The following is a 252,186-nucleotide window of genomic DNA, read 5'->3' on the forward strand; positions in this document are numbered from 1 at the left end:
AATTTTTAGTAGAAATACAATACAATAATAATTTAATTAGCAAAAAAAATTATTCAGATCATAAGATTTTTTGTAAATATATGTTTGTAGTTCCATATAATCTTAATTAAAATTTGTGGTAAATTTTAAGGAAAACTTTTTTAATCATTAATTTTACAAAAAATAATTTACATTTTATACATTAAACAAAATAAATTTTCTAAGAATTGAAAATTTCACACACAGAATTCGAATATTAATATAATTAAAATAAATATGTCTGTAGAAATTCTCCTCAGCTACATTAGAAATAATTCTAAATTTGTTTTATTTTTAATTTGTTTAATTTTTAATTACCAGAATAAATTATTCAATGAAGTTAACGAATTTCCAATTTCGTAAATAATAAACTGTATAAACTGTAAAAAGTAAATTAGAAATATTGAAAATATAGTTAAAACATACATAATACATGGGTGGTAAAATTAAGAATTTGAATTTGTATAAATAATAATATTGTTCTTTATATTGTATACAAGAATCGATTTTCTAAGATACAAATTGTATTTTTATTTATAATTTTATAGAAAATTTAAATGGATAATAAAAACTTAAAATTCTGAAATTCTCAAATATTTAAAACCAAATTTAATGTTATATATTCATAATTTATATTATAACGTTTTACATACACCTTTTCTCAAATATTGTACAAGATTGGTTTAATAAAAAACTAAAATTGTAAATTTGAGCACATTTGAGGTAAATTTAATTATATTGCTATATTTTTATAAATTGTGTATTTAGCTATGAATCTGTATTTATGGAACACACTCTATAGTACAGTTTGAAGGAATTCCAAATCAAGATATAATATTCAAAACATAATAATTATTTAAACCGTGATATTTTTTAATGTCTGCCAATTGTAGTATCTTAAATGCATTTCCTTTTAACGTTGTCCAAACCCAATTTTGGAAAGTCGTATTTTTGCACGGCCTTCCATTAAAATACATAACCTATTGCCACAAAACGGCGTTTCCGCAACGCGAACCGACAAAGGGAAACAGACGAGCAAAGAGAACAGTTCGTCATAACTGCAATTAAATATTAACAATTTCATTATGATATCCACCTGCCAGTTAATAGAGTTTAAATAAGTAATGTCTGTTCACACCTGCACTGCCAAAATCTGTGGAGCTGCTGCAACATTTCAACACGAGAAATGTATTGTTACACAGCACGTTAAATAAATGATCGTATCCATCGTATATTTGTTTTTTTTTTCTTCGTTTCTATCTATCGATATCAATTTGAAAAGTATATCCACGAACGCGAATTTACGTCCGTCTAATAAGGTACCGTAGGTACGGCGAATATCGGATTACAAAACTGTTTTAAGTTGTAAAACTAGCGAAACAAGTTGCGGAATAAGTATGGATATGGAGTAAGATCAGCTTTCATGTTGGCAAAACGAGCGGGTTAGCTGGAAGAGGAAAAAAAGTGAAAAATAAGCAAACGTACAACGGTAAAACCAGAGTTTAACCGGACTCATTGGTCGATGTGTGTTCGGTAAGACACTCCTCCAAAACAAGTTCAGTTTCTTAGCGTGATCCGACCTGCACAGAGTCGGCACAGACCCAGGAAATTCCTTGGATGCGTGCCAAAAATTCACTTTAATGCGGCGTTATTACGACGTTTACAATTAAACTGTATTGAAATGTATTTAATTGGGGACACCATCTATTGAAAATTAATATTATAAAGCATAATAGTTTTTTTTAGTAATAATTAACTTACTATTTTGTTAGGTAAAAACATTTTAATAAACACAATTGGTTTGTAAAAACATTTCAAGAAAAAGATGTTTTTTATTATTTTCTTGACTATCGCTCATATCTAGAGCTATAAATTAAAAAACATAAGCATTTTATTAAAAGAACGATCCTTTTTAATTTAAATTAATTTTATAATTAAGTACCTAAACAGCCTTTATATACGGATATCTTTATTTTCATTGTTTTTATATAACTTTTTATTTCGAGCAGGGTTCATAAGTAAATCCGTTCAATACATATTTTATTATTCATTTCTGTGTCTGACATCGTTTCTTAAAGATAAAAATACCTAGAGATGTCCATTTATCGTTACAAATTTTATCGTTACAAATTAAACAACAAATTGTAGAAAACGTAGTAAAATTGCAGTCAATTTAAATTTAAACAAATCGATCGTTTCGAGGACTATTCCAATTATCGAGGACTATTTTAATTTTAATAGAAGGGATATACCGGAATAGAAAACGCAAGATTAACAGAACCGTGGGCAGCAACCCTTTTATCTGAGCATCCCGTATGAATCAAGATATAAACGAAATCGTGTGGTGAGTACCATAAAACGAAGACTAAAAGAAACTATGGTAAAAAATCAGCAACAGAACATGTGAAAATTGGTTCCAATTATTCAAATCTGATGGCATTTCATGGGTAAGAAGACCAATTAACGAAAGCTATATTTTCAAGTATACTAGACCTACTGTGAAACATGGTGGAGGGGGCGTTATGGTTTTGGTATGTTTTTCTGGGTTTGGCATTGGTCTGCTGGTTAAGATAGAAGAGATAATGGTTTGTTTTGTTTATAGTGACATTCTGGAGAATCATATGCTTCCATTTGTTGAAAATAATATGTGTTTAAGTTAGACACAATAACGATCCGAAATACACGTCTAAGTTAGTTAAAAATGGTCCAATTCTGAAGGAGTACGTGTAATGTCTTGGTCAGCACAAAATCCAGACCTCAATCCAAACCTTTAGAATGAAATTGATCGGAAAATGCATACAAAAATTTGTTCGAAAGTTCGAAACCAGAAATCAATGAAAAAAGGTGTTTAGAAGTTATTAAAAATAATGGATATGCTACTAAATACTAACTAAAGGAAGGTTAAATGTACGTATGGTTGTTTTATTTTATAGTTGCTCTACTTTTGACCCTTATATTTTATAAATATTAATAAATACCTAAATAAATACCTAACTAAACCCACTAATAAACAACTATATTGCCGTATACATTTTCACCAAGACAAATAAAAATTTCTAAAGGTGCGCTACATATGAGCAGCAGTGTATTTAGACTATCTATGATTGTTAGTTTTTAATTGTAGCCATTTATTTAATGTAAACTAATAAAGTAAGATTAATTTACTATTGTTATTTTATATATAATACTATGACAACAAATGTTTATACGCCATACATATATTTTTATAAATTGAGCTGGACATAAATATAGCAACTTTAATTTTGAAATAAATTTTTAACGATTAAATGTTATTTCATTTAACATTAATATTTTGAAAAATATCCTTTTTATTTTATAATTTTGGCCCATTTCTGCCATAGACTCGACTATTTTTTTTATACATAACAATATTCCTTTAAGCTTCACATTTAAATTTGACAAAATTTTAAAATTATAATATTAAAATTAATTTTCTTTATTATAAGTATGTGGTTTTGCAATTACAGGAATTTCTAAACAAAGCGTTAATTCTTCTCATAATATAAATATCACATGTATTTCAGATAAAAAAAATCTGAAGCTAAAAACACAAATTCTGTAATTTAATGGAAGAAAAACTATATACAGGGTGTTTCGCAACTTATCCGACAAATTTTAATCACATACTCACTGTTACATAAGAAATCTAATTAAAAAAAATATGATAAAATTATGTAACAGTGAATATGTGGTTAAAATTTGTCGAATAAACACCCTGTATAGAAAGTTAAAAAGAACGATGTGCTAAAATTGAATTCGGTGGGCCAAAGATTGCATTCAAATCAATGGGAACAATATCGCACTGCTTTTATAGATGGATTGAATTATTTTTTAACTCGTTTCCTATTGCTCTATTAGATTTTTTTTAAATGGATTTCTTATGTAACAGTGAGTATGTGGTTAAAATTTTTCGGATAAGTTGTGAAACTCCTTGTGTATACTGTCTCTATTGTACACTTTCAGGATTCAGATGAATCAAACTTTTGTCATACAGTATAATTGGTCACAAAATATATTGATACTATTAACTAATTTGTTAATTATATTTATCACATGTTATTACATATTATATTGCATTTGTATTTAGTTTTTTCAAATTTTTATTAGTATTAATTTCATTAAACATTTGCCATGTATTATATAATTAGATACTTTGAATGTTGTAATATTTATATAATTTAATAACAGTCAATATCATTAGAATACCAATACAGGCTCTTTTCAATAAAATACTTAATTTAAAAATATCTTCATTAGTTTAACCTTTCTTGAACAACGCAACCAAATTATACAGGAAAAACGACTGATCTCAAGTGATGTTGCGTTAAGCTGTAAAAATAGACATGAAAACACAACGAACACATTCTCCATCGGCCAAAACTAATCGCCGAGCCCGTTAACCGGCAATTAATCAGGCGACAAGGCGAAAAGGACACCAGAAACTCCTCTTATCGAAAGGAAGTCGCGTGTCCTCCACATCCTAAGGCCTGCACTGTACATTTGGACATCACGTGGAGGGATCGCTCCACCCGGCATTGGCTGTGACATGGCCAATACTCGATATCAGCGGGGTCCGCCCCGACACCTGTCGGATTCTTTTTTCGTTTTTCCGCCGCGGAATTCCGCGTCTTATAACCCGCGGGCCGCCATCTTTCCGAAAGGATTAAATTAAACATATCTGTTGCGGTCTTGCGGTTGGTCAAGGTGGAGAGCACACGGGTCAGACGCGCCACCCTCGGACAAATTCAATTACCGGCCGTATTGACTGCACCGGACGGTGCTGCTGTTTTTTCCACTGTTTTTCCCCGTTCGCCGTTATGACTGTCGGATTTCCGTGATCTTTTTCGTAAGATGGTCGAAATGGAATGGAATGTTCGTGGAGGTAACAATTGGAAAATTCAATGTCGCAAAGATTGTTACCATTTACGAGAGGTGCCGGACAAAAGTCGAAATGCAATATCTTCATCCTTAATACACAGCTAAGACCCGGATCTCTGTTCATTTTAAAATGAATGAATGGATAACAAAAACGGAATATTGTTTATTAAAGTTCTTTAATTTACCTGAGGATAGAAACGATTCAAATTACATTTAAATGAACTTATATTAAAATCATTTGTTTATGCTGCCTTCAATATTTCTGTTTTTTATTGGTTGTACGTATTATTCTTTTACATCACATAAGTTAATTGTAGCATATTTAAATTGAGAAATGTATGTAATGAATTCAATGCACGAGGTAGAATGATAGCTTTTCTTCTAAAGTAGGTACTTTGTTGTTGTTGTTCAATGATTCTTACAGGGATACTGAAAGAATAAAATGATGATTCAGAGTCACAGTTTTGAATCACAGACAGGGCTTTTTTCTAAATATTTCCGTTTCCATTTATTAGAGAATTAGAAAAATATTCAATTCTCTTCAAATTAAATGTGATTAAAGTAATTTGTTTAGACTTAAATATTCGTTGTACATAAAATATCTTTGATTACGTGCAAATAAATGTCTTCAAATGGAATGATCTCCCATAGTATGAACGTGTGAAAGTAACACTTTTTTCCACAGTTGTCAATAATAGTTGTATTTTTATTAATTAGAAGTTGTATACACACTGAAGGGATAAAATTAATGTTTCATATGACTTTATTTACAAGTGATTCAAGTTTGTCCCTCTCTATTTTTTTTTTCTACTTCAACGTAAGTACATAAAGATATTTTTTAAAATAATAATTAGAGAAATATTTAATTATATTCAATTAAAAAAATTAAATACTATTAAAATAATTTGCCATCATGACTACCTTAAATATTTCTTTTGTTGATTGTAAGTAAAACTTTGGTTATTTGTAACTGACATATACTGGAAGTGATACCTTTCCATATCACAAGTACTTGTAGCATATTTAAATTCTGTGTCTGAGGAACTCAATACATGATCTTCCAAGGTAGGTACATGTGATAGCATGTTTTTCAATTATTCTCACATTATTAATTATTAATTAGAGGTTTTATTACACTGAAGGAATAAAACGATAATTGGTGACTTCATTGCATATAAACATATTTTTTAAAAAGAGAATTAGAGAAATATCCAATTAACATATCTTCAAACTAAATACTATTAGAGACTGTAGAATGGCTTAAATATTATCTATTTTTATTGATTGTAAGTAAAACTTCTTAAATTACTTGTAAACAAATTTTCACATACAATAGAAATAGCATCTTTCCAAGACACACGAAGTAATTAGAATGATCTTCCAAAGTGCACACAGTACAAGATACATGTGAAAGCAACATTCTTTTTTTAATATTTTTTAATTATTCTTACACTTTTATTAATTAGAAGTTATATTAACACTAAAGGAATAATATACTGATTAGTGTAACATTTTTATAATCACAAACCGGGAAATTTCTAAGAAATTCCCTTGCCAGTTTTATCTTCGACTTCATCGTTAAATTTATTATTATATATATTATTTATTAATATATTAATTAAATTAATGCTTAAAATATATTTTTTCAGATTACCTTAACTGGCTTAAATATTTTTTATTGGCAGTAGGTAAAACTTTGTAAACAGTGTTTCGCCTCTATCGGAAATAGCATTTTTCCACGTCACACGAAGAGATTGTGACTTATTTAAATTGTGAAATGTCAAATTCAAAGCACGAACTACAATGATAGATTTCCTCCAAAGTAGGTACGTGTGAAGCAACCTTCTTTTTTATCATGTTTTTCAGTGATTTTTGTATATTTATTAATTAGAATTTAAATATGTTGAATATATAAATTTGTGATTTTGTTTATTCATCTTTATTATCGACTATATAGTATATATTTATAAATTTTTAAGAAGATAATTAGAAAAATATTCAATTATCTTTAAATTAAATGATGAAAAATTCCTTTATTTTCTCAAAAAAGTCGAAATACTTATTTATTCGCGCCAAGAATCTTAAGCACGAAGTGAATTCTTTGGCAGAATGTGCTACTAAAACTTTTCCACAAAATAAATATCATAATGTTTATTAGGCTCGAATAAAAATTAATTCCAATTGCTAAATTAAACAATACACATTTTATTTTGTACTACAATGAATGATTACAGATATTATGGCATTATTTGACGATGTTCTCAAATTTCTGATTGTTTTGAAAACAAATTTTGTTTAACAAAAAGTAATGGTTTCATAACAGCAGTTATGAATGAATGAATAGTTCAAAGGGAGCTTGAAATCCTATCCTGTATGCTGTTTAATTAGACAAAAATTATAATATCATTTTAGGGGATTATTTTAAAAATAATTTAAACAAACACACTCGAACTTTAATATTTATGATAATACTCTATAACTAATAAATAAATACTAATTTAATATTAACAGCAATAATTTTAAAAAATTGAAATGTTAAGTTGAATTATTCACTAACAACGTTTGTTATTTTTTTGTTTGTCAAAAATGTTATAGTTTATAGAAGTAATAATTTATTAAAATGAATACACGATTGTGAATTTGATGTTTATTTCAGATTTTAAACTTTAAACAATCTATTAAAATAAGAAAAAGTATGATTTAACATGTATTTCTTAATTTGCTCGTTCAAGACATTAATCATTAAATTTAAACGTTAGTCTATTATAATTTTGATTCGTCTGAATAAAAATTGCATAAAACACTATGATTTCTGTTATATTTTTTGTATGATAAAAATTTTAAGAATGTAATATTAGACCACTTTTATATAATTTATTATAATGAATGGATCATTGAAAAATAGATATACATATAATATTTTCATTTTTATGAATTTCATACTTTTTGATGTTTTAATAAAATTTTAAACAATTCAGTTAGAGTAATTTTTTTATTTAAAATAAAAATTTTAACATGCTTTATATAATCTGTTGATACAAAGTAGTAAATTAGTATAATGAAAAACAAGTCAACAAAAATTAATTCTTCTTTTCTCATTCTTTGATTTTAAATTACTAAATTTATATATATATATATATATATATATATATATATATATAATCAGGTTTTACCCACAATAATATGATGTGATTAATGGAATAAAAACAAAAAACAAAATAGGTAGATACACCCTAGTAGGTTTACCTATACTAGTTAAACAAACCGTGAATAAACTTTAATCGAAATTCTAACCAGCCATAAAAATATAATAGAAAAAGGCGCTCAAACATCCATACAGTAATTTTCATCTGTTGTATCTCGTATGTATAAGCAGCCATTCGTTATACTAAGAACTTGAGCACAATACTAATAGGATATAATGTGATTGTTTGTGTTATCTGTGTAGAACACGGTGTACACAGTGGCATCTTCACACCGTTTATGTGACAATCTCGTGCTTTCTAAGACTTCCTACACCCCAAGTTTTTTTTTCCGTCGAACACCTCGCCTCCCGTAATCCGCATAAAGTGTGATTGGATTAGATTTCGACATGCAACACCAGCCGAATGCAGTCGATAACAAGTGTACGTAATTATGGCTGAGGCATTTTTACGCGAACGAAAATGTATTTTGTCGGCGGCGAAGGGTGCCCAATTGGTAAATGAGCACAATTAAAAGATAATTAAAATGGCTAGGCCATGGAATATTACGTTATGATTGTTCATTTACAGATAACAGTAATTCATCAGAGCCATTGGATCGGAGCCAAATGTAGTAGTGCGGTTTTGAAAAGCCGGCCTATTGACCAGCCATGTCCGCCACACTCACGTACTGCTACTGATATTTCGATTTATGTTACATGGACACAGCGAGCTCCATATTAAAAATCATTGTACCGAAAGCAAGATAAAGTGTTTCTCAATTTTGCGCTCAAATCTAAAAATTGTGACGCTAATGATGCGTGAAAGTCGGAAGGAGAGTGCCACTGTTGCTCACTGCCAACGATGCCCTTTTCAAATCTGACTGGAATATTATAACGGCGGCAACGATACCATTTCCACATTTTTACCCGGCTGAAATGAATTAAGATGGAAAATATTAGGGCTGTATTTATATTTATTGGGTACGTTATCGTAACTTTTTGCTTAATACCACCGACCCGAGCGGAATTTTAACTTCTGCCATTCGGTTCAAAATGTGATGGGAATGTCTTAAAGGGAATTAATTGAAAATTGCACACATCATATATCTTCGGTTACGACTCGAAATTCCATTGTGAAAATCCGGAACTGTTTCATTAGCAGTGGTGTGGTTAATACCTTGCTAAACATGCCTGGATCAAGCAATTTAATCAATAATTATAATTACCATGCAGTATAATTACATAATGAACAAGTTTACATGATGATACAATGATGGAAAGGAGCCTACACATCAACAATAATACAGCAGGGGATGATCAGATATCAACATTTTTGAACATGGATTGCAAATTTTTTAAACTATCAAAATTTATTTTCAATTTGTCTCTAAAAACTTCTTCTCATCTATATGGAAAACTGCCAAAATTATCTCAGTATTCAAAAAAGGTGATAATATAGGTGTGTTTTAATAAACGCACTATATTAAGTAATTTCTTTAAAATATTTGAGCAGGTGTTTCTTGTGGCAAAATTAATTGTTCTTATATACTAGCCAACATTGGAGTTAACATGCCAAGGTTTAATTCAAGAAGCAGCGTTTCCCTCTTAATACGAAGACATAGAATCAATGTTCTACTAAGAAGCCCAGTTAATAAAAAATGGTAATTATATATTTAGCATGATCAGAAATACAAGCAGCGTAAAACCCTTAGGAAACGAGATATTTACAAAAAAGTTGCGGCCATGTGTGAATTTTGAGACATGTTTTGGGATGTCAAAATTTAAGTTTATACGAGTTATATAGCTGGTTATCTCGATTTCCGAAGAGAACTAACTATAATAACTGGACTATTTATAATATTTCAATGATACAAATCGATACAGTGGATTACTTACCAGAGGCCTTTTGCTTATTTATATTTATTTAATAATGGGTCGTGATGAAACTGTATGATACGCTGTAAGAAAAATTATAATTCAGCCTTACCATAACCGTTTCTCTTGGTTTTGGTAGAGTTTCGTCGTTAAGTAATGTCTTTCCATACGATAGCAATTCCAAACACAAATCTAAAATTGTGACGGATTAGTTAAAAGATCAAAAAACAATGTTTTGCCTTAACTAATACAATTTTCATATATTATTCTTACAGAAAATATGTGGTAACACGTTGATAACCAAATAAAAATTATACAAATTTAAACGAACTCTTTATAGCAATTCAAGGAGGAATATAAATATCATATATTTGCAAATTGGTTAAGTCTATGTCTTGAAGTACTGAAATTATAAAGCAAAGAGAATATTATACAAAATATTAATCTTATAATAAATGTGACTAATTTAATCAAGGAAATCAAGGAAATATTAGTTCTTACAATATAAAACAACATTAGTAATATTATTTTAATAGTTCACATTAAGTAAAATAGTTATATAAGGTGCAATACCTTGAAGGGGCATATTCCTGGTTCAAAATGTTAATAAAAAAAATTCTGTTCCGGTGGCTGAAGAAATAGACTCCGTTGAAGTTGGCCATCTTTAGACAATACCCAGAGAGCAAAGTAGGATTTATAGATATATCAAGACGTAAAATAGGAATTATTTTTTTTTTTATTTTGAAATGTCATCGGGAGGTGAGTTCTACCCAATCAAAAACTATGTATATCAAAAATTAATTGGGACAATAATGCTTTAAATATTATGCTTATGATTAATAAATTAAATTGAATTTTTCTCTAAAAATTTAAGCATCACTCAAAAATATATTTGGCTTAGGGGTGTGCAAAAAATACTCAAAACTGTACCAAACATTATTTAAGACACACTTTAATATTTTTGCTGATAACACAAATAAACCAGAAAAAAGCTTAAATAACATGGAATGTTGTCAAAAATAACGAGTTTACTTATAGACAAAATGTTGCTGTAAGATAGTAATCGATGAAACGCCAAAAATAAATTCTCAACTAAATATGGTAGATACCCGGCATTTCCCCGCTTCCATGACAATAAACAATTGGAAAAACCGGTCCCCGAAGCGAAATAGAAATGGGGGCTGCGAAATGCCGAGTGTAAAACGTCATTTGTTGGCGGTGTATCGAAAATTCGGGCTTGCGGGTGGCAGGAAGGCGTTCGGGCGGCGGCATAGATAGCGTGTCAACCGGAACCAAGGTAGATGACGATGGCTCCGACCGTCGACGTGTTTATTGTGGCGGCGATCAGATAGTGGAGCATTGCCTTGTTCCATGACACATGCAGAATGGTCTACATCTACTCCACGTCACAGTAACCTGTTACACGGTGCCGCGGGCCCTCCAACCCCTTCTATTCATGTAGGCTTTGTACGGGGCACAAATGACATACACCATTATTCAGACTTATTCAGACCACTGCTATGTAGGTTATTGTTACTTATTGTTAGTTCTTCTTCTCTCGCCAAGTGTCTCATCTTGAATTATGTTATTTGTGCTGGTACGGCTTCGGAAATCGATTTATTCTAAGTCAAAAGTTCATTTTGATGTAGAATTCATACTTTTCAATACTACAAATAAACAATGCTCGTATTGATGATTTAATTCATAGGCTTTAAGTCAGTCAATGTAATTGATCATGAATCATGAAATAATTCAAATATAAATGATGTATCTATTTTTTTTTGTATGTTGTTCTATGGTATAAAAGAATAAAGATATGATGATTTTAACATGTTCAATGGATGTTAAGCTTTCAATTTTTATCTGTGACTATATCCATCCTTAAGCAGATTAATTTCATTTTAATCATAATATTTTGTATAATTTATATATTTTATCAACCACTGACGTAAAAGGGTTTAATATTAATCAATATTCCATAATGGATTGCAATATACTACAATTATATTAATCATAATTATTGATGACTCAATTTTTGGCTAGTTGTCGATAAGTTGCAAAATATCAGTCTGAGGTAAGTCACAAGTTCATCAATGTCTTTAAGAAATATATCTTATAGACTAAAATTGTTACGCAATATTTCTTTATTTTCGTTTTTTGTTTCACCACAAACTCCATAATGAATAAAAAGAAAACTACAAAGTGAAATGTTATTGAAATGAGAATATTTAAATTTAATGTTAATATAATAATAATAAATAATAATAATTAATTTTATTCATACAATTAAAATTACATGAAAATAAAAAAAAATAAATAACAAAAGTCAAAAATAGAAAAAATCGATTTTTTCATTTTTTTTATATGAAACAGTAAAAATTCGTAACAAATTTCGTTGTTTTAAGTAATTATCAAAAAATATATAAAGTAGTAAAAAAGTGTTAAAAGTTATTAAATTAAATTAATTTTAATTATTGTCTAATAGAAAGCTTATATAAATAGAATTTCTAAAAATTCACAGTATAAAAGAATTACAAAAAATATTTAACAAACATATTTAAATATAAATTTGTTATTTGATATTTTAACAAAACCAGCTGGAAATGATTTCTTCATAAAAATAGATAAAATTTAGAAAAATAAAATAAAAAACCATACAATATTTAAACCTGTTATTCAAGTTGCATTTTAAACGTTTATTTTGATTTTCTTTTATACCATAGAAATCTAATTTTCTAATTAAATATTCTTCTGCAGTTGAAGTAAAGTATCAGGGTCTAATATATATTCTTATAATAAAACACTTCATGTTACACCTGTACATTTATTTCATTACATATTCTTAAAACAAGAATTTTTAAGTAAAGTTATAATGAAGCTGAGAAGAGAGAGATACTATTAAAAAACATCCCAAATATTAAAATAATTTGTTAAAAATAAATTATTGTGAAATACTATTTAAAAAAAAAATGAAATTTTTTTAGTTACAACATTTAAATGTATGAACCAAATACGACTGAACAATTAAAATAAAACATATTATTTAATTTTTTATAAAAAAAATCTAACTAAATTAGATGTTGGACAATTGTCAATTCTATGTTTGCACGCAACGCAAATGAGCCTTTTACTGAGTTGGAGATTTACCAGTCTGTAGAAACAGTCTTAACCCAAAAACTGTTTAATTTCCTTTTTACCCTTTTTGTAACAGGCTATAAAAATAATTGTAAGAAGCAATAAAATTATAACATATTTAAATTTCTAAATATTTAACCTTTAATTACTTTTATCAATTTTGTACCAACGTGGTTAAGAAATATTAATCAATATTTTTATAATTAATTAGAAAAAGTATATAATTTATTTATAAATATTCAAGAAATGGTGTGATATTCTAATATTAATTATGTGTATTTAATTTATTTTTAATACCTTTGACCTATTTGATTCTTACCCTTTTATACAGTATATTTGTTTTGGATGAAGCTTTAGGACAAGGTTTACATTCACAAAAAAAATCATGAAAATATAAATTACAGAAGTTTTAAAACCTTTTTTCTTATTACGTACGTACAATTTTGGCTTCATTGGTTTAAAAATGGCAATAAGTATATTGAAGAGGAACAACGAATCAATCGTTGGAAAGAGATTTCGCATAACAAATTTCATAAAAAAACTGAAGAAATGGATCCCACATAAGTTAAGTGAAGATAACAACAATAAATTAACCAAAATACACCCATATAAGATAATAAAGTAGTAAAAAATGATGTTTTTTTAAGTAGGGGCAAAATCAAAAAGTAAAAAATTAATTTTAACCATTTACTAATATTATAAACAAATTTCTAAAAATTAACAGTATAAAATAATTTCTAAAAAATATAAAAGAATATTTAACAGGAATATTTGAACATAATTTCTTATTTAATTAACAAAATAAGATGCGGATGATTTGTCCATAAAAGATAGATAAAATCTAGAAAAATACAAAAAAAACTAAAAATATGAAAAAAAATTTTTATTTTAATATTATTACAGTGTGTATAAAATGCAAATTCAGGAGAAATTCACACATGTTATTATGCGAAAATTTACGCACAAAACTCCATGATTTAATGACAATTTAGATTTTTTTGATTTTTCGTTCTAACTGCTCTCCATTTTTTTCGACCGGAATAAATTACGGCCATATACAGTCTGCATTATATGATATGAGGTCGGTCGTGTATTATCATTAATTTTCCCCGTGCAATTAAATTTTATTGCAGGCAATTTTTTACTGAAATATGTGTTTACATGCTTTTTATTTTATATTATAATTTATCATTTCGCTGTGCGAAATTAATAATAGTGCTGAAATTTCATGCCAAAATCGAAAACGGACACTGTCAGCTAACAATCCGACAGCTTATCCCTCAAACGTTTGCGCATTATTTATGAATATTTACTTTAATACCGAACAAAAATGTAAAATGGCACGTAAGGACGGAACGCGAGCGCAAAATTAAAAAGTGCAAATGAAAAATTATAATAGTATTAGGATACCCGTGAGGCAAACAATTGGCAATTCATTAGGTGGAAAAACTCCTGAAGATTCGTTTGTTTTCAGTTAATAAAGGCAGGCCCGTAAGGGCATAAATTAAAATACGGGCCCGGTGTAAAAAGCGTGAGAAGAAGGGCAGGCAATAATGACGTAGTGATTGCAAGAGTTGCAATATAGGTGAACTAAATTAGTCGGTTAACGCATATTTAACATTACGAGGCCAATTAACGTCACAAGCTGATTGGACGGCGGCATCGTAAAACCGCCCCACCACGTGCCCCATAAAAATGTTTATGAGTTGAAAATTAGCACCAGCTTGCCATAAATTAATACAACAGATTTAATTAATACGGCACCGGGCGGAGGTTTATCGCACCGAGAACTCTAATATGTGACGAAAACAGTGAGCGACGAAGGCAAATTGAAACTACACCGGATTGTAGTTTGTAGTGTTTTAGACTAATAAAGTCGCTACATACGGCGCTCCACTAACACTCATTACACTGTGCGAATAGTTGCTTCGGAAAACTTTATTTTATTGACTGAACTTGCTTACTTAGAGCTTTATTTATCGCGGACTTCTCTGTCTTTTAATTCTGTTATTAGTTCTGTACGGAACGTACTGTTCCTTCCCGCTCGCCATGCCTCATATTATTTTAACTTTAAACTTTACTTTTTCAACTTTACATTTTTTAACTGTAAATAACGTTTATTTCTTTAAAATAAAAAGTTGTATCCAAACAATACAATATTGAATATTAATAACTCTCTGGCAGGACTAGGAATTAAATTTTTCTAATGAATTTATCCATCTCGATAATGCGAATTAAAACGTCAAAAGTCTAAAATGATTATTGTATCAGTATCTGATATTCTCTTTTTCACATTTTCACATTTTATATCATGATAATCAGAAAACATAATAATAAATAGAAAAATATTATTTTTAATTCTTTATCGCCTTTATCATAAAAAATAAAATTAAATAATATAAATAATCATTTAAATTAGCAATAAAAGAATAATAAAAATATTAAAAAAACACATTTTCTTAAACATTTCAATAAAAACTATATTCGCATTAAGAAATTTGAATTGATTATAAAAATATAAGATTTTTTTAATTAAAAAAATTGAGTATCTGTTTTTTATTATCATCTTTTATTATTTTGAATTATTCTCATTAAAAATGCAACAAAATTATATTGAATAACTAATAATAATTAAAAAAGTTATATAAAAATATATATAATAAAAAAATATAAAATTATTTTAATAAAATTATTTTATGTTTCGTCATAATCACAATTTTCATTAAATTTGGACTTTATCATATTTAGTTCTGAAAATATATATTAAAGAAACGAAACTGACTTTCTATAACTTTTAAAAAGACTTTATTTATAAAATAAATAATTCTTTTTTGTTAAAAATATAAAAAATATTTGAATTTCTATATAAAAAATATAAAAAAGTGATGAAATGAACGTTTTTTAATACTAGAATGCCAAAAAATATTTATAAAAATTTTTGTCCCATACGTTAAAATTGGATTTTAAATAAAAAATTTACTGTAGTGTTTCCATTTCAAAGAGGTCATAGTAAATATGTGTATGTATATTTTTTACATTAAAAAAAAATAAAATTGGTAAAATAATAATAATAATAATAATAATAATAAGTAGTTTAAAATTGTCTACAACATTATTTATTGGAATTTTCGATACAAATTAAATTTTAAGATTTTTGTATGTTTCTAATTAAAATAAATAAAATATATAAAATAAATGTTAAAATATTAAATAAAATAAATATAATAAAATATCAAAAACTTTTTATTAAATTATATTTCAGTGAATTAATAAAAATTGAAATATTTCATGTCGAGAATAAAAGAATTTTATAAAATTAAATAATCGAGTATCACCACAAAAAATATATTTTTTAAAATATAATTTAGTATATATAATATTATTATAATTACTATTATTATTAGATTTTTATATTTTTTCTAACTAAAAAGCAAAGAATGGTATTAAATAAATGTTAAAATGTTAAATGAAAATAAATATAATAAAAAAACAAAAAATCAAATTATTTTACCCAAAATTTGATAAAGTAATCTACAATTTAAAACTTTTATTGAAATTTGGGTATATAATATTTTGCTTCGAATATATGAACCAAATAAACCTTTTTTTAATATAAGAAATATTTGTATTTGTAAAAAAAGTTTTGTTAATTTTAATGTAAATTTAATAGTTGTATTTGCCATTTAAATCCTTATTTGTTAATAAAATTGCATATTTTTGTTTGAAAAACGATGAAATAAAAATACGTTTTAACATGTAGATTCATATTTTGGTCATATAGGGCCGGGTCGAGTTTCTCTCGATTACTTTTGTACCTTCCATATAGGGTTTTTGTAACTTTCTATATAAAATTAATTTAAGGGATACGTGCAATGGTTCATAGGTTTTTAATGGATTATTGTATCATTTCTGTATTTCAAAATACAGTGAGTATTTACTTTACTAATCTTAGAACCAAAAAATCAATTTGAATATGAACTTTTTATCTCAAAATGATTAATATTGGATTAACTAGTATTCCACTGTTAGAAAATTCAAAGTTTTATTGCTAATTTAACACAGAAATAATGTACAACATTTAAAAAAATTCCAGTTGTTTACTTCACTTATCATTTTAGTTAGTAGATGCATATGTAAGTTATTAACAAATCAATTCGTGACAATGAATGAATATAACATAAAGCAAATATCAACTAGTTTATTAAGTCACATAATATTTTAACGACTCAGTTTTCATTGTGGTTTTAGCATTACTACTTTTATAAATCAAAATTTTCGTAATGGTCAGATATAATTGAAGAGCACAGTCAAATAAATTTTGGAGTGCTCATCAAGACCGTCTGCAAGTCCTAATCCAAGTAAAAGATAATGATAGATATTAATACCTGGCGGTTAATCCCCCAACTATCGGTTATAATACAACTCGGAGTGGTGAAATATTAATACTATCCGGGCGAGCGAGAGCAGAATGCGGCCAGAAAGATGTACACACACAGTATTTGATTACAATAAGTGGTGTTAGGAGTTATGGCAGCCTACAGGTACATAATGTATGACGGGGCCATAATCCGTACGTACAGTCCTCCAGAGGGCAGTAAATTATAATACTCCGCCGCTACGGCCGTGGAAGCGGCGCAGCGGGTCTGGCACTGCCTCTGCTCTCACGCCGCCACGTATATTTCCGCCAATACCTGCTGCAACGCTATATCAATTTGAAGATCGACATTTCTGGACGACAATTCTACGGCTACGCGGGACTTAAATGATATACGTTGCGACTTTTTACGCCGTGTTTTAGGTCGGTTTTATGGACGAAGCCGGATACAGACATAACTCATTTGATCTGCGAAGCCAAACTACAAGAAACTATTTTTCTAATGGGCCGCTCTTCCACTATGTGCTTAAGCACAATAATAATATTTTTCCACAACATTGTATACACGTACGTAAATCTAATAATCACTAATATAAAAAATATTACTACATTATTACTTATAATTAATCATCAACTTACCATATAAATTATCACTTTTGTAATAAGCATTAAATAATGTTCTTTTTCTGACACTTTTTCAAATTTCTAATATATACTAACTGTAAGAAAAAATGCATCATCCAGAACGAATTAATATATTTTTATAAAATTTGGTAAAAGGGTAGGTACCTATTGACATAAGAAATGATTAAAATTTGAAATCAATCGGAAAAAGTATTGTCAGTATTTTGTTTTTTGTTCTTCATATTTTTAAGGTATCTCAATCAAGCGTGTATTTAGTATTTTGTCACAATTTGGTTTATTCAGCAATTTAAATTAAACGTTTAACATGGCTAGAGTACAAAGAAGAAATAATTTTAGATAATTTTAGACAGGATCAGTTCAACGCAGGTGATTGCTGATGAAAATAATCCAATTGGTATTCGATCTGTTTACCTCCGTATAAGTTCTTTTGGCCTATGGAGTTTTACAGCGTCCTACGCCGGCTTTTAATGAACCTCAGATTCAGTTTGTCTGGGATGATGAGAACAAGAAAATGTCTCAATCAAAGAGGAGGTCCGACACACTATTAGCTAAAATAATAAATAAATCAATTATATATTGGGTTTTTTTCTTGCACGCAGTATACAGTATACGCAGTATACAGAGTAACTTTAAGTAAGTCAAAAAATTCAACCTACTATACTTAGCACCCCACAATAATCTTCCATTATTTTATGTACTTAGTCTGGTACAGTTATTCCGTTCAAGTTTTAAGAAAATTTTCCAAAATTGTATATACTGTGTACTGATGTAACAATATTATATGATATTATGATTTTTTGTTCGATATCAATAAAACGCATCTCACCTCTTAAAATTATATAACAAAGTAGTCATGATGTTCTCTTTGTATTATTTAGTAACATTTAATAATATACAATTTTCTTATCAATGATAATAATAAAAAGTAAATAAAAAAAAATCAAAAATTTAAATTACATTAATGTAAATTAAAAGAAATACAAATTTCAGTTTTAGAAAAATGATATATATGATATGTGTAGATAAATGATGATATGTAGATTAAGTAGCAAATGTCAATGCTAGTTTTTCTTCTTTCTATCACAGTATTTTTATTCCATACCCAATCTTAGTTCGATAGTTCGAAATTTATAGTGTGAAACTTATATTGGTTTTAAATGAAAAAATTACTCAAAAGATAAAAATGGTTAAAAATTGTCAAATGCATGGATGGAACTTTCATCAGGTGTAACTCAGTTATTCGATGGAAATGAAATGGGTACTGCTGGACGTATAATTTAATCATCTTTCTAACGAAATATAATTCATCTCGATCGGACTGGCAATTGTGAACACTAGTTCAAATAAAATCATAAATCGAAAAGTAAAAAAATTCTTTCATATAGGGGAATTTTTTCATGCTCCATGTACTTAAATTACCCTAAAAAATATAAAAAAATGTACTATTGTTCACCGTAACCCAATGTTTTCTCTTATAATGTTGTATTATTATTTTTATTAAATGAAATATTGTTTGTGAGAAATAAATCAAAATATTTTTTGTCAAAATTGTACATTATTTAGAAATCTCTTAAAAACTTAAAAAATAAATTCTTAATCACTGAATGAAATATTTTTAAGAGAAATTAAATTAAAATATTTCTAGCTAAAATTTTTCTAATTTGTATGAATGAAAAAAAAAGTTACAAAAATATCAAAATATTGAGAAGTTTATCGTTTACTCCTATGATTTTTCACTATAAATCATTCATTCAATTATTGTAAAATTATGTAAACAATTATTCTCATTAAATGATTTTTTTTTTTGTGAGAAATTACATAAAAACTTTTAGCCAAAATGTTCTAAATTATTGTAATATTTTAATTATATATACATCGAGACTATTTTTAAAGTAAAAGAAATGTAGAAAAAAAGAATAATTCAAAAATCCAAATTACAAACAGTATAATTGAAAAAAGTGTTAGGTTACAAAAAATATCCAAATACTGACAGATAATTACACATTGTACAGTTTATTATTTGATCCTATGATTTATTCGATAACAGTTAATCACTTTGTTACACAAAAATTTGTACATTAATATTAATTAAAACGTCCACTGCAAAAATGATGGTCATCAAAACATTATTCGCTGTATATTACATTTTAAGTTTCAAATCCAAGTCCGTCATTATGAATAATTATTGTTGTGTTAACCTGTTTCTCATATTCAACGTGATTTCAGCAATTTTTTTAATATGTATAAGCCTTTTTTACAGTGGACGGTTCAATTATTTAAATATTCATGATTACAATTCTACATTTTCATGTTTATTTTTAAGATTTGGCGATTGATAAAAGCAACATATCATTTTTGGCAAATTTAAAATATACGTGCTGTTTTCTTTTTCAGCTTTTTGTGAATTTGTAAAACATAACAATCTCGTAAAACTAAAAAATAACTACTTGAAACTGGCTTATTTCTTTACTTTAAATGTACAAAATGAAACATAATTTTTAATTTTAATTTTTTATATTATAACTAAACTTTGATCTAAAGTGCGTTTAAATTATACAAAAATAATAAAACCCAAACCCTGTTAAAAGATAAAATATTAAAAAGTCCATTAAAAAATAAAAAAATGGATAATGCGCACGTGTACCGGAGAAACGGGAGAGAACATAGTGTAAAGTAGAGATGTGTTTTCGGGAGAGCGTGGAGTGTGTATCCCAGTTTATAAGGAGGCTAAAGGGAAGAGTTCTGGGTTAAAAATGAGGCCGATTAAAGCCTCCAGGGTGAACTTACACTCTCACATGCACATATATTTTCGTCCTGCATCCGCCTTATTTTATCTAGCGGACGACCCGGACTACATATTTTCCGCCTTCGGCAAATTCACCAATTTTCCGAGGGTTTACTTTATTACTTTATTTCATTTAGACGCTGTTTTTTTCGTTCATTGCCTAGTATACAACCAATTGCCAATCTACCATCGAGGGTTAATGGTGAATTGTAAACAATTATGAAACAAGTTTGTTCCTAATGGTTGGAAATAATTTGGTCCGTTTTGAGTTGTGAGAAAGTATGGTGGAGGAATTAATGAATATGCAAATTAGTCACGAATAGTTAAGAATGAGTGGCGGAACAGCAGAAAACCTCAACACAAAAGATAATTGAGAAGGATAATTAGAAATCTGTTTGTGACACGCCCACATCATCATCAACAATTTGATTATGCGACCTATGTGTAACAAGTTTACTTAGATGGATTAATTTTAATCCAATTTCGATCATGCATAATGAATTGTTTGATGACATTTACTCTGTGAGGCAGGGGTAACATTGTAAAGTTTTCAACCATACATATTTTTAATTGTGTATGAAATTAAAATTATAAATTATTTAATATAAATAAAAACTGATAAGTTTCGATAATCAATCAGTAATTAATATTAAATAGTGGCAATATAAAAAATATATATTTTATCAAATTAAATTAAAAAAATTCTTACATTTTTGACTTAGTTCAGTTTAAAAGATGGGTAAAAGAAATATTTATGATGAGGATGAGACATTTTAAATACCAAAAACCAACAGTTAGACGCAGTGCTATGGGGATGTTTTTCGGCATCTAATACTGGTCCCATAGTACGAGTTGAAAACAAAAAGGATCGTTTTGTCTATAAAGGTATCTTGGGAAGTTATATGCTGTCCTTGTAGAAAATAATTTTGATTGTAGTTTAAAAGTTTCAAAAAGATAATGATCCAAAACAGAATCTAAGTTTCTAAAAAATTGTTTTTCGGATCAGATAATGTATGTTCTCCTATGGTCATTGCAGAGTCGGAATTTAAATCCAATTAAACATTTATGGCAGCACACAAATTAAAATTAAAACGCATCCCCAGCATTTATAGCAAGTTATACAAGAAAAATGCGCAAACATTTCTATGATGTAATTTCATTTTCATTTCCATATATTAATTTTATAATTATTAGGTGTCTAAACATTTCGTACTTTACTTGCGTAGAGGTGTCCATTTAGCGATACAAATTAAGCAACAAAAGCAGAATAATGTTATAGTGGATTTAAGTTTAAACAAATCGATCATTTCAAAAAGGATTTCCAATTTCAACAGGAGTATACTGAAAGAAGTTCCAAAAAGTGGTAGAAAACGCCGGCTAACAGAGTCGTGGACAGAAAAATAAAAATGACCCTTTATCAGCGCATCCCACATAAATCTAGAAATAAACGACACATAAGTCAGTGTGTCGATGAATACCACAAAACGAAGACTAAATGAAATTGAACTCTACGGTATAAAATTAGCAAAGAAACCCTATATTTCCCCAAAAAATAGAGCGGAAAGACCATTTTTTACAAGAGAACCTGTAAACTGGACACATGGGTGAAAGTTAGCTCCAATTATTTAAATCTTATGGCATTACATGGGTGAAGAGACCAATTAATGAAAGGTATAAGTCACACTAAACCTAGTATGAAGTATGGTGGAGAAGACGTTATGGTTTGGGTACATTTTTTATTTGTCATGGGCCCACAGGTTAAGATAGACAGCATAATCAATTTCGTTTATCATGACATTCTAGAGAATCATATCATAGATCTTCTTCTTCCAGCACAATAACGATACGAAATACACGTCTAAGTTAGTTAAATAATGCTTCCCTTGTCAAGGAGTACATGTAATGTCTTAGCCAACACAAAGGCCAGACCTCAATCTAATTGAAATTGTAATGAAATTAATCGGAAAATCCATTCAGAAAGAATGTCAAATTTGAATGCGCTCTACGAAGATGTTCAAAATCAATGGAAATAATTATCGAACGATTATATTGAAAAATTATTAAAATAAAAATAAATGTTTAAAAATTATTTTGAATGATGGATATGCTACTAAATACTCAAAAGAGGAAGGCTAAATATATACAAGAGCAGCATATATCTTCCCAAGATTTACCTTTATGGACAAAACGATATATATAGATCATGTAGAGCAACTTTAGAAATTTTCATTTGTCTTGATAAAGTTTAAATATCCACATTATTGTTAGTTATGCAGTATGTTTCATAAAAACAATACATCAATATAATTGTTTATTAGTGGGTTTAGTTGGGTATTTATTAATATTTAAAAAATATTTAAGGGTCAACAGTAGAGCAACTTTAACATAAAACAACTTTATCCATTATTTTTAATAACTTCTACATCTTTTCGTCATTGATTTTGGTAGCTTTTCAATATAATCCTTCGAAATTTCTTTCGAATGATTTTAAACTTCTTCGTAGAGTTCTTTCATATTTGACAGTCTTTTTGCAGTGATTTTTCGATCAATTTGCGCTGGCCAAGGCATGACACGTACTCTTTGAGAAGCGAACTATTCTTTAACTAACTTAGACGTATGTTTCGCATCGTTGTCACGCAGGAAGGTTCACCTTAAACTGACGTTACCTTCGTCAAATGAAAGTATATGATTCTAGAGAATGTCACGATAAACAAAATGATCAATTATCCCGTCTAACTTAATCAGTGGGTCCATGCCAAACCCAGAAAAACATAGCAAACCATAACGTCTCCTCCACCATGCTTCACAGTAGCATTATACTTTTCATTAATTGGTCACTCAACTATGGAATACCATCAGATTTGAATAATTGGAGCCGACTTTCATCGGAAAACAAAATTATTTTCCGTTGCCCATCTGCAAATAGTAGTTTCGCTGCTCTATAGTTTGCAGAAATGAAGGTTGGTTTTCTACCATAGAGACCAGCTCTTTTTAGTCTTCTTCTTATGGTACTCACCAACATACTGATGATTTATGCGTGATGCGCTGATAAATGTGTCGCGAACAACATACGTTTTTGTTTTCCTATCCACAGCTCTGTTAGTTATGCGTTTTCTACCTCTCACCTCCTCTTTTAAAATGGGAAATCGTCCTTGAAATGACCGATTTTTTTAAATTTAAATCTACTGCTATTTTAGTCTGTTTTTCACCATTTCGGAACTTTTCTACAATTTGTTGTTTAATTTGTATCGTTAAATGAACACTTCAAGGCATTTTTAGATTTAAGGGACGATGTCGGGCACAGAAATAAATTATAAAATCAATTGTATTGAATATAGGGTTTGGTTGCTTTACTTATGAACTCTGAAATAAAATGTTGAACAAAAACTACATTAATAAAGATATCCGTATATAAATTGAGGTACGAAATGTTTAGATACTTATTAATTATAGAATTAATTTAAATTAAAAAGAATTGTTCTTTTAATAAAATGATTATATTTTTAAATTTGTCGTTCTACATATGAGCGATTGTATGTATATTTGTTGTTGTTCTTACGAAAGCTCAAGTACTTAAGGTATTGTCGTTGAATAAATTTCAGGCAAATGTAAATGGGATTCCAGACAATACTGCAATACTCCAATTTGCTTCGTACTAATGCAGAAAACAGAGTGTGCAATTTGAGAATTTAGCGACGAATCCCAAGATCTTAGAAGGTAATGTAGAAACTTCCATTATTTGCGGCACAAAAGATAATTTGTTGTCAAATAAAATGCCAAGATCAATCCGTCCTCGCCTACACGCATCCATTTAGGTTAGGTGAAAACTTGACTAACAATTTACGTTTGGTGTAGCTTACAATAAAGCATTTCTTTACATTTAGCTAGAGGTTGTTACTCTCACACTATGCCAACAAAGTATCAATATAACTATGTAGAGTAAGGGCTTGTAGAATACTGTCGACTTCAACTCAAAAAATCATTGATGAATTAAAAGAATAATAGGGGTTCCAAGTTAGACCCCTGCGGTACGCCAGGGAATGCAGTGTAAGTGTGAGATCTAAATCCGTTGTAGTTGATGTAACAAGTTCTGTTTCACACATAACTCTCAATTAAATTAATAAAACCATTACTAAGTATCAAGTTTGTTGAATGTGAAAAGTCTGTATAAACGACGCCCATCTGACTTTTACGATCTATTGACGAACTTATATCATGAGTCATACATATCAAATTAGTGGCGATGGACCTGCCTAACATAAAGAAGGGCTGAAGATGAGAAATTTTATAACAACACTTTGATAAATAACACCTGCTCAAATATTTTAGAGAAATTACTTAATATAGGGATAAGTCTATAATTATTAAAATTAGACATCACCTTTTTTAAATACTAGGGTAATTTTGGCAGTTTTCCATATAGATGGCAAGGTATTAGTTTTCAGGGCCAACTTGTCGATACTATTTAGTATGTCAGACTAAATATATATGAATATTTAAACGTACACTTCTAGCAAAATAATTGTCGAATTTATGTTTCAATCGGATCTTTAGAAACAGTCAACTTAGGATTTTACTTTGACCACCCCATTCCCCCGACTTATCCTCAATTGAACTTGTGTTCGATGTGAAAGAAAGAAGTCTTCCCAAACCCCAGGAACCCTGGAATAAGTGAGGCACGAAATTAGAGTAATGAGACTCTTTTCTAAAATTGATTATTATATATATAATTTCCTACAAAACTCAATTTTTAATAATTTATCAGTTTTGGAATTTTATTGATATATAAATATATATATATATATATATTAAATTACTATAAATAAAATCAATGCGTTCGTTTCACATATTACCGTTATTATAGTACATATTACAATACAAAATTGTTCAATTTAGACAAACAACATAATGTATATACAACATTTTGATTCGGGAGATGAAAACACTTTGTACAAATTGGGTGAAATCGTTTTGGGTACTTTCGGGGTGAACACTGCCGGCAAAAAATGAGTTTTCTCCCCGTCTGATTAACCGCTCATAAGAAGGCAGTTTTCGTCAATTCGCCCAGGTTCCACAATAGAGTTTTCCCGTTCGGTCCCGTACATTTTCACCGACCCGCGACTGCATTATTTATGATAAGATGGTCGACGTTCCGGTGGCAATGTCGCCAGGCACTCGTATAAAACAATTTGCGACGCTCATTTTTATCAATAATACAATCCCTTGTTCCATGCAGAAATGTACTGGCAGTTTTTCTTTCGGCCGTTCGAGTCCTACAGCGGAGTCGCCGATGGATTTGCAGCCACGAATAAAATGCTGTCTGCATCTCAACTGAGTTATAAATATAGTATAGGTGTGTCCTGTGCATTGATAGATATATGTTGGCCTGTAGCGATTTCGGGGTAAATTATTTAATCGCTTAAAAATCAATACACCACTAGTATTCTGTTGCAACTATCACTTTTTAATGATTTAAATAATATTTACTTTTAAATTATTCACAATTGGATGAAGATTTTTTATTACGATAGTGCAATTAAACGTATTTTTCAAGATTGGCACATATTTTCAGGTAACTAATTTTTTCTAATTCGGAAAAATATTTCAGTTTATAACCGAACTAATATATACGCATTTTTTCCGGTTTTAATGAATCGAAATTGATTTTAGCGGTGTTCATATGTGAAAAGTACATTTTTAACGAAAAATATTTCTGGAAAAATAAATGACGCTTGAAATTGAATGTTTGATAAAACGTTCATCAAAAAAAATGTAATTAGTGACATACACCTATATATTTCGAAGGGATTTATTTGCTCAAACCGTCTGGTGATATTTTTTCGAATAAAGTTAGGCAGGCATTACTAAAAAAATGTTTGATAAATATTGAGGCACATAAAATGAATTTGAATTTCTAGTAATCCTTTTTTTAATTATTTATTATTATTATTACCATAGATTCAATTATAGCTTTAAATATGTAGGTACAGTTTATTCGAAAATTTTTGAAATAGTTTATTATTATAATTTAACCTCAAACTGTAAACTTCGAAATTGCGTAAGGATAGTACTATGGTGTATAAAATATTTATAATAAGTACCTTTTAAAAATAATAATTTAAACAGCTAAATAAAAGATACATCATCCAGTGGTGGCCAAATAAACAGAACAAAATTTAATATTAAACATTTTGTAACATAATTCGTAAAAGGATTTAATTCCAATTTTTTCCCATTTTAAAGACGGAGTTATTACTTTAAACGCATATATTAATCTGATTTAATTGGCCAAAGAAATAGAATATTCAAATACTATTTAACATTACTCATAATAATAAAAATTTATTCTTAGTAAGTTTATATTATTTTATTGATTAACATATTTTCAGTGTGAATAAATAAACTTTGCCACAGAAAAGAAAAATAATAATTAATATGTCAATATCCTACAGAATTTGGCAAGTACTTTGGACCAATAAACCCAAGTTTAAAGAATATGATCAGGAATATGAAAACTAAAAGTTGAACCCCAGATATATAACAAAAACTAAAAATACGGTGGAGGAAACATTATAATTTGTCCTTTTCTTGGCATGGTATAGTACCATTACAGAGATGTAATAAAATTACACAATAACGACAATATACTAGTTTAGTACTAGATTTTTATAAATGGTTAAAAGATAATGTTAAAGTTCTCCATTGGCCAGCATAAACTCCTGATTCAAATCTAATTTTAAATTTATGGATAGATGAAATTTCAATTAAAATATGTGGTTATATATGAGGAGTCCCAAAAGTTAATTTATTTATTTAAATATAAATTATTTAATAAATATACATTTTTTAAATGTATGCATTCCTGTGAAATTATTTTGATTTAGGTACAGAATAGAACAGAGTAGAAAAAATATAATGTAATTATTTTAAATAAAATTTAAAGTACTTTAATTATATTTAATTAGACGTGTGCATTTCCTAATTAACATTAAATAGTAATGTCTGCTATTTCTCTGGCCACCTCTCTACATGAAGAGCATTTTTTTAAATGAACAACATTTTTCTACATTACGCAATTTATTTATTTTAATTTCATGAGTTTTTATTGACCTCCATAATTGTTGACAACAAATCTAACACCATTCTGAGTTGGGATGTCTAAAATACTATATAAATCTTAAGTTAAAACTTGTATTTAACATGAAAAAGAATTTGCTTGAATTCATCGTACGCCATTCTATGCATTTTGTTGCCACCTGTACAGTTTATTACCAGAAGTCTCAACGCCCAAGAGCAAGAGATTTCATGATAATCAATTTTTTAATATATCTGGAATATTTTGGATAAGACAAAAGTACATTGGTACCATACCGATTGGTGAATACAATATTCTTCAAATGTGGTGAATGTTTTATCTATTTTAGCAATGTCTCCATGGATTTCCCATTTCCAACTTCAATAGTCCTCCACAATATTAATTGGGTGGACACATTTTCTATACACACGATTATGTGACTCTTTTACCTTCATGTGGTAAAGTGTTGATATTTCAGTGGTTACTTGCCACTGTTGGAGGAACCAATGCCTAGTAGCAATTTGCCATTTTTTTATCATTCGATGTTCAAAGATTTTTTTCAATTCCACAGGATTGAACAATGAGAGACTGTCCAATGCTTCCAATATATTCATGTTTTTGTAATATAACTGTAACCCATGATATAAAAAATGAGAATGTTTGCATTACAATTACAATGTTTACATTACATTAATGTTTGATTACAATGAATTTAGTTCTACAATTTATTTTCACACAAATTTTTCGAAATGGTCTATTTTTGTCAGTGAATATATGTAATACCCGTTACATAACGAGTGCTACAACTTTTTTATGGACTTTAAACCTTTTATAGAAAATACAGAGGGGTGAAGTAAGACTTAAAGATAAAAAACAATAAATTTTCTAAATAAATGAATTAAACTGATCCTGAAACTGAAAATGGTAACAGAGTTTCATCTAAACATCTCAGATGTTTCACATCTTAATATTATTGAAATTTTACATGACGCTGCACTGAAAAATTATGAAAATCTTAGTCTTAGTCAGTTTTTCTCGAAACTGCATTGAACTTAACAAATACATATAGAACATGTCTATAGCATTTATAAAATATTATTAATTCTGGATAAAAATTCACTTCACAACAAAAATTTAAATTAATTTTATTTTGATTAATTCAAATAAAAAGAGAAAAATAAAATTGGGTGGCTTACTGGTTGTAAATAATATAATAATACGCATATTACAGTGGTGGATAAAAAAGTAGTATATTTTTTAAGTTTACAAAAATAAATTCAGATTTCAACTAAACATCGAATCGTTGATTTTTATAGTGATGGACTGAATCATCGCCACATTTAGTAGTATGGAGCAATGAAACTAAGTATAACTTGTTTGGATCAGGTGATCGACAATTTGTAAGGACGCCAGTTGGAATGAGACACAATTGTAAGTACCAAAAATCAACAGTTAAATACGGCGGTGGAAACATCAGAGTATGTATGAATGTTTTTTGGCATCTGGTACTGGTCCCATAATATGAATTGAAGATAAAATGGATCGTTTTGTTTATAAAGGTATCTTGGCAAATTATATGCTTCTTTTTAGGGAAAACAATTTGTCTGTAGTTTGGATGTTTTAAATATAACGATCGAAAAACAAACATCTGAAAACCAAGTGTGGATACTTGGTTTTCAGATTCCCACATGAAATGCATAAATAATTACAATTGGTAAGATCTGGAATTAAAAATCCGATAAAAACCATGAGCAAGAAAGTGCATTTGTTGCAAGTTAAACAAGAAGAATGGACATTCCTGTCGAAGTGTGTAGTCTTGTCGAGTCGATGAACAAGCGATATCGAGAAGACATTAAACAAAATGTTTATGCTACCAAATATTAAATAAATATACTACATTCAACGGATACACATTACATATGTTACCCTTAATTTTATTGTGCAGATGTGTGTCGTAATGCATTACACATCCGATGGTGTTGTAAAAGAAAAAAATTTGAAAATCAATGACATGAAAAACTGGCAATAGAAAATATGAGTAGTAGATTCACTATGAATAGAAATGTCTAGAGAAAGTGAACTAATAAAGACAAAGACATAATTTAAAAACCGCAGTTAAATCATCTAAACAGTTATTGAATTTAGCGGATGCAAGCGATGACGGTTAAAGCGATCGTCTATAGGCCACTAGAGTATTGTTCGGTTATATAGACATTCCACGGTTGTTGTTCCTATATACAACTAACAGACCACAATTCAATGGTGTCCGCCAAGCAATTAGTTTTCGAATCTAAACGGTCTTCCGAGCAACTCCTAACAAGGAAATCGGCAAACGAAATTTGTACACCACCCGGTCTACCCTAAACTTTGAAGCCGTAATAAGGTTAACTGGGATAGCTGAAATATACCGAAATAATACTTGTTCCAGACTTGCCCGAAACTCAATAACTTTCGCCCTGATATTAGGTCGTCTAATATATAGAGACACAGGCCTGGGGGCGATATCACACCGATTTTAAATTTTACTTTCCACTGAGATGGATGGAACACAACTCGGAGGCAAAATAATTACTGTTTTATTAAATGTATGGCGTGCCGCTCGATTCTGTTGCACGAAAATTGTAAACGAACGAATAGTTAAAATAATTGCCGAAACCGCCAGCATTTCATTTTTAAATGTTTAACAAACTAAACTCATCTATCTATTTGAATTGATGTTTTCCAGCCGGTTACTCGTTTATATTTCCCTTTTTATTTGTAAATATTCGGGCAAATTTTTAACTGAATTTTCTGAACGAATTATTTATTTCTTGTTCATTGCATGAATATTGGCTTTTATCAAATATCGTTGCATTTTTGTTATGCATCATAATAACAGATAAAGCTGAAACTAAAGTTTAAAATGTCAATTTTAAAATATTATATTGTCCCAGATTGTATTTCATTATTTTTATGTGTGGTCAAACAGAAGAATTTAAAATAAAATATATTTGTTCAACTACAACAAGGATTCTGAGACTTGTAATGTACAATTAAGCTGTGCACATGAGAGCAACATTTAATTTAAAATGGACTTACTTAAATGGAGTGCATACCAACCAAATTTTATTACGGCCCAGTGCTGACCTCCGCTTCAATTATTAACTGAAATGTTCTGAATTTTAGGATCTATATCTTTATGTGCGCATTAACGTTAAATTTAGCATTTTTCAACATTTAAAATTTTAAATCATCATATGTAAGTTGTATTTACATTTATTCTACTCTTGTTTTTTTTTTTTTTTCAAAGTGGCGTACATTGTTCATATTCTAGACATCACTTTTCATGTATCATTCACTGTTTTAATGACTTTAAATTCACGCTTTTTTGTGACAGACATTTGATTTCTCTAATATATGAAAATTAAGTTTAACTTGAATCAAGTTTCATACTATGCCAGGTTGAACCTGTTGTTTAATTAAATTTGTTACGGTGTAAACGAAGACATGCATTTGACATACAAAGGGAGAAACAGAAAGAGAAAAACATATTTTAGTTAAGAGTAGTGAAATCCGGTTTAAACTCAAAGATATTTTGCTATTAATATTTGTTGCAAACGGTGAGATTATTTGGAGCGCAGCAAGTTTTGACGCTGATGCTGTCCAGAATATTATGGTAATACATATCGTGATTTTACCAAGAACCACATAAATCCCAAATAACTCATTAAAGTAAGAATTTTACAAATTTAAGAATCATAATTATTTTAAGTTCTGTTGGGGTCTTAGCTGTTTTTGATAGGACTAAATAAATATAAAAATAAAGAATATTAATAAACAAATTTAACACCGTATAGTAACTTATTAAAATATAATAAAAATATGAGTATAACTGGTCAATCTAATTTTATTCTTTAAAAAATTGAATAAATTTTTATTTTTCAATTAACAAAAATATAACCTACCTAAAATACCTTCCTAAGTGCGTCTGAAAACAATTTATATTATGCTCAGGTTGAAACAGTTTTACTTTCAGATTCAATTTAAAATAGATTTAACGTTACTTATTTTCATGTCCTTAAATGTCTTACGAAGTATAACCGATAATAATTTGCTATATACAGGTAAATAATATTTACTTACTACGTGTATATAATTCTCTTTTTCTTTAAGGAATATTTTCAATTTCTCCAATTCAGATTAATTGGATTGGATCAATACCAATGGAAATATTATTAAAGTAATTTTTCTCCTATTGTTATGTCTGGAACTGTTGTCTTAGAACTATTTACTTCTTCTAACACATCCAGTACAATTAGGTTGCGTATTCAGAATATAGGTTACAGTACCAATAAAAATAAGTATGGTCACATTATGGTATTTCTTTACACATAAATATTTTTTTGTTTTTAGTAGTTGTTTAGTAGGACGTAATTTCTATACAAGGTGTTTCTAATTTCTTTCCATATTCTTTAAATAATTTAATAGGTAAAAGGTACTGTGAATTAATTTTAATTATCACATTCGTTTTTTAGTTTTTGAAAGTTCAGTTTTAATATTTAGAATTTAAGGTGATTTTCATACAATACGAAATCAAATAGGTGTTCATGTTCATGAATATTTTATTAATTTTCGATCAAAAACAGTAATACACTTACACCTAAATATTGTGCGTCGTCAGATGATAAATATTAATTTAAAATTTATAGAAACTGGCCAAGTGCTGGTTACGAAAATATTTGTCTGAGTTCTAAAAACTCGAAAATCGATAACTTGATAATTCGATGGACAAAAAATAATCCAATCTTATCGTTAACTGAACTTAAAGCCAACCTGGACTAAATGGAACTTGCTAAAATTAGTTCAGCAGTCTAAATTTAATTTATAACAAATTAATGAAAATGGTTCTGTTTATGGTATACCAACATGAAACATCTTAGTCGTAAAATATCCTATGGGGATGCTTCAATTCTTCTGGCGTAGGTCCCCTTAGGTTGATTTATGTACAGGGACTAATGAAAACGATCCCAAACACAAATCCAAAATTGTGACGCATTGTTTTGTTCCAATCCCCAGACATCAACACTCTAGAAGATCATCACAACAATTCAAGAATATTGACGAATGTTGATTTGTCGTATATATGGAAAAATATACGTAATATAGAATAAGAATAACTATAGTCTAAAAAAACTTTAACATACATTACACTATCTATCGCTATCGCTGGAATATAGACCAAATTTTTCATTCGTCTTGATAAAAATGTTTTCATATTATGCAGGATATTTGATAACAACAATTCAAGGATCAAACAACATTACGTACATTTAACCTTCCTTTATTTAGTATCTAATAGTATATCCTATATTTGTAACTTCTAAACGTATTTTTTCAATGATTTGAGTGGTTTTTCAATTTAATCGTTCGATTTTTGTTTCCATTGATTTTGAACTTCTTCGTAGAGTTCATTCAAATTTGACAGTCTTTTTGTAGGGATTTTCTGATAAATTTCATCCCAAAAGGTTTCAATTGATTGAATTGAGGAATTGAGGTCTGAGCTTTATGCTGGCCAAGATATTACACGTACTCCTTGAAAGCATACGATTCGCCAGAATGTTACGATAAACATGTCCACGCCAAACCCAGAAAAACATTTTCAAACCATACACCTCCACCATGCTTCACAGTAGGTCTAGTGTACTTGGGATTATACTTTTCATAATTGGTCTTTTCACATATGAGATGCAATCAGATTTGAATAATTAGAACCGACTTTCATAGGAAAATAAAATTGTTTTATATAACCCATCTGTCCAGTTCACATGTTCTCTTGCAAAAAGTAGTCTCGCTGCTCTCTTTTTTTTTGCAGAAATAGATTTTTACCCATAAAGACCAGCTTCTTTTAGTCTTCGTTTTATGGTACTCACCGACACACTGGCTTAGTTTATTTCATGATTTATGCGGGATACGCTGATAAAAGGGTCGCAAGCACCAAGCATTTTTATTTTCCTGCCCACGGCTCTGTTAGTTTGCCACTTTTGGGAACTGCTTTCCTTCTGTTAAAATTGGAAATCGCTCTCGAGATGATTGACTTGTTTAAATTTAAATAGACTACTCTGCTTTTCACCATTCCGGAACTTTTCTACAATTTGATGTTTAAGTTGTATCGATAAATTTAGCTTTAAGAAACAATGTCGGACACAAAAATTAATTATAAAATTCACTGTATTGAATATACGGTTTGGTTTCTAAAGGGTATTACGAAATATTTAAACATTTAATAATTATAAAATTAATTTAAATTAAAAAGAATCGTTCTTTTAAAAAATGATTTTACTTTGTTGCTCTACACATGAGCGATAATGCATATTCTAGAAATTTTAAAGATTTTTTAAATATCTATAAAAAGTTTTAAGTATACAGTTTATGGCAACCAACATTAAACACGTAGATTAGTTTCTCTGTATCTGGCCTGAAACAGTCAAAATTAATTAATTTCGGATACCGTGTATATTTTATTTATTACTTAAATTACTTTTAAAAATTGCCAGTAATGTAATGGCTAGCAGAATTTGGGACCAGTTCCAGTTGAAGTAATTCACTTCAATTTGTCAGTGAAAAAAAAAAAACAGAAAAAAGGAGAAATATTTCGCAGATACAGCGTTGTTTGCGCAAAGCCATGAACACTCGAAATGGCCCTGACGTAAAAATTGATTGACATGTTCGGTCTCGACTGTGCATCCCGCGGCGGAGCATATTTACGTAATCTTTAGATTCTTCGACAATGTTGCGACCGTTCTGACAATCGCAGATGTCGACTCCGTATCGGGTAAACAGAGTGTAGGAATTTCGGCTCTGAATATGATAACTTCTTGGCGAGGCACTCTCTCCCTGAATAACCGAGGGAGTGGAGCGGAGCAGGGAAGCTGGGGATAGACGTTTTCGAATCGCTCGTGCGCGTCCATCGTGTCAAACACACCACTTACTGCTGCATACGCAAACGGTGCATTAGTAAAATGTAGCCGAAGACGTGCCCGGAGTATTAAGGACATCCGGTCCGGCCATATATTACTGGATTAGACTTAACAACGAAAATATTCGCATAAATATGGCCACTTTTTAAATGTAAATAAATGTGTCAGCTTACAACGCAATGGGTTAAAACGCAACGCGTGAATTATGCCGTTTTAGTTACTAGCTATTCTAACGCATATTTCAGGATTTGAATTGACTTTGAATCGATAATTTATGGTTGAACATATTTTTACGTGTGCTGAATATTCAATTATATTTAATTTTTGTCCCTTGACTTCAAATTCAAATTTTAATACAAATCTCCACCAAAACCAGAATTACAATTCTCATTTTGTTTTAAAGAGCATATGCATCTTTTTAAAGCCTGAAATATTAAATGTCAAAATCTTTATAATATAATATAATAAGGTTGCTGTTGCTTTGAAAATATCATTAGTAATGACTCATTACTAATTACTTTGAATAAGGATATATATATATTGCATGATTAGATACTCATAGTCCTTGATGAAGTTTGCTTCAGTATTATAAAGTTTGCCAAACTAATAGTTCATGAATTTGCAATATAACCCAATGTAGATACCCTCATCTGTTTTATGAGAAATGGGAAAAAGTATAAACTGATCTATGGATCAGTTTAAAACGTGTAGAACAACTTAAAAATGTTCATATATGGTTCAAAGTTTCACAACTTTTCTAACTTGTTGTATACATATGTTCACATTCACAAGAGAACCTTGTCAAACCATTAAAGGAAATCCTCGACTTCCACTTTACATTTATTTTTAAATACATCGAAGTGGATGTATAAATAAATATGGAAATATATTATGTAATTAAAAGTTTATCAAATATGTTTTGTTTTGAAATTTAAAAAATTAGCAGAAGAAATTCTGAAAGATTCTGATCTATGTTCCAATTCAGAGAATATCTTGATGTAATTGTAGGAATAAAAAAAAAATAAGACAATATAACTGTGGATCTGTTGAGCGAGAGGTACAGTTGGTTTGAGATAAGTTTAGCATAACAAAATTTGGTCGTAATAAGTTTTATTGTGGCCACTCAAAAGCAGTTCTGTCTCTCTCAAGGCCCCCATTGTTTAGAGGAAAATGAGGCAGACACTCGTATCAGGCCTCTGCCGATGTTGCTGCGCCCTCCGGTATAATTGTACCCTTTTATGTGCCCTGACTTTTATTGGACGGATGAAAATGGGAAAAATTCGCACAAAACAATTCCGCTAATTCAGAACAGATTTAGCGGGCCATAATGGAGAGACATATTCTCATTAATATCAGTTATTACCGCTTGCATTTTTCTAGGACCGATGTCCTGAAAATGTATGTGCATATGCATTGTCTAAAAAGCTCCCGGAACATATATTTTCATATTTCAGGATTTCAGTAGGAATATGTTGTAATGCATTCATCTTATAATTGCTAAAAATGCACCGCACAAACACATGGAAATAGAAAGTAATTAAAAACATTTCTTGTTCATTGTTCGATGAGTGACGGCTGTACGGATTTTAATTTTACTGTATCAGTGCATTCACAATTAATGTTCGTCGAAATGAAAACAAATGCATACACTCCACTGTTCCTGTTCACTTCGCCAAAATTAAATTACATGCACTGAATTCTGTAAATTTTGTAACCAACGTTGGTATTTACAAGGATTTGCATCGTGAATTTAGCTTTAATATTTAAACACAGCATTAGTGTGCAAAGGATGTCAAACTTTTTTTGTGGATGTAGGTAATCAGTAAAAATGATTAATCATATAATATGTTAATCTAATATGATGAATTTGATGATCAGACAAGAATTGTCTTAATTCTTAAAAGGACCTGGTTATACCATTTATATATTTTTTAAAGTGGATAATTTGAATTTCATGAATTAAATATATTTTTTACATGTTTGTGTATTAAATTTATTTTACATTTTAAATATTTAATAGATATAAAAATAAACAACATTATTTCTTGTAAAATTTTTATTTCCAAAAAATGTATTTTGTGGATTCGGGTTCTTCTTAATTTATTTGTTGTTTAGCATCGAAAAGAAGTCTCAAAGAAGAATTGCAATTTTGGAACATGACAATCTGAGTCAACAATAAGCAGTCCAAATGTGTAATAACAAAAGAATTATTATCGGCAAAACCAGTAATGCCATATTACAATAATTAACTTCATGTACTTTTTATTTTGTACAAGATCATCTATTAAAAAATAAGTTTTGGAAATGCTAACACTTCATTCAAAATTCATTAACATTTTCAAAATTCTAGAAATGTGATAACTTCATTTTTTTACCAGCCACTCATATTTATATTTAATTCCATTAAATTCCAAATTTTGTTTCAACAAAAACAAAAGCGGTCTGTTACTAAGACAATTAAAACAAAAACAAACCTTACATTATGGCTGTTTCTTAGAAACACCAAAAATGTTCATTTAGTGTAGCATAGAATTAGACGTTTATTTTAGTAACCTGTGACACACCTAATACAAAACGGAATTATCTACAATAATACAGTATATTTATGGTGATGGCGAAAAAGTAGTACTTCGCTGAAATACCCGTAAGAAAATGCATCTTTTTATATCATAATATGATTTATTAATTACATTTTATTTATCAGTCCTAGGATTTTATCGTTAAACATTTACGATGAATCCAGCAGCGCAACGTGTACGTCATGATGGTTCCAGTGGATAGAGCAAATCCTTCGAGCATAGAGCATTTTAAAAATGCCAAGAGCCCCGGATTTGAATCCCATCTCCCCGCTACCGAAGGCACCTACATCTGGATGATGGAAACCCTGGCCTATCATAACTGTACTAAATTACTTTGGATCATGTATTTGTTTAACATAATAAAAGCCTAATTATTACCCCATTTTGCATTTTATTTGTTTTACAATAAGATAACTTATTTATTCTAAGTATTAGTTAAGAAAAAATGAGGTAAGTAAATTTATTAATATTTTGGTATCGTGTAAGGTAAAATAAGTTAGGCGAGGAAATAATATTGTTTTTATCCTAATATACTAATTTCCAATGATGCCTGTGTTAGTAAATACCTTACTTAATGGTTAAATACTGAAATTCAATCTGGCAAACATTTTAATTTTCATTAAAATTTGACTTGTCCAAAACGTCAAAATTTTTTGGCAAGAAAATGGGGGCCAGTACCAAACACTTGGAAAATTGGTTAATTCGTCTAACTTATAAAAAATTACTTTTATTTGAAAAAGTCTGACACTTTAAGTAAGTACTTTTAATATTCTATAAGAGTTAACTTCCAAAATGAGGTTATTGTTAGATTTAGACAAAGTAAGGTTAATGATAAAATTTTGAAGTGAGTGTAGAGAAATTTAGGTTAGGTACCTTATTATGTAAAAGTTAAGTTAAATAAAAATAATTCTGTGTCCAACACCCGATAATTAAAAAGAATATAGAGACATATTTTTTAAATTAAAAATATAATTTAAATGTGAATAAGTATATTTATTTTTTATTTAACTTGTTTAGGGTTACATTAATTCCATAATCTATTTAATAAACACCAAATCGATTAGACATTTGTCACCATTTGTCGATTTAAACCACATATTGTGAATGGTTTTGAAATTTTACACTGTGTACAACCATTAATTTTAATAAGTATTTACAATTTCAGTTTGCTGAAAATTTTAACCTAACAATAAATTTAAATGTTAATATGTAAAATTTTAATTTGAAAATACATTCGAATTCAGGGTTAAAACTTTGAACTTGGTCAACTTCTGCTCATATAATTAACTAATTAAAGTTTGAATTATGATAAATTAGATGGTACCATATTTAAATGTTGGAATAGTTTAAACGTGTCAAGTACAAATCCATTTATTAACATATTGAACAGCTTCTCGAAGCCCCCACATAATCCACTCGTATTGCAGTCTTGGATTCAGATATATTTGGCTGTACCATATTTAAATGTTGGATTAGGTTAAAAAATATCTATCAGAAACCCGTTTCTTAACATATTGAACAGCTTGAACATCGCCAACTTCCACTCCCCCAATTCAGAAGAGTTAATAAAAGAAAACGCAAGAGGGCAAATGAGATCGGGCCGACACGTAACCATGCGATAATCAATTTGGCCAATGAATAACAATCAGGTCGCACGAACAAAAATAAATTTGTCAATCTAAAGTTTAATTGGGCGAGTAGCGGCGTCGTCCTCGCTCGGTCCCCCGGTCCTCGCACCGTGACACACCACAACGAGACAGACAGCGTCGAATGGGCCCCGGAAGGACGCAGGTGCCTCTGCCTCTCATAGATCCGCCGTGGCGCAATGATAAATGGGGCCCTCGGTGTCATACTGGTTCGGGTCTAAGTCGCATCCCCCCGTCCCCCAATCGCGGATTCTGCCTCATTGATATTTATTATCCGAATAAATAACAATAACTGCTTTCTTATTCACTTTGTTCGGAAATTTGCTTTATGGAATTCAAGGAGGCGTGATTTATGCAACCCCCGCGATTTATTTCCACCTTTTCCATTGATTTATTGCGGCTACACCTTTCGCAAAAGTTACGGTCTAATTCGGTGGGTTTTTTTTTTCTTTAAATTAGTATCGAATTGCGATTTAGTTTTGGCGGTGGAATGGAGTAACAAAATTTTTAAGACTAAACCCCGTATGAAATATCGAGTGACTGGGCCCTTCATTGCCGTTTTACTGCCAGTTTTTAGGCCCACACATCCGGTAAAACTCCTTACCTTTTTACTAGCGGATTTGTACTACTATACTGCAGTACAGTAATAACCGTACGTGTGTGTATCTGGCAGGAAATGATTGTAATAAAGCGGGCTCTACGTCGCCTCCATATCCCCGATCCCGTGGCTTCCAGAGGTCCCAGTCGTAAAGACTCGCACCTTTGCGGGAACAGTCCTGGGCTGTGTGTCCGGGAGCTCCCATGAGTTGTTTTATTGTTGTAAGAGGATTTCGTATCTGATTGAATTCGCACGGATCAAAAAGCCCCTCGTAAATATATCATGTGGTATTTCAACGCTACCCTCTATTGTTACAGCCGAAATTATATTGGAAAGCTGACTAACACTTACCTACAATTTTTTTAAAAGGTCTTACAAAAATATTTTTGTTTGGAATTCTTAAATATTTAACAGTAATGTGTGGTAATTTTATAAATAGAGACTTCGTTAACAATTACGTTATTTTCAATCATGTTTTTTATTTAATAATCGTTTTGTTTCCTCCATAAAGTCTTGCCTAAAATCTGTAAAGATAGTAATCCAGTTATTTCCTTCCCTTGACCTTTCCAAAAGCAGTAGTGTGATGGAGTTTTATTGCAGAAATATGTGGTTAACACGGAACGATAAAAATCAAATAAAACGTGTGTACGTCAACAATGCAATGGACGGTTGGTGCAAGACAATTCAATTTCTTTTACCCTTTTACCGTCAGGTACGTATTTCACTCCGCTACATATTTCATCGGACGCCCTCTCCATAAAACAAATGTTAAAAATGTAGAAAAATGTCTGAAAACAATGGCATGACGGGCCGCACGTGCCCAAAATGTAAATACAACGAATTCATTTATAAATGAAATTTAATACATATATGTATCGGACGCTAGACAAGAATAAAGTGTAGTGAAAACGGGTAGGTCAAAGTTGTGGGCGAGGGCATTTCCCATGGAGGGCAATAACTGGGCTTCAGACGTGGACACAAGATAGTAGCGTTTTAAATATTCATACTGTGCGGCATTGCAGGACATCCAAACTGCTATGTAGCACACCACAACTCACCTTTGCTTGCTTCACAGTCGCCCTTGCCTCGGTGTTTTATGTATCCAAATCCTATAAATAGCTGATGCACTTCGACTATACCGAATGTTCACTAAATAAGTGATGAGAACGTGAAAAATTGTCGAACATATCGATATCAGGTATGTAAAATACGAGCGGGTAAAGGTAGAAATTCAATAATTCTATCGGGACACGTGGACATGCTATTCATAATTTATGTAATGGTAGAACAATTTTGAATATATATTTTTCAATTCTCGATATATATACAACACAAAAAAATTACCCACATTTATTCGCTCATTTGAATTCAATTAGAAATACATATTTTTGGATTTCATATGTAAATTTTAGTCAAAAGCTCCAAATTTGAATAAAAAAAATATCGCCTTATATGTATCATCTTACATACTTCAATGCTCACGATCTATTTAATTCATCGTGCTAACAAAACAACTAGTTTAATTTTGCCTGGTACACTGAATTCACTAATGACACTACTTACACATAAAATATTAACCCTAAACTAAGGGTAAAATGAGTTCAGCCTAGTGACTTAATGGTATGAAAGTGAATGAGAAATATTTTTACACTTAACCAAATGAAATAATTAGAAAAATGTATACTTTAATTAGACACAAACTTATTAATATATAACATTTTTTATCTACCTATATTTCATAAAAAACCCGAAATTTATTTTTCAGGTTATATTTATCATAAAAAAAAGATATAATGTGTAGAGTGGTAAAGAAAATTTTTATGCAGTTTTTGTCAAGTGGTGGCCACAAAAATATCATAAAATTTAAAATTTAATATTTTGTAAGACAAAGAATTATTTTAAACGTATACATTAGTCTGATTTGGTTTACCTATTTAACAATACTTTTAACAATCATAATTTGTTCTTAATAGGATTTACATTAAAAAAAATTGTAACGTTATTAAAAAATATGAAACAACATATACAACTGTAAATACAGTAAAAAACGACCTAACAAACACAACTTATTTTATTGACATAGAAATTAGAAGAAATTTTAATAGAACTAATATAACAATCAGATGTCGACTCTTAAACAAAACTTATGTTTTTCAACATATATATTTCAATAATGAAACCATTGGTAATATATGTTAAAAGAATATTCGAACAAGACTAAAGTTTGCACAAAATTCAACAGAATATGATCAGATGGTAAACAATACGACAATACTCGTACGTTCCTCGTCGTCCAAATAGAAATCCTTGATACATTTCAAAAACATTGAAAAACGGTGGAGGAAACATTATGATTTGGGGTCCCTTTCCTTCTCATGGTATAGGACCATTATAGAAAATTATTGATAAAATAGGACTTTTCATGTATAGAGGTATCATGAAACATGTAAAGGATCCATTTCCCAACGATAATTTATCAGTTACGTAGATATTTATTTGGGTAGGCTATATTTTTTTTTAATTCTGAAAAATTGGTTCTTAGACACCTTTAAAATATGTTTCTCCAAAGATGAGTTCTTAATTTTAATAAAAAGATCCACCTCGTCTCAGTTTTCTAATTTTTCTTCAGTCCCATATGGCAAAATTCATATCTTGTCATTACTTGATCATACAAAAAGTTTCTATTTACATTTTTGTAGTAAATTGAATACTCTACAAAAAAGTATCCTATAATTTTTTCAACTTTTTAACTTCTAAATTTTATAACTCGTAGATAAGTTAATATTATGAAATTCCCAACATATGTTTTTGTGGAACGTTTTACAAAAAAGAACTCCTGTGGTTAATCAATTTTTCTAACTGTATAGAAAATATCTGCAATCGAATCCAAATGCGTACTGATCTTAATAGTTTGAAAATATTCAAAAAATTTGAATTTATTTTGATGGAATAACAGTTTCTGATTTATATCTTATCTTTTGTTTCAGAAGGTATTTCTTTCTAATCAATTTTTTAATAATATTTTATCACAATTTACTATGGATATAGTTATAGATTAAAAAACTAAAAATATATATTGCGCATGTTATAATATTTACTTATCTACTTCTAAAATTTAGAAGAAAAAAAAAGAAATTTTGTTAAATTCTTCAAACTTTGACCTCCGATATTTACTAAACGCTAAGAGTTATGAAAAAATTATAAATTATTACTTTTTTTGTAGAGCAAGTGTAAATAGAAATTTTCTGCACGTCAAGTAATGACGAGATATGGATTATGTCATTTGGAACTGAAGAAAAAATAGATAACTAAGATGATGAGGACTTTCCTATTAAAATTAAAAGCTCATATTTGAAGAGAAGATTTTTTAAAGGTGCCTAGGAACTAACTTTTCAGTGAAGGAACTTTAACAAAAATAGTCAATTATTTTGCACCACCCTAATATTTATACATGCATTTTATGCAAACAATGATCCGAAGCATGCGTTCAAAGTTGTCAAAAATTGGTTAAAAGATAATTATGTTGAAGTTCTTGATTAGCCATTGCAAGTCCGGATGTAAATCCAATTGAAAATTTATGGAACGACATGCGCTCTCGATTCAAACATCAACAACCATCAAATTTATAGGAATTATGCTTATTAATTGAAGAGTCGTGGAATTTAATATAGAATGACATTACAAGCGTTTATAAAGATCAAGGATGAAGAACAAAATAACCATTTTTTTTAAGTTGTACATATATTATTTAATCAACGTTTTTAGACATTAGAATTTACTTACAAAATAATTATTTTAAATAAAATATAGAATATTTTGATTATATTTAATTAGATGTGTGCATTTCCTAATAAATAACAGTAAGCATACATTACTTATTACATTTCCCTGGCCACCACTGAACCTTTTCAGGAATTTCTCAGTAAAATCGAATAATAATTAAAAATATTTTCAACTTAAACCACATTGTACTTGTTACATTTTTTAGAGATTATTCTTAATAATTTATTTAAGTTTATATTATATGGATTATATTATTATACTTTTGTTCAAGCTCCAATATTTAACACCTAAACAAATACAATTAAATCCACGGTGACGCATTTAACTATTTTTAATTGGCAAAAATTGATTGAAATTTTACTTCCAAATGAGATTATTTAAAAATTTCAAATTATAATGGAAAACAATCTAAATTTAAACTAACAGTATTATTACATATATTTTAATTTCATATCAAATGAAAAAATCCATTGCAAAACATATTTATTTTAATTTTTGTTTTAACAATAATAATAATAATCTGAAACTACGGACGAGTACAGAGAAAAAATGGAAATCTTTAGATCAGTTTCAGTTAAGTCATCTAATTATAAGCAAAGTTAATGCGGGCAAAGTCAAAATTTTTATGTCCAGTTAACGAGCTTTGTAGGAACCTATAAAGCGAATTTCCAGGTCCGGTTTTACGTAGCCGTCAACAATAGCCGCGGCCTAAATATTTAATTTATGGTAAATTTTATGTCACAGTCCGCTGTGCAATTTCAATGGTCCCGCGCAATAAAAACGAATCTACATCTGTCAAAATACATTTTTTATTCCCGCCAGGGAAATTATAGGTAAACATTTCAGTGCATTTTACGTTTACCGGCATTTTTTATGGCAATTTTCTTTTAATTACTTTTATATAGGCGTGTAAAGTTTATGGTGAGGAGCGGAATAAGGAAAATTATTTATTGGAAGTTTGTAGACCTGCACGGTCGTAAAGTACTAAGTTGATATCGTGGAACCCCGCCAAATACTACTTTACGATCGCTTCATTTCTTTGCTGATACAGATAAGGCCGAATATGTCCCGCAATTAACTGTATTTTACACATTTTCTTGATGGCGTAAACTGATTTCCCAATGGAAAATGTCACTGTAAAATATGCAAAGGAACATCACGTTAAAGGTACATAAAATCGAAAAACTACTGTCCAATTCACCCTAATGTTATCTTTAAATACTATTTTTACGTTTACACGAACACCAAATTGAATTAGAATTAAATATATGTAAGATGTATTGAAAAACTTTAAGCTCAACTCAATTTTATGAAATAAACGTTTCTGTAAAAGAAATAAAGATAGATATAATATGATTAAATGATTAAATTATCTTACCGAAACATTTTATAACATTCTGTAAAAATGTAATAAAACCTAAGATAGAAAAGTTACTATTTTAAAAGCATTTCTCGCAGTAAAACGAAAAAATTTATAAATTTTGAAAATACGGGGATTATATTAGAGAAATATTTATAATTTCTTAAATAATAAATACACGGATTAGAATGAAGAAGGGTGATATTTTATCAAAATTCCGTGTTCGGGTTCAATTCTTAAAAGTTTCTCGCACGCAAATGGAGGCCTAATGGCAACTGCTTGTCTCGTTTGAAAGGGCGACGGCGTAATTAAATATCGCTTAATTTAGATCAATTTATGTACCCCAATTGTTTCGGAAACCAATGAAACAGAATGTCAGAAAGTGTGTTTTATGCACCTGCCCCGAATGCACTGTTTAATAATGAACTCTCACATTAAGCTCAATCATTCCGTTTAAGCTCCCGGAGTCACACCTTCCGCGCGACAGCTCCGCCAGCTCTCCCGCCATTATAAATTGTCAAACAACATTAATTGTGTGAGTGTGCTGCGAATGTTGGGATTGTTCATTTTAACTCGATCGTCGCAGTGAAAGTCGAATAAATTTCGGCATTTTAATAAAGCCTCATATTGTTTTAAGACTAATTCACGTCATAAATTCTAATTCAAATTGCGCGCTATAAATAAGACAACAATTTTATAATTTTGGCAATGCCCCATTATGGTTCACTTCGCTCTTCATGTCTTCACATTTTTAATGTTCCGAGTTTTAAAATGCATTTTTCAAAGTATATAATATTTTTGAAATTCAACAAATCTCAAATTGGTTTAGAATTAAAAAAGTGAAATTATAAACCGTAAAGAATTAACTATGATATTTGACTAGAAATAATTTCTCCGAAGACATTTATTTACTTAAATACTATTCCACTGCCTGAACACTTTTTGTCTAATATATTTTTTTCTAATAAAATTCCGAACTTTTCACCTTTAAGTATACGTTTATCTCATCCTTTTAAACCGATTGAAATATTTTTGTTGTAATATTTTCTAACTAAAGGATGCATTTTTCGCTAGATATAATTTCCCCGTAAACATTTAAATAAATTTTATACAAAAACTAATTTGTACAATAACATTCCAAATTATTCATCTTCATATAATAATCCAATTTTGTTTCTACTTTAGACTCATTTTTAACCTTTTAGGACTTTTATCACATTATAAATTGTTTTTAATTTTTTGGACTGATTAATCTACTTGAAATATCTTTGAAGTAATAATATGAGTAAGTCACTAAGAAATTAAATAAAAAAATTATAGATTACACTTAATATTCATGAAACTTTACTGATAAAATATAAAATATAAGGATGCAATGTGTCATTAAGGTTTATTTCTTCTTATTTAATTCCGTTATTTATAAACCAAAATTATTTTAGAAATTAGAGAAATCTCAGAAGGTTTGGTTTTTAAAAAATAAACTTCGAATAAGGTATTTTTAATAATTAAGAAGAATATACTACCATTTGTTATTCAATGTTTTCTTCTGAAGAAATTTCAATAAGTTTCCAAGTTATTCATCACTAAGATATAATTCCCCATTTTCTTTCTTACTTGGAAGGACTTTTTTGACTGTCACAAAACTCAGGAACATTAAGGTGAATAAAAAAAATTAAAAATGCATAAAAAGAACTTACAAATTAAAAAATAAATCATATGATTTGAATTTTAAAAAATTAATTTCTAAAGATAAGGTATTTTTAATAATTAAAAAAATTCGACCACTATTATTGGCCAGGAATAATCTCTTTGTAAGCATTTAAACAAACTCTGTTTATTCTATAAAATTTTTTGCAATAATATTCCAAATTATTCACCATTAAGGTAAACAATTTCAAACATTCTCTCCTCATTCAAAAATTATTGTAAAACTTTACGGACGTGCAATCATCATAAATGTTTAACCTTGTTGGAGATTTTATATTCTTTTTAATTTGTCTAAAGTAATATTATTTATCCTGAAGTCACCTGAATTAAATATCAAATAAAAAATATAAAGAATACATTTATTAGACACGAAAATTTAATTATAAAAGAAATAAAGATGCAATATCTCATTCAGGCTAACTTACTATTGATAATTTATAAATTTATGAAACCTCATGTGATTTGAACTTTAAAAATTAACTATTACAAAGGATAAGATATTTTCAATAATTAAAAACAATAGACTACTATTTTTTATATGAAAAACTGTTATTCCTCTTAAATACTTTTTTAAAGAAATTTTCTAAAATAATGTTCGAGATTATTCACCTTTGAAGTATATATTCCAAACAGTCTTTCTTCGTTCGAAAATTGTTGTAAAACGTTTTTTTTTTTGACTGACATAAAATTGTGGAATTGAATATTAAGTTAAGTGAAATATTTTTGAAGTCATGTGTATTAAATATAAAATAAAAAATTAAAGATACATTTATTAGATATGATAACTTAAATATAAAAAATAAAATTTCATTAAAGTTTACTTCATTTTTTATGTCAATTTCTATTCTTCAAGAATCAAAAAGTCATTCAATGTACATAATATTTTAAAACATTTTAAAAAATTCAATTTGTATTAAAATTTATTTGCTCCCTTAAACACTTTTTCTCTAAAGTAAAATTGTCCAACATTTCTAAACTTCTAAGGTACAATACTTCTTTTCATTTGTCCTTTCTTTCATGTGCAAAAACCATATTTAGAACATTTTAAATATTTTATAATTTTTTTGATTGTTAAAAAACAGATCAATGTATTTTTGTGTGAAATATCAATAAAAAAAATATTCTAAACAAGTAACCAATTAAATATACAGTTTATACAACAACATTTTCTCTCTTAATGCGAAAATTTCTTTTTACATTTAAGAATATTTTAAAATAGTTTAATTTTTTTTTTTTTTTTTTGACTGACACGAAACGGTTCAATGTAACATAAGCCGTTCGAAACATTTTTGTAGTTATATTTTCCATCCAAGTAACCGGGAGATTAATTAAAAATTTTAAAGAATGCATTTATTAAAAATTAAATTAAGGAAAAACGAGAGGATTTTAAAAAAACGTTATTAAATCGCTAATAGCTTTCGGGGTATATACGGGATATATGTAATTCAGTGTGATGCATAAAAAGACGGTGAGTGATTTGAGGGTTGTATTAGCCGGGGTCGAATCCTCATCCTTCCGCAGACGAATGGCATCCAATTTGTGTTATGAGTGTGTCGGCGAGGGAGGGCGGAACGTGGAGGAGTTTCGCGGCAACAGAAAAGTACATATAGTTTAGTATGACCGTGGTCGGAGGCTAGGCGAGCAACAGGGGTAGAGGAAACGGAGAAGCCGCAACGTTACAGGTACTAAAATATTGATGTCCCGCGTTATATATGCAACATCGGTAGAGGATATAAAACTCCTGGCTATTGGCCATATCTTAGCATTACGCCGGGCCGTACGGCACGCGCTATTTCCATCGGGAAAAACAATTTCTCCGCGACCCACCTTTCCATACTTCTTCCCTTTTTCGTTCCTCTCGTTTCCCTGCCCCCTACAACGATCTCGTGCGTGTACTTCATCGCTCCAACGTGCTTTTTTGCGTCATTCTTAATAATGCGATTTTATTTAATCAACGTCGCATTACACTTACGTCCAATGATTTATTGCCGTGACGTGAAATGAATACACGTGTCGGGCGGGCAACTCCCAAACTTCATCAAATATTCATCTTCGAGTGGCACAAGCACTAAAAAAAAAGAATCATCTCAAACATATTGGAAACTAATCGACACTGTTTGGTGCAGATGCCAATTAAGTGTCTTACTTCAAATTCACGTCTTCCACACCAGGTGCTCCTTAGCTTAGTTCACGGTTAAGTTGTATGCATAGCAGGTATTCAGATGTAAATGGCACACCCGAAATTATTTACGTATGCCGAACGGCTCTAAGAGTGCATTAAAATCAACGACAAAATACCGTGAAAGCCAATCATAATTTAACTCGACTAAACACAGTCTCTTAATTAATTTAAAATTCCTAACGGAAATTTGTATCTCATATAATTTGTTCTTTATGGGACGTGCCTGAAAGCACGCCACCTGTGCTGAAACGGAGTCGTTGTAAATTATGTTATTAATCGAAATAATCTTTTACGTCTATATAGGATGTACTTGCCATTTAATCGATAAATTTAATTGCAGTCGATGCCGAATTCGCGTGTTTTTGTTGTTTTCAATTGGCTTTGTGTGATTGAATGTGAATCCAATACAAAAGGAATTCATAATTCATGCATATGTATACAATGTAGGTTGCATATAATCTATACATTTTTATTTAGTGTTTTTCAAATTCAAGATCATGTTTTTTACCAAAGAAAATCAAAAAATAACAAAGAACAAAAATTCAAATATAAAGGCTCTCCAACAAAGTATTTTTCAAATAAAAGACAAAAAATTAACCAATATTTTTTTGAGATTAATGTATTTAAAGGAATTAATTTACATTAGTTTCTTTTTTTAATTTCAGGTAATCCACAATTAATATTTATTTATTTAAGACATTCATTAACTACAGTTAAAGTAAATGTATAGTAAAACTAAAGATACTGCATTAAACCTAATGATTCTAAAACTGGATTTTTGTTAATATTTTTGGACTTTTTTTAATGTGTCGATTAACTAAGTATTTGGGCAAGCCCACAGCCATGATTCTATTTTATTTTATTAATTTATTTATGTTTTTTTTTTCAGAACAATATCTATAGTGCAATTTCAATTATCACTTACCAACAAAAAACGAAACATCAAAACTATTCATAGACAGACTCACTAAACTAAGCTAAAATCATTCAAATTCAAAAAAAGATCATTTTAAGCATTTGTCATTTACTCGAACTAGTCAAAAAGAAAAACATGAACAATCGGACATAAATTTACCATCAGTGGAGCAAACTTCAATGTCAAAGAAAATTGTAAATTCTAGTATTCAGAAACATGCAAAACAAACATAATAAAATGGAATGTAGTAACTCAAAGATGTAATTTGGAAAAAATATGCACTTATGTTTCAGCCATTTTTTTTTTTTTTTTGAAAACTATTCCAAACATTCCTGCATTATATGCATGCAAGTTCAAAAACAATATGCCTGCGGTAAGTCAAAAGTAATAAAGAAAAAAACATTGATATAACTGAAAATTATTAACGAAAACCACAAGTAATCGAGCCCCTAATATTTTCATCTTTACTAAAATCTTTTAGACATCCCACCAATATAAACATTGTAACATTGCTATATTAAATAAAAAATAGAAGAAAGTATATTATAATTAAATATAACAATAAAACAAACTTAATTTATCAAAAACTTATACTCTATTTCAAAAGCACGCTAGATATAATAAATCTGGTTGTTCCAAATATATTTAAAAAATCTAATTAATTATTACTTTATTCAATTTGATTCACAAGATTAACATCACAACTTAAGAAAAAAATTTACACACAAACAATCTTAAGAATTTAAATACACTAAATATAGAAGAAACTAGAAATAGAATTCCAGGAGGATAGATTTTAGAGAAAAACTATTTAGTATTATAAAGATGATAAAGTATCTCATACTAGAAAAAAGTAATAAAAGTGCAAATAGAATAACTCAAAGATAGTGGAAAATATGCCCTTACGCCTCAGTGATTCTTCCCTAAAAAACGATTACAAACACGTGAGGCCATGCAAGTTCCAATACAATATGGCAGGAGTAACTCTAAGGTAACAAAGAAAAAGAACATTATTACCAAGACAAACTGAAAATTATTAACGGGGTCTACAAGTAACAAGTCCAGAAACTTTTCGTCAATATTAGAATATGAGACGCTCTACTAATCGAAAAGTTCCAGCATAATAATGTGTATTATTAAATAAAAAAATGAAAAGAGCAAACCCAATGGCATTTCACTTTACATCTTCATTCATTACTTACTTAGTTAATTTAATTTAATTAATTACCAAATTAAAATAAAATATAATGAATCTGGTGTTTAAAAAATCTAATTAGTTATTATTTTATTAAATTTGAAGGAACATTAGTTCTATATTCTTAAAAACAACACCACTAACTTGAGAAATAGATTTAAACATGAATATTTTTACATCTTTAAAAAATAAAATATTCGAAAAACGAAGAAATTTATAGAGAACAAAGAAACGATGAATATATAAAGATAATGAAGAATATCATGCTAGAACAACAAAATAAATAAAAGTGCGAAAAGAATAACTCAAATATTTAAAAAAATATATACCCTTCACTTGTTGTTCCCTTGAAAATGATTACAAACACATGACACAATGCAAGTTCAAACATAATTGATCAGGAGTCAGTTAAGAGTAGTAAATGGAAAAAACATTGTTACAAAGACAAACTGAAAATTATTATTAGTAGTTAAATCCAAAAGCTTTTCATCACTAATAAATCTTATAGAACCAATAGAAACATATTCACATTACTATATTAAAAAATCAAAGAAAACAAATCTGAAAGCATTTTACTTTACATCATCATTCATTACTGCCTAGAAAAATTTTATGAACATGTAAATTTGTAATGATATACAATTAATAATACAATAGTATTGAAATTTAATTTAGTTAATGATGATATTAAAATAACATTTAATGCATCAGGTTACAAACAATTTCAATTTTATATTTATAATAACTCTATTAACCTAAGAAAGATTTAAATATTATTATAATAATTCTCCAAGGGGACGAATAATCTGCAGATAACATCTAGAGGAATATTATTTGGTATTATAAAAAACAAAAATAATAAAAGCGTAAATAGAGTAATTCAAAGATGCTGGAAAAATGTTCCCTTTCGATTGTCATTCTTCCCTTGAAAACTATTACATGCACTCCTAGATCACATACGTCAATACAAACAATAAATCAAGACTCAGTCAAACTTAATAAATAAAATAAAAGTTTATTCTAAAAAACTACCAATAGAAAACATATTTAAATGTTTAATAAATTAATTATTATTTTTATTAAGTTTGAAGGGATATCAATTTTATATTCATAAAAACAACTCAATCAACTTAAGAAAAACATTTAATCATAAAACGCACAATTTTGCAAGAGAAAAAACAATCTAGAGACAGCATCTAGAGAAAGAATATTTTGTATCATAAAGATGAGTATGATAACAAAGAAAAAGTAATAAAAGTGCAAGTACATTGTAATTTCAAATGATATTAATAAAAAAGAAGAATGTATGCAGAACCACTACATTCTATATACACATATCTATGGTTTTTGCTCATCGTATTGTCAAATTCACACATGTGAACATTTGTGTTAAAGTGTCAAAAGTGGTGACAGTGTCAAAGAATACTTGTATGGGTTAACACGAAAATATATTCTGTTATACAAGGTAAGTAAGCCATTTGTTGCCAACCCCTGCGTTTTCGTGCTGCTGTATATGAATTAAAAATTCCCACTCAAAATTAAAACATTAAAACATAGATCCACCAAAGATTCTTGACTAATCGAACGAAGAATTCGTTCAATCTTCCTCTAAGGTTTTGTAAATATCAATTCTTGTATGAAACACGGGGGACGAATTGACGGTAAAATGAATCCCCATCATCCAAGCATTTCTACGCGTTACCACACATTAACAATTTGTAAAAAAAAAGCATGCAATTAGCGAGTTATCTCTTCGCGCACATTTCCCCAGTCAGTAATTGAAAAAGACGGCGCTGCACCCTCCGTCTCCGTCTGGCGCGCGGGCCCAGCCGGGCGTCAAACGCCAGAAGCGGGCCTGAATAATAGTTGTCTTTGCGAATAATTACAGTGCGCCCGGGGCTCGATGAACACTGCGGAGCTGTCATCTGTGACAGAGGGAATTCAGAGGAGATCCACCACCGGCCCCAGTCCGTGTTGGCTCCATTATGCTTCCTCTACCGATGCCTCATAGTCCACTATCTCGTGTCCAAAAACACCAGTTATTATTAGCTGGACTGTATTAAAATAACACGGGCCCCGGCTCTTTTATGGACCGGCGATCAAGGAACAATGGCCTTCCCCCAACGGTGCTCTTTGTTCCTGCTCCATTTTTAACAGGGATTGCTCTTTGCTTTTTATATGGATCTTGGCCGTTGAATGATCTTCTGGATTTCAGCTACTGTCTCATATTTACGTTTTTTTTTCTGTTTTTGTTTGCCTTTTAAAAACACATAAAACAACTCAAAGTAATTAACTAAAGGAGCAAAAAGGACAAGATTACAAAATATATAATAATGTTAATAATATATAAAACCGTTTATAAAGTAATTTTGTAACAAACTTTAAAGTAAAATATTTTAAACCTTTAATCACCTGGGTCCTGCCTCACATTTATGTCTCTTCATTTTTTTTCACACAGCACAATATATTTAACTACAGATGTCAAAAGAAAAAGATTCACAAAATTTCAAGAAAAAAGGTACATGTATTATATGATAATATTTTAACATACTTTAAAGCTAAATATGTTATACTTGCTCATATTTTTTATACAGCATGAAACATTAATTAATTTTTTCCGATTATTAATAATTAAATAGGCTGCTTAAAAGATAAAAAATAATTTTCTTTATTTTCGGTATGATTCAAATAAGATTACACACATTTTTTTCTAAATATTTTAGAAAATTTGATTCAAATATTTTACTAAAAATATAAGCTTTGCATTGAATACATTTCAAACATTTTTCAAAAATAAATACACACAAATTTGAAACACTATTATCTACTAATTCATAATAAATTTAAAAATATCCATTATATTAATTAATAATAAATAAATTTCATCAGAACAAGTAAAAAAATATACATATATAAAAATATTGTAATAAATATATTTTTAAGTGAATTTGCTTATATTAATTATACAGTATAATGAATATTAAATACATCAAAAGACAAACAATAAAAAAGTTAGAATTATTTTCTGTATCATTCGACAAAGGTCCACTATAACATTTTTTAATAAAAATTAAAAATAAAAAATGATTGGATAATTTTTTTATAAAAAAATTCAGTTTCCCATTAAATTTCTCATTTTTCAAAAGTAAATACATACAAATTTCACAAAATATTAAAAACTGATTCGTAATAATGAATAATGAAATAATATTTTTTTAATAAATTTATTTTCTCTGATCAAGTAAACACAAACGTGTTTACGATGTTCTCCAATAACAAAGCAAACAATTTGGAATAACCTTAGACTGAATTTAAAGCAAAAGCTTTTGTTTCCTAGTTAAAACCTTCCTTTTGAATTAAAATAAACCATTTGGAATAACCATTAGACACAATTTAAAGCAAACGCTTTAATTTCGTAGTTAAAGCAACCTCTAATTAATATTAGAACATTTAGAATAGTATTAGACAAAATTATTAAATTATCAAATGCTTTAATTTCGTGTAGTGACTTAACACATTAGTTCTCGCAGTTTAATTCTTAGTGCCAACAAGCCGCACAAGTTCAATTTTGTCTGTTAGTCTATGTTATGTGCATTAGTGACATGATATTTTCGGCATATAATTCTGCGGTTTAGTTATTCAGAAGAAATATATATTTTTATGAAATTTGGTATATGACGTTTGAAAGATGTGAAATTTATAAAACTTCATAAATAGCTTCCTAATCATTTTTTTTAATTATTTACTTTATAAGAGTTCTTAATTGACTTTTGAGTTATCATTACCAAAATCGAGTCATAAATAAAAAGAGTTTCGAATTTTTACCTTAAATATATGATACTTTTATCATATAAAATTATATAAAATTCTCCATTTAGAAATCTCATTCACTTTATTTATTTGACTAATAAAATTCACAATTCAGGTAGGTATGCAACTTTCTATTTATAATTTTTTTTAAAAAATCTTAATGATTGATTATATTTATACATTCCAATTATTTATTTCCATACAAGAGATACAAAAAAATAAAATTATATTTAAAAAATAAATTAAAATAATCATTAATAAAAATCATATTCCTGAAATTTGGTACGATGATTCACAGTTTCATTGAAAACAAGTAATAAATATATATTACATGAATTTGATGCCACAACCTATGTTAATTCTTTAAAAAATAGCCTACTTTTTTTTCAATGGACAAAATTATAAACTCTTTTCTTTAATAGTTTTCATTGCCCTCTGTGAATTTTAATAGATTATTTACTAACGTTCTTTTAATATTATAAACTGTAAGAAAAATTATAATTCATCGTTATCAAGAACCGAGAGAAAAAAGAAGAGATGATGAGAGTTTACAGCTAAATAACTCAGTCGTTTCCCGTATTATTAACATATTTAAGGAAATCAGCAGTACCACCGGATGTGGTAGATACGATAAAACCTAGTTTCTACTAAAAATGTGAAGTCTAATTTTGACTTGCTTACCATCACATTCATTGTACCATAAAATAGCAACGAGTTTTTAATGACGAATTTAAATTTGATTTATAAAAAATTATAGTTTTGCTTAAGTATATTGAAAAAATCATACAACATCGATATTTTGTCTCCCCGTTCCACTCTCCAGACATCAATCTTAGAGAAGACAAGGGAGACCATTATAACCAAATTAGACATAAAAATTTTACAAATTCAAATAAGCTCTTACAGAAATTCAAGAAATTTAAAAGAAGTATTTAATTAATAAAAATCCCTTTCAAAATTAAAGTATATATATAAGATTTTATAGAGTAAGATTGTAATAGTTTTTTACAATACAGTATAAAACAACAATAGTAAAATAATATTATTTTAACAGTTCATATCAAAGCTTTTCATGTCTCTTATAATAAAAATAACTAATAAGGATGTTAAATATAACCAATATGGAGCGATGACAATATACTCGGTGAAACAATAAGGAATCATCAAACAAATAATAGTATAATAAAATGTAGCAGTTATTTATTTACTATCATATGATATATGTACGAGCCCTAACAACTATATATTGGGACAAAATAAAATGCATAACTCAAATATTTCACATTTTTTTTTAGTTTAATAGTATATCGTTACCTTACTGGAAGGCCAACAAAGGACACTGATATTGTTGTTTGTGTTTTTGGCTGTATGACATGCTGCTCCGCCCTGATAAAAAATATAATTTTCGTAACATTGTAACATCCACTTTTTCGATACTGGCAAAAGACTATTTTGCAGTATTTATTGATATTTTGCAGCGTCTCTTCTGCCATCGATAAATTCAAAGAATCCTAATCCCCGTCGTACAGCCCCAAGTCATAACTCCTTATGAAAACTTTGCCGTGCGTTTTAGGCAATCTTTGTGAAAAGCCTCATGTTTATTGTGAATAACTCATTTTCGATAATCACCAATACAAATGTCGAATTTCGATTCATCGCTAAATATTACCAGTCTTCTATAGACCAAGACAGTTTTGACTTGCCCAAGTAAGTCTGTTTTGCTTTTGTTTTGACGTTAACAGTGGTTTTTGATTTGCCTGTACAAATACGAAATTTTTAATGATACACACACATATTAATTTATATTTTAACATATAAAATGTAATCCACATTTATGAATCCACTTGATATTCCCTTGATAAATTTAATCCAGTTTCATTATTCCATTCAGCTGTAATTTGCCGCAAAGTATTTCTTCGACTATTTTTGCATATTAATATTCTTTTAATCCTTTCAGAAACTAATTTTGGACGACCCGGTCTTTTACCTCTTATATTTCTACTTTGACCATAATGCCTAATTATATTCCAGACAATTGATTTAGGAATATTAAATTCATCTGTCACTTCTCGTATTGTTTTTAACCAGTAAATCCCGAATTTTGAAACTTGGAATTATATCACGCACCATTTTGTTCAATTAACGCAGCGATTGATCTAATCCGATAACAATGACGTTTCTTTTTACACTACTTCGTAGCCCACTAGTAAATTTGTTGTATTTTTTTTATTACAGTTTCTTTATACTGTCCCAATATTTACAAAATGAATATATTTTTCTTAATAAGTGATAATGGAATAAATACTTTATATATTGTGTTTTTGATTGATAATATTTATTCAAAATTATCTAATTATATAGGATATAGGATTTTTTAGGAAACTGTCCCAATAAACAGTTGTTAGAGCTCGTAATCTAAAAACAAAAATAACTGGTAACAATGCATCTCTTAAGTAACCATTTATTCTCACAAATTAAGATAAAATAGAAAAAATCAATGAAATTCTAGAAAAAAAAACATTAATACTTAACTACCCAGGTATTTACTCAAGTATAATAAAATAAGTTTGAATAAATCACTACAGCCAATAATCATGTGAATATAGATATTGTTTGAATAACTTCTACATTCACATGTTGATTTTTGATGGACGATGATCGTGCGTTAAGGAAACAACATAAACAATAAATCATCCATGAAGCCCAGCATCTCCTTAATTGACGTCAATGCTGTCGACTCGAAATGAGACTGGATGGAAAAAATTCGGAATGGCCGGGATCGAACCGCGACGAAAATAATTAACACGTACACTCGACGATACGGGGTCCGCAATTGATTAGTCGAAACGAAAAGTTTTGCCGCACCGAGCACTTCATATTTATTTGTAGAACGCGTTTTCTATTAACGGAAAGTGGTCCGTCCCGTGCATTTGTAGTTACATTTGGCGGGCCGCATTTCACCACCCAAAAACCCGTCCCCGCCTCGACCGTTCTCGTAATTATTTTCCATGTTTCCAGCGCACGGTTGTGTCAACTATTACACCATCTCGGCCGTATTGTTTGCCGTATTTTTTATTAGCAAATGTCTGCTAAGAGTATCAATTTAATAAAAATAAGTAAAAACAATAAAGGGAAAAGTAATTGGTGAGTAGCAAAAGTGAGTGATTTCTTGAGTGAAACACATAGAATATAAAAAATAAATAATACGAGTAATAATAAAATATCCTAATAATCTTCTACAATAAAATAACATGACAGTAGATAATATAACTTCAAAAGAATAATGTACGCTAATGTTTATTAGTATTTCATTCATAAATTATATACGGAAACAAGAATTTTTAGTCATATATCTATAACTAAAAAGACATATTGTAATTTAAGGTATGAATTAAAAATATGATAATAATTTAAATATACTGTTTTATTATAATGTTTACACACAATTATTGTACCATTCTATTACGTCATTTTTATTTGAAACTTGTTTCAAACAATTTACATATAGTTAGAGTGCTAAATGTTTTTTTTAAATAAAAGATTATTTCATTTAGGCAATAAAATGAATGACTAAAACTATTTATATAAATACTATAAAACTTAGACAAATTTCTATATTTAAACTTCTAACAATTTTTAGTAACAAAATAGAAATAAATTGTATCAAATCTTCAAGATCTTTCTGGCTTTTGTTATTTAAATACCCCATTAAATCAGTGATAAAAAAACTGCAGTCCATTTTATTGTAAATAAAATGCGAACGAAAGAATTTCGAGAAATTTTAATCATCGTAACAGCCGAATACCAGAAAAAAAACCCATACGTTAATAAATGAAAAGTAAAGTTGCACTGTGCGATGTTGGAATACGGGCTGCAGCTTGGCCAGCCCGGCCATCTTTTTAATTTGAACGCTTTCTGATGCAGAATTCTTCAATTCACTCCGCCTTTGTCATGCATATCGCATCCGCGGTTATTGTTCTTCATTAATTGTTTTCTATTTTCATTCTGTTAGTTAAAGCGGGTCGTGTGTTTTTGAATTATGATGGTTTTGCTCTTACCATGTTTTTGTCCTTTATAAGCCATCCAATAATAATTCAACCCCCTTCGTCCCCCGTGCAACAACGGGGACCACAATTCAATTATCAAATTGCCTTTTTAATTTATTCATATAATGTCTTCTTGTACACTGTGTTAACTTTGTTCACTCGTCACTGTCAGAGTTAATTTGCACCGGGCGGCGACAGACTTAAAAAATAATTGGTTTTTCACTGAAATGCAAATAAATTTGTCTTAAAGAAGCCACTCCATATCAGTGATTCTGAAGGAATAATATTTTTTAGTGGTATTGTCTGCACAACAATTTTTTTTATTGTCATTAAAAGACAAAGAATAAGAGAATTTAATTGAATTTATGATGCTGCTCCTGGTGCTAATTAATAACACATTTACAGTTTATAGCATTATAAAGTTAACCACTCATCATCAGAAATTTTTAACTTATGTATTAATTAGTATCATTTTTTTAAACTAATTATGAGTTGGATCTCCGCGATGATCCACACATTTCTTGATTCATTTTGACATTAATGAGGTGATCACTGTCGTCCACCTCTACGCTGAAGCTCTATCAAAGCCTATGAAGGTAGAGATGAATTTCGAAGTCTCCTGTCTGTGACGCCCAAACATGTTTAATCAGTGATAAGTTCAAAAATCTTGCTGGCCATGGTAACAAATTTACTTTGAAAATACTCTAAAGTAACCCAATATAAAGCAGCAAATGAGGTTCCACAATTTCCTGGATATATCTCTAGAAGTCAAAGTATCTCTAAAAAAACTAAACCTTAACTTAACAAAAATTGTGAACATGTACCTGACCTTAATCATCAAGACTTCCACACTATATCTTTTGCAAACTGGTTGACAGTTACTGGTGGTCATGAGGCTATCTGATAGAACTATCTGATTCCCCCGCACGTCGGTCACTGACCACGCTCTCCAGAAATCTAGAGGGTACGACTCAGATTCATTCAATTGGCATTTTTCAAAACCAAGAGTCTCTTTCAAGCCATTTCACATTTATGACATTTCACCATCCATCAAATGGCCAGATGAGAACTAACGGTCCTAACGGAATTTGAAATGAGTAAAAGAATATTTCAAACGAAACAAAAATAAAATGAATACTGAACTATGTCTGCATTATACGAATTTAACAGACAAGAATTATAAAAGAAAGCACTCCTCTTATGTTAATATTTGTCTTCTTCTTTTATGAACATGTGTAGACACCAAATTTTATTAAAATTTGACAACTGAATCTGTATGTTCTTTTTCTATCTTACTGGGTTACTATACTAAGTTGTCATTTTTCAGATATATTTCAGTTAGTAAACTTTTAAAAGTGGATAAAAAATTTATAAAACGTTGAAATGAAAAAGTATTATTAAATTTAAACTTTTTCTATGTATAGAGAGAAAATGTATTTTCCCATATTATCCCTTATTTGCAGGTCAGTTCTGTACATTTGATGTTTTATATAGAAAGTAGTTTGAAGTTTTAATGATTATAAAAATTTATTTTATTAAACTGACTTCAAATAATTTATTAAATTGATATCATTTAACACAATTCCTTTGTTTGTAGGTTAGTTTAGTTCATTTTATGTTTGATATGAAAAGAAATGTGTTAATTTTATAAAAAGAAACAGAAATGTAAATATTGTAATTCCGCAACTTTGAATTGAAAAAAAAGTTCACAAAATTATATGATGATCATTGAGGTATTGAAATCGACATTGATTGTGCATTGGATTCCCTCAATTCGGAATCAACTAATACCATGAAATCGCCTTCGGTTTAAACATCGCTCTAAATTCCGTGATATAATGTTCATTTGGAGTGTTGGATCGCTCCCTTTAATCCCCTTTTTCCGGCGCCCGCTCTCAGAACCGTTTAAATGCATCGCGCGAGGCTCCCGTATACATGTCTACATTCTTACATTATTAAATCTGAATAACTACATGACTTTAGCGGAGCGGCAGAGGCGGCAGCAGCAGCGGCGTTGTAGTGGCGGTGAAGTATTTAAGCGGGGGAGGAGAAGTAACCCACCATCCCGGTCCCTCTCTGAGTCCGGGGTGTGGGGCCGCTCTCTCTGATCTCCCGCAGACGGGGACGGAGACAACTATGCTGACCATGCGTTCGGGAAAAAGGTACGGGGCCAACGAGGAAGGCGCGTTTATCAACAATAACGGCGATCACACAATAATGGGACCCCTCTCTTTGGTATTAGAATTATTTTAGAACAACGGCATATTTATTGTGTGCTACTCGTCGTGGAATATTCCTTTTTCCTAATAAAACTAATTTCGAGACGTGTAACAAATAATTTTCACTTTAAATGTCATCTTAAAAATAGAACAATAACGTCGGTTGTATCCAGTATGTATTTGACAAGAACATGTTTTGTAAAATGTGCACGGATTAAAATCATATAAATTACACGTGATTTTGATACAAGTTCTATTGTCTGGAAAACTCATTTTATCTCAAGGTGAATAATAAATCTTCTTTTGACAGTTTAATCATAAATTTAAAATAATCTTGTTTTAATCTGTAGGTACCTAAAGATACTTAAATATTATAAATTGTTGAGGGACTATCAAATTTTTGAAATCCGTATAATTTAACAATTTCTACAGATGAAAATATTTACAGCTATAGAGTTTTTTCTTCCTTAAGCATCTGTACAATTAACAATTTATAATATTAGTCCCATAATATATTGTATAATTATTATAATTATATATTATATAATTACTTATTCTATAATCAAAAATATAATTTCTCCTTAATTTTAAAAACTATAAAAAAAGATAATATAAAAAATTATGTAATATTATAATTATATTTTCCATGTAATATTCAATGAGTAACTTTTTCTGTTTAATAATTTTACCTCATTATTTTTATATTTTAACGTTTCTTATGTTTGTAACTGTAAAATTTTAAATTCTTCAGATTTATTCAGATAATTTGAGCATAAGAAGATAGAATTTTAAATTTGGTGAAAATATTTTTCTCAATAAAATTCATTAAGCGGCTTTATACTTTTAGTTATTTTTATTATTAAAAAAATAACTTATTAACTTATTATTATAATTATTTAAATTTATAACTCTATATTATTCTTTACATTTTTCAGAAAAAGATGAAGGAAAAACCAAAAACTGAGCATTATTTATACTTAGAAGTGTGGTACCTGTATATCTTTTTATATTTTAAATTTTTTTAAAACTTTCCTTCCCAGAACAATTCATTTATTATTAAATATCATTTTATTATTATGAAAAATGTTTCATCTTATTAAATGTTAAAATTAACATTTAACAACAACATAACAACAACAACAAAATATAAAGTTAAAATTATTTTTAATTATCCCATACATTTTTCAGTACGATAATTAGAGCATTATTAACAAAGTTATATGGAAAAAATAATGTATTTTCTGATTTTTTTTATATTTTAAAATATGTGAATACTCTTTTTCTAATATTTGTTGAGCGACTTTTTACTGTTAAATATTATTATTATTATTATTAAAAATTATTACTTCTAATTTTATCACTTAAACAGAAAAGCGATAATTTGGGCATTATTTATAGTTATTTCGAAAAAGCTAAAAATATTATGATTACTTGCACACTATTTTATAATTTATAATAAAATTTTAAAATATTTTTCCCCATGTATGAATTGACTTTTTATTGTTATAATTTTATAATTAAGAAAAATATTTCACATTACAATTATTATTCTAAATTTTATAATTGAAAAAACTTTTAATTATTCTTTATATTTTTCAGAAAAGAATGCAGAAGAAACTGTAATTTTGAACATTTTGAAATTTGTGAATATATATTTTTTTCTAATATTCATTAAATGACGTTTCATTGTAAACATTCTTTATACAATAAAAAATAAATTTTCACTTGAGAATTATTATACTTTTAATTATACCTTAATTTAAAAAAAAAAAAAAAGTATGCGGGGAAAATGAGAATTTTATACTTTATAAAATTATGTGAAAACACGCCTAAAACAGTGTGGTTACCTTCCTCTATAATATTCATTGGAAAACTATATTGTATAGAATGCATTATTTTTATATAAGTAAAAAATACGTCGTTTTACAATTATTAACTTTGATATTTTATTACCATAAGAACTACCTCTTCTTTATTTTTTTCAGAAAAGCAAAAAACAATAATTTGAAACAAACATGTGCAAAATATTAAAGATTAAAACTATTATTTGACTTAGAGAAAAACCTGCAACTAAACAAAGGCGGATTCTTCAAATTCATATTCTAAAAGTATATATTACATTTTCAGTAGTAATTTTTGAATTTTTGTTTTATAAATACCTATATAATTTTAATGTTAATTGATAAATAATATAATTTTTAATGTTAATTGATAAATCTCTGAATCGTTTTCATCACAAATTAATTATTTGATAACACTCCCTGCGTCTCTGACTGGCAATGAGATTAAAGTTTTTAATACTCCAAACAAAGACCAGTTTCGAAACGCACATAGTGATAATAATATAGCAAACAAATCGTGGGGACCACTACAAATGAATAGCCCAAAACCGTTAAGATTATTTAGGGAGTTTGCGGCATACAACAGACCGACATCGTCAGTAAGTTGATCCTATTAGATAGTTAAATCTTTTCTGGGCGGCTCCATAAGTGGCTGGCGGTAAAGAACAAACCCAAGCAGCCGTAACTGTGTTAGTAAAATGTTGGGCGCACCGTCTTAAGATGGTTTACTGCGGGATTACGTCTCGCGGTACATAACATAATCGAAGATTATGCTCTCTTTTGGGCGCGGATGCTGCGAGGGGTTTGGAGAAGGCCGCGGTGCATCCGTTCTCTCGGATGATTTACGCGTCGACGCGTACGACGAGATTTTGAACGCCAAAAAGTTGAGCGGATTACTCGCGAATTAATATTTAGAGTTTTATGCTGCCGGTAAAGCATAATTTACGTTTAAAATATCAAAAACGAAATGTTTTTGTTATTGCATATAATTACATTGCTGGGATGTCTTCTACATTTATTTTTATCTTATTTTTATATACAGTGTGATCCACTTAGGGCGGAAACAGCCCCGTAACTTTTTTATTTACAATTTTTCATGAATTATAATAAAAACTGTATACCATAAATGTTAACGATTTCGTACCCAGAAATTTCTAATCGAACAAGAAAAAAATAAAATATAAATAGAGGAGTCGGACACCCCATTTTAAATTTTTGATTTTTTTAAATTTGAGTGATCAAAACAATATCTCTAGAGACTGATATAAATCATCTAGAGTAACCTCTTTCTAATTTTCTGTTTCCAATAACGAAATAGAAAACAAGGAGCCAACTTTTTTATTTTAATTGTTTAATTGACTATTACCAATTTCCCATTATATTTTAATTGCTTTATTTATTTATACATAAACTACATATTTCAATCTATTTGAAAATATTGAATAAATTTGTAAAGTTTATATAAAGGGTTAAATTAGTATCTTTAGAGAATGACATACGTTTGTTATAAAATTTATCTAAAATCTGGTAAAATAGACTCTTTCTTTTGATACTAAATTTATCAACTTCCGTTGAGCTAAACTGGAATTATCAATGTTTACTCTTTTTACGATAAGATATGTCTATTACCAACTTCTTATTTTAATTGCTTTATTTATATGTAAATTACATATACCATACCATTTAAAAATTTTGAAAAAATTTGTAAAATTTATATAGGGAATCAAATTAGTATCTCTAGAGAATGATGTAAGATAGTTACAAACTTTTTCTAAAATCTGGTAAATAGACCAAAGAAAACACTTTTGATATTAAACTTATCAACTTTCTTTGAGCTACACTGGAATTATTAATTTTTACTCTTTTTCAAAAGTTTTATTTCTATAAAAAGAGATACCAAGATATGACTATTAGCAACTTCTTATTTTAATTGCTTTATTTATATATAAAATACATATTTCACCCCATTTGAAAATTTTGAAAAAATTTGCAAATTTTATATAAAGAGTCAAATTAGTATTTCTAGTGAATGATATAAAATAGTTACACTTCTCTAAAATCTGGCATATAGACCAAAAAAAACTCTTTAGTCTATTAACTTGAGTTACACTGGAATAATCAAGTTTTGAAATGTTCTATTTCCAATAAGGAAATAGATACCAAGATACGTCTATTACCAACTTCTTAGATTAAGTGTATTTAATTTCTTAAGATTTTTTTTTTTTTTTGGTATTAAGTTTATCAACTTTCGTTAAGCAACAGTCCAGTTCATAATTTATTATTTTTTTAAATTTTCCGATAATGAAATAGATACCAATATAATAACTAATCAAAGTTTATGTAATTAGTCAAATTAATATCCCTAAAAACTACTATAAAACAGCTACAAAATTTCTCTAAAGTCTGCTAGATAAACCAACTTTCGTTGAGACACATTAGAGCTGTCAAGCTTTAGTTTTTTTCAGTATTTCTATCTCTGATGAGATAATAGATACCGACATGCGGTTATCACCGCATATTTTAATTATTTTATTTATTTATATATAAGTTACATACAGATTGAAAAGTGTTTGATCCACCTGAATCTTGACTTAGACATCATAGACGAAAAGACATTAAAAGTTTCCTACTTCGGGACGAACTTGCAGACATTTACTGTTTCGGTCGTGAATAATGTCTCTGTCAAGAGTCGCTTTTCAATCTAATTATAACTTCATTAGAAAATTTTGAATTTTTTTATATAAAGACCAAACTAATATCTCTAGCGACTGTGTAAGACATATGTAGAATTTATGAAAAATCTGAAAGAGCAAATAAAGATAATTATCAAATTAAAAACAAATATTAATTTTAATAATTCCTTTTTTTAGTTAGCAGAAGACATCTTACAAATTGAAAAATATTTTCCACATTCTTGGAACAAAAAAAAATTAATTTTGAAGACTTTCAGGATTTTTCATAAATAATGTGGAACATCATACCTGGTATCGCGTACAAAATTAATGTGTAACTAACTTGATGGACGCTACTAAGCCTACGAGCACACGACGTTATAAAGTACTGTTGGCTTACTCGGTTTACTCTGCTAAAACCTCAGGTTACCTCGAGTTAAGTAGAAATTATTGATACAGCTTCAATGTAAAGGAAGAACGATAACCATTTCAATTTGATAAAAAAGGTTTTTCAAATAAATCTTGAAAACGTTTCTTCCAAGCAATCAGTTTTTAGCTCTTCGTATAGTACATGCGAGTACATTTTATAGTCAAATTTTTCTGGTGGGCTGTCAAATCCTGTTTATATGACAAACCTATTTATATTTTCCATTGTCATCGCAGATATTTCCTTCGATGTTCGCATAAAGAGGCATAGAGGAATCGCCGACGTCTCAGATGAAACACCGTCGACAAAGGGACATTTTCTCTTAATATTTTTCAGCGCTTTAAATTAATAAGGACCGCTCGCATTTCACAGGGATGCGACTTTATATCCAGCCGACATCGTAGAGTCGTAGTGATTTTTTTCTTGAGTTTTTTTTTTAATCAGCGTGATCTACATCACACGGGTTTATTTGCGGCAGACGGAATGTCTTTAATCTCCAGTTGATGGCCACGGGCGGAATTAATATCAGATACTCTCCGCACATCTTATCGCCTTTTCATCGTGCCATTGTCCATCTACGCTCCCATTGTTTTTTTTTTCTGTATTTTGAAATTGGGAACTACGATTTCCCGATTGGAAGCCGCCAACAAATGGTTATCCGCAACGGTTTCTGAAATTTAATGTTATAACACACAATGGACGTTTAAATGTGTTTTATTTAATTTATTTAAGTAATTAATTGCGAATTAAAACTATTTATTATTTTAAATTTTCAGATTTATGGGTATAATCCTCATTCTGAAAGTATCAGTCGTTTTGGTTATTGTTTCTCCTGCCATTAACTACGAAGACGAGTTTTTAAGGGTGAGTAAATTTAAACAAAAGCTATTAATTTTTATACAAGCACAAAAACAAATCGGATCTAAGGTTATCATTTAGAAAGACATCCCTTTGATAGAAGATCCTTAAAACACTGGTTAAACATAAACTTCCACTCCCCCAAAATCAATACGGTAAACTTAAAATCTTCCATATCACGATTAATTATGCGAGTCAAATTTCATTACGCCATAATGTAATGTCAGTGTTAAAGAAAATCCGCACTTTATTATATCGCATCGAACAATGAATTAATGTTGAACGGTTTTCGGACGGAAATTAAAGTGTTTCATCACATCTCGCCTGCCTCTCCCTTTCGCTTATTGATTCAGATAATGTAATGCAGGGAGAGTGGAATACGAAATTTTTCAAATATTTTCTTGAAATTAGTGTCTCGTTCCACTTAAATATTGATTTTCAGATAGGTGTAACAATGATAAAATCACGTTCCGAATTTAAATCTACGAAATACATTGATAAAGACTAAAACTAACGACGAAAATTTGAATATACACAATATTTTTTAATAGTTTCATCCTTAAACTAAAAAGAAGTACATAATAGTATTTGTAAGTGACTAAAGAGAAACTTAAGCAAACTTAACTTAATAAACTGTGAGATTTACTGAAACCCACTAAATACTCATGAACAAGTCTCAACAATTAATAAGAAAATGTTGAAATGAAAAAGTTAACAAAAACAATATTTGAATTATACGTACACTACTTTTGAACGTTTGCATCCCTAAACCAAAAGGATATACGTAATAGGTTTTTCAGTTAGTATATAAACATTGAGATTTACTAAAACATATTTTAAATATTAATCAACAACTCCCAACAATTACTGAATAGATGAATAAGTGATCTACAATATGAGTTGTAAGTTACTAAGCCAACTGTTGAAAGGGAATAGTTTTTTGATAAATTAACGGTGAAATAGTTGAATTATACGTACAATATTTTTGAATATATTCATCTTTAAACCAAAAAGAAGTATATAAAAGTTGTTTAAAGTTATTAAAAAAAACTTAAACAAACTTAACTACAACAATCATACTATAAATATTAATCAATAAATTTCAACAGTTAATAAAAAGATGAAGGTGATCTTTAAAATGAGTTGTAAGTTACAAAAACAAGTGTTGTGAAGGAAGTAATTTTTTAATAAATTAATGATGAAATATTTGAAGTATATGTACAGTACTTTTTCAATTTCATCCTTAAATTAAAAGGAAATACATAATAATTTTTTCAGTTAGTATAAAAACTTAAACATACTTAGCTACAACAAACATTGAGATTTGCCAAAACATATTCTAAATATTAATCAACAACTCGCAACAATTAACGAAAAGATGAATAGATGATCTACACAATGAGTTGTAAGTTACCCAACCATCTGTTGAAAGGGAATAGTTAATTGATAAATTAACGATCAAATACTTGAATTATACGTGCACGACTTATAAACGTTTTCATCTTTAAACCAAAAGGAAATACTTAATAGTTGTTTTCAGTTATTAAAATAACTTAATCAAACTTAGCTACAATAAACCTGGAGATTTGGTAAAACATACTCTAAAAACTAATCAACAATTAATAAAGAGGTAATAGGTGATTCAGAATATGAGTTACATGTTACCGAAACAACTGTTGGGAAGGAAGTAGTTTTTTTATAAATTAATTGAGAAATATTTGAATTATACTTACAATATTTTTGAATATTTTCATCATTAAACTAAGCGGAAATACATAATTACCTTAAAAGAAATTTACTAAAATACACTAATTATTAATCAACAATTCTGAACAGTTAATGGAAAGATGGTTTATAATATAACTTGTAAGTTAACAAAACGACTATTGTAAATAAAGTAGTTTTTTAAAAAAATATTCGATTCTTAAGCTAAACTTAAATACATAATAGGTTTTTTAAAATAATAAAAAAACAGCTAACTTATTCATAATAAAGTTGAATACACTGAGATTTGCTCACCATTAATTACAAACCTCAATAATTAATGAAAAGATGATAATAAATATGACTTGTAAGTTACCTAAACAAGTGTTGGAAAGGAATAAGTACTTATTCTAACGCATAATTCTAAAAAAAGTTCCAAATCTTAATTTAATAGAATAAGAGATAACGAGAGATTAGATCAACAAAACCTTAACAGATGTCAGAAACTTCCCCAAGAAACTTTAACGGCGTAGCTCATTTCATTTTGGTATAACAATGCAACGCAAGGCAATTGAAAACGAATTTAATACTTTTTAGTGTTTATTATGAATTAAAGATGAGCATTTTGACTAGCATTGATTTATTTAATCTCTCGGTTAGAATAAATTAGGTACGATTATAATTAAAAAAAAATACACGCCTGTAAATCGGAGTGGTGCAAGTAGGAAAGTGAGTAAGTAGTAAAAGAAAGGAATCGGGGGTGAAACGTATCTCGATGTTTATGCAAAAATAAGAGGCGAGAAACATCTGTTGCTAAAAATGCGGAATATTAATTCTAATATCCGCGCGTTTAAATATGGTCCATAAAGTGTTCGGGACTCGCTTTGCGCTCAGCTTTTTATTTTCCTATTACCGACGGCTAAATTATTGTTTTACTTAAGGCTCGCCTGTTTAATAATTGATAAGATTACACGCGCAACAAAGAAACAACCCTAAAAAAATAAACAACCGAACAAAACACTGTCGAACCGAGGCACGTTGCGATTATTCCGTGTGTTTTCCCCCATTCCAGCAAATCATTCCCTTATAACTTAATGTTTATTGTATAAGTCGAGTTTTTCGCAAATATTTGCTTTTAGCATAAATACTCTAATGCTATGGCCACTTTAAAAGCCTCCGCTTGTTAGATGCTGACAATAAAATGCTAATGCCCATATTGTCCTTTTAAATTTTAAGAAACTCGACTTTACGCCACCTGAATATACCACACATTTTATAAAATACTGTTCAACATATCGGAAACGAACTCACATATGGAGAACGTATGTATGTTGAGTTATCAGCCAAAGTGCTAATAAATCGTTGGCTGATTCATCTACTTTATGTATTTCTCCTCATTTGATCGGGGTTAAGCATTTGAGAAATATGGGTTTCGTGTCGTCTTAAATTGTTGCTCGTAAATAAGTAAATATAGTTACACATTGTTGCTTTCTCGTGATTAATAAATTTTCTTTTTCTAATGTATTAACAAGTTTTAATGCATTAAAATTTATTTAAACTAAAATTTAAAATTTGAAATACAAAAATAATTAAGAAAACAACTTTAGAAAAAGAATTTTAATAAAATATTTTACACAAAATTAAGAATTATTGAAACCTGTGTGTAATTCAAATATCACTTAAGGTATGTATTTCATATGACAATATAAAGTGTAAATAATTTTAAACAAATGGCCAACAATATCTAAAAATTCAAAGATTTAATGCACTAGTACAGTAATGTATAGAAGTTTGTTTAAACAAGATTTTTAAATTTTAAACACTAAAATATTTTTAAAAAGCAACTGGAGAAAAAGAATGTTAATAAAATATTTAAAAAAATTCAGTAAGCATTTGAGAATATAAAAAATGCATGTACTTGATATGACAAAATTATTGTTGAACATAATAATTGAAAATATGTAGTGTAAATAATTTTAAACAAATGGCGTTCTTTCTTATGATTAATTTTTTTTCTTGTATATATTATTAAAATTATTAAATTATATTTAACACACATAAAAAGCCTAGAAATAAATAAAAGTATTAGATATGAAATACAAAAATAATTTAAAAAAGAAGAAAAATTTTAATAAAACATTTAAAATTTAAATTTACATTTACAAAAAATAAATAAACAAAAAATGTTGATACCAGTTATAATAATTTTATTATTTCCCGTGATTAGTATTTTTTTTCTTTGATATGTTATTATCTAAAAATAAAGATTTAATGCACTTGAAAATGAATCCATAGAAATTTGTTAAAACAAGATTTTTAGATTTTAAGTACAAAAATAAAAAAACAACTGTAGAAACAGAATATAATATTTGTTGTAAATGTTTGTATTTGTCATGACAAAATTACTATTAGAAAAACAATAACTGAAAATGGTTTATATAATTTCACACAAATGGCGTTCTTTCCCGAATTGTTTTTTTTTTTTTGATATATTATTAAGAAATATTTAAAAATTCAAATACTGAATGTACTTAAAAAATGCAAACGTAAAAAATTTGTTTAAACAAGAGTTTTATATTTGAAAAAATAATTTTAAAAAGCATCTGAAGAAAAAGAATTTTAATAAAATATTTAAAAAAAATAATTAAACATTTGAAAAAATAAAAAATATTGAAACCAGTTCTTTCAAATATCACTTAAAGTATGTAGTACTTGATATGACAATATTACTAATGGAGGAACATAATAATTGAAAATAGTGCAAATAATTTTAAACAAATGCCGTTCTTTCCTGTGATTAATTTTTTTTTTAATTATTTTTAAGAAATACCTAAAAGTTTAAAGATTTAACAAACTTAAAAAAAATAGAAATTTGTTTAAATAAGAGTTTTAGATTTGAAATATAAAAATAATTTAAAAAAATAACTGTAGAAGAAACATTTTAATAAAATATTTAGAAATTTATTTTACATTTACAAAAAATAAAAAATATTGAAACCAGTTTATTGAAATATCACTTAAAATATGTACTTGATATGACAAATTTACTAATGAAAAAACATAATAACTGAAAATGGGTTATAAAATTTTAAACAAATTGTGTTCTTTCCTGATTTAGATTTGTTCTTTGATATATTATTAGGAAATATCTTAAAATTCAAAGATTTAGTGCACAAATATGCGTAGAAATTTGTATAAACAAAAATTTTAAATTTCAAATACAAAAATTGTTAAGGAAAAATACTGTAGAAGAATTTAATAAAATATTTAAAAAATTATTTTATATTTGAAGAAAAATTAAGTGTCATATATGTTATATCACTTAGAATATGTACTTGATATGTGAATATTGCTTCTTTAATGTATCATTCAGAAATATCTGAACAAAGATTGTTTTAGATTTAAACCTCTACATTTTTATAAATAATAATTTGAAATTTGAAAGACATGTATAGAGAATGCATGAATTTTAGTAAATATTCTACAAAGAAACTTGATTTTTGGGTAGTCCCCACCGCAACGTTTGTAAATAAAAAATAATGGTATATACGATAAGATAAAAAGCAACAATAGTGCATAATGGCTGAAAGCCTCTCGGTGAGACACAACGTTGTGTTTTTCACAAACGAATTAGAGCCCGTCATCCAGATGTATTTCTCATTAAACAAAGAGCATGAAAGAAATTTTTACTTCTATTACAGTTATAAATGCTGAGAGACGGCACGGATACGGTAGAATTGAAGTTGGAAATACTTTTAGTTCGGCGTGATACTTATTTTGGCGGGCTTGGGTGGTGGGGTGGCGCGAGTGAGATAGAAATACGGGAGACAAAGTTCCGCCACTCCATTAGTCCCCTTGTGTTTTACGAAACACTTAGTATTAATACCCGGGTTTGACACTTTAAACGATAATCGCTGATCGGGTTTCAATTTTGCGGTATACACAGAACTATACATAAATGCTCGCCCGGAAACTAAAAAGAAATGGACTTTACACCTAACGGCCTCGGGCTTTTATCAAATTCAGCAGATAATGGAAACTTGTAGTTTTTCTCGACGTCATCGATGAAGTATGAAATAACATTACACAAATTAATCCTTTGATTACATTTTTAGTCCTATAAACCTAATCCCTTTCTGCCGAGGAAATTGAATGAATTTTATGCCAGCATCCAAAATCACAAGGACGAATTCAGGCAAATTAGAGAACTTGCAAAAAGAAACATTAACAGAAACGAGCTGAAAAGAAATAATATTCTTCCAAATGTAAGTGTTCACATTCGTTTTCATTTATTTAAATTTGAAACTCTCGTTACAGGAGTTTAGTTATATTAATCAGTTCAACACAATGGAAAACAATAACGACTTCAACTTGGAGTCACGTCCTAGTAACGACATATATCCTTACATGTACAGAAAATCCAACCCAGAACATAACTTAAGGTTTAGAAGAAATCTAAGGGTACATATAAACAATGAAGCAAAATACGGAGATATATCATCAAACAGTCGAAAGTATCCAGATAGATTTCAACAAAAACGTGGCGAGGATCAAGATACGGACGATCTACAAGTAGAAAAATACAACTATGAAATTATAAACTCACCACCTATAGTGGAACCCCGAAGACCAGTTCTAATCGACAAAGAAGACGAATCGATCATTGATCAGTTTGTAAAAGATCGCAAAAAACCTCTTCTCATTAAAATTATGCACAAAGGAAACCAAGGCAAATTTCAAACACCAAGGCATGTTAATTACAACTCATTATCTAACAATCATGTGAACGAATTAGAAGATAATAGTTGGGATAACTATGCATCAGAACACGAAAATCAAAAGGTTGATCAAAACGGATCTTCGAAGATATTAAAAGATCTTCTGGACACGAATGCTAAAGAGGTTAATTTGCAGCCCATAAAGTTTATCGAAGGCAATCCTAAAAATTCACCAGCCATTTCAAATGTAAGAAGTCAATATGTAAACGAAGACAGTTTAAAAGATGAGAATAATGAACCCATGGGGGATAATCAAAAAATTACAAGAGACTTCAATGATGAAGTTCCACTGAACCAGCATGCTTTGCCGGAGTCCAACAACGTAGATAATACGTATACTGGCTCAAATATGAGGAACGTAAACCATCAATACAGTGAAAAAAATATAAACATACAAAGTGAAGAAGACGGTGCTAAAAATTTTAATGTTGAAAGTGATAATCAACAATACAAACGTCCTTTAACAGATACATTTAACCATAACAAAGTATATCAAAAGGAAACTAGACTCAAACCTCCAGAAAAGGTTTTCAATAACGCACAACTTAATCCAGAGTCAGAAAATCAAAACGTGCAGTATAAACAAGAAGGTGATATAAAAGAAAAAAATTTGGCTGTAGGAAATTATCCTGATATGAGTGATTATTGGACAAATTCAGAAAAACAACAAATTCAAAAAGGTATAGAAAAAGCTCAGGTACAAGATACTGAAGACAAAGCAAAAGCAATTGTAATGGCTATGAACATTAAGGAAGTGAATGAACAACCGACGGAAGTCAAGGAAAAAGGATTTGAAAACGTTGATAGCATAACAATAGAGAGTGAAACAAAGCCTAATAGTTGTTATGGTGTTGAAAAACGTCTGGATGAACAAAAATTGAGAAACAACTCTAGAGAAGTAATTGGTAATGTTGAGTTTGACGTTTGCTGCGGTGGAGAATGTAAAAAGCCTAATAATAATAATATTAACAATAACAATAATAATAACAATAACAATAACAATAATGAAATTAAAGAGGAATTTGAATCAAACCTTCAAAAGTTATACACACAAGAAAAAAACAAAATCAAACAAAAACTCCCATCCAAATTTTCAAGTATTATTTTGGAACCGAAAAGTCGAGGCTATCCCAACTACCAATTTAGACAGTACCAGATACCCATTGATTCACCCAGAGTAAATGATGTACAACCAAATCACCGCCAACAATATCCTAATAATTATGAAATAAATAATGCTAATAAGAATGTGCCAAATCAAGATATTCAGACTTCTGCGGATGAACAAAATAATATGGGCACAAATGAGAACAATTCTGAGGAAGCCTCTCCTCCAAACGATAACAATATTGATCCGTACTCTAACAATACTAATGTGAAACACATAATTTTAATAGACACTGGAGATAGTGATGTAAATCAATCACAATATAATACTTTATATGAACCTGCAACTGAAGATCCGAATCTGGAAGAAAATGAGCGACTTCAGAAAGAATTAATAGAGGAATCTATTGAAGAAGTATTACCTTATTACAAGCCCACTCGCTATAAAGGAAATAAATCATACAATAAAAGAATGGTACAAATACCTCCGAGAATATATAGAACTCATGGAATTCATGTAAAGGAGCCTAATCATCCAAACACAGATGTGGATTTGTTGTTGGAGGATCTTAGGCTAGCTGCTAAGGAAATTAAAAAGCATTCTCAAAATAAAGTGAATACCAAATTTTTTGAAAAAAAAGATGCTAATAATAGTAGTAATAGTAGTAATAATTTTGACAATATGCAGTCAACAAAAAACCTTGATGTTTCACAAAATCACAACATGAATGATACTGAAGACAAAGATGCAAAATTAAATCGCATATCAAAAACATTAAAATCTCTATTATCAGAAGAGAATTCTAAATTGGAAGAAAAGAAGATGTATTTAAAAAGACAGCTGAAAAGTATTCAAGAAAACAAAGAGGAAGATGACTTTGAACTTTCAATTAACCCGTTTACTTCACATATGCCCAATGTTGACGAAAGCAAAAGTAATCCAAAGAAAATTCGTGCCGAAGGTGATTATGGCGAAGAAGAAGATTCCACCAAGACGAAAACGCACAACGAAAAACTTGTCAAGAAGACCAAAAACAAATTCGCAAATCCTTCAAATCCTACAGATGATGCAGCTGAGTACTTGGATGACGAAATAAATCCTTCTCAATTAATAACTGGAGGTAATTATTTAAACAATAAACATTTAAACCAAAATATTTACGAATCTGAAAGTGACACACACAATAATGATGAGGCCTTTGTGCATCACCAACATAAAGCTTACAATGAAAAGTTTAAAAGAAGTACATCCAAGCCAAAATACCCACGACCAATTATAACTACTGAAAATCCAGAAAACCCCTCTGTAACAGATGGATGGAAACCCTTCCAGCGTGATATGGATAATGAAAGCGAAGATGATGATTTTAAACGGTGGCCAAAGTATGTTATTGAAGATTTGAATAAAAGGGAGCAGGTTAGAAAAAGGTCGTTGTCGAAACAAAAGAAAATAGAATTGCCATTAATACCTAATTCAGAGAGCAGCTTTTATTTGAGAAAACCAAGAGAATTTACGACTAGTACAGTTCAAACTACTAGTTCTGTATCTTCGTCTGCTACAAATACAACTATAGTGAACAATTCGAGCGATGTTATGGACAATTCGGTGACCATTATTCCCATAAACGTCGATGAAGTGGTAAGTCTTATCTCTTAATTGAAATTATTTTTTCATTATAAATGTTTACCATTATATTTTAGGAAGAAGAGAATTCTTCTGAACCGGAGTCTTTAAGCGATCTTATTAATGGGGAAATGGGTATCAATATAATAAACACAGTGAATGAAAACATTGAAAATTCTGTTTCTCTAAAAAAAAAGTACCGCATTGAACCAAGACCTCCACAAATGTCTCAGATTAACATGGGTCTTTGTGTATGTATTAAATTTATCTAATCAAATGGTAAATTATCTCTACAATTTATTTTTAGTCTAATGAAAACATTACGACGAACGTTTCGAAACCTCAACAACCTCAAGAAATAATCCTTGCAAAAAAGTTGGTAGAATCTGTTTCGAAAATTTTACATACATATCTAGCTAATTTTAAAATAGATGGGGTAAAGATGGAGGCCACTTGCAAACCTCTAACTTCGACTCTGAAAGATTTCCTTAATAACATGCTGACAGTACCCAAAACTGAGTTCTTAGATAATTTAAAGGAAGAAGAGGAAATGTCAGAACCCACTCAAAGTGCTTATTTATTTAAACCAGACAATGACCCACGTTTGGAGGAGAAGGAACAGAAAGAAATGGCCCAAAAAGTAAACGTGTTACAGCAGTTATTGAATAAATATGAAAAACTCCCCGAGAAGTGCAAAATCCGTGCAAAGCCCGTTAAGGAGTACATACAAAAACATCTACAGCTACTGAATAAGGTATATGATTCCAACAGTGTACCAGATATTAGTAGTGGTGATTTTGATCAGACTTTGCCTGAAACAAATAACGTCGATAATCTCATATCAAACGTAGACCCTGGAAATGAAGTAGTGGAACAACAATTAGAAAGCATGGGCTTGGGTCATAAAAACGACAACTTTCACGCAAATCTAGATCTTAATATTATGCCCGGTCATTGCACGGACAATCCCCAATTGGAAAAACGGGAGACACAAACTGATAAACGTATTCCCACGAAGAGATTCTTGAAACTATTCAGTGCAGTGAGGCATTCGAGACAAAGAAGAGAAAGTGAAGACAGGCTTGGGGAAATGTATGTACGAGAAACTGCACCAATGGACAGTTACGTTGATAATGATTCGTCAAAGTATCAAAATCCAAATTTCGAGACTCCTTTAGTTTATAGCCTTTAGCATATGCCTTCTATAAAACTGTACTAGTGATTACTAATATTATTTTATTTCAACTGTGCGATATTCAATTTTTAATCTGTGTTTATGCATTTTTAGAAATGAAGTTCCTGAAATTGCTTGATCCAGTGAGATACTGAGAGCAACCGTGACAAAATGAAAAATTAGTTCCAATGAGCAGTCATAAGGATAACAACACAGTCTATAGCAATTAGTATAACAAACAATTACCTACTTGGCCCAAAACCACTTTATATTTTTATTTAATTTATACTGTAAACTTTTTATATTTATTAAATATTATTGTATTTTATTATATGAGTATTTATTTCTTTTTCGAACATTCAACAACACTCATCAAAGTCATAATAATTCTGTTGTGGTGCCGCAGGATAAGCCAATCTCAAAAATTTATCAAATTATAAGATTTATTATTTTTAAATCCCACGCTCCTTGGGATTGTTCGGTCGAGATGAAATACCAAAATCTCTTAAACCTCTATAATTGCATCACGATTGTTTATTCTCTAGAGGGGATATGTGTGTAACCAATCTGGAAACTGACATCTTATTTTTTCTTTTCTATTCAGTGGATGACTATAAATGATCAGATGTGGACTTGTGTTAACATTAATAACTCTGTACATTGTATTATAACTGCTTTAGACCTTTAAACCAATCAATCAATGTAATGTTTAACAAATTACTTATTCTTACTATTATTAATCGTCGATATTTTGTTTCGAGTTCCTATATTTAAATATTTGAATATTTGAAAAGTTCTGTAGTAAAATTCATGGCTATTAATATCACAAAAAAATAATACACAATGGTCTATCAATAAAAACTAGAAAAGTTGTAACGTAAAATAAAGAAAACTGATTTAAACTGAAACATTTTTAAAATAAACCTCTATAATGAGAATATTGTGTACGGATCGAAGCAAGACTGAATTCAATTGTCTACGTAAATTAGCCAAGATCCGTGGATTGTTGGAAAACAAGACGAGCGTCTTATTTAAAAGGGCATTTTAGTTTAGCGCGATATTTCCCGGGGAAAGAAATAAAGTAATACGGGCGAATAATCTCCCAGGATGTTTAGTCGGGTTGGAAAATTTCCAGTAACGACCATAACAAGCAGGAAACTTGGATTTATCTACTTTGGTTCATTTTCTAAAAATAATACCCACTGAATAACAAGCCTTCGCCTAACACCTGCGTCCTTACTTAGCTCCGTATCCGCATCCCCCCTGTCTTCTCGTGGCGAAACTGGATTGCTGGATGACGCTGCTGCCACGAAGGAGTTGCAATTACGAAAAATTATAATTTAAATTAAAACATCGGACCGCTCTAATTGACAATATTTATTACAAAAGGGTATTTTAATTGCTCGCCTAATAATATAATAACATCGGTTTTTATGGACCTTCCTAAGTTCACTTAAAATATCCAACAGTGATTAATTTATTTATGCTATATATATTTTGTGGATTATTAAGATATTGAAAGTTACAAGCTGTTAAATTTATAATACTTACATGCACAAGGTCTCCCAAATTGTTTAATTTTGATTATTACGAATATTTCCCAACCACATTTTGATATCTCCAAACGTTTCTGAATTATCTAAAATTTAACATTGGTAAAATTTCAAAAAAGGAGCAATAACATTAAATTACAAGAACTTTTAAAATTAATATAAGATATTTAATAAATATATACAATTGTGCTCATTACTATAGCATCTTTTTAAAACCTTAAATAACTTAATCATAACTTTTTTATTTAATGTGAACTGTTAAATAATATTAATATATAGTAAATTAAATTATAAAAACTACAATATTCTTATTTTATAAAATGTTATATATATTCAGAAGAATTAAACTAGACATAAATATAGCAACTTTAATTTTGAAAAGGATTTTTAATGATTAAATCTGTGTTATTTAAGTTAACTTAACACAGTAAAATATCTTGTTTGTTTTATAATTATGTCCCGTCTCCATAGCATAGACTCGACCATTTTCTGAATATACGATTATATTTCTTTAGGCTTCTTAAATTTGTAAAATCTTTACGTCAAATTTGGTTAAAAACGGGATCTGTTTTCTATAGGGTCGATGTCTAGAGATTGGGAAGGGCAAGACAAAACTTCGATGTTTTGGACTCTTAACCAAACCATCACAGTTTTAGATTTGTGTTTGGGATTTTCATCTTGAAACATTTATTAAGAGCATCCTTTCTTCAATATATGAAAACAAATTATTGTTTAATATATCCATGTACATAAATCAGTCCAAGGCACCTACGCCTGAAAAATTAAAGCATCCACATAGCATAATTGAACAGTTACCTATTAACTGTGTATTTAACAAACTTATGTACTTTTGTCTTTGCAGGATGTATTACATAAGCAGAACCATCATTTTATTTATAGTTAAATTTAGACTCGTTATTAAAAACTATTCGTCCGTATTGCTCTATGATCTTAAGTAAGTCAAAATTGGACTTTCATAGTTTTAGTAGAAGCCAGGGTTTTTCTTGTAGGTCTGGAGTCAAACAAACCCATATCCACTAACTTTCTTCTTTAACAAGTCCTATTTCCTCTAGGTTGGTTTTAATTTCAGTTGGTGCTAAGATTGCATTGTTTTTTGACATTCAAATTATCCTAAATTCTCCAAATTTTTTAATAATATATGAAACGATTGACATAACATATTTAGCTGTAAACTCTTGGACATCTCCTCTTGTTTCTCACAGTCTTGGTAACGCTGAATTATAATTTTTCTTACTGTTTTACTTTAACCAATGTTTAAATAATTATAATAAACAAAAGACATGCTACAACTCCTTTCTTGAAACTATTAATTTTAAAAGAACGTTTGTAACCACAAAAAGTTGCAGTTAGAAAATATCAATTGGTTAAAAGCGGATTGGGAACAAATTCCTTATTTTTGACATGTTTGAGAGATTAAGGAACTATCCAAACCGTCCCAAAAACTTGGAGCATCTTTTTGTCCAACTTTCTGACTTCTGAATTAAATCGAAACAGAAACAGAGGTGGAAATACCTAATTTATACTGAAGTCGAGTTTTATTAATTTCCTTAGGATAATACCTTTATATTTTATAAAAAATTGATAATGATCAGTTATTATTATTCTGGAGCCTTAATTTCTTAGAGCTATATGATAATTATTTATTTTGGTCATTGTCCAATTTTTTATATAATAAACAGTTTAAATTTGAAGAAGAGGTAAATTGAGGTTGTTATTTTCTTCAGATATTCTTTCTCGTGACTTAAATTTGCCTATATAACGTTGGCAAAAAATTGTTGACTAGTACTTGTTATAATTTGTGATATATAAAATTATCTTTACCTAAGATATAACATTATTTCTAATAAATTTGACATTGTTATCTAGGAAATACACTGTGCCGCAAAGTTTTTGAATATTCACTAAAGTTTGAATATCTTTCTTTAACATAAAATTTTAAACATACGGTACCCTAAAATTTCCCCCAAAATATTTGTTTTTGTCCGTCACATAATCGGCGATTACAAAAGTTATTAAACGATTTTAGAATTATTTCATCACAAAAAGACCAATATTTAAGAATCCAAAGATTTGTAACTAGTACTTTACTGCATTGACTTATAATAAAAAAAAGCCAGAACACCATCAGAAGAAGACTAAAGGATGACAATATAACCCCGTTCCGTGCTGTAATAGGTCCCTTATTGACTGAAACTCAACGTAGGCATTGACTGAATTTGGCTCGAGAGTATCTTCTTTGGGAAGAAGCTGAGTGGAGTCATGTATTGTTTAGGTATGAGTTTAGGTTCTCTTTAAATAGCGATAATCGTCGTAGAAGAGTATATAGAAGAGATATAGAGAACGTTACGGTCAATCTAATATAGGTGAAACTTTTACTTTTGGTGGAGGTAATGGTTTGAGGAAGCATTAGTTTGCAGATACATACAGAACTGGTTGTCACTGCTGGCGGAAGTTTAACGGCTGATAAGTATATAAAGGAAATCCTAGAACCTCATGTTGGACTCTTTGCTCTATTTATTGGCGAAGAGTTTATTTTTATGACAGTGCTCGACATCACACTGCGAGAATTGTCAGAGACTACCTTGTTGAAGTAAATATTCAGCCGATGAACTGACCAGCTAGAAGTCCGGACACTAATCTGATTGAACATCTATGGGACCATATGAGAAGACACTTTAAACCAACTAAAGGAAAAGATCATAGAAATTTGAGAGGGCAGTGATCAGGATGTCATAAGAACAATAATTTTAAGTATGAGGCGACGTTGTCAAAAGGATCATTAACGCACGTGGTGGAAATCCTCCATATTAGTGTAAATAAACTTACTTGAAAAATATTAAAATTTTGTTATATTTAATTACTTATCTAAAAGCATTATATTTTTATTCTTTTTCAATAGTGTATCCTTAATTTATTAAAAAAAAAAAATAACATAAGACAAGTAACATACTTATTTCATTTTGTTAATTTTTATAAGTATTCCATAAATTAGCGCCGCAATGTATATGGTAAATAGAGTTTTTCGAAGGTGTCAGATTTCCAAAAAATGTATAATATATTAAAATAAGTTATGAAAAACTTGTGATGCGAAACTTTCAATTAAATTATTAATAATACTTTTGTCAAATATTATATAGATGATATTTACTACCTTCATCAAACTTTCTTTTAAAAAATACTCTTTTCCATATTTTTTATAGACGACAATATTAAATTTATTAGATACCTTTTCCGAAGGCAAATTAAACTGTATTCTAGTTGAAACAAAAAAACTGCTCACAATATCTTCACGTTTTAAGGAAAAATAATTTTTGAATAATTGTTTATATTATGTAAAAAGTGCCAAAAATAATAAGAGTTGTTAATAGACAAAAAAATTGAACTCATCTTTTCTCTGTCTAGTCTACACACAGTCGTAAGTATGAAAACCAATTAAACTGAAGCATTCTGTACATATTAACAGTTGGTGGTTCCAAATTTTATAATATAGTATTTGCTTATTAATATAATATTCCCAATGGATAAAACAATAAATGAAATAGTTTAACCAACATTCCTAGTTAATAGAAGGCTGCAATTTACTACAGCTGTACAATACAAATTTTCAATTTTATATTAACCAATGCTACAATCTCTTTACGTTATTTAACATTTTTGTCGTATTAAATGCAGCGCTTTTAATCAGATTTCGTACAAGAAAGGGGTATAGCAGAAGTATAAACGCCTCAGAAATATTACACGTAATAAATGCCTGGAATAGAATGACTTCACGGCGCGCAATAATAGAAAACTAATTCACAATCTAATATGGTTAAGAAAAGCCCTTTTTCTTCCGAATCTTAATTAAACGAACGAAACCAGAAGCAGCGGGAGCGCGGCGAACAAAAAAAAAAAACGTGAAAAACCAACGCTGAAGGAGAGGCGTCGATTTATGCTTTATACAATTCAAGGCATCCCAGGCGTCGTCCCAGTAAGACAATGGCAGGGAAATGAACGTTGCGTATCTTTCAGGAAACATATTGTAGTGCGCCAACAATGCCACGTCACCAGCGTTGCGCGCCATCTCTGTTCCGTTATGGAAACTTGAACAATACGCCTCCGCGATTGTCAAACAACCCTCTGTAAAATGCGATTTTTACGGGCGCGACATCACACTATGGGACAGCACGATTCAAATACTTTTTTATCTCCAAATTTTTGTTCGGCTTATTTTTTTATTATCTACCTGACCAGTCGCTGTTTTCCACTAGGCAAACTGTTAGTTTAGTATTTTTCGTCAGGTGTATTTTTATTCTTTTTTTAAATATAAAAGCTTAAAAATTGATTATTACATGTACCTCTCAATTTTTAGCATTATTTTTGTTAAATATAGAAAATAAAATAAAGAAGACTTTTTCTGGTAATGGCGTTACCACCATTTTATTTTAAGAGATGCAGTATAGACGTCTTAATAAAAAACATGAAAATATTCTCAAATATCTTAAATACATCTTTAAATGATTAATTATAGATACAATCGATTTTTCAAAAATAAAATAATTCCTCTGGGTTTTCCACACATTCTTTTATTAATAATCTTTTTTCTATGCCTGTTTAATCAATATTTTTTTGACCACCTGATAGATACTTTCAAATTCTGAATTAAATTAAATCGAAAAAAAAAAAAAATAACAATAATTTTATATATATTTAAAAATTATACATCATTTCATCCATTTTAAAATATTTTTTTAACAATTAGTTTTTAAAAATCTTTAATGCTTTTAAAAACATTGATTAACCAATTGCCCACGAATAAATAGTTTACTTAAATCTACCAAATTAATAAAAATTGTCTGTAACAATTTAACTAATTAACTTAACTAATATGTTACAAAATTTAACAAATTCTTCAAATTATTGGGAATATTTAACTAAAATTAAAAAATAATATGTAGCCCATGAATCAATATTTTACTCATTTTAATTAAAATAATAAAAATTGTTTGTAACAAATTTAAGTAATTATTAATATACTGGATAATTTAACTAATTTTTCAGATTATTGAGAATGTATAACTAAAATATTTTAATAATTTATTTTAAAAAATTGTAAATAAATTTTAGTTAAAGGTTTCCTTAGTATATTCACCCATTTTAAAATATTATTCTTAACAGTTAGTTTTTAAAAATCATCAATATTTATAAACTGTGGCCCACGAATAAATTTTTTGCTCATTTTACATGAAACTACAAAATAATAAATAATACATATTTGTAACAAATTTAACTATTTACCAAATTTAACTAATTCTTTAATTATTGTGAATAATTGATTAAAATATTTTAATAATTTATATTAAAAAATAATGATTTTAAAATATCATTCTTAACATTTAGTTTTAAAAAATCCTTAATGTTTTTGAAAACATTATCTAAACTGTTGCCCACGAATAAATATTTTATTTTATTTTATAAAATAATAAAAATTGTTTGTAATAAATTAAACTAATTATTAATATGTTACAAAAATTAGCTAATTCTTCTGATTACAGAAAATATTGGAGTACAAGATTTTAATAATTTCTGTTAAAATATAATAATAAATAAAATTTAATTAAAGGTTCCCTCAGTATTTTAATTAACTAGTTCTAAAATATATAGACAAAATTTATGTTTAACATATTATATGTAATAAACTTCCTGTAACAATGTAGGATCGTCAAGCAATGTCAGGTACCTCATCTGCTAAGTTGGCATAGCTAATAATAGTATGTAATTATAATTATTTATGTGGCAATAATTTTAATGTCTAGTCTATTAGTATAGAACTAATGGCTTATTGGTTCTAAAAATGTATTAATTTCGTAAAATTGCACGGTAGAACTCCAAATATAAGAGTAACATAACATTTTAAAAATATTTTCAAAAGTTTCATTGTTATTTTAAAAATGTCAAAATATTAATTACATATTATTTTTCGAAAAAAATACAATTTTTATGACTACACATAATTTTATAACTGTATAAGGTAATTAGTTTTATAAATTATAAAATTCAATTTAATATTTTAAAAATAATAAATATATTAGAAAAGTTAAGTAATGAAAGTATTCCTATATTCAAATTCTCTGTTTCAACATTTAAAATTATTCTAAATTTACTTAAATTTATGAATAAATGTACAGTTCATCTAAAATGTTTAATATAAAAGTCATAAGAATATTTATTTTGCTATTTTATTTATTCTTTATTTAAACTTCTTCAAAAATGACGTTATGTCAATGGATATTAGAATATTCAAATATTTGAAATATGTTTGTAATGTTAGTGTAACGTAATTAAAATATTTGAACTAAATTCAGGACTTAGTCAAAATGATACTCTAACTAACTAAAAAGTTAAAAAATATATGTTAAAATATAAATTTGTAAATGTAAATGAAATAATTAATTTTTTTTTAAATTTATGAGAAAAAATTTATAGTAGATCATAAGGTTACAATTAAGTTAATTAAAACTGTTGTTTTAAAATTAATCAAAATTAATCAAACTTTTCTATGCTTCCGCTCAGTAAGGCCCATCATTTGTCATACATTTTGAAACTTGAGATTGTTGAATATGTGTTAAAGTTATCACTAACTATAAAACCTTAGATGTACACCTTCTGTGAAAGAACAGTAATGTAACATTCCCCAACCTCAGTAGATGTCAAAAAATAAATGTTGACTCCATCTGGCCCCTTGTGCGGCCACGAATGTAGTTTATTTCGATACATACAAATGTATCGTACTCTGGCAGATACTTTTTTTTTCTTCTTCTGTTAACCGCAACCAACGAACATTTGCTAATCGTAAAGTTTGTTTTATATTGACGGTGCTACGTGACAAAACAGGGCTTATCTACATCGAACAAACAAACGTTGCACCATGAAGTTGGCGCTAAAAAATGCACGACGAAAATGTTATTTTCATTTGGGAATTTTGATCGCTGCAAAAGAGGACTTGCTGCATTCAAATGCCAGTAAACAATTACGATAGGGCCCCGCTGTTAGTCAATGGAAAGCAGATAAGGTGAATGTCACGGACGTAATTTAGAACAAAACACTCTTGTTAACGTCGAAACATATCTTAAAATATTAGTTTCGCGAAGAAAGCTCGCAGAAACTAACACTCGACGATGCTGATTAAGAAATAAATAAGAAAGAAAAATGACAAAAGCACTTGTTAACAAAGCAGATACCTGTCTTAAGGTACAAATGGTATAAAAAACGTGGGCCTCCACCGTAGTTACCACGAATGCAAATTTTAATTTGTGGGCCCTGATGGGAAATAATGTAATGAAATAATAAAATGAATAATGAAATAGTAACTTCTTTTTTATTGCTACTGTATCGACATAATCAGTGATATTTGGATCAAGTACCGCTGATTCCAGTACTCGATTGCAGCGAGTATATTTAATTTTAATAATTCAAAAGTGTTTCCCACTTCCACATCCAGCATATTTATTTATTAATTAAGCATATAATCGATTGATGACGACCACCTTAGTAACACATTCTCTAAAAGACGTATCTACAAAAACAGTAATGAAACAATATTCTAGTCTATTCACTAAATATCCAAATATATTCGTTTAGTAGTTATTCAATAATTACTATGATTCAATAGTTCATATATTAAATTATATATTTTGTATATTATATAGTTTTTTGTACAAATTAACTAACTGATATAATGTTTTACTAAATATTAGATAATCCCAGTGTTTTACGGAATTTTGTGAATGTTATTTTAGGAGTAATGTAATGTGTAATTATTGTCCTGCTGTAATAGTACCTGGTAAAGAGTTTGATAAAAACTAATTATAATATTATGTTAATGAAAGATACCAAACACACAACACAAACATTACTTTTTTTAATATTATTTTAATTAGATAACATTGAAAACTTTTGCTGACGAAGAAAAAAAATGTTTTTGTGTGCCGAATCCGGGCAACAGCTCGCAATAGAATGTAGAAAGTAGCAGAAAACGTTTGCTCTCGTGATGGTTAATAACTTAAATAAATATTAGTCATCTTGGCCAACGTCGAGTATCCGAATGATATCGTTCATGTGATCAGTCGGTTATTCAAATCACTTGAATATTGAGTAGGCGATTACTGAATTAAATCAGTTATTCCCAACTCTGTAACGAGATGCCCATTAAAATCCTAAATTGGCTATTAATTTAAAAACCAGCGCATCCACCATAATTTTTGAACAATTTTAAGTTCCAAACCTATGAAAAGAATTCATAAAATTTATTATTTATTTGAATAATTCTAAGGAAACAAAAATTGAGTAAAACTATTAACAGTAATTCTAGTAAAAAAATAACAAAATAAAAAGTTAACGTTCTCCATAATTTGTAACTAGACACATAGATGTGCATTGACGTAACATATTAAATATAAATTCAGTGAATTCAGTAAGTAAGACTGGACATTTGCGATGCTGTTTGGATCGCTTTCAACCTAAAATCAGCGAGTGAAATTAAACATGATTAACGAGCGGCGCCGATGTCAAATTCAGATGTGGCACTGATGTTGCAATCAAGAAAAAAACTCTATATTGAGCGGCGCCCACTAATATTAAACCGCAAATTCGACTGTATATGAATAATGTATTCGACGATTCGATTGTGCCGATTTATATTTTAGATTTAATATATTAATGAGTGTGTCAACTAACGTTGACAGTATTTATATTGACGCAATGTGAAATATAAAAAACTATACATGAAATTTTTCTTATTTAAACATGTTGAAAATTAATATTTTAATTAAACAATTTTAAAGTAACTGTAATTTTTTATTATTAAAAGTAATAATGTAATATATTATCTATTTACATAGTATTTATTTATTTTTAACTATTGTAAATTAATGAATTTATGTAAAAAATTTTTCTAAACGTTTCCTTCTAGTAATTGGAATTATAAAATAATAATTAATATAATACAATTTTTAAAACATTTTTCGACTTTTTATCAAATATATATTATATATATAATACTATAAATGTAAATGTAATTGTTTTAGGACTATCAGCGTCCTCTATTTAGCTGAAACAAAATGCTTAATAAAAACATGTATAATATTATTTGAATAAAAAAGTTTCTTTTGTTTAAATTAAAATAATTATAAAAATAAAGTCAAAAATTTGTAATTATTAAAAATTCTAAAAAACTCACTGTATATAATAAAAAATGTATAATTTGATTAAACAATGTAAAACTAATCATAATATTATTATTATTATTGATATTATTAATAATATTATTAATATCATTAATATTATTAATGTTATTAATATTATTAATATAACAAAATTATTTTTAATCTATTAAACAATTTCATTAAAAGCTCATGTTTAAAAAAAATAAATATTAATAATTTTAAAATACTTAAACATTTTCACTTGTATAATAAAAAATGATTGTAAACAGTTTTGAACCTGTCTTCTATTAGTTGAAATAAAAATGTGAAAAATAACATAAATTTGTAAAACTTGTTAATATTTTATACAACAAGAAATAATCAATTTAATAAAATATTATTTTTAAAATGTAATTATTTTTTAAAAATAATAATAATTATATAATTTTTTAAATACTTTAATGAATTAAATATTTGATTTAAAATACGTTCACAAAAAAGTCATTATAAACCGTTTTGAACCTCTGTTCAATTAATTGGTATAAAAAAGTAGAAATAACAAAATGAAGGAATAATCTAATTATTATTATTAAGAATTGAAAATATTGGAGAACTCGCTAATATATTATATGATATTATAAAAAATAATTAGTATTATAAATCATTGTATAAATATAATTTTTCAAAATTTTTAAAATTTATACTTTAAATTATTGGTCAATTTTACTTTCAAAATAAAAGTTTCTCTTATTTAAAACATGTCTGATTGTAATAATTAATTTTTATTTGTAGAGTGTAATTTTTAAATATTTTTATAATAATTCCATTAATAAATTTTCAATTAAAAAAAATCATTGTAAACGGTTTTTTAACATCTCTCCAATTAGTTAAAATAAAGAAGTAAAAAGTAACAACATAAAGATACAATTTTATTTTTTCTTTTTTAAGAATTGTAGTACTTGCTTAACAATTCATAAACGACACGACGGGAGTATCGCTGTGGCGACATCTGAAAAAAAAATTAGTAAAATGTACATTGCAGCTTTAAAAGCATGGAACTATTACCATAAACCAATAGTTCGGAATTCGAAACGAAGCCATTCGAAGCGGCAATACGTAACCCTTAAACAAGTTCGTACCGTTAAAAGCCCGGGCGCCACCTGAATAAAATATTTTTAATAACGGTGCGCGGAAACACAACAATGTGGTAAAAGGGGCCACAAATCTTAACGTAAAACGTCGCTGTAAATCAATGTACTAATTACTAAGTGGTCGTTTTTTAATTGCTAATAGTGATTGCAATTAGTGCGGTCGCAGTGTTCGCGTGATAGCTTCCAGAGGCTGGTTGCCGTGTTATTATGTAAATGCTGCACCTGAGGCCCCCGCGCTTCGTGATCTATCTGCTCCATCTTGCCAACCCTCCCACCCAATATTCGCCGCGCCACCTCATTGTGAGATAACTACCCAATCAATTTAACTATCAGCCAAGTGCTCTAACAACGAGCCTCTTGTCTTCGTCGTGCGGATAAAGACCACGGTTTAACTATTGAATATAAACAGTTTTTTCCCGCCGATGTTTAATTATGATTCGTATTGTTGATTGGCAGCTTCGAATTAACATTATACGATTATTTATTATGAGTTTACCTAACGTCGGAGTCTTTGAATTGACGAATTCATTAACTTAACTATAAGTTTCTTGTAAAGAGTTGGTTTGTTTGCAAATATGTTAGAACTTTCCTTTGAGGAAAATTTCAGATTTGTCACTTCTAATTCAAATACAAAGGTAAAGTTTATACTGTAAGTGGCATGAATGGTTACCAATTATTTTTCATTTTATTTTTGCCCATAAATTGAAGACTGTTACGCAGTCCTGTGGTTAAATCCGTGTAACGCTTTTCTGTTTTACATGAGCTTTTCTTTTTTGTTTTTTTAGTTCAATCCACTAATCTGTCTATTTGAAGTTCATGTCCATCAATATAACCTTTTCTACGTAAAAATGGATATATTTTAAATTTTACCTCACTACATTTTCAGTCGATAAAAAAAATACAAACACTACAAATTATAAGAATTTAATATGCACATTTTCTTCGACCTAGTTATATATACACAGCACACCTTAAAAGAGGGTTGAAGATAAACTTACTAAAATTTTCAGTATTAAAATCAGAATCAACTGTAGTTAACAACTCAACAAAATTCTAATATGATAATTTGTTTAATATACAGTAAAATCATTAATCAAATATACAAACTTAGTAAATTAGGATTGATGTATATTTCCATTTTGCTGTTATTCTTGTATGTGTTATTGTTTAAACAATACAAAAAAGTATTTTCATTTATTTTCAATTGCAACTATTTTTTATAAAAGAAACACATGTATTTTTATTTATATTTTATGCAATTTTATATCGAATGATATTTGTTAACTTAAATATACCCTACTGATTCTATACTTCTTGATTTCTTATTGTTAAGATATTTGATTTTTCTTCAATAGAGTTTTTTATAAAGCTTTTTTTTAATTTTTATAAATCTTATATTATTTTCTATAATAAAAAATAGACTGTAAAAAAACAAAATACAATAATAATACCATGTTTAGAATATAATGAGGAAATTTTAAATTGGACACCATGGACAATATAAAGAATTCCAGTAAATATATTAACACAGTCGAACTTCGATAACCTTTTTGATTTTTGGTAACTCGAAGCAAATTGGTTGGCCAGAGTGAAAATTATATGTAATTTTTACTTGATAACTCGAACTTCGATTACTCGAATATCTTATTAACTCGAACTAAATATTTGGCACAACTTTCGAAAAGTCTTCTTTCGGCAACCATTCTAACCAATTATCAATTGATTAGAATAATGTCGGAAACTACAATTTACTTCATGGTGTTTACATGACTACAACATCCTAAATTTATATTTTACTAATAATAATTATAATTATAATAATATATATATATATATATATATATATATATATATATATATCAGTGGTCTCAATACAACAAACTTCAAATAGTACTGGTACACCATTACAATTTTAAATCTTTATCAGATTGCGATTGAAAATCAGTCAAATCTATACTTTACCCTTTTATTTACTTTTATAATAATTATAATAATAATCGAAAAATATTATTAAAAAGTGACAATTTTTGCTCTTGAAAACAACATTTATAATTCAACTCTGACTAAACTGCAACGGGCACAGTCAATCCTTCTTATGAAAAGTTGAACTGTTTAATTGCAACGTTTACTGATACTTTTAATAAGAGTTTACTCTTCCTAGACAGAGTCAACTCTTACGCTACATAACTATTAAAAAAAACATCTTTTTATTTAATTGTTTTCTAGTGATTTAAATCCAACTTTCCTTAATTTAAATATTTAATATAACATACTGTTTCTAAACTTGATAATAAAACTATTTTAGAATCCTGTATTGTTATTACGTATTTGATTTTTCTTCTGATAATATTTTTGTATATACGATTTATTCAATCACATTAAATAAAAGAGTTTTTATCAGCTATTAATTACATAGTAAAAAATACATATTTTATTATATATTTTTTCTAGTAATTGACATTCATTTTTAATTAGTTTAATGGCATCCTACTGTTTCTAAACTTATTGGTATGTTTTTAAGTGTTTTATTGTTAATATATATTTAGTTGTTTTTCATTTTTCAATTATTCCTCAAATCTTTGTCATTTTTATATTTATTTCTGGAAGTGTTTTATTGTATATAATTTTTTTTCACTTTTATATTTTTTAAAAGAAATAATTATTTATAGTGTTTAGTGTAACAAGTTTAAGAAATACGTTATTTTCTTGAAGACTAAATAATTAAACTAATATTTACTGCCCATTTTTCAAAAACTCTAAAAAGAACTAGACATACTCATTATACAAAATGATACACTACTACAGGTATTAAAAATTTTAGCAATTCATTATAAACAAGCTGTACTATACATTTGAAATATGTTTGCCAACAATGCGAGTGCTTGATTACAAAATAAATAATATCATTATTATATAAACTGGCTTTTAAGTAGCGGTTATAATTAGTTTTGTAATCAGAGTGAATTCCACGACACCTGGGATCCAATACTATAATGCGCACAGTGCCACAACTCCCAAAAATCAACCAAAAATAAAACAAAAATACAAAACGCTAATGTTGCCATTAAATCTTTTTAATTAATGCTGCGATCGAATCACCGTGTATACGGACTAAAATAAGTTTGACATAATGAAGGTAACCATTAGAAATTTTCCCGCAGCGAGGCATTTCAGAAGCGTCTCCCCGTTCGTAACTCGTCCTTTCACCTGAAACTCGTGAAAGGACTCACGGCTATAAAATGTCGACCGCATACTTCCAGCCTTATACACACACACACATAGAGAGAGAGTTTCCTACATACACGAGCCTCGATTTATTTATTATGCCGTCCCATTAAATCAAAAACCTCATTCCACGTGTATCATAATGCACACTCAGCCCTATTATTTTACTAATTTGGGTTATTTTATGTGGCCCGCCACTTAATTGAAATATGTAAGCAAACAGAACCTTTGCCCAGTCGGATGATTTACTGTAAATTACGTAGCGCCGCAAATGTTTATCATAGTTGACCCGTTCTGCAATCCTGTTTTTATACGTTTCTTATGGTCCGTTTAAGTAAACGGAATTGTAATTGAAACTGGATATATTTGGTACATTTTTAATAACCCACACACACGACATCCTCCACTAGCACAAATAACGGAAAATTGTTCCTTTCATAAAGCTCCCATTCCATTATTTCCATTGTCGTGTGTCATTGTGTCTCAGGTTTTTCATAAAATTACAAATAAGAATATAAACAATTGATAAAATTGCCACTTACTAAAACTTAGACGTGTGTTTTTTTATTTATCAGTTACTGATAATGTTTGGTAGAACATCAGAAAATAAATTGTGTACTGGAAATGTGTTAATTGATTCCAATATAAGTACTTACATTCTTCCCTTTGTCGCGTTTTATTGTGTTTCAAGTTTTTGATCAAATTACTAACAACAGATAATATTCTGCCTCCCTAAAATTGGAACCTATTCGACTATGCCATTGGTCACAGTATTATGACAGATTATTTAATGACTTATTATAATTATTTAATAATGGACCGTAGTGAAACTGTACACTGTAAAAAAATTATCAATTATTTCCTCTAATAAATTATATTATTATATTATAAATTTAGAGAAACAGGCCAAGTGGTAGCTACGAAAAGTATTGCACGAGTTCGAAAAACTTCAAACAAAATCGATAACTGGATAATTCGAATGTCAAGAACCAATTCATTCTTAACGACAACTCAAATTAAAGGCAACCTGGAGAAAATGGAACTTGCTGAAATTAGTTCAAGGACAGTGAGAAGAAGGTTAGTGAATGGGAGTTTGACCGCAGATCTTTAAAAACACAGTTTTCTACTAAGAATAAGTAGTGATGTGTCTAAATTTAGTTTATTAAAAAATATGAATGTTTTGCTTATAATAGGTATCCTGTTCACATAAAAGTTATGGTAAAGGGATGTTCTACAATAATTTATAAAAGCTTACTAATTAAAATTAAATTCATAAATTTAAATTAATAATATTTTATTTAATTTCATATATTATGGAAAATAAAATAAAAAATAGAAGAAACAATTTAAAAAATTTAACTAAACTGTAGTATTAGTTGATATTATGAAAATTTATTATGAATGACAAAATAATTGTGAACTAACATTACTATTTATAAAGAAACATCTAAAATAATTCTTTTTTGAACTGACATTTATATGTATGTATAATGTAGATTGTTAATCAAATTCGAAATTATAAGACAAAAAGGATATTATACATAGATAATTAAATATTACTCAGTTGGTTAAAATTGATCTTAATATATTTATGTCATGTTTAGTTTAGAAAAATGTATATATTATTGGAATAAGAAAATATTTGTTTTAAGAATACAGTATAAAACAACATTAATATTATTTTAACAGTTCACATTAAATAAAATAGTTATAGCTACTATTAACATTAGCTCTTAAAAAAGTATAAAATTAGTGTTAACATTATCTGTGGAGCTAATGTATTTGAAAGGTATTAAAAAAGTTCCTCTAACGTCATTTCAATTATTTTTAGAGTGCATCGTCACTGCGTCTATCAGTTCTGAATATGTTTTAAAGGAAATGAAGATATGGATGGTTTTGTCTTTTTTAATCATTGAAATATATATTATAAAAAACAAAGCTGGCATAATGTAACATATAATAATTAATTAAATTGATTTTATTATCAAAATTGTATATAAATTTTGGTTGGTTCATTTTAAATAGTGAAACAAACGAAACAGATGACCAATGTAAGATGGAATCTTCTGCAACCTTTTTTAATATTGATTTTAATAAATAATACTATTCAAAATAATTTTGTATTTCACGAGATTAATTCACATTCTATAATCACTGCAGTATCTTATAATTTAGACAATTAAAGTGTTAGTTAACTGAGTAGGATGAAAAAATTTACTAATTTTTATTATTAGGTCAACTATTCGTCCACTTAATTCTAGTCCGAACTAAGGATATTTGGTTCTGAGGTAACTTTATTTAAAAAAAAAAAGTTATGAATTTAATGCATTTTAAAAGAAAACAAAAACAAAAAGAACTCCTAAAGCAATTCCAATTATTTTCGGAGTGCGTCGTCACTGCGTCCATTAGTCTTAATTTAAGGATCTTAAATGTGTTTTAGAGGAAATGAAAGTAAGGTTTTGCCTTTTACGTGTATATATATTGAAATTTAAATCAAAATTATTAGGATTCAAGAGAACAATACTCTAATTTGGTGTTAATTGAACTAATATATTTAAATTAAATTATGGAAATTTTATGGATTAAGATAGATAAAATAGATAGGTTTATATAGACAAAATGTATGGTAGATATAATTTTTAAAACATAAATTGTTTCGTGATAGGATTTTTTTTAATTGAAAAATCATCATCGAAAACTGATAATAATTTCGCTCTAAGGGTCCCAACATTTGATAAAAAAATACGTTTTACGGTGTAGAACGAAAAAACGTAGTTCGGAAAACATGACGAACTCCAGGGGGGCCGTTCACGATTGGACATTCGCGTTAATCATTATTTATTTAAAAGCATCGTGGAATGGCGAGTAATTTTTGCGGTCGGAACACTTCCGTCGTCCGGCTCGCACTCTCGCAACGGGTTATCATTCAAGCGGGCAAGCATACGAACATCTCGTTCAAGATTGACGGATGTGTCTGTTCGTCTCCCATGTTCTGGTGCACGGGCTGCCGGGGGGTGGGTGGCGGTCTATCGCAATTAATCTTGTTTAGTCGATCGATTTTCGCCATTTCCACGTTTATCACTCCGACAGACGAATGCACTCATTAACTTGTTGAGGTTGGAAAATATTTCTAATAAAGTTTTGGGCGCGGGAACCGCCGACCGAAATGATGCACTGCATTTTTTCACGGGGGCAGCTTTTGTTGTGTTCATTCGAGTCGGGGTCCAATCGATACCATAAACAAAGGAGCACGGCAATACATCACTATGTGCCTCAACAAATTTTACCCAGTCAGTCAACAAAACCCTCTGCACCTTTCAATTATAACTTGTTTCAACCACTACTTTTACGTATAAAATAATGCTAAACAAACCCGAATTTTTTACATACACATAAATATCAAGTACAAAAAGGATATTTGGATACCTCTTTATAAATACTAATGTTAGTTCATATTTATTCTGTGACTCAAAATAAATCTTCATAATATTAATACTACAGTTTAGTTCAAAATTTTAAATTATATATTTTTTTTCGTAATATGTAACATTAAATAAATTATTAATAAATTCAATTCAGAAAATTAATTGCAGTTAGTAATCTTCTACAAATTATTGTACTATTGTATTGTGTAAGTTCTTAAAATATATTTTTACATAATAATATATAGAGTATCTATATACAGTAGTAGTCATTATTAAAAGAACTAAAATGTTATATATTATAGCCATTATTAGTTTATTTAATTTGAAATGTAAATAACACTAACTTATGTTCTTTTATACTGTATTCTACAAAAATAATATTATCTAATAATCTTACTTTAATTTTGGTAGGAATGTTTATTGGCCAAATGAGTAATATTTTATGTAACATTAAAACTTATGTATTTTTCCGAATACACAAGCTATCTATATTCCTCCGGTTCAATTATGCAATAGAGATGATTCAATTTTCATGACGTAGACCCCCGTGGACTGATTTATGTATGTACAGGGATATATTAAACAGCAATTTGCTTCTATATTTTGAAGAAATTATCCTCTTAATAGTTGTGTTTCAACATGAGTACGGGTTGGTTGAAACCCCAAAGTATTGTTGTTTTGCCTCACCCATCCCAATCTTCAGATATCAACCCCATAAAAATATGAGGTTGAAATTTTACAAATTTAAATGAACTCATAATAGCAATTCAAGAAGATGGAAGGAATATAGACTTGTATATCTATAGTTGTTCGCATTTATAGATCTATACATATGGACACAATGGTCACGAAAGCCTTAACATTTACAATAGACTTACAAATGCCACGGGGATGGGTCAAAATTATAAAACAAAAAGGATATTATTCAAAGTGTTAATTTCAACTTAAATAGCACAGATTTGATCATTCCCTTTTAAATTTAAAGTTGTTGTATTTATGTTCAGCTTAATTAACATTTTATGGAATAAGAATATACTGTTATGTATTATTAACACACTATAAGCGGGTCGAGTAAAAATACCCGTCTCGAGAATTGTTAATTGTTAGCGGGCCGGGTAATTTTTACCTTTTTGAAAGTAAGTACTTTAAAAGCGGGGTGAGATGATTTTACTCTATTGGTTTACATACGGAACTGAAAGAATTATCTCTTATTTTTTGTTGTCATTCAACAAGTTAGTTTGGACTATTTTGCTACCCGCCTATAGTGTGTTAATATTATGATACATTTTAAAACAACAATAGTAAATTAATATTATTATAACAGGTTACATTAAATAAAAGATTTTTAGCTAAAATATTTAACATTTTAAAAAGTTATTATATATTTTCATTAACTTACGTAGGCAACAGTAAAACTATTAATGATAATTTATACTTTCTTAAAATGCCACTTAATACTCATCTTTAGTAAGTAGTTCAGTTTGTTATTATAGTTATTTTTCTATTAGAAATGTGATAAATAACCAATCATAGACATATGGATAAATAATTTAAAGAAAATTATAATAGTCATTATAATATTATGAAAACTACCAAATAAATATTTTAAATAAAGAGTTGTCTCTTAGACATTTTTATTGTTTTCAATTGTTGCACGTGATCCTGGACCAATTCCAGCCGCACCCTAATGCACAGGCATATAATTGAGGACGATCCTAATAACATTAATTCTGTAACTACGTTAGGTATACGGAGTAAACACAATCACACAAAATGGGCAAGATTGAATTAGCAAGACCCCCTTTCACTGTTAATAAACATCTCTAAAAATATTCCGACCAGTGTCATTCGACTTACAATGAATGATGCTTAATCATGTTTCGTGCCAATTTCAATTTCGCGTTCAAATTCTGATTAACAGGCAATAAATAACAGTGCAATTGCAAAGTGAGGCTTATACGAGGATCTATCATTGTTTTAACATAGGGGCCAAAATTAAATTTACCCCGTACTAATTTGTACTTAATGAGATTTATCTCACATGCTATACCTACCATATCCAACTCGTCAAATAAACACAAAAACGATTCAATTGCGTAACAGGTTTGAGCAAAATTGATAATTGACACATCAAAAATGAATTATAATTCGAATCTAATGATAATTTGCCACTAACTATTAGCGATGATGCTCATAATCCGATACCTCTCAATTAGAAAGCTATTAGTGCAGCTCTGTCCGCTCATTAATCTGATGTTATTAATATGTATTTACACTATGTATTGCAATACCCTGAAACTATAGATATTAATGTTTTGTGTTATTAAATATATGCAACATTTTATTTACCAATAAATTTCGACGTCTATAATTAGCAAACATTTTCAATTCACATATTCTTTGTTTATAAATTCAATAATTAATTCTTCTGATTGTGAAGTGAATATATAAATATATGTATCATTTATATTGTTATATTCTATTGCATTTAATCAAACTTAATTTATATAATTTTTAGTTATGTTAAAAAGTTACAAAGCAATGGAGAATTCTGTAATCAGCTCCATCTACTCGTGAGATTTCACAAACCATCACCTCGTGTTTTTGACATTTCAAATTTCAAAACAGGAATGTAATTGACTCATTTTGTATTCATTTAGTTTATTAAAACATCCCTCTAGTTATGAGTATTTTTCACGACGAAGTAGAAATAGAAGACTTTGATTACGACGAAGAGGAAGAAATCTATTATTATCCATGTCCTTGCGGCGACAGATTTCAAATATCTAAGGCAAATATTTAAGGTTACATTAATACCAATGAATAAGAATGATATTTTAGGAAGAACTGTTAGCTGGTGAAGAGGTTGCTACTTGTCCAAGTTGTTCATTAATAATAAAAGTTATTTACGACCCGGTAAATGTACTAGTATAATTTGTTTACAGCATAAGTGGCTTACGATTGTGATTTTAGGATATCTTTGAGAAGGAACAGGAAGAAATCAAAGGACTTTCTGATGGTCTAAAAAGGCTTGAACTTACAAAATGAGTCGGGGCGGTAGAGGAGGTAGGGGTGGACGGGGTGGCGTTACAAAATCATTTAATAGGGAACAATTAAATAGTCTGGGTGTTGGAACCAATGAATCAACACCAGGGTTGGTAACTCAACCACCTCCTCTATATCCCTTGCTAGATAAAAGACCTGTACCTTTACCTGTAAGTATCCCAATTATTTAAAAAATGAATCTTTTAAAATATTCTTTATTTTAGAAATCAGTTGAATTAGAATATTTGCTTATTTTAAAACAAGATTTTATTGACCACATGCAGTTGTCTTCATCATATTTAAAGATGCCTCAAACACAATCAAATGAAAATGAACTGATAGCTCAGGTCCCCAAAGAAAAATATAATTGGTCATTGTTCCCCTCTGAACTGAGACCAAAAATGTTGGCTAAAAAGGCAGGCACCCAGAAGGTTATTAAAAATATTAATATTAATGATAGGTAAGTAATGAATTACATAAAAGTTTCTGTTCTGAATTGGAATTACTGCAGGTTAACGGCATTAGAAAAGATGGAAGCAAAATCTGGTGATATTGACATAACAAAGAGCAAGGAGACCGATGATCTTGATGATGAAGAAATGATGGATGAAGATCCAGATGAAGAAATGGATGATGGCACCGATTATGCTAAAAATTACTTTGATAATGGGGAAGATTATGAAGATGAAGATGACAACTTGGATGATGGTCCTAGTTACTAACTCCTATGTAAAAAATTAAATTATTTTGTAAATATACAATATATTTTATAAATTTAATAAAAGTAATAAAACGAAAATTAGTATTAAAATTTATTTAAAAATTTTGTATATCATAGGACATTACATTAATTTTGAGCATAATATTTTAGATCAAAAAGACTAGGAAGTACGTTGGTTTTACAAAGGGTTTATGAGATTTCTACACAATCTGTAATACAATTTCAATTTAAAGCATAGTTAAGGAAAACAAATTTATAATTGAAAATGAACATGATTTATATAATGATAGCCTATGACGATTTGCATATAATTATGCAGTTACTATTGTCATTTAGATAACTGAATTTCATATGTCAGTCTTCAACAATTCTTGATAAATATTTAAATTATGTTATCACCAGGTAAAATTAATAATTACAATAAATAAATATTTGCTACCTAACTATTTGAATGAATATTTTAATCACTTTTAAATAAATTAATTAATGAATTGTAATATAATATCATGGGAAACATGTTCAGGAATATATTCAAAATTGCAATGACTAACTCTAAATTTGATCCACAAAAAGAACATGTGGGTTTTTTCATAAAAACGGTCATTGAAATTTTGATTTACATAAAAGGAATATCACATTATTGCACTATTTAGAACTGCTTAAAATATCAACCAACATATTTGCATACAGATCTCGTATTTGTTGAGATTTTAAGCACTGATATTTTTGAGTACATTTATTTTTGGATATTGTATAATTATAGAAAAATTCACATACAAAATTGTATATTTAAGACACCAAACAGCCTTTTATATCTTTTGGTAGTGTTCATGATAGTTAAAAAGGTAATAATTATTCGCTTGAGATTCAGAACATTTAAGAGAAAACGTTTTCTAAATAAATAAATTAAATTGAAGTAAGTTTCTCAGTTACTTTATGAATAAAATCGATGTAAACATTTGTAATTATATACAAGTTTTTAATGGCATTTTTTAAATAAAAACTAGTACAAATTTATAAAATAAAATTTTAGTTTCACTGAATTCGATACTAACAGAATTTATGGTACCTAAAACAATCCATATGTGCTTACTTATTTAGATAAATAAGAGAATATGAAAAAAAATTATTGTCATGTACCAATTTCTTAAAAGTACAAATAAATAGCTTTCATGGTAACAGAAAGTAGTTTTTCAATATAATTAAAAATAGATTCATATAAGGAAAACAAAAACGTACTGAGTATTTTAACTATGATATACTTTTTGTCTGACGAATGAACAGGAGGACAATAATTTTATATTTGGGTGTAATTTATATAATCAGAAGTCAACAACATAGAAAATATTTTAATGAGTCAAGTAACACATGAACTGTCTGATAATAGTTAGAGAGCATAGCAAATTAATAATTGCCCATACCATCTGACTAATATCATACAATTTATGTGCCAATCAACTCATTTACTTATTCAATCAGAATAGACATTAAAAAATGTATATAGATGAAATTCAGCATACTTGATAATGATACTTTTGTTAACCAAATAATATCCACAATTATTAAAAAGTTTAGTTCTTTCCAAAAGTCATTATGTATATCTTAAATTGTGCTACAAATAAAAAATATTCAATACACAATACTAACAAACTTCAAAAAGTATTACATTCATCCATTTCATACGCAAATTTACACTTCAACCATGCAAGTTTTTTTTTTAAATATATATATAATATACAAATGACAAAAAAACCCTTTAAAAATTAATGTCCTCTCCAAAGTAGATTACATAAATGAGATTGCCAAAGGAATAAGTACTTCTAAAGGCCCAATCTATCACATATTTTAAAATTACCTAAAATTTTCCTATCCATGTTAACTATTTGCAACTTCAGGAGGTGGGGGTTTGCAACTTGTTGTTGGGTGAAAGAATTTGTAATACAAAATCATGAAAGCAATCCCCACTAAATAAGGTATAACGTTTGCATAAATAATTGGTTGGAAATATTCTGTATTTCTTAACTCGTCATCCGCGCTTAAAATCCAAATTACGGTTGCCATGGTGTTTTCTGCAAACAACAATAAATAGAATATTGTGTATTTACAGAATGTTGGACCATCCACTAGAACCACATGGGTGAAAACATTCACGGCTCCGAAGATAGTGAAAAACAGAAAATCGTACAGCTTGTTGTGGCCACAAAAGTTGCTTGGCTGACTTGAGCACAGCCACAGAGTCATCACAAACCAATGTACAATGATAACCAGAATTGTGTAGACAGGATATACTGATGCAATGACACTGATGCACAATATCCTTGACACTGCACAAATACATTATTAATAATTAATTGTATGAATGCCAGAAATGAGTCATAAATTATTGGTATGAATAATATTCTATTGCTCACCTGTTACAAGACAATGCCACAGAAATTGAACTATTGTGCCCTTCCAAGAAATGTTATTTTTATTTTTTAAAGAGACTCTCAACAGTCTTTGGTAAGATGCCATAGACCAAGCCATGCTAGCAAATGAACTTCCAATTGAAAGATACTGATGGATTACTAAAAACGATTTTATAAGATGTTTAAAAACAACAGTTATTGTTATACATACTATTAAGTGTTCCAGTTGGATTCATTCCATGACTAATAAATATGATTGTCAATTGTAGTATCTGTTGGGGAGCTGCTTCTAAAAAACACTCTAGAACTCTCAATAGGGCCACATCTGAATCTTCCTTGACCATCAACTCATAATATTTCCTTTGATTCTCTGCATCTTTGGCCAATTCAGCTTTCTTAGATTTCCAAGCATACTTCAAGGCATCAAAATATCGTAAAACTGGTGCCAGTTGAAATAACAAGACAATGATATAACATACACTTTGTCTTGTAAATCTCTTGGTTAAAGTATGGTGTCTGTTCTTGTTCTCATTATCTAATACATACATTCGAATGCTGAAGGCAGTGTTAATGAAAGCTGGTATAAGAATAAAGGCTAGTGTGGTAAAAAAGTATCCTAAATTACTTGCAATGTAATATCTGTAAGCCAAATTAACATCAAAAATCACATCAATTAAGTGGCTTGCTATGGATATAACAAAACCAACTATATCCCAGTATGTTGCTCTGTCTTTTGAAGGTATTCGATCAATCTCATCTCTGGCTACATTACGCATTTTTGTTTGGTATAAAATAGTCATTTCACTAGACATTTGGCACTTAATTATCACTCAACTTCTAAAATTGGCAATAAATTTCCATTGTGTTACCTCATTTGTGAGATTCATTTGAAGAAGTTGTCACACCAACTATCCATTAACCACTAATATATTCGAGATATTATTATATACATCTTAATTTAGTCCCCACGTTTTCAGGCTCATCAGATCTTGTCATGAGAATATAAATACATGCTTATATATATATACTTATACATAATATTTGATTTTTTCTGACAAACGCAGCAGGGAATTTATTTTTAACCTACCATATGTCAATGACAGACACACTCGTGTATAAATTACCTAAAATATTTAATCAAAATTTGATATTTCCGATATACTTAATGTAACACTTATATGAATGATTGTAACAAAATTTTCATAATAGCTCTTATTTTTGAAAAAATCTATAAATTTATTTACTTTGACGTTTACAATAGAGGTTGTGTCTGAAGTCACTTACACATAAACAGTGAAACGTCATGTATGAGGTATTTCATTGAATTTTTTATTTAAATACACAAAATAGTTTAAAATGGCAACAAGAAGCTTAACGGACGTATTTCTCTTAATGAGAAATAATGCAATACGCAGCAGACACATATATCCTGATCAGGCAAGTTTCCAACACATCAAACCAATTTTGGTTTTCTCATATGGCAATTTTCGCTTGTTTATTTCCAATTTGATTGTAGGAGGATTCCGAAAGGATGCATTTGGTATCTTTAAATGATTTAGAAGAGGGCCTTCTTGATAAAAATGATAATCGAATGCCTCCAATATGGATAGACTATCTGGAGAAGGCACAAATGATTTTGCCAAAACTGAAAGCAAAAATCAATGATTTAAAGCTGTTACATTCCCGACACTTGCACAGACCAACGTTTGATGAAAGCTCTGATGATGAAATTGCAATAGAAAATTGTGTTCATGAAATCACAAGAATGTTCAATGAATGTCATAGACTTGTACAAATTATCAGGAGCCATTCTGCTGATGGTAGATATAATGTTGATACATTTAGAATATGAGAAAAAATTTTGTAACTTTTTAGGTGTACAAAAAGAACAAAGACTTACTGTTAATGTGTACCATTCTTTAGCCACTGCATTACAAGAATTATCCACTACATTCCGATCAACACAGAATAGTTATTTAAGACAGATTCAATCTAGGGAAGACCGTTCAAAAATATATTTTGATAATCAAATAGAAATGGATGATTTTTACAACCAGGAATCTGAAGAAATAGATAATTATTTCATCAACTCCAAACAAATGACACAGCAACAATTGTTAATGTTAGAAGAAGAAAATACTAGATTTGCTCAAGAGCGTGAACAAGAAGTTAATGCCATTGTTAAATCTATTGTGGATCTTAATGAAATTTTCAAAGATTTGAGTCAAATGGTAACTGATCAAGGAACAGTTCTAGATCGAATAGATTACAACATTGAACAAACACAAATTAGTGTGTATGAGGGATTCAAACAGCTCCAAAAGGCTGATGCATATCAAAGAAAGAACAGAAAGATGTGTGCTATATTAGTTTTAGCTGCCACCACAATTTTGCTAATCTTTATTTTAATTATTGTGAAATCCTAGTCATTCATGTCTGTTTTACGCCATCATTTTATTTATTATTTTAGTTGTAAGCCAAATATTTATTGTGTATATAACAAATATTCCAATTAAAAAGTTATTTCAGATAAAAAATAGATTTTTCTTTGCACTGTAACTCTTAGTCTATTAGTAGATATACAAATAATTTATTTTTTCAATTAGTTTCTATGAATTCCCATAAATTTTACAATTTATATTTTAAGATTTTCTTGAAAGTCTGTATTTTAATGTTCTAGATACATTTCAGGATGTTATTGCGAATTTTAATAAGAGGCATTTAACAAGATTACAATATTCAAGATTGAACAGATTATAATATTCAAAAAACGCAGTCTACACAGCTGATGCATATCAAAGAAATAAACAGCTTTATGATATATCAATTTTTGAAGGCATCACAATTTTACTAATCTTTATTTTAACTATTATTTAATCCTAGTCATTCATGTGTATATTTAATCCATTATTTTATTTCTTTTAGTTATGTTAAATATTTATTATGTACATAAGAAATATTTCCATTAAATGGTTCAAATAAACTATAGATTTTTCATTGGGCTAAAATTCATTGTAATTCACTGACAATTTGTTATTTCACATTCCTAGAATATATAATTGTATAAATTTTTATTAATGCATTAGTAATTTTTTTTTATTTTATTTTGTGCTTTTCAAAATCTTATATATTTTTTATTACTAATTACGAAAAAATAAAATCTAAGTGCATTAAATATTTATTATAATACACATACACAAATATTGTCAGTAAATTTTATTTTTTAAGGATGTTGAATGACCTGTACATTGCCAGTTTTATTATAATTATGAAATAACAAATTTTTCTGGTATAAATTTCAATTTTACAATTTTATTTCAAAATACTATCAAGATATATCTAGTTTTGATCCAAATTAATGATTAAGAAATTATTATTTTAAATAAAATATTAATTTTAAATCGATTAAAAACAAGACAATTTATTGAGAAATTACTTTTTACTGTAATTTACCAAAAATTCATTTTACAATTCTACTAATAAGTTTTTAGTTATTTTATTTAAAAAAATGTATCTTGGATCCTTTTGTAACATATCGAAATTTATATTTAATAAAATTTGCTGTTATTTTAATGAATATTAAAAGTTGCAATATTAATATACTAAATAAAATACATAAATAGGTTTTAATTTTATTTTCAAACTTTCTACATAGAAATTAATATTATTTATTTGTAAAAAGTTTAGTAAGTACAAGTTTTTGCAGAAATTTTATACACCATAATTTTCACTTTTTCTTAAATAGAATTTAAAATTTGATCATATTCTATTTTGAATTCAAAACAATCAATGTATACAATAATGAAAATAGTAAGTACAACAATAATCCAGTCTAGTAAATCAATTACACTAGAAATTTATAGTTATCACTTAATTCACAAATAAAATCATAATTGAGTTTTCAATTTATTTTTACAATGTTGCACACAATTCAAAACTATAAATAAATTGTAATAATAAAAATAATGCAGTCTAATAAATAAATCTCATTAAATACACTAGCCATATTATTCTAATTCGAGTCTGAGGATAAAATTTAATGTAAAACTAATTTATGTAGTGTATTTAATAAAATCTAGCATCAAGTTCAGAGAAATGTTAACAAAGAATTTACATAAATATACCTACAACAATAAATCACTTTTCACTCTCATTATTATACATTTCTAATACATGCTTCTTGTAATCATCCTGATTGGTCCATTTTTCTGCAGCCAATACATTTAAGGGGCTATCATTATTTGGTTCACCTAACAAAGCCTGAATTGAAAGCAATATAGTCCTCACATCATATAATGCCGACCATTTATCTTTCAAGATGTCCAAGCAAATATTACCACTTAAGTCTACATTTGGATGAAAACAAGGTGTGATAAATTTTACCGTTGGGGCCGTATATGGGTAGGAATTAGGAAAATGTAGACTGAGCTTGAACTTCAACTTTTCATACACAGTGTCTTTGGGTCCACTAATTGTACCAATCCATTTGAACAGATTTTCTCCATCAGGAAAAGCTGATATAGTTTTGTCTGGACATGTCATAAGGTTCATCAGTTCTTTGTGTAATCTGTAACGGAATTAACATTACCTCCTCTGAGTTTTTGTGTAGATCAATTTGCTTACCTTTTTGTGACAGCGTGATTATCATTTTGGAATTTTCTGGAGTCATCTGGTTGTTTGTTTGACCCGGATTGTTGTTCCAAAAAGGGATTTACGTTTTGGGCCATTACTCGTACGAAATTACCAAAATTTTTTAATTGATCTGGTAGTGGTTAGGAAACGTTCGTTGATTGAAGTTGACAAGTGACGGATGCTTTTTATTTGATGTTAATAATTCAAATCGACCAATCGCGTTGCATTATCTGAATGTTTTTCGCCGCCAGGTGGCAACACTGTCCATTTAATTGCCGCCAAATACAAAACATAACCTTTTTTCACTTGTAAATACAGTTTTAGGAGAATATCATATGTTTTTTATGGTGCACTAGTACTAATAGAAATTTTTCAAGAGTTACTTTGGATTCAATTAAGGTAAACATGCAAGAGCATCGTTTGAAAAGGGAGTTAGGGAAAATTCAATCTCATCCTCCACAGGGAATATGTCTTTATTACAAAGAGGATAGTACAAATGTGTTGGAAGCAAAAATTGAAGGTCCTCCAGATACTCCTTATAAAGATGGAGTTTTCACGTTAGAACTAACTATATCAAAGAAATATCCTTTTATTCCTCCTGCAATAAGATTCAAAACTAGAATTTACCATCCCAACATTGATGATGCTGGAAGAATTTGCTTGGACCTTATTAAAATGCCACCTTCTGGCAACTGGAGACCCACAATTGGATTGGAGGGTTTATTAATTGCTATCAGAACTTTGATAGAAGAACCTAATGTAGATGATCCTTTGATGGTTGATATTGCAAATCAATACAAAAATGATCCAGATGAATTTAAAAAGAAGGCTGAGGAATATACACGAAGATATGCTAAATAATTATATGTATGGTATAATACTTCTTATTTAGTTTTACAGAATTAACTTTTTTTTATACTGTTTTTCTAAAAAATAAATACTAAAATATAATGTTATATCACATATTTGTTATTTAGTTTTACAGAACTAATTTTATTTTTGTAATAATAAACATTTTTTGTTCATTTTGTATATTTTTGAAATAATCCTTGCACTTAAGAATCAGAATAAATTACTAATAATTAGAAGACATTCTGCCTATCTAAAACAAATTTTCTTTATAAACAGTCTTAGGAAAGTGAATAGTCGAGGAATATAAATTAAAATACATCCACCAGATAACGATATATATTATATATTTGTTATTTTGTCTTACACCAATAAAAAAATGTATTATATAATAATAATAATTTTATTTTACTTTGAAGCTCTTCGACTAACATCGACTAGCTCTGATTCATTTGTTTTTATATGAAGGCTTCTTCTATTTTCCAATGCATCATCCTTTTTTATATCAGTCTGAGTGTTTTTCAGTTTTTTATCTTTATACTGAATTTCTTCATCCTCTTGGCATTCCTCTGCAAAACTGCTTCTGGCAGCCTCTGCAAAAGCTTCAGGAAATTGTGTTGACAGTTTAGATTTGATAAGTCTAATTTTTTTAAATATACAGTCTAAATCTTTTTTTACTTCTAACAATATCTGACTGTGGCGTTTGAACTCGGGTCCCACTGATTTCAATCTTGATGCACTTAATGCATTGCAATTTGTTAACATTTCATTGGTCTTCTCAAATCTCTGTAACCTACAACCAACACAAATTTAAGATTTTTGAGTTTATAGTTAAGTGTTTGTTTACATTTGTTTTTGGGCTCGTATCATTGATTCCACATCTTGTTGATCGACAATTCCGGCAAGACCTTGAATGAATACTTCAGGAGCTGTGTAATTCTGAAAACATTCTATACTGAAGTCACTTTCAGGAGTTCCTTTGCTATCATCCATAATTTTACTATTTTGGGAATTTGACAACTCAGTCATTTTGAGGTTACAAATCAATAAACAATGTTCATTTTAAACATCGTACACAGGTGGCAGTTAAGTATTGTTTCAGAATGTCACATTTTGTTGTTTTGGTTGCTTTGACAGGTTAACAGGTACAGAAGAACCACAAGTAAGTGTTTTCTAGTCTCGAGTTAACAGTTCCACCTCCTCCTGTATACACGATGGAAGACGTAAGTTTTATAATAATAATATTACTGAATAGTTAATAATTTATATTGTTAAAATTTTAGGAAAGAAAAAACGAGTGGTCCAAATATGCAAAATATTACGACCCCATCCAGATTGGTTCAATAGACGGCACCGATATTGAGCCCCACGACAAGGGGATTGAAAGGGCATTGTTAGCTGAGTATAAACCAAACAGACATGTAAAAGGTAAACCAGAGTGCACAATTTTTATCAGCCGACTCAGCTACAGAATCACCAAAGAAACAATTCTTGATATTTTTTCCTGTTATGGTAAAATTAAACGTCTCCGATTAGTTAAAGATATTGTGACTGGTTTACCAAAAGGATATGCATTTCTGGAGTATGACTTAGAAGAGTCTGCTGTTGAGGCTTATAAACATGCCAACAAAATGGTAATAGATGGTTTTCAAATATTTGTTGATTTTGAATGTGAACGACTATTGAAAGGTTGGGTGCCAAGACGATTGGGAGGTGGGTTTGGTGGAAAGAAAGAATCTGGTCAATTACGATTTGGTGGCAGAGATCGACCATTTAAAAGGCCTATCAATTTGGAAACAGAACATTATCCGAAGTCTAAAAAGAAAAAAGAACTTTGATGTTTGTAATTGTAGAATTGAATTAATAATTTATTATTATACTTATTATGTTTACCCATAATGAATTAATAAAGAACATTTGTTACTGTTAACATATTTTTTAAGTGGAACTTTGAAAGTTCTTGAGTGGTAGAATGAATGAAAGTATAATAATAGTAGAGTATAAACCATACAGATTGGTTAAAAGTAAAACAAAATTCATAATTTTTATATCACTTTCTACGAAATCACCACAAAAAAACACTTCTAGGTATTCTTTATCTATGGCAAAGTTAAATGATTCTGTTTAGTGATACTGTCACTGACATGTATTGCCCTGGAGCATGATTCAGAAGAATCGATTTGGAAAAATATCCATGAGCCCTATTAAGGAAACACAACGTTTCTCAAAGTGTATATACTTAATAATAGTATGTTTATTAATAATGAATTAATGAGGAACATTTGTTACCGTCTTTCATTTTTTGTTATCTTGAAAATTCCCGCTCTATTAAATCGAATGACAGATAAGATTGTAAATATAACCTAAAAGTTGAACCACTTGAAACATGAAATTAAAATGGAAAAATTTCGTAAAAAGCCAAAAAATAATTATCGTAGCATCACCGGAAAAGTATTCAACTTAAATATAATTAAAAAGCCAAATAGTGTTAATGTTACAATTCAGCATTCCTATAAAAAGACGATCTTTAAAAGAAGTGTAGCAATATTATCTATATTATTTTTTAATTTCCTGTGTTTATTTGTGGAAATAATAGATATCAAATTAGCTATAATAATATGTGTAATTTGTTTTGTGTTTGTGAGGAATATTTGGGCTACAATAACATTAGGTCAGTTATATTTAATTATGCAACAACACTCTTGTAACATTTGTTCATTACAGAAAACTTGATTATTGTAAATGGACTGGGGTACCATGTTTCAACTAAATATTTATTAGGTACAACCTACAAATTTTTTCCGTATGAACAAGTCCAAAGTGTATTTATTAATGAAGTTATTTTCCAAGTAAGTAATCCATAATGGCAAGTAATAAAAACTGTTAAAATAATAACTAAATTTCAGAATAGAGTCATTTTCATCCTCACAATGATGATCAAGAAGCCAAAGCAGGAGCAAAAGCGGTTAATTCCCTTATTTATGGTATTTATATCAATAATATTATTATTAAATTGTAATTTTTTTATTCTAGGGCACACAACCACGATTAAAAGCTCTACAAGTAATATTTAAGACCATTTCTGTAGACCCTTGAAAAACTTCCAATGTATTGTTTATTTAAAAATAAATTCGTATCTTTGTAGACTGCCTTTTTTTATATATTATAGATGAATCTGAGATAGTACCTGACATTATTAGATATTAACTGATTTTATTGAAAAGTGATATATATTTCAATCTAAATAAACCTTTTGTGTTACGTTGTTTTATTTTTCGTAGATACAAAAATAGTTTTTAATCAAACAAATCCAGTCGGTCTGATCAGACCTTGTTTAAAGGTAGGGATTTTGTAGGGAAATAATCGGAATTGACATTTTTATTTTAGGTTGGCAATACATGTTGAATAATTTACAAGTTTTGACATTTATCAAAAATGGTAAGTGAATATTTATGTTTTTGCTATTACACGTCATTAAAATCTACGACCTATTAAAACCATGGGTTCCTATAGCGCCGGAGTACCGTTCCACATCGACTACATCAAAATTTTCGATGGTTTTTCGGTAGTTCCATCCAAAAAATCTGATATAACCTCACTTTAACATCAATTATGTTTACTTTTTATTTATTTTAGCCAACTACGCCTCCTCAGATATCGCCTGTGGAGGAACAGGAAAAGTATCTCCATGATGCCTTGGGGGTTGTCAAAGCCCAGGCGTTTCACATGAAACGCGCCCTTGACAAAAATAAATTGATGGAGGCCCTAAAAAATGCAAGTGCTATGCTCACAGAACTACGCACCTCTTTGTTATCCCCTAAAAGTTATTATGAACTTTGTAAGTATTAGGTGTTTCAAAATATATTAATTACTATTGTACATTTTGAAGGAGTTATTTGAATATATGATAAAAGTTAGATGCCATTGAAAAGAATTTTTATAAAAAGTAAAAAATAAAAATCAATATATGTAATATATTTTTATTCCAGTAAATTTTGTTTATATAAATAAATTATTACTATAGGCACTAAATAGTAAGATGCTATATTTTAATTTTTTAAATTTCCAAAAATTATAAAATAACATATGTAATCTGTAATACTTAGATTGAAAAATGGAGAGCAAGAATACTTGAAAACTACAAACAATGATGATTCATAAACTAATAATGAAGAAATTTGGATTTTTTTGGTGTTTGATAACAGTATAATTAAAAGTTTAAAACTAATTCTATGTTATATATATTATAATTTTAATATTATTAATAAATAAGAATTAACCATCTACAATCTAATGATGATATTTATATAGACAAATAAATTGGTAGCTCAAATATTTGCCTTGGAATCGCCATTTGTGCTTGCAATTGCTATTTTTTACACTTCATATGACTATTTATTTAAGACTGCATTAATATTTTTAATATCTTTATTAAATTAGAAAATTAGCGGTGAACGTTAAACAAACATCAGCAAAAAGATTTATAAAATTGCTACATCGTCAAATGTGTTGTTATTGTTGACAGGGCATGCAGAAATAATATTTGTCATTCGTCTCTATTAGTGACGAGTTCCAATGGTTCAAATCGAATCCACTTTGAATATTGGAGCGAATCCAACGAGCGAGTCTGATTGGAATGAATCCACTTCTGGACCTGAATTGCCTGTCTCTAGTCTCTAACATATATTACCTGATTCTTTTTTATGCATATATATGTGCATACTTTTTATGAATGGTTATTGATTACAATATTCGGTGTTGTCTACACTCGTGACCTTTTCCAAGTGGTGGAAAATTGTTCTTTATTAATAAAAAGAGTTTTTCTGCTGCTTCAACTGTACATTTGGTTTCAAGTTTATTGTGAATATTTTATACGTAAATTCTTAACACTAAATAAATACTAGGAAAAAATTGTTCAATTTCTAAGTCTCGGCATATTTTAGATATGGCAATAACAGACGAACTTAGACACATGGAGCTGTATTTGGTTGATGAGTTTCAAAAAGGTCGCAAAGTTACGGATCTCTATGAATTGGTGCAGTATGCTGGAAATATTGTACCTAGGCTATATCTGCTTATCACTGTTGGTTTGGTTTATATTAAAACAAATTCATCTCTCAGAAGAGATTTGTTAAAAGACTTGGTGGAAATGTGCAGAGGTCAGTATCGTTAAAAAAGTCTGTATATTTAACCATTAAACCTTTCCGTATTTAGGAGTGCAACATCCCTTGAGGGGCCTCTTTTTAAGAAACTACCTGCTTCAGTGTACCAGGAATGTGCTACCAGACTCTCCAGATCAAGATGGGGAATGTCCTGAGGGTACAGTGAAGGATTCGATAGATTTTGTGTTAATGAATTTCGCCGAAATGAACAAACTATGGGTGCGCATGCAACATCAAGGCCACTCTAGGGAACGGCAGAATAGGGAGCGTGAACGTGAGGAGTTACGCATCTTGGTTGGTACCAATTTGGTGCGACTTAGCCAACTTGAATCTGTTACGTTGGAAAAATACCAAAAGTTGGTTCTACCAGGAATACTAGAACAGGTATGATGTGCTTCAAAATTTTAATATTGTCATTTTCCATTGAAAATTAAACAAACTTTAACATCTTTTGTTTTTGTGCGACTGTATTACATGAGTATTTTTTAGGTCGTGAGTTGTAGAGATGCAATTGCTCAAGAATACTTAATGGAGTGCATTATTCAAGTGTTTCCGGATGAATTTCACATTCAAACATTGAATTCATTCTTACGGTCTTGCGCTGAGCTAGAAGCTGGTGTAAATGTGAAGAACATTGTTATTAGTTTAATGGAACGCCTTGCCGCATTTAGCCAGAGGTCAGATGCGCTGGGAAGTGAAGGTAAAATATATGCTAACATATTTGTGACATTATTGTATTTTATTTGACTGTTTTAGGCGTCAGTATCTTACAAGAGGTCCAATTATTTGAAGTGTTCTCTGATCAGGTTTCTCTCATTATCGCTAACAGACAATACTTGCCTCCAGAAGATATGGTCGCTCTACAAGTTGCCTTAGTGAATCTGGCTTTGAAATGCTATCCAGACCGCATTGACTACATAGACAAGGTCATGTTGTCCAGTGTTGAAGTAAGTAAATTCCCTGTTATCCTTAATGGCTTCCTTAAATAAATAAATAATACGTTTTTGTCAGGTATTTCAAAGGCTCGGTTTGGAACACCTGGAATCGAATTCGTCAGTGGCGAAGGAATTGCTCAAATTATTGAAAATTCCTCTGGACAATTACAATAATCTCTTAATAATTCTAAAACTGAAGCATTATGCTGGCTTGATGCAACATTTGGACTACTTTGGCAGGAAGTCACTAAGCATTTACATCCTTAACAACGCCCTAGACAACGAGACCATAGTACCTTCTCCAGATGAAGTGGAACAAGCGCTGACCTTGCTTGGCACTCTGGTAACAGACAAAAATGAAAATCCCGGTACACAAGTGGATCTTGAGGAGCTCGCTGAAGAACAGTGTTTGCTCGCCAGATTCATCCATCAACTTAGATCGAACGTGCCCGACGATCAATACCTTATGCTTACCACTGCCAAGAAGGTAATGATAAAAATTGTTATTAATTTTTATTGGATCTAACACACCATACATTTTTTGTAGATATTGAGTACTGGTGGTCCATTAAGGATAAAATACACCTTGCCTCCTTTGGTATTCCAAGCATACCAACTGGCCTACAAGTACCGCGACATGAAAGACGACAAGTGGGAGAAAAAATGCCAGAAAATCTTTCAGTTCTGTCATTCCACAATTACGGCGCTTGTGAAGGCGGAACTGGCCGATCTGCCTTTGCGACTTTACCTTCAGGGCGCCCTCGCCATCGACAAGATAGGCTTCGATAATCACGAAACTGTCGCGTACGAGTTTATGTCGCAAGCCTTTTCGCTGTACGAAGATGAGATTTCGGACTCGAAGGCACAACTGGCCGCCATTACATTGATTGTGGGGACGCTGGAACAGATCAGTTGTTTCTCTGAGGAGAATTCGGAGCCGTTGCGCACACAGTGCGCACTGGCGGCCAGCAAATTGCTTAAGAAACCAGATCAGTGTAGAGGCGTGGCGACTTGTACGCACCTGTTTTGGAGTGGCAAGACATTGGCCAGTAACCGTGAAGAATCTCACGATGGTAAGAATTAAATTCGTCATTTTTTACTTAGTTACTAAGTGAGTTTGATTTTCAGGAAAAAGAGTGGTGGAGTGTCTGAAAAAGGGTCTAAAAATTGCCCAGCAGTGCATGGACATTAGTGTACAAGTTCAATTGTTTGTTGAATTGTTAAACCATTACATATATTTCTTTGAGAAAGGCAACGACCAGGTTAGTGTTCAAATACTCAACCAAGTGATCGGAAAAATCAAGGAGGAATTACCCAACTTAGAAAGTTCAGACGAAACTGAACAGATTACCAAGCATTTTCAGAACACCATAGATCATATTAAGTCTAGGAAGGAAACTCCGGAGGCGGATGGGATATCTTACGACGGCATTGAAATATGAAGCGCATGACTGAATTTCAATTATTAGTTAATATGGAATTGTAAGTAAATCATTGATTATATTTTTCCGGTTGATTTATTTATATTATTAATTGTTGTATTTATATCATCAATATATGTATATTATGAATTATATAATTTTAACACAAATATATATAGACATGTAATTATTAAAATAAAATATTCATAAATCCAATTCTCGACTTTTATTTTATTCCATTTTGTAATTTAACAGTTTAATAAACAGCATGATGTGAAAACTGTTAGTATATATAAATGAAAAGTAACTAAACATTTCTTATGAATAATACAATCAATAGAAAATCATTTTAAAAAAAAAAACAAGGAATAATTATGAAACTTTTTGGTTCCCCAGTATATTTTGTCAAATAGATTGTTTTGATAACACTAATACCATATTAAAAAATGTTATTTCTAAATTCACCATGAATAATTTGACAGTGTCTACATATCAATTTTTTGACTAAAGTATATTTAGTTTAAACATAATATTTTGTGTCAAGAATATTCCATTGCCTTTTCTACATACTTGCAAATGGTTAAGCTTTAAGAATTATCAACAATACCGGAGACTTAAGAAAATTAAGGATCTGAAGAAGCCTTAATATCGGAAATACCATCCTGAATTATTTCTGTTTGTCAGTTTTGATGGATCAACATTAGGTAAAATGCTCCAAATTGCTGTAAAGGCGATATTATTTATATTTGCATTTTTGATTAATTATCTCATTCATTTAACAATTTATGCAGCTTCCTGTAGAGATCCCCAAAGATCTTGCTGCTTGTTTCCCTGAACATGGAACATCATAGCGGGGGCCTCCACGTTGAAACTTTAGTGGAAATTATCAGTGGCCGATTATACTTCGCTGTAGTTAAAGGGTCAGCAGCATACAAAATGAAAAGCACGAACGATACATTTTATTTCAATATAGACAATGAATTGTTTTATAATAATTACTATTTAGATTTTGGACCGTTAAATATATCATGTTTATATAAGTACTGTTTGAAGTTAAACAAGTACCTTAGCTTAGTCAAGGGGTTAAGACGTGTCGTCCATTACACCACGAACAATGACAAGAAAAAAGCCAATGCTGCTTTTCTTATGGGATCGTATGCTGTCATTTATCTTCAAATGTATCCAGAAATTGTGGCAAAAATGTTACAACCAGCTGGGCCCTTTAAGTAAGTAACCTTTTATATAACTTTAATTTTCAAATTCTTTTTTAACTGGTATGAATTATATGATAAAATAATGCAATTCATATATTATATAAAATTAAAATTGTTGAAAAACTTACCAACATGTTGTGTTCAAAACGTTTGAATCACCATCATGATGGAAATAGAAAAATTGAATACATTGATAATTCATTTGCGCCTATTTGAATAAAACATTATTGTATATAAAATAGTCATTTAATTAATTTGTAGAAATATGTATACAGTGCAAATATTTAACTGCAATCAGAGTTGCATTTTATAGGATTTCCTTCTTTGTCTTGTATGTTCATAATCATTTTCAATTGGAGCGAACAAATATGTATTGGTTTTAGAAATACCACCCACGTGACGCCTTCCTTACATTTCGGACTATTGAGAGAACCTTTGTACTTGAAATAATTTTCAACATCTGTTGGAATAAAGTCAGAAAGACGGATCTTACGTTCCAGCATAACTGGCTTCATGAATTCATCCTTAACCAGTTCGACCTGACGAGCGATCGCACCAAAGACATTACTGTGAACGTGATTTCTAGTATCAACAAATACTTCCAATATTGCAATTGCGTTATTTTTTATGGCACGCGATATGCTCTTGTACTTCCTTTTGTAGTGAACTAACTTTACACACAGCGGATATTTCTCTCCATTAAGTGAATGGTTGGAAGGCCAGTGCAAGTATATTTTGTATAAAAGAAATTCTCCTTCCAAGCAGTCTCCGTACAATCCTGGGCCTTTACCTTCGCACTCACAAACATCCATTTCCAAAGTTACGCCGTTGTTTTGGATCAATACTTGCACCTCTTTTCTGTAGTTCTTGAACCTAAAGGGCCCCGGTGTCTTTGGCTTGGTCTCGACTAGATAGGTTTGCGGTTCACCCTCCCTACATAACACATTTTCCTTTTGAAACTCTTCTTCGGTCATTTTTAATTGAGGATTAATATAAAAATATGTAATGCGTTCAAAAAAATATCGTAATTAATGTCATTAATGTCTAGTGCGTCAATATAGCTAAACAAAAAAAGTTGACAATAATACCGTATGACAAATTAAAAGAAGTTGTTAACGTGATAAATTGCATTAAAATAAATAATATTTAAGTATCTACATATTACTATTCTCAAGTTTTGACTAAGGTTTAACAAGTTATTAAATATTTTAATCTGTGTAAATTAAACACTAATTATTTTTATTATTTTTTTTTTAGACTGGACTACTCCTTAATTATAAGGACATTTCTTAAGTAATTATAATAATTATCACTCGCCTCAATTCACAACTAAAGTAAAGCTTATTTACCAGTAATAAATTCTTACAGTGGAGAATTATATTTGAAATTCAATGAAATATGCTGCCAACAACTCTAACATAACTACAAAAAATGTATACTTATGACTATTTTTATTAATAGACAACCAGCGTCAAATATAACTTACATATTTATCATGTTTTAATGTAGCTATTAATAATCATTTTTATTAGCAAGTATGTAAAAGGTTTGGTCAGAAATATGATTAACAATTTTATTTTGAAATAATTAATAAATAAATTATACAACACATTTGAATGAGTCTCCTTCAAAGTACTGCATCGATTTGGACGTTCCTCTAATAGCTCGGATTCCGTCAATGATAGAAATTTTGTCAAAATGTTTGCTTTTTAGTGGGATATTTATTTCTGTCAATAGCCAAAAGTTGTTAAATCTAGAGACCAAAATGGGGAAGTACACTTTTCAGGTCTATTTCTTGGTAATTTGCTTTTCAAACCTTAAATGTTGCGTCTTCATATTTGTTCTTCTTGGAATGAACTTTAAGGTCAAAGGACGTCCCGATCATTGTTCTTCTTCAACCTATTTAATTCCACTTTAAAACTGCCTCCAGATTTACTACATTATCGCCATACACTTACTTTAACATTCCATAGTTTTTTTGGTATATTTTAGTAATTTAAACCTTACAAGTTAAAATTCACAACTTACTATCTATCGAGGCATCAGATTTGTTACTTAAAGTGATTGTAGTGTCATGCATAGCTGCTATAAAATCATTCACCTTATATTTTGATCATACCTCGTAGAAAATGTTGTTAATTATTTTTTTTTTATTTTTCTAGGGGTTTTGTAGATGCGTCACCATCCCCCAGTCCATATAAACTCAGTATAATCAACTGTTTAAGAGCTATATATAAGGCTTTAGCATTTAAGTTTTTCGATTTTAAAGATTTCAACGACATAGAATACGACAGGATGAATTCCATTCAGTACGGTGACCTGAACTGGTTGGTGCCCAAAAAATTTATAGCTTTTATTGGACCTAATCAAAAAGAGATACTTAATTTACACAAGCCGGATTTTTATATAAAATATTTTTTAAAGAACGACGTAAAAACAGTAATTAGACTAAACAAAAAGTCATATGATGCTGCTGTATTCAGGGAAGCTGGAATTAACCATTACGACTTGATATTTGCCGATGGCAGTGTTCCTCCGACAGATATTTTGTTGAAATTTTTGGAAATTGCGGAAGAAGCACCGTCGGTCATCGCTGTCCATTGCAAGGTAGTTGTATGGTTGTATGTGATATAACATCATCTTTTTGTATTGTTATAGGCGGGTCTTGGTCGGACAGGATCTTTAATTGGAGCGTATTTATTAAAACATTATAGGATGACTGCAAAGGAAGCCATAGCATGGATGAGAATTTGTAGGCCTGGATCAGTAATTGGACATCAACAATATTGGCTTGAATACTTGGAGAAGCCAATGTGGGATTTTGGAGCACAGTACAGGTAAATATGTGTAAAAATTTATGCTACGCAACAAATAACTACAGGTTTTAGGATACGCGTCTATCAACAATCGGATAGAATACCTTGTCATAAATATGGCATATACAGTAGAAAGTGGCCAGTGGTTCGAGAGAAAATGATACAAGAGGCTCGAAGGAAACAAAGCAAATCTTTGTGCGATGAACCAATGTTGAAAAGAACGGAGAGAAGGTTAAAAAGTGCAAGTCCAACAAACAAACCTTATTTGAAAGTTTCCACATTAACAAAAGGGAGGGATTCAAAGTACAATTTGGAAAAACCACTATGTTCGACTAAAAGCGCTATTTTCGAAAGAAAATTAAGTGCTAAAAAGAATACACAAGGTGATAAACTAAATAATATAAAAACCAAAAGACATAATTCTATGGAAGAAAAGACACTCAAACAAAAAATAAGTATCCTGTATCAGAAACATAATTGGTGAATTTACAAGTAAAATATTTAAAGAAAAACAGTGTTGTTGTTTTAGTATAGAGATTTGATGATGAATTCTCAACATGAATAATAACGTATGCATGCAAAGAGATATTTATTATTTTTACCTTGTTCCAGATAAGGTAAAAATAAAATCCAATATTCGAAACATAATTGACCAATAATTAATTACTGAAATAAATTATTGTCGATATGTCGAATGTCGACAATAGGCATATGTTAATTTACCGCAAAATATTATTTCAAGCTAAAACATGCAATTGTTAATTAAAACAATGTTTGGCATTGTTTTGTGGTTATTTGGCAACTTCTAATTGGCCTTTTATAATTAGAATGAATTTTTCATGCACGTTTTCCTTTCTCTACAATATAAAAATAAACGGCACTATTTTCAATATTACCTATGAGAAAGTATTATTAGCACAGGGTCATTAATTATGCTTCCTACATATACACTGAACAACATCGAATTTAAATTGTTCACAAATATTGTTTAAATAGTAGTAATAGAAAAATATTGTTTTAACTTTTTTAATGAAAATATAATAATTAATTTAATGATATTTAACAAATATTACATTTGTTATATATCATTATTAAAATTATTTGTTTTAACTGTAATATTTACATTTTATATCTACAGTTCTTCAGGTTTATAGGTCGACGTTTGTTGGAATTATTTCCTAACGTTTCGCTAGCACGAGTGGCTAGCATCTTCAGAGATCTGATTTGGTTCGTATCACCAGTGCTCAAAAACACCAAATTTGTTAAGCAGATGACAAGTGCCAAACAAAATTTCTGCAAATAATTCCAACAAACATCGACCAATAAACCGAACAACTATAGATATGGAAACAATGGCCTCAACCTTTACATTTACATTTTAATTTATGTTTAAATTTTAATTTTAATTAAATGTTTAAATTATTTAAATTTAATTAACGTATGTTTACTTATTATATCCCTTTGTTGTATACGTTTTATTGGATCACAGTGTATCGTGGTCTTGAAATGTAATGATGTAATGTCAGGGTCGTTGGGTTTAAAAAGCGCGGACTCTGAACGCATCACGCTCTAAGCATCTGGACATGGCAGAGAGTTTTTTGAGCCGGGTTTTGGAATATTACAAAGAAAATCAATGGCAAAATTTATTAAATTTGAACAAAAACTCTGACAATTCGGATGCACTGAAAGTACTGTGGGTTTGGCCGAGTGTTAAAAATTTGCAGTTCATTAAAAGGAAGATTGTTGAATATGGAAATGAAGGAGTGGTGTCACTGGGATGCGGGTGCGGACTTCTTGAGTGGTTCATTAATAAAGCAACAGGTATAATTGTTAACTTACAATTTTAATGTACTTCCCGAGTAACCGTAGTGTTTGATTTGAAAAATGTTTATACAATTTGTTTTTTTCAATTTCATCTCAGTTCTGCTTAATCAGTCTGCACTTGTCTAAACATCGCTAACTTTTTGGACGTCGAATGTTGTTTAAATTTACTATTTATACATACATTCTCTGGCAGTAATTAAAATTTAAATTATCCGACTACTACATGTAATTACATGTGGTTTTTTAGATTTGCCGGTGATTGGATACGAAGTCAATGAAGAGTGGTGGAAGAGTAAATATTCATGTCCGCAATTCATAGAGCTCAACTATTCACCTGATACTCCAGATCCCTCCATGTTAAATCCGAACTACGCTTTATTATTCTGCTACTTTAATAACAGACCCGCATTTAACGAATATATTAAATGTTATAAAGGAAACATGATAATTATAATTGGACCTGGGGAAGGTAAAGGCCGACATACAGATCCGGAGCCATTTAATCCTAATTTTTATAGCGACGATTGGATATTGGATGACTACGAGGAGATCAAAAATAGTAGAGATTTTATAGCGATTTACGTAAGGAACACTATGACGTAGTGACACCCGACGAAATACATTCCAAAATTAATTGGCAGTATTTTTATTAATAAATTATTTGTATACAATTAATTTTCAGTGAAACATTTTATAAATAATGTAGTTAATTCTTTGACATTGTTAAATCATTAAGATAATATCGACTGCATTAGCATTAAATTGAATTCAATTATTTCAATATTAACCATTCAACACATCATTTCATACTTATCCTTACGTGATTGTATTATTTGTTGTGACAAAACTGATTATATTTGTATTGTAAATATTTAAGAAAATATTCAAATTTCTCTGTTAATAAAACATTTTAGTTAATAAGTTGTTTTAATTATAGGTTATAATACCAATCTGTATATCTGAATAAATAATTTAATTTTAAACAAATGTTGATTTGTATTAATAAAAACGTTAATTTAAACAAATTCACTTATTACTAAAATGATTATAGGAAATAAATTACTGGATTTGTAAACGTCACTATTTCTTTGATGATTACTTAAACAATATATAATTGTTTTATTCTTCAAATATATTTAAATTAACTTATTAACAAATAATATTATTAGTGAAATATCACTATTATATTATAAAAATATTCACTTACAAATGACTTTTATCCGGCGCATTCGCCAAAATAGAGAGAATGATATACTTTTATGTCTATAATATATATTTAATTATTTTATTATCCAAAACATTGTTTATATGAAATTTGTCAGATTAATAACGCCTACCATTAATTAATTATCTTAAATACACACTTAATATATTGTTATTTTTTAAATAATAACAGCTCTCTCTGAAACAAAACAAATACAAATAAACTAAATACTAAATAAGCCCTATATGAATAAATTTAACTTCGCAATTACGTTATTCAATATTCAGAATAAAATACACCTCAGTCTCAATATAAATAAGATAGAATAACTGTAAAGCAGTATATAGGTATATAAACTTTCTATTAACATCTTCTAACAATACATCACAAGTAAGTGTATATTAATTAAGAAGTTTCAACAACAGAGGTTTTCAGTTCACATACTTTACATTATATAAGAACATATCTTTAAGTTTTACTATTATACAATAAACAATTATAAATTGTAACAAAATAAACAGTAAAATTAAATTAAAAGCGTAGGGGAGTTAAAAAACATTGATTTTTTAATAATAAATATTAAATAATACAAAATAAAAACTAATAAATCTAATATTTAAAATGAAAAGTTTAAACAATAGAGGTTTTCAGGTGACATATATTATTTCTAAAAACATGTCTCTAAGTTTTAGTATTGTCAATAAATAATTATAAATGGTAACAAAATGAACATAAATGGTAACAGAGAATAGGAAAGTTAAAGAACGTCATAAATTTTAAATAAAACAAAATAAAATTTAATATTTAAAATAAAAATATTTTAAAAAAATTAACTTAAAATTAACATTATAAAATTGTAACTGGAACAACTGATTTTTTGATATTTTAAAGCAATTTGTAACTCTGTGTAATATAATCTATAAAACAGAATTTGTTATAAAATACAATAGGATAAGATATTCTTTATAAATTAAATTATCTTATAAATATATTAAAATATATAATTTATTAAAAATGAGACTGAATAATGCGTTTGTTAATATATTCAGTTAAATTTTAACAAATTTTACATTCAGTAACGATTTTACTATTGATAAAAACAATTTAATAATAAAGAGAGTATTAAAGAATTTATATTGATGACATTTCAATTTTTAGACATGTGGTACTTTTTAAATGCGCATTCGCCAATTTTTAAACAGTAATATGGTATATTCAGGAATAATTAACTTATTTCAATAACCGACTACTCGACTAACGACTGAATTGAGTAACCGAATGATTTGTTTACTGAAATCAATTGGATACTCGACAGTACGACTAATATTTATTTAAGTTCTTTTCATACAACTGATTTCAATCGTCAAATGAAGAATCTATTTTAATACGAGGTATTTCTATTAATTGCATCGTTATTTTAAAATCTAATAGGTTATTTGTTAACGATCTAGTTCCATTACTATAGCGTAACCCATTTAAAAATTTATTTACGGAGTTTATTTCACTTTTATTTACGAACGTACCAAAGGGCAACTTAACACATTAATTCTATTAGTTTAGAACTTGTAAACATATCGTGAAAAGTGTATAAGTTATTGTTAGTAGTGTCATTAGGTGTAAGGGACAAAATTGAACTTTTGTGTCTTTTAACGATAATGTTAGTTCGTCTAACTAATGTTACATTTTTATACATCCAGATACTTCATAAATTTTATTTCATGGGAGGAAATAAATTCATAGGGCCTATTCCATTTCAAATCGATCGATCATAATTTTATATTTTGATGCAATTGAAATACGTTTTTCCATAAGGAATTTTATTAGACACGAAGAAAAATATTTATGACGACTTATGGCTATTCTGTAATTAGTTCATTTAAAAATAATAAATTTGAACTAGACTTGACTGATATCTGACCGTTTCTGAAATGTATCTACGAAAATGGATTGATTTATTGGGTAGGATAATTGAATTTGCGTTTAAAATGTCGAAAAAATCAGTCTCTTCGTATATGGTAGTATTTGTTTTATAGTTACCTCCAACTAAAATATAGCAATAAATTTCGAGATATCGTCGTCTATGAAAAATACTATTTTGCATAGGTAATTATACTCAGTGATCACGAAATTTGGTGTTCAAATTTAATAATGTTTTGGTAAAACATAGATATTATAACAAGGAGTAAACGATTAAAATTTGGAAATAAAATGTCAAAGATTTTTGACTACCTGTACTGTCTCAAAACCTCTAAAGTCCGTGGAGTAGCTTTCTACTCATCATGTTCCAAATATGTTTCATGGGTAAAAGGTCGAGGGATCTGGCTAGCCATGACATCAGATTTATATGGGTCTCTTCAAAAAAGTTCAAACTAACCCCGGCAACATGGAACAGAGCATTATATTGCTGAAATACTGGATCCTTGGGAAGAACATATAGTTCCATTACTTGAATGAAGATAACGTTGCGCTGTCATGTTGCTTCTAATAAAGACAAAAGATGACCTATTTCCATGAGCAATAGTACCCCATACCATAACACCCATTGTTCGGTGTATATATCTCTTAACATCAAACTAAGGTTTGACGTGTTTCTTCCTAACGTCGTGTGATCCTTTTTCGCCCGACGTGTCCATCCAAGCAGAATCGGGATTTATCAGAGAAGACGAATAGATGCCATTCCATATTTGAGTGTTCTCGTTCTCTACTGTAGTCATTGTCTTCGATGTTCAGCGGTCAGAGGTAGCAAAAGATGGGACCGATAATGCTGTAGTAAATATACTGTATGGACCACAATTATAGCAACCTGTATCATTAAAAATCTTCAAAAAACTATAACTAGTTCAACGACAGTGAGAAGATGGTTAGTAGAAAAACACTGGTTTCTACTAAATATGTGTGATCACATTCATTGGACCCCAGTAAGCGAGGAAGAATAATTTTTTACAAAAAAATATGGTTTTACATATATTAAACATACATCCTACAGAGACAAAACTACACAAAAAGTCCACAGTGAAACATGGTGGCGGTTCAATAATGGGGATGCTTCAATTCTTCTGCTATAGGCTCCCTTAGACTGATTTATGTACAGGGATATATTAAACGAGAATTTGTTTCCATATATTGAAAAAATGATGCTCTTAATAAGTGAATTTCAACATGAAAACAATCCCAAATCCAAATAAAAAATTGTGGTTAAAAGACCAAAACTTCGATGTTTTGTCTTGCCTGTCCCAATTCAAATTCGAAATAATAATTTTAAATGAACTCATTACAGTAATTCAAGAGCCTTTAAGAGGAATATAAACTTATCATAAATTTGGAAAACGGAGTTTATGCCACAGAGATGGGCCAAAATTTTAAAAATAAAAGGATATTATACAAAGTATCAATTAAATAATACAGATTTAATCAAATTTGAATATTAAAATTGCTGTATTTAGCTAGATTCAGAAAAATATAATATTTTATATAATAAGAATATAGTAGTTTTTGTAATACATATAAAAACAACAATAGTAAATTATTTTAATAGTTGACAATAAATAAAAGAGTTATCTAAAATATATATCCTGAAATTTTTAGGAAATATAATTTTTGAGGTAAGTAATTTATATTATGTAAAAATTGGCTGTAAAAAGTTTTACCTGTTGTCAAAATAATAATATTTATCTGGTCTTGAAATACTCGTAATAGACTCGCAAAGACAACCAATTTTAGACACCTTGTAGACAGTCTTGAGTAAAATGTGCCAAATGTAGAAGTTAATCAAATGGCCCATATATATTTTTTTTGTTAATTTTTAAAATTTCTATATAAATTGTTAAATTTATTTTCCATCTCGGGAGGCAACTAATTCAGATTACCCAGATTTACTAACATACTAAAAAAATGGTATTATTAGTTCCCCAAATTTTCATCGAAAATTTGACACTAATGTAATTTTTATCCCCCATAATTAAAAGACAATCCTTCTGATGAACATGAATTTTATTGGGATGTTCGTCAATTTAGTTGGTCACACCGTATTTTGGAATGTATTAAGGCCAGAGAGAAATGTAAACATCCTGAACTACATAATGTAAGTGTTCAGGGCGTTCGCCGAACCCAATTTACAATATTACCCAGCTTATTAGTCTTAAAACCAACCTACCCCCAACGGGGGTCGTTCGTCACACAAACACGATACAAATCAATCATTATCTTCTTTTACTAATTCCATCGTTTATTAATTAAAATCCAATTACGTGTATCGTCGGAAGAAACACCACACCGTCATCATCTATATGGATCACATGATGACAACAATACACGATGATTGATAATCTGCACGCGTTACTCCACAGAATCATAAACAAATTGGTGACGCTTTGTTTGCAATTTTAAGTGCGTAATCCGCGATGGGCTGGAACCCGCGGAATAGATTAAACCGGAAATTTGCATAATCTGCTACGAGAGTTTCCACCGGATTATTACGATCATCAGGGGACGTGATCTAGACGGGCAAGACTGATTTTTGCACGCATATCAATCACCAACCTGCAACAATATCGTTGCCACATCGAAATCAACAATTTACCGAAGGGCCCAACATGTGTCTCCAGACAAAATCGAAAAATCAAAAATAATATAATAAAAAAGAAAGAATTGCACCAGAGAGTAAACAATACCAGCGTAGGTACAAAGCGCATGGCGTGTCATCCTCTCGACACGATTTATAAAAGCGATGGCTGCGAACACGCGGTTTCAGTCCAATTGCGCGACGAAACTCCACCATAGCGGCGCATCTCTCCGAGAGACGGCTCGCGGCGCGTATCGCGCGATAATTCTTGTTTTTCAAAAATATTAAGAAAAAAAGATAATTTAAGCGGGCGGATAGTGTTTTGTGTTCTGCGCGCCGGAATTGTTTGCCGGACTTTTTAACGTTATTAACGGAGCGAAATTCGCCTTGTCCCGTAAGTCATGTGAATGATTTGTTCATTGTTTGGATAAGTTGTTTTTTTTTATTTTTCGGAAACGATTGCCAGATTTTGAAATGTATTTGTAAAAATATTTTTTTGGTTCCATCATATGGGATATTTACGTTGGGAGTGACGTTAAGTTGTTTTAAATGATAAACTGTTGACAAATTTATTAGTTTTATAAAATAATAAAAGTTTATTTCGTAAATGTTGAATTAACAAGTAAATAATTAGGATATAATATTTTCTAATTAATTGATTTTTGTTTTACAATTATGTCCACAATCTAATTAGATATACATTTATTAACAATAAATAATAATATAATATTATATAGTATCATAATTATTGTCATAAAAAGTTTTTTTCAAAGTATGTCACATATTTAAATAATTAAATTATTTCCATTTAAAAACTCTTAAAAATAACTTTACACAAAATAATCAAAAAAATATTTTTTAATAATGAAACTCTTACATTGAAACAGAAATCATGTTTAGAAGATAAGGCTAATATTTTGTAGTGTGTAAATTCATAATTATATCTATGATCTAACCAGATATTCATTAATTATAATAATAAATAACATTATAGTATCATAAATATGGTTTTAAATCAGTTTTCCTAAGTGTGTCACAGAGTTTAAATAATATAATTATTTGAATATTTAAAAATTGTTACTTATGACAAATATTAATATAAAATTATTTTAAGAAAGTTACATTAAGATGAAACTTTTTAGAAAACAAAATTAACATTTTTTTATTATTGGTAGCTATTGATAATGATTTATAATTTTTAACAATTTTTAACCATCTGTGATATACATTAATTAATAATAAATAATAACATTAATAAAACTATAACTATTGTTATAAATGTTTTCTTAATTATGCTCTATACGTGAATAATAAAGTTATTTGATCATTTAAAAAATATATTGGTGACTAATATTAATGTAAAATTGTTTTAATAATGTTCTAAAATGTGAAGATTTTGCCAGTAAATAATTATTTTTAGAACACAAAATTAACATTGTTTAATTATTGGTAAGCTATTGATAATGATTTAAAATTATTAACAATTTTTAACCATGTGTAATATGCATTAATAAAATTATAACTACTGTTATCAATATTTTCCTGAATATCTAAAATTATCTTAATAATGTTATATTAAGGCGAAAATTTTGCCAATAAATAATTATTTTTAGAACACAAAATTAACATTTTTTAATCATTTGTAACTATAGATAATAATTTATAATTATTAACAGTTTTTAACCATCTGTAATATGCATTAATTAATAATAAATTATAACATACAATTATTACTATTGTTATAAATGTTTTCCTAAGTATGCTATATAATATATAGTTAATTTATTTCATTTATTTTTAATATTTAAAAGTTGATTTTTCACTAAATTATTTAGAAGTAATAAACTGATAACAAGGGTTAATATTACTTCATATAAAATAGTAAAATTTTATTTTAACAGTTTTGTTGTTTTTAACCCATTTGTAAATTCGTAATTATGATATATCTATATCTATTATTTTCAATATTAATACAATCAACTGATGTCAAACTTTAATATTACTTTATGTAAAATAATAAAAAAATATTATAGTAATGTTACATTAATGTCAAGGTTTTGCAAGTAAATAATCAAGTTTAGAATATAAAACTAACATTTTTTAATTGCTTTTGGTTATTGACAATGACTTATAATTATTAACAGTTTTTAACCATTTATAATTTGCAGATTTATAATTATGTTTTTGATCTCTACAGATATTTATTAATTAATAAATAACATAGTATCATAACTATAAATCAATTTTACTTTGTATGTTACATAGTTTAAATAATATAATTATGTTAATTGAAAACAGTTTTTTAGTTTTAAATTTAAAACTATTTTTGACATATATTTATATAATTTGATGTGCCACCTTTAGTAAAGTAGTTTGTTTGAAATACTATTTTAAATAAACTTTTTTTATTTTGGAATCTTGTATTAAACAAAATCGTAAACATTTGTTTGTTTGTTTTTTATTATATATATATATATATATATATATATATATATATATATATATATATATATATTCTTATATCTCATTTATTATGTATAAATTTTAATTAATTTAAATTGTGCCACATGTATACATACAGAGTGATCCTTAACTTGATAAATGTTTATTGAAAATCTATGTAAACAAATCTCGTCAAATGAAATATGTGATTGAACTTTCATATTTCTTTCAGAATTTCGCCAATTTGGTTGATTAAAATTTTGTATCAACTATAAAAATATGAATTAGTCGTATTATTATATTAATAATTTTAATTAAATTAATAAAATATTGTATAATATTGTATGTATCTGTATACCGGTAACGTATTTTAAGTTAATAAGAAACGCAAAAGATTCCTTTATGACATTTATTTGATGTATATATTAGATGAACAAATGAAGTGAGCAAATAATGTTATGAAAAATTGGATAATTTGTAAGAAAGTTAAATGGATTTTAACGTAAATATTTAAAAATTTTGGTGGTCATCTATATCGTTTATACACTTGTCCCCTACCGGGTCCATTCAGAAATCTAAATAGTTTTTCGTATATTTTGAGGCATTCTCCTCGTTAGACTGCTGCGTAAGCTGTTGTTTTATTTGTTTGCTGTCGTTCTCCATGAGGAAAAATTGTTGCCACGAATTAATAATTCTTTGGTCGTCGTAACAGTAGCGTCTGCTCGTTGTGTCCACATTTATTCTACCTACAATTAAAAATGTTTATATTTTTTTATCACGAAGCAGCCACTATATTTTATACCTCGGTAGGTGTTTAAATATGCATCTTCATAACTTGAATCGTTTTTGCTCAGAACATTAAACTTATAACAAAGCTCTGGAAGAACCTCTAAAAAGATAAATAAATACTATTAGTTTTTTAAAAATAAAAATACTTTTTACTCACCTGAGAACTGATTATCATTATATTTTCTACACTGAGTAGTTGATATACCCACATCTAAAACAAACACCATACATTTTTCTAATATGTTTCAATCGTTAATATTTGTACATACTGGCACAAAAACTGCAATGCGCTTTTTTTGTATCATTCTTTTGTACGTCAAAGAGTTTCTTTTTTGAAATTAGTTCATTAGTTTTGCTATAACTTCCTTGTGCAGTTTTTATTTGTTTCCTCCTCTTAAAATCTTGTGGGCTCTCTTTAATTAAAAATAAATTTTAAAATTAATATTAATTTAATTCCTGTTATACATTTTAATATTAAATATAAATATATAAATTAAATACCTCTTAGCATGGTTGGCTTCTCAATTTCATTTTCAATTACTGTCTTACTGTCGTCTGAAACAGCCTTTTCTAAAAATTTATAAATTCATACTTTTATAAAAAAAAAACGCTTAGATTATTACTAAATTATCTAAGTTTATCAAACTGTTTATCTTTTTTAAACTCTGTACATCAATATATTCAAAAACTAAAATTTTAAAGTTAAATAATTGTTGCAATAAGTAAAATATAGCTGTGCAAACTAATTGATAATATCGTCAACCGGTGTCCAAATAATTAAACGAGGGTCGGAATAAAGAGATTAATTGCTGTTGTTGAATAAGTTATCAGAATTTTGATTGGATTTAGTCATTATCGTTTAAGCATTAGATAATTCTGCCAATTTATACAAACCTTCCGACACGTTTTCCATCGTTGCATTGATATTACGATCCACCTGATCATTGTCACCTTTGCATTCTGGCCACTGGAAGTTTTTCTTCCATTCTGCGAATTCATTTCTTATCGTTTCATCGTCTATTTCATATGTAATAAGAGCTCTGCCAATTTTTTGATCATCTGAAAATTAATGGTAAGTAATTCTTTCGTTATGCAAGTGCAGACTTACATTTGAATATATCCAGACTGAAAGTGTTCTCAGGATTGAAAATTTGTTGGATTGCTCTCTTTGGAGGTATTCGGCGTTTTCGGTAGGGCACGCTTTTCTGAAAGAGTTCAAACGATAAATGTTGAAATTGGATCTAAATTAATACAAACCATCCGACTACTAGATGAAGAGTAAGGTAATTGACGCCGCTTTAAATTGTCCGTTCTTGAGCCAGTGATGTTGGTTATTCCTTTACCGATAAGTCTCGCGTATTTTGGTAGTGCCCCGACAAGGAATTGCTTGAAGAAGGACATTGTGATGTTCTCCAAGAGCTTGTATCAAATCATAAAGGAAATTTCACTATTTAAATCACAACATAATTTAATACATTTTACATGACTGACAGACACATCAGACAAAAATGTCAAATTGCATTTAACTGCAGATATTTTTAAAATCAGTGTATTTAAATAAATACCAACAGCAAAACGTAAAAATTTTACAGTGTGCTCAATATATGACAATTTATTAGAGTTTTAGAATTAATATTATTTGAAAAACAAAAACAAAATGTTACATCGAAAATAGTAATAATAAAAAATTATAACATATAAAATAATAAAAAAGTTCTGATTAAATATTCAAAGAACAGAAAATTTTGAAAGATGTAAATAATTAGCTTCTTTATATATATATATATATATATATATATATATATATATATATATATAGAGAAAATTTCTGGGTTGCATTAATTAGTTAGAGATATTGATCAATTAAATTTGCAATGGATATGCCAATAAAAATCGTTTCGGCTAAATTACGATCGAAAGAATTAACTCTGTCAACTATAAATTTATAAAAGGCGATTTTGAACTGGAATACCGTCAATATTGCAAATATTCGAAAAGGAATTTAATTTGAATTATTACAGCGTGCAGGTCGGTTTTAATAAAATTCTTGCTGTACCAGCAGTGCTTTGTCACAACAATTTTAGAGTAAAAATTAATCAAAAACATTACTATTTAAGTGTACTTTACATCAAACTTCATTACGCCAATCCATGTGAATTTGAAAAACCAGTTTCAATTTAAATGTAAAACAAATTTGTCGATCGTATTAAGATACAAAAAATGGGTATTTCCAAATACCTGCAATGTTCAAGGGCATTTCATATTAAAAATTAACATTAGAAATAAATATTATTTGTTTTCGAAAATGTTTATTGTTACGTTCAGTGTAAATAAATTAAATAAAATATTCATTCATTATGACTCAATAAAAGCAAAATTTATTTTAAGTAGTAGTAATTAATACTTAATTAATTTACTACTTAATATATTATTTTTATAATATATTTTATCACCTTTGTGATATATTCATTTCTCATTAAAAACATGTATATTGTAAATAAAGTACCGGTGGGTTATAAGACGTACGTAGCTAAGGGAGATCTTAAATTAAATTTAAAGTATCCCATTTAGTCAATTAGTCTTAAGAGTAATCAATATTCAATCAAGTTCAGTTCAATTATCATATTATATGACCGAGAAGCTTCACATTTTACCATAAATAAAAACAAAATTATTTTTTTATTAGACTTAAGTATCTGGTACTTGAAATCAAGAATCATAAACATGTTGCAAATTAAATAAAATTATTAAATTATAATAATAATTCGTAATGAATTACAACATCTAATAGCCATCAAAATACTCATTCTCATTAAGAACTTCCTTCGACAAAACGATGTAATCTTAATGATACCATTTGACGTATTGAATATTTATTTTTCTTTGAACAGAGGATGGATAATAAGGCGTATAGTTAATATTGGTAATCTCTAATAACCGCTGTACACTGGTAAAAGAAAAATAAAAAATAATAAATATTTGGTACATGATATGCTTTTCAAATATTGTACATCATAAAAGCCTTCACTAATGAATAAATAGACTGCAGATTTACGTAGCCACATAGAATAATACAAAAAATATTAATTAAGATCGACTTTTACTATTTGGAATTTCATAGTCTGATAAGCCGTTGGTGGCAAAGAGAAGAATAATGTGCGTCCGCAAACGGGTAGTTACATGTTTGTTTGAGGCATTTGTGAACGTGATTTTGAGCTAGAGTTCCTATTTTAAATACAATTTTCGTTAGTTAGACCTTATTACACGTAGGCGTTTTATTTAAAAAAATAAACTCATATTGAAAAATTGTGACTTTTTCTTATTTTACCTTTTATTAATTAGAAGTGAAAAAGTAATAAAAAATAATTTGTATAAATATATACCATATAAATCAATTTTTATTTTTAATGGGCTTCTTGGGTATCGATGCCTGCTTCTGTGAGGTTATTCATTTCTATATTGTGAGCATATTAGCTCATGCAAGCTAAAATTGTAAAGTCTCAATACCCAGCGTTTCGAGTCGTTCAACTACAATTTCTGAGTTCTAGACGATATTTGCTGAAAAATTTGATATCATTAACAATATCCTCTGCGTATATCGAGCCATGGCATATGTACAATTCTATATAACTATATACATCATGCATAACTATTATATTAAACTAATTCTATATAACTATTTTATCAAACTATCAGCCTATATCCCTTGAAATGCTCAAAATTCTTAACAATTACGTGTTCTACCGTCATCTGGATCAGACGCAAACTTGACCATCGTCATTGTACAGCCAAATTTTACTCTCTGAAAAGTAAAGATTTCCATTCTTCAAGTGAACATGAAACTTTGCTTATGGTCGTGGATCAAATGCATGCGTCGCATGGACTCAAATATCGGTGTTCATTTGTGGTAGTCTTTCTTGTTTGAGAAAATCGACTGCACAAACGAGATATCTGAACAAATTTTGACAAATACCTCTGCAAGCACTACTATAATCAATTATACATTGCACTGAGTTCTTAAAAGATTTTTTTCTTTAACTTTTTGAGTCGAATTTCATAAAAATTAATAAAACAATGACTCTCTGGTACAAGTATAATTAAATTGGACCTGTATTAATTTATAAAACTTTAAAATCACTTTTGAACATTTATGTTATATTTTATCACCCTAATATGTATAAATTAGGTACCAGAAGGTTATAACCTACTTGAAGGAGATATGTCATGATTTGGTACTTGGGCTCAACCATCGAAACAAATTAATTTAAAGTTATTAAATAAAAATAAAGAATTTGTGAAGTTCCTATGTAATTGTAATTCTTTTAATTATTAACGTTTTTTTAATCGAAGATGGCATAAGTTGATGAACTGCAATTTTTTCAGCTGGGTGAAATTTTCCAAGCTGAAGCTACTATAAACATTTTGTAAACATTTTCAAAATAATTGATTGATTTAATTACAATTTTCGTTTATTAGGCATTATTACCCGCAGGGACATTATTTAAAAAAGTATTTATATTTTTATAGCTATCAAAGGTTTAAAATTTTTAGAGGTAGTTTAATTTTATCCTAATTTGGAGTTGCTTAATTTGAAAAATAATTTTGTTCTTATGTTAAACATGAATAATAATTGCATATTTAAAATTATAGACATTATATTTTATTGATGTTATATTTGTTGCTTCTTTTAAATATACTTATAATATGTAACAATACATAGTTTTATTAATAAATTAATATATATTTTAATCATTAAATTATACTTTTTTAAAGTGTCTTAAATTTAAACAGCACATAAATATAATTTTGTAAATTTACACAATTCATGTACTTCTGTGACAAACCAAATCGTATTACTTTTAATTCTGCTAAAAATTTGGATCACGTTTCGAGTACTGACAAAGTCTAATGAAAATTTCTTGTAATCCGACACGAGCTACCTAGTTTCTTCCATAACATTGTCGTGCACGAGTTTTATTAGTTATTCCTTATCTACATTATTCTCAAGTTATGAATGGTTAGCTAATTAAAGTATTGCCGGCACGCAAAGACGTTTTTATCAAACAAACACATCTAGTCATAATTATAAGGCGACAAATGATAAACGTAATCAATTGTTGTGAAACATACTTCATATGAATCTACTTCGACTTAATAATATAAATAAACACATTACATTTATTTTGTGTGTAACATTTATGCCGCGAAGAAACGTAAATGTGCAATTATCGGCGATTACTCGTATTATTTTATGTACCGAAAACATTTTGGTTGAACGTATGTAATATTGGTGGAACAATAAAACGTGTCGTTAAGTGTAAATAGATTTTGCCTATACGCGGTAATAATTAAACAGGGACAAAAATCGTAAAGTTGTCTTTTCGACACGGATTGGTGGTGCTATTATTATTTTCAGTCACACTTTTCATAAAACCACAACCAAATAAAAGTATTTTCGTGTCTCCTATATTTAATGACATTTAAATTTACTCGAATTGATTTGAATAAGTTGCAACAGACTAGAGTTGGGCCCGTTATAAAATTTTACTTTTAAATGTACGAACGGCAGACAAAAAAGATAATCTCGTCAAGTGACTATGAATAAATTTTTGCGCGAAAAGAAAAATCACAATTACGGTCTACGAATATAATTGCCGGATATTTTTTTCGCGCCAACCATTGATAAATTGTACGGGGAATATAGAAATCTCGTTCGGTTACTAAAAATTGTTATTGTTTGCACACCACGTAGTGGTCTAACGTCTGTATATCTGTTTCAGATTGTCTCAATTGTGGTAAATTAAGATATTTGTTTGTTTTATAACAGACAATAATGTTGAACGAATAAATCGAGATGTTAAGATTATGTGCCACAGTTTGGATAAACTAGTTTCTGACTTGTTTGATTGTTAAACAATGATATTTGATCAAATATAAAATGATTTATGTACCACAAAATTTATTATAAAATGTCATTGTAATGTTATTCATATTTTTTATATATAAAAAATATTTTTATTTTATTTCAATTAATATACATATAATATACACTAGAATTGTATGTCCATTAAATGGACTTAAAAATATTTCTTTTGATATATCATATCATATATTCCACCTAATTTTAATAAAAATGAACAAAATAAATATTATCATCAGCGAAATTATATCAGTGAAAAGAAAAAAATATACGCATATAAAAACAAAATAAATCATGTTATGAAATTTTGTAAATTAATCAATGACTGATTTATTATTTGATACTATTAATAAATTTGTGCTTTTATTAGTACTTTTCCATAAGTTATAAATAAACATTAATTAATTGCCGGAATGATAATATATATTTTTAAAATAATTCGTCAAGATAAAAATGAAAAAGTTCAATTAGGCCATCGGAAAAGTTCTCTAACCCAGTTTTAGCAAAACATAATCAGTCGAAACATCCGAAGGTCTGTCTGTATTCGCTGTATTATTGTTTTATTTATAAACTCTTAAATTTCTATGTAGCATAGTCCGGACATGATCAGAAATTAATTGCAATTTCACTACCTTAAGTTACGTCAAAAACATATAATTCGAATTTATTTTTTTTGGTTGAATAGTTGAAAACAAAAATTCACATTTTTCTAATGAATTTATTCTTTCTGTTGGATAAAACCGTTTAATAAAATGTCGAATAAATCTTAGAATATCAGATAGTGACTTGACACATTAGTTCTCATTAATTCTTGGGTTCAATAAGACGCAGAAGTTCAATTTGGTCTGGTTAAGTATCGACACTCAGTTATACGAAGTGTCCCACATTGGTTGGTTTTGCTTGAGTCAAATAGGGAAAGACCGAGATACATAGAGGAAGTAATTTATTTTATTTATATATAGTATTGGTCATAATTATAGCAATTAAAAATATGACCACTTGATTTGAACGTCAGTACCTATAATATTTATATTTTTTTCTGTTATTGTTCGATCTACTATGTAATAGGTCGATTTAATTTTATTCTTTGCGTACTTTTTTATTTTTCACTAGACAAAATTATAGCAACTTTTTACTTTATAGTCCTTTATTTCTTTCTGTTTTTCATATAATTATTTAATCGTTGGTCGAAGTTCATTAGAAATTTATAATTCAGCGTTATCAAGACTGAGAGAAAGAATATGAGATGACTAACTTTTTACGGCTAAATAAGTCAGTCGTTTACCATATTAATCGATAACTAGATAATTCGAATGTCAAAAAACAATCTAATAATTAACTCAACTGAAATTAAACCCAACTTAGAGGAAATGGAACTTGCTGAAATTAATTCAAGGACTATCAGAAGATGGCTAGTGAATGAGGGTTTGTTTGACTCGAGACCAGATCTACAAGAAATACCCTGGTTTCTACTAAAAGTGTGGAAGACGAATTTTGACCACATTATCACGTATCTAAATTTAGTTTATAAAAAATGGTGGTTCTGCTTTTATTAAACATAGGGACAAAACTATAGAAAAAGTTTGTTATACAATTTGGTTCCATATCAGAAGAAATGATGACCTTAATAAATGCCAAATACAAATCCAAAATTCTGATAAATTGGTTAAAAGATCAAAGCGTCGATTTTTGTCTTGTCCGTCCCAAACTCCAGGCATCAACTCTACAGAAAACATGGGGGGTCACTTTTATAACCAAATTCCACAATCACAGCAATTTAACAAGCTTGAAGGAATATAGATTTATCGTATATTCAGAAAATGGTAGAGTCAAAGATTCGGAGGTGCGTCAAAATTAAAAAACAAACTCAGAAAAACATATATAAAATTTTATGGAATAAAAATATGGTAGTTTTCATAATACTGTATAAAATAACAATAGTAAATTAATATTATTTTAACATGAGTTACAGCCAAAATATTTATCATTTTATAATGTTGCTATTATAATGGCCATTACTATTGAAAGCAATTAAAACACGTTCAATAATGAAGAAAATCTAAATATTTTTTTTAATCACACCATAAATAAAATAAAAATACGGGGTTGCCATCTAAAATGAGCCACACTTAACGTATTCGAATCCATCTGAAAATTACACTTATTCTAACTACCATTTGTATATTAATTTTAAAAAATTAGTTGGATTAATTATTGCAAATTGATTTATTTCATAATGCATATTATTACAACCCCTCGCACAAACATTAAATATTCCCATTTACATTTTGAATAAATTGGACTCGAAAGTTGACACGAGCGAATTCCTGCATATATTTACGAGCACAACATGTTTAAATAAAAAATATCTTCATAATTGATCCATAAATAGGTTAGATATTTATATTTGTACAACATGACGTTTTTTATTTGTTGTTCGAATTTAACGGTTGATGCTAAATGATCCGTATAATTTTAGCACTCTAAAAGTGTCGGTAATGATTTGGCCATTGTCGAGCTTAAAATCGATTAAAATTTAACATATACAGCGCCAATCTGGTGTAAATATTTATCAGGTTCAGTTGATTTTATTTGTCAACACGCGATAATAGCAATAATGGTTTCAAATAAAAATTGACCAGACCGTGTAATACAATTGACACAACTATTTTAGCCATTTTATTTTTTTGTTCGGTGGTTTTCAATAAAAAACGAGTGTAAAAACAAAAGGAGAAGGAGAGGAATGTACCTTTATAATCAAAGTAAAGAATCACTGAGACATTTAGATTGACTATTAAAAAACTAAAGCCAAATGTCAGGAGACGTTCTCCAAATAAAAGTCTATCTGACCGGACAAATCGAACGGATAGGGGGAAAAACAAAAACTTGAAATCTTTGAACCTATTATCTTTAAGTGTGAGTCGTTGACACATCGGAGTTTTGTCTCTGCACAACAATAGGACTTTAAATGGCCAAGACAATTTTAATGAATTTAAATAAAGCTGATTATTTTCAATTAAATTGGCTGAATAAGATTCTATAATGCCCAATAATAAATTAGTATGTGCGGGTTATTTATTTTTTAACTTTATTTTTGTACAGGTAATATAAAAGTCGTTTATTTTGAGTCAACGATAATTTTAATAAAACTGAAAAGAAAAAACATTGGAAATTTTCGGTCAATTAAAAAAATAGGTAAAATTTAAAATAACAATGTAAACATATATTATGAAACAGACAAAACACATGTATAATTCAGAAACTTAAAATTGGTTACAGTGAATTACAAGTTACAATTTTTAATATATAAAATTTAAATTAAGAAAAGAATTATTAAAAATTTCAAAATATTTCACAACAAAAAATAAATAAAAAATTATTGAAATGTACTTACATATGTTATCTCGTGAGATATTCTAAAAAATAGCATGTTTTTTTGATTTAAGCTCATTAAAATTTAATTTTAAATAAATTTATTAAAAAATGAATAAAAATTAAACCTATATAATAACAATAAAAATAATATGAATAAAATAAATCGTTAAAATATGTTTATATGCAGTGTAATGACGGAACACATAATTTCAAAAATCAAAAAATGATATATTTAATTCTGTTAATATTTTTTTCATGAAATGTATTATATAACTCATTCATTAGAAGTTTATGTAGAATAGAAAAACGTATTGATCTGAAATTTTTATAACAATTATAACTTGATTTGAACTATTTTTCTAATTTATTCTTAACATAATTTCATTTCCGGCTTCGGAACACCCATGTATATGTATTTACAAATAAAATGCCTATACTATATCTTAATCCTAAACCCATTAGTTTTTGTGTAATTAATTTTTGTGTTGAGTGTTCGTTATTTATGTTTAATTTTGTGCTTCTCAATAACTTTTATTTTTAATGGAACTTCATGTGTATTTTAATATAATTATAATTATATAATTATATAATTAATTTGAATATTAAAAAATTTTGAAAAAAGGTAATGATTTGAAATTGACTTGAACTACAACTTTTCTAATATATAAAATTTCTTAATATATAAAATTTAAATTAAAAATATTTTTAAAATTTTAAAATATTTTACAACAAAAATAAATAAAAGAATATTCAAAAACACTTTCATACTTCTTGATATATTCTAAAATGTTTTTATTAAATGATTTATCAATTCTGATTTAACAAATTTATTAAAAATTAAAAATAATATGATACACATACACAATTTCAAAAATTAATTTTCCTATTTATTTGTTGTAAAAATCGGCATAGTATAAATCAGTGATATAAGAAACAGTTTTAATAAATACAAGACAAGAGAAGAATTAATTAGAAAAATTAAACGCTAAACACTTATAATAATTATAGGAATATTAAACTAAAAAACTAATTAACCTTGTTACATATAAGGTTTAACGGTATTTAAATGTCTATAAATATTGGTGAAACGGTGTACTAAGTTACACTCTAATTTAAGTATTTAAGTTGTTTATTATGTGATTTAGACAATTTGTATTAGTAATAAACAGATGACCACAAGTGTTGATACGATAGTAAAAATAACCCGTTCCAAATAAGTAAAACACATAAATGTATATAAATTGTTCTTTATAAATTTACCTCACAAATATTATTTAAGGAAATGTGTCAATTCGTGGAAGTAAACACAAAAATACGTTTGTAACTTTGACGTAAAATAGAAAAGTAACGTATTGTTTAGGCAATTTGGTTTCCCTTCAAAGAACCAGAAACTATAAATTAACGACGAAATGCACAACCACTTCAGCAAATAGATTTCTCTGACAACAAGACACAGTTAAATCATTTGAGAAATTTTCCATAGACAAATAAATGGCTTGTGAATTCATATCGCGTCAAACTTATATCTGAGAACTCCCCAGTGTGTTGTAAAATGTTATATTGTCTGGTTGTGCTATCTGTGTTTTATCATTGCGGTTCAACACTGAAGTTTACGCATTGACGCCCTGCCACCGAATTTCGATTCAATTAGACGAACGGGGCCCATTTCGTGGAACAATTAAATTCATATCAAAGATATCAGTTTTCAATAATCCAGAAACGATGTCGACAAAAAGCTGGCCGCAATTAAGCTTTTTTAAATTGTGTTAACAGGTGGCAAAAGTTGATACGGCCTGAGTCAATATTGACGTTGCTTATTCTCTTTAGCATCTTATAAATTAAATTACGCTGCCAGCTTAACTCAATAAAAAAACCTAATTGAAAACAATCTAAACCAATAACGATGATCTCCGTTAATGCGAAATTGATAAAATATGATACGGACACACGATTGTGTTTATTCGAGTGTGGAACTTTGCATTCTTTTGGTGTTTAGGCATTGGCATATGTCAGTGACGTTAGCTAAGCTCGTTTAGATAATGGCCATAATAGATTAGATAGATACTCATTAAACTGGGATAAAATCAAAAACTAGTCTAAATCTGTTTGCATGCCCGGCAATAATTTATAATTAAACCGCATTATGTTCTCAAATTTAATTCAATTTGTGTTTACGTCGTACGTTATACGGGTGCAAATAAATTTTACTGATAATACTAAAAGGATAAGTTTTATTAAACCCGGTGAACAACTGAACGTTTCATTCCGAATATTCAATTTAGGATTTCGTAAAATCGTTGAAGCCATGGAACAACATTATGTGGTATTTTCATTTACATTAAATGAAATGAATTCGTAAATATACAACATTATGAATGAAAATTTAATTAATTATAAAATAAGAATTTTTACTACGTATTTCAAAATTATTCAAGACTGTGGAAATGTTTAATTAAATTAATTTAAATTTAATTTTAATTTAATGGGTCATAGACAAATATTTTTGATTTTATAAAGTGACTGAAACGAGTATTTTTGTCCAAAATTTGGTGAAAGGATCTTTGTATTAAAAAAAAAGGTATACGAAAGTTTATTTTCAAGATATTTATATTAAAATATTCGATTTCGACTCAAATTAATGGAAATATTGCAACAAAGTATATTTAAACTTTATTGAATATTCTAAACGCAAATATGTCGAAATAAGTATATCATAAGCAGTAAACGTTTTATTTATAAATTACATAAATTGAGTATTTATTGAGTTCAATAATAAAGACAAAATAAAATCAATTTTCAGAAGCATGATTCTTATTTAATTTTAGACATTGAAATAACATTCATTTTAATTTCAAAATTTAATTTTTGACCCTATTTAAACACTAAAAGATATTTTGTACAAGATTTATTTTTCACATTCATTTAAATAAAAAGCTAATAAAGTTAAATGATAAAAAAGCCAATTTTCCATTGCTAGATTTCAATTTCTATAAAAAACATTTATAATTGGGAAGGGAAATGACGTTTTATTTACAGGTCATAGTAATTATTGTCAAAATATATAACTACACAGTTTTATAAATAATATCAATTTTATGACGAATTTAAATTGACTAATCATTTTTATTATTTTTTTTTTGTTCATATTTCGTAACACTCTAAAAATGTTTAGATTAATACGAATTGATTATTAAGTTCAATAACAAAAACAAAATAAAATCATTCAAATAAATTTTAGGAAGGGTTGAGTAGACGGATGAACTTTGTTAAATTTCTGACTTTGTAATGGTAAATAAATTTTAATTTTATTTAATAATTTCCAAACGTACTAATATCTTAGAATTCAATACCATATAGAAAAAAACTAATATATTTTAATATTATTAAAAAAAAAAATAAAGATTCCATTAAATAATATGAATTTTAAGGAAAATATCATTACAAAAAGCTTATTATGTTATATGATAAGAAACCTTATATGTTCCAATTTTCTACTGCCAGATTCAAATGTCTATAAAAAACAGTTATAATTAGGAAGGGGAAAATACGTTTTAGTTACAGATCACTGTAATTATCGTCAAGATATATAACCATACATCTATACATTTTATATGGATGTATTTCGATTCAATTGACAAATCATGTGCATTTTCTTTTGTAGTATAATTTGATAAAAAAATAGTATAATAAAGATAAAATAAAATTGAATATAAATAGTCAAATTTAAAACTTCTTTACTCATTACATTATATTATTATAATTTCAATGTTGTAGTTTAATGAAATAATGTCACCATTAAAAAATATTCGACTAAATAAATTTAACAAAAGAAAAACTAAATACATAAAACATTTCCAGTAATATTAAATGTACACAGAGTATTTACATTGGCCAATTTTAAATCAATGAAATATATAATGTTCATCGAAATAAAAAAAATAATAATAATACCATAGAGCACCAATGTAATCAAAAGTAAATATGAATTTGGTTTTTAAATCCACATAGAAATACTAAAATATCAAATTAACCAATTTTTATTTTCATTCATTTCATTAAATTGACTGTGGTAAAATATAATAAATATATAATTATAGTATACAAGAAGCAATAAAATAAACAAATCTAGGAGGAATAAACAAAAATTCGTTTTATCTCTTATTGTATGCGTGCCATACATTTAAAAGGTTTCTTACAATGGATCAATAAGACTTAAATAAACATTTGTCTCTTCAGAAAAACAGAACTATCAATTTCGTCTACTGTAAAACACAAATAATCGACAAATTCATAAATGTAAACTGACAATAATATAAACGTGTGTATGAAATTTTAAAAATCTTTTAAGTAATGGTAATCATCTATAGGAAATAAAGTAATCACCATCCCATTAAGATTTAAGTGGATGTCACCGAGAAGTTTTCAGATTCATGATAAAATGGATTTAATGGATAAACGAAAATTCATTTTATTCGTGTTACGGCGAACTGGAAAGTTAAGTACTTTACTCTTCAACCACATACATACTTAGTTTTTCAAAATAAAAGAGCTGTAGACTACGTGGGAAAACTAAAGTTGTTAGTTTATTTATTTAATTTATCCATGGAAAATTTTGTTATTACATAAATCCAGATTCACCTAAATCACTAACAGTAACGGCAACGTCAATCTATAAATTCAAATAAATTGTGGTGGTTTAATTTACATACATTATTTTTAATTGGTTTTATTGGAAACAAATAGATTTAACCAATATACCTGTACGAAATCATGTAAATTTTCAGGGGCGGCGTATTTTTAAAGGCCATCCTAAAGGTTAACACAAATTGTGAGCCTCAATTTGCATTGCAAAAAGGAATTGGAAAAAGAAAATCACACCGGATAATATGTAACCTATTATTCGAACAATTTATACGGTCAGTTCCTGGTGTTTTTATCCGAGTGCACGACGTGAACAATAAACAACATTAGATATTTGCTCGCAGAGATTCCAACGTTGAAAGCTTCTTTAATTTAGAGAAGTTCGGTGTATTAGGAAAACACCGCTCCAGGAGAATTTAATCAGGTCTCTTTCACTACGTAAAATATCAGCGATTTTTCCGGACCGTCGCAGTCTCGAAGTAACGGTAACTTGGTTACCCAAGATATAAACTACACGGCGGCAACGGCGAACTTTCAGGATTTTGAGCCCCCGAACAATATTCGTGCAGACTGACAAACCATCGATTGTCCATTAATTAAGATTTATAAGTAATTACGATAGGTGTAGTTGTTTATGTGATGGTTAACCCCCCGATCGATACCAGAAATTTATATTCGTCGACCGCATTTCCTTAATTGGACTTTTTGCGCCGACTAACTTTGTTGTCCCATATTTCGCCCGTACTACATAGAGAGAATCGGGCAATGGTTTTCGGTGTGCCATAAAGAAGAAAGAAATAACAGAACGTGCACTTCGTTGGAAAAATATACAGAAGTGTTTTATGGAGTGCTTTGTGAAATGTAAATATGGGTTATTTGATTGATCCTAAAATAGAGGCACCCCTATTGCTTCTAATGATATTCAAGTCTACTTAAATGTTTAATAATGTTTTATTGCGCTTTTGTTTAGATTACTGAAATAATCATTTGAATGGGTAAGTTTACCGCAAACACATGTTTAAGTTTAAGTTAATAAAATTCTTAGTTAATGAATCTGTATTATGTACACAGAAACTACATATGTAAGTGGAAAGCCAGCAATATATATAGAAAGCATTTTAAGTATGATTGGCTTTTTATTACTTTGCTTTTGAGTTAATGAACTATGAGAATAGAACTATGAGATTGTATGCTACGAATCCTGTTTAGCCCTGCCTAATCAATATTCGGAGGGATTTCGGTTAAATCTTAGATTTTAAAATGACAAATTACCTTAATTTTCTTTTTACTGTCAATGTATTAAGAATAATAAATTTGTTGTTGCTGAGTATAAAGCGGCATTACATATACATATAATGGTGATAGTACTGAGTATTTCTAGTCATTAGATATTATTTTAGTTTTAGTACTCTAAAATTAGAAGAAATGTTTATATTTAAATTTAAATCAAATATCAGTTTAACTAGAGAAGGTAATACTAGTAGAAGGTAATACCAGTTGATCTGAGTTGATCACTTCAATTAATATCAATCACAAGTTTGTACTTATCATTTTAATTTTCGGAAGGATTCCATGAATCATTTTAGATTTTACAATGATAAATTAATTTTAATTTTATTTAAGAAACTGGTTATTTTATACAGAAAATTTGTATTTAAATTTAGTCAAAAACACCAGGTTAACGGCATTACGAGATGTGGTAGTAATAGTAATGACAAACTATGTCACTAATATGATTTGATATTATTTAAAATATTTCAACGATTTTTGAAATTATGTTAAACAATATAATAATGAATCATATTTTAAAAAAATTATTACTATAAATCTATGTTATACTTCTATTGTAAAAATGATATTTCACAAAAACATTTAACTTTCTTAACCACAAATTTGTACTAATCATATCAATTCTAGGATTTACTGGAAATTTTAAGACTTTAAGGCGAAAAATTCATTTTAATTTTTAAAATACTACTATTTTTAAGAATCGAAAGTAAATTTGTATTGAAACTTTAATAAAATATCAGTTTAATGATATAACAAACTATTATAGAAAGTAATACTACTAAGAAAAAAAATTAAAAGTACGACACTAATATGATTTGATATTATTTAAGGTATTTCAATGATTTTTAAAATTCCATTAAATGAATGACAAATGAATGAATTATAAGGAAAAATATTTAATTTAATATAATTAAGCTTATAAGTTGCACTTTCTATTGTTAGATTTATATTTCTACAAAAACAATTAAATCTGTTAAAAGTAAAAGATGTTTTATTTACAGATCACTGTAATTGTAATCAACCACAAATTTATACTATCATTTCATTTTACGAATGGATTCATAGAATCATTTTTGTTAAAGTTTCACTTTACAACGATAAATTTTGTTTTATTTAAATATTTAAAAATGTATTTTAGTATAGTTTTTAAAAATTGAAAGAAAATTTGTATTCGAATTCGGATAAAGCACCACTTTATCGATTCAACAAGATATGATTGACAGAAATAGTACTGAGAAAAAATTAAAAATACAACATTAATATGATTTGATATTATTTATAATATTTCAACGATTTTTAAAATTTCATTAAATTAAATATTTTATTTACAAATCACTGCAATTATCATCAACAACAAATTTGTACTATTCATTTCAATTTTCTGATGAATTCACAGGAATATGTTTGTTAAATTTTCACTTTACAATGTTAAATTAATCTTATTTTATTTGAATGTGTTTTCTGAAGTTGTAATTTTAAAAACAGAAAGAAAATTTATATATTAATATATGTAAATACTAGTATTAATTAATCTGTTGCAAAACTTCTGGGAAAAACTAAAATTATTTTATATAAAAAATATATAAATGATTTTTAAAAATTAATTATAGAAAAGTGTAAGGCGTACACTATTTTATCTAAAAAATTCTTAGAAAATTACATATTACAGGAACTGAAATATTTCCTCTTTTAAACTCAGAAAAAGCAGAAATTTTCCTATTTAATTGCTTTTTTGCAATTTCTGATTGAGAAAGTCGGAAAATTCACTTGACTAGTTAATCAGTCACTGAATTGACTGTTCAATTCAACGCAATAAATGATCTATTCAAGCAGTTTAATTAATCCGTTGGATAGGAACATGTCTTTTAAATCCAGTTCCGAATGATCGAAATTATGAAATTCATTAAATAGGATTTCCCATCGAAACGTTTAATGGCAGTCAATGATTCAAGTTCGGGTGGAGATTTCTATTTTTGTGATATTGTCATTGTTTTATGACCAGAGCCTTGACTATTGTTTTATTATTTAATCAGCATGGGTTTCCTAATTGCCAAACAATCCGGTAGAGTATACAACACTATAGAAACTTTCCTGTATTGAATTCGAATTTATTGTGTGAAATATTTTGTACCTTAATTTTAAGACAAAACCAAGGTTTTCGTTACAATATTCAATAAAAAGATCATTAGTTTTGTCATAAATGTTGGCCTGTCACGGAAATTAATTACATGGCATTATGCAAAATTTAATTCACAACAATCTTAGACTAAATAATATATACAATATCGATATTATTAGGGAAGACTCTTTAATTAAAATTCTTTACCTATGAGGACATCTTTAATTGTATTAAAAGTAACCGTAAAGTATGTCCTTAAATTCTAAATTAAAAATCCAAACGACCCATAAATGTACTATCCTATCGAACTATCGAAATAAATTTTTTGTAATAAAAACGTTTTGTTAGTACGTGTACATCTCGTTAAAAAGACTATGTAGTTTGTGATTTTTCAATTTCCACATAAATAAATATGCATGAGCGTGTTTTGTGTTACTACACATAAAGCGCAAGTTCTCGTGTACTCGGATTTAATTAAGGCATGTAAATATAGGAAAAATATGCCGCACGAAAAAAAAAAGTAAAATACACCGTGGGCTTAAATCCTTCATCGGGCCCACATCGACGTGTGCGGAATCATAACTAGAGCTCGGCACATGTATTTTTGCATTAATTAATAACGAAATTGGATTCACCTTCGCTAACAGATGCGAAATTAAAAAAATGCATGCCGCTGAAACCCAATAACGAGATGTCAAGCGAATTTCCCACTGCAATTATGTGACGGAAATCGCCCACTCATTTCTCTCGATGTTCTGACACATAATTTCAAACGGGCCGAACAACAAAAATCAACCTGAAGCACCGAACGAATTAATGAATAAACAGATTCGTGTCGGTCGGTTTGTAAACACGTTTAATTTAATCGTGTCAGCCGTTGTCCATTCATTTATTTTTCTTTTCAGACCATGTCGCTGTTGCTCATTTCGCTGACGATATTCTCGACCATTGTCAAACCTTCGACGACGGACGGCAACTTCATAACGTCGACGACCGAAAGATCTCCGCATAAGAAGATCATCATCAAGCCGTTGTACAAGGAAAGCGTTCCACTGGAACCGCCGGATTTGGTCGAAGGTGAGTCTTTGCTGCCCAGCAACAACGACTTCGCCACCAACGTCAAAGAACAGGAGTACATCCCGCGCGAAGAGAAGGGCGACACGGCACCGATAATTGCGCAAGCCGAAAAAGTGGTGATCAGGAAGTTGGAAGACGAACCGGCGGAACTGAATGCGTTTCACTGTGTGACCGAAATTATGAATGAGTTGGAAGTGCGGTGCTACGGAAGTGGTTTGAAGGAGGTGCCGCAAAATTTGACGGAAACCTTGCAGAAACTGACCATCATCGAGGCCAGCATCGAGATGATTAGGAAGGACTCGTTCACCAAGTACGGGAATATCACCGACGTGTAAGTTGTTCTTTGAATTCATTCAATATATGAGCCCTAACAACTATATATTGGGATAAAATATAATGCGAGCATTTCAGGTATTTCACATTTCATTTATTCTAATATACTTATAAAGAAGAAAAATATCAATTTAGTATGGCAAATAAATATTGGGACAATGTAAGATATTTTATGTTTAATCTGGAGTCACATCACCTTTCGCTTTAATGTCTGCATTGACTCCATTAGGGACCAGCACTTTTCCGTGGTAAATTTATGCCAAATCTCCTCTATTTTGGCCTTAAGTTGGGGTAATGTTGTGTGTTGCTTCTTAATGTTTGTTTTATTTTATGCCATACAGGTCAGAACTGCTGGAAAGCCAATAAGAACATTGATATTGTCGCCAAACCATTTTTTTGTTTTGGCTGTATGACAAACTGCTCCATTCTGTTGAAATACTTTTTCAATACTTGGGAACAGACTATTTTGCAGCGTTTACAGTAACATCAATAAATTCAAAAGTTACTGTAGTCTCCATACAGCTCCAAATCATAACTCCTTTGGGAAACTTTACCGTGAGTTTTAGGCAATCCTTGTGAAAAGACTCATGTTTATTGCGAATAACTCGTTTTCGATAATCACCAACACAAACGTCGAATTTCGATTCATCGCTAAAGCCTGTTTTGCTTTTGTTTCGATGTTAACAGTAGCTTTTCTTTTTTTTATATAAATACGAAATTTTTAATGATACACACATAAGTTGATATTTTATAATTCACGTTATAAAACTTAAGTCTGCATTTATGAATCCACACGCGACAACATTCCCTTGATAAATTTAATCCAGTTTCATTATTCTTATTATTTTTATATTTTTATTTTTTTTTTTATTACAGTTTCTTTATACTATCCCAATATTTATTGTCATACAAAATGAACATATTTTTCTTAATGGTAATAGAATAAATATTTTGTTTAATGTGTTTTTGATTGATAATATTTATTGAAAATTAACTAATTATATAAGATTAATTTTTTGAAAAAATAAAATGTTGAACACTTAAATTATCAACTTACTCATTTGTCCTATTTGTTAGAGTATCGTATAAGGTGTCAACTTTGAGACACCCTGTATATATAATTTGTTAAGTGTGCCAAAGATTACAGAAAAATAATATGCGAGATGTTTTATATGGTAAAATAAATTATTTATGTAATTCTGTTAGTTTATTTACAATGTGGACGTTTATTACACACTCAGTGATTTATACGGTTCTAAATAGATTAATGAAATTTTGTAGCATTTAGCTTAAAATAAACATAATTTAAAGCAATACTGATAATTCATTTGTGATGCTTGTTTCAGACTTCAAGAAATATACAATTCAGCTGAAAATTCTAATAAATTAGATGTGCGATTCTAATGCAAACCCATTTATTTTTGTATAAAAGTAACCTAGTTAAATTTTAATATTTTTAGATTTAAATTGAGTTCAGTGGCGACGTGGATGTGCGTTAATAGTGCATTAAAGCTTATATAAATTTCATTCATTTTAAAGTAAGACCACTTCTAAAAATAATGATGGCCCACTTGAACTAAATTCAAAGTAAATGATAAACGTGTATTTTCAGTTCCTTAAGAAAACATTCTTAAATATAGCAGCTGTTTTTGAATTGTATTTTAAAAATATTTATCATAATTTAAATTATTTAATGTGCTGATTAAATAAAACTTTTATAAAAAGAACTAAGAATTAATTAAAAAATATTCATTCTAATTAAAGCCTTGTTTTTAAAATTACAACTCCATGTACACTGCGTGTCTTTTGATGTTGATAGTTTGAATTATTTCAAAAATTAGAATATCAAGGGCATTATAATGCAACAAGTATATATATCCAAAACAAGTTTTAATAAATGTAAATTAAGCAAAATTGCATCTACAATATAACTTTTAAATTAGTAATAAAACTAATATCAACAAGTTCTTTGGCAAATTAATAAAACAAAATTAATTACAATTAGAAAAAAAAGAATAATACCGTGTGTTTAATTGGATTGTACTCTGGTGAACACAGTGACCTCGCATGCGACATGATTATGCATGTTTTTGGTCCAAATTCATGAAAAAATTGCTAATAATTGCTTAGATAACTAAGTTTTGATGTCGTCGAGCATTCATAGATTCCCAATTCAATATGAGCAACTCCGTGTGTGTTTCTAAAGAAGTTTTACTCCACCCTGTAACAGTATCACCACTAAATTTAGCAGTTGGAACCATGCTTTGCTCATGATATTTCTCACCACGTTCACAACGTGTCCATATACGGCTACCCAAGTGATATAATGTTTACATAGACCCATTTATGAACAAACAATTACGCCATTCGGGTGCAGTCTATAGGCGGTGATCGTTAAGCCTTGCACTGCGGGCAACCCGTTGCTCCCTGTTTTACAGAGGCTATTGAAAACGTCTTCTGGCTCTAAGGCCAGCTTTGTGCAACCTTCTTCTGATGTTAGGCAGTGACTTTCACGTATGCAGGAAGCCTGGATTTACAGAAAGTGCCATTTCGTCTAGCAAAAATAATTAGAAAACGTTCCAATGTTCTGGTCGTAGCTCGTTGTCTATAACTGTCATGTTGTATCACCAGTTTGGCAATGAGCTACACACAACCTCAGTGTCTAGGGATAATTTAGCTTTTGGTTTAGAAATTTAGACAATGTGGTCAAGGGTTAATTATTTCCTATGTATATATTGCTATGACTAAATTATCATTATTTTAGGCGGTTTACAACCGACTGTACATTTTATACTTGTGTTTATTTCCATTAAAATCAAACCAAACATTTCTTCGTTGATATTTTTTTTTTAATTCTCCCTACAAAAAATCATAGTTTACCTTTAATTTTATTGGTGCTATTCAGTATAACACAACAGAACGAACATATTTAACTAGACAAGAAATGTTAAGGCTGGAGGGTCTTTTGGAAGGTGGCATAATTCAAACTCAGGTTGTGGTATACAGCAGAACTTAAAAATGAACCCAATAAAATGAGTCAATATCCATAAGGTGCATTGTTTGAAAAAAAATGTAATAAATATAATACTGTTGATTATTATGTCTATTAAATATATAAAAAATAAAATAAAATAAATAAATATAAATATTTTTAAATCATTAATCTAGGACATTCAAATTATCGACTTCAAACGACAGTGTATATTAAAAAACAAAAAGTCCAACTCCTTGAAAATACAACATTTTATATTTATTTTTTAATTATTTTATTGAATCAAATAAATAAGTAATATTAAATTAATATAATAATATGATACTCTGTTAGTCAATCACGATATCTAGTGATAAAAAAATCATACCATTACTATTGAACTTTATCTAAAAAATTAATAATGTGTTACTCCGCCATATTTACCACGGCTGTCGATAACTAATGGACCAAATCAAACGGTCCACGTCTTTCTGTGTAAAAGAGCTTCAAGCTTGCCGTAGAAACTCTTCTAGCTCTCCATCGATTCTGATTCGATACATTTCAAACGATGGAACTTGTGGGATGCAATAAGATGAGACACGTTTCCCCATTGCAAGTAAATGTCGATTAACTGTCAAGCTGGAGACAATTTTATCTGTAACTAGTGTCGTACAACATGAAATTTAACAATAAGATGGGGTTCGTCACGTTCCTGTATAATTCTTCGACAGCGATATTTAATTCTTGTCGAAGTTTTCACATCACCTAATCCACGTTCTCATACCTGTCGCTGTGTTAAAGTCCAGACATGACGAAAACTCATTCTAGTTTCAAGTATTGAGCTGATTATCAAAAAAAAAAAATATATATATAAAACTATTTTTTTATTTGAGCTAAAACTATAAGAAATAATAATGAGCTCACTAGGGTGAGGACATGATATTTGTGAAGATTAAAAAACCGAATATATAAAATTCAAATAATTGCTTAATTTTCAGAACTTTAGGTAACTTGCAACATCTGTCTGTTATCGAAAAAGGAAGTTTTGCCAACATTCCTCATCTGACGTCCATGTAAGTATTTTTATTGTCCATTTTGCCAATTATTTGATATAACTTGTGCATATTTACCAGCTATATCACGGAAGCACCTAAGTTAAAGTATCTGAATGGATTACTACACGGCGTAACATCGAAGAAATTTAAAAGCCTGTGAGTATAAAATATTTTCTGCTAATGTTACCATCTAATTGTGCCATATGTTTTAAATAATCGATTGTATTTCATATAAATGACAAAACAACATAAATTAATGATAAGTGCTCCTCCATTGTTAAATTTGTGTACATTATGGAAATTACTTCTAGTCAGATATAACAATAATTGACGCAAACACTGCGTAAATGCATTTCCACTCAATATCATCAAAACATTATTTTTTATTACGAAATCAATGTACTATGGCAAAAAAGTTCCATTGTATCTACAGACTTATTAATATCAACTAGATCTTTACCTAGACAGAATACAGCTAGGCGTTTCTGTCAGTCGGATGATTAATGACAAGATCAATTAACCAGCGACGTCCAGCCCAAAGCTCGTCCTGACTCATTGACTGCGAAATAATTGTAATCCACGAACGGTCTACCGCCATAACGATCGCATTAAGGTGTTAATATGACCCGATCAACCTCCAGAAAATGGGTTAATTAGCAGTCCTGGACGTTTTAAGGTTAAATGTTGTGGATAAACACGTTTGTGTTTGTCAGGGGCGTGTTTCACAAGTACCACAACATCATCCGGTACGGGAAGGAAATGATTTGAAAGTTCCTAAGGGAAACTGTTGGAAATTGAACCAGCTTAATGCAGTGTGTTTTCACAACGTCCTACCGGATAATATGCAGTTCAGTAGTTAAATCAACGTTATTTAGAATAATGTTGTTTGTTTTGTTTCGGCTTTATTCGGCTTCAAAGTTGTAATTTTTGAATTGATTTTTTGTTAAAAATTTATGCAATTTTATCAAAACTCATACGGAAATTATAATTATCAATCCATTCGCGTTTTTAATTTACATGAAAAAATCTGAACTTTTATCAAATAGAATTTTATAATTTTTGCGTTTTAACAATGGTCGTAAAATTTTATTTTGCATGAAAAAAATTTTTTGCACAAAGAGACATTTTCCTTTTTATTCTTATCTACCATATATACCATACCATGAAAATTTAATACGTATTATCATTTTTTAATTAAAATTTCAGTAGGGATTGTTATTTAATACCTTTTACATGTACAACGACATTTGTTAATTGTAAAAAAATGACCAAAAATTTAAATTTTTATTAAAGCTCATATTGTTAATTCTTTGCATTGTCATGTCAGTACAATAATTAAGAAATGATTAGGAGCACTTATCTTGTCAAAATAAAATAGTATTTGGTTAAATTATTAAAGATTATTTACAGAAAATCAATTTAATTTAGATTATATAATTAATTTGTTTGTGTTTACTAAAAGTAATAGTGTGGTCTACTTAATTTGAAAACAGCACCGTAATTTTTTATCCAATTTTAATTATTAAGTAATGTCATTAAAACTAGTTTCTACAGGGTGTCCCAGAATATGTGGACAATCTTCCGGATTCTGAACGCACTGGCCCATAATGGATGCCCCCAGAAATCCTCGATCACCTGACCTAAATCCATTAGATTTTTTTGTGGGGCTATTTAAAAATTTTAATCTATGCCAATCCAATAGACAATCGTGTAAATTTATTGAAAGTGATTTATTTCTATTGTGACGAAATAAGAACTGATGCGGATGCACATTATTGTTATCAAGAACAAAGTTCTCATCGATAGCATCTTAACAATTTGGTAGTATATCATTAACAATGTTCTTAGTATATATCGGAAAGATCATAGTACCTTGACAAGTGTACACTTCTGTGCGGTAATTATAACAAATTTCTCCCTCGATATCATAATGGAACCCCCTTTAAATGGGTAAAATTGTTGAATTCTTCGACGATTTTGTGGAAAACATTCTCTGTGTCAGATGCGAACTCCACGATCATCACTGTACAAACCAATTTTACTTTCATTTTTGAAAAGTACAGATTTCCATTCTTTCATACAGTGAAGAATCTCCTTATCATAACTGATATGAGCTCCCAACCGTTTTATAGCTGACCAGAAGGTTCCAAGAAAGAACCTCTAGGGTCACTGTTGGCTTTCAATATCAAATATCATTTGCGGTAGTTGATCTACCACACCTTGATGGTTTTCAGGTAGAGTCAGTTTGATATAATCATGTACACAAGCGAGAAATAACTTTATGCAATGGGAGTCGCTTTCGACCCTATGGACCCAGATTACAACATTCCTAATTGCTCTATTCCTCTCATTTATGGAATTAATTTACGTCTGGGCCTGATTATCCGCACAAATTTCATGCTAACACTATCGTAATCAATTATAAACTAATTGCACATTTTATTGACTTCTTTAATAATGTATAAAGTTATTTTCCCTTATCCTATAATAATCCGGTACATATAAAATTCGATAAGAAAAAGTAGTACATATTAATAACACTGTAGCAGAATTAAACATCACAATTTACTATTTTTTAATGAAATTGTGATACTAATTTAAAGCATTAGTTTTCATAATTAGATTAGTGCCTCTTAAAATATCTTTACAAATATATAACAGTGACAGTCATTAGTGAACATAACAAACAAAATTGAACGTGTGCGTCTTGATGGCACTAAAATGAGATAATTGAGGGAACCAATGCCTTTAATCTCTATATAGACTTCTAAGATATTAATGACATTTTATCCAATGCTTTACTTGATCAAAAGGGATAAATTCATTATAAAAATTCTATATACTCCTATTTTTTTATTTCTTCTTATTTTTTTCACAAGGAATACCTTTGCCAAGTTTTAAGGCATGGAAATTTTTTGTGCATTTATGTGTTCGTTCGCATTCGTGAAAGTCAATAAATAAAAAAATTACGGGCATGTTTCCATCTTAAAATGGGCCACGTTCTATTTTAATTTCAATAATAATTTATGTTTAATGAAATTTTCAGGCGAATTCTTCAAACGGGATTGGTGGAGATCTCCCAATTATTTTACGAATTGGACATAATTGAGCTCGTGTAAGTATCCATTTTACTATAAATTAAATAACAGCCTCCGTCGATTGCCTAAAACATTTTTGAACGAACTGTAGTCCCGCTCGTAATAAAGAAATCTCATAAAGTTAATATCCATGTGGATAAAAATACTTTGAAAGCCTTTCTGCCCCGGTATTTATTTTGTTTTGTTCCATATTTCAAGCAAATGCAGACATCACTATTTTAAAACAGCGAGCGGGGTTGCAATTATTCACTGTATATAAAAAATACGCCAGCAACGTACAATATTGCTTTTTTACAGCTGTTACGTCCATTTTTATCAGGTTAAAATATGTGGAATATGCCAGCGAAATTAATTGGTTCATAACAATGACGATTAGTTAAGACAATTTATTTAAGGTCGTTTACGAAAAACAAGTGGAAAACACGTGGAATGAAAAATCATTTGCATTGCCGTAAAAATATATCTGACATGCTTATAAAAGTTTGTATTGCCGTCGACCGAAAAAAAAAGTTTTGTTCTTATTTGATGCTCGAAATCTGACACGCTCCAAGAAGTTTAACGGAGGTCGAATCGTCGCAATATTTACACGTTCTCCTTCAAGCATTTGTTGTGGAATTTATATTCAAAAAGCATTTGATATTGTTGAAATCGGCCATGTTACCGAGAGGTTTATCTTTTCATTCGTTATTTGTTGTTTCACTCGGAAGTGCTCAAACTATCCAGGAAATTTATACCTTAATTGAAACCCTCGTCGTAGAAAGACTACAGCGTTGAACTGATTACGGGTACACTTTTAGAAAACTTATAATTAGTACAAAGTTTGTTAAAATCATATTAAATTAATAATTTGCAATATGATATAAAATATCGACAGTGTGTTAATGACTGTAATGGCTGAAGCATTATTCTGAACAAAAAAATGCAAAACAAAAAGTAAACAAATTTTACTGTATTACATTTATTTCGTTTGTTTTAAATACCGTATTTTGTGTTGCAAAATATTGCAATTAAACCACTGATCAATAATAATAAGTATGTTATAAAAATTAAAATTTTATTTATGATTTTTTTAACTTCTAATCAAACCAATTTGGTGAAAAGGGATTTTTTCATTTTTTTCAAATTTAACTAGATTTTGATAATTAATTTGTTGTAAATTAAAAGATTTCGACTTTGTATGAGTTCTAGATTACATTAAAACTATTGTAACCTTTTTTGCTTCTGATAAATTAATTTTTTATAAGAATATATTTTTTTCACCTTTTTTGGAAAAGAGATACGGAATATGGAATAATTTGGAATAAGATACGAAATATTTTTTAGGGTAATCTCTTTTGAGATTTAGAATATTTTTTGCGGTGTTTTGAAATTACACATTTTTGCTATACATACATTAATTTGGCTTTATAACAACAAACTAATAAATTTCTGACAAAAAGTTGTCAGATTTGTTAACTAGTTAGTTATACCACATACAATAAAATAAATAATTTATATTTTTTTTATTAAAATGGAATTATTCTCAATTTTAAACGCCAGTATAAATAGGCGCATTCGCCATTTTTTAAACATAGACAAAAATATTGCTATTTAACCAAACTTGCCTAATTAGGCAAGTAAATAATAACCGAATGATCAAATTTTATATTTTATTTTCGATTTTATTTAGTAATTTTTGCATAAACTAATCTTTTTGAATAAAATTTGGTGAAAAATTAATTTTTGATCTTGATTAAATTAAATCAGGTACTTACAACACGTACTTTATAACATTTCTTTTTTACTACTTGAAAATTTTTTACTCAGAGTGACAATTTTCGAAGTATTTGTATTCGATTTAGAAAATTAAAATGGTACAGATTCTTTTATTAACTATTTAACTTATTTATTAGAAGATTACGGAGAACGGAAAAATATATTGATTTGAAATTTTTATGACAAGTATAACTAAATTTGAACTACTTTAGTCTGAATAAAATTTTACCTCTGGTTCCGCCGAAAGTGGCGTTAACTTGTTATTTTCGGATTTTTAATTTCTACATGTATTTGCACATTTAACAATTGATTAGACAACTATTAGATTATATATGGTAGCCATTTTATTTGCAATTACAAGCAGAATTTAAAAGTAGGTCAACTCAAGTTGTAATTATCATAAGAATTACCCTATAAATACCTTTTTCCGTTCTCCATACACTTCTAACGAAAATGTTATGTGAATCACCCTGTATAGAATAGCTGCCATAAGAAGGTCACTTTAATATATTTTTGTTATTGGGCTGTTGAGAACGAAACATTTGTAGTATTTTTGATAAGTTATCTTCCTGTTAATTCAAGTTTCAGATAAATAATCAACTTTGGCTATTGTAATGAAAAAACTGAAAATCAGAACTAAATTTTTCGTAACTTTTATCTAATGAAAACTACATAAAAAGTTTGTACATCAAATTTGGCAAAACTAAGATAAACGAACACATTTTATACATATTTCGTTTCCACTTGTTTGCATCCTCTTCAAGTTGACAAATAATTTTTCATTCTTACTCAAAATGGAAACAATGATCAGCAAAACTTAAAATATGATTAAAATATATAATTATTTATATTTCTTAAATCCAATTATCTCTAAAACGGTCACGAGAAACATTTATAAAGTGTGCCTTATTTCTAACAAAAATAATGAACAAACAATATTATTCTGAAATATATTCCAAGAAGGTTTTAAAGGAAATGTCGTGGGAGGTACCCCCTTTATCTACAACTATACTTTATTAAATACAATCTTATAGAAATATTAACAGTTTTAATAACGTCGCCTTTTTTACTGAACTATTATTTATTTATGTTTTTGTTTATTCTAAATAAATGTAGTATAGCTTGCACTACATTCATTTTACTTCAGAATGTGCCAACATTTTGTGTTGATATGTAGCAGATATGGTGGGCGTGAGATATAAATATTTACGTATGACACCTCGAGTTTACCCGAGAAATAAAGTAACTTTATTTGCAGTAGTAAATTTTGTGGAGTGAAGTTTCCAACACCAAGTTGAAACTAAATTTTAGAGGCGGTGATTACCCTATTTATAAACATATAAACAGATAATTTCAACGCATATTCGGAAACATTATAAATAACTTCATTTCTTTCCTTTTACTTTATTAGCAGTGATGCGATTGTTTGAAAGGTTCCCGAGTGGTGTGCACGTAACGTGAAGTTTCTGTTAAAGTTGAAATTAAATTCTAAACGAGGCGATGTGTCAATATAATGTGTTATGGTTTAAATAAATAAATGGTGGCGCTTAAAACTTTTTAACGTCGCCACAAGATCGGCTAGAGTTCATCAGATTTTCCTCGAGTTGAAACTAACGAACTGAATTGAATTAAATAGGGATACGTTTCATCAGAAGTTGGGCGATTTGCTTACTTTTCAAACATAAAACTTTTAGATGCATGGGATATTTGAATCTTCTATTCAGCTGTAATTTATTCAATTAGTAAAACGCAGGACGGTGAAAATTACAAGTGATGGATAAATGTAACGATAGAACTTTTTTTTTTTAATGTTACCAAGGGGTGAAATATTAAAGAATCGATCATTTGTTTTGTGGCAATTTCTGACGTTCAATTTTAAGGAAAATAAACGAGTTTTTAATAATAATAACTATAACTGATTTATCGTATTTTGTACGATTTCACGAATCCGACCTAAAAATAAATATAGTCAGAAAGAACAGATAATAAAAAGACACAATCGTGTTTTTTATCAAAAAATATTATTTTATTATAATAGAAATGCCGGGTAAAGAAATAATAAAAATATAAGACGAGACTAAGAAAAAAACACAGCTTGGGGAAGAGAGAGACTTAAAAATTATCAAAGTCACTGTTATAAAATTCATTGCTAGTATTCATATTATAATGTAGTTCGATTGAAAATCTCTTTCATATTTTGACTGAATATGATTCGATAATATAATAAAGTGTGATTTGTTGGAAAAAAATTTTCTTCTTATAATATTTTCTTGTCCTTATTTTCCTGCGTTCCGGTTTAATTTAGTCGATTTTTCTAAGGTGGAATATATTAATTAATTTAAGAATATGTTTATTTTAAAACCTTTCTCCCCGTTCCATTTCTCTTTAAAAAAAAATGTGACAGTATAAACTTTTTAACTTTTCCACAAGCTTAACGAGAGTTTATCCTAGGATTTTCTCGGGTTTGAAATAACGAAATGAATTGAGTTAACTGCGGTTACGTTTCATCAAAACTCATTATTTACTCTAACATCAATCTTTCAGTCACATTGGATATTGACTTTTTCCATTATTTAATATAACAATAGCACGATTTTAACTTGCTACCAAGTGAAATATAAACAAACAAAATGAAAAAAGGTTTAAAACACAAAGTCAACTGGAGAAAAACCTTAATTGAGGAACGATTAATTAAAACGTAATAAACCCTTGTAACGGTTGGTATACAAGCAGGAAATATAGAAAATTAATTAAATTATTAAGCTTTATTTGAACTTTGACTTTCAATTTCAACTGAAATAATTGCGTTTTAAGAGATTTTATTTCTTATTTTTTAATCGTTTTTTCATTAAAGAAATAAACCATCTAAAAAGTAAAGGTCCGAATTTCAAATAAAAGTGACAGTGAAAATATAAAAGTTATATGTTATAATGGGGAAAACACAAGGTACTTCATAATTAATGAATAAAAAACTATGTTCATGATTAAAAAGTATTAAGATTTAACCAAGCTTGTCTAACTTAGACGCAAACAGTTTAGTTTCTTTAAAGTTTTTTTTTTTTATTTATAATCTGCTCGCCTTTTGAAATAATTTCAATTTCCTGAATTAAATATATTTTGACCAGTAATACTATTTGAATATTTGCAGTCCTAGACATTTTACTTTTTATAAATTTATGACAAAAATACATAATATTTAATTTCTTGTAAAATTTTTATTTCTGAAAAGTACATTTTATTCGGATCATTCTTAATTTATCTGTTGTTCCGTACTATAAAATGCTTCAAAGAAAGCTTTCTTCTGAGGATTTTGTCGCTATAATTCCAACGTGGCAATCTGAGTCAACCTGCAACACATATAACAGAAGTAAAAAACGTTATTTTAAATTTTGTTTAATTATTTCCATATATATTTTGGCATTATTCAAGGAAGTTTATGCAAAACGAACAGAAATAATATAATATTAATTTTTCTGATTTAGCCTAATTATTATATTTATAAGCATAAAAATTAATTCTCTACTTGCAAATATTGTATATGTGAATTAAATAGTGTAAAAATCAAGTATAATTAATTGTAAGGAGGTGGAGGTTTTTTAGATTACTTACAAGGATTTAGGTTTCAGAATAAGAAAACTTCTTAAATGATGAATGAATGAAGTTTGACAACAATGTTGACTTAACTCACAACTTACTTCATCCTCTTGTTAGAAACCTATTTTATAAAAATCTGGTTTTCTATCGTTTCCTCAGATTTTATCGAATCTTTATAGTGTTCAAATAAAAGTTCAGTTACTTTTCTTACTTACTGAATTATTTATTGACTGTTGTACACGTTGTTTAAATATTGCAACCTGTTTGCCAAGCATTTAAGATCAGTTTAATCCGTTATTCTTTAAATTTGTTTGTTTGTTATATCTTTATTTGTCTTGTTTTCCTTTTATGTGTTTGTTGATGCAGGTTGTTAATAACCTGAGTTTTAATTGAATTCCTGTATTATAAACATAGAACATTAAAACAGTAATATTTTGATTTTGTGGTGTGAATTGTGTGTGATCACATTAATTAAGATTGGCTGATTCAGTACATTGTGGCAAATTAGAAAAAGGGACAACTTCAAAAAATTTGAATTTTTAGTTCTATTTTGACAAACAATTGTAGAACATAAAAACATGCATTTATTTTATTTGTTTCAAAACCTATTGAATAACTTTTCAGACATGATAAATGAAGAAATCTAACCACACCACTAAATTAAATACACCCTGAAATGAGTATATACTATACAAACTGTCAAAAATAGCACAATAATCTTACTTTACAACAATTGAGAAAGGTAACCACAAATTTATTTAAGTATTGTATTATTGGTATAATATTCCAATATTGTTGAAAAGTAAGATTATTTGTACTATTTTTGATAGTTTATTCCATAGTATACTTAATTAAAAGATAAATTTATAAGAAGAGTATGATTTTTATTTTTTTCATATAATTATTAATAGGTGTAATTTTTTATGAAATTTGGATATAATGGGGTGTTTAATCCGGGGCCATATATAGATTTGCTATAAAAAATATCCAACAGGTTTTAGTTTTGTTCCAAAAAACATAATATTTTGTCTATAAATATATATTTTCGTGCTTTATAAGTGAAAATAGTTCGTCAAAATAGGATTAATAATACACGGCTGCACTGTATAAGAAAAGCTGATCAACTGAAATAAAGGTTAGTGACATTAAAATTAATATTGAATAGAAATTGTATAGTCGTTCGATATCTTGAGTAAACTTCTAACTTAACTATAGTAATAAAATTACAACCTACAACCTGTTACATAAAATAATATTCAGTATTTAATTTTATGAGTTGAAAAAATCATTTCATCATAACTTTTCCAAAAGTGTACAAGTAGTAGTTAATAAAATCAGAAATAAAGTTTCCTTCGGTTGACCTTTAGATTGCCTTATCTTTGGTTAAATCATAATATGTTTGTACTATAAATAGTATTTAAGTATGTCAAGTCAGTTACGGGCCACCTTGTAAAAGGAAAGAAGGAAACTTGGTCTCTAAAATGTTTGGCAACATGTAATTTGATAATATAGTTAAACAAGACTTGTTCCCAAAATTTGTCCGTTGCTAACATTTTAATAAAGGTGTTGGAATTGAAAAATAACGTCTACAAGCTGATGCCGCCATAATATAATGTCTATGAAGGGGCCATTACGTTCAATAACTTTTGCAATATTTCATCAAAAACATACCAGCCAACTTTTATAGGATATGATCCGTTGAAAACCTTTAGCAATATATTAAAACTTCAAACGCAACTAAAACTTAATCTGTAAACATTAAGCTCTTCAGATAGTTCTTTTTATCGACATCGCAATCAACGTGGCTGAATTGATCTCGACAAACCCAAACTTAATTAAAAAGTAAACCTTCAGTAAATTCTATTGTCACACAATCGCGAAAGTTTAAACGTTGTTGACATTATCGTTGTAATTGAAATAAATTCAACAATTATAACGTGCAAAATGTGTTGGAAACAAAAAAATATATCGATTCGTTTCGGGACTCCCGCAGTTCACACAGTGATTCGCAATTGCTTTTTTATACATTCAAATCCTCCAATCCGAAGATTTATCTAATCATGAAACATTTATTTTCACTTTTTTTTTACGTCGATGGCCTGATCTAATTTAATCGAATAATAATTTCTAACCTGGACAGAACAACCGTAGTAAAGCAAGATAAAAAAGACGTGTGAGCTTTCTCAACTCTTTCTTATATCGTTTTTATCCATTAAGTAAATACCTTTAAGGCCTGCCGTAGACGCAAGAGACTATTCATCATTTGATGGCGGCCGTAAAAAAGACCAATATTGTATCTTTATCGAAACCAGCCACTTCAACACTTTATGCCCGGTATAGGGTTACCGCAATGATTATTAATTTAATCCCCTGGTCAAACTAATGAAAATTTAACCTTGCTTTTAAAGAAAAAAAACTAAATAAATCACCTCAACACCCGTTAGTTTTCCGTAAATAATGATGCTGACAGCAAATTATGTTGTATCAGTAAATACGCCCCACACCTTTAAACTCAAATATGTGGCAGACTTTACAGCACGGCAATATAAAATTTTTTGATTAAACCTAAATAATAAATCGTTCGTTTCGAAGAAACCTAGTACAAATATTGGCAGTGGACTGTTCCACTGTTCCACGCGTGATGATGTACACAGTTTTACTGAGTGTAAACATTGCTTCTTGTTGTGGCATTGTAAATTTATTCTTACGCACATTTACACTTTAATAAATCAAATATTAGCACTCTGGAAATTCGGTGGCCAGATAATTATGTTTGTTGACTGTCTACAATGTGTGCGATGCAACTAACAAATATTAATAGGGTTCGTCGTTTCAGCGACTTGGATTCGAACAAAATACGGAAGATCCAGTCGAATTCCATCAAAATTAACGCCAATCAACTGTAAGTATATACGAATCGGTGAGAAATTGTTGCTCAAATAGAAATAAAAAAATTTAATCTCAATAGCTTAAACAGTACACAATAAACCGATGAACTTCCAACAAAGTCCTTTCGATTTTATTTGCAGGAGCATGAACTTCAACGAAATCACCTCAATAGAAGATTACGCTTTCAACGGTTCGCAGATTGGAAAGCTGTAAGTATGTAAACACTTTGAACTTCCAATTTGCTGTTCAACATTGGAATTATACAGTTCATACGCGCCAATTGAAGTTCGGCCGATAACTTTCAATAATTTTTCGGCGATAGTGTGCGTAGAAATTGCCATTTGCGTTGGCTGTATACGCAAAGGCATTTCTTCAATGTTAATATTTAATAGGTGTTTCGCACTCGTTTTCTTTTGGGGATGAGTGATTTATTAACTGTCTCTTCCGGTGAATTTTATATATTTTGGGTTGTGCCGTTTATATCCCGAAGCTTTTAGCTGATTGGTATTATATATGTATATAAGGCGCGGCATAGATTGACAATAAATTAAATCATATTTGGCGCGTTGACGTCAACCATCAACAACAATAAAATATCATGAAATCGGTTCAAAAACCCAAGACATTTTCTGCGATATATTTTTTGGTATAAGAATCTTTTATTATAGATTTTGACAAATATTCGATGTCGGTTTTTAAATTTTTAATTAGAGTTTCTAGTATAATATTTTAAGGAAATAATAATAATAATAGTAATGTATTTTACGTAGTTATTTATTGTTTATTAAAAATTACTACTGTACTAAGTATTATTATTATTGAGAAAATGTTGAATTAAAAAGGAATATAACTTTTTTGTTTATAAATTGGATACACATGTTTATATTTAAGAGTTTTAAGAATTTTTAATTTGATTTTATTTGTATCTCAAAAAGCTCATAAAGCTTATAAAGTTATTTGAAATAAATACTTTAGTAGAAACAAATTTTTATTTAAAATTAATAATAAAAATATATTCTTTGATTGTGATTTATAAGAAAATATATTAAAAAACAATGTTGAGTATTCTATATAAAAATATATATTCTTTATTTTTTATAGTGAAATTTTGATATTCCTTGTAATTTTTGATTTTTTTTGTATTTCAAACAGCTTATACAGTTATTTGAAATAAATAAAATATATTTTATACAAATAATTTCTAATTAAAATTAAATATACTTTTCATATTTTATTAAATGCTTTTATTATACTTTATATCTAATTTTTAAGTAATTTCTGCATCAATTTAATAAAAGGGTTTTTAAAATTATTTCTGAGACAAAATTCATATTAATTTAAATTGACGTTCATTAAAATTCAATTAGAAATATTCTTTTCTCAATTAAACTTTTAACTAAATTATAAAATTATCTCATAGAGAAAGGTATAATACCTCTTACTAACTACTAAATATTAAAATTTAATTAAGAACTTATTTGTTATTTGTTATTTGAAATAAATAATTTATATTTTTTATAAAAGTTAAAAAAAGTTAAATTATATAAAACATATACATTAAAACATTATTTTTATTCTAGTTTGTTTCTAATTTTTAAGTAATTTCCGCCTCAATTTAATGATAGAGTTCTTAAAATTATTTCTAAGGCAATTCACATTAATTTGAATTGATTCATTAAAAAAAAACAGTTTTATAGTGCAATTTGAAATATTATTTTTCTCAATTAAACTTTTACCTAAATTATATAATCATCTTATAGAGAAATCTCTGTTTGTTTACAAAATTTCATTAAGTACCTTTTAAGATTAGTCAACGTTTAAAGAATTTATTTCTCCAAATTTTAATTTCATATTTTTTGCATTTCAAATAATTCATAAAATTTTTTGAAATCAAAAAAATATATTTTATATAAAGCTAATTTCTATTTAAAATTAATAAATATTTCTTATATTTTATTGAATTATATAAAAAATATATATTAAAAAACTTCATTCTACTTTATTTTGCGTTTCATAATTTGTACCAATTCTTGAATAATTTCTGGGGCAATTCAATCAATTGGTGTTTTTAAAATTATTTCTGAGACAATTTTGAAATAATTTATTCAATTCTTAGTAAAATTATAAAATAATGTTAATATCAAGGTTTAGAGAAATTAAGTTTTAGTTAAAATTAATCTAATACTTCTTAGATTATATTTAATTGTATAAAAAATATAAATATCAAGATTTTTGTATTTTAACAGTTACATTATAGTTTAACATTTATTTTAAATACATAAAATGGTGTATACTAAACTAATTTTTAGTTAAAATAAAGAAAAACTTGTTAGATTGTAATAAAGTTGGTGTGAAAATAGAAGTCACAATTATAAATACTTTTTACTTACTACTTGTTTAGTTATTTAATATTTATAAATTGATAGGATTTTTTATTAATTATGTAACAATTAAATATCTGATTATAAAATAGTAATTGAAATTATATATAAGACATTTTAAAGAAATGAAGCAAATAAGTATTTACTTTAAAATTATTAGTCAAAATAGATGATGAGAATATTGATTTAAATTATATATTTTATATTAATGCTATTTAATAGTTAATGTGATCATTTTTGAAGTAATACAATTTAATTCCAGTTTTAATGAGCTTATCAAACATAGATTTACAATAACTGAAAGCATTAAACATACACAAATTATTATTTTATGCTATAATAAACAAATAAACATGCATGCTGATTCTAAGTTTTACACCAAAATAAATATTTCCGTTGGAACACACAGAAAGTGAAAATAATCTGTTTTATTGGATGAAGCGGTATTTTGCGGTAAAACCAGCGGCGGCTTATTGAATTTAACTTTCAATTTGGTTACAGGCATTTTAACGGCAACAGGAAATTAAAGTCGCTGAATTCCGACGCTTTCACCGGCATGAAAACATTATTCGAGCTGTAAGTTATACTTACGTAATAATTGATCTTGAGTCCTGTTGATCCTTTTCCTTTTATAAGAGTTCCGGTGATTGCGATGTTGACGGGAAGGAGATCAACAAGTCAATCAATCAAATAAAATGTTTGTTTTAAATCGCAGCAGTTCTTTGCTTGCAGGGACCTGTCGTCGACGTCCATCGAAAATCTGCCCATTTCCGGACTCAAGGAGCTCGAGGTGTTGAAAATCCAACGGACACCGTCCCTAAAAACCATACCCAGCATTTACGATCTTCCGGTAAATATGCATGCACAAATTATCGGTTCTTGTTTGTCAATAATATTAGCGGGTATACGTCGAATAATATTTGCTGGGACATTAAGATAATTGCGACAGTCCATGTTCAAATTTGTTGATCGAATTAAGCAAATGACTAATCGATTGGAAACATATAATAATGTGGTGCATCAAATTTCTCATGTGAATAATTATACATATTCATAAATCAAATGTACCATATATTCACTTTATTTTGTCATAAACAAATTATTATTTTAATAATTAAAATATAATTGTAATTATTTATATCACTAGGTTACTTTTGATTTTTAGTTATATTTGAAGTATATTGGACGTGTGTATTATTCACAGTGTATGTATCAATTTTGAATTTATACATTACTACTTTTAATATAGAAACACCCCTGTAATTTTTTATCTGTTACTAGATTTTAATTATTTTCTTAAATCAGCAACATTTTCATTTTAAAATTGGAACACCCCTGTAACTTTTTTAATTTTAATTTGATTTTAATAGGTAATACATCAAAAGACTAGGCCCACCATAAAAATGTTTTCTATATTATCTCTACCAACAGAAATTGAGTAAAATATATGTTTAACATTTTATATTATTCACTTATCTACGAGTTCTAATTCAAATTTTGATCTCCGATATATTCTAAACGGTAAGAATTATGAAAAAATTTCAAGATAACTTTTTTGCAGAGCGTTCAATTTCCTACAAAAAATGTAAATAGATTATGTACGATTAAGTAATGGCATCTGTCTCATATTTCAAAATCCATGTTTTTTCAACTTTTTTAGAGCACCCTAGTATATATAGATAAATAATCAATTTAATCAAAATTTTTATGTGTAATTTTTATTTGGAAATTATAGTGTACCTTACCTAAAATATCGGGAAAAAAGTTTTCCAAAAATTACAATGTGTGGCGTATTAAATTATCTTTAGCTATTATATAACGATATTTCTGATAAATTTTAAGATTTAATATTGACGTCTATGAAATATACATAACAATTTAACATAACCATCAACAATTTGTTTGAATATTGTATATGTATTGTATGTAAGTTTTTGCGACTTTAGTGCATATAAAATTTGGTTTATAAAAGTATAAATAAATAGATAAATATAACTTATACCCTTTACGTTTTATAGACAAGATTAATCAACTTGAAATTTATCATATTTATTCGTTATATCTTAACTCATTCATATATGGGAACAGCAGAGATTTTACAATTGAATCAATGTTAAAAATGCTCTTTGAATTCCTAGTATATAAGTTTTTAATTTTAATAGAAATTTATAATCTGCATCTTATTTATATAATACATATGTAAGGTATTCAAAAATTATGTTTTTCTCCGATTTCCTATCCTCCTAATGGTTGCAACTTACTCTTTTAACTTTCTCAATTCAATTTTCAGCTAAATTATAAAAAAATCTTATACAGAAAGATATAATACTTACTACTTACTTACTATAAGGTATTAAATTATAACGAAGAGATAATTATTCCAATTTATAATTGATAAATTATAATTTTTTAAATAATATTGACACTATTGAATTAAATTTATTTTTCATAAAATTTCAATAAATATACTTAAAATAATATAAAGTAATTTTTAGGATTTTTATAATATTTTACCATTCTATATGAATTTATTTTAGTAAAGAAATTAAAATAGTAAATAATAAAAAAAAATGCATACTTATCTTATCTAAATTTTATATTTTAATAAAACTGCTAAAATGACTAATATTGTAAAAATAAAACAGAAAATCAGCAAATAATTAATAAAATAAAAAATGTAATAAAATAAAAAAATCATTTTAAATATTAAAATTGAATAAATAAAACTTGTTTTTTAAAAACCTTCTACGATTTTTAAACAATATTAATTATCTCAAAATTTACTATATTTACTTGTTATATCTTAGTTCATTCATATTTAGTAACGTTAAAGATCTGTACTGAATCTAGCAATACTCATAACAACTAAAATCCATCAATTTGGAACACCCTGTATATATAATATTGAAATTTTTGTTACAAAAGATAAAAATTTAATAAAAAACAAGATTGTAAAGAGGAAAAATATAAATAAAAGGGCACAAAAACATCTACCTATATATCTATTAAGTAAATATACCTATTAAGTTAATATATAAAAAAACAAAAAACATGTATGTCTCCTGAATTCTAAACAAATTAACCCCAATTAAAGCTTATGTAGCGAGTTTTTCTCCGGTGTCGACGATTAAACCGTCGTGAAATTTTTCCCGCCGATAAAAAAAACCGTCTGGTCGTCATGAATCACCGCAGAAACGTGCCTCCTATCCCGCTCCCAACATTAAAACCGATCGTCGTGCGTGTGATACGAAATGTTTGACATTTTACAGAACTTGAAACGTGCCTTGTTGACATATTCGTTCCACTGTTGCGCCTTCAAGTACCCCGAACAGCACCATCCGGAGAAGCATGCCGAATACCGAAAACTGTGCCCCATCGACACGGGACAGGACGCCGACTTGCACAGCAGGAGGCGACGTCACAGCAGGAAGACACGTGACGACGACAGCGAAGAGAGCAACGAGAGCGTCGAAGACACGTTCAATTACGGGGTTCCGTGAGTTTATTTGTTTCTATTTGTTAGAGTAAGGACGGGGAGTAAAAATTGTTAATCGACGTGATATTACCTTTGTTTATATGCATTAACGTGTAAAGGTATTACGTTTAAATATGTGCTGCTGCCGCATCATAGAATTAAATTAATTCATTTGATGAAACCAATTGTAGCATTATTATTGACTTACGAGTATTGAAATGTCGACATTTAAAATTCAATATACTCGGTGACAGAAAATAGAACACATAGATTCTGTGGTCAGATTTAATTGATTTTTGGTATACAGTTTATGTGTAATGAAGTGTAAGTGATTAATAAATTCAGAAAAAAAATATTGAATATATTGATCAGTATAATTTTTTTAAACCAATAATGAACTGAACCTGAGACTCGTCTTAGCATTAATCTAAAGATGTGATCAATTTCCTGAAATACCACATTCCATACCATCTCCACTTGACGCTGAAGTTCAGCCAAAGTCTGTGGATGAAGTGCTAAATCTCGAATTATGATCTCCCACATGCCATGCCAACAAATTTCCATATAAATTTGTTGTTGTTGGAATAATTGCAAAGGATTTTGAGTCCTAAGGCAAGGTAGCAAATAGGATTCCTTAATTTTCTGGTTACATAGTTGGAGAGTCAAATTACCTCTAATAAATATTAAAAGTTGTCATCTACAACAGACAGGTCATAGTTCCAGGTATTCCTTATAAAGATGTCTCTCCAAAAAATACCCGACCACCATATATGGCCAAACAGAACAGGTAGTCATCGCTGAAGACGACCTCATTCCATTCCATATCCTGAAGCAAAGCAGCATTCTTCTCTAGACCATTGGTTGACATGATTCGTTGCTTAACGTCTCCCTGAACCTCACGTAGTCTCTTCCACTATTTGAGACAGTGCTTCACCTAGACTTCATCCCATTAGCCATCCACAGATCTAATTATTTTTGTCGTGATAAGGACATGTGTACACACCAATTTTCATTAAAATTGATGCACTGTATCTATGTGTTCTATTTTATATATACATTTTAAGAAAATAAGTAAACATCACTTAATTTAATTTGTAGAAACTTCTTTCTTGTTATTTAAATCAAGGATTATTGTACCTTGAGTCTTTGAAGGAATAGTAATAATAATTGAATACGGAGGTGATTTACAGGAAACTGCATACAAATATTCACAAATAACAGTTATTAATTTTCCTTTTATTCATATTGTGAGAAACGAGACAAGAACATGTCTGAAAAGCAAAATGTCTGATAACTAGTTAGTAACTAGTAGTTAGTTTAATGGTGTGTAAAAGTATTTCCAAGCTAGTCGGTAAAATAGATAATAGACATCCCTCAGGAGTACAAAATGAGCAAATTAAAGATTCGAAAATCACTGCTATAAATTGAGCTCCAATTCTATGCAAGTTTAATCAACCAGCATCAAAGAGCGGACGCTCAAGGATTCATAGATGTTACGCAAGCTCGTTATCGCACGCAGATTTATCACAGTTATTAAGTAATTGGATAATTAATTTTAAGTGGATCAATTACGGCTTACATAATGCACTCATTAAAATCGCCTTTGCAATCCGCGAACTTCATATTTATTTATAACAGACGGGGGAATTTACATAAGAACTTTTAACAATTTTACCCCCCACGCCGAAAAAAGCAAGCCCCATTATAATTAAACAAACGTCCAGGGCAAGGAACGAAATTAATCCGATTAAATCGCGCGCATAATTTTTCGAGGACCAATTAACTTGGAAAATATATTTTATTATGGGCCCAAGTATAATTGTTAGGACGGCGTTATTGTCCCTTTCGGATTATTTTCGCTTACTGCCAGTTTAACGATACACTCAAGGGAAATTGGCGAGATTTGAACCTTGATTTCTCTGTCTGAAAATTACACCCCGGCCAGATTTTACTATGGTCCGAATGACAAAATCACCACTATTTTATCGCATTTATGATGTCGAATAAAAGGAATGGGAGACAAGGGCCATTCAATTTGTTTTACCGGTTTTTAGTAGATAAGTCTTACTTGAATGTATTCCATGTAGGTACGTAGTACATCTTTGTGGCCATTTATAATTTTTGTATATTGATATTATTTATCAAAACAGGTAACTACAAATTTAAACAGATATTAATTAAAGTGGCAATGACCAGCTCATTGAATGAGCACAAAAAACACAAAAAGAGTTTTAAAAAATCGTGCTTAATTGAATGTAAAAATATCATTGCCAAATTTGATAAACAAATTAAAGCAATAACAGATACCTAAAGTGCTTCGTAAAAAAATGTATTTGCATTACATTTGAGGCCAATAGAATTATTATTGATTTTTATTTCAATTAAACTAGAATCAAGGATTTTTACCCGACATTAGTTATGTGTTCCTAAAAAATAAATAAAACTATATGTTGGTATCTAATCAAATAATTTTGGATATATTTGTTTTAACCAGAAATTATAAAATTATTAAAAATTATATAAATTCATTAATGATTATTAATTTTAAAAATTAATCGGAAATTAAAATACTTATTTTATATTATTACTTTTAATTAGATTTCCTAATATTATTGCAATATTTTTGCTATACCTGACATAACAAAATATTAGGAAAATTTCATAGATTCGTCAGGAATTACTAATTACAAAAGTTAAAAACTACTTGTCAATAACATGTCAAAAGTTTTAAAAAGTTCTACTTAATTTATTGTAAAAAATATTACTACAAAAATTAACAAACAGATTAAAATAATGAAAAATGCTTAAAGAACTTCATTAAAAAAATTATAATTTCATTTTTTTATATATTTGTGACGAATTATTATTAATTTGTAATTTTGAATCAAAATTTTAAACTGATATTAACTGTGGATTTGTAACAATATCTAATATTTGCTATCTAATAATTTTGCTATTTCAAAATATTAATAAAATTTCTTACATTCCTCAAGAATAATTAATTATAAAAGTTAAAAATGACTTTTAATTATATTTGTTAAAATCGTACTTAAATAATTCTAAAAAATATCTCTGTTAAAATTAATAAACAAATTAAAATAATGACAGACACTTATTTCATGAAAAACATGAAGTTTTTGATGTATTTCAGACCAGTGATTGTTAATTTATAATTTTCAGATAGAGAACCAGAAACAATTCCTAAAATTTGCCATACAATAATTTTGCTATATCTGATTTAAAAAAATATTAGAAAATATTTAAAATCGTTCTTATTAATTGCAAAAATATTACTACCAAATTGATAAACTTATTAAAATGATAACACTCCTAAATAATTACTTAATAAAAAAATCTTAATTCTAATATCGACTAATTATTATATAATAACAATTGCCTAATATTAGTAATCAAATAATTTTTACTACTGCTTTACTGCTTTAACAATATATTAAGAAAATATTAAAAATTTCATAGATTCGCCAAAAATTATTAATTATAAAAGTTAAAAATTACTTTTAATTATATTTGTTAAAACATTAAAAATTATAAAAACTCGTACTTAATTTATTGTAAAAAATATCACTGCTAAAATAAATAAGCATATTAAAATCACAGATACTTAAAGTATTTACTTCATAAAAAATCATCATTCATTTTAACATCAACATATTAAAATGTAAAAAGTGAAAGTATTTACTTTATTCTAATTGTGATAAATTATTATTGATTTATAATTTCCATCCAGAGATCCATAATTTTAAATTGATATTAACTGTGGATTCTTATCTGTTAACTTAAATAGTTGCCTAATATTGGTAATGAACTAATTTTTACTATACATATACAAAATATTAAAAAAATTCATAGATTCAACAAGCATTATTAAATTCCCTTCACTTTATAAAAAGAATTAATATTTTCATAATTTTATTTTTAAAAGAATTAAATAAAACAGTTACGTAATGGCCAACAAATAATTTTTGGTATACATTAATATTAGAAACATCAAAATTTTGTATATACCGAAAATAATGAACAGATTAAAGTAATAGTAGATAGTCAAAGCACCGAGTGAAAACTGTTCGTGTGCATTCATAATTTCAGCTGCTGTGAATGCTGAATATAAAAGAAAGAAATAAAATAAAAAAAATCTTGTTTATATCTTTTCATAATTTTAGTTTTTAATGTAATCTTCAATTCTAAGCTTGGCCAACAAATAATGTTTAGCATACCGTTTCCAAGAGAACGTGAAACTTTTTTAATTTTGAATATTTGAATGTCTGGCGCATTTCGTCCTTAAATGATTTCCATGTAATATTGCTCACAAATTAATTGCTTATTAGTTCCTGTTAAACTTAATAAAGACCATCTGCAATAAAGGCACCAAAATTTAATATTTTATGGTCTGTTTATTGCAATATAAAATTTTAATTAATATTATCAATATCTTAAGGATCTTTTATATTGTCAAAGATGTTTCATTTAATATGTTAAAATGGGCGCACTTAATAATACAAGTACGACATGTAATTAATTCATTTCATTGTTAAAAAATATGATGTCAACACTAAAGTACAGCATTGATTTGCAGAGGTGTTTTTAATTAATTAATTAATGATAGTATGCCCTAAAGTCTCTGTGTAATTACAGTGACAGACAAAAATAAAATAAACATTTTATTTTCTGAACAAGTAGCAGTAAAAAATGAAACCATTAGCGTTTATGCTTTTTTTGTTTTTGGAGCTTATTGAAGGTGGCAAAATTAAACTTATATAGCTTCATGTCATTGGTTATATTGTTATAAATAACCCCGACATTATTTAAACAAGATCTTTTTGTGTATACAAAATTTAAATTTCCCGGGAGTACACATTAGTCGCAAGCCATTGTGCCAGGCACAAAAATCTGCCCGTTTTTTCAGCGCACATTTTGAAAGCAAAGTTCAAAAGATAAATGAAAATTTTGCCCAGTCAAATACTACACCTTGTCAACTCCGTCTCGGTGTACGACGAGCACATATTTCACCCCACATTTCACCAAACCCGTTTCCCATTAATAATAGGAAAAGGAATGGCGGGGCAATTCTGCTTTCGGCGGATTGAGCCGTCGAGAAAGTTGAATTTCTCACGTCCAATTAAGTTTATCAATTGCTCGAATTTTACTATAATTGAATTAGGCTTTTTATGGTTTTCGTTGATTTCAAACCCTACCATAAATCACTCGAAATAAATGTCTTGGTTTTTAACTGCGATCGTTTGCGGATTGTATTATTTGAGCTCATTCTATTTATAACATGAACTGCTGTGTTTAATTTATCAAATGCGGCACAATAAATGTTTAATGCATAGTATTAAGCGTCAGTGTGCGGAATCTTCTAACACGTTCCATAAAAATAGAATGTATCGGCGCATCCACCATTTTTGACAATGTGCACACCTTCTAAACTATTGTTGATATTTTATTTGAAAGATGAATTATTGTATTTGATTAATCTTCTCTAATTGATACTAGAGAAAAATGTCTTTGAGCCGGTTTGCTCCTTTCAATTATTCCATCGCTTGGTTTCAGATCGCCAAATATTGAACATGGTCACTACGAAGGCAGTTTAAATAGGTCGGAATGGGATCCAGTTACTGGACGCACTATTGGAGTGCAAAAGGCGAAATACTACGAAGGAGCTGACGAGGAAGAGGGTATCTTCCATGATTTAACGGCTGTAGGTCAATCCAACACAATTCAAGCGTGTGGCAAACTCTCCAAAAAGTGAGTATTAAAACTGAAGTTCAATTTGTGTAGTGTAGTAATTAATTGAGAAAAATGAGAAATAGAAAAACAATAACTATTAAAATATAAATATAATCATCCACGCAGACGCATTAAGCTTTTCTCAGTTACTTATTTTCGATAATGTTATCAAACAAAATCTGTTTTAAAATATGAGTTCTTACCGGTGGAGATTATTAATACTAGACAAGTTTTAAAAAAAATACCAACGAGGATCAGATATCCATATACTGCGATAACTTAACACGACTATCTCTTATTTTGTCTTATTTCTTGTAGATGAAATATCAAAATTAACTGTTGTTCAAAAATTAGAGATAAGTTATTCAGTTCTTTTAGAGGTATATTGGCCCTGGTTGGGGAAATTATAGTTGAAAGCTCAAGACTATTAGGGCAAAATTAGCATGTGAAAGAGCATTATCGTTAACAAAATTGAAGTTCTTGCCGATAGCAGTTTGAAAGTAGTATACCATTAACAAGTCCTTTGTAAATATCAGATTGGTCATCGTATCTTGATATGCCAAATGTACAAGTCTAAATGACAAATTCCTCCACGTACCATAATGAAACAAACACCTTTGAAATAGGAAAAATTCATCTTCACGCTTTCGTGGAACATCTGGTCTGAACCAGAAGCAAACTCGATGTTTATCATTATCCAACTCAATTTTACTTTCATGTGTGAAAAGTACATATTTCCATTCTTCCATCCAGTGAATAAGTAACCGTGTCTATTCCAATTTTTGTTGTTTATAGACGTGTGTCAACTGCAAGCATCGCAATGATCTTCGTAAATGAAATCCTGCATTTACCAAGTGTTTCCGTATCGTAATTGGAGCGACATGAGTTTCTGTCAGGTTTTCTAACTGGTCTGCCAGTTGCGAGAAGGATGCGTATAGTTTATATTGTCTCTAGAGAACAAATATTGGTCTGCATTTGCGACAGTTTTCGGTGGTCTACTGCTCCTTGTCGTTCTAAAGTATAGTCAATTTAATAAAAGAAAATTTATAAGAGAGAAATAACACTTGCAATATGCAATAATTATACGAACAAATTTGGACAAATACCCGTGCAAACTCTCTGTAATTAATTATAAAATAAATGCACATTGTGTTGCATTCTTTAATAACGTATAAAACTTTTCTTTCTGTACCTTTTTCTAATGAATTTCATAAAAATTAATAAAATAATTACTACCTATATATACAATCATGAACAATTAAATTAATTACATTTTAATTCATAAAAGTTTAATATACTTTTAAATATGAGTTTACATATTAATGGATATTTGTTTGAAGTTTTTAAATAATGTTGAATATTGTGGATAGGTTTGGTTTTGGACACGCATCGTGTTGATTTATGTAATGTTTATGCATGGCGGAAACAATACTATCTACATGAGTGACTCTTCTTGACGTCTTGACGTCTTGATTTAAGCGATTCGCTGAAACTAATTTTAAATGTGGATATGTCTGATTTTGACTCAACTATCGATATTTACACGTAGGTTTAAATGGAACGGATACGATTTTTAGCGAATGTGATGGAAGGAATTGACAGAATCCAAGAAAAATATTCACAATTTGTGTCATTCAAATTTTACGTACGGATTGTGGTTTTGAATAATAATCTTATTTTAATTAACTGAATAAACAACATTTCATTTCTCTGCAATAAACATAATTTATATAATATTTCTCAGGGAGTCTTGATGTTTCAATAGAAAATTTGATGGGAGTTCTTAAATTACACCGACAACCCTTAACTCCAGATTGAGGGCAACAAATTAAGACTATTCATCAAAATAAGTTCAATAAAATGTTTTTCCTTTTTAATGTTACAAGCCTTAATAATAATAGTATCGTGTGTGTTACATTGCATTTCCTAATTTTGGTACTTCTTTAAGAAAAATTAAACGAATTGCCGTCAACCACACAACTGATAATAAATAATTGTTATCCATTGAAATTAAGTTTATCTAGATAATAAATACTATTTGTTTGTTGATAATTACAAAAAATATTTCTTGGAGATTAAACTAAACTAAACTATGCTTTTTTCGAAAAGTACATACACTATTGCTCGTATGTAGAGCAAGAAATTTTCATTTATCTTGATAAAACTGTACGTTTAAATTATCCATATTATGTCAGTTATGCAGTATGTTTAATAACAACAATATGGCAACATAATTGTTTAATAGTGAGTTTAGTTAGATACTTAATTAAAATTAAATTAAAACTTACTTAAACTTAATATTTGAAAAAAAATTAAAAGGTCAAAAGTAGATTAACTATAAAATAAAATAACCTTACGTACATTTTACGTTCTTTTATTTAGTGTCTAGTAGCATATCCATTTAAATAACTCCTAAACCTCTTATTTTTGATTGATTTCAGTAGCATTAAAATATAATCGTTCGATATTTCTTTTCAGTGATCTTGAACTTCTTCGCAGAGTTTATTCAGATTGAATTTTTTTGCACGAATTTTCTTAGATCAAATTCATCCCAAAGAAGTTCAATTGGATTGAGGTCTGGGCTTTGTACTGGCCAAGACATTATACGTACTCCTTCGGCAGCGAACGGTTCTTTAACTAACTAAACTCATGTTATCTTCAGCAAATGGAAGGATATGATTCTCCAGAATGACGCGATAAATAAAACGATACATTATTCTGTGCCAAACCCAGAAAAACATCCCTAAAACCATAATGCCTCCTTCACTATGCTTCACAATAGGTCTAGTGTACTTGGGATTATAGTTTTTATTAATTGGTCTTCTCACTCATTAAATGCCAGCAGATTTAAATTTAATTTAAAATAGGAACCGACTAAAAAAAGTAGTCTTGTTGCTAATCTAGTTTTTTCAAAAATAAAGGGCTTCTTTGCTTATTTTCTACCATAGAGACACTGACTTCGTTTTGTTTTTTGATTTATGCAGGATGCGCAGATGAAACCATCGCATTTTTATATTCCCGTTAGTTTTGCTTTTTCTACCACTTTTGGGAATTACTTCCAGTGTATTTCTTCTATTAAAATTGGAAATCGTTCTAGAAATGATCTATAATATTAATCTGTTTTTCACCATTCCGGAACTTTTCTACAATTTGTATGTATGAAATGTTTAAATACTTAATATTTATAAAATTAATTTAAATTAAAAAGAATCGTTCTTTTAATAAAATGATTATTATGTTTTTTAATTTGTTGCTCTACATACCGATTGGAAAGCCTTTGATCCTTCTAATGACAGAGACAGTAAAAGATTCCCACTACGAAGTAAATTTGCAGACTTTTACTGTCTCTGTCGTGCATGATGTCTCTCTCAAAATTCAGTCGGATTAAACGGTTTTCAACTGGTATAAGCAATAGTGTATATATTTTGTTGACATCAAACAAGGCTAAATTAAAATATGAAAAAAATTGTGGTATAAATTCTATAGTATTTCAAACTTTTAAATAGTAAATTAAGATTCTGCATCTAAAAATACCCTATTTAACTAAGTATCAACAATTTCGTTTGCAAAACAATAAATTAATTACCTAATAATCAAAAAAATTCTGAGATGTATAACTTTTATTAATTTTCTTGTTGAATCATCCTAATTTGTTGTCCTGAATTTACAGTAAAACTTTATCGGTATGAATAAAGGACATCCTGAATATAGTAATACTGGAATTGTCTATACTCGCCAGTGGATTCCACTGTTTGCCCCTACAACAGTGTCTAATGTTTACCGAACAACTCAATAGAAAAGCATGCATATGAATGGAAATTCGTGTACAGCAAACACGCCAATCCATAAATATTCATCATAAATTGAACGTCACATGTTCTGGTCGTCGTATTTCGTACACATTTAATTATTTTTGCGTACAAATCCACGCGAGATATTAATATGCATGTACGCCAGACAAGAAATTCCATTAAAGTAATTGTACACGTTAGTGTAATGGAATATTAACGTAGTTTCTTGTAACTGAATACTGGATAATTTCGACATTTAAGCGGTTCGTGTCGAAATATTATTAGTTTCCAAATGAAGTCGCACAAAACGGTCTAGTTGTAGCAACAGGTGTATGACGGTAATGATTTAATAACGACATTGTCTCTCCATTTCGGCATTAGTTTCTTCCTTTCTCGGGTTGTTTTTAATGAAAATTGCAAATTTCGTTTTAATATTAGTACTATCATTAAATTCATTTAAATTCTCAATAAAAAGTAGATTAAACGCATTACAGTGAGCAGGAAGCAGGAGAACCGACCCTCTTGCACAGTTTTACCGTAAAAACACATTTAATCAAATATACGTGTTATAATAATTAAAATGCTGAGCACAAACCCGTTAATTCAACATTATATCTTGTGTTAAATGGGTCGGTCCATTTTGAATTCGTCTTATATATTTAATCTTACTAATTGCGTTTCTTGGCGTACCCGTAAAAACGTTTAGTGCCACAGACTCGTAACACTAAAATTAATTCAAAATCCCACAGAGAACTGTTTTAGTTAAATTGGCAGCATTTCTGGCATGTCAGATTGTGAATAACACACTCAAATAATGAAAATCATTCCATGTGGATGATTCCGTGCGGCACAACAATTTATATTAATACGACTAACTTTTGCCTCGCATGCCTAAATATTTATAAATAACCAACTTGACGAACTGGGATTCAATTAAAGTTTTTCATGAAGATAAAACTTAATATGAGAACCCATGTTGTGCACGAGAAAACTTTCATTACAACTTACATCCAACTTATAAATATTCTTTCCGCAAGTTCAAAAATGTTCTAGAAGACTATCACTACAAGTTACAACGCGCTTGTCTCGTTGTATGAACAAAAAAAGCCATTAGAAATAGTAGATGAATCGTAAAATGTTTTTACTTTATATGGCATTTATTAGATAAAAATTTCGGAAGGAGCTCAAACGATTTCGTATGCAATAGTGACTTTGCATCGTTATCCCGGATATGAGACGTATATCGGATATCTACACATGGCTATTGATAAGGGTAGATTAAGGGTAAGGCTTCGAATCATATTGGAATTTAAATTTGATTATTGTCGGAGGCATTTGAGCGTAAGAGGTTTACGCATTGTCCCTTTTATATAGATAGATCGCCTCGTGGCTGTGCACATCGTACATAAATTTAACCCAAATTGATTTATGGATCGTGAAGATTATCCCATTAATTGAAAATATCTAATGCCTTCAAAATTAGTAAGGCACACAAAAATTATTTTAAAAAGAAATTCTTCTATTATATAAATTTATAAATTAATTATAGTATTTTAAGTATTTAAAAAGCTCTTTTAATTCTTCTTAATTTTTTGAAATAATTATATGCCACTACTTACAATGTTAGTTATATAAATGTAATTTATAAAAAATGACAAAACTATACTGTTATTATAATGTTACCTACAGTAAAACAGGGAGGTTATTAAATTTTGTGGATGTTCCATTCTTTTGGCGTAGGTGCCTTAGACATATATTCTATATGAAAATTTTTCAAATTTAAATAAACTCATCACAGTAATACAAAAATCTTGAAGAAATATAAACTTATCGTATATTGGGAAAATGGTCTGTCACGGAGATGAGCCAAAATTAAGTGTTAATGTTGAATTAAATAAAACAGATTTAATTATTAAGCTTCTTTATTTATATTCAGCTCGATTCAGAAAAATATATGTAACATTTTATAGAAAAAGAATATAAAACAGTTAGGACTAAAATATTTAACATTGTTGCTGATTAACTGAATTAATCTTAATTTTTGTAAAGAATTTTATTTTATATCCTTTTTTCTTTGATTATTTTTTTTTTAATAATTATTAAAATTTCATGTAAACACAAATCGTTTATATAAATACAGTTGGATAAAGTAATAGATACAACGGAGTTTTAAATAAATAATTTTAATTAACGTTAAATTATTTGACATTTTTTTGTTGAAAATTTTGTCTTATATAATTTTTTACAATTTTTTATAAACAGGAAATTATTTTAAAGTATAATTACGAAAATATTTATTTAAGGCAATAAAACTGTTTCAATATATATAAATAGAATTAATTTCATTAATTTAACATGGTTTTAACCATTAATTTTACCTTTTAGTCATATACATGAATTTTAATGTTCTAGAACCTGATTTACCCACCGTTGGGTTTTGAGTACATTGTTGCGTCAATCAGTTAATTAGCAATACTAATTATAATTACATTTCAGATAGGAAACATGTAAAATTAATTTGACATATTGGGCACATCCATCCATCATAATTTAGAGCAAATATATTAATTACGCTTGTTTATAAATATCAACTTTTATAAACAAGCGTAATTTTCTCTTTCTACATTTTTTCGCTAGATATTGACAATATTGTGTGTTTCGGTTAATTATTTCACTTAAAGCAACGTCCAGAATTACAGACGAGCTTGATTAAGATACATAATATTTAGTCAGAAAGGTGAGTAAATTGTCATCTAACTGTACATAACTCGTTTCGATCAGAAGAAAAATAACGGAGCTATTGTTGTAGAAAGTTCAAATTACATGTAAAGTGACTAAACTTTTGTAAATTCAGTAATTTTACTGTATAATCTCAATATATTTCACTAAAAATATATTTCTGATGTTATCAAAAAGTTCAGTTGAAGTGGTTCAAAATAGTTCACTATATTGTATAACAAGAATGTATTTAATGATGTTTGAACACAGTTCACACAACATTTCAGGGAAATTTTTGAGTCAACACAAATGTCTCAATTACTTCAAAACCAACGTATTGCAATAAATTGTATGAACGAGTACTAATGTTTCCTAATTATCATTCATTCTAAAATATACATATCAATAATCAATTTAGATTTTCTGGTTCAAATAACTTAATCAAGGTTAATTTTCCCTTCAATCATTTAGGTTTCTAGATGACAAAAGAAATGAACTAGATAAAAGATTTCAACAATACATGGTCGAAATAGAAAAAATGTCAAAACTTCAAGGATGGCGATTATTGCTAGCTTTTGCAAGATAAGTTCTAACTAATAGAAATTGTAAATATTCAAGTCTAATGTATAAAAATATAGGATTTTATTTATCATAACATTTTTATTTCTTATCCACTCTCGCTCTTCTAAGACATAATATGCTTATAATTGAATAAACTAGAACATTTTAAATAAAATATTGATTATGATAAATAAATTTTATTAAAAATTTTAAAATTTTATCTGATTTTATATAATTTTATCTCGTTATTAATTATTGAATATCAGTATCTTAACGTTATCAATTAGAAAAGTTTTAAAATTATTATAAAAATTTAAAAATGAATGAAAATATCGCCTACGAACATTTTATTTCAGTCATTCAATTACCACAGTGGAAATGAAAAAATAATAATCAAATCCGCGAATAACTACTGAATCATGTTATACATACTGAATAGTGCTGAATCAATATGCAAATCCTCTTTCAAACTATTGCAATTGCACGAACGTGACACTAGTTTAGTTCGAGTTCCTCCTTTGTCAAATTTTAATTAACACAAATAAATGACAATTGGTGCTCCCATGTATCCATGTAATTACATCTCTTTGCAGCATTGTGCTTAAATCACTACAAATTGTCTCAAATAATTTACTTCTGAGTATGTTTGTTAATTACAAATTATACAAATTGCATAATTGTTACAGGACGCCGACAGAGTGTCAGCCCGAACCAAACGCCTTGAATCCTTGCGAAGACATTATGGGATCGTCGTGGTTGAGGATATCCGTTTGGTTCGTCGTCGTTCTGGCCGTCGTCGGAAATTTAGCTGTTATTATCGTCGTCCTGTTCAGCGGCACTGAAATCAATGTTTCCAGGTAAAAGCGATTTAAAAAGGAAAACACAAGACTGCTGTAAAATAACAACAATTATTACAGATTCCTCATATGCAATTTAGCCTTCGCCGATTTTTGTATGGGGTTGTATCTGCTGCTCATAGCAAGCATGGACATGCATTCGGTTGGCACGTATTTTAATTTTGCGTTCGACTGGCAATATGGTGAGTAAAAAAATACGATTCTTACCCGTCTGTTTTATGAAATATGAAAATAATACGTTATACCAAAAGAAAATTATTAATTTTTCAAATTACGCCGTTTTTAATTTTAATTTTTTTTTTGTTTTGCAAATAAAAATTTCATCCATCCTCCATTTATTGTCATCATGAGCTATTTTAATTTTCGTAATTTTAACAAACAAATTGATGTTTTCAATTTTTTCAAATTTAACAGAAATGAAATATAATGAATGAATAATAATAATGAAAGTATTATTATTTTCTTATATTATTTTTTTTTAAATAAATTAAGCATACAATTTTAAGGAAAATCTATGAAAATTTATTGAAAAAGAAGAAAATTCAATGCTAGTAGAGATATAATGAAATTTAACAAAATTTTAATATATTTCAAGTTTAGATTATTTACATATTACCACCAATGACGTTTTGACAACGTCGCCTCATAATTAAAATTAATGTTCTTATGACATCCTGATCAATGCCCTCCTAAAATGATTTTCCTTTAGTTGATTTATTTGGTATTTGAAGTGCTCTTATTTGTCTTCCCATACGGTCCCATAGACGTTCAATCGGAATATTTACCTCGTCAAGGTAGTTTCTGACAATTCTGGTCATCTATATACTCTTCTACGACTATCATGGCTATTTCAAGAAAACCTAGACTAATCTCTAAAGAATACATGACTCCATTCACCTGTTATCGCACGTACCGGGGTTATATTGTCTTCCTTTAGTCTCCTTGTGATGTCGTGACTTACTCTTACATTATAAGTCAATGAAAACTGTGGCTGCAGTAAAGTATTGGTTACAAATTTTAAGTTTAAGGACTTGGAGTCTTGAATATGGATCTTGTTGTGGTTAAGTTATTTTTTGTCCCTGTTTTGTACCCGTTTAAAATCGTTTAATAACATTGATTGATATTTTATTTCGACTTTGTCCTGCAACGGCCACCGCATAATTCTAGATCACCATAAAGGTAAATGCTAATAATTTAATATACAGACCGTTAAAAATTTTAAGTTAAAAAAAGGATATTCAAACTTAAGTAAATATTATGCCATCATTTTGCGTCGCAGTGTATTTTGGGGTAATTTGGATGATCATGAGAAATTTATGTATTTATTCTTATTTGAGTCACTCAGCCAGATATCAGCATTTTTTTCTCAAATGTATTTCCAATTTGCTGTTCAATTTTGAGGAAATGAAATGAAGAATTAATAATTTCTTTCAACCCGAGGTTGTTAACCAATTACAGAAAACACGAATATGCAAAAATGAAAAAATAATGTGACACATTAAAAACACAGATTCATAATTTTGAAAAAAATAAACAGTGACTATTGATGTACATCAATGCCGCCACTAATACAGAATTATATGTTACATGCAGAGCATTCATTATGGGTCTGTATCTCCGTAAAGAATGCCACAGGAAAAAATAGGAACTTGTTATATTATTTTTGTGTTCTATCTGAATCCGGAATTGTTCATATATTGATTATACACCTAAATAATATAAGCAAAATATACTATTTCTTTTTCTCATTTAGACCATTCACCCAATAAAATAATTTTTTTGTGATTTAATATTTAATACCCCTATATTACTTTGGAAAAATTTTTACTAAACCAAACTAAACGCCCATTTTCCAGTTGCGAAACAGCAAACACACGCGGGAATAGGAACACTATTTTTTTGGGCAATTCAATTTGGCCACTTTGATCGGGAAGACCGAAATCTGTCCCCTAAACTAATTTTTAATGCATTGCTAAGCGTGTGCCAATCAAACGATAATGGACGATTTAAAAGATTAATGGATTTGCTAGTAAATACGTTTTCCGACAATTCGATAAATTAAAATTTTCGTTACTTTCGTAATTTTTAAACAGATAAATTGAAAGGATATTTGTGTTGATGTTTTATTATACCCTTTTTTCTGTTCATTTTTTTTTGTATTTGAATGAAACTGAAATCAATATTTGCGCAGAGCAAATTGATTTTTCAAATTTTCTATTTGCTTTGTTGCAAAGGTTTGAACAATTTTTTGGTTAGGATATGAAAAAATTATTTGAATCTCAACTTATGTTGATTATTATGTTTAAATATAGTGCAGAGGGTTATTAATTTTTTATATTATTTTTTAATTATATCACCTGTTCTTATTATTCTCATATTTTATTGTTTTTATTTTACCATTTACCATTCCTCTTTGTTTATCTTCTTTTCTTTCTATTTTATTTTTTGTAATTAGAACAAGCGTTTTATCCACTTTTTCTCAAAATTTGTTTTTATAAATGTAGTTTACATCGAAAATTTAGAGTGTGTGTATATTTAATCTTCATTTATTGTCAACATCGACCAACTTTTTCTTTTATTTTATTTTTCATAATTTAAATAAGTGGTTTTTTTCTTGAAATTATTCATTTTTGAATGAATTCTACAAAAAATGACAAAAATAAAATATTTCAAACTCATGTTCCAAAATTTATTAATTTTTCAAATTTAGCCCTTTTTAATATTTGATATATTATTTAATAAATTGATATTTTGTTTAAATAATAAATGATTTATCTTTCGTGTATTATCATTCTAGACCGACATTTCCTTCTATTTTCTTTTCGTTATTAGAACAAATTTTTCTCAAACATTGTTTGTGTGCTATTTTTCAAAAATTTTTATTGGATTGGTAGATAAAAACGAAATTTTCAAAAGAAGATATATATTTTTTCAATTAATACGTTTGTTTTTTTCTTCAAATTATTCATTTTTTAATGAAATAAAAAATACTAACAAAACTAAAAAATAACAAAATATATATATTTTTTGAATTCATGTTCACTAAAATGTTTTCAAATTTCACTGTATTTATTTAATATTTGATGTTTTTTTTTGTTTTACAAATTAACATTTCACTTTTTGTTTATTATTATGAACCGTTTTTTCCTTCTATGTTTTCAAAATTAAAACTATTTTTTCCCCAACAACTAATTTTTCTTTTCCAAATTATGTGTACACCGTTCAATTTTGCGGGGATAAATGTTTAAATTAGTTAATTAATAATTTCATGTATCCCCTAACAGTGTTAATCAATTACAGAAAACACGAATGTACAAGAAAAAAGAAAAATAATTTGACACAATACTCATACAGGTCCAAAATTTTGAACAAAAAATTTAACTATGACTGATAGGGTGTCATGATACACATCAATGCCACTGCTAATACAATTATACGTTTGACATATTTCGTTGATTATAGACCTAAATATAAATTACCCTACGGACAATAAAATAACGGGGTGCTACTAGAACCCTAACGATACGATAAACCCGAAAAGTCCATAATCACAATCAATTTCACTGTTTAACAAACCATATAAAACTTTTCAGGTAAAATATTCATTCTTTTTTTAAGAAAAAGTGACTATGTACATATCATAAACAATTAGAACTGGTTGTTTGGGAGTTATTTTAACCTCAGCAATCAATAAATCATTAGTGTTGGTCCAATTTTCAAGAATAAAAAAATGGGCATTTGTCAGAATATATACTTTTTTTATTTATATTTTATGTAAAAATTATAAAGAATTTAAATAATAAATAATTGTTATAACTTTCCAATAAAAAACTATTGCTAAGTTATTATTAAAATTAATAAAAAAATACCTTTCTAATTTTTAATGCATTATATAATTAAGAAAATTATAATAACTACTAAATGTTTATACTGAAATAATTAATCTCAAATGAATCCTTTTATTCTTAAAGCAAAAAGATATACTTGAAGTGTCGGTTTTTACACTTCGTGACAATAAATAACGTTCAACTAACGAGTCCTTTTGTCAGTGTATTAAATTATCCTCATTCTCGAAAGAAGGATTCTCTGAAGTATCCATTGTAAGAACAAGTAAGTTATTCAATTTTCCATCTTCAAGCGACATAAAATATGACAACTATATGTGGCGTAGGCGTAAAATTATCAGTTGAACACAAAATTAATTAAACAGACAAAATAGAATCTTTTGTAAAATGCCCTACTATTTGTTGTAATGTTGAAATTAAATTTCCCCGTGGCAATAAAGGAAATTAAATTTAAACGTACTTATGAGGCATCTAATTTACTTGTATATTTTTAGATATGGCCGTTGAGATTTCGATGTGCAAATCTAAAGTTAATTTGAAATTCATGCGATTCGTAAATAATATAGGATACATTAATTTTTACGACCACGTATTTATTGTGGCGAATATTATTAGAAATATTCTTTCGAATAAATCTCGTCTTTAAAGGTGGTGCGAAGTTTTTAAGTTGCCAATTTATAATTCTGCCATCTCGGCATTTTTTTCTAATGCCCGCACCATTATTCATCCGAAATCACGTAGGTATAACAAATTCCGTACGAACACAGGTTGAAGTATTCAAACAACAAATATGCGAAGTAAACAGATGTTTTTTTTTTCTTCCAAGTTAATTCCTTAGGAACACATTGTAAAATCCTTTCGAAGTACGTTTTTGTTCATCCCGTAACTTCATTACGGACCGAGAAAGTTTGAAAATTTCGCGAAACTCCAAACGATTGACCATTAATATTCCGTTCTCTGCGGATACGTGAACATTAATAAAAACGTCTGTAATCCTGTGGCCTCGTTTTCAGGACTCGGTTGTCAGTTGGCTGGCTTTCTTACGGTGTTCGCTAGCCACCTTTCAATATTCACACTGACAGTGGTGACTTTGGAAAGATGGTTCGCCATCACTTATGCCATCCATTTGACAAGGAGAATTCGCATCGGTAAGTATTTTTTTTGTTATCGCTTTTTCCCTGTCCTTAATGCCGAGTCTGCATCTAATAGGTTTATCAAGGATCAACTTATGGTTGTTCTAAACGAAAGCTTATAAGTATATGGGGTTTCCCAAATTATTTGATTATGGCTCGATTTGATCGTAAATTGCCACTAATAAGACTCATTTATTGACTAAGATATGAATGATATTTTTTTACTTGTTCATTTCTTACTTTGTATTTTGGTACCAAATTCCAAGAATATAAATTTAGATATTATTGTGAGTAAACTTAAATAATTACACTTAAATAATTTAGAGAAATACCTTTACTACATTTTTAACATTATGGTTATTCCAATAACTTCTTCGAACTAATTTAAATTTTGATATTTTTTAAATAGATAAAATAATAATAAACTCACTAAAACTATTAGAAATTAAAATTATATACCTGAAATTTGGTATCAAAATACAAAATTCCATTATAAACAAGAAAACAATTGATATTATTAATGACCGCCTCTTGTTATATATGCCATGGAAGTCACTGTATAAGGTAACTTTGACATGGTCATCTATTAAAAATACTATTATCTCTGTGTTTTACAGAGTGCAATATTAAATACATCAAAATTTACCAAAAATGTCGTTATCTCTTAGCTAAAGATAATTTCATATGTTACGAAAAATATATTTTTTGTAAGCTTTATTTTCTTCCGATATTTTAAAGGCAAATTCAGGGTGATTTCTATTTGAAATAAAAGAGTTGCATGCACATATTAACTGGAAATTTGGGAATTTAGGTATATTTTTAGGTAAATGTTAAAAGTGCCTGTAGAAAGATTTTTTATTATATTAAAAATTATTAGACATTTTGGGGCGTGCAGCAATCAAAATTTAAAGAAAATTTGTTATCATTTATATATCTTGCTGTAGTATTATCGTAACAGAAACACTATTTTAGACCACTTCTAAAATGGGAACACTTAAAATTTCATTTAATCTTAATTTATACTCAAGATTTATGATTGAAAAAAACAATCTGTACAATAATTTTTCTTAAAACAATTTCAGGAGCGGCAGCAAAAACTATGTTAGGTGGATGGTTTTATTCCTTCCTTATAGCGGCTCTTCCTATATTAGGAGTAAGCAATTATAGTAGTACTAGGTGAGTAAAATGAATCAGTTATTTTACTATTTTCGCTGAAATGTCATCAAAATATTTAATTATTAATTATTAGTTATTAATTATAATCATCTGAACTCGCATAATAAATATTGGAAATTAAAATTCCTCAAATTTTCATGGATAATCTAGACGAATAATTTTCCACTGGCAAAATGAAAGGTTTAATTAATGTTAAGGTAATCCAATATTTACACAATGAATCTAAATTTAGTATCCAATTAAATTAATTTAAAAATACGTTATAATGCATGAGTTCAGTAATCAAGTTTAGTTATTAAGTATACCATATAATGCCAATTAAAATTAAAGTCAATGTTTCAACACAGAAATTTTAATTAATTCTTCAAATTTATACTTCTCCGTGTGAAATAAAAAATTATTATCATTAATTTATTATCTAATTGTTTGTTGTGGTCAACAAAATAAATTTTAATCTTTTTATTTTCAATTTAATGAGAGCTTTTAATTAATTAAATAAGTTTAATACATTACACAAAAATATATTTAATATTTTTAACTATATAGTATTTTAAAATCAATAATATACGTTTAATTAAAAATTACTATTTTGAGTTTCTTTTTCCACAATTTTTGAAAGTTTTTAATAATTTTTATTAGAATTTATTTAAATAGGAATACAATACAATTATTTTATATTATTTAGATTTCATCTTATTCATTATTCTAAATTTTTCTCAATTTTTTCATTACAAAATAAAAAAATTAAAATAAATGTATTTTGAAATAATTTTTTTCGTTTTTTACTGGTTTATCTCAAAATAAAATACTCAATAAACTTAATATACAGAATACATCTCATTAAAGAAGTCCAATACTAAATAAGACAAATGTAGTATTATAAATTATCTGAAATGTATAATGTAGGATTATTTTAAAAATAATTAACTAGCTGTAACTTTTTATATAAACTTGATTTCGATTTTTAAAAGTAATATTTTTTTATTTTACTCCGGATAGATCAAATTGACTGCACTAAGATTGTAAGTTAACGAACGATCCGACTTAAATAACTTACGCTACCAGTAAAATCTTAAGAGCCCAAATTGACTTATGGTATTAATCATGTCATTAAAAAGTTAGAGAGCCCGTTCCCAAAGCACGAAATTAAATTGCCGGGAAGTGCATACACTCTTCAGTTATGCGTCGTACCATCGCATCATTCAGAATTACAGTGATCGAGTAAAATATTTCACTTCCAAGTTTTAAGTAAAAATTTATGTCTTGTTCCAGCATATGTCTTCCCATGGAAGTTAACACGGTGATAGATCAAGCATACTTATATGCAATTATCATAGTCAACGGCTTGGCCTTCGTCCTGATCGTGTTCTGCTACGCTCAAATTTACTTCAGTTTAGGTAAATCCAATTATCTTGGCCACTCAATTTCTCAGTAATAACGGCAACATCACGCTTTTACAGGTTACGAGACCAGAAGGGCCAACACCAAGGGCGAGATGACGATCGCTAAGAAAATGGCACTGTTAATTTTCACGGACTTCGCCACTTGGGCACCGATCGCATTTTTCGGATTGACCGCCCTGACCGGCTACCCCCTGATCGGCGTGACCAGATCCAAAATCCTTCTCGTTTTTTTCTACCCGCTAAACGCTTGCGCCAACCCGTATCTGTACGCACTCATGACGGCCCAATACCGCAAGGACTTGTTGCAGATGATTTCAAGGTAAAAACAATAAAAAATCATGTTGTATTAATAAAATATATCAGGTCGGGTTCATTAATTTATTACATGGCAAGTAAACTTCTCGGGGGGTGTTAACCAAGTGGTCTCAAGTTGGTTGTGGGGTTGCAATAATTAACTGGTGGATCGTAAATCAGGTTAACACCTCGAGAGTTCCTAATTAGGCTAGTTAATAATCTAGTTCGCCGATAATTGGGTTTCAAAAAATGAATGACTCGGAATCGGTCAAAACAACCAATTAACAGAGTTGATATAACACATCTTTATTAAGCATAATTATCGACGCAATTAATGAAATGGTCCACCTCGAATTCAGTTATTTGTTGTATTCGAAAATGTTCATTAGTCGATTATACTATTATTTTGAGAAAAAAACATATACAGTAGTAAAAATATTACACATTACAGGTAAGTATAAATTTATTTAAATTTTGATAGCAAATTTCAAGATTATGTTCAATTCATAAGTAAACGCCATTGGTTGTTGCTGGAAATTTATTTAACTGATCAAATTAATCGATCTTAAATATATAACTACTCACTTGATTTTAACCAATAAAATAGCATTGAATATATAATAAAAACACCATTTTCACTATTGTTAATGCTCACATTGTACTGAGTAATTTGGCACATTTTAAGTTTATGTAAAAATTAGATGACAACATCTTATTCTATTCAAACATTAACAGGGGACTTTTTGAAACGTTACTTGTTCTTTGTTTTAAAAGACAGATATAATTTCAAAGACTTACTAACTTGGTATTAGAAAAATGTTAAAAAACACCTTATACAGAATGAGATTTGATTAGTATTTTTTTCAGTCAATATGTACTCAGTTTTAAAAGTGTTACACCACACTATAATTAATTTAAAATTAACAAAAAAATTTACTATACCTATTATTAGACTAACTTCACATCTTTAAAGTAGTCCTAGAATAATTAAGAATAAGAAACAGTAGTAAAATGCCTTCACCATAAACGAAGTTTATTATCAAAATCGATAACAATATAAGTTAACAATTTAATCAAGTACCTCGTATTTCCATCCTTGCTTTCTAATAAAGCATTTACACGGCTATGCATTCCTCTTATTACATTAGCAATAAATTCTTGAGGGATATTATTCCATTCCTCACCTACAGCCTGTGGGATGTGTCTCATATGAGGATTTAAACGGCGCTGAATTAAACTGGATAAACAATATCATACTTTCTCAATTGGGTTCATGTCCGGAGAAAGTGGTGACCATTTCATTCTTCCAATGACACCTTCTCTAAAACCTTCAGGATCACATGGAATTGATATAAGCCATAAATACGAAACTGAGACCCACATTCTCTGATATTAGTTAGATCCAATTATATCGCTCGCATTTGCAGCCACTTCACTGGTCACCACTCACGAATCCTATCTTTTTTTGTCCAAAAAGGGAACATCTGATCAATACGGTACTTTTGACGAACGTGAGCCCATTCCTACCATAATGTTCCGTGTCTAAGTAATAACTTGGCCACTCTTAAAGGTATTATAGATCATAATCGACTATCAACGATCTTCTGATGGTTACATTATTAGAAATGAGTTGTTAGGCTCTAAATGGGTGCAAAGGCTGATAACAGTTATCCATCTATTTCTCATAACCATTTGGACTACCTTCCTGTTTTTTTAGCAGAAGTCACCCTTGAATGTCGGCTTTTAAGTTTAACTTAGTTTTATTGCACAGCTGAAATGTTCTGGTAACCGTACTGTAATGAATGTTCCTTGAGCAATTTACCTACATGACAAATCTTATTTGATTATTCGTAAATGAATTCCTTAGTGAATGGATATCTTGGCATTTTTTATTATTAAATGCTTAGCGACATTTAAATGTTTACTTTAGACTAAAATTGTGATCAGAATGAAATCGTTTGTTTTTTGTCGCCTTTTAATTTTTTTAATACAAACATAATTAAAGGAACATACATATAATGATTGAATTAAATTATACAAGTAAATTCATCATTTACAGGGTTATGCAAGATATTTAAAACTATATTGATAGATCTTTGTTTGGCACGCACAATGTAATCAAAAAAAAATTGTTTGGAAAATTTTATTTAATTTAAACACTTGAGGCGAAAGCCAGTTAAGTACCAAACACGATAATACAGATATAGTACTTACACTTTATGTACACAAAAGCGTGACATGTGTGTCGTGTCATTTGAGTTCAACATTAGGTAATTTCTGAAGTGGCAAGAAAATAATAAACAATTTTTGTACATTATAGTAGTCTATTTAAGATGGAGACACTCTCGTAACATTTTTATATCAATTTAACCTTAACATATTTTTCACATTTTGTTCTACGGTTTAATTAGTTTAGTTGATCACAAGACATGAGACATAAAAAAGATTTAACATAGGTATCATGTGATCAGAAAAAAATTAATTGTGATTTTTAATTATGTCACAAGCTTATTAACGTGTAATACATTTTTAAAGGAAGTTGATATACATCAATTTTGAAGGATACGAAGTTCAATGAGGTATTAATTTTTCATAAAAAATACCTTAATCAATTTTTCTCATTTTTGGACTATAAAAAATGTTATAGTATACCTCCGACGGGAAAACAATTTTTATGACACGCACCATGTAATCTAACACTCTTGATCAAAACGATTGTTGGAAAGTTTTATTAATTTTAAACACTTGACGTGACAAACAAATTATTTTAAGTGTAATGTAATCGATCATCTGTGTTAAAACATCAAATTACGGTTTAGACCGTCTCTCAGAATTATTGCCATATTTTTAATGAACATTTAATTTTTATTTTACTTAAAAAAAAGCCACATCTTATTTTGTACATAAATGGTAATACAATAATAAGAAATGAAATTTAACAAATTAATTAAGATTTTTATATGTATATTTCTAATTATAGAAAATAAATAAATTCTTAAAAATAATTTAAAAAATAAATTGAAATTTTGATTATTAATAAAAAGAATTTATTAAATTGTTCATTATTGTAACTGATTTTTTATTTGATTATTATATTAAAAGAGATTGATAGAAATTTAAAAAAATTATTTTTGTTTCAATCATTTTTTGTTAATGCAATAACTATTATTTGCTCAATTAGTTTATTTTTACTAAATTGATCCATTATAAAAATATTTCTTTAGAAATATAGAAATAACTTCTTATTTAAAATTATGCATTAAAAAACTATGAAAATTTTTGTATATAAATGTTAATAAATGAAATTAACCAATTAATTAATGTTTTATATGTATATTTCTATTTTAGAAAGTAAATAAATTTTTAAGTATAATTTAAAATTAAATTTTTAAGTATAAAAATATTTCTTTAGAAATAGGTTAATTACTTCTTATTTAAAATTATTCAATAAATATAAAATATTATTAAAAATGTATGAGAAACAACATTAATTTTAAAAATTGATTGACTGTTGATTATTGATTAATTGAGACTCTATGTTAATTGATTAATACATATAGATAGATATGTTATTTTTATTAAATGGTTTGATTACTTTTTATTTAAAATTATCACCAACAAATTTATTGTTGATGGTTGAAACTGAAATTTTTTTTTGACGATTTTATGTTAATTAAATTTTTTTTGTAGATAGTATTTCTTATAGAAAATTATTTGCGCAAGTACTTTATATTCATTAAATGGACCCATTATAAATACATTTCTTTAAAATAGTTTAATTATTTCTTATTTAAAATTACCCAATAAATATAAAATGTATGAGAAATACATAAATAGTGTTGTTAAATTGAAGTTTTAATCCGCAAGACGCTGGTACGCCGTCTAGAAAGTCTAGCATTCCCATATATTAATATAATTTGTAATGTAAAATTAAACATTTATTCTCGTCTGATATATTTATGACCATTTTACAATTGCTTAGTGTTTTGAAGACTGTTCGAAATGTCCGCAGATTATAATATCTTATATAAATCCACAGGTACATCATTCGGGTTATTATAGACTTAGGTAATTCTGTTGCAAATCCTAATCAAATTCTCCGAACAATAATTTTTTTTACTCAAAATGTTGTATACGATTTTTTTATCTACTGATTATAGAATCGGATTGTGGAAGAGCCAAGCTAGGAACTACACGGTCACAACAACACTAAGGACATCGAATAACTCTCAACCAGTACCACTTCTAACAAAAACGAATGGAAATTGCCACCATGTAAAAACAGAACTCGACGACACATATGTTTAATTGCATGCATGTGTAAATTTATCAACAGCTTCAGAAATGAAATTCGTCTTTAGATAGTTTTTGCTATCTAGGCTGTGATCGTTGTTAACCTGCTTAATAAAAGGTCTTATTTTTATTTTTGAAAAACTCTTATATTTTTAAAAATAGTCACTTATGATCCGGATGAATTTCATTATTTTAAGACGATACTCGTTTCTGAAGCATAAATTTTAAAATGTCCATTAAAATAGTCCATATGAAAGACTTGTAAACTATAGCAATTTTAAAATTTTTGGAAACTATTACCTATTTAATCGAGCTGATTAAATATAGCTGTTCAAAGGTTATATATTATTGTAACGCAATTCATTGTGAAAACTAGGAGTTACTAATATTATTATACGTGTCATTGATAAATTGTACAATATACACAAAATATTTATACATTCCCGTTCAACATAACGTTTCTAGAACACTCTAGATTATGTTTATCCATAGTTGCTTGTAATGTATATTTAAATAAGCAGTATTAAGAAAATCTTATTCGATAAATATATTTTCTTATATTAAAAACTACCTCTGTTTTCAATTTTTAAGTTGTAAATATTTATTTTTTATATAATAAGTCTGATTTTGTCTATACATAATTTTGTATTTATTGTAGATACTTGTTCTTTAATTGTAGATTTTGATATAATTTCAAGTTTGTCTCACATTGAGATTTGTATTATGATTTTAAATAAATCGTTTAAAAAAATTTATTTGTTTTATTTATTATAACCATTGAAACTACCAGATTTAGAACAAAAATTACACCTACAAACCCAAATTGTTCTAGAGCTCAATATTTTATTATTATATCTGTTGCAAATTGAAATGCGATTTTAAGAAATTGTTAAGTACTTATAATGGTTCAATTTATTGCTGATGTGAAGAACCCCATAAGGTGTGGGTCACAAACCATTCTGTAAAGCTTCTTAAGTTCTTCTCTTAGGGAGTTCCAATATAAATGATGCAGGTAAATACTTATTATTTGCATATTACAACACATGTTAATTATTAATAATGGTTTCCCTCTATTGACCCTTGCAGCCAAAATTGTATAAATGGCCAGCACTTTTATTTTCCGGGTCAGTCTCAAATTGACATCGACACATTTCATTAAATAGCAACAGTGCAATCTTGATAACGAAAATATTTCATCCATTCATTTGAATATTATATTCGTGATGGAGTCTCTACAAACTCAGGGTAGATTGTACCCTGTTTTGCCGCCACTCGATAATGACAATTTACCAGATTATAATTCATTGCCAAATTTCACCAACACTCTAAAACTCTGGAGAGAAATCGAACGCGAGTACCAGAAATATGTGGAAATGCAAGAGCAACTGGATAAAACCGTTAAGGAAGTTCGCGTCGTCGACGTTACCATAAAAAAGAATCTGGATGTCGCTCTCTCTCCGACAAATTGGAAACTAATCTACGAGGACATAAGTTCTGATGAAAACAGGCAGCACTTCTTGAAGGTGCTAAATAACTGGATCAAACGGGATCTGGTAATAGCGCCCAAATCATCACAGCCGCAACGCCACACAAGTACACCCATCAAACAAATGATGCACGAGTTCACATTAGGGAGCACCATAAGCAAGATATACAGTTACAGCTCGTGGGAAAGGAACGTTAATGATTCGCATCAATTTCACGAATCGAACGGACTTCGAGAACGAAATAATTCATCTGATTCTGGTACGAATTGCGATTATGAAGACAAATATCCGTGTTCAGAGTTATCGACGGCTGATTCGCTAATGAACGGCGGTTATAAATCTGACGGGCCGGACAGCGGTGCATCTTCGTTTGAGAATAACCGCGTTGCTGAGGTGGAAGTTCATGACGAAAAGGAAGATTCCAGTTTGGTTAAAAGCATGATTATGGAAAAATTTGAGAAGAAGGTTGCTTATTTGAAGAACAAGAGGAAAGGAATACATATGTCAGGCGGTTTAGAAGATATTGCGAAAGATCATCACTATGATACCGTAAGTGGTCATTCCATTGAAAGAGATTATGATGAGGCAGAGTTTTTGAATACTGCGTTGGGAGAAACAGAAGGACAGGTGAGTAATTATGATTATTTTTTATAAAAATTTTGTATTAACATCGTTTTTTGAAAACAGTAACACACACTATTTTGATTTAATATGATGATTATATACAGGATGTTCCTAAAGTGGCGTAATCAAATGATGGCATGTCATACAGGAATCTTTCACAAATTTTAAAAAAGACACCACTTATTCATTCATTTGTAACTACTTTAGGAAGAAAAATATGGTAACATTTTTATTGTTGTCCGTATATTATAACACTGCCAAGGGAACGGAATATAAACCATAAACATAATCAAAATTTTGCATGAATAACCACTATTTATGGCAAAATTTTATTTTCATTATTTATATTTTTTACAAAATAGAAGGAATATAAAAGTAAATGACAAATTAGTTAAATGTCGCCACCACAAACAAAAAAATGTTCTTGATATTGTCGTTTGTGTGGGATATAAATATGCTCATTATGCAACTTAAAACACCACCCCTACTAAAACTATCCTCGTCGATCCACAGGATTTCACTTGTGAAGTTGTTGAACTTGTTAAAGTAACCAATGTCATCAAGTCAAAGGAGTTGATAGTTCTCTAAAGCATAAAACTTGTAATGTCTCATAATGTGACAAAATTTATTTCTCTACTACATCTTTGTTCCAATCTTATAAAGGCATTTACATTAAGATGTCTTCTTTGAGGGTACATTTTTGCATACAGTGTCGAAGCAACAACTGGTCTATTGAAAGGCTGACTAAGCAGTGAAAACATAAGAATATAAGCCTAATAAAAAAGAATGAAATGAGTTATGCCCATGACAATAGTACTTAAAATTTAAATGGTAATCTTAAATCTATGAAATTGTTATTATTTACTAGCATCTAAAAATTTAATCGATATTGACGGAACTAGTAACGAAAGACTATAACACTAATACTTTGATATATCTTAAATTGTATTAAGGAAGTAAATTTTGTAGCTTTAGCCCTTATATATAGTGTTTGTGCAATTTTTAAAATACCCTGTATTTAATTTTCATTCTAAACGAGAATATTACACATTATATCTGTGTAAAACACAAAAATTTACTTTATTTTATGCTGAAATTGTACATAACCGTAATAATATTTTCTAGGGCGTGTGTGCAGAGGTAAAATCTGCTAAGGATAGCATCGCCACATACGATGTGTCAGACCTAATATCAAATTATTACGGTGCAAAGGAACAAAAACCCGTTAAACCGACTAAAGTCAATGTAAAAAGCATTTCGCAAATTGATTCGGTGATATCATACGAAGAAATAAAGGAATGTCTCTCTTACATAGAAAATATTAAATATCAATTAGAAATGATCCAGCAAATAAAAAAAGCCTTACTGGTTTGTTATGCCAATAAGAATTTGCTTGGAACAAGCCAACATATAGAAGCCGAAAAACTGTTATTAATTGCAAGTAAGTTATTTTATTAGGGTAATTGTGGATATCTAGTCCTGATAATATTTATTTACTATCAATTAGTACAATTGATACGTAACTATTGAAATATCTCTGTTGTAACTTGATAATTATCTTGATAAATATTTACGCACAATTATTAAAAATCTATTAAAATTTAATTTATTAACAAATCATATTTTTTAGCTTATAAATATGACCTGCTTCTTACGGCTGTAAAAAATTTAACAAATGATGAACAATCTTCGCTTTACGCCACGATGGATATTAAAGACCTGAAATTCAACATCAACCAAGACTTTGAAGAGGATCACACTTATCATTACATTTGCCTATTCAACGACGGCAAACAGGTTAAATTTACCAACGTTGCATCACCTGTAAGGGGCACTGTCCAATTTCTTAACGAGATAAGTTTGGACACAGTTGCGCCAACATCCAAAGTTACTGCGGAACTCTATTCCCTTAAGATCAAGAAAAAGTCGGCGGATCAAGCTTCGAAATGTGTTAAAAGTATGAAGGTAAAATTTCACGAAACCAAAGGTGCACGCATAATCCTAAATGGAAACGTATTATTTCAGGTGTTGAACAAACTGTTCTCCAGGAAACAGACAGTAAAACCAGTGGAAATCCCCTCAAGTTGTAGCTTCGAATTGGTCGGAAAAGCGGAACTTTCCAAAGAACCGTTCTCGGAATCGGAACACTATTACTTGACCGGAGTGGCGAATTCGTGCGAAGTCGAGAAAAAATTTTCGGCCACCGTTAAAATGTCACTGAACCTTAAAATGGAAGCTTCGGGATTCTTGACCGTGAAAAAAGACGAAGCCACTTCTCGATGGATCAGACGTTGGTGTAAATTAAGCGACCATCAGATCACGTTTTGGAACAACCCGACCGAAGAAGAAACCGAAGCAAAGGGTCATTTTAATTTGAAATACTCCAGCGGCAAACAGATTACGTCCAACTTCAATTTGTGCTCCAGACCGAGGACTTTGGTTTTAGAAATGCAGAATGCGACCCACGAAGAGAACTCCTTCTATTTCCTTTCGGCGGACACGCACGATGAATTTCTCGAATGGCAACAAAAATTAAATACCATCGTTGACGCTTTGAAGTGTTGGAACCAGATTTTTGATAGGAAGAAACAATCGCTTTGAAGAGGCATTTAGATTTACGCATTTAAATATGTGTTGTGATATTTTTGTCCTAAGGACTTTAAATAATATTTTATCGAATCGATGTGTGATTGTGTTTTTAATAAGTTATTGAAAAATTTAATTAATAGATAAAAATCATTAATGATAGTAATAAGTGTACAATGCTACTTTTTAGTTCTTTTTTACAGAAACACACTGTAATCTGGGTTTTTACGTAAAACGAATTTCGTTACAAATAAGCATATTTCCAGAACGTTGTAATTAATAAAGATTTTTAATAGGTTTAATGTTGTATTTTATGTTTTAATACAATTAAATGTACTAATGAAAATTTACTTAGTTTTATTTAAAGAGTATGTCATAAACAGATTTTAAACAGTTATTTTTCTGAATGTAAATTAACCAAACCATTTCGGTTGTCACAATAATATTCTAATTTCATCATTTATTGCTTAAACTTGAAATTTAATAATGGAAAATATTCAAAGCAGTTTATACTAGGTACCTGTAAGTTTTAAAATACAAATATTAATATATCAGCAATAAGTTTAATATGCAACAAAATTATCAAATTAAAAATAGGAGGAAAATATTTTCCAAGTAAGAGTATTACTAATTCGTATTATCGTTTATCTATCCAGTGACATAAACTTTATTTGAGATAAGTAACTAACTAATTATTGTTTGTTTTAGTTTTCCCTATTTCAACCCATTACTGTTATCATTCTTTGTGGTCAATATGCGATTATTCTTAGATAGTGTTGCTTTTTTCCGTCAGTACAACACTGTCATCTGTAAGAGTGATCTCATATGAAGTCCGGAAATAATAAATATAAATATATTTATTGTGAAATAAATTAGTTACAGCCACACAATGAATCTAAGTTTCAATAATAGTTTGGACAAAATGCAGGAATTTCGACAGAATTTTCAACATAAACTTCAAATGTGGAAAAATAAAGAGAAGATAAACAACTTAGTGTCAAGAACGTTGAAAAAACTCCACAGCATATCTACAATTAGTACCGTGTCAAGTGAAACCGAAATCTCCATCCACCATACTAATTATAAACCCGACGATTCGTTTTATTCGGAACCCCACAAAACAATTTTAGAAGATTCGATCGAAGAAGAACAGTGTGAAAGCGATGTGAAAGCTTCAGAAAATTTAACATACTCATTTGAAAATAGTATTTATATGTGCACAACATCTAGAAGTGGAAAGTTTGAGGTGTGTGATAATCCAGACCCGCAGAATAATATTTATGAGGAAGTAACTGATTTAAAAGATGATTGGGTGAGTATGTCATATTATTTTAGTAAATAGTTAATTTATTCATGCTACATTATATGAAGTTTGTTAAAATAGAATGTAGTTAGGAAATGTGTAAAATAATTACATAAATTTCTCAGTTATTAAATTTCAAATAAATAAATAATTTGCGTACCAGTATGAATTTATTTTTCATTGTTTCAACCGAACTAACACGTTTTGAAGATCTCAGATACTTCTTGTTTAGTAGTTGTCCTTTTCAAAAATGGTAATTGTTGTGTATTTTATTGTTTTGTTATTTTCATTTGAATATATTTGTGTGTTGTTTATTTTAGTTTATACCCAATTATAGACATTCAGTTGACACAATATTCAGTGGTCATGTAACAACACTATCAGAGGCAATATCAATTCAACACACAGTTATCTACCAAATTTCCAAAGCTTTGGAGTACTGTAGGAAAAAATGTTTTGGTAGCAGGGAACACGTGGAGGCCGAACGAATTTTACTTCTAGCTAGTAAGTACATAAAGAGTGAAATATTATAATCGGATACACGTCTTATAGATTCTAGGAAAACACTTCTGAACAAAAGTATTATCAGAAGACCCAGTAGAGATCATTTAAACGAAGAAAACACTATCAGCATAGAAATAACACGCCTCAGTTTCACAATAAATCCCTACAAATCTGGAGATACACGTAATTTTGTGCTATATTTCTTATGTCTGGTGATTTGTAATAATGAAGTTCTTTCCACTAATTTTGTTACTTCGGAGAATAATGCAGTAGTTTTCGAAACTCAGTTGGGTTTTAAGAACGTCCCTATTGAGAACAGTATCGACATACAGATTTTCGCCATGCAAGTGAACAGCAATAAAATAATACCAGTATGTATTTTAACATATTTAAACAACATTATTTAATTATTTTGTTTGCAGAAACTTCAAAGGGCTTACAAACGAATAGTAATGAGATTTAGGAAAAATGATAGTGATAATGAAGTTAACAAGGCTACGTTTATTTTAAGGGGCAATTCAATCATTCCCATATCTAATTTGTTAAAATTGAAAAAGTTTCGTTTGAAGAATAAAGATGAATCAACATTTCATCCGACTTTTACCTTGGCTGTGGATACCCATCGTAATCAAACTGAACTTTGACTGTGCTAATTGTATCATTTTTATTATATTTATTTATTACAATGTAAAATATGTCTACTTAAATTTAAGTGCATTTGATTATATTTCATCATAAAATGCGTTAATTAATAAACTATTTAGGAAAATTTATTGGTATTTTTATTATCACATAACAACAATTATCTGATAAAAAATGTTTTAAAAACCAGTTCGTTTATACCCTAGATACAATATTTTTGTAAATATAACTAGAGATTGTCACTGTGATAAAAGTTGTTTATTTAGTTATCGTATAATCTTTTAATGTCCAAGTTTCTGATTTCGCATGAGCCACTCTGGCACTCTCGATATTTTAAATGCAAATTTTACAAATCTGCATTTATAAATTCTTGTTCTACGCTAGATACTACACAATACAATATTTAAAATATTCATTTGCATACATTTGTTCAGGAACTAATAATAATTAATTTAAGAGTTTAATTTTGTTGACCTTAGAAAATCATTTCGTTCAGAATATGAAAAAACTAATAATTAATTGTTTTTATGAATATTTAAGTAAGTAACGAAATACGTATTTTAAATATTTAAAAACAATTTTGCTTTTTTGATATCAAATAGCAACAACTATCTGATAAAACAAATACTGATTAATTAATTTACATCTTAAATTTATTTTTCATAAATATAACTAGATATTATCAGGAGTGTTTTAAATTGTTTATTTGATTTGTTTACTTAATGCAAAAAATATTTTACTGATCAAGTTTTTGATTTCACAAATGCGTAATTTGCAAATATGCATTTTAAACTTCTGGTTCTACATAGAATAAATTATATATGTATATTAATTTATTTTCCAAATATTAACAACGATTTGATAAAATAAAGACACGAGTATGTTTAATATATTTTATCAATAAGCACAAACCTTGTACTTGTACTTTGAATTAAGTTAATAAAATAATTTAAAGTCAATTTTGAAAAACACCTTTGAACCTTTAATAAACTTCATTCATTCATAGAAAATGAGTTTTTTTTTGTTCTTGGCTTAACTTAACTAATAGTTGTATATGTAATTAATTAGCCTAAAACAAAATTAAGTTTTAAAGAAAAATGTAATTCCATTTTGCATAAAAAGATAAACACTGTCCTTACCTTATGTTTTAGTCGATCTTTCGATAATATGAAATTTGTCACTGAAAAATTGTTGTTAATTGATTTAAACAGTTATAATTTTTTCTATCTATAAAATATTCGATAAACACATACGTATGACTATATGAATAATATTTCACTTCAAACTACAAGGATTCGATACAGATATTAATTTCTGCTCGATGTAAACTACCTATTTATGTTAAACAATCAATCAAAACGACTAGATTGGTCTTTTTTACCTAAACCTCGTCATGGTAATTATAAATGAATAATTTTCTACAGTCAAGTTCACACCAAAGTCTTTCTTACTGATTTTAAATATGCGACCGATGCCGACACAGGTTCATTCCAAGAGGATGACTGGAAGGAAGATGGTAAAGGCGTTAACAATTCGTATCATTTTTGTTACACCATTGTGATTCAGAAAGGATGTCCAGCTCAGTCATGATTTAGGTGTCGCTCTATTTTGTGGTCCTGAATTATGGCAATTGGCTTCAACAACACTATTAAGGAAGCTGGATAATGATATCAATATCATTAATGATTTTATCGAAAACAACACTGAACCTTGACTCGGTCAGTTTAATCGTTTAGGAAATGAATAATTTTGTGACTCATTTTTTGAGTTATCATCAATGAAACTAAACAAAATTCAAAATTTATTTATAGATGTGCATAATTCAGGTCGTAAATTAATTCATCAGAAACTATAAGGGAATTGGTAATCTTAGTAATGTACAATTTTCAAAAACAATATTTGTATTTTGCAGTTCAATTGATTCGCAAATCCAATCTTAAATATAAAGTCTGTCCACAAAGATATGAAGGTCAAGAAGATTTGGATAAGAAGAAGGAATTGTTGTTGATATAGCTGTCACAGTGTGTTTTTGTGTGTTACTAAATAAACATTACTAAAGGAGTTTAATTTAAACTGTCATTTATATCGTTCAATAAAAAATTTAATGTGTATAATTTATCTTAATTTAACAATTTATATATTCTCATTTAATCAATAAAAAAATTGATTTATTTACGAACCTAACAACTATATAATGGAACAATATATAGTGTTTCACATTTTATTATTTCCTAAGTGTTTTTCAAACAATTAATCCTATTAGTATAATTAGTATAATTTTCAATAAATATTATCAATCAAAAACACAATGAACAAAATATTTATTCGATTATCACTTATTAAGAAAAATATGTTCATTTTCTGTGACAACTAAATATAGGAATAGTATAACGGAACTGTTATCGGGTTAAGTCAATCGCTGCGTTAAGTGAACAAAATAGTGTGTGGTATAGCTGCAAGTTTCAAAATTGGTGAGTTAGTGGTTAAAAATTATTCACGTAACAAAACAGTAGGTGAAGTGGCAGATCAACTTAATATTCCTAAATCAACAGTCTGGAATATAATTATTCATTATGGTCAAACTGGAAATATTCTGGAAAAAAGTTTCTGAAAGTAATAAAAAAATATTAGCAAAAAAATGCAAAGTGGGGGAAAAAATACTTTGCGGTGAATTACAGCTGAATGAAATAATGAAACTGGATCAAATTTATTAAGAGAATGCTATCGCAAGTGGATTCACATATAAGGTAAAGTATAAAATAACAACTTAAACTTCAACTTTATTTAAAAATTTCCTATTTATATAGGCCAAAGAAAAGCCAATGTTAGCGCGAAAACAAAAGCAAAACAGGCTTACGTGGGCAAAGTCAAAGTTGTCTTGGACTGTGGAAGATTGATCCGGAGTAATTTTTAGCGATAAATCAAAATTCGACATGGTGTTGGTGATTATCGAAAACGAGTTTTCCGCGATAAACATGAGGTTTTTCACAAGGATTGCTTAAAATCCACGGTAAAGTTTCCCAAGGGAGATATTATTTGGGGCTGTATGGAGACTACAGAACTAAGATCCTTTGAATTTATTGATGGCACTGTGAACGCTGCAAAATATTAACAAATACTGCAAAAAGTCTGCTGCCAAGTATGGAAAAACTGGATGTTGGCAAAAATTACATTTTTCAACAAGATGGAGCAGCACGTCATACAGCCAAATCCACAAAAAATGTTCTTTCTTAGCCCTCCAGTAGTCCTGATCTGAATGTCATTAAAACTGTACGGAATAAAATGAAATAATGCACATTACCCCAACTTAAGGTTAAAATAAAGGAGATTTGACATGAATATACCCCGGAAAAGTGCAGGTCCTCAGTGTGGAGTCAATGCCTAAGCGAATTCAAGTGGTCATTAAAGTGAAAGGTGATGAGACTCCATTTTAAACATAAAATATCGTACTTTGTCCCAATATTTATTTGCCATACCAAATTGACATTTTCTTCTTTATAAGTTATAATGCACTATTTTGTTTTTTAATAGTATTAAATTTAGAAAAAAATATATACTAGAATAAATAAAATGTGAAATACCTGAATTACGCAAGAATTTAATTATGTCCCAATATATAGTTGTTAGAGCTCGTACCTATATTCATATTATAAACCATAGATAATCTCTAATGAATGATTACACTGAATAACCATAGAATAAATACATTCCAATACAGTAGTAATCCATAAAATAGTTATTGTTTCAGTTACCCATCGAATAATTCGAATAGTTCAAATAATTCCCATCATTAATTACACCATTTTCGGACTAATACCTTTCAAATGTACCATTTGATTTATACACACATACAAATAGCAAGTTTCAATTCATAATAAAATGGTATCGAAATTTTATACTTACATTCTGATTTATTAGACTAATTGAATTAATAAAATTAATTAGAGTTACCGGATTAACTTGATTGATTGAACTAAATGGATTAATAGGATGTTTTATTAGTTTATCACTAATCAAAAATAATATTTAAAGCAAGATACTTATATATTGCAATCAAGTGATTATTTGCATGCTTTAAGAAAATAAAGTAAGTTGTGACAGATACGTTTTTTATGTAATAGATTATTTGGTTCGCATTTTACATATAAATGGAATTCGAAAAGTTATATTATTGTATCATTGTGACTCTCCCAATAGTTATTTACGTTTGTAATGGATGTTAAACAACACGTTTAATATCACCGTTAATATGTCATTAGGTCTAGAAATGTCTTTACAAGATAATTCTTATTGTATGTTAAACATGATTATATCAATCAATCAAAACACGAATAAAAGTTTGCATAATATACAGTGCGAGGAATTCCAAAATACAGAACACTCATCAATCGCCTAACAAACAGAGAATTTAAATTCTTGCATAAATGTTCAATTTGTATGTTCGATGCTGACATCTTTGTCACTCTGTTATTCAAAACAATGGAGCATGGCGTATCAATAGAATTATTCATTTTAAATAAGACACGATCGGTTTTATATGTGTTTAACTTATACATATTATTATTTCGAAACTAATGTGACATCCACCATTCGAACAGATCTATCCTTTCCGTCAACAATAGACTAGAATCTTTATCATAATAATTTGAATTTGAAACAACAAAATTTGCACTCCGCAGTACATACGAGGTTTCCGATTTTCAACTTCTTCCGGTCGCTAATAATATATGAATAAATTAAAAAAAAGATTAAGTTTTTAATTACATTATGTATAAGTTAATGTTGGAATAACATCTTTGAAAGTTTTATCTGATTATGTGATTTACATCAAATCAATCAAATATAAGCACCTAATAAATAAATGTGTTTTATTAGTAAAATATAAAATACTCAGTGATAAGAGATTGTTGATGATAACAAACAGCAGCATTAATATAATAGCAATTAAACAATAGAGCTTACAGTAGTTATTGGTTTATTAATCAAGAAGAATGACACGACTCGAGTTAAAAATTTTGTTCATCTGTTTGTTGTCAGCTTGGTAAGTATTAACATGCGAATGAGTCAAGTTAATAGACACAAGGAAAATATAATTAAAATTAATTTACTACTAAAAAACAGATTTGAAGGATAATACATTACATATATTTAATTCATAAAATGTGATTGCATCAACACTAATATTAAATTTTAATTTTTAAAAAATTAGCGTCACCCAAGCTGAGAACAACGGAACATTTCCTGAAAATTTCAAATTCGGCACAGCTACCGCCGCTTATCAAATTGAAGGTGGATGGAACGAAGACGGCAAAGGTGAAAACATATGGGACCACTTGACACATAACACCTCCAGCGGCGTTAAGCAAAACGCTACGGGTGATGTCGCATGCGATTCTTACCATAAATATAAGGAAGATGTACAGCTTCTTAAGGATCTCGGCGTTGATCACTATCGATTTTCCATCTCGTGGTCGAGGATCTTGCCCACGGGACTCACCGACAAAATTAACCAAGATGGAATTGCTTACTACAACAATTTAATCGACGAGTTGAAAAAGAACAAAATCGAACCATTGGTAACTTTGTACCATTGGGACCTGCCGCAACCTCTGCAAGACATCGGTGGTTGGCCCAATCCAGATATAGCAACCTACTTTAAAGATTATGCTGATGTATGCTTTAAATATTTTGGCGACAGAGTTAAAATGTGGATAACATTTAACGAGGCCAAGCAAACGTGCCAACAGGGATATGGAAGTGCCACAATGGCTCCTTTAATTAGTTCTCCTGGAGTAGGAGAATATCAGTGCGCTCATACATTACTTAAAGCTCATGCTAATGCTTGGCATTTATACGATGAAACATATAGAAAAACACAAAAAGGTAAGCGGAATAAATAAATCATTATCATGGTAACAACACCCCCGCAAATCCGTTAGATAACTTATCTTTCGTCAAACACAAATTTTATTTAAAATCTAACTAGTTAATTTAGCTCATTATAAATATTAAAAGTCATATAGTCCGTGTAAATTTATTACTAATTAAGTTGCACATTTTGTCTCACTGCAGGTAGAATTTCCATCGTAGTCGACAGCGACTGGTTTGAAGCTAACACTGAGGCCGATGAAGAAGCTGCAGAAACCAGAAGACAATTTACAGTAAATAAAACATCATCTGCATGTACATAATATTTAATATATTATTCATCATTTTAGTTTGGTTGGTACGCAAATCCAATTTTCAACGGTGATTATCCAGAAGTGATGAGGACAAGGATTGCTGCCAGAAGCGAAAAGGAAGGTTTCGATAGTTCTAGGTTGCCGACTTTCACAGCCGAAGAAATAAAATATATAAAAGGTACGCATGATTTTTTGGGCGTCAACACGTATACCACATCTTTGGTTGAAAAGATCAGCGAACCTGAATACGGAGAACCGAGCTGGGAAAAAGATATGGGTGTAAGAACTTGGCAAGACAATTCATGGGAAACATCTGATTCGGACTGGTTGAAGGTAACAATTTAAGTGATGTTACAATTTAATTATTAATTTCATTAATTCATTTGTAGGTAGTTCCATGGGGCACCCGAAAATTGTTGGCGTGGATTAAAAAGACTTACGGAAACCCAGAAATTATTATAACAGAAAATGGTGTCTCCGATGATGGAAGATTAGAAGATTCTAAAAGAATTAGCTACTACTGGGTAGGTTCATTTACAGTTAGTCCATCTTCTCTATTCTTAATCTAAAAATTTAATTTTTAGAAATATCTCAGCGCAATTTTAGACGCAATGAATGAAGACGGAGTAAACGTGACTGGTTACACAGCTTGGAGTTTGATGGACAATTTTGAGTGGATGCAAGGATACACGTTAGTTTACATATTAGCTTAATCCTTAACTCCGATATATGTTGGTAATATTTTTAGGGAGAAATTTGGATTGTACCAAGTAGACTTTGAAAGCGAAAATAGAACTAGAACCCCCAAAGCATCGGTTAACTTTTTCAAGGAGCTCCATGCGACACACAAACTGCCGGATATAAGCGGAGCTATTCAAATGCGATCTGTCAATTACGCTTTATATTCCTGTCTTATATTCGTTGCTTATTTTTTATTTAATTAATATTTATAATATTGTTATAATAACAATAATAATAAAAAACATCAAGTAAAAATTTTAAATGTTTATATTTTTCTGTACAATACATTTTGTAAAACCTAATGTTACAGAAATACAAGTATAAATATACGGTTCAGTTCAGATGGACTCATTTAAATTCTTTAAAATTTACTCATATCACAATAAGTGCCAATATCTTGAAATTGTGAAATTATTATAAAAGCAACTGAAATCACATGTTTCCAAATTTTCCTTTATTTTCAACGTTTTATTTATAATCTGCAACAAAAGTTATTGTGATGTGGCATGGTTCATAAAAGGTAAAATAAAGAAAAATATGGAACCAAAATAAATAAATAACGTATTAATAGCAGAATGGCACAAGTAAATATTCTATTAATAAAAATGGTTACAATATTAAATATGAAATTAGTCTACAAATATTCAGACTATTGATAGAGTCCTTATAAATATGAAAAAATATGTTACATACAGAACTTATCTATTGTCTTTTTTAAATTTCAGCTCTTATAGCATTCATCATAAGAAAATATAGTTTATACAATTTCATTCATTTTACATTAGTCGCATATATTTACAAAACTGAAAATTCGTTTTTTAACAAAAATGATTTATCAGGAACTATACAATTTCATTATGTTCACACGAAATAATAAATACATAACACATACATGACAAGTGATATACACTAAACTAACAAAATAATAATAATAAATTATTGCTCATTAGAATATTAACATCAAGAGCAGAAAAAATATATGTGACACGAGAATCAATAATTTCAAATTTCGGAGAAACCTGAAACTGTACCTTTATTGAAAGCTACAATGAGTTTTTTAGAAGTACCAAGACTCGAGTAAAAATGTACTTCAAACATTTCCTCCACTTTCACAAGTTGTACTTTACAAAAAATATTTCAAAGGCTTTATTTAATTGTTTTTAGCGTTTCCTCAAGAAACATAATATCTTAATTTCGATTTTCTGTCAGGTCGACGTACGTTTCGATTCAAATGATAAAAAATATTAGACTGTGAGTTCTGTTATTTTTGTATATATATATGATTCACAATCTGAAAATTCAGATTAAATTATTCACGCTGAAAATTTCTTTTAGAAAGAAATAGGCGAATAAAAATTAAATTTGTATAATGCTAAATAAATAAAATGATATGTTCGACACACTATTTACAAAAATATATGACTGGTATATATACAAGGTATTATTGGCAAGTAGTTGGTAAGAAAACACTTAAACAGTTCATTATTATCAAATATTGTGTGTTCTTTGAATAAAATTAAACTTCGTTTGTATATTTCAATGTATACTTTACGTCAACAACTACCTGCCAAATTATTCACAATACAATCTGTACGGAATTTTCAGGGTAATTTAAAACAACAGAATTGTGATTTTATACAAGTTGGGAGTTTAATAGTTTCTTTTATTTACAAAATATATACCTACAGTTTTGCTTGTAGAGCCGTATAATTGCACATTTCGTTTCATTTCTAATGCTTTAAAGCTAGATAGACGAACATCAACCTCACCTACTATCACGTGCACATTCTCTATTTATATGACGGATTATGTCGCGCAAAATGTCACGCACTATCACAATGACTGAACAAATGCATTGCCGCCGTTGGTTGTGGTCGATGGTGTTGTTGAAACTCGTGGAAAATACAAAAATATCGACGTCTCGACTCTTTTAACAATGTTACATATATGGAAAGGCACGCACCGGATCAACCAGCATGTTTTGACAGATTCAGAGGCATATCTGAAAGAAAACAATATGTTATTAAAAATAAAAAACATTTTATAATGTAAAATTACAATATGGGAAAATAATTGAGGGTCTTTCTTTTTTACTTTCCGGCAAAACTATACCAATTGTCATAAAATATTAATTTGACTTGATGTTCACACTTGTCTTAGCAACAAATATTAAGACATTGATCATACACGTCTCTTAATTAATGAACCATAGCTAAAATCCAATATTTAATAAATATAAAGACGACTTGAAAATAAAATTAACAATTATCTTTTTATTTTGATTTTGAATTTCGTTATTTAGGTCTTTATATCTGTTATTAATTTAATACAACAATAACAATTAAAATTCCGAATGTTGGTAGAAAATTTTTAACACAATAAAAAACTGTTTAGATACCTGTGATCTCATCCCTGCGCTCTGGCGCCTCCTTAAACGGCACCGTGTTGGACCGCGGCGCCATCCAGGGTTGAGGTGCGGGAGCCGGTGGCCCCGCGTGTGTGAGCTGCACAGGAGGCGGCGGCGGAGCGGAATGATGGTAAAGTGCGGTGCCGGGTGGAGGCAAACCGTAGCCGACGCGGCCGTACACGCCTGCGGCCGCCGCTGCCGCGTAATACGAAGTGGGCATGGGAGCGTATTGATATAGGTAAGGTGGCGGCAGGAAGGAGGCGGGCGAATGGTGGGCGGCATGCGCGTGCGGGTGATGGTGGGGTGCGTACACCGAGGGAGGTGGGTGCGCCGGATGGAAGCCCCTTTTATCCACGTGCTGCTGAAAATGTTATCGTTAATACTTATTATATTAAAAGTTGCTACTGACAAGCATCAGTAGTTCCATATGTACACGTACCGACAACTCTATTGACCGCAGTTTGTCCACGCTTTCAGTGTACCAGCGATCATCCGGTGGTGGAGCAAAGTGTCGGAGTGGCGGCGACGCGTAATGACTAGGCGATGTGTTGCGGTCGCGGCTGGCACCTACTCCGCCCTTCACCTTATCGCCACCACCCCTCTGATGATGGTCCTCCGCCAGCAATGACGTAATGCTGTAGCTGCAGTTGCGTGGTGTCGTGGCTGCCGTTTGCGCCACCGGTGGTGGTATCTTGTTCTCCACGGGGACGGGACTGTCCGTCGTCGACGATGACGATCCGTTTATCTGAGACGGCGGCTAAAAATGGACATTTCTCAGTAAGTTAAGTAAAAAATAAAATCACCCAACTACCGTATGCCGTTGATGCGGAGGACTGTCGGTTTTGATGGGCGCACCGACTGAAGCGGGTGGCGTGAGGCATGGAGTCACTGCGGCGGTTTGGGGCCTGCTGCGGCTACGTTTTAGACAACTGTCGTCCACTTGTCCGCGATCCTTTTCCATTTCCCGTAGGAACCTTTTCCGCGGCGACACCACCATATCGGATCTCGGCGGAGTGCTACTTACACAAATATCGTACAAATTAAAAAATTGCACCAACGAAAATGGTTGCGAACATACCTGGTTCGGCAGTTCCTGTCGATTAACGACTGGACGATGGCGAGCAGTGCGGCGCCCCTGGCACCCTGCTCCTTTTTGGGGACGGAAGTGACCCGTCCCGCCGAGCTTTCCTCCGGCTGGTCGGGGCCGGGGCAGTAAGGACGACGTCGCTTACGGCTGCGTCGTCCTCTTCTCGCGCTTACGCGTCTCGGTCGCCAATACATCATCGCCATCTGCTTCGACGCGTTGCGTCGCGGCGTGGTCTGCTTCCATGAGTGATCGCGCTGCCACGGCGACGACTGGATCGAACTGTTGTCGTCCGACACTGAAACATTGTTTTTATATTTTAGAATGTTTTAATATATTAAGGATCAAACATTTTTCATCATTATAAAATAAACAAGACATTTAAAAATAAGAATAGTCAAAAAAGTAAAAGAAAAAAAATTTAAAACTATAATAAAACAGGCTATCTTTAAGGAACCAATTTTATTATCGACAAACAAATAAATTAAGATAATAAAATAGAAACAAAAGTATATGATAGTACTGAACTGATATAATTGTTTTTATTGAATTTTATTAAAACTTTTTATATATAAATAAATTAAATAAGAAATAAAAGCCGGCCTTCATGTATAAATTTATATTTTTTTATGAAAATTGTGAGAAAAAATATAATTTTAGATACGAATTAATTGTTTCAATAAAACGGCATTCATATTTCGAAAAAATAATAACAGTGACAATTTACTGTAATCATTTCGTATTCTAAAACATCGTACCAAAAACACATCCACAATTTAACAGCACATCGTTGTAGTAACGGGTGTTATTAAATTGGAAACAGATAGAAACGTGAGACACATATCGTTTTGTTACGGACGCATTTGGTGAACCGTTCCTCAAACAATGGCACTGACAGCTTCTGTATGACGAAAATCGTTTCTACGATCCGTTAACCTTAGTAACGCCTCGCTCTACAAAGTCCGAGCCATTGTTTCAGGTCTGTTAATTTTTCCTTGTGTTCGGGTTAATTATTTCGCCTCTTTTTTTTTCATTTCGTAGGAACACGCTCGCGCACGCGGCGTTTCAACGGAGGTAATTGTGCAATAACCCGCATCATAATGGCATCCGTGTGTAGTTTCTTGTAACGTGGACGGATAATAAAAGAAATTATAATGACTTACCACTGAGGGAAGTGCTGCTTTCCTGTCGATAGGTGGGTGTTGAAGCGGCGGTGCCCTGCGGCGGCCAAAACGTCTTTCTTGGCACCGACACCCAGGAGACGCGTTCTCCTTCTCGGGCCCGCTCCAATTCCAAGATAAATTTCCCATCTGAAACGGTATTTTTCTATTAATACACGTTATAGATGTGGCCATTATAAAAATTGTAAAATTGCATTACCTAAATGATTTTCATAATTAATATGGTTTAATTAATTTTAATGGTTTCTTTTCAAATCTGTGGAAACTGTTTAGTTTTACAATATTCTGGAGTTTAGTTTTGAAAATTGTGACATAATTTTGATTTAAATTTTAATGTATGGACGTTTATTTTTTATAATAATATAGAGAATATATAGAAATATAAGAGATTATAAAGCACATCTTGTACATGCTGAATATTTTACGAAAAAGTAAAATAAACAAATAAAAATACTGAAACATGTAATGTTAATTAAAATTTAATAAATTTAGTATGTTTATTATATATAAATTTAGTTTATATAAATTTAAGAGAAAAAAAATTCAAAACATAAAATATGAGTAATTATGAAGTACATCTTGTATATATTGAATATTTTACTGAAAAGTATATAAATAAAAAAATAAATAACATTTAATATTAATTTAAATTTAATAAATTAGCATGTTTATACTTAAAAAGGAAAGAGGAAAGGTTTTTCATATAAATTTAGTTTATTGTTTATTGTCATTATTTCAGCATATTTGAATAAGGTTTAAAAATGTATCTATTTGAACATAATATTTTAGATACATGTATATTGTAATTTTAAAAATACAAGTAACAACATTTAAAAAATTCCTATGACTAATGGTATTATAATTTTTATTCAAAGTCAGATCAATTAAATATCTGTGTCTATCTGTATTTAAAATAGTAGTTAAAATAAATCCAATTACATAATTAGTTTAAGGAGATTCCTAAAATAACCATATTTAAAGTTTTGAAATTGGTTGACGAACACCAACTTTCAATTAATTATATTAAGTAAAAAATACATCTGTAGAAACAATTTAACATATGTTTATTGATATGATTGCAATTAGAAACTTCTACATATGTGCAAATTAAAAATATTAACTTAGGTTTAATTTAATTAACATAACTTAGAAAGTTTAGAATTTATCACATCGATCAATTGACATTATTGTAATAATGGCATAAATGTTATATATGTGTTTAATTAAATAATTTGGCAAAACACATATTATCGAAAACCCTTTTGCAAGAGAATTCAGACAACTTTTCAGAAGTGTGTTGACACTCGTACAAATATGTAGTCTCATGACTCAAAGATATTTACAAAATTTTAAACCCAAGAAACAGTTTATTTAAGGGTGTTTAACAATATTAACATAAAATTTTTACGAAAATACCGACTGCTTATCTAACTGGAAGATTTTATCCACACAGTTGGAGGCTGTCACAAAAGAGTCGATCGCAATAATTCTTACCTTTAAAAAATTTAAGGCGACCCCCCTGAACATAATTGGTCTTAGGGCACTCCTCCTTGATGTGTACGTCGGAATTACCATTCATGCCATGTATAGCTTCATGTTCTTCTTTCATTTTGGAACATTTTGTCAAGATGGTGTTCGGAACGTCGGATATGTGCATCTCATAGCGTGCCGAAGGGGGCACCGGCCCAGACCGCGGTACACACCGTCATCACGCACCACACGGTTTTCCGAAAACGAGATCCACCTGCTAAAGACGGTCCAAGCCGAGCAACGAGTTTCACTTGCACTGTCCCGCACTGTGCACTCTCGCCATTGTTGGGTATCAAATAGGGCTTGCACATCGTCCCCACATGGTTCGGGACGCGGTCGAGCTTGTTTATTTCGATTTATGGCCAGGCGATATTAACGTAACCAGCCTCGCTCTACGTCCCGTGGTCAAAAATTTGATGATGTTGATGACGGCTCAGTCGGTTCAGCGAAAAGTTCATTCACCGAGATCCACTGGCGGCATTCTACGACGACGCACCGCAATTCGTTCAAACAATCGTGGATTTCGTGCGCCTGTAATAACGTACCATTACGACACGTTCACTGCGGACTTAATTAACTGCATTAAACATTAATAAATTGTTTATAACAAACTCATTCGAAACTGCCGCCATTAACTACTTTACCGACACGTGAGGTTCGTTTGTCAAACTGCGAGTCCGTTTACGCTACGGTCTTTAATAGGTTTTCGTGCCTTTTTGTGTAACATACTGTTTTGTACGACATAAAATAATTATTAAAAGTAAGCGTGTATTTAAGATTGTACTTCAATCACACAGTATCGTAACACAGAGGGCGCAGCGAATGTATGGTTGGTAACGCGACAGGCTGCCGTCTGTCTTTTTCAAGGTTTTCAATACGACTGTGTAAGTGAATGTTTGTTATAGTGTTTTCTTCCCAAAAGTACCGTGTTTGATTTTCATTCGTATTAACTTTTTAGCAGGAAAGCTGTCCAGACAATTGCCGAAGCATCACGCATAGAATACTATACGTTTGCATTGCCCGAACGGATTTTTGATTTTGTAAAGAAATGGCGAAGGGAAAGAGTGCGGCTTTCGAGGATTTATCGAATGTGGAATTCGAAACCAGCGAAGATGTGGAGGTTATCGATAAATTTAAGCATATGCACTTAAGGGAAGAGCTCGTCAGAGGAATATTCGCATATGGTAAGATTCGAAAGTCATAACTGTAAATAAAATTAGGTCGGTCAAAACATAACCTAATTTCATGTTTTTTGTGTCACATTTTAATAATGTCGCTTGAAAATTTTGCAAAGGGCCCCGTCTATGTATATATCAAATTTAGGAACGTGTCACATGTTATTTTGAACATATACAAGTAATTTCAATTTTAAAATGTTCATATGATCTTGCAATATTTGTCCAGGATGTCTTCATTAAATTATTAATTTTAAGCCAGTACATATAAAAATAAAATTTTAATATAAATTTTTCTTCACTCAATAATAAATGCACTCTAGAAGAAAATAAATTTCAAGTTATAATACAGAATTTGAATTAAGCACATGGTTAGTTAAGAATTATCACTGAACATTATAAGAAAGCTAAAACAATTAATTTTCAGTGGCCAGATAATAGCACGCATTATTATTTATTGTTTATTAATAGATGCAATTTAAATATTTTATTTAAAATAATTAGATTATATTATTTTTTATATTATTCATTTTGTACCTGTCAAAATGATTTCTACATCAATTAAGTCTTAAATAAATGAGAAATAGCAAATGGTGCATTTTACCAGTAATTTACTGCCATGATTTAATGTGGTTGATCACAGAAATAGCACACATTTAATAAATGTAGATTAAATAATTTATACATAACTTAAAATAAATTCTGCAATTAATACCCGCAATTCATTTAAATTTCTTGATTTTTGATATTTTAATTAAGACTTCAAGACGCATCCGACGGATTATTTCATGCATAAAAATCCATATAATCTGTAAATTACCGTTAGTTACTGTTTTTGTAGAATATTTAGGTCCAAATTATTATTTGGTAGACGTCAAACGTATTATTTTATTAAATTCTTCACCAAAATTCTATAGGATAATTATTACATTTTTGTGAGAACTTTGTTCTTGTTTAAATATCCTTTTTCGACCCCAATTTGTTTACTGAAATACATCCAAGTGTCATTCAGTCAATAATATATATTCTCTTCAGAATAAATTCTTTCTTTTAAGAGTTTTGTTACATAGTGTCATAAAACAAAAATATTTGAATGTAATTCATGAATTTTTTTTAATTTTAAATTTTGTTGTATTTTTCTGACCACCACAATATAAAAACTTGTTGCCCAGTAATCTGTTGTATTTTACACAATGTATCTATAGTTTCTCAAGATTTTACTGCTTAAAAGTTAATCAATCTTAAAATTTAATCTCAAATGTTTCAGGCTTCGAAAGGCCCTCTGCAATCCAGCAAAGGGCAATCAAACCAATCATGAAGGGCAGAGATGTAATAGCACAGGCACAGTCTGGTACTGGTAAAACAGCCACCTTCTCCATTGCAATTTTGCAACAGCTCGACTTGACAATGCGTGAAACTCAGGTTTTGTGCTTGTCGCCGACCAGAGAACTTGCCGTTCAGATCCAGAAAGTTATCCTCGCTCTCGGTGACTTCATGAATGTGCAGTGCCACGCCTGTATTGGCGGGACAAATTTGGGTGAGGACATCAGGAAACTGGATTATGGTCAGCATGTTGTGAGTGGAACTCCTGGAAGAGTCTACGGTTAGTTAATAACAATAATTTTAGTTGGCTGTGATATATACTGATTTTAATTTTCAGATATGATTCGCAGACGAGCACTTAGGACGAGGTCCGTTAAAATGCTCGTACTAGATGAAGCCGATGAAATGTTGAACAAAGGTTTCAAGGAGCAAATATACGATGTGTACAGATTTTTGCCACCATCTACGCAGGTGGTGCTCATTTCCGCTACGCTTCCTCACGAAATTTTGGAAATTACGTCTAAATTCATGACGGATCCCATTAGGATTTTGGTAAAACGGTAAGATTATCATTTACTAAAATCCAAAACAATATTTAATCTTATGTTTACTTACGATTACAGTGATGAGTTAACTTTGGAAGGAATCAAACAGTTCTTCGTCGCGGTGGAGCGTGAGGAATGGAAGTTTGATACGTTGTGCGATCTGTACGACACATTGACTATCACTCAGGCGGTGATTTTCTGTAACACAAAGAGGAAGGTTGACTGGCTTACCGAGAAAATGCGCGAAAGCAATTTTACCGTTAGTTCCATGCATGGTGATATGCCACAAAAAGAAAGAGATAACATTATGAAGGAGTTTAGATCTGGACAAAGCAGAGTACTTATTACCACAGATGTATGGGCTAGAGGCATTGATGTGCAGCAAGTCAGTTTGGTCATCAATTATGATTTGCCCAACAACCGTGAGTTGTACATTCACAGGATCGGTAGATCTGGTCGTTTTGGTCGCAAAGGTGTTGCCATCAACTTCGTAAAGTCTGATGATATTAGGATTTTAAGAGATATTGAGCAGTACTATTCAACACAGATAGATGAAATGCCAATGAATGTGGCTGACTTAATTTAAGAATTTGATGTTGATTTTTTCTATCAGAGTTTAATTTATTTATCACTTTTTTATATTTTTACTTTGAAAATATACACTAAAGCTACAACTCCCTAATTATCTTTAGACAATTGAATTGTCCCTGTCTTCTTTTATACTGATAGTTAAGACTGTAGCATCACTGGGTGTTATTACGATGAAATTTGAATGAATATATTAAAATAAGCCATTTTAATCAAATTTAATTTATTCTGAAAAAATGACTAAAATGGTTTAATCTTGATATATGTATATCTATTTCTGGTACTATATAGTAGTATATGATATATCTCAAGAAAGTTGTGTATTTTATAACATTGAAATTATATTTGAATGTAGTTAATTAAAACAGTTTAAAATATGTATTTATCTACAAATACATATTTAATTTTGCAGATGGATTCTTATATTGTTTACTATAAGATTTGTAAATACATTTTTTGTACAAGATATGTTTGAAATAAACAAATCTTTAAATAAAATTATATGAATATGATATGAAGTATTTTTTTTACCAAAAACTTTAAATATCACACTCTATTATATAATTATACGAATTCATTCAATCATTATTATCCTCCTATTTGAAAACGTCTAATGCTTAATTTTTTTTTCAATAATGTCTTCTAATAGATAGATTAAAATTCTATTGTATTATTTTAATGACGAAATAATGCTTTATTACATAACAATAATTTTAATTAAATGAACGAACGCAATCATTTATACAGGATATATCTCGGTTTTTTTTATTATTTTTAAAAGGAATATTCAAATAAAAGAATAGAGAATTTTTTATAAAACCATGGGTTGACTATTTTTATATTACAAATAATTGTTAAATTTTTAATTTAGAAAAACTCCGATATTTATTTAATTTTGACATAATTATTGTACTAAGTTTTAAGTAAGGGTGTTTTGATCAAGTTAAACTAATACAATGTTGAATTATCATCACTCTAGTTTTGAATTATTGTGAGAAGTGTGTAAATCAACTGTTTATCATGTAAAAATCCTCCCTTTTTTATAAAATACTTCACTTTTATGTTGGTAAGTTTAAAAATAAGTAAAACAACAATGAGAACTCACGAAACATTTATTATCAAATTAATATTTTCTTACGTTAACCACTTATGAAATAATTACATCTAAAATTTAAATTCTTTATATTTCTTCTGTTGTTTGGTATCTTGTTGTGCCCTCTTACGTTTGCTCTGAAATAAGGATTAATTGATTTATGTACAGTTTTTAACAAATTTTCTAATATTTACCTTTTGCTTAGCAACATGTTCAGCTAACATATCACTAAGATCTTCTTTTTGAAGTTGTGACTGATTTTCTCTCATCTGTTGCTCATACCTCACTGCCATGGCATCACTATCCATGTCCAGCTCGGATGGATCCAATGCCAGTTCAACCATACCTAAGGACAAATCTGTATAATTTATCCCATAAAATTATATAATTAACTGACCTTCTCTGTCATGAGCTCGTCTAGATACTGATGGTGGAGGATTTGCTACTGTCGTCATATCGTACACGTGGCTGCTACCCATCATCGACTGCCCTATGCGTTCGTTTCGTCGTTCGGGAATAATATGATAAAGTACAGGTGTTTCCCCGCCCTCCATTTCATTTTCGATCTTACGCTTCCGCAGTTCTATTGCTTCTGGTGTTTCCATACCTGCTGGTATACTAGTCAAACCAGAAGGTGTCACGAGTCCTGTAAGATCAAGGCCTTTAGTTCATGCTAACCAATACAAAATTAGGATTCATACCTTCAGCCGGCGTCACCAATCCAGATTCGTCTGGCATACCAGCGATACCTTCCTCACCGCCTGCTTCCTCTTCCTCCTCCTCTTCGCTTTCCTCTTCGGATTCCGATTCGAGTTCGCCCCATAGCGACCTATCCACGTTAGGATCTTCTCCAATGTCATCAATGTTGGCCACATTTGTCCCAAATACATCGCCATACAACGGTTTGCCGTTTTCGTCCACGGGCGGTTTACCCCAACCGCCGGCGTGATAACCGAACGAGCAACCTTCGGGTATGGGGGCGTTTAGGCCCGGTACTTTCAGGTTTGGATAACTGGGTGGTGGCCCATAACGTTGCATAGCAATCAGCCATGGTGGAGGCACCTGAAACACCACATAAAGCATTCTATTCCTCTTTAAGAAGCGTTTAAGATATTAAATACCTTGTGGGCATTGGCTCCAACAGGCATACCCAATGCTGTTCTTAGCTCTTCAGAGAGGTCTCCAGGCTTCTTCTCCTTCAGTCGCGTTTCGAATTCCTTACCTTCATAATACAGATCCCCATGAATTGTCATTTTAGGCTTTGTCTGCCATCTAAAAGTTTCAAGTAGATTTTACAGTGTCTTAAACTTATAGTTGAATAAATTAAGTCTATAATACTTACTTAAAGAATGCATCATGTAGTTTTTGGTAATCAATATCAATTTTCCCAAGTTTTGGCCTTGCTCTTTCTCTCATTTTAGCTTTTAAAGTTTTGGATTCATCCTTATCTTGCAGAGAAGCTCTCATTTCCATGATTCCAGTCTTTTTAATAAAATCTGGAAGATTAAATGGAGGTTTTTCAATACCACGCTTTCCTTGAAGATATTTTCTTTTAAAACACCAATGTCTTGGAACTTGGACAGTATTTCTATGAGCCTTCAATTGTACCAACAATTTTGGATCTCTAGCAGTAACATCATGCATCTCTACCACATCTGGCCTATTGACCAGTTGTTTTAATTCTGCTACACTGAGTCTAGTAAGTTTCTTTAATTTTCTTTTAGACATTTTTGATTTATCATCAATTTTTTTCTACAAAATAAGTTAAGTATTAGAACATATTTTAAAAAGTATTTTCTTATAACTAACCTCATCACCTTCCTCATTCTCTTCTTGGAACTCATCACCAAGAGCACTGTTAATTACTTTAGTAGAAAGAGCTGTTGGAGTGGCTAGCATTGGTGGAGGCAAATCAGATTTCTGATCAGATATTTTAAACGATTCAAATATTGAATAAAATTGTCTGTACTGTGGAGCCAATTCATGCAATGATATTGATTCTTGTACATATCTAAAATAAAACTGTTTGTTTAAAAATCGTCATTAAGTAACAACTTTATGACTTACTCAATTTCAACATCTGGTTCAGATGGTTGAGTTTCAACATTTTCTTTCAATTTTTCTTCTGACTTCTCTTCATTGATCTGCTTCTTCTTGTTCTTCTTTCTCTTCTTCTTCTTCTTATTTTTACTAATTTTAATTGCATCTTTTTCTTTTTCCTTTCCCTTATTGTTTTCAACATCAGGTACCAACTCCTAAAACCACTTCCACTGAATAACTAGCACCCAAAGAAATTACAATTAACTTACATTGTCATCTTTTTCCCACAGTGGTTCCCTTTCTTTATTATTATCGCTAACCACTTCACTATCACCATCAGGAACTTCTTCAGTACCCAGCTCCAGTGCTCTCTGATTTTTTAAAGCTAAAACATCCTCAAGAACTTGTGGCAAGACAACCTCAGAATTTCCCTCGACCAACTGCTCTGGAGGATCCACCTTCAGCGACAGCAATGAAGGTAGCTGCTTCTCATTAACGGGCGGTGGCTGCATAACAACCTGATTTCCTCCGAAATCATCATTGGCCCACCCTTGAGTACCTGGTGGTCCAAATCCTGGTGGTGCCATCATACCCTCTGTTGGAGGTGGTCCTTGGAGCAATGCAGGATCTATAGGTGGTGGTCCAGACATGTTTGGATTCTGTATTGTTTCTGGATCAACCAGGATCGGCGGTGGAATCTATAAATTAATAGCGGTAAAACATAACCTTAAAAAATAGTGTTAAAACGCTTACGCTCGTTTTGTCCTCCATTTTCAATATTAATTGGTTTGTATCGCTTAAACAATGCAAGGCACTTCCCACATAATTCTTCGTATACAATTAAATAGATATTAAGTGTGCTAAAATAGAAAATAAGCAAAAACACCGTCAAAATACACAACAATACATAAAACGAAGTTAGCCGAGAGTGGAAAGGGAGCGCAGACTACCAACTTGAAAGTTGGTAGTTTGTAGGCGGGAGAGTCTCTCAGAGAATCGTTTTGAATTATAAAATATACCGGGTGCTTCAGAATATGTAGACAATCTTTCAGCTTGCAGTGAAAGTATCTGAAGTCATGAAAAGTTCCTATTTTTGTTTCTAAAAATTTTAAGAAGAATATTTAAATTAAAATTGCGCAATAAAAATGTTTAGTTAAAATATAAAAAAAAAACATGAAAAGTTCGAAAATATTGTCGCCATTATCTTTCATTGTATTTGGAGGCAATTTTCCTAAAAACTATATCGTTATACTTATGACTTAAAAACTATCAAATGCGTAAAATACCAAAATCGCAGTTTGTCCAAGAAACCAACTACAATAATTCATTTATTAAAAAATACATATTTCAATTTTTTTTATTTATGTTCATAACATTAAATTTGTTGATATTTAATATTAATTACTGTGCAATTTCAATTTTCATTTTCTTTTTCTCATATTTCCTGAACCTTTGGTCGAATACATTTCTACGCCACAGAATATTTTTCAAAACTATTAAGCTATATAGCTATATACTTTGTACAATTAAAAGAAAAGGTACTCTTGATTACATTTGATTATCATACCCGCTATTTAATGTTTTATGTTTGAAGAAAGATATTTTCGTGCAATACAAAATCAAATAGAAATGGTTATTTTTGATTAATTTTGATAATTAAAGAATGAAAAAAACAACATTTTTCTATCTTTTTATTAACCTCATATTTTCATTAACATTTCAAAAAGTCCTCCATTTGCATTAACACATGAATTTATTCTATTCGATTCAGTTCTTGCTCGTTATTAATTTCACTAAATATATTTTCAATTTTTTTTATGTAATTCATTCTTCTATTTTATTGACTAGTAGAAAATAACCCTATCTTTTATTCGGTCCCTCACTGTAAAGTCTATTGGATGACTGATGACCTCGGAGGCCAATTAATAGGAGCCTCATTGCCATGACCAAACCATTGATTTGGAAAATTTTCGAAGACCATGCATATACCAAAAATCATCAATCAATCTTCTGTTCAATGAGATGTCATATTTACGCCCAAATTTTGACCACCTATTTTAGAAACACATTATACATTCGTTGTATATTAAGGTAACATTGGGAAATACTAAAAATGATTCCAAGACCAAAATAACTTATTTATTTTATTATAATATTAACAATTTGTCTTGAAAAGGTCTCAGGTGGCTCAGTTTTAATATATTCATATTAATAATGATAATTAACTAGCTACCTTTAAGGTGTGAAAAAATTTAACTATTAAAAGTAAGACATAAAGTTGTGTTACTCCATTCTTTGCCTTCAGTTCTTTAAAAGGGTCGAAACAATTTTTTTGGGAAAGCAAGAAGCAGACAATTATTAAGATCTGGTTACTAAAATCTAAGGTGTGATATGTCATTAAATATTCATGTCCTGGATCCTCATTACTTTTAGAAAACTTATGGTGCTGTAAGTGACGAGCACGGTGAGAGGTTCCACTAAAATATTTCAAAGATGGAAAGAAAATGTCAGGGAAATTGGAACTGTCGATGGTTAGCCAACTACTGGACTATAGTGTAACATGCCCTAGAGGCTGCTTTTAAAAATCAGACTAACAAACGCAATACCTTAAATTAAATGACAAAATCTGCTATTTAATTCTTTTGTTGAACCAACAATTTAGTGTTATCTGTATTTTCTATGTGTATTGTATATGCCTACAAATTAGAATTTTTTTATATATTTTTTGAAAGCGAACTAAAATCTTTCATAGATTCTGCATTCTTGAGACTGTAAGAAAAATTAAACTCATTTTTGATCACACTTTCAGAATTAGTTTATTACGTACACATGAAGCAATATTTGAAACTTTCCTTGAGTCTCTAATGAATGGTTTTAGGATGTTCATTACGTTGTTCATCTTCAATGCATTCGTTATCCCTTTTAAACTGACAAAACCACAAACCTGTGACTCTTCTCCAAGTGTATTGCAAATGCGAAGTGTCGTTTCTGTCGTTTTAAGTTCATTTTTGAAGTTGCAAATTTGTACGAATTATAGTACTATTTTCTCAAAAAAGTTTTATATACAATGTAGGAAAAAATAGCATAGTGGGAAAAAGCATAAAAAGTTTTTAAATAATGTTAATAATGTACATTTTAAAACAAAAATATTAAAATATAATATATGAGTCTTAAATTATTTTTCCCGGTATTTAGTATAATAAATATACGATTTACTGAATCCTGAGTATCCGAAGTATTTGAGAATTATGGAATAAATTATTTCTTATTCTTAGACAATCGTTGCCATGAATTACGTTTATTATATAATAAATATATTGACAAATATATTGACAAACGTAAAAAACTGATTTTATACATAATTTATACTTCAATCTTGTCACCAATTTTTATATTTTTTAAAAAGATACACAAAGCGAATAAAATGAATTCCCCACCTCCAGAAAGTGATGACGAAGATGAACGCACCGCCAGAGAAATCGCCTCGGTGGAGGTGTCCATTGTTAATTCGGATTTAAAAATTCTGATGGACGTTGCCGCCGAAATAGCCCGTGTAGCGAACACCAAAAGAAACACTTCACAAGCCTCGAAGAAAAAGAGCGTATCGACAATTACACAGGAAAATCAAAAAGAAAAAATGGTACGACGAGGGAATCTGTTTAATATGTAGTCGTGTATCTAATTTGTGTTGTAGTTGAAAGCGAAAGAAGCCAGATACACCAGGATGCAAGAGATTCAGCCGGCACATAGACACATTTGCGACATGGTCGCGATGTACTGGAACTTGGATACGAACGAAGTGGTGGACGGAGTCGGTGATGATATCGCCTATATACAAACGTTGACCGCCTTCGTCGAAGGTAACGCGGAAGCCGCTTTGTTTTACTGGCAGGACGGACCGCCCCTGGAATTCGGTAATACGGAAAACAATTACCCGATTCTTAACTGAAAAATTTTGGCTCCCAGACAGCGGAAGATATGTTCCGGTTCAACCGGCCGTGATCAAACGAATAACCGTTACCGAGGGTACTAAATTACCTTTAACTGGGAAGGCGGTTGCCGTGTTCAAATGTAAGAAGGGTGCTCTGGAAATGAAGAATATAAACGACGTAATTATTATTATTCGTTTCCTCGTAGGATTTTGACCTAAATGTTTTTTTCAGGATTTATGTCTTGTGCAATTTGATATGCATAACGGCACAGAAATCACGGCTGCGTTGGTTTTCGATATTTTACATGATCTTATCTCACCCACAATGAATATATACAAAGAATGGGGCGATTTGTTAAAGACGAGCTGCGGTTTGAGTCAAAAGCAGAATTTCGAAGGCGAATTTTCGTCTTTTGTCAATTTTCTTCAAAGTGAGTAATTATCAAATATCCAACCTCAAACTACCTGAGAGTGGAAGAGGGACCGACCAAGTACTGACGTACTGATTAAAAATTTATTATGAATATAAATTAATTAACTATTTTACTTAATTGAATTTATAAATTTATAATATATTTCTATTAAGTATATTTTTTTTATTTAAACATGATATCACCAAAAAATCAAAATTTACTACACAAATACAATAGAAACATTTGAAGCAATTAATTCAGTAGTTGTGTGTATTCAATTAGTGGTTATTGGACAGTTTCAAATACCATGTCAGCCATCGATTAGAAAACCCTTAATGAATAATTCGATAGCATTACTTGATGGTATAATATATATCTTTTCAGAAACGAAGGTAGATTTGTCTGGAGTAACGAGTTTCGATTACGACGAAAAATTATATAATGATTACATATGTACTGCGGAAAAAAGAGATGCAGCTTGGATGAACATTGAGTTGAAACACAACGTCGAACATGCGGTTCGACTTTGGAACAAAACTATCGAAAAGGTATGTTTATATTAGATATTGTCTTTCTTATTTCGTAATTGTCTGTCTCCAGTCGTTGGTTCAGTACCATCAACTGAGAAGGGAAGACGAGTTTGTCGGACCCACGGTAGAAATAGAGTACTGGAGACGACAACTGGCTCGTTTCACCAGCATAGCGGAATTCGTTGAGACGGAAGTTGCTATAAACTACATCGCGTACCTCACCGAGAAACGTGACAAAAACATCTTGAGACAATGGCACAAACAGCTAGGAGAAGTGTATAATACGAAAAACGAAGCAGCTGACAATTTAAAGTACTTGTACGCGCTAGAAAAGTTTTGGCACTTCTTGTACCGCGTCGACGTACCGTACATGAGTCCCATGATACCGCCGTTATTGCACGCATTGCGTATGACTTATACCACGTCGAGATATTACAATAACACCGCCAACATCACCGCGATATTGGTGAAGATCTCCAATCAGCTGATCATCCGGTGCAGAAGCTACATCAATTGCAACGCAAGCAGGACCGTCTGGAATCAACCTAAAGTGGAAGTGATCGACAAGATGAAGGTGCCATTAAAAATCTTGAAGTACTGATTGTGACTGTTGATTATTTTGTAGATTTGTCTGGACCTCTATTTGAAATATTTCCAGTGCTTCAAGCGCACACTGAAACAAATGCAGGCGGCTGGCGAGCCTCCGATCTCTTGCTCAGAAATGTATATATTCGGAAAACTGGAAACGTTTAAAAAACGATTGGAAAACGTATTTTTTCCATTTAACTAATTATTTTTAAAGAGTAATAGCTCTTGTTGTTTAGATCATTTACGTACTGGATACGTCGGTAAAATATTCCATATTACAAAGCAGTACCATCGAAGGAATCGACGATTACGCCAATAAATTCATAGAGTTCCACAGAAACATTTCCGTACAGAAGTACGACGCGTTGAATCATCGTTTACACTACTTCGACAGAGACTTTCAAGAGTTTCAGCAGAACGTGGTAGATACAGAATGGGAATTGGAGGAATTCGTCGGAACATTATTAGGGAACAACCCGGATGTAGACAACGTTCTGAGATTGTTAAAAAGGTGCGTGTGTTCTAACTTTTTACGTTATCTAAAAACATTTCATTAAGGTTTGACAAACTGGGCCTCGAATGTCTTCATTTGGAAGAACGTTACTTGGAAGCCTTCGAAATGTTTGCAGATGAATTGGGTATAGTGAGGGACAAATATAACGAAGAACGTCAGAATCCCATTTTGCCTAAGATCATGCCTCCGGTTTCCGGTCGAATTATGTGGATCAGACAGTACTATAGAAGGATAGAAGATCCGATGAATGTCTTTTTAACGAAACCTAAAGTACGAAATTTATTTATAAAGCAAATTAATCAATGTTGTGATTTTAGATTATGAAACAAAGAAAAATTCAACAGTCCATTCAGCTTTACAATGCTCTTGCTATGGTATTCGTTCATTACGAAAACGTTTATCATCTGGGTTGGTACAAATATGCTGCTCAAGTAAGTACCCGATCCGTTCGATAACGATTTTTTTTTTATATAAAAAACCTTAGGTGAGAAATTGTCTGAGTGCTCCGATTTTGATCAGACATCCAAAAACCAGAAGATACGTGGTTAATTTCCACCCCTACATCATAGAAGTAATCCGAGAAGCTGAATACATGTACAAATTAGGATTGAGTAAGTGATGAACTACCTTCGTATAAAACATGTCATTCCATTTAACTATTTAGATGTCCCCGATGTCGGACAAGTGATGGTGTTTTCTAAAGACAAAATCTTAAATGCCAGAGAAGTGGTAAAAGAGTTGGTGAGCAGAAATGACAAGTTAAGAATGAGCATACCTACATTATTTCTGCCTATGATGAAATGTTTACTGATCAAACTCGAAGATGTGTTCATGCCTGGCTTTTCTGCCATTACCTGGACATCTTTGAACATACCGCATTTTTGCGAAAGGGCCATCGAAATTCTGGACTATATAGAGTTATTTGTTAAAGAGGTATCAAACTTGAGCAATTGAAAACGACACACTCAGTCAAATTCTTTCAGGTTAAAGACATAAAAGAAGCCAGAATTGAAGAAGTACTGGACAAAATAGGACAAACCTGTTTGGCTTACGTGCCAGATGAAGCTGTGTCTCCTCAAGAATTCGTCGAAATGAATCTGGAACATAAATTGAACGTCGGTAAGTTAATGTGCTAGTAGAACTGCAATCAATTTATGGTTCTGTTATTTCTCTTTCAGCCAAAGATTTACAATTAAAATCATCGACGGTTCAAGGAGCTGTGATTGCTCTGATAAATAAATTTATGGATGTCCTGGACGTACCCGAATTTCAACAGAACAAATACAATTGGCTGGACAAAGAAGCAGCTCTAAAACCTGTCAGTTCGGGTTCGAAGTTCATAGTATCAGGCGATGCAGGTATGATTTCGACAAAATTTCTGAAGTTTACAAATAGCACGTGAGAGTGATTTTTTCAGCTTTCAAAGAAATCGACCGAAACGTTCAAATGGATTTGACAACGATACACAACGATTGCATCGAAATGTTCGGATACTTCAACATGAAACTAGTGGATTCGTTAATAAAAGCCACCAAATTATCACTAGACTTGATTCGCAGCAGAACATCTACGTAATTTATTATTAAACTGTTCAACTCTGATACCAAAAATAATGTTTACGTTGTAGGAGACAAGAATCCGGTGATCATACGACACCATTGATGAAAACTTACATGGAACTGATGATTCCGAATGCTGTCATAAATCCAACGCTGGAAGACATACAAAACAACTTCCTGCAAGTTTTAAATTCGGTTTTGGACACTAACAAGTACATAGCATTTTGGGGTCAAGATATGGACGGTAAGTTTATAATGAGAATAAAATTTTGACGTTTAAAACATGAATGATTTCAGAGGACGACATTAACGAAATTAAAATATACGAATTGAATTATTATAAAATCGTCGCCGAACACAAAGAAATCGTACGAATCGTTATGGGATTACAAGGAGTGTTGTACATGCTGCGTCCGGACGTTCAGCTTCTCCTAGGAGTTAGTTAATAATATTTGTTATTAATTTATTTATCCCCGCTTGTCAATTTTTAAAGGAATATCTCAAGTTCAGTTACTTGTGGGCGGAAGATCGTGAAGATCAGGTCAAACACTTCTGCGAAACTAACCCACTTATTGTTGAAATAAGCGAAAAGTTTTTGTCCTTCGATATTAGAGCGGAGGATATCAAACAATTGCCTGAAAAACACAATTTGGGAGCCATCGAAGTGAACATGGGTAATACTTAAATTAAAACCTTTACATAAATTATTTGTACATACAATGATATTTTAGAAAAGTACAAATTGGCATTGATAGTCGAATCGGATGCCTGGAAGCATATTTTAGGCAAACAGCTGGGCATCATCTACAAGGCGAAATTAAACGCGATGGTGGACTTTATAAAAGCACAAGAAAAGATCCTAAACAAACCCATTAAAGATTTGGAGGACTGCAGGTAAATTGAACACGTTTATGGCTGCGAGCAAGTGACTATCGTATTTTTGTCAGGGTTGGAATGCAATGCCTCGAAAGAATCAGGGACAATTTCATCGAAATGGACATGGATCTGGAAATAATGGAAGAAGCGTACGCCATATTTGCTAAATTCAAAATAGACGTGTCCAAAGAGGACATCGAAAGAGTCGAGGGACTCAGATACAACTTCGAAAACATGATAAATCACGTAAGACCCTCTTTTACCACCTATTCACTTTTTATTCGTTGACATTTTCAGTCGAAAGTGGTGCAAGAAAACATCTGCAACGTGCAAGGCCCGCTTCTTGAAGAACTGACCGAAGGAGTTCGTCTGTTCAAGGTGGAAGTTGAACAGTTCGATATAGACTTCGAGGAAAGAGGACCGATGATTCCGGGTCTTTCGGCTCGGGAGGCCAGCGACAGAGTGTTAGTGTTCCAAGATAAATTCGACGATTTGTGGCGCAAATTTGAAATGTATAGCAGCGGTGAACGACTTTTCGGTCTGGAAGTCAACGACTATCCGATCTTACATAAACGCAAGAAGGAATTCAACTTGTTGAACAAGCTCTACAGTTTGTACTTAGCTGTTAATCACAGTATTGATGGATACTACGATATTCTTTGGACTGAAGTCGACACGGAGGTGATATTTGCGGAATTGCAAGAATTCCAAAACAGGTTTTATTTATTGATTATTGATTTGGTGGTTAACTTTTTTAAATTAATTTAGATGTCGCAAACTTCCCAAGGGCATGAAGGATTGGCCTGCATTTTTGGATTTGAAGAAAAAAATAGATGACTTCAGCGAGACTTGTCCTTTATTGGAAATGATGGCTAACAAAGTATAAATTAGACTAAATGATGGTAAAACTCTCTATTAACATATGCTTGCAGGCAATGAAAGAACGACATTGGAAACGACTATCAGCCATTACAGGATACAATTTTGATATAGACTCACCCACGTTTACCCTGAGAAGTGTGATGGAAGCACCTTTACTTACTTTCAAAGATGACGTAGAAGACGTCTGTATTGGTGCTGTTAAAGAAAAGGACATTGAAGCTAAATTAAAACAAGTCATTGCCGATTGGTCCATCGTCGAATTATCTTTTTCTTCATTTAAGACTAGGGGTGAACTGTTGCTCAAAGGTGCGGAAACTGGAGAAATAATTTTGCTTCTGGAAGACAGCTTGATGATCATGAATGCCTTATTAAGCAACAGGTAACTTCTTTTGTCACCTCCCATTAGAGATAACAACCTAATCGTTTTTTTAGATATAATGCACCATTCAAGAAGGACATTCAACTGTGGGTGCACAAATTGGTTACCACATCCGAAATCTTGGAGAAGTGGTTGATTGTACAGAACCTGTGGGTATATTTGGAAGCCGTGTTTGTTGGAGGTGATATTGCAAAACAACTACCTGCAGAAGCTAAGCGTTTTAGCGTAAATATTATACGCAACATTTTGAATATGTTTTACCATCTCATTTAATTTAGAACATCGACAAAACATGGATAAGAATTATGCTGAGGGCTCACGAAATACCCAACGCAGTCGAATGCTGTGCCGGTGACGAAACTATGGTTCAATTATTGCCCTTTTTGTTGGAACAATTAGAGACTTGCCAGAAGAGTTTGACTGGTTATTTGGGTATATCAATTATACATCAATTCATAGATTCAATACTTCAAATTCATCTTTTTAGAATCGAAACGACTTTGCTTTCCGAGATTCTTCTTCATATCAGATCCGGTTTTGTTGGAGATACTCGGCCAGAGTTCAGATCCAACTTCTATTCAACCTCATTTGCCCAGTTTGTTTGACGCCGTATTCACGGTGGACTTCGATGAAAAACACTCCGAACAGATTACCGCCATGAACTCGGACTTAGGGGAAAAGATTCAATTCGACAAAAATGTTTCTTGTACCGGAGGAGTGGAGTTCTGGTTAAATAATTTGCTCGACACCGTAAAAGATACGGTGAAAAATGTGATTGCTGTGCAGGCACAGGCTTTGGTCGATCCGGAATATGATTTCATTACAAATTTTCAAGCATATTGTGGACAGGTACAAATTAATAAATCATTAACTGATTTACATTTGTGATATATTTAGGCTGGTCTTGTCGGTGTACAACTGTTGTGGACTAAAGAAGCTGAAGTTGCAATTAAAAAAGCTAAAACCGATAAATTTATTATGAAAATTACCAATCAGCGATTCCTCAATTTACTAAACGATCTTATTGATCTGACTTCCAAAGATCTCACCAAAATGCAGCGAATAAGATTCGAAACTATGGTAACGATTCACGTGCACCAGAGGTAAAATTAATCATTAATTATAATCCAAACATCAAAAAGATCATTTCAGAGACATATTCGATAACATGGTAAAACTAAAAGTAAAGAACGTCTTAGATTTCGACTGGCAGCAGCAGACACGACTGTACTATTACGATGAAACGGACGATGTTGATGTAAAAATCACCGACGCCATATTTCTTTATCAGAACGAATACTTGGGAATCACAGAAAGACTTGCCATTACACCATTGACAGACAGATGTTACATTACATTAGCTCAAGCTATCTGTAAGTCGATCATGATTCAAAAAATAAATCTAATTGAACGTGAATTTAAGGGATTAATGTGGGTGGAGCCCCGGCGGGACCGGCGGGTACAGGAAAGACGGAAACTACGAAAGACATGGGAAGGACTTTAGGAAAATTTGTCGTCGTATTTAACTGTTCCGATCAGATGGATTTCAGAGGACTGGGTAGGATTTTTAAGGTTTTTCTCACTCAGAAACCACTTGACGGTGGTGATCATAATTTATTTTATAGGGATTGGCTCAGTCGGGTACGTGGGGCTGCTTCGACGAATTTAACAGAATCGAACTTCCGGTATTGTCTGTGGCCGCACAACAAATTTACATAGTACTAACTGCCAGGAAGGAAAGAAAACCAAGTTTTATTTTTATGTAAGCTTTGAGTATTTGTTAACGTGCATTTATAAAACGTTACTATTTTCAAGGGACGGTGATGTTGTTTCCATGAACATCGAGTTCGGAATATTCTTGACGATGAACCCAGGCTATGCCGGAAGGCAGGAATTACCAGAGAACTTAAAAATAATGTTTAGGAGTGTCGCCATGATGGTACCCGACAGACAGATCATTATAAGAGTAAAATTGGCGTCTTGTGGTTTCAAAGAAAACATCATCTTGTCTAGGAAGTTTTACACGTTATACAAGTTGTGCGAAGAACAACTATCCAAACAGGTCCACTACGACTTCGGTCTCAGAAACATTCTTTCAGTATTAAGGACGTTGGGTGCTCAGAGGAGGGCCAATCCACACGATACGGAAGAAACGATAGTAATGAGAGTGCTTAGGTAACTCTTTTTCATCATCGGAAACAAATATAAATGTCTTTTGGTTTTAGAGATATGAATTTAAGTAAATTAATTGATGAGGACGAACCTTTGTTTCTCTCGCTGATCGAAGACATGTTCCCGGGTATAAAGCTCACGACTTTTTCATGGAAAGACCTTCAGAAGGCTATCACAAATCAGACGAAAGAAATGGGAGTTATTAATTATCCATCGTGGAACCTGAAAGTGATCCAATTATATGAGACTTCGTTGGTACGCCACGGACTCATGGTGATGGGTAAAAATAACGTCCTTTCTGTTTCGGGACGGTTCAGACATTTTGATTGTAGGACCCACCGGTGCCGGAAAAACTAAATGCATGATCTGTCTGATGAGATCATTATCCGAAATGGGTTTGCCCCATAAAGAAATGAGAATGAATCCGAAAGTATGATTTTAAATTTTAAAAAAATTGTGATTAAATTAAATTCTTAATTTTAGGCGATCACTGCACCACAAATGTTCGGTAGATTAGATGTAGCAACTAACGATTGGACTGACGGCATATTTTCTACTCTTTGGAGAAGAACTTTGAAGATAAAGAAAGGCGAATTTTGTTGGTAAACATTTTGATAAAGCGTATTTTAACTGGCATTATGTCATTCTTACAACGTAGGTTAGTTCTGGATGGTCCGGTAGATGCTGTGTGGATCGAGAACCTTAACTCCGTGCTCGATGATAACAAAACACTAACTTTGGCAAACGGCGACAGAATTGTAATGGCAGATAATTGCAAATTGGTCTTCGAGCCGGATAATGTTGACAACGCCAGTCCAGCTACCGTTTCCCGAATGGGTATGGTCTTCATGAGTTCTTCGGTACTTCCCTGGAGGCCTATATTAGATGCCTGGTTGCTAACCAGACAATCTAACGAAGCGGAAACTATAAGAAATCTCTTCAATAAGGTTTATGACGACCTGAATACATTCGTTATTACCAGATTAAAGGCAAAGATGTTCGTTAGAGAAGCCTGGTACATCCGTCAATGTTATGATGTTCTGCAAGGCGTTTTAGATATTGGAGATGAACCAAGTAATGAATCGGTATTTACTAGAATTACATCTGACAATCTAATTTTTCGATAGAGTTTTGGACGGAAAAACATCTCGAGAGGCATTTTATTTTCTCTGTGATGTGGTCTCTGGGAGCTCTTTTGGAACTCGAAGAACGTGCTAAACTAGAAAAATTCGCGGTTACTCATCCGTCTAAACTTGACTGGCCTAAATGCGGCGAAAACGAAACAATCTTCGAATACGTTGTCAATCCGGATAACGGAAAGTGGGAACATTGGAACAATCGAGTTGAAGAATTTATATATCCCAATGATAGAATATTGGAGTTCGTCAGTATTTTAGTACCTAACGTGGATAATGTCAGAACATCGTTTCTAATTTCTAATTCTGCGAAGCAGTCGAAAGCGGTAATGCTAATAGGTAGGAAAATTGGTCAACTATAAGAGAGAAATTATTAAAATGACATAACGTTGTAGGTGAGCAGGGTACTGCAAAAACAGTAATGATTAAAAGTTACACGCAAGGGTTCGATCCCGACTATCAATTAAGCAAATCATTCAATTTCTCGTCAGCTACAACTCCAAACATGGTTCAGGTAGTTACATCTTTATATGACAAAAATATAGTTTTCATAAAAATTATGGTTATAGAGAATTTTGGAATCTTATGTGGATAAGAGAGTTGGTACAACTTATGGTCCGCCACATGGAAAAACTCTAACAGTATTCATAGATGATATTAACATGCCCGTGATAAACGACTGGGGAGATCAAATAACCAATGAAATCGTTCGCCAATGTATGGAATCAGGAGGTATATATTTATATTAAAAATTATCACGAGAAATATTAATGATTCGAATGTTTACAGGATTTTACAGTTTAGATAAGCCAGGTGATTTCTCGTATATGGTCGACATAATGTTTTTAGCTGCGATGATCCATCCTGGAGGAGGTAGAAATGACATACCTCATCGTCTCAAGCGACAATTTTGCATATTCAATTGTACTTTGCCGAGCAATACGTCGATGGATTTAATTTTCAGTATGATTGTTTCTCTAGTAAGATACATAACTTTAAAATGCAAATTTCAGGTCAGATTGCTTGTGGCTATTTCTGTGTTGAACGATTCAATCCAGTGGTAAGCGAGTTCATAGGAAACCTGGTGCCGTTAACTCGAAAATTGTGGCAAGCCACTAAACTGAAAATGCTGCCGACTCCAGCAAAGTTCCACTATGTATTTAATTTGAGAGATCTGTCTAGAATTTGGCAAGGTATTTTAACTGTAGCTGGAGAAGAGTGTCAAAATCTAGTGTCACTTTTAAAGCTGTGGAGACACGAATGCACTCGAGTTATTGCAGACAGGTAGATTTACGAAAATTAATGGATGATGTATTAAAATTTTTTGGTTCAGGTTTACCAAGAAAGTTGACAAAGACTGGTTTTTCACTAAAATGACGCAATTGGCGGAAGAGGAATTGGGAGAAAACTTCGAACATTATCGTAACGAACATAGCTATTGGGTAGATTTCCTTCGCGAAGCGCCGGAAGCGACGGGAGATGAACCGGAAGATTTTTGTTTCGATGCACCTAAAATATATGAAGAAATTCCTAGTTGGGAATTTCTAAAGGAAAAACTTTTCAGTAAGATGTATATTTGGCTTAAATTATGCCGTTATTTATTCTCTTTGTACTAGGTTTTATGGAACAATATAATGAACAAGTCTACGGAAGCGGAATGGATATGGTGTTCTTTATGGATGCGATGATTCATCTAATGATTATCTCGAGAATTATAAGGAGTGCCAGAGGAAACGCACTTCTTGTTGGAGTAGGAGGTTCAGGAAAACAAAGTCTCACCAGACTCTCATCGTTTATAGCGAACTATAAAAGCTTCCAAATCCAGCTTACCAGGTAATCAAGTTTTCTCATATAACTATAAGATTCATTTTATTATCATTCAGAACGTACAACATCGGTAATTTAATGGACGACATGAAATATTTATACCGCGTAGCTGGATTCGAAGGCAAGGGCATCACTTTCATATTTACCGACAACGAAATTAAGGAAGAAACATTCCTGGAGAGTTTAAACAACATTCTCAGTTCAGGTGAAATTGCCAATTTATTCCCGAAAGATGAAATGGATGAAATCCAATCAGAACTCATACCAGTCATGAAAAAGGTCCAGCCTAAACGTCCACCTACGGTCGACAATCTTTATGACTTCTTTATTACCAGAGGACGATCCAACTTGCATGTTGCGTTATGCTTTTCACCGGTACGTTTTATATTATTATAATTATTGTTGTAATGATGATTCGAATTTGTTTGGTAGGTGGGCGAAAAATTCCGAAGTAGGGCACTCAAATTCCCTGGTCTCATATCAGGCTGCACCATCGATTGGTTCTCTAAATGGCCGAAAGATGCTTTGGTTGAAGTATCATTTCACTTCCTCGGCGAATTTGATATAGTTTGTACGCCAGATATTAAGGAAGAACTCATTATGATTATGGCTGACATTCAAGATGGCGTATCAGTGTTTTGTGAAAGCTACTATAACAAGTATATTATTATAAAACAAGTATTACTATTATATTTTGAAAAATATAATTTTCCAGATTTCGACGAAGAAGTTACGTGACACCGAAAACATTTATTTCTTTCTTAAACACATACAAAGTAACGTATGTTGATCAAAAAGATAAAATTGATGTACTAGCAGTTAGAATGGCAACAGGACTAAACAAATTGGTAGAGGCTCAAGTTACTGTGGACGAAATGCGTCAAGATCTGGCAATAAAGGAGCAAGAAATGGCTGTAGCTTCAGAAGCTGCAGAAAAGGTAATGAAAAATTACATAATCTGACTACCTATTATTAACTGATATTTATAGGTACTGAAAGAAGTAGAAATAGCTTCAGAAGCGGCCAACGCCATTAAAGAAGAGGCATTGGTGGTCAAGGAAAAGGCCGAGAACCTTGTTACACTCATAAGCATAGATCAGGCCGAAGCTGCTGGGAAACTCGAAGCAGCTAAGCCCGCCTTAGATGCAGCTGAAGCTGCTTTATTGACCATAAAGGCTGCAGATATTGCCACGGTCAGAAAACTGGGAAAGCCACCGTATCTCATTACAGTCATTATGGATGCTGTGTTGGTTTATTTCAAAAGAAAACTGGAACCTGTGAAACCTGATTATGAGAGAAATTTTTTGGTATCATCTTGGTCTGAATCTTTAAAGGTGAAAGGATAAATGAAATTTATTTGAACAATATTCTAACACAAAAAAATCTAGGTAATGTCCGATTCATCTTTCTTAAAGAAGCTTCAGGAATACCCTAAAGATACAATAAATGCAGAAACGATTGATCTATTGAAACCTTATTTGACTTATCCTTTATATACGTATGAAAACGCCAAGACTGCTTGTGGTAACGTAGCAGGTTTGATTTCGTGGACAATTGCTATGTCTTCGTTTTACGAGGTCAATAAAGAAGTATTGCCCTTAAAAGTAAATCCTTAGAATTAACCATCTACTACTTACGAAATCTTATTAATAAATTTTTAGGCAAATTTAGCAATTCAACAGGCTAAATTAAATAAAGCTGAGAGTGAACTGTATGACGCTCTAGAGTTATTAAGAGCCAAAGAAGAAGAAGTAAGAGTATGTCAACAATCATTTGATGAAGCAAATGCGTTTAAGCAAGTGAGTAGTTGTCCTGATCTGTTAAGTATAACAATAACTGTCATTATTTTAGAGTGTTTTTGAAGCAGCAATGATGGTAAAAAATAAAGCAGATGCAGCAACTGCTCTAATAACTGGACTGGCAGGGGAACGAGCTCGTTGGAGTGACCAATTGTTGCAATTTAAAGCTGAGACAGAAAGATTGGTAGGAGACGTCGTACTTTTGGTAGGATTTTTGGGTTACACGGGACCATTCAACCAAGAATTCCGCACATTGCTACAACAATCTTGGCTGGATAATATAACTGAAAGGAAGATACCTGTTACTTTAAGCTTGAATATTATTGAAACTCTGGTGGACAATGCGACTGTAAGTCTTTCAATAAATTAATTGGACTCATTTAATGCGTTGATTTAAAAGATTGGTGAATGGAATCTCTTTGGATTACCCACTGACGAATTGTCTATCCAGAATGGTATTATTGTATCTAGAGCCTCAAGATTTCCGCTTCTTATCGACCCTCAGAGTCAAGGAAAAACCTGGATAAAAAATAAGGAGAAACAAAATGATTTATTGGTTACTACTTTAAATCATAAATATTTCAGGTGAGAATATCAGTTTATATGAAAATAGAAAATTAACTGAATTATTTAGAAATCATTGTGAAGACGCCATTAGTTTGGGCTATCCGCTATTGATCGAAGACATTGGAGAAGAATTAGACCCAGTACTGGACAACGTTCTTGAGAAAAACCATGTTAAAATTGGAACAACTTTTAAAGTGAAATTGGGCGATAAAGAAGTCGACTTACATAAATTATTTAAAGTCTTCATTACTACAAAGTTGGCTAATCCCATGTACACTCCCGAAGTATATGCCAAGACGTCTGTAATAGATTTCACAGTCACAATGAAAGGTTTGGAAGATCAGCTATTGGGTAGAGTCATTCTGACAGAGAAAAAAGAATTAGAAACTGAGCGAACCAATTTAATAAGAGATGTAACCGCGAACAGGCGTAAAATTTTGGAATTAGAAGAAAATCTTCTGTACAAGTTGACCACTGTACAAGGTTCTTTATTGGACGATGATACAGTAATAGAGGTGCTAAATAACACAAAAAATACAGCGGCAGAAGTTCGAGAAAAATTAACAATCGCTAAAGAGACTGAGATTAAAATAAACGCAGCTCGTGAAGAATTTAGATCGATAGCTGCCAGAGGTAGTGTATTGTACTTTTTGGTGAGCAGTATGGCATTGGTAAATGAAATGTATCAAACATCTTTAGTCCAGTTTCTCGAAAGATTCGATCTTTCAATGCTGCGTTCAGAAAAAAGTCCCGTAACCTCAAGGTAAACCATACGATTACTAATAATACATTTCAGATAAATTCTTTTTTGGCATTTTTAGGAGAATACTTTTTATAATTGAGTACCTAACGTACGAAGTTTACAAATACAAGTCTAGAGGACTATATGAAAAACACAAATACATGTTTGTTTTATTGATGTGCCTAAGAATTGATCTTGACCGTGGACATGTTACTCATGATGAATTTCAGAACTTCATTAAAGGTGGTGCCGCACTTGACATAAACGCTTGTCCAGAAAAACCGGCCAAATGGATAACAGATATCACCTGGTTAAATTTGTGTGAGCTCTCCAAACTTAGACACTTCCAATTTATTGTTCAACAGGTAACGTAGTTCCCACCTCCGACTTCCCGATTTTTAGTTGCGTTTTAGGTAAGTGCCAACGATAGGCTGTGGAAGAGTTGGTTCGACAAAAACGCACCAGAAGAATCGGTAATTCCCGATGGCTACACAAATTTGGATGTGTTCAGAAAGTTACTGATGATTCGAGCTTGGTGTCCTGACCGCACGATTACGCAGAGCAGAAAATATATTGCCAACTCGTTAGGGCAGAGGTTTGCTGAACCAGTTATATTAAATTTAGAAGTGTTGTATACGGAATCACGCGCATCTACGCCTATTGTGTGCTTCTTAAGTATGGGTTCGGATCCGACTACGTTCATCGAACAGACAGCTAAAAAATTGGAGACCAAAGTAAAATCTATATCTATGGGGCAAGGCCAGGAAGTGCATGCGAGAAAATTGCTGGCTCAAGCTCAAACTGATGTAAAAACAGCACCAGCAATAGTGTGTGGTATCTACATGTCTTGAAATTTTAGGGATTTTGGGCATTACTTCAGAATTGTCACTTATCGCTCGACTACATGGAAGAAGTGCTTGCACAATTATTGGAGTTTGAGAAAGGGAACGTTACGTTCCATCCAGATTATAGATTGTGGTTGACGACAGAAGTACACAATAAATTTCCAATAAGTTTGTTACAATTGTGCATCAAGTTTACCAATGAAGCGCCATCAGGTATATCTTCCACAAAATTGAATTGGATTAAATTGGGACTAAGTTTATCAAAGAATTCCTACTAACAATTACTTTACACGTATCTCATTAAATAATTTATCCAGGTATTCGAGCTGGTCTTCTAAGAACATACTCATCTATGGGGCAAGATCATTTAGACTATTCAGACGCTTGGCAATATATACCGATAGTTTACGCAATTTCTTTTATGCACACCGTTGTTCAAGAACGAAGAAAATTTGGACCTTTGGGATGGAATATTCCATATGAATTTAATTCTGCTGATTGGTTATCTAGTTGCCTATTCCTACAAAATCATTTAGACGATTTAGACCCGAAAAGGGGCGTCAGCTGGGTCACCTTGAGGTACGTTACAAAAGAAGGAAACCCATTATGTTACATTTCATTTTAGATACATGCTTGGAGAAGTTCATTATGGAGGAAGAGTGACGGATGATTTTGATAAAAGGCTACTAAATACATTCTGCAAAGTATGGTTTTCAGATTTAGTTTTCCACGACGACTTCCTATTTTACAAAGGATACAAGATACTTAAATACAAACAAATAAGCGACTATCTGGAACAAATTAGTAGCTTCCCACCGGTGGATCCCCCTCAGGCTTATGGATTACATTCTAACGCTGATATTACGTGAGTTTAAGTTGTCTACATATTTTTAAAATATAATTGTAATATTCCTGGCAGATATCAGACTAAAATGACAATTGAAATGTTTGACCAAATGTTGGCCATTCAACCGAAAGAATCAGCTGCTACTGGCGGTGAGACCAGAGAAGAAGCCGTAGTAAGGCAGGTTAAAGAAATGCAGTCAAAATTGCCAAAGGCTTACGATCCATTCGAAGTAAAGGAAAGGTAAAATGTCAATGAATTAATTCAGTACCATTATTAACACGTTAAATTTTAGGCTCAACATAATGGGGAGACTAAATCCCTTAAATATTTGTTTGAAACAAGAAATCGACCGCATGCAAAAAGTAATAGGTGTTGTGCGGGCTACACTAACTGACTTGGTATTGGCAATAGACGGCATCATTATAATGAACGAGGTAAGTATTCTATAACTTCGTTTATTGTAAGTTAGAAATTGTGTTTAGATATTACGTGACGCGATGGATAATATTTATGATGCCAAAGTCCCTACATTTTGGAAAAAAGGTTCTTGGGAGGCCACCACTTTGGGATTTTGGTACACCGAATTTTTGGACAGAGACGAACAGTTAAGAAGATGGTGCATGACAGGTCGACCCTGTGTATTTTGGATAGGCGGATTTTTCAATCCACAAGGTAATTTGATATATTAGTTACACATTAATTTAGTACATATAATTCGTACTACAATTTAGGTTTTTTGACCGCAATGAGACAAGAGGTATCGAGGGCACATAAAGGATGGGCATTGGACGCAGTAACCCTTCACAATGAAGTAACAAAAAATTCAAGAGAAGAAATAAATCAATCACCACCCGTAAGTTGATTTATTCTAAAATATATATTGTGTCGATACGTGATATACTTTTCTTTTTAGGAAGGAGTAATGTGTTACGGATTATTTTTGGATGGTGCTGGATGGGATAAAAGACATGTCAGATTGAGCGAATCAATTAACAAGGTCTTGTATACAATATTTCCAGTGGTCCATATTTTTGCAATATATTCAACTGCTGCGAAGAGTCCTTCTCTCTATTTTGTAATTTCAGTGGTTTCTAACAAATTTCAATTATTATTATATTATTATGTCTATTTCAGTGTCCTGTATACAAAAAATCCCGCAGAACCGATCTGAACTATATAACAACATTATATTTGAACACAAACAAGCCACCATCCCATTGGTGTTTACGTGGGGTGGCTTTATTATGTGATACGCAGTAATTTTTTTTATTTATATACGTTTATAAAATAAATATTAATTTACTTATATGACAGTTGTATATTACTATTATAATCTAAATTATGTACCACTAGAAGAATAAAATAATTCTCTAAAAATTTTTATTTTTTTATTTAATTTACAGCCTTTGTATTATTTTGGGTTCACTTAGACTACATGTGTCTACTCTTTTAGACTCACTCAATTAATTGTTTATATATAAAAGTAGTTCTTATTGTATTTTCCATTGAGTGTGGTGTTTCAAATTTCTTATATTATAAACAAATTTTCGGGATCATCTTAAGTTTTTAGCATTGTCAGCTATATATGGATCTTGATATTTCATGTTATTTTTATCTTTTCTGGTGTGCAGTATTTTTGAATAGTGCCTCAAAACGTAAGTATTAAATTTCTACCTAAATTAAAATTGAATCTTAACAAAATAGATGTGAAATAGCAGGCCACAGAAATTTTTACATAACTTTACCAAAATTGTTAATATTCTGTCGGATACTCATATTCAATGAAATATCGGCAATGGTCGTTTGCGACTCTTCAATTAGTAACCATAATTCATTTAATTTCATGCTTTTTGGTATTTTAGTAGAGACTACATAACGTTCCATAAGTTTTCAACTGTATTTAGATTCGGACTTTACGTTGGTCAATCGGGAATCTCAACATAATTATCTTTTAACCAAATTTGAACAATTTTAAACGCATGCTTCGTATCATTATCGTATATAAAAATCCATGTGACAGATAAATTATTGTTGACAAATTGTTCCATTATATCTCTCATGAAGTCTCTACATACGAAACGGTCCATTTTACTAATAATTTTTAATCGTCCTATTTCATGCCAAGGAAAGGGATCCCAAACCAAAACATTTCTTTCACCGTGTTTTTGTAGTGTATCCGGGATCCAAAGTTTTATTAGGAGAACGATGGACATATTTTTTACCATCTGAATTTATTCTATTGAACGTGTATTCATCATTCCAAAGTACTCCTCGCCAAAATTCTGGAGGATAAATAATAAATTTTTATGCACACTATTAGTCTTGTTCGAATATACACAATACACTGATATTGTATGACACAATTAATTCATTTTTAATTTATCTAGAGAACAAAAAAAGGATGTTTTTTAATGATTTTTAAAAATTGTCTTTGTTTTTTGATAGAACATTTTCGTATTGTATTTTCATTTGGTATTATTTGAAATTTGTTAATAAGCACTGTAAACCATTTTTAGAAAGCATATTAACTTTTAGCGATGTCTGTAATATTTAGATACTGATGTTTCATGTTAATTATTTCCCTCTTCTCTCATTAAAATGATATAAGTTCTAAGAATAAATTTTTACTATTAAGAGTATTGTTAAATAGTACCACAAAATATAAATATATTTGATTGTGCTATTTCTTTGGTCAATCATATCAGACTAATATATGCATTAAAAGTAATATCTTGGTCGTTTTTGAGATGTGTCAAAAATATAAAAAACTTATAGAATATAGAAATATTTTTATGCTACCTGGACAAAATTTGGATTAGATCCTTTTATGAAATATCTTATAAAAAGTTAATATTTATTTATAAGGTTGATCTGCAATATTGAGGTAAAGAAGTGCATATTATGAGTATTCGCTTACACTAAAAATTATAAATCAATAATGAACGATTACACTTAGTACTTAGCTTCTAGATTTAAAACAGAATAGAGTACTAAGCAGACTTATTAGTATTTGCGAGGTTTCTATTGAGAGTCTCAATATTTATCTTACGCTTTCATGTGTTCCCATTGAGGTTATATACCATAAATAAATTTTATGACTTAAAAAAGACAAATGATCTGATGAGAATCATAAATAAAATAAGCCATCATAAAATTTTGAGGCACTGATCGAAACCATATAACACTTTGAGAACCCCGTTTAAGGGATATAAACGTTTTAAATATTGGCAATATTATAACCTAACATTTTTGTTACAGTTCAGTTCAAACTTAAACATACATAAATTTCAAATTTTGAATAAATATGGCAAATATTCTACTTGAAGGTTTTCCGGGTACGTATAAGTACATTGAAAATTCAATATAGTTAAACTATTTAAAAAAATATAATTTAAATAACTTTCTACCTTAGGAGTTGGAAAGACTACACTAGTTAAAAAAGTAATCGACAATTTGAAAGTAAATGGAATAGATTGTGACGGTTTTTATACAGAAGAAGTGCGCTCGGGCAGAACTCGTGTTGGATTTGACATAGTTACTTTAAACGGTCAACGGACTTCTCTAGCCAGGAAAAGGTGCAGGTTTTAATAGTAAATGAATATCATTTTTATTTTTATTTATTCAGCATAAATGAAAATTTGACAAAAAATCTTCCCCAAGTTGGTCAATACTCAGTCTTATTAAATGAGTTTGAATGTTTAGCATTGCCTGTTTTAGAATCTGTAAGATAAATTTCAGTGTTAGTTACAAATTTATGCATAAAGATGTTTCAGGACAAATCAGTTTTAATAATTGACGAGATTGGGAAAATGGAATTGCACAGCAGAAAATTTGAAGAAGCTGTAAGAAAGGCGATTTTAAAAAAAAATATAGTTCTTGCAACTGTTCCAGTCAAATGTAATCTACATTTAATTAAACAGTTAAAAGGCAATTCAAGAAACCATTTAATAATGGTACATTGTGCAAAATTAGATACTTCAATTTAATGTTTAATATTAATTATAATTTTTAGGTTAATGAAGCCAACAGAAATTCTTTGACAAAAGAGATATCTGACCTTATTGTAAAAGAATATAATAAAATAACCACAAAATAAATAATATAAAAATAATATTTATTAAAAAAATTATAATTAAATACTACAAATTTTATCAGGAACAACTTTAGATATCAGCACTGACCAACTGATAATTATTATGCCCTTTGTTTAATAAGTATCCTTGAATATTTAAGCTTTGTAACACTTTGTAAAAATTTTCTTTTGCCAAACCAACTTGTTCACTTATAGTTTGTATTTCTTTTTTGGAAAATATCGACTTTTTTTCCACTTCTGACTTGCGTTGCAATTGTCTCAACAATTTTGAAACCTAAAAATATATTTATTTTCTTTACCACAAGTGTTGTCAAAAGTAATATAAAAAAATAATTATAATATTCAACTTATTAATATATATATAATATAAAATTATATATTAAGTTTTAATTACTTAACTTACCTGATTCTTTTTGCTCATCCCAGTGCCGTTTTGTGATCGTGTGTTGTCCAAAATACCATATTCATCGGTGAATAAATCAACTAAACTGTGCCGCATTATTTCCACCACTTCAAGTGCATCCTTTTCCGTTACGATTTCCCTAAGTTCAGATTTTGCTCTGGCCTAAAATAAAACATTTGGGATCCCTTTAATAATTAAAAATAAAATAGTTACCTGAGAAAGCCTAATTAGAGAATTTAACTGCCGCGTTGTAACGGGAGTGCAATCACCTGATTGAAACTGTTTTCTTAAAGTTAAATAAAACTGTTTTATGACTTCTTTAGCCTTATCACTCAATTGTGGGTTGACATATTTTTGTGCGTATGCTATATATTTTCTAAACAATCCATGTGGTAACAAATCTAAGGTTTCTCCAGGTTCCATTCGAAGTTTATCTCTAAATAGTCATATATTTGCAGTGTGCCATTTGTATGTAAGTAAAAATATTACCTTAAAGTGTGTCCTTCTGAAGTACTGGCGTCAGCATTATAGAACGTCTGCTCGATCTTGATACCTGCATGTAGAGCCAATACGTGTCTAGAAAGCAGCAAATCCAATTCCTATAATAATCCATAATACTAAATACAGCTAAAACATGTATAAGGCATACTTCATTAGGTTGATCCAGCAATATGAAGATCAGATCGAATCGCGAAAGCATTGGCGAGCTAATTTTCAAGTTCTCTGCTATCGTTTTTGATTTGTCATAGTGCCCACCCGCAGGATTAGCTGCCGCTAGAATAGTAGTTCTTGTTGGTAACGTGCAAACTATGCCTGCCTTGGCTATACTGATACTCTGTTGTTCCATGGCTTCAAGGAGACACTATAAATTCAGTAAAAAGTTTAAGGATCAGTACAATGAAATACAGCTAGATGCAATATATAATTTAAATCATAGGTCTGTTAAATGAAGTGAATGTTTCAAGATAATTACCGCATGTTGAGAAGGCATTTTATCGAATTCGTCGATACAGCAACAACCCTGATCGGCCAACATCAAAGCACCAGCTTCTAGGGCATATTCTCCGCCCACTTCTCTCGTCATTGTCACCGTCAAACCAGAACTGGTACTCGTGTTTCCACAAACATACACACCTAAATACAAAACTGCCATAATCCGTCATAGACGGGTGTTTATCTCTCACCTCTAGGTGCGACGTTCGTACAAGCCTGCAACATTTGACTTTTTCCCAATCCTGGATCTCCAACCATCAAAATGTGGGACTCTGCACGTCGGTTGTCGCACTTTGTCCCACCAAATAAGGCCAGCAGTAGGCCAGCTTTAACAATTTCATGTCCGTAAATGTTTGGACATAAAGATTGGACTAAAAAACGGAATAGTTTCGGCTCCGAATGGATTTGCTAAAAGTTTTACACAGAAACATTAATTATTTTAATAATGATCTCTAAATCATATATTTTTAAAATTTCATTTTAAATAAGTAATTAAAAACAATTTCTCTTACTTGTATGGCATAATAATCTTTAATGTTGAAAGTAATTCTTTCTGATGCTCCATAACTGCCTTGACTTTGATTTTTGTTATTGACTACAGAAATAGCATGTAGGTATAATTGGAAAAGTGATTGTTGTTTTGATTTTCCATTCTGTTCAGGGTTTTCCACTTTTATTATGCCAGTTATAGTTATATCATCCCCTGGTATACATGTTTTGACTAAATCTTCCATTAAAACACAATCCAGTGTTCTTGGTACTCGTCCATTTTCTGCCTTAAGTAAATTAAAGTTATTTAAATTATTATTTATTTTGATCAAATAAACTACCTGTTCAGTCCCAATCAGTTCTTGTATCCTTATGGATTGATAGCTGATTGTTTTTGTATGTACTGATGAGTGTTGGGGTATAAAATTTGATTGTGCTCTGCATTTTGTTGTTATACATTTGCTGGGTAGTGTGTAGTTGCCATCTGTTTGTTGAACTGTCTGAAGACTAGAACATGATGAGCATAGAAAGGTCATGTAACTACAGATTATTTTAATGTTGCCTGATTTTATGACAGTACCACGTACAGACACTAGCTTTCCTAAAATAACTTATTTAGTTAATTGATAATTTACAGTTTAAATTGATTCACCATAATAATTCACTCTTAAATCTTTAAGCTGCAAACTGGGTTCAAAATTCACAATTCTAGGTCTGATTATAGAATATTCTTTTTCTTTGGGATTGCCTATATTATTAGTAGTGTCTTGAAGTTTCTTGATTAAGTTTTGATGAAGTGCTAGTCCCATTACATTTAAGTAATACTGAGTATTATTTATTATGTCAGTCTTGTAGTCAGTCCAGTTTTTTGATAAATCTTCATCATTGATTAAAAGCTTATAATCTACAATAAAATATTTATTCTCCTCGATAAAATCTAAATTAAATGCACTGTTATGTTGGTCCACATACTGTTGAAAAGCATTAATATTATTTTTCAATTTTTCAATATCAACATCATCTACAAAGTTAGTTATAATTATTTTCAAAATGTACCTTTAATTTATTTTACCATCTGGAAAATACAACTTAAATCCATGAAAACCATGTAAAAATGTTGTTCCTATCTCAGAAGGAGCCTTTTTAATGTATTTGTTATCAGTATAATTTCTAAATTTATAGTTGAATTTGTTCATGTTTACTATTAGGCGGCAATATTAAGTTAGGTTATATTGTGACAGTAGGTTATGTACTACATTTGTTTGTTTTGATCCGAAGAGTTAGTTCATAAAGTGTATCTGCTTGTATTAACAAAGATTAAATAAATACGTTTATGTAAACGTAATTAATATATATATATATATATATATATATATACATATATATATATTCTACGTGTCTACCAGTATTTACCATTATCAACATTTGCCTATGTGGTCGTGAATATAATTTATTATTTTTATGTATTTAATAAATATAAAAAAAGATTAATATTATAAGATTACCTATTTATTTAATATTTTTCTATAAGGTGTGTCTAAAATAGGTTAAAGAAAAAAATCTAAATATATTTTTTTTCTCCTGGAGAGATACTGTTCCTCTAATTTAAATTTCAAAAATGAATTATTTCACAACTGAATATTTTTTAAAACTATTATTTTCATTTATTATTTGCAGAATTTAGAAGAAGATTATTTTTGGTTACCACCGCAGTTTTTGAGATACATATTTCAGGTTTCAATATAATATAATATTTAAAGAAAGTTAAAGTGACTGTACAATACAAAATTGTCTTGTTGATGACAAATTTGGAGGCATTGACAAAATTGCAATATGAAAGATCTTGGGCTTGTCGATAATTACGTAAATATTTTTTAGTATATTTTTCTACTTGTCGTATTCGCAACGCTTCTATGACATTCACCCATAGTTAGTGATATCTACTATATTACTTTAACTTTATTCAAGTTTAAAAAATATTTAGTGAGAAATGAGAATATTTAAATTTGAGAGACTGTCTTTGCCTCAGGAAAATTTTTTGGAATTATTTAAAATTCCCTTAATTATTGGACGTGTTCTACTTGGTCCGAAATTTTGAGCATTTTTTTTTTATAAACACCTTGTACAAAGTGGCCCATTTGAAAGCTAGACACCCTCATAAAATTTTTATTTTTTTGTTCGATTTTAACAAACTTTGTTTTCAATTGTAAAGTACGAAAATATGTACTTATAGATAAAATATCACGTTTTTTAGCCTAAAACCAAAACCTATAGAATAACCTATAGCCATAAAATCATCAATTTTACAGAAAATCTAACTACATCACTGGATAAAGCACCTTGAATATATACCAAATTTCATTAAAAATGTATATTAATAATTCTGTGGAAAAATTAAAAATCACATATTTCTCATCAATTTATTTTTTTAATTAAGTACTCTTATACTTATATGAATAATTTCAATTTTTACAAACTTCATATTACGCCAACAAATTATAGTCAAATAAGTAAATATAGACCAATTGCAAGAATAAAATGGAAAATTATTGTAGAAAACGTTAAATTAAAGTGATGAGGCGGTTGTAATACTTTGAACAATATGTTCTCTATTTATAATCATATCTACAGGAAAATAAACAAAAATCTTACCTGGATACTAAAACTACCAATGGAATATTTTGAAGGACATCTAATTCAAATATTAAATTTTTAAATCACAAATATAAGAAAAAATTAAAATATTTATAAATAATTGTCCAACGTTTATATTTACCTAAATTATAAATACAGGATAAATAATGAAACTAATATTTAAGTTAACATTTTATGAAATTAAAACAATATTAAATTTGAGTTTTTCTCTTGAACACGTTTTCAGCTATATTGGATCTAATACTCAGATATATTCGAAAATCTACAGGGCGTACCTTAAAAATTTTATTTTTCAATTGCTAAATAATCCACTTAGACTAATAGTGATATCAACAATAAAACTTATAAGATAATTTTTACTTATTATTAAAAATTAAAAAATAAAAACAAATAGAACCACAAATTACCAATGTATATATTTTACTGTATAATTCAAATATTTTTCATATAACTTTCAGATAGTTAAGTTTTACTACAATTCACAAAAGTGAAATATATATATATATATATATATATATATATTTACAGTAAGAATTTCTTTAATAATTTTTTGTTTTTAAAACACCAATATTTTTTTACAAATTTTATTGTCAAATTTAAAAAAAATTAACGAAATGATGTGGCATAAAAACAGTATTTATAAAATTAAACTTGTGTTCAGATATGAATATTTACAAACCATATAATGGGCAGCCGACACTTCGTTATCTTAATTGCTGTTTCAGGAGAGAGAGTACCAAAAATGGTTTGAGAATATGTACATATATGTGTACTACAAGTTTTTTGACCAATTTTAATTGTTCATTTATTCGAACTTATCATTTCATATCACATTTATCATGTTTATTATTGTCTCATATGTGGTTTATTTTTAAATAAACATAAACTTAAGACATCAAATTGAAATCAAATATTGACATTCTCGAATTTATCCTTCTTTTATGAAAAATTATATACTTGCATTCTATAAATTCTAGTCGTTAGTTTTTCGTATTTTTGAATTATCTTTGTGTTATGAATTCTGCCTAATAAAAAATTAACGTAAATAAAGTGATTTAGTCGTAAATAACCTGGTTGTAAATCAAAATATAAAATAAATTTATTAACATATATATATATAATTATTTATAATGGATTTTTGTATTTTTTACGAAATTTCAGTTATGATCTACTTTTTAATTTGTCTATTTAAAAAACACCAAAATTTAAATTTAACAACTAGTTAATCAATTCTAACCTTAATGAAATAACCATCATGCTAAAAATGGGGTAAAGGCATATCTACCGAATAAAATAGACAAATAAAAACTGTTTAATAATAAAATTTTTAAAATAATTTTATTCTTGAAATTTGGTTCCTAAATAC

The 252,186-nt window shown here is 29.6% G+C and overlaps 23 protein-coding genes and 1 long non-coding RNA gene across 31 annotated transcripts; 17 read left to right on the forward strand and 7 right to left on the reverse strand.

The window, feature by feature from the left end:
- Positions 1–37,340: 37,340 nt before the first annotated feature.
- Positions 37,341–37,848, forward strand: LOC126266526 (uncharacterized). Its single transcript, XR_007548855.1, has 2 exons — positions 37,341–37,591; positions 37,652–37,848. It is a non-coding gene; the product is annotated as an uncharacterized LOC126266526 (long non-coding RNA).
- Positions 37,849–52,274: 14,426 nt separating this feature from the next.
- On the forward strand, positions 52,275–73,459 carry LOC109602124 (inactive protein tyrosine kinase pTKL-like). The gene is made up of 5 exons (XM_049970480.1): positions 52,275–52,378; positions 66,705–66,792; positions 72,606–72,755; positions 72,808–73,392; positions 73,445–73,459. Exons 2-5 carry the CDS (start codon positions 66,709–66,711, stop codon positions 73,457–73,459), a joined length of 834 nt encoding a protein of 277 aa, XP_049826437.1. The 5' UTR covers positions 52,275–52,378; positions 66,705–66,708.
- LOC109602125 (putative uncharacterized protein DDB_G0267716) lies at positions 73,400–77,504 on the forward strand. Of its 2 annotated transcripts, XM_020018455.2 has the most exons (4): positions 75,506–76,014; positions 76,077–76,250; positions 76,307–77,091; positions 77,288–77,504. In XM_020018455.2, exons 1-4 carry the CDS (start codon positions 75,715–75,717, stop codon positions 77,310–77,312), a joined length of 1,284 nt encoding a protein of 427 aa, XP_019874014.2. In that variant the 5' UTR covers positions 75,506–75,714; the 3' UTR covers positions 77,313–77,504. The 2 variants fall into 2 exon arrangements, with proteins under 2 accessions (XP_049817143.1, XP_019874014.2); XM_049961186.1 differs by lacking the exons at positions 75,506–76,014; positions 76,077–76,250; positions 76,307–77,091 and adding an exon at positions 73,400–75,496.
- A 21,067-nt stretch (positions 77,505–98,571) lies between these two features.
- Positions 98,572–99,584, forward strand: LOC109602127 (DNA-directed RNA polymerase III subunit RPC7). The gene is made up of 4 exons (XM_020018457.2): positions 98,572–98,646; positions 98,704–98,945; positions 99,000–99,235; positions 99,287–99,584. The coding sequence occupies exons 2-4, from the start codon at positions 98,775–98,777 to the stop codon at positions 99,495–99,497; spliced, it is 618 nt and encodes a 205-aa protein (XP_019874016.1). The 5' UTR covers positions 98,572–98,646; positions 98,704–98,774; the 3' UTR covers positions 99,498–99,584.
- LOC109602126 (XK-related protein 4-like) lies at positions 99,575–103,016 on the reverse strand. The gene is made up of 3 exons (XM_020018456.2): positions 102,116–103,016; positions 101,908–102,063; positions 99,575–101,820 (listed from the first exon to the last, which is right to left on the reverse strand). The coding sequence occupies exons 1-3, from the start codon at positions 102,714–102,716 to the stop codon at positions 101,372–101,374; spliced, it is 1,206 nt and encodes a 401-aa protein (XP_019874015.1). The 5' UTR covers positions 102,717–103,016; the 3' UTR covers positions 99,575–101,371.
- Positions 103,017–103,181: 165 nt separating this feature from the next.
- LOC109602131 (syntaxin-16) lies at positions 103,182–104,912 on the forward strand. Its single transcript, XM_020018462.2, has 3 exons — positions 103,182–103,341; positions 103,421–103,724; positions 103,780–104,912. The coding sequence occupies exons 1-3, from the start codon at positions 103,261–103,263 to the stop codon at positions 104,328–104,330; spliced, it is 936 nt and encodes a 311-aa protein (XP_019874021.2). The 5' UTR covers positions 103,182–103,260; the 3' UTR covers positions 104,331–104,912.
- An 885-nt stretch (positions 104,913–105,797) lies between these two features.
- LOC109602130 (probable ubiquitin-conjugating enzyme E2 C) lies at positions 105,798–106,723 on the reverse strand. Its single transcript, XM_020018461.2, has 2 exons — positions 106,528–106,723; positions 105,798–106,471 (listed from the first exon to the last, which is right to left on the reverse strand). The coding sequence occupies exons 1-2, from the start codon at positions 106,629–106,631 to the stop codon at positions 106,042–106,044; spliced, it is 534 nt and encodes a 177-aa protein (XP_019874020.1). The 5' UTR covers positions 106,632–106,723; the 3' UTR covers positions 105,798–106,041.
- Positions 106,724–106,827: 104 nt separating this feature from the next.
- LOC109602134 (ubiquitin-conjugating enzyme E2 T-like) lies at positions 106,828–107,561 on the forward strand. The gene has a single exon (XM_020018465.2). It carries the CDS (start codon positions 106,942–106,944, stop codon positions 107,395–107,397), a length of 456 nt encoding a protein of 151 aa, XP_019874024.1. The 5' UTR covers positions 106,828–106,941; the 3' UTR covers positions 107,398–107,561.
- A 147-nt stretch (positions 107,562–107,708) lies between these two features.
- On the reverse strand, positions 107,709–108,423 carry LOC109602128 (kxDL motif-containing protein CG10681). The gene is made up of 2 exons (XM_020018458.2): positions 108,233–108,423; positions 107,709–108,178 (listed from the first exon to the last, which is right to left on the reverse strand). The coding sequence occupies exons 1-2, from the start codon at positions 108,412–108,414 to the stop codon at positions 107,794–107,796; spliced, it is 567 nt and encodes a 188-aa protein (XP_019874017.1). The 5' UTR covers positions 108,415–108,423; the 3' UTR covers positions 107,709–107,793.
- A 47-nt stretch (positions 108,424–108,470) lies between these two features.
- On the forward strand, positions 108,471–109,315 carry LOC109602129 (U11/U12 small nuclear ribonucleoprotein 35 kDa protein). The gene is made up of 2 exons (XM_020018459.2): positions 108,471–108,608; positions 108,669–109,315. Exons 1-2 carry the CDS (start codon positions 108,600–108,602, stop codon positions 109,221–109,223), a joined length of 564 nt encoding a protein of 187 aa, XP_019874018.1. The 5' UTR covers positions 108,471–108,599; the 3' UTR covers positions 109,224–109,315.
- A 426-nt stretch (positions 109,316–109,741) lies between these two features.
- On the forward strand, positions 109,742–110,529 carry LOC109602135 (uncharacterized). The gene is made up of 4 exons (XM_020018466.2): positions 109,742–110,056; positions 110,110–110,234; positions 110,292–110,369; positions 110,419–110,529. Exons 1-4 carry the CDS (start codon positions 109,783–109,785, stop codon positions 110,479–110,481), a joined length of 540 nt encoding a protein of 179 aa, XP_019874025.2. The 5' UTR covers positions 109,742–109,782; the 3' UTR covers positions 110,482–110,529.
- A 237-nt stretch (positions 110,530–110,766) lies between these two features.
- Positions 110,767–115,119, forward strand: LOC109602123 (vacuolar protein sorting-associated protein 35). 2 transcript variants are annotated; one of them, XM_020018451.2, is made up of 9 exons: positions 110,767–110,823; positions 111,022–111,223; positions 112,329–112,544; positions 112,600–112,931; positions 113,037–113,247; positions 113,304–113,494; positions 113,559–113,969; positions 114,030–114,555; positions 114,611–115,119. In XM_020018451.2, exons 1-9 carry the CDS (start codon positions 110,821–110,823, stop codon positions 114,922–114,924), a joined length of 2,406 nt encoding a protein of 801 aa, XP_019874010.1. In that variant the 5' UTR covers positions 110,767–110,820; the 3' UTR covers positions 114,925–115,119. The 2 variants fall into 2 exon arrangements, with proteins under 2 accessions (XP_019874010.1, XP_049817142.1); XM_049961185.1 differs by lacking the exon at positions 110,767–110,823 and adding an exon at positions 110,842–110,950.
- Positions 115,120–115,413: 294 nt separating this feature from the next.
- LOC109602119 (dual specificity protein phosphatase CDC14A) lies at positions 115,414–119,447 on the forward strand. Of its 2 annotated transcripts, XM_020018448.2 has the most exons (5): positions 115,414–115,607; positions 115,695–116,129; positions 118,280–118,724; positions 118,776–118,954; positions 119,006–119,447. In XM_020018448.2, the coding sequence occupies exons 2-5, from the start codon at positions 115,741–115,743 to the stop codon at positions 119,415–119,417; spliced, it is 1,425 nt and encodes a 474-aa protein (XP_019874007.2). In that variant the 5' UTR covers positions 115,414–115,607; positions 115,695–115,740; the 3' UTR covers positions 119,418–119,447. The 2 variants fall into 2 exon arrangements, with proteins under 2 accessions (XP_019874007.2, XP_049817144.1); XM_049961187.1 differs by having other exon boundaries at positions 115,414–116,129; positions 119,033–119,447.
- Positions 119,448–120,516: 1,069 nt separating this feature from the next.
- Positions 120,517–121,563, forward strand: LOC109602121 (uncharacterized). The gene is made up of 2 exons (XM_020018449.2): positions 120,517–120,754; positions 121,005–121,563. Exons 1-2 carry the CDS (start codon positions 120,517–120,519, stop codon positions 121,358–121,360), a joined length of 594 nt encoding a protein of 197 aa, XP_019874008.1. The 3' UTR covers positions 121,361–121,563.
- A 5,167-nt stretch (positions 121,564–126,730) lies between these two features.
- LOC109608473 (follicle-stimulating hormone receptor-like) lies at positions 126,731–196,189 on the forward strand. Its single transcript, XM_049961184.1, has 18 exons — positions 126,731–126,916; positions 148,004–148,506; positions 152,478–152,552; positions 152,613–152,690; positions 155,581–155,649; positions 163,818–163,883; positions 164,011–164,079; positions 166,753–166,827; positions 166,984–167,101; positions 169,521–169,747; positions 175,298–175,492; positions 183,231–183,401; positions 183,462–183,583; positions 188,260–188,394; positions 189,462–189,555; positions 190,828–190,952; positions 191,016–191,277; positions 195,413–196,189. The coding sequence occupies exons 2-18, from the start codon at positions 148,007–148,009 to the stop codon at positions 195,558–195,560; spliced, it is 2,529 nt and encodes an 842-aa protein (XP_049817141.1). The 5' UTR covers positions 126,731–126,916; positions 148,004–148,006; the 3' UTR covers positions 195,561–196,189.
- LOC109602132 (uncharacterized) lies at positions 129,360–131,267 on the reverse strand. 2 transcript variants are annotated; one of them, XM_020018464.2, is made up of 8 exons: positions 131,011–131,267; positions 130,862–130,958; positions 130,648–130,812; positions 130,255–130,308; positions 130,023–130,166; positions 129,911–129,964; positions 129,767–129,853; positions 129,360–129,710 (listed from the first exon to the last, which is right to left on the reverse strand). In XM_020018464.2, the coding sequence occupies exons 1-8, from the start codon at positions 131,152–131,154 to the stop codon at positions 129,532–129,534; spliced, it is 924 nt and encodes a 307-aa protein (XP_019874023.2). In that variant the 5' UTR covers positions 131,155–131,267; the 3' UTR covers positions 129,360–129,531. The 2 variants fall into 2 exon arrangements, with proteins under 2 accessions (XP_019874023.2, XP_019874022.2); XM_020018463.2 differs by having other exon boundaries at positions 130,255–130,323; positions 131,011–131,266.
- Positions 196,190–201,068: 4,879 nt separating the features above from the next.
- On the forward strand, positions 201,069–202,822 carry LOC126264275 (uncharacterized). Its single transcript, XM_049961397.1, has 4 exons — positions 201,069–201,554; positions 201,866–202,049; positions 202,098–202,420; positions 202,472–202,822. The coding sequence occupies exons 1-4, from the start codon at positions 201,132–201,134 to the stop codon at positions 202,691–202,693; spliced, it is 1,152 nt and encodes a 383-aa protein (XP_049817354.1). The 5' UTR covers positions 201,069–201,131; the 3' UTR covers positions 202,694–202,822.
- Positions 202,823–207,410: 4,588 nt separating this feature from the next.
- LOC109608472 (myrosinase 1-like) lies at positions 207,411–209,817 on the forward strand. The gene is made up of 7 exons (XM_020024911.2): positions 207,411–207,732; positions 207,901–208,574; positions 208,764–208,852; positions 208,910–209,206; positions 209,263–209,397; positions 209,458–209,564; positions 209,622–209,817. Exons 1-7 carry the CDS (start codon positions 207,683–207,685, stop codon positions 209,815–209,817), a joined length of 1,548 nt encoding a protein of 515 aa, XP_019880470.1. The 5' UTR covers positions 207,411–207,682.
- Positions 209,818–209,863: 46 nt separating this feature from the next.
- Positions 209,864–216,226, reverse strand: LOC109608504 (E3 ubiquitin-protein ligase Hakai). Of its 2 annotated transcripts, none has more exons than XM_020024942.2 (7): positions 215,781–216,226; positions 214,269–214,415; positions 213,100–213,403; positions 212,833–213,037; positions 212,461–212,778; positions 212,013–212,382; positions 209,864–211,616 (listed from the first exon to the last, which is right to left on the reverse strand). In XM_020024942.2, exons 1-7 carry the CDS (start codon positions 215,941–215,943, stop codon positions 211,582–211,584), a joined length of 1,542 nt encoding a protein of 513 aa, XP_019880501.2. In that variant the 5' UTR covers positions 215,944–216,226; the 3' UTR covers positions 209,864–211,581. The 2 variants fall into 2 exon arrangements, with proteins under 2 accessions (XP_019880501.2, XP_019880502.2); XM_020024943.2 differs by having other exon boundaries at positions 212,013–212,379; positions 215,781–216,224.
- Positions 216,227–216,562: 336 nt separating this feature from the next.
- On the forward strand, positions 216,563–219,959 carry LOC109608503 (eukaryotic initiation factor 4A-III). Its single transcript, XM_020024941.2, has 5 exons — positions 216,563–216,700; positions 216,775–217,000; positions 218,259–218,594; positions 218,652–218,874; positions 218,938–219,959. Exons 2-5 carry the CDS (start codon positions 216,865–216,867, stop codon positions 219,443–219,445), a joined length of 1,203 nt encoding a protein of 400 aa, XP_019880500.1. The 5' UTR covers positions 216,563–216,700; positions 216,775–216,864; the 3' UTR covers positions 219,446–219,959.
- Positions 219,960–220,543: 584 nt separating this feature from the next.
- Positions 220,544–223,494, reverse strand: LOC109608502 (splicing factor 3B subunit 2). Its single transcript, XM_020024940.2, has 10 exons — positions 223,334–223,494; positions 222,850–223,278; positions 222,608–222,795; positions 222,350–222,551; positions 221,883–222,292; positions 221,662–221,812; positions 221,242–221,602; positions 220,938–221,186; positions 220,735–220,886; positions 220,544–220,677 (listed from the first exon to the last, which is right to left on the reverse strand). The coding sequence occupies exons 1-10, from the start codon at positions 223,349–223,351 to the stop codon at positions 220,612–220,614; spliced, it is 2,226 nt and encodes a 741-aa protein (XP_019880499.1). The 5' UTR covers positions 223,352–223,494; the 3' UTR covers positions 220,544–220,611.
- Positions 223,495–225,926: 2,432 nt separating this feature from the next.
- Positions 225,927–243,495, forward strand: LOC109608471 (dynein axonemal heavy chain 8). The gene is made up of 62 exons (XM_049970485.1): positions 225,927–226,220; positions 226,275–226,494; positions 226,547–226,689; positions 226,744–226,942; positions 227,309–227,472; positions 227,525–228,028; positions 228,080–228,223; positions 228,279–228,553; positions 228,601–228,826; positions 228,874–228,987; positions 229,041–229,167; positions 229,221–229,489; positions 229,540–229,675; positions 229,735–229,914; positions 229,974–230,127; positions 230,187–230,359; positions 230,413–230,552; positions 230,609–230,789; positions 230,847–231,009; positions 231,063–231,237; positions 231,289–231,707; positions 231,760–231,871; positions 231,924–232,252; positions 232,306–232,477; positions 232,531–232,684; positions 232,740–233,101; positions 233,150–233,355; positions 233,405–233,625; positions 233,676–233,824; positions 233,878–234,014; positions 234,068–234,427; positions 234,478–234,704; positions 234,757–234,854; positions 234,908–235,026; positions 235,083–235,498; positions 235,552–235,899; positions 235,956–236,074; positions 236,130–236,292; positions 236,350–236,523; positions 236,574–236,844; positions 236,894–237,123; positions 237,177–237,393; positions 237,444–237,762; positions 237,820–238,046; positions 238,103–238,325; positions 238,377–238,721; positions 238,776–238,991; positions 239,049–239,186; positions 239,239–239,535; positions 239,587–239,771; positions 239,821–240,516; positions 240,575–240,860; positions 240,909–241,301; positions 241,355–241,553; positions 241,658–241,919; positions 241,966–242,205; positions 242,260–242,427; positions 242,480–242,621; positions 242,670–242,859; positions 242,919–243,040; positions 243,101–243,262; positions 243,322–243,495. Exons 1-62 carry the CDS (start codon positions 226,005–226,007, stop codon positions 243,445–243,447), a joined length of 13,842 nt encoding a protein of 4,613 aa, XP_049826442.1. The 5' UTR covers positions 225,927–226,004; the 3' UTR covers positions 243,448–243,495.
- Positions 243,496–245,052: 1,557 nt separating this feature from the next.
- LOC109608480 (cancer-related nucleoside-triphosphatase homolog) lies at positions 245,053–246,327 on the forward strand. 2 transcript variants are annotated; one of them, XM_049961387.1, is made up of 6 exons: positions 245,053–245,071; positions 245,446–245,522; positions 245,600–245,762; positions 245,813–245,909; positions 245,961–246,140; positions 246,200–246,327. In XM_049961387.1, exons 2-6 carry the CDS (start codon positions 245,492–245,494, stop codon positions 246,281–246,283), a joined length of 555 nt encoding a protein of 184 aa, XP_049817344.1. In that variant the 5' UTR covers positions 245,053–245,071; positions 245,446–245,491; the 3' UTR covers positions 246,284–246,327. The 2 variants fall into 2 exon arrangements, with proteins under 2 accessions (XP_049817344.1, XP_049817343.1); XM_049961386.1 differs by lacking the exon at positions 245,053–245,071 and having other exon boundaries at positions 245,315–245,522.
- LOC109608470 (DNA helicase MCM8-like) lies at positions 246,278–250,832 on the reverse strand. Of its 2 annotated transcripts, none has more exons than XM_049961385.1 (11): positions 250,818–250,832; positions 248,818–249,069; positions 248,507–248,766; positions 248,189–248,452; positions 247,868–248,084; positions 247,657–247,817; positions 247,333–247,545; positions 247,173–247,282; positions 246,897–247,119; positions 246,684–246,845; positions 246,278–246,554 (listed from the first exon to the last, which is right to left on the reverse strand). In XM_049961385.1, the coding sequence occupies exons 2-11, from the start codon at positions 248,972–248,974 to the stop codon at positions 246,351–246,353; spliced, it is 1,971 nt and encodes a 656-aa protein (XP_049817342.1). In that variant the 5' UTR covers positions 248,975–249,069; positions 250,818–250,832; the 3' UTR covers positions 246,278–246,350. The 2 variants fall into 2 exon arrangements, with proteins under 2 accessions (XP_049817342.1, XP_019880468.1); XM_020024909.2 differs by lacking the exon at positions 250,818–250,832 and adding an exon at positions 249,238–249,377 and having other exon boundaries at positions 248,818–249,186.
- Between the last annotated feature and the right edge of the window lie 1,354 nt (positions 250,833–252,186).

The sequence above is a fragment of the Aethina tumida genome, chromosome 1, assembly GCF_024364675.1.
Source record: "Aethina tumida isolate Nest 87 chromosome 1, icAetTumi1.1, whole genome shotgun sequence".
Lineage (NCBI taxonomy): Eukaryota > Metazoa > Arthropoda > Insecta > Coleoptera > Nitidulidae > Aethina > Aethina tumida.

What these genes read in the sequence shown, in the direction of transcription:
- LOC109602124 (XM_049970480.1), top strand. Translation starts at nt 66,709, where the DNA reads ATGGGTATAATCCTCATTCTGAAAGTATCAGTCGTTTTGGTTATTGTT. An exon ending in ACGAAGACGAGTTTTTAAGG is followed by an intron (nt 66,793 to 72,605) that starts GTGAGTAAATTT and finishes TTACATTTTTAG; the next exon opens with TCCTATAAACCTAATCCCTT. An exon ending in GAAATAATATTCTTCCAAAT is followed by an intron (nt 72,756 to 72,807) that starts GTAAGTGTTCAC and finishes CTCTCGTTACAG; the next exon opens with GAGTTTAGTTATATTAATCA.
- LOC109602125 (XM_049961186.1), top strand. Translation starts at nt 73,510, where the DNA reads ATGGGGGATAATCAAAAAATTACAAGAGACTTCAATGATGAAGTTCCA. An exon ending in TTCTCAATTAATAACTGGAG is followed by an intron (nt 75,497 to 77,287) that starts GTAATTATTTAA and finishes ATGCATTTTTAG; the next exon opens with AAATGAAGTTCCTGAAATTG.
- LOC109602127 (XM_020018457.2), top strand. Translation starts at nt 98,775, where the DNA reads ATGAGTCGGGGCGGTAGAGGAGGTAGGGGTGGACGGGGTGGCGTTACA. An exon ending in AAAGACCTGTACCTTTACCT is followed by an intron (nt 98,946 to 98,999) that starts GTAAGTATCCCA and finishes TCTTTATTTTAG; the next exon opens with AAATCAGTTGAATTAGAATA. An exon ending in AATATTAATATTAATGATAG is followed by an intron (nt 99,236 to 99,286) that starts GTAAGTAATGAA and finishes GAATTACTGCAG; the next exon opens with GTTAACGGCATTAGAAAAGA.
- LOC109602126 (XM_020018456.2), bottom strand. Translation starts at nt 102,716, where the DNA reads ATGTCTAGTGAAATGACTATTTTATACCAAACAAAAATGCGTAATGTA. An exon ending in TCCAACTGGAACACTTAATA is followed by an intron (nt 102,064 to 102,115) that starts GTATGTATAACA and finishes AATCGTTTTTAG; the next exon opens with TAATCCATCAGTATCTTTCA. An exon ending in GTGGCATTGTCTTGTAACAG is followed by an intron (nt 101,821 to 101,907) that starts GTGAGCAATAGA and finishes GTATTTGTGCAG; the next exon opens with TGTCAAGGATATTGTGCATC.
- LOC109602131 (XM_020018462.2), top strand. Translation starts at nt 103,261, where the DNA reads ATGGCAACAAGAAGCTTAACGGACGTATTTCTCTTAATGAGAAATAAT. An exon ending in GACACATATATCCTGATCAG is followed by an intron (nt 103,342 to 103,420) that starts GCAAGTTTCCAA and finishes ATTTGATTGTAG; the next exon opens with GAGGATTCCGAAAGGATGCA. An exon ending in CAGGAGCCATTCTGCTGATG is followed by an intron (nt 103,725 to 103,779) that starts GTAGATATAATG and finishes GTAACTTTTTAG; the next exon opens with GTGTACAAAAAGAACAAAGA.
- LOC109602130 (XM_020018461.2), bottom strand. Translation starts at nt 106,631, where the DNA reads ATGGCCCAAAACGTAAATCCCTTTTTGGAACAACAATCCGGGTCAAAC. An exon ending in AATCACGCTGTCACAAAAAG is followed by an intron (nt 106,472 to 106,527) that starts GTAAGCAAATTG and finishes ATTCCGTTACAG; the next exon opens with ATTACACAAAGAACTGATGA.
- LOC109602134 (XM_020018465.2), top strand. Translation starts at nt 106,942, where the DNA reads ATGCAAGAGCATCGTTTGAAAAGGGAGTTAGGGAAAATTCAATCTCAT.
- LOC109602128 (XM_020018458.2), bottom strand. Translation starts at nt 108,414, where the DNA reads ATGACTGAGTTGTCAAATTCCCAAAATAGTAAAATTATGGATGATAGC. An exon ending in ATACGAGCCCAAAAACAAAT is followed by an intron (nt 108,179 to 108,232) that starts GTAAACAAACAC and finishes TGTTGGTTGTAG; the next exon opens with GTTACAGAGATTTGAGAAGA.
- LOC109602135 (XM_020018466.2), top strand. Translation starts at nt 109,783, where the DNA reads ATGGAAAAATTTCGTAAAAAGCCAAAAAATAATTATCGTAGCATCACC. An exon ending in TTGGGCTACAATAACATTAG is followed by an intron (nt 110,057 to 110,109) that starts GTCAGTTATATT and finishes TGTTCATTACAG; the next exon opens with AAAACTTGATTATTGTAAAT. An exon ending in GGTTAATTCCCTTATTTATG is followed by an intron (nt 110,370 to 110,418) that starts GTATTTATATCA and finishes TTTTTATTCTAG; the next exon opens with GGCACACAACCACGATTAAA.
- LOC109602123 (XM_049961185.1), top strand. Translation starts at nt 110,885, where the DNA reads ATGGGTTCCTATAGCGCCGGAGTACCGTTCCACATCGACTACATCAAA. An exon ending in AGATGCGCTGGGAAGTGAAG is followed by an intron (nt 113,248 to 113,303) that starts GTAAAATATATG and finishes TGACTGTTTTAG; the next exon opens with GCGTCAGTATCTTACAAGAG. An exon ending in TGCTTACCACTGCCAAGAAG is followed by an intron (nt 113,970 to 114,029) that starts GTAATGATAAAA and finishes CATTTTTTGTAG; the next exon opens with ATATTGAGTACTGGTGGTCC.
- LOC109602119 (XM_020018448.2), top strand. Translation starts at nt 115,741, where the DNA reads ATGGAACATCATAGCGGGGGCCTCCACGTTGAAACTTTAGTGGAAATT. An exon ending in CAACCAGCTGGGCCCTTTAA is followed by an intron (nt 116,130 to 118,279) that starts GTAAGTAACCTT and finishes TTATTTTTCTAG; the next exon opens with GGGTTTTGTAGATGCGTCAC. An exon ending in GATTTTGGAGCACAGTACAG is followed by an intron (nt 118,955 to 119,005) that starts GTAAATATGTGT and finishes TACAGGTTTTAG; the next exon opens with GATACGCGTCTATCAACAAT.
- LOC109602121 (XM_020018449.2), top strand. Translation starts at nt 120,517, where the DNA reads ATGGCAGAGAGTTTTTTGAGCCGGGTTTTGGAATATTACAAAGAAAAT. An exon ending in GTTCATTAATAAAGCAACAG is followed by an intron (nt 120,755 to 121,004) that starts GTATAATTGTTA and finishes GTGGTTTTTTAG; the next exon opens with ATTTGCCGGTGATTGGATAC.
- LOC109602132 (XM_020018463.2), bottom strand. Translation starts at nt 131,154, where the DNA reads ATGTCCTTCTTCAAGCAATTCCTTGTCGGGGCACTACCAAAATACGCG. An exon ending in GCATTGCAGTTTTTGTGCCA is followed by an intron (nt 129,965 to 130,022) that starts GTATGTACAAAT and finishes TGTTTGTTTTAG; the next exon opens with ATGTGGGTATATCAACTACT. An exon ending in TAATGATAATCAGTTCTCAG is followed by an intron (nt 129,854 to 129,910) that starts GTGAGTAAAAAG and finishes TTATCTTTTTAG; the next exon opens with AGGTTCTTCCAGAGCTTTGT.
- LOC109608473 (XM_049961184.1), top strand. Translation starts at nt 148,007, where the DNA reads ATGTCGCTGTTGCTCATTTCGCTGACGATATTCTCGACCATTGTCAAA. An exon ending in TACGGGAATATCACCGACGT is followed by an intron (nt 148,507 to 152,477) that starts GTAAGTTGTTCT and finishes CTTAATTTTCAG; the next exon opens with AACTTTAGGTAACTTGCAAC. An exon ending in GACAAGGAGAATTCGCATCG is followed by an intron (nt 188,395 to 189,461) that starts GTAAGTATTTTT and finishes AAACAATTTCAG; the next exon opens with GAGCGGCAGCAAAAACTATG.
- LOC126264275 (XM_049961397.1), top strand. Translation starts at nt 201,132, where the DNA reads ATGAATCTAAGTTTCAATAATAGTTTGGACAAAATGCAGGAATTTCGA. An exon ending in ACGAATTTTACTTCTAGCTA is followed by an intron (nt 202,050 to 202,097) that starts GTAAGTACATAA and finishes CACGTCTTATAG; the next exon opens with ATTCTAGGAAAACACTTCTG. An exon ending in ACAGCAATAAAATAATACCA is followed by an intron (nt 202,421 to 202,471) that starts GTATGTATTTTA and finishes TTTTGTTTGCAG; the next exon opens with AAACTTCAAAGGGCTTACAA.
- LOC109608472 (XM_020024911.2), top strand. Translation starts at nt 207,683, where the DNA reads ATGACACGACTCGAGTTAAAAATTTTGTTCATCTGTTTGTTGTCAGCT. An exon ending in AAACCAGAAGACAATTTACA is followed by an intron (nt 208,853 to 208,909) that starts GTAAATAAAACA and finishes TCATCATTTTAG; the next exon opens with TTTGGTTGGTACGCAAATCC. An exon ending in AAAGAATTAGCTACTACTGG is followed by an intron (nt 209,398 to 209,457) that starts GTAGGTTCATTT and finishes TTTAATTTTTAG; the next exon opens with AAATATCTCAGCGCAATTTT.
- LOC109608504 (XM_020024942.2), bottom strand. Translation starts at nt 215,943, where the DNA reads ATGCACATATCCGACGTTCCGAACACCATCTTGACAAAATGTTCCAAA. An exon ending in TCGCCTTAAATTTTTTAAAG is followed by an intron (nt 214,416 to 215,780) that starts GTAAGAATTATT and finishes ATACCGTTTCAG; the next exon opens with ATGGGAAATTTATCTTGGAA. An exon ending in AAGCAGCACTTCCCTCAGTG is followed by an intron (nt 213,404 to 214,268) that starts GTAAGTCATTAT and finishes ACAATGTTTCAG; the next exon opens with TGTCGGACGACAACAGTTCG.
- LOC109608503 (XM_020024941.2), top strand. Translation starts at nt 216,865, where the DNA reads ATGGCGAAGGGAAAGAGTGCGGCTTTCGAGGATTTATCGAATGTGGAA. An exon ending in CAGAGGAATATTCGCATATG is followed by an intron (nt 217,001 to 218,258) that starts GTAAGATTCGAA and finishes CAAATGTTTCAG; the next exon opens with GCTTCGAAAGGCCCTCTGCA. An exon ending in ATTAGGATTTTGGTAAAACG is followed by an intron (nt 218,875 to 218,937) that starts GTAAGATTATCA and finishes TTACGATTACAG; the next exon opens with TGATGAGTTAACTTTGGAAG.
- LOC109608502 (XM_020024940.2), bottom strand. An exon ending in AGAATGAGGAAGGTGATGAG is followed by an intron (nt 222,293 to 222,349) that starts GTTAGTTATAAG and finishes CTTATTTTGTAG; the next exon opens with AAAAAAATTGATGATAAATC. An exon ending in TTGGAGCCAATGCCCACAAG is followed by an intron (nt 221,603 to 221,661) that starts GTATTTAATATC and finishes GTGGTGTTTCAG; the next exon opens with GTGCCTCCACCATGGCTGAT.
- LOC109608471 (XM_049970485.1), top strand. Translation starts at nt 226,005, where the DNA reads ATGAATTCCCCACCTCCAGAAAGTGATGACGAAGATGAACGCACCGCC. An exon ending in TTAAAAAACGATTGGAAAAC is followed by an intron (nt 228,224 to 228,278) that starts GTATTTTTTCCA and finishes CTTGTTGTTTAG; the next exon opens with ATCATTTACGTACTGGATAC. An exon ending in CGGATTTTTCAATCCACAAG is followed by an intron (nt 242,860 to 242,918) that starts GTAATTTGATAT and finishes ACTACAATTTAG; the next exon opens with GTTTTTTGACCGCAATGAGA.
- LOC109608480 (XM_049961387.1), top strand. Translation starts at nt 245,492, where the DNA reads ATGGCAAATATTCTACTTGAAGGTTTTCCGG. An exon ending in TCTACTTGAAGGTTTTCCGG is followed by an intron (nt 245,523 to 245,599) that starts GTACGTATAAGT and finishes TTTCTACCTTAG; the next exon opens with GAGTTGGAAAGACTACACTA. An exon ending in ACTTCTCTAGCCAGGAAAAG is followed by an intron (nt 245,763 to 245,812) that starts GTGCAGGTTTTA and finishes TTATTTATTCAG; the next exon opens with CATAAATGAAAATTTGACAA.
- LOC109608470 (XM_020024909.2), bottom strand. Translation starts at nt 249,361, where the DNA reads ATGAACAAATTCAACTATAAATTTAGAAATTATACTGATAACAAATAC. An exon ending in TAAGTTGTATTTTCCAGATG is followed by an intron (nt 249,187 to 249,237) that starts GTAAAATAAATT and finishes CTAACTTTGTAG; the next exon opens with ATGATGTTGATATTGAAAAA. An exon ending in AAATGCCTTCTCAACATGCG is followed by an intron (nt 247,546 to 247,656) that starts GTAATTATCTTG and finishes CTGAATTTATAG; the next exon opens with TGTCTCCTTGAAGCCATGGA.